Source organism: Pan paniscus, chromosome 20 (assembly GCF_029289425.2).
Source record: "Pan paniscus chromosome 20, NHGRI_mPanPan1-v2.0_pri, whole genome shotgun sequence".
NCBI lineage: Eukaryota > Metazoa > Chordata > Mammalia > Primates > Hominidae > Pan > Pan paniscus.
In genome coordinates, this window is record NC_073269.2 from 7488492 (window position 1) to 7712486 (window position 223995).

General features: G+C 55.1%; 5 protein-coding genes across 17 annotated transcripts; all 5 read left to right on the forward strand.

Annotated features, from left to right (window-relative positions):
- Positions 1–2025: 2025 nt before the first annotated feature.
- Positions 2026–31996, forward strand: GNA11 (G protein subunit alpha 11). The gene is made up of 7 exons (XM_008972605.5): positions 2026–2452; positions 17755–17939; positions 20914–21068; positions 22522–22650; positions 26615–26744; positions 26897–27050; positions 28979–31996. Exons 1-7 carry the CDS (start codon positions 2317–2319, stop codon positions 29167–29169), a joined length of 1080 nt encoding a protein of 359 aa, XP_008970853.2. The 5' UTR covers positions 2026–2316; the 3' UTR covers positions 29170–31996.
- Positions 31997–45427: 13431 nt separating this feature from the next.
- Positions 45428–73626, forward strand: GNA15 (G protein subunit alpha 15). Its single transcript, XM_003819253.5, has 7 exons — positions 45428–46022; positions 58457–58641; positions 60088–60242; positions 61664–61792; positions 65661–65790; positions 67605–67758; positions 72670–73626. The coding sequence occupies exons 1-7, from the start codon at positions 45878–45880 to the stop codon at positions 72894–72896; spliced, it is 1125 nt and encodes a 374-aa protein (XP_003819301.1). The 5' UTR covers positions 45428–45877; the 3' UTR covers positions 72897–73626.
- A 12178-nt stretch (positions 73627–85804) lies between these two features.
- On the forward strand, positions 85805–91856 carry S1PR4 (sphingosine-1-phosphate receptor 4). The gene has a single exon (XM_003819255.6). It carries the CDS (start codon positions 86199–86201, stop codon positions 87351–87353), a length of 1155 nt encoding a protein of 384 aa, XP_003819303.1. The 5' UTR covers positions 85805–86198; the 3' UTR covers positions 87354–91856.
- A 1368-nt stretch (positions 91857–93224) lies between these two features.
- NCLN (nicalin) lies at positions 93225–117181 on the forward strand. Of its 4 annotated transcripts, none has more exons than XM_063599766.1 (16): positions 93265–93577; positions 100068–100258; positions 100882–101026; positions 103771–103865; positions 106443–106523; positions 109150–109253; positions 111378–111466; positions 111627–111766; positions 112180–112358; positions 113546–113633; positions 113759–113797; positions 113869–114032; positions 114805–114858; positions 114998–115076; positions 115236–115354; positions 115515–117181. In XM_063599766.1, the coding sequence occupies exons 1-15, from the start codon at positions 93394–93396 to the stop codon at positions 115293–115295; spliced, it is 1692 nt and encodes a 563-aa protein (XP_063455836.1). In that variant the 5' UTR covers positions 93265–93393; the 3' UTR covers positions 115296–115354; positions 115515–117181. The 4 variants fall into 4 exon arrangements, with proteins under 4 accessions (XP_003819296.3, XP_008970855.1, XP_063455836.1 ...); XM_063599767.1 differs by having other exon boundaries at positions 113872–114032; XM_003819248.5 differs by having other exon boundaries at positions 93225–93577; positions 115236–117181.
- A 15001-nt stretch (positions 117182–132182) lies between these two features.
- Positions 132183–205286, forward strand: CELF5 (CUGBP Elav-like family member 5). Of its 10 annotated transcripts, none has more exons than XM_055104169.3 (13): positions 132183–132518; positions 159920–160002; positions 181840–181891; positions 183823–183951; positions 185927–186006; positions 189082–189228; positions 190008–190149; positions 190234–190380; positions 192799–192861; positions 193840–193923; positions 198455–198598; positions 201559–201726; positions 203295–205286. In XM_055104169.3, exons 1-12 carry the CDS (start codon positions 132260–132262, stop codon positions 201684–201686), a joined length of 1458 nt encoding a protein of 485 aa, XP_054960144.1. In that variant the 5' UTR covers positions 132183–132259; the 3' UTR covers positions 201687–201726; positions 203295–205286. The 10 variants fall into 10 exon arrangements, 9 of the variants coding, with proteins under 9 accessions (XP_054960144.1, XP_054960143.1, XP_054960148.1 ...); XR_008622161.2 differs by having other exon boundaries at positions 132212–132518; positions 198496–198598; XM_055104168.3 differs by having other exon boundaries at positions 201559–205286.
- The last annotated feature ends 18709 nt before the right edge of the window (positions 205287–223995 follow it).

A 223995-nucleotide genomic window follows, 5' to 3' on the forward strand; every position in this document is an offset into this window, starting at 1 on the left:
GCTCAAGTGATCCTCTCAGCCTCCTGAGTAGCTGGGATTACAGGCATGTGCCACCACACCCATCTAATTTTTTGTATTTTTAGTAGAGATGGGGTTTCGCCATGTTATCCAGACTGGTCTCGAACTCCTGAGCTCAAGCGGTCCACCTGCCTTGGCCTCCCAAGTACTGGGATTACCGGCAGGAGCCGCCGCGCCTGGCCAGAACATACAATTTCAAGTTGTGGCTCAAGAGAAGGTACCTGGCTTGGTCTGAGGAGTCAGAAGTCTCTCTGAGGAGCTGACGTCTGAACTGAAATGGAGAGGATGCTCAGGGGTTGACCAAGGAGGCCAGAGAGGGAAAAGGGTTTTCAGTAGTCAGCAAGGTGGTGGGAACACGTGTTTTTATAAATTCTGGTCGCCACTTCCATTTCATCTGCAAAGTAAGGATAAAGATATGGCTGGGCGAGGTGGCTCACATCTATAATCCCAGCGCTTTGGGAGGCCGAGGAGGGCAGATCACTAGAGGCCAGGAGTGTGAGACCAGCCTGGCCAACGTGGCGAAACCCGCTCTCTACTAAAAATACAAAATTAGCCAGGCATGGTGGCGCGCCTGTAATCCCAGCTACTTGGGAGGGCGAGACAGGAGAATCACTAGAGCCTGTGAGGCAGAGGGTGCAATGAACCTAGATCACGCCCCTGCACTCCAGCCTGGCTGACAGAGCAAGACTCCATCTCAAAAGAAGAAGAAGAAGAAAAAGATATCACTTGGGTAGGGTTAGCTTAAGGGGCTTACAGCAGTGCCTGGTATCCTGTAGGCATTTCATTAATGCATATACCTGGCCTGGAATGGTGCAGGCACTGCAGTAAGGCCTGATTGACACCTGATGGACAGCAGGCACTCCATTAATCTCTGGTCCGTGCCTGGCATATAGAATGTGTCCCATTAATGCCTGATACACAGTAGGTGTCCCATTAACGCTTTTTAATTTTTTTTTTTTTTTGAGACAGAGTCTCGCTCTGTCGCCCAGGCTGGAGTGCAGTGGCGTGATCTCAGCTCACTGCAAGCTCCGTCTCCCGGGTTCACGCCATTCTCCTGCCTCAGCCTCCCGAGTAGCTGGGACTACAGGCGCCCGCCACCACGCCCGGCTAATTTTTTGTATTTTTAGTAGAGACGGGGTTTCACCGTGTCAGCCAGGATAGTCTCGATCTCCTGACCTCGTGATCCACCTGCTTCCGCCTCCCAAAGTGCTGGGATTACAGGCATGAGCCACCGCGCCCGGCCCTGTTTGTTTTTTTTTTGTTTTTTTTTTTTTCTTTGGAGACGGAGTTTCGTTCTTGTTGCCCAGGCTGGAGTGCAATGGCGTGATCTCGGCTCACTGCAACCTCTGCCTCCTAGGTTCAAGTGATTCTCCTGCCTCAGCCTCCCGAGTAGCTGGGATTACGGGCGTGCACCACCACGCCGGGCTAATTTTGTAGTTTTAGTAGAGACGGCGTTTCTCCGTGTTGGTCAGGCTGGTCTCGAACTCCAGACCTCAGGTGATCCGCCCGCCTCGGCCTTCCAAAGTGCTGGGATTACAGGCGTGAGCCACCGCGCCCGACCTCCATTAACGCTTTTTAATGGATGAGTGAAGGTTCCTGTCAGGCAACGTCAGGGCGCTTCCCGGGGGCAGCGAGTGCTGCCCAGGCACCTGGAGACCCAGAGAGCGCAGCGGCCGCGTGCGCGCCCCCGCCACCGCTCCTGGGCCGAGCCGAGCGGGACCGAGCGGGGCCGAACGGAGCCGAGCGGAGCCGAGCCTGGCCGGGCCGAGTCCGCCACATTCCCACAATCCCGGGCGGCCCCGCCCCGGCTCCCGGCTGCGCGTCCCCCTTCCCACGTCGGCGCAACCAAACCCGCGGGCCCCCCGCCCTCGCCCCGCCCCGCCCCTTTCGCGCCCGCCGACGCCCCGCCCAGGCCGCTAGTCCCGCCCCCATGGTGGGCGCGCTTGGCCGCCCGCCCCTCCCATTGGCCGCACCGTCTGCCCGTCGCGGGCTGCGCTCCCAGCCTGCTAGGTTGTCCGGCGCTGTCGCTCGGTTGCGGCGGCTGCGGTTGGCGGTGGCTGCGGCGGCGGCGCGGGCTAAGTGCGGCCGCGCGGGAGTCCGCGGCTGGCGCGGCCCGAGCGGGGACCCGGCGGCTCGCCAGGCGGCGGCCGAGGCGGGGCGGGCCGGCCCTGGGCCGAGGGCCGGGGGCCGAGGCCGGAGGGCCGCGGCGGGCGGCGGCCGAGGCGGCTCCGGCCAGGGCCGGGCCGGGGGCCGGGGGGCGGCGGCGGGCAGGCGGCCGCGTCGGCCGGGGCCGGGACGATGACTCTGGAGTCCATGATGGCGTGTTGCCTGAGCGATGAGGTGAAGGAGTCCAAGCGGATCAACGCCGAGATCGAGAAGCAGCTGCGGCGGGACAAGCGCGACGCCCGGCGCGAGCTCAAGCTGCTGCTGCTCGGTGAGTGCGGCCCCCGGGCCTGCCGGCTGCGGGCCCCGCCCTGCCTGTGCCTGCCCTGCCTGTCCGGGTCGGGCCGGGACCCTCCGGGGTCAGCCCTGCCTGTGCCGTCCGGGTCGCGAGACCCTCCGGGGTCAGCCCTGCCTGTGCCTTCCCTGCCTGTCCGGGTCGCGGGACCCTCGAGTGTCAGCCCTGCCTGTGCCTTCACTGCCTGTCCGGGTCGGGGCGGGGCCCTCCGGGATCAGCCCTGCCTGTGTCGTCTGGGTCGGCTCGGGACCCTCTGGGGTCAGCCCTGCCTTTGCTGTCTAGGTCGGCACCTGGGACCCTCCGGGGTCAGCTGCGGGCCCCTGATTTCTTTGGGGTCAGCCCCTGCCTTAACTGTTCATGTTGGCACCTGGGACCCTCCGGTGTCAGCCTGTGTCTGTCCTGTCTGGATCAGGCCCCGGATCACTCCTAGGTCAGCTCCCAGTTTCTGCTGTCTACATTGGGCCTCCAGGACTCTTCAGGATTTGCCCTCTGTTCCTTCTCAAGGGACCAGTCCCTCCCTGCACAGGGACCTTCTGACCTTACCCCACCGGAGTACCCACCCCTCGCTACCCCTTCAGGGCCAGACCTTTGGGCTGTAACCCACAGGGCACACTCACCCCTCACTGCTCAGGGCCCCGCGTTGACCCTTCCCTCCAGGCAGAGCCCTGTACCCTCCATGCAGGCCCTGTACACCCCCCCATCCCCCCGAAGACTCCTCCGTGTCCCCTATCCCCACATTCCCTTCAGGGCCATTCTCCTGCCTTCCTGTTCCGGGAAACCCCGTACTCCTCTGGGCTGGAATGCACCCTGTGGGAAAAAGACAGTCTTTCCTCTCCTCAGGGTTCCGCTCAGCTGAGGGTGGGGCGGTTGACACCTGAGGGAGCCTTTGCTTGTTGTCCCAAGCAGCTATCTCGGCAGCCTCCCCCGCCCCCTTCCTTAGAGTCCTGGTGGGAGCCACGCTGAGTCCTCGTTGAGAGCCGCCCCCCACCTGCCGGCTCCTCCCCACCGTCCTGGAGAAGGTTTGCTGGTGAACCTCCTTCTCCCCAAGGCACACCTGCTGCAGGGAGCCAGTCGGGCCAGCTGTAAAGTGTTGTCACCCCAAATAAGGGCCCCTTCAGTCGTTTACAAAACAGAAGCTCTTGCCCTGCCCCGCCCCTGCCCTCCCGAGCTCCTAGGTTAGCTCCTGGGCCGGGGGCGGGGCGGTGGGGAAGGTCGGAAATGCGTGAGAGGCAGCGGTGACGGAGGAGGGGGCGTGCTGGTGGCGGTGGCTCCTGGGGAGGAGGCAGGTCGCATGTTGTGTGGGGAACACGTTGCCTCTCCTGCTGTGAGCCTCTTAGGGCCCTCGGTGTCCCGGGTTACAGAGGTGCCTTGGATGAAATGCCTTCCTGATTTTTTTCCCCAAACTTGTGTTTTGATTTACCTAAGGGTTCTAAAATGGGCCATCTTTCCAGGGGACGCGGGTAGGCAGAGCCGTGGTCCTCACGTTTGGAGGAAATGTGCAGTGCGGCCGGCACTTTGCACAGAGTGGCACTGGCTGACTTTTGTAGTAGGTCATGGACTTTGTTTGGATGGAGGGGAGTTAGGAATTACTGGTGTCATAAAGATCTTACCAGATGGCCTTGCCCTGTGGCTCTGTGACTTCCAGAACCCCCGCCGCCATCCCTGCATGCACCCAGTCTTCTGTGCCTGCACTTTGGACTTGAGATTGACACGGGGTTCAAGGACGAAGGTCAGGGGCTCCCGTGTCTGCCGCCTTGGCTGCTTGGAGCAAGTCTGGAAGTGATGCGGCCCTTCCCGCATCCTCTGTCCAGTGCCCGCCTGTGGCCCGGGGGTGTCTGCTGCAGGAGCACCTGTGTCTGCAGTCCCACCCCCCTCCCACTCTGTGAGCCTGAAAGTTGACCCCTATCAGCCTGTAAGACGGGAGGTTGCTGTCAGGCTCAGGGCCAGGCGGGGCAGATAGGACAGTGAGGAAGACGTGAGCTCACGTGCGACCCAAGGAGGACTGGTGTCAGTGCCACGCAGAGGGCCGGGGCTGTCAGGGGGTTGGGAGGGCTTCACACCCAAGGTGTTGGAGCCAGGGACCCCTTTGGGAATCTGATGCGACAGACCCTCAGAAAACTTCCCGTCCAAGCAACCTTGCATCCCAGCTGGAGGGCCCCTTGCTGGGAGGACTTTGACCACCTGAGGTCCAGGGGCTGGGGCCTCAGGGTGCAGGGGAGGGGACCTCTGTCAGGCTCCCTGCCTGCTTGTGGGAACTCATTCCACTCTCCCAGTAGGCCAGCCCCGAGCTTGCGATTGCCCCCGTTTTTCAGGGAGCAGCTAAAGGGTGGGGCCAAGGCTCCCCGGAAGGAAGGGGCTGTTGGGCTGCAGCAGGTGGCTATGGCGCCTGCGGCCCACGGAATGTTCAGAGACCTCTGGGTGGAGGTCCTGGCACTCCGCAGGAGGCCCAGCCAAGCTGGGTCTGCCTCTCCCTAGAATTCTTTCCTCCCCTGCCCCTTAGCAGTGGGGGCTCCATCCCTCCTCCCCCATGGCTCCCATACAGCGTTGTGGAGTGGATGTCGGGGAGGGAGGCAGGGGCCTGCCACCACACCCCTGTGGCATCTGGGGCCCAGGAGGGTCTCGTTTATGTGGGTGGTGCTGGTTTCTTCCAGGCTCTGGGGCAGCAGGGCTCCAGGGCCCTGCCCTGACTCCTGGGTTTGCAACCAGGTGGAGCATGTTCTGGAAGAACGCCGTGTCTGCTCGCTCTCATCCACTGCCTCCCTGGGGCTGCACACGGCCTGTGAGGTCGGTCAGCCTGGCGAGGATGTTCCGTGCCCCGTTTTCGGGGTGGGGGGGACCTTACGGAGCCCTAGAGCTGGACGGGGCTCCGGCTGCCGTGCCGCCTCTCCCGTGGCGGCTAAAATGTGCTGTTCACGCCTCAAATGGGCCTCTCCCTGACGTACAACAGGTCTCCCCGGGGCCCTGTGCACATTGGGCCGGGTTGGTCTCTGGGGTGGGGCTGCCCTGGGCACTGCAGGGTGCTGAGCAGTGTCCGAGGCCTCCACCCACTCCATGCCAGGAGCTCCCCCAAGTCGTGATAACCACAGATGTCTCTAGACAGTGCCCATTGTCCCTTGGGGGGCACGTTGCCCCCATTTGAGACCCTTTACTGTGTGGTAGCGTACAACGTAAAATGCTCGTGGCAAAGCTGAGGGATAATGAGTGCAAATTATTTTGTCAGAAGTTTCCATGAGTGCTTATAGAGTATTTTTCTAAGCACCGTCAAAGCCGTGTGTGTGTGAATTCACTACTCAGTGTATGCATGGGTGTGAATGCATGTATTGTTTTATACCCGTGGTATTCCAGGTTTGTCCCTATGCACACTTCTGTCGATGCTGGTGACAGCTGTGGATGGGTACAGGAGTGGTGAGCACGTACTGCGCACTTAGTGCACACGCTGCTCCCGCCTCCGTCCGCGCCGCCGCCATCCTGGGGTCCGCCCTGTGGCCTGGAGAGCTCTTGCAGGCCCCGCCAGCAGCTCTTGGATCTGGGTTCCCATTCCCCAGGCCCGCTGGGCTTCTGCCTATCATGGGCAGCCCTCGGCTGTTAGGTTTCCGTCTCACTGGTAAACTGTGGAGGGGACCCCCGTATAGTTCTTTGTGGCAGGTTTGTGGTTGGAAACGTGGGGACTTCCATGGGAATGCCTGTTCCCGGGGCCTGAGGCTGCTAGCAAAGCTGAGCCGGAGTGGCTCCAGGCTTTCTAAATAAAGCAGGATGGTTAGTTCCGGAGGCTTCCTGTCCGGCCTGCGCCAGCCCCCACGGGGCAGTGACAAGGCCCGGGATCCAGCATGGGGTGCGGTGGCCCCACGGGAAGGGCCGGGCCTCTGTTGGCCCAGTGTTGGGAGGCGTGGAGCGTGGCCTCTGGCGCCTGGCAGGGTGGCTGTGCCGTGTCCCAGAAGACTCTGGGAGCAGGAAGCGCCCTTGGATGGCCTCGTCCAACCTTGACTTCCCAAGCCCGAGCCCAGGCCGGGGAGACGTGGGGACTTGGTCCGGGCCTGCTCTCACGTCCTTTGCGTTTACATGTAATCAGTTATGATGACTGTGGCTGAAAGGGTCTGCTTTTCCCGGGCATGGTCCGGGAAGCTCCATTCCACAGCTGTGAGCTCCGTGGAGCTTCCTCCAGAGCCTCCTGCCCGGCTCTGCCGGTGCTGTGGTGAGAGTGGAGGAAGTGCTTTCCTCCGAGATTTAACCACGAGAGGTTTCACTTTCTGAGTCTTGTGGTGGAGCCTGTCTCTGTCTGGGACCGGGACCCTGGGCAGCACGGGGAGGACGCCGTGGCATCAGGAGGTTGGAGAGGTGTGTGGTGGAGTCGGACGGATCTTAGAGGGGCGCTCGCGGGGCCTGCTCGGCCCTACCCTGTAGACAGAGCTGGGACCCAGCGCCCCTTCTGGGTCCCCAGCAGGGCTGTGTTCTCCCCACTGGGCACCCCAGCTTGTGCGTGGAGGATGGGAAGCCTTGTATGGCTTGCCCACCTGGGTGACTGAGAGCGGTGGATGCGATTAGGGGCGGCCAGGGGCTCTGGGAAGGCCCACGTGCAGGGTCATTATCTGGCAGAAATTAAGTCCTTTCGCAGAACCGGGATCCTAAGTGCCGGTTTGCTGGCGTGCAGGTGGTTGCAGGTGCATGTAGCTCCTGCCGCCAGGCCCTGTGTGGAGCATCCCGCCCGGGGGGCCTCCCACCGTGTCTGTCCTCTGTAGGGCACCTGGCAGGTCTTAGAATTGGCTGCCCTGGATCCAGACTCTCGCTGTCATCTGGGCCTGGCCACATCCCTCCCCTGCCGTCAAGATGTCTGTGGTCCAGTCTCCCACCCTCCATCCCCACTCCCTGCCTCTGGGTCAGAAGCCTCCGATGGTCTCTGCTGTGGGGGTTCCTGGTCCAGCCTGGCCTCCCGCAGTCTGCCGACAGGTGCTTTCAGGACAGCACTGGTGGGTGGGTCTTCGGGCCACCTGCAGGGCCTGGGAGCAGTGTGGTGTCCGGATCAGGTACGTGGCCTGGGGAGACTCAGGTTCAGAGCCCACCTCTGCCTCTTGTAACTGTGGGACTTCAGGTCTGTGCCTCAGTTTCCTCAGGGGGCGGTGGGGTGAGGACTTGATGGTGATCCCCATCCCGCCGCACGTGGGGACCCACGGAATGCTGGCTGCTGCTCCCACTGCTGGCGTGGTGATATCTTGTCGCGTCCACAGCACCTGGCGTGTGTGGCACACATTGGGTGCTCTGAGACACTGCTTCGTGGGGGATCCTGCCCTGGGATCTGGGATCTGGGATCTGGGATCTGCCCACAGACACCTTGATCAGGATTCCCCAGCCTTGGCTCCGTGGGTGTTTTACACTGGATCGTTCTCTGGGATGGAGCTGTCCTGGGCACTGCGGGGTACTGAGCAGTGTCCCTGGCCTCCACCCGCACCAGGCCAGGAGCACCCCCCAGTTGTGACAACCACAGAAGTCCCCAGACATTGCCTAGTGTCCCTGGGAGCAGGACCCCTGACCCGTGTGTCTTAGCAGCCCCCTTCCCTTCTCGTCACCATCGTCAGCTGCGTGTCCTTGGTCCCCTGCTTCCCTGCCCGTGTCATTGAGCTGTGCAGGTCTCAGAGATGCTTGGCGAGTGACCGTCATTGGCTGACTGAAGGCAGATCACGCAGGGAAGTGGAGAGGAGTGGCCCGGCACCTCCCCAACGCCCTGCAGGCTGGTCTGGTGCACGCCAGGGGTCTCTGCTGGGGCAGGCTCGGTTGCCACCTGCCTGTGGGCCTGTGCACTGGGCAGAAGGGGTCCCTGGGGACAGTGCGCAGCTGGCTCTCAGAAGCTTCTTTCTGAGTCCTGCCTGTGGCCTGGGCTGCCCTGGGCTGGCCAGCACGGGGCAGTGGGGGCACACTCTGGAGGGAGCCAGGGGCGAGTCAGTTCCCTCTCCCGGCCTCAGTTTCCCCATCGGTCACGTGGGAAGGCTGTCCCTCCCCCTGTAGGATTGTGGAAGGATTAAATGAGCTGAGGCCAGTGCGGCAGACAGCGGGGAGGGAGCCCTCTTGTCCCCTGTGGCTGCCCTTCCTGCTGGCTGCTTTGCACCGAAAAGCTGCAGAGTAACCCTGGGCGGTGGTGCTCCCTGGATGGCGTCCACATGGGGACCCCAAGGCCTGGGAGGCTCCAGGAGGGACGGTGCTGGCCCAGGTTTCTGTCCCCGTCTGACCTCGGAGTTGGTGTTCTGGGTACCGCACTGTCCGGCGGCCCAGGCTCCGTTTTCTCTTCTGTCAAACTGTGTGGTCACCCTGATGTTTCAGGGGCCCTGCAGGGACGGAGTGGGGTGGGGGGCTGAAGGGTGTGGTCAAACTGGAGGGCGCTGTGTCTGTTGCTATTGTTAACCGTGTCCACACTGATGGGTGCTGGGCCCCGCCACCGAGTGGGACTTGTGCGGCCTGCAGAGATGTGACTGTTCTGTTGCCTGTCTTAATCCCCAGGGACTGTGGGGCCAGGTCCACGCTGTGGGATGAATGAAGCCCCCAGGGCTGTGGTGGAGCCGGGTTCACGCTGTGGGATGAATGAAGCAGCCTTTTCTCCAGCCACACTGGTTTGCTCGGCCTTAGTCCCACTGGATGCGGCGAGGGTTGACCGGTCAGGCCCTTGCTGGTGGCCTGGGCAGATGTCTGGAGAGGGGGCCTGGGCCTCCGGACTCCTGCCCTTTCCCCATCAGCGATCTTATCCCAGACTCTTTGGCGATGGTCAGTGAGCTGGGCAGGGGCGGGAGTCTGTCCTTGTCCCTCAGGTAGAGATGTCCAGGCCAGTGCCCACAACTGGGTTAGATGGGCTGCACAAGGCTGGGGACCAGTCTCCCAGGCTGTCGGGGGGCTTCAGTAATGGCTGTGGGAAGACCCAGCACGTGAGGAGACGGGAGCTTAGAAATTTTGTATGGCCAGGTGCGGTGGCTCATGCCTGTAATCCAAGCACTTTGAGAGGCCGAGTCAGGCAGATCACTCAAGTCCAGGAGTTCGAGACCAGCCTGGGCAACATGACGAGACCCCTGTCTCTACTAAAAATGCAAAAAATTAGCCAGACTTGGTGACGTGCACCTGTAGTCCCAGCTACCTGGGTGGCTAAGGTGGGAGGATCACTTGAGTCCAGGAGGCAGAGGTTGCAGTGAGCCGAGATTGCACCACTGCACTCCAGCCTGGGCGACCGAGGGAGAGGTTCTGTCTCAAAAACAAACAAACAAAACAAAACAAACAAAAAAAAACGTAGAAAACGTGGGTGAGTGACACCATCCACTTCCAGTGGAGGGGTGGGGTCACTCCCACTTGGGCCAGTCTGCACGGAAGCCTCAGTGGGAATAGAACAAGGTGGCATGGCCCCTGACCGGCGAGGGGCAGTTAGTATCTGCACCTTTGAGGCACCTGGGGACTCTGCTGCTGTGGAGATGGGATTGGGTTCCAGTCCAGAGGCTGTCCTGCCATCGCTGCCCCTGGCTGTCATGCCCCACCTGGGGTAGTAAGTTTCGGGGCAGCTCTTTCTTGAGCCTCAGCAGCGGGGTGAGCTGGGTGCACTTCCTCTCTCAGGGCGCCCCGTTGTCTTCTTGCCTCCCTGCCTGAGGGTTCGTGCTGGAGCAGAAGAGCACGTCCTGGGCTGCCTGCCGGGGATAAGCTGCGGAGCCAGGAGACCGAAGTCTCTTCAGGCCCTGCCATTAGGGGTCGTGTGACTTCAGGGAGGCAGCTTGTCCTCTCCGTGCCTCAGTTTCCCCTCCAGTCAATCAGGCGCTGAGGTGCTGTCTACCTCCTGGGGTTCTGAGACTGAAGCGAGGCAGGCATGAGGCCCCTTGTGAAGCTGGATGAGGGGCATCCGTCCTCCGCTGCAGGAGGGCTGCCCCTCCTCGGGCCCCTGCGTCAGGTTGGTGCCTGGCTCTGACCCCACACCCGCCAGTACAGCTCTTGGTCAGGGTTAGATTTCCCGGCTGTTTCCAAGAGCCAAGATCACAGGCACACGCATGCACACGCGTGGGCTGCCACCACCTGCCTTCTCATGGGTGCTGACAAACGGTCGTGTGTATCCCCCAGGTGGGGCCCTGTGGCTCTGGCCTTGCTCCCGGTGTGTGCACTGGCCCGGCCTCCCCGCAGCCTGGTGGGGGCTTCCTGGCTTCTCGGCCCACATCTCACAGTCTTGGGCACTGTGGGGCTCGGCTCAGGCGTCGTAGACGGGAAGCAGCCTGGAACCCTGGAAGTCTGACTCCCAGGTGTCGGCTCCCAGGTCTCAGCCCTGCCACTGGGGTCATGGGTTACTTGAATCTTTATATACTTTTTATTTGTTATTTATTTATTTATTTATTTATTTATTTATTTATTTATTTATTTTTGAGACAGAGTCTCACTCTGTCGCCCAGGCTGGAGTGCAGTGGTGCAGTCTCGGCTCACTGCAACCTCTGCCTCCTGGGTTCAAGTGATTCTCCTGCCTTAGCCTCCCGAGAAGCTGGGATTACAGGAGCTTGCCACCACACCCGGCTAATTTTTGTATTTTTAGTAGAGATGTGGTTTCACTATGTTGGCCAGGCTGGTCTCAAACTTCTGACCTCAGGTGATCCGCTTGCCTTGGCCTCCCAAAGTGCTGGGATTACAGGCGTGAGCCACTGCGCCCGGCCTTGAATCTTTTTTCTTTTTTTTTTGAGACAAGGTCTCACTTGTCACCCAGGCTGGAGTGCAGTGGTACAATGTTTGCTCACCTCTGTCTCTTGGGTTCAAGCGTTTTTCCTGCCTCAGCCTCCTGAGTAGCTGGGATTACAAGCGCCCACTGCCACACCCAGCTAATTTTTTTGTGTGTGAATTTTTTTTTTTTTTGAGACAGAGTCTTGCTCTGTCGCCCAGGCTGGAGTGCAGTGGCACGATCTCAGCTCACCGCAAGCTCCGCCTCCTGATTCACGCCATTCTCCTGCCTCAGCTTTCAGGCGCCTGCCACCATGCCCGGCTAATTTTTTGTAGTTTTAGTGGAGACGGGGTTTCACCGTGTTAGCCAGGATGGTCTCGATCTCCTGACCTCGTGATCCGCCCACCTTGGCCTCCCAAAGTGCCGGGATTACAGGTGTGAGCCACCATGCCTGGCCATTTTTGTACATTTTTTGGTAGAGACGGGGTTTCACCATGTTGGCCAGGCTGGTCTTGAACTCCTGACCTCAAATGATCCACCTGCCTCGGCCTCAAAGTGCTGGGATTACAGGCGTGAGCCACCGCGCCCGGCTTTGAATCTTGAGCATCGGATGAGCCCCCAGCTCCTGCTCTCAGGGCTGCGCCCTCTTGTGGGGCTTGGAGCCTCCTTTTCTTCCGTTTTCCTTTCCCGCCGGGGAAAAGGAAGCTGGGGCACAGACTTCGTTCCTCCTGGTTGGCCTCTCCAGATCTTGGCCAGCGGGTCCAGTCGGGAGGGTGGTTTTCTCCTCTGGAAGCTGGCTCAGTGGGAGCAGTGGGCGGACTCTGGCCCCTCCTAGTGGTGGCGTGCTGAGTGTACCTGAGAATGTGCCTCCTGCAGGCTCCCTAGCGTCTGGGGTCCACTGTGGGGCGGCCTGTGGCAGGCCCACCAGGAACCATGCTTGCAGAGGCAAAGCACCTTGCTTGTGGTTGTGTGGGGGGCTCCCTCAGGTGTGGGAGATGTGGGCCCCATTCTCCCAGGAGCCATGGCTGGTGACATGCAGTCAGGTCCATCCTGACGGGCACTGGAGTGTGGGGGACCCAATGGGGACATGAGGGATCCAGCACCATGGACCAGGGCCAGGTTCATTCGGTTCGCTCAGGAAACATGTACACAGCGCCTTCTGCATAGGGGCTAGGGATGCAGGTGGGCAGGGCAGCCACAGCCCCTGCGCTCAGGAAGCTGGCGAGGCAGGCTGCAGACGGGGACTGCCACACCTCACTGAGGAGGGAATGGCAGAGCCACCCTCAAAGGGCCTGTGCTGTGGGGGTGCTGGGCGCTTCCTGAACGCCGGGCCCTTGGATTTCTGCAGTGGGGGTTCTCCGGGCGTTTGGGAAGGGGAAGGACCTGATGGAAGGGGTAGTTTATATTTAACTCTGGTGCTGAAGCAAGGGTTGCACACAGCTGCCAGTGCCCACGACGGCCTCCTGGGAGGCTGAGCTCACCAGCTCCAGACCCAGTCTGAGGCAGGAACCTGGGGGTCTCACAGCGGGACCGGTGGTGGGTGTGGCCTCGTGGCAGGGAGGGAGGGTGGGAGGGGTGCATGTGAAGTTGGGTTTGACTCGTCACCTGTGGAGTGCGTGCTCCCCTGCCACAGGCAGGGGCCAGGCAGCATCTGTCCTGCAGGACCCTCCCAGCTGCCCTTTCATGGCTGGACCCCTGGCTGGATCCCTGGCTTCCTGCAGTGTTCTCTTTTCCTAACATTTTGTCACCGTCTCAGTCAGCTCGGGCTGCTGTGACAATACTGCAGGCACAGTGGCTTATAAACTACCCGAGTTTGTCTCATGGTTCTGGAGGCTGGACGTCCAAGATCAAGGTTCTGTGGATTTGGGGGGTTGGGGGGAAGTGGGGGTTGTGCTTCCTGGTACATAGACAGTGGCGCTGTGGATTTGGTGTAGGGGGTGGTTGTGTTTCCTGGTTCATAGACAGCAGTGCCTTCTTGCTGTGTCCTCATGCGGACGGGATCCCTCCTGGAACCATCAGTGCCCTCATGAAAGAGCCCCCCAAGAGCTCCGCGGCGGAAGAAGCTGATCCCGCCTCCCAACACCACTGTCTTAGGGGTGAGAATTTTAACATAGGAATTTGGGGGGATCACAGACATTCATTGCTATGGGTGGGACCACTTGGTGCGTTGCCCTTGGGGTGGCGGTGTGGTCAGTGGTCCATTCCTGCCCAGCGCCGAGCAGCGGTCTGTGCGTGGGGTCTTTGCACCCGTGCACCTGCTGAAGGGTCTCTGGAGCTTTGGCTTTTTGGCTTTTACGAGTAAAGCTGCCGTGGTGCTTGGTGTGCGGTGAGGAGTGGACAGAAGGCTCTGCCCTGGCAGGTGCCCTGCAGTGGCCTGAGACCGGGAGATGAGGGCCGGCAAGGGGCTGTGGACGAGTCCAGAGTGAGGCGGCATCTCGGAGGGGCTCACACATTGTCTCAGGAGGAGTGGGCTGGCATTTCTTTCCAGTGGGCAGCTGTTGAAGATTTTGGAGCCAAAAGAGCGTTCCAGCTCAGCTGTCTTTCAGGTGGAGTGTGGCTGCAGGCGGGGCAGGCTGGGTCAGGGTGGAGCCATGTGGGCTGAGGCCCGAGTTGGGGCCGTTGCTTTGGGGCCACATGGCTGCCGGTCGGGTGGGAGCGAGCCTCTGCTGATCAGGGCCCTGGATGTTGAGCCCCAGCCGCGGGGTGTGAGGTCTCAGGCAGGACCCAGGCATCCAGACATTGGGTCTGCTGTGTGTGGACCCCTGCGTCCCAGCTCCAAGGCGCTGTGTGACGGGAGGCGGCAGCAGCTGAGTTGGCGCGGGGAGACAGGGCGACTTGAAAAGCAGGCTGGGGCCAAAGCATCTTGAAAACCCAAATGTCGTCACGTTGCCTGGCTTGAGTGCTGTCCAGAGCCTCGCCCTTGGCCTCTGTACGGCTGGGCCTAACAGTGGCCAGCACCTCAGGGCCACCAGAGGCCCGGGGCCACCTGGGCCTGGCTTGGCTTCCGGTGGCCCAGAACTCCTGCTGGGCTCCTGCCTCCCTCTGCAACCTCTCCTGGCTTTGGTGGGTTATGTGGGAGACACGGGTGGCTTCACCCAGCGGGAGTGGTGCACATGGGTTAACATGCAGCCACCCAGCTGTGTACGGGCTGCATGTGTGTGTACATGTACATGCATGTGTGCGTGCAGCGTGCACGTGTATGCTGATGTACATGCATGCATACATGTATGTGTGGGTGTGCACGTGTGCATTGTGTGCATATATGCACATTAATGCATATGTATGTGTGCATGCCTGGGTGCATAGGTGTGAACCACCTCCCTCCCCCATCAGTGTACCCATATTGCCTCTACAGAGCTCCATGGGGGTCCTTGGCGAGCCAGGGCTGTGGTTGTCATTTTTGCCTTCCTTACAAAACGCAAAACAGGCCGGGCGCGGTGGCTCACGCCTGTAATCCCAGCGCTTTGGGAAGCTGAGGCAGGTAGATCACCTGAGGTGAGGAATTTGACACCAGCCTAACCAACATGGAGAAACACCATCTCTACTAAAAATACAAAATTAGCCAGGCGTGGTGGCGCATGCCTGTAGTCCTAGCTACTTAGGAGGCTGAGGCAGGAGAAACACTTGAGCCCGGGAGGCGGAGCTTGCAGTGAGCCGAGATTGCGCCACTGCACTCCAGCCTGGGCAACAGAGCAAGACTCCATCTGAAAAAACAAAACACAACCCCAAACAGTAGTACCGAGCCAGTTCTCATCTGGGCAGTGACCTGTGGCGTTTCAGACTCCTTCTCGGCCGTCTTGGTCTTCCCGGCATCCTCGCTGAGAGCTGAGGCTTGCTTTTCTGTTTCATAGTTGAGATGTTTATGGCCTGAGGGACCTTGTGTCTTGGGTGCAAAGTTACCAAGGGGCGGCGCCTTCTGACCCGAGTGCAGGGCCCTCCTCGCCTCCTGCCTGCAGCATGGGGCCTGTGCTGGGGTGCAGGCTTGCAGTGTGTGCTGGTCTCGTGTCAGGTGTGGCTTTCAGTGTGTGTGAATGTTTGCTGTTTCCAGGTGCAACACCCTTCCAAACAAACACGGAGCAGCCATCTTTTGTAATAGCATTTTGTTAGACATAGAGTCTCATCTGGGGGCAGTCTTGACCCACGGGACACTGGCACTGTCTGGGGACATCTGTGGTGGTCACAATTCGGGGGGGTGCTCCTGAGATGGAGTGGGTGGGGGCCAGGGTTGCTGCTGAGCACCCCTCAGGGCCCAGGGTTCAGCACCGGTCAGTAGAGCTGAGGCCGAGGATCCCTGGCCTCAGATTGCATCCCCTCCATGCCACCGTCCTTCTCTTCAGGGCGCGGTGAGGGAAGGGCGTGTGGGGGTCCCTCTGGGGAGAAGGTGTTTTCACCTTCACACTCACCCTCACTCCTCCTGTCCTGGAACTTGAGTGGGTTTGACCTTTTGTGGATGAGGTGAGGGCTGGGAGGCGGATTACTACCTGAGACAATCAAAATCAATTTTCTTTCTTCTGAAAAGGACTCAGGGTGTTTGAGAAAAGTACTGGGGAGAGGCAGCTGCCACCGGGGCTCCCCACTCGGGATGTGTTGGGTGTTTTGCGAGACCCCCCACAGGGAGCTCAGGTGCTGTGGGCAGTTCCTGGGCTTTGTCGAGGGCCTCCCGAAGGCAGCACTGTGGCCACCGTGGGACACACGCAGCCTGTCTCATCTCTAGGAGCTGCCAGGTGAGGGGGCCTGCGACAGGCACCTGTGCAAAGATGTCTACCATGGGCAGCAAGGAAGGTTCCAGAAAGAACCGGAGGGAGAGTTGTGTTGGGGCTTGGGGGCTTTCTAGAGCAGAGGCTGTGAGAGGAAGTGAGCTGGGTCCCAGCACCAGGCAGCCTTTAGGCAGCTGTGATTGGAACAGCACTGTGGGCAGAGGGCACAGTGTAGGACGTGTGTGGAAGTGGGGAGGTGCTGGAAGATTCAGAGACACAGGGTGGTGAAGGCGAGCCTGGAGAAGTGGGCTGGGGGCACACTGGGAGGGGGCGGTGACGCTTGAGTCTCTAGGGCACTGGGGGCCTGAGCAAGGTTAATACCTGAGTAGAGAGTTGAGGCAGTCTCTTTTTAGAAATTAGAAGTTAACTATTGCTGTGTAATGGGGTCACCCCAAAACTTTGCAACTTAAATTAACAAAACTTATTTCAGATAGTTTCTGAGGGTTGGGAATGTGGGAGCACTTTGTTGAGTGATCCTCCTGGCTTGGGGTCTCTCAGAAGTTGTAGTCAGGATACCAGCCAAGCAGGGCCACATCATTTGAAGGCTGGACTGGGGCTGGAGGAGCCACTCACAAGTTGGCTCCCTCTAGTGGCTGTTGGTGGGAGGCCTCAGTTCCTCACCACGTGGGCCTCTCCCTGAAGCTGCTTGAGGGTCCTCACAGCATGGCGGCTGCCTACCCCAGAGCCCCTGACCCGAGACTGAGGGCAAGGAGGAAGCCCTGTGCCTTTTGTGAACTGGCCTTGGAGATGGCACACTGTCACTTCCATCACATTCTGTTTGCTAGAAGCAGGTCACTAAGTGTAGCCCATGCTCAAGGGGAGGGGAATTAGGTTCCAATATTGGAAGGGATGAGCATCAGAGATTTGTGGACACACTGGAAAACCCAGCATTGGCATCCCAGCGTGTGAGGGTGAAGAAAAGTGGGGAGATGGAGTCTCTGCCCAGGAGGTGACCAGGTAGTGAGAGGCAGAGGCAGGAGAGGGGCTGGAGTGAGGACCCCCATGTCACCCAGAATGTGTGGGGGGCTCATCTGGAGGCTGGGGTGGAGCGACAGCTGGCCACGTGGGCCCCCTTCCCGATAGTTTTTCCAGGCTGACTTGCTAATCCTTTTCATCCTCTGGGGCCCTGGGACCGTCAGTGTACCCATCTCTGAGATGGGGTGGTAGCGTACTCGTCTCTGGAAGCATCGTGGGTATTAGCAAGGTTGTGGCAGGCGTGGAGACGTAAAGGGGTTCAGGGATGTGCTCAGGGCCACCTGTGGCAGGCACAACGGTCCTGGCTGACCCTGCCACAGCACCAAGAGGGAGAGGGGAGAGCCTCGTGGGTGCTTGGCGCGCAGGGGGCAGTGTGGCCGTGGCCGCTGAGCAAAGCTCTGGGGAAGGGGGCGCCCAGCTCTTGGGGTGGTCTGTGCAGAGATGCCGTTGGGGTGAGCCCGTCTGTCAGGGCACCGCCGCCACGTCTGTGTGCTGTCCCTCTGGCGAGCATTGGTCATGAACTGGCGTGACCGTGGTGGAGCTGCACAGTCCCAGCTGCGGGGCCGGTGCCGTGCGACTTGATTTGGCCTGAGACCGTGTGGTCTTTGACGTAAATACCAACAATTGGCCCCCAGGAAAGTGTGTCCTTGCAGAACTTCTGGAAAAGGGGTGGTTCCAGTAAGACCCTGGCTTGGTGGAAGATGGGAAGGGCGCTTTGTAAACTCTTTCCGAGGAGTCAGGAGGCTGTGGCGTCTGGTGGAGAGACGGTCAGCCTCACGTGCCTTGGTTTCCTGTGCTGGGCGCTTCAGCACGGCGGGGTCTGGGTAAGAGGGGGCAGCAGCACGAGAGTCAGGCCCCGGCTGCCGCCCGCCCTCACGTGCCCCGTCCCCCAGGCACGGGCGAGAGCGGGAAGAGCACGTTCATCAAGCAGATGCGCATCATCCACGGTGCCGGCTACTCGGAGGAGGACAAGCGCGGCTTCACCAAGCTCGTCTACCAGAACATCTTCACCGCCATGCAGGCCATGATCCGGGCCATGGAGACGCTCAAGATCCTCTACAAGTACGAGCAGAACAAGGTGAGCCCGCGGGCGCCTGGGGAGGGGAGCGCCTGGGCAGCTGTGGGCTTGGTGGTGAGCACGGTGGCCGCGCTGCCAGGGTGGGGCCATGCCGGGGGTCCCGGCCGGCCCAGGCTACCCCTGGTCATCCATCTGTTCCTGTCATGGACATGGAAACAGCAACCGCTGACTTCCTGAGGGCCAACTGGAGAGTTGTGATGGGCATTGCGTGGCCAAGCCCCACAGCCTCCCTCCCAAGTAGCTGTGGGCGCCTGCATCCTGCGGGTGGGGAAGCTGAGGCCCTGTGAGGTGAGCCGCTCGCCCAGGTCGCCTTGGGAGTCAGCAGTGTGAGCTCCTGGTTCCGGCCCCTTCCCCGGGCTGAGCAGCCTACCAGGCACCTCGTTTCGGCCCTGACACTCACCCATGGGGCTGTACTTCTCACCTTCTCACACTGTTTTTTTGTTTTGTTCTGTTTTGTTTTGAAAACAGGGTCTCGCTCTGTCGCCCAGGCTGGAGTGCAATGGAATGGTCAAGGCTTATCACAGCCTGGACCTTCTGGGCTCAGGTGATCCCACCACAGCCTCCCGGGTAGCTGGGACTGCAGGTGCATCACCACGCCTAGCTAATTTTTGTATTTTTTGTAGAGATGGAATTTCACCATGTTGCCCAGGCTGGTCTTGAACTCCTGGGCTCAAGCAGTCCTCCCGCTTTGGCCTCCCAAAGTGCTGGGATTACAGGTATGAGCCACCATGCCTGGCCTCTGCCCTGGTTTTTTTTCTTTTTTTTTTGATAAAGTAGAGGTCATTTGAGGCCCTGTTTTTAAATCACAGCTTTATTGAGTTATAATTCACATTCTATGCACTTCACTTGCTTAAAGTGTATAATTTGGTGGTTTTCGATATGTTTGCATAGTCGTGCAGCCATCACCGCTGTCGGATTCCAGATTTCATTTTCTCAAAGGAAGCCCCTTCCCCATCGGCCGTCACTCCCACCCCCTCCTCCAGCCCCAGCACCCACACATCCCCTTCCTGCCTCTGTGGATTGGTCTGTCCTGAACATTTCATAGAAATGGGATTGCACGCTGTGTGGCCTTTTGTGTCCGGCGTCTCTCACTGAGTGTGACGTCCTCAAGGTGCATCCACACAGTGGCCTGTGTCAGAGCCTCATCCCTGTTCATGGCTGAGTCATGTTCCAGTGCATGGAGGGACCGCGTATTTGCCCATTTATCCCCTGGAGGACATTTGAGTGCCTTCATGTGTGGGCTGTTGGGAACGGAGCTGCCGTGACCGTCTGTGGATGTGTGTTTATGTGGATGACGTGTTCCCTTCCCTCAGTTGCATGCTACGCCTGGGAGCGGAATTGCTGGGTCCCAGGGTGACTCTGGCTTTGCCCTCTGAGAAGCGTCCAGAGAGTTTGCCCCAGTGGCCGCCCTGTGGGGCAGGCCCAGCAGCCGTGCAGCCGTGGCTCCTGCCAGTGGCCTCCCTGGGGCCTTTCAGCTGAGGGGCCATTGATCCCGCTTTCGTAGCCCTGTTTTCAGGGGTAGGGCTCTTGCCCTTAGATCTTGGTTTGCCACTTGCCCTGTCTCCCGCTGTGATCTCTTCCAGCTGTGGCCCTCTCTGAGAGTCCACATTCATATTTGGGCTTAGATCTCCATCAGCTTCTGAAACACGCGTCTGCAAACTGCAGACTGATTTTGTCGATAAAGTTTTATTGGCACATACCCATTTCTGCCATGTTGCCCATGGTGCTTCAGCAGCAGCAGCAGAGCCGAGTGCTGGAGACAGTCCGTGTGGTCGGGAAGGCTGGGTGTGCTCTCTGGCTCTCTGCAGAAGCAGATTGCTGCTGTCTAATCTGGAAGTTTCCAGGGAGTGGGATTTTTGGGATTTGTGTCTGTTTTTCCAAGTCCCCCTAGGTGTGCTTATCCCAGCCCAGATTGAGAGGCTGGGGGCAGGGCAAGGGGAGGGCTGAAGTCGGAGTCCGGGCCAGGGAGCATTGCTCAGAGGGGACAAGCAAGGGCTGAGTCTCCACTCTGGGGGGCCTGGGAGGGCCCCGTGGCTCCCAGAGCCCAGGGCAAGGCTCCCTTCTTTCCCATCTGGGTCCCACCCAGTATGTCCCCTCCCCAGTCCCTCAGCCAAACTGTGGCTGGTCATGTCGGCCTGTGCGCCCCGGGGACGGGGACACAGAGCATCAGGAGGGGAAAGGACGGCCCCCCCACAGTGTCTGCCCCAAAGGGTGTTCACGTGTGTGTGTAAGCACGTGTCTGTGCGGTTGGCCTTCCTTTGTGACAGGGCAGCAAGCTGGGGCCTGATGCCACCCGCCGCCCAGGGTTCCGTGAGGGGGAGGCGGCTCGTGTTGGGGCACCATGTAAACTGTTGAGTGCGGCAGCTCGGGGGCCACCCGCCGTCCTTAGCACTGGGTGTGGTATCTGCTCTTGATGATGTTTGATAAGCATTTTTCGGACGAAAGAGAGAAGCCGGTGGGGCAGAAACCGAGTCTGGAGCTGCACACTGCAGGCGATGCCGCTGGTTGCAACATCCTGTGACTGGGCTTCCTGCCTCCCGGTGTGTCTGGAGAATTCGAGGCAGCGAGTGCTGGGGCTGTTGGTTAGTTCTGTCGTCATGCTTGGTCGTGCTCGGCGCTGCACTGCCCTCCTGTGGGTCCTGGGTTTGAAGTGTATGTGTTCTACACGTGCTTGTTCCCCACACCGTCCCCTCCCCACCTCTAAGAAGTGAATCGAAACCCGGCCTCCCCGGCACCCTGCAGACCGCACCGCCGGGAGGCTTTGCCTGTGGGGCCTTGTTCGGAGGAACCACACCGCCAGGCGGCCTCGCGTTTTTCTGACATGTGTTCACACGGAACTGTCAGTGGTCCTGACTGCGCAGCCTGCGGAATGCCGCCCGGGCCAGCCGACGCCTGGAAGAGGGGCCGTCACAAGCTTTCTGGTGGCTGTGTGGCCCCGGCGAGCTCTCGACCTCTCCCCTGCCCGCCCTCGCAGGCCAATGCGCTCCTGATCCGGGAGGTGGACGTGGAGAAGGTGACCACCTTCGAGCATCAGTACGTCAGTGCCATCAAGACCCTGTGGGAGGACCCGGGCATCCAGGAATGCTACGACCGCAGGCGCGAGTACCAGCTCTCCGACTCCGCCAAGTAGTAAGTGCGGCCGCACCGCTGGCGGCCTGGGGACGGCAGCTGCGGGCCGGTGCCTGGGACCCTTCGGGAAGCCCTCTGCGGCGTCTGTGGTGCCCCCTGCCTGCTCGCCGGGGATGCGGTGGGCCCCGGCCACCTGGCCAGATGGAGGGACCAGAGCAGATCCCTGGAGGGGCCACGCCTTGGCAGGAGCCGGTGGACTCTGGTGTGACACTGGCCTGCTTGTATGCCTGGCCCTGCCGCTGCCCTCCCTGGGTCAGGAGTGAGCTCCTGGCCACCCTCGGTGCTGGAGCCCGGCCTGTGGCCTGTGGGGGAAACCCACGGTCTCCTAGGAGGGCCGTGGGATGGGAGGTAGACACACCCTGGGCCGTCTCGCTCCTGCCTGTGGCATCGTCCCCAGAGCCACGTCTCCCACTAGTGACTGGCTGTGACCTTGACTGATGTCAGGGTTCTCCCAGTCTCTGGGCCTGGGATAGGGGATGACTTGTGTGCTGACAGGTGGCCGGGCTGTGGCCGCAGGTGGAGGCCCCCGTGCGGCAGGCTGTGCACTGCTGCCCTCCATGCTTGGCAGGCAGAGGCCCCGGCCCTCCCCCAGCACCGGGAGAGACCCTAAGGGGACAGGGACAGGCCTGTCCCCCGCCCCTCCTGCCCGTCCTCCGTGTGTTCCCTGCCTCTGGGAGGCTGTGGGAGGGCCCAGATAACCAAGCACTTGGAACAAAACGCCAGGGCCTCCGCACGGTGCCAGAAAGGTCTGAGCAGGCACCTGGCCTCTTACAACCCCCACCCCAGGCAGACCACTCAAGGGGCGCCCCACTCAGGACTGCCCGGGGCGTCAAAAACGGGAAACTGTCCCAACCCAGAGGGCTGGGCAGGAAAAGGCATGAGGGGAACCGAGGAAGCCGGAATCAAGCGTGGACTTCAGTAGCTGCGCTGTGTAGACACTGGCTCATTGCTCGTGGTGGGTGCCGCACCCACGTACAGGGAGCAGCAGGGAGACGGGCACGGGGGTCTGCTGGGACCTCTGCAGCCTCTGCAGCTGCTACTCTCCTAATGATGCGCCTGTTTGTGAAGCCTCATCCCTGGGGCCAGCCAGGCCTCTCTCGGGAAGTCCCCTGCCCTGGGTCACCGTCTCCCTCCTTGGTGGCTGTCTCTGGACAGCTCTACTACAAACCCCCCGAACCAGCTGGAGTCCTCGTCCTGGGACTTTCTCTTGTGCTGGGTCATTTCTGTCCCCTGAGACCCCAGAGAGGATAGAGGTTGGGAGGCTCGTATCCCGACCCCAGGGTCTCCATTGGCCCGAGCCCTCCGGGCTGCTTCAGACACTGCCGTAGGTGGCGCAGTGCACGGTCCACCCCCTCCTGGTGGCTTTCCGTCCTCCCGCTGGTTTGGGTGCCATGTCCCTGTCCTGCCCCCCCGCCCCCGGCAGCCGGCCTGAGCGCCCCCTGCTGTGTTGCAGCTACCTGACCGACGTTGACCGCATCGCCACCTTGGGCTACCTGCCCACCCAGCAGGACGTGCTGCGGGTCCGCGTGCCCACCACCGGCATCATCGAGTACCCTTTCGACCTGGAGAACATCATCTTCCGGTACCGCCCGGGCCACAGCAGGCGGGGAGGGGGCACTGAGAGGCTCATTTGCCCGGTGTGCCGGCTCATGCCTGCGCACCCAGTGCTTTGGGAGGCCAAGGCGGGAGGATCGCCTGAGTCCAGGAGTTTGAGACCACCCTGGGCAACACAGCCAGACCTCATATCTAAAAAAAATTTTAAAAATTAGCTGGGCGTGGTGGTGTGCACCTGTGGTCCCAGCTACTCAGGAGGCTGAGGCAGGAGGATCGCTCAAGCCCAGGAGGTTGAGGCTGAAGTGAGCCATGATGGCACCACTGGACTCCAGCCTGGGCGACAGAGAGAGACCCTGTTTCGTCTTATTAAACAAAAGAAAGCCCATTGGTCTTCATCCTCAGGGTGTGTTTGACCAGGTCGGGGGATAAGATTTATCTCTAAGTATGTGTGAGCCAGGGCCACACAGGGAAGGAGCTGTGGGGGCGTGGGGGGCGTGGCCACATCCATCCAGACAGGCCGCCGAAGAGACCTGGCAGGGAGGACGTTTGACGGGGCCTCCAGGACGGGCCGGCCTGGTTGGAGCCAGCATGGGGCTGGGGTCTGGAGTGCTGGCCGGAGCAGGGGGTGCCGCACGGTGCGGGAGGGGTCATAGGGACTGAGGCTGCCAGGGGAGGGTGCTCATGGGGACCGAGGCTGTGAGTGGAGGAGGGGTCATAGGGACTGAGGCTGTGAGGGGAGGAGGGGTCATAGGGACTGAGTGGGGAGGAGGGGTCATAGGGACTGAGGCTGTGAGGGGTGGGGGGGTCACGGGGACCGAGGCTGTGAGGGGAGGAGGGGTCATAGGGACTGAGGCTGCCAGGGGAGGGGGCTCATGGGGACCGAGGCTGTGAGGGGAGGAGGAGTCATAGGGACTGAGTGGGGAGGAGGAGTCATAGGGGCCGAGGCTGTCAGGGAAGAGGGGTCATGGGGACCGAGGCTGTGAGGGGAGGAGGGGTCGTGGGGACCGAGGCTTTGAGGGGAGGAGGGGTCACAGGGACTGAGTGGGGAGGAGGGCTCCAGGCTGGGGTGGAGGAGCTGGGTGGTGTGGGGTGGATTCTGTTCTTCACGGGCTGTCCCTGCGGATCCTGCCGGGCCTCTGGGGCTCCAGGTCCACTGTGGCTGGGGGCCGGCCAGCAGAGCCGGGTTCTCCCTGGGGACCCTCAGTGGGTCCTGTGTCTGGTAGGCTGCTCAGCTGGCTGGACTCTGCTGTCCTGGGAACGTGGACCCTGCCTGCCTGGCTCCTGGCCCCATATAACATCTCCAGCGCCGAGGTCCCGGCTTTATGCGTGCCTGTCCTGGGCTGCTGGTGTCGGGCATGAGACTCCCACCGCAGGCCTTATTCCCGCCCAGCGCTGGAGGCCAGAAGGCTGAGATGCAGGTGTGGGCGGGGCCGGGTCCTTCTGAGGCTGAGGGGATCTGCCCAGGCCTCACTCGGCTCCTAGTGGTGGCCGCATCCTGGGCTTCCTGGGCATCCTTGGCATCCTTGGCTTCCTTGGCATCCTTGGCATCCTTGGCTTGTGGCCGTGTTGCCTCATCCCTGCCCCCATCCTCATGCAGCGTCCTCCCCGCCTGCGCCTTTGCCTCTGTTCTCTTAGAACCTGTCCTTGGCCAGGGCCACCCTACCTCTGTGTGACGTTATCCTAACCAGTGACATCCGCACAGACCCTGTTTCCAGATCAGAGCCGTCCCCGGGTTCTGGTGTTCGTGCGTGTGGGGCGCTGGACGGCCCTGTCCTGGAGGGCCTCGCGGTGGCTCCGGTTGCGGGTGCCTTCTCCTGCAGCGCGAGCTCGCCCTGGCACTGGCCCTCATGAGGGAAGGACGCCTCCCTGCCAGGGTGTCCCCACCCAGCTGGTGCACTGCCGAGGCCATTGTGAGGGTTCCGGGAAGTCTGTGGGGTTTTCCTCGAGAGCCCTGCCTTGAGACCCACCCCAGGGCTGGGGGTGCCACCCCCTGCCATCTGCCTGTTCTCCCCACCCGTCCTCCCAGCTCGGCCTCCCAGTGCAGGCAGGGAGGATGCGCCGTGAAGATGGAGGCAGGGATGGAGCAACGTGGCCACCAGCCAAGGAATGCCAAGCTCTGAGATGGTTCCCGGGGACCCGAGCAGGCGCCGGGCCCTCAGAAGCTGCGGTGTCCTCTCTGGACATGGGCGATGGTGTATATTGTTACGAGAATTCAAGTTTTTCTTCTTTTTTATTCACACGGGGCCCATGACCCCAGGATACAGCTGAGGCGAGCCAGGCATAGGCCAGGTTGTGGCATGAATGTCCCCTCGCAGCCCCACGCTGGCCTCTTAACAGCGCAGGCCTCTGTGTCCTCTGTCAGAAATGTCCTGTCCCCTCCCTGAGCTGAGCTCAGGCTGGGTGTGTCACCCCCTCTCCACCATCTTCCAGGCCCTTCCCAGCTCCGGCTGTGCCCTTTTCTTTTTTTTGAGACGGAGTCTTGCTCTGTCGCCTAGGCTGGAGTGCAGCTGTGCAATCTGGGCTCACTGCAAGCTCCGCCTCCTGGGTTCACGCCATTCTCCTGCCTCAGCCTCCCGAGTAGCTGGGACTACAGACGCCCGCCACCACGCCTGGCTAATTTTTTGTATTTTTTTGTAGAGATGGGGTTTCACCATGTTAGCCAGGATGGTCTCGACCTCCTGACCTCGTGATCCGCCTGCCTCGGCCTCCCAAAGTGCTGGGATTACAGGCGTGAGCCACCGCGCCCGGCCCGGCTGTGCCCTCTGTGCTGGGTGCAGACCCCTGTCCTGAGCCTACTCCTCTGCCACCATTGTTTCTCTGCCAGCCGCCTCTGTCCACCACACGCTGGCAGAGGGCCGGCCAGGTGCTGTGGGATGCAGCTGGAGGCCTTGAAGGCTGGTGGGATCGTCCCAGTGCGTGAGGAGAGGCTCCTGCTCCCTCAGGTGGGGACAAGACATGGGGGGACCCGGATCCTAGCCCTGCCGGCTGCCGCAGGCGTGCAGGAGAGGCCTCGCGCTCCAGACGGGCTGTGGCCTGGTGTCGGCACACCCATTGTCCTCCCGCCTGGCCACAGCTGCTGGTGCGGGCCCTCTTGTCCCTTAGAGTCACCTGGCACATCTGTCATCCACCGGTGCCTGCTGGACTCCCCCGCAGACCAGACCAGGTGGATTTCACCACTCACATGCCCAAGGCAGCCCCGCTCTCCTCGGCAGAGTTGCAGGGACCCCGGCCTTCCCTGGGGCCTGGGGCCAGGGCCTGAGGGGCACTCCCCGCTTCTGCCTTTGTATTCTTTCAAGGAGACCAAAGTGCCTTTTCTCCTTATAGAAAACTTAGAAAAGTCACAAGTAGAAAGAGGCAAACGTCCTGTAAGGAACGCACGCCCGCAGACATCGTCTGAGCTGATTTTCTTTCTCCCGCTTGTGTGTGGCCTCAGAGTGTGAGGTTGAGCTGCTCACCACGCGGGGCGGGGCACTGCGCCTGCTCTTCTGCCCCAGGAGGATACCGGCAACTCTGCCCTCTGCAGCCGTCACTGGAGGGTCCCTGCAGGGAGCAACTGTGGCATCAGTGTTTACTCCTGCGAGTGACGCTTGGTGAACATCTGTGTCCCTGGCCCAGTGAGGGGAAAGGCTTCTGTGCTCAGGGTGACATCCAGATGCCGGATGTAGGGTCCCTGGGCACCCATCGCAGGTTCCCGCAGCAGCTGGCGCCCAGAATCCTCTGGGTTCTCACACCCCCACACTAGCGCCCGCTTCCCTGGGCCCAGTGGTCTCAGGCCCCTTTGCCAGTGAGGGAAGGGTCTGCGGTGGTCACCCCTGGAGGCGGTGCGGCCGCTCTCTGAGAGCGTCCTTGCCCGTTCTAAGAGTGGAGGCTCTTCCTGCTCCAGCCGATGTCAGTCTGGTATGGCAGGAGGGGCCTGGGTGGGAGCCGTCCTGGGATTGCAGATTGGGCCTTGGGGCGCCAGGTGGCTGAGTCCTGGCGCTGTGTCCTTTCAGGATGGTGGATGTGGGGGGCCAGCGGTCGGAGCGGAGGAAGTGGATCCACTGCTTTGAGAACGTGACATCCATCATGTTTCTCGTCGCCCTCAGCGAATACGACCAAGTCCTGGTGGAGTCGGACAACGAGGTGGGCCCTGCCCTGAGCAGGGGCAGCGTTGGGGGCTGGGCCTTCCCCACCTGCCAAGCCTGGGTCCCCTCACCTGGGTCCCCCCAGCTGCCCCTTGGGCTGTGTGCAGTGGGGAGGGCCCCTCTGATTCCCGCTGCCTTCGCTCCCGCCAGAACCGGATGGAGGAGAGCAAAGCCCTGTTCCGGACCATCATCACCTACCCCTGGTTCCAGAACTCCTCCGTCATCCTCTTCCTCAACAAGAAGGACCTGCTGGAGGACAAGATCCTGTACTCGCACCTGGTGGACTACTTCCCCGAGTTCGACGGTGCGCCGGGCTGCGGCACGGGGAGGGGCTCGCGGGCAGGGCCTTACGGCGGGGGGGGGCTGATATGGGAGAGGGGCTCATACAGGCCGGGTGCTCTAAGAGAGGGCGTCTGATGGGAGGTGTCACGTATGGGAGTGGAGTCTCAGGGAAGGGAGATCTCGTATGAGGGGGGCCTGTACGGGAATGAGTTCTCCGACGCGGGTGTCTCATACCCGTGGGAGATCTGCTAATGCAGGGACTCCTTATACAGGAGGGGTCTCGGGTGGGAGGGGTCTCGGGCAGGGGGTCTTGGGTGGGAGGGATCTCGGGCGAGGGGGGGTCTCGGGTGGGAGTGGTCTTGTGGGGTGGGGGGTCTTAGGTGGGAGGGGTCTCGGGCAGGGGGTCTCGGGTGGGAGGTGTCTCGGGCAGGGTGTCTCGGGTGGGAGGGGATCTCAGGCGGGGGGTCTCAGGTGGGAGGGGTCTCGTGGGGCAGGGGAATCTCGAGTGGGAGTGTTCTCGTGGGGCGGGGGTTCTCGTGGGGCAGGGGGATCTTAGGTGGGAGGGATATCGGGTGGGAGTGGTCTCGTAGGGCGGGGGGTCTGGTGGGGCAGGGGGATCTCGGGTGGGAGGAGTCTTGTACAAGGAGGGCACCATGGGAGGGGGAGTCTTGTATCGGTGGGTCTTGTACAGGAGGGAGTTGTCGTATGGGGGTGTTCTCTATAGGTGATCCCATATGGGAGGGGTCTCACAGGAAGGGTTCACGCACACTGCCAGCGCAGCCCCGTGAGGACCTTGGTGGTAGTCCCTGCATCCTCCTCTGTGCCCTACTGCCCCCACCCTTGGACCCGTCCCTCCCTACACACCCACGGGGTGTGTCAGGGCAGCTGAGCACTGAGGGTCTTCACATGCCCAGCCCTCTCTGGGCCTGGGGATGGCGGCCAGGGGAGGGTGTTGTGTGCCCTCGTCTGTGTGGTCAGTGGTTGCCGTTAGTGCTGTCACCACTCAGAGCTGTCCCTGCCAGGCACAGTGAGGCCCCGGGCAGCTCTGGCACCCTCATTTCCACCCCGGATCTGTGCTCCTCCCGTGAGTCTCGGGTGTCATCTTCGGGAGGGCCCCTCAGGGTGCCCTGCCTCTGGATGTGCAGCGAGAGGGAGGGGTCTGGCACACGGTATAGCCTCGGCCGCTGGCTGCAGGCGCAGGGCCCTGCTGTCCCTGGGCAGGGGAGTGGCGGGGGGCGCTGCACCTGCTCCAGCCGCACGTGGCCCCTGCCCAGCAGCCTGTCCTGTGGGCTCAGAGAGCCCTGGTGGGGGGAGGCCAAGGGACTGGGGCATGGACCCCTGTCCCACCAGTCCCCAGAGCAGCCCCCTGAACACCCCCAGGGGCCTTTCCACCGGGGCAGGCAGGAGTTACTGGGCGGGTCGCCTGCATTGTCCAGGGTGGTGGAGGGGCAGGGGTGGCGGGTGGGAAGCAGCGCCCCTGCTGGAGCCCCTGGACGTCTCTGAGGCCTGGCTGCAGCAGGGGCGCCGTGGGTGGGTGGGGGCCGCTGTTCCTGCTCTGTAGGCTCTGTGCCCAGCCCTGGGGGCCTCTCCTCTCACCCTGGGCCTTCACAGGGCAGCCATGCCAGAGGCCTGCCCTGGAAGGCTGTGGCTGTGGAGCTGAGTGGATAGAGGCCGGCAGAGGGCTGAGCAGAGGGAGCAGCGGGGGGTGCAGAGCCGCAGGTTGGAGGCCTGGGCCGTGACAGTAGTGCCCTGGGGCTACAGTGGGATTGGCACCGCAGCTCACCTGGGGAGGGAGGGGAGCTGCGGCCCGTCAGGCATGCAGTGGGCTGGGGGTCGAGCTGGGTGGGCTATGGGCCTTACTCGCTCATCCCCTGGGAGTGACAAAGGGGCCCACGAGTCCCTTGCCCTGGGCCGGGCTGGGGCACAGCCTCACCCTCTGCCCTCCCCCAGGTCCCCAGCGGGACGCCCAGGCGGCGCGGGAGTTCATCCTGAAGATGTTCGTGGACCTGAACCCCGACAGCGACAAGATCATCTACTCACACTTCACGTGTGCCACCGACACGGAGAACATCCGCTTCGTGTTCGCGGCCGTGAAGGACACCATCCTGCAGCTCAACCTCAAGGAGTACAACCTGGTCTGAGCGCCCAGGCCCAGGGAGACGGGACGGAGACACGGGGCAGGACCTTCCTTCCACGGAGCCTGCGGCTGCCGGGCGGGTGGCGCTGCCGAGTCCGGGCCGGGGCCTCTGCCCGCGGGAGGAGATTTTTTTTTTTCATATTTTTAACAAATGGTTTTTATTTCACAGTTATCAGGGGATGTACATCTCTCCCTCCGTACACTTCGCGCACCTTCTCACCTTTTCTCAACGGCAAAGGCAGCCTTTTTCTGGCCTTGACTTATGGCTCGCTTTTTTCTAAAAAAAAAAAAAAAAAGAAAGAAAGAAAGAAAAAAAGCAACGAAACATAAAACACACAAGCGCCCCATGCCCCCAGTGACTCTGGGCCTCACAGAGCCCCCGCCAGCCAGCATGGGGCCCCGCCCCGCAGCCAGTCACGCGCCCCCACACCGCAGCCCCCCGTGGCTGTCCTTCCAACCCCACGTGCTTTTGCTTTCTCCTGCCCGCTTCTTTTCTTCATCACGAAAGGCGTGGAGACTCGGAGACGGACGTTTTTCCCCTTTTTTAAGTTATTGACGCCCAGCGCGCCTCGCCTCTTCACCCATCAATGCTGTGCTTTGCCCACTGGACTCCTGAAGAGGGGGTGGGGGGCTCCCTCGGTCGCCCACCCTGGGAAGTGCCTAACCTTTTATTTTATTTTATTTTTTTGAGGAAAAAGAACGCCTGACTCACAGGTTGAAGAAACACCCTGGGCCCTCATGGCCGGGTTCCCCGTCCCTCTGCAGAGGCTGGGAAGGGTCCCCGGGCTGGAGCCACAGGGGCTCCTCTGGGCTGTGCCTCCGGGGCCAACACTGGCTGCTTGGGGCTGCCCGGGGACTCCAGAGGGCTTCACGGCCACCCTGCCCTGGCTGGAGCGCACCCCACCGGAGCCCACGTGGGCTGGGCGGCTGGAGGGATGGTCCCCCGGTGACACTGGGAGAAAGGCCACTTGGATGGGGGCGTTTCTGTTTTGTTCCACTTTGTGATGTCACCAATTTGGAAACAGTGAGGGTGGGTGGGGACTTTTACAGAATATTCTCAGGTGTGTACCCGAGAGGCAGAGAGAGGGACGTGGCCGGCAGCTCTGTGCGTGGCCTTGTCCCAAGCACTTGTGCCCGCCCCCGAGCGCCGCCCCCGGGGAGCGGGAAGCCAGCACTCGCACTTTGGCCAGGGGCGCGTGGAAGGTGGCGGCAGGCACCGGCCTGGGCAGCTTCCAGGCCTGGCTGGCCACGGCCACGGCCCGAGGGGGAGCCTGCCAGGCCACGCCGCACTGAGCCACAGCCCCGGGGGCCGCCTCCCGGGGCCCCTTGAGGCACTGAGGCACCGAGACTGGTTCTCCCCAAGAGACTCGGAAGGTGGGGAACGAGGGGACTGTGTTTGGGGAGGTGGCTGTTTCGTCTGCTGTTGACTGAACACTACAGCGCCCTGTGGTTCCGGGCTTCGCACGGCTGTCCCAGGGAGGGATCGCCCGTGCTGCCTTCGCCCGCCGCCACACCGGGACCCTGCACGGCTGCTTCTGGCCTCGACAGATGACAAAAGAAACAGCCCCAAAATACGACCACTCCGACCAGCAGTTCCCGCCTGCCTGCCCACCACTGTCAGGCCTGCCCTGGCCTCCTCGTCCGCAGGGCTGTCTGCTGGCTTCCGGGGGCAGAAGAGCGGGGAGCCCCGTGGAAGGGTCAGGGGAGACCAGGTCAGGGCAGCTACATTTCTGGTGATCAGCCCCATGGGGAGATGGGGCTGGCGGGACCCCCCCCCCACCCCCCGGCTTCCCCACACCACTTCTGTCTCACCCGGAAGCGTCCTTTTTTTGTGCCAGGTGTCTACCTAAGAGGGTTGGCGCCAGAAGCCCCCCATGGCGAGTGCTGGGGCCCGGCGGTGCCCTGGGGGAGCAGATGGGGCCACCCCTGGCAGGGCCGCTACAACCTTTTCCAGCAGCAGAGCCCTCTGGGGGGCCTGTGCTTGTGGCATCTCTGAGGGCCCAGATTGCACGAGGTGACCTGGCCGTGGCCTGAGGGTGGAGTCGCCCAGCACGCAGGCCGGGGCGCTGCGGGGCTAAGTATTAGGCCTTCCCAGGGAGGGGGCGTGCCAAGCATCCCAGAGCCGGGCTGGGGCCGCCAAAACGTCTTGGCCCGGATCCTCTGGGTCTGAGTGCCTGATCCCCTGCCCCCCAAAAAAGCGGAGGTAGGTGTTGCAGGCCCAGGGCAGGGGTGCCTGCCCCAGGAGAGTCCCAGGCAGTGGTTCTCGTGCCAGTGGCACCCAGGGGCAAGGACAGCCAACCCCCACCCTTGCCACGTGTGGGGCCACATGTGGGCATGTGGGGTGTGTGTTTTTACCTTGGTGAATCTCACCTGCCAACGATTTCTCGTGAGTGCCGACCACCTTCTCCGACCATGTTACACCCAGGCGGCAGCAGTCCCCGGCCACTGCAAACCCATGCCCTGGGTCCCCCGGCTCCCCCAGGGGGGCATCCCCGTGCCAATGTCCCCCAGTGGTGGCAGCAGATCCTGTGGCCGGCCTGGCGGACGAGACCCAGTGATACTTGTATATTACACAGTCCTGATTTCAGACAATTTCAACCTTAATCTATTTAAAAAAGATATTCTATACAAGCTGTTTTTAAGCCTTTTACCATTTGAAATGCATGTGTTGTGCGCGTTGGGGATGGGAGGAGGGGCTGAGGAGCGGCTCAGTGTCACCTCCCACAGCCACCGGCCCTGACCCTTAATCCAGACACCGATGGAAGTCGACTTTTCATATCTTTCTCCTGAAATGAACTCTGTTTTAAATTGGAATAAATTTTGTTCCTAAATGCTGGCGGCCCCCTTCTGGTTTATTTCCTGTTGTCCTTCAAAGGGGGCTGGGGGGAAGTGTGCAGAGGCCTGGCCCCCAGGAGCCCTGGAGTTACCTAGGGCATTGCCTGACCTCAGTGGGGCCGCCTGGGTGCCTCCGCACGGTGTCTCGGGGCCCCTCCCCTGTCATCTTGTTTGACCCTTCACTTCAAGTTCATTTCACTAGCACCAGGCCAGAGCAACCCACTTGGGAAATGCCACCTTGTTTGGGGGCTGGGGACAAGGGAGTGAGACGGGGAGGAGCCCAGGTCCCAGGCCAGCCTGCCCCTCAACTTCCAGGGCACCTGTGGGGACGTCATGCCCTCCGGGCCTCCGTTTCTGTAAGCTGCGGATGTGGGACCTCTGCAGCCTTCCTTCAGTTATTTTTTCCTTTTGAAAAAAAATTGTAAAATACAGATAACAAATTTCTAAGTGCACAGCTCAGCGGCATTAAGTGTATCCACACGGTTGTGCAGCCATCACCACCATCCTCTCCAGAACTTGTATCTTCCCAAATTGAAACTCTGTCCCCATGAAACACTCCCCATCCCCCTCCCCAGCCCCTGGCACCCCCCATCCTACCTTCTGTCTCCGTGAATCTGACGGCTCTATGGACCTCCTAGGAGTGGAACCATGCGGGGTGTGTCCTTCTGTGTCTCTGGCATCTCTCACTGAGCGTGATGTCCTCAAGGTGCATCCACGCTGAAGCCCGTGTCCGGATTCCCTTCCTTTTCGTGGTTCAGTAATATTCCACTGTGTGGGTGGGCCACGCTGTGTTGATCCATCTATCATCGCTGGATGTCTGGGTGGTTTCCACCCTGTGGCTGTTGGCAATCGTGCCACTGTGCACCTGCGTGTGCAAGCTTCTGTTTGAGTCCCTCCTGTCTGTCCTCATGTGTGCATCCAGAGGTAGCATTGCTGGGTCCTCCGGTCTTTCTTTTTTTGGATGCACTTTGAGGAGTCTCACTCTGTCGCCAGGCTGGAATGCAGTGGCGCGATCCCGGCTCACTGCAGCCTCCACCTCCCGGGTTCAACCAATTCTCCTGCCTCAGCCTCCTGAGTAGCTGGGACTACAGGTGCCTGCCATCACGCCCGGCTAATTTTTGTATTTTTAGTAGAGATGGGGTTTCACCATGTTGGCCAGGATGGTCTCCATCTTGACCTCATGATCCTCCCACCTCGGCCTCTCAAAGTGCTGGGATTACAGGAGTGGACCACCGCGCCTGGCCTCTATTTTAATTTTTTGGGGAGCTGCCCGACTGTTTTCCACAGCAGCTGTGCCATGTCACATCCCGCCAGCTGTGCACAAGGGTGCGATTTCCCCACATCCTCTTTCAGTTTCATTGAGTCCGATAGGCCTGTCTGTCAGATAGGCCTGTCCGTCAGGCCTTCAGGCCCCTTGCTGTGCCCGACGCTGCCCCAGATACTACAGTGCAGCAGAGAAGGTGGCACTTACCAGCACGACTTCACCTAGGAAGAGAAATGGAGCAGGGAAGTGGGACAGGATGGGGAGATGGTGGCTGTTTCTTTTCTTTTCTTTTTTTTTTTTGAGTTGGAGTCTAGCTCTGTCACCCAGGCTGGAGTGCAGTGGTGCGATCTCAGCTCACCTCAACCTCTGCCTCCTGGTTTCAAGCGATTCTCTTGCCTCAGCCTCCTGAGTAGCTGGGACTACAGGCGCCCACCACCACACCCGGCTAATTTTTGTACTTTTAGTAGAGACGGGGTTTCACCATGTTGGCCAGGCTTGTCTCAAACTCCTGACCTCTGGTGATCCGCCCGCCTTGGCCTCCCAAAGTGCTGGGATTATAGGCGTGAGCCACGGCGCCTGGCCAATGGTGGCTGATTCTGGTGGGCTGTTCCTGGTGGGCCGTACAGGAAAAGCCTGATAAAGTGGTGCGTGAGTAGCATCCTGGGAGACAGGAAGGGAAGGAGCCATGCTGTGGCCTGAGGGTGAGCCAGGCAGAGGCACAGCTTGTGCAAAGGTCGTGGGGCAGGACCATGCCCGGTGTGTTGGAGGAGCAGCGAGGAGGCCCGTGTGGTTGGAGCGGAGGGAGGGGAAGAGAGGGAGGGGGGAGGGCAGGGAGGGCTGGTCTTTTACCCTCAGAGGGAGGTGGGAGCCCTGGAGGGACGCAGGCAGAGCAGGGACAGGACCTGACAGGTGCTCACAGGGGGCCTCTGGTGGCTGCTGCTGGGAGGACAGACAGGGGCGAGGGCGGGAGCCAGGGGACAAGGCTGGTGCAGGTGGCGATGATAGGGGTGGACCAGATGGCAGAAGCAGAGGTGGGTGAGTCAGCTAAGGGGCGTTGAGTGCTGGGGGGAGCTGGGCCCGGCATGGATATCGCAGGTGCGTATAGTGCCCCCAGTGGCCAGCAGGAGTCGCCCCAGACAGCTCCTTGCCTGCCCCTAGCCCCCTGCCCATCCTAAAAGGAAAACTGAGGCACAGAGGGTGAGCGTCTTGCCTGAGGCAGCTTGCCCTGACGGCTGGCCAGTCCTTCCTAGGTCCTGACAACAGCCCTAGCCTGTTCAGCTGGGCAGGCAGCTCCAGCACCCCCTGCAGAATCCATAGGGCCTGGAGCAAAATGAAAACACAGGGTCCCTGTTTAAAAATTCCGAGGAGGCCGGGTACAGTGGCTCCTGCCTGTTATTCCAGCACTTTGGGAGGCCAAGGCGGGCGGATCATTTGAGGTCTGGAGTTCAAGACCAGCCTGGCCTACATGGCGAAACCTCGTCTCTACTTAAAATTCAAAAAATTAGCCTGGTGTGGTGGCGCATGCCTGTAGTCCCAGCTACTTGGGAGGCTGAGGCACAATGATCGTTTGAACCTGGGAGGCAAAGGTAGCAGTGAGCCGAGATGATGCCACTGCACTCTAGCCTGGGCGAAGAAGTGAGACTCCTCAAGATAAATAAACAAATAGGCCGGGTGCAGTGGCTCATACCCATCTCTACTAAAAATGCAAAAATTAGTCGGGCGTGGTGGCTCACGCCTCTAATCCCAGCATTTTGGGAGGCTGAGGTGGGTGGATCACTTGAGGTCAGGAGTTCGAGACCAGCCTGGTCAACAAGGTGAAACTCCGTCTCTACCAAAAATACAAAAATTAGCTGGGTGTGGTGGCGGGCGCCTGTAGTCCCAGCTACTCAGGAGGTTGAGGCAGGAGAATAGCTTGAACCCGGGAGGCAGAGGTTTCAGTGAGCCAAGATCGTGTCATTGCACTCCAGCCTGGGTGACAGAGTGAAACTTTCTCTAAAAAAAAAGGTGGCCGGGAGTGGTGGCTCACGCCTGTAATCCCAGCACTTTGGGAAGCCGAGGCGGGCGGATCACGAGGTCAGGAGATTGAGACCATCCTGACTAACACTATGAAACCCGGTCTCTGCTAAAAATACAAAAAATTAGCTGGGTGTGGTGGCGGGTGCCTGTAGTCCCAGCTACTTGGGAGGCTGAGGCAGGAGAATGGCATGAACTGGGGAGGCAGAGCTTGCAGTGAGCCAAGATCGCACCACTGCACTCCAGCCCGGGCAACAGGGCGAGACTCTGTTTCAAAAAAAAAAAAAAAAAAAAAAGCAAAATCTTGGAGTTATTGGAAGTGTAAATTGGTGCATGCACTTTGGCAAAAGATAGTTAATATCTAGGAAATACTTTATAACCCAGCAATTCTACCATTGGGTATTTACCTATAGAAAGCCACACATATAATCACAAAAGACATGTACCAAATGCCCATAGCTGCCCTATTCATTACAGCCCCAAACTGAAATTTAACCAAATGCCCATCAACAGTAGAAAGGATGAATAGATTGTAGTTTATTCATCCAGAGGAATAGTCTATGACAATCAGGATTAATGAACCACAACCATGTACACAATATGAGTTAATCACACAAACATCACATGGAATGATAGAAGCCAGATGTACCTGAACTCATTTTATGTAATTCTGTGTCCATAAAGTTCAAAACTGGCAAAAATTCACCATGATTTTGAGGATTTTTTTTTTTTTTTTTGAGATGGAGTCTTGCTCTGTTGCTCAGGCTGGAGTGCAGTGGTGCAATCTCTGCTCACCTCAACCTCTGCCTCCTGGGTTCAAGTGATTCTCCTGCCTCAGCCGCCCAAGTAGCTGGGATTACAGGCGCGTGCCACCAGGCCCGGCTAATTTTTTGTATTTTTAGCAGAGACGGGGTTTCACCATGTTGGCCAGGCTGGTCTCGAACTGCTGACCTCGTGATCTGCCTGCCTCGGCCTCCCAAAGTGCTGGGATTACAGGCATGAGCCACCGTGTCTGGCTGATTTTTAGGATTTAAAAAGTCCATTGTAAATCTATAAAGAAAAGCAAGGAAGAAGGAACATTACATAATAAATAGTAAGAGGATGAATTCACCAAAAGGACATATTAATCCTTTTTTTTTTTTTTTTTTTTTTTTCGAGACGGGGTCTTGCTTTGTCACCCCGGCTGGAGTGCAGTGGTGTGATCTTGCCTCACTGCAACCTCCACCTCTTGGGCTCAAGTGATCCTCCCACCTCAGCCTCCCGAGTAGCTGGGACCAGAAGCACATGCCACCATGGCTGGCTAATTTTTTGTATTTTTGGTAGAGACGGGGTCTCACCATGTTGCCCAGGCTGGTCTCAAACTCCTGAGCTCAAGCAATCTGCCCACCATGGCCTCCCAAAGTGCGGGGATTACAGGCGTGAGCCACTATGCCCGGCAGGACATATTAATCCTAAATGTGTATTTACAAACTATATGAAGCAAAAATGGGTGGAATTAAAAGAAGAAATATTGGGAGGCCGAGGCCGGTGAATCACGAGGTCAGGAGTTCGAGACCAGCCTTCACCACGTTGTGAAACCCCGTCTCTACTAAAAATACAAAAAATTAGCTGGGTACAATGGCGGGCGACTGTAATCCCAGCTACTCAGGAGGCTGAGGCGGGAGAATCACTTGAACCCAGGAGGCGGAGGTTGCAGTGAGCTGAGATCGCGCCACCGCACTCTAGCCTGGGTGACAGGGCAAGGTTCTCTCAAAAAAAAAAAAAAAAAAAAAAAAGGAGAAATAGACAAATCTACAATTATGCTTCCAGACTTCAACGACTTTAACACTTCTCTCTCAGTAACCAATAGGAGAAGCAGACTGAAAATCAGCAAGAATACAGAAGATCTGAATGCCACCGTCGACCACACTGACCTAATTGACATTTATATAGAACACCCCAATGAACAACAGCAGAATATATGTTCTTTTCTTGTCTTTTTCTCTGAAAAGAAGCATGTTGTTTTGTCTTGCAGGCTGGAGTGTGCAGTGGCTCACTGCCTCTTCTAATTCCTGAGCTCAAACGATCCTCCTGCCCCACCTCCTGAGTAGCTGGGACTATAGGCATGTGCCACCACACCTGGCTAGTTTTTCAATTTTTTGAGGAGATGGGGTCTTACCAAGTTCCCCAGGCTGGTTTCAATATCCTGGGCTCAAGCAGTCTTGCTGCCTCGGCCTCCCAAAGTGCTGGGATTATGGCCGTGAGCCACAGTGCCCGGCCTGTATGTTCTTTCCAAAAGCACATGTGATATTCACCAAGATAGGCCATATTCTGGGTCACAAAGCAAATCTTATCAAATTTAAAATACCTGAAATCAGGCCGGGTGTGGTGGCTCACGCCTGTAATCCCAGCTACTCGGGAGGCTGAGGCAGGAGAATAGCCTGAACCCAGGAGGCAAAGGTTGCAGTGAGCTGAGATTGCACCACTGCACTCCAGCCTGGCAACAGAGCAAGATTCCATCTCAAATAAATAAATAAAAATAAAATAATTGAAATCATTCAAAGCATGTTCTTTGACCATAACAGAATCAAACTAGAAATCAATAACAGAATGATTGGTATTTGAAAAGTCTTTAAATATTTGAGAGTTAAGCAACTCATTACTAAAGGGGTTAAAGAGGAAGCCTCAAGGGAAATTAGAAAAGACATTGAACTGAATGGAAATGAAAATACAACTTACCAAAATGCGTGGGATGCAGCTAAAGCAGTGATTAGAGAAATATTTATAACATTAAAATACTTATATTGGAAAAGAAGAAAGGTCTAATATATATATTTTCTTTTTAGACTGAGTCTCCCTCTGTCACCCAGGCTGGAGTGCAATGGTGCAATCTCGGCTTACTGCAACCTCTGCCTCCCAGGTTCAAGTGATTCTCCTGTCTCAGCCCCCTGAGTAGCTGGAATTACAGGCACCTGCCACCACATCCGGCTAATTTTTGTATTTTAGTAGTGACAGGGTTTCTCCATGTTGTCCAGGCTGGTCTTGAACTCCTGACCTCAGGTGATCCACCTGCCTCAGCTTCCCAAATTTTTGGGATTACAGCTGTGAGCCACTGCGCCTGGCCTGAAAGGTCTAATATTTTAAGCTTCTACTCCCAAGAAATTAGAAAGAGAAGAGCAAACTAAACACAAACTAAAGAGAAAATAATAGAATAGAAATCAATGGAATAAAAAATAGAAAAACAGTATAGAAAAATCAATAAAGCCATAAGCTGGTTCTTTGAAAAAAAAAATGAAATTGATAAACCTTTAGTCTAGATTCACCCTCCAGAGAGAAAAAGAAATTACCAGCAACAGGCACAAAGGAGGGGATATCATTACTCACCCTAAAGAAATTTAAAGGATAATAAGGGAATACTACAAATAAGTGTATGCACAAAAATTTGACAACTTAAAGGAAATGGACCAATTTCTCGAGAGACACAAGCTACCAAAACTCACTCAGGAAGAAACAGAAAACCTGAACAGTCCTATACGTATTAAAGAAACAGAATTTGAAGTTAAAGTCTTCTAAAGAATAAAACATTTGGGAGGCTAAGGTGGGCGGATCACGAGGTCAGGAGATCAAGACCATTCCGGCTAACGTGGTAAAACCTCGTCTCTACTAAAAATACGAAAAAATTAGCTGGGCGTGGTGGTGGGTGCCTGTAGTCCCAGCTATTCGGGAGGTTGATATAGGAGAATGGCATGAACCCGGGAGGCAGAGCTTGCAGTGAGCCAAGATCATGCCACTGAACTCCAGCCTGGGTGACAGAGCGAGACTCTGTCTTAAACAACAACAACAATAAAAAATAAAAAATAAAATAAAACTTTAGGCCCAGATGGTTTTAGTGGTGAATCCTATCAAACATTTAAAGAAAAAATAACATCAAATTCTTCACAATCTGTTTCAGAAAATAGAAGAGGATGGCATACTTCCCAACTCATTTTAAGAGGCCAGTATTATCCTGATACCAAAATTAAAGACAGTACAAGGAAATTACAGATCAGTATACTCAAAAACATAGATACTAAAATCCTTAACAAAATATTAGCAAGTGAAATAATGAAATCCAGTGATATACAGAAAGAAAACTACCTCACCACCAGGTGGCATTTATCCCAGGAATACAAGACAAGCTTAACATTGGAAAATCAGTCAATATAACTTGCCATATTAACAGACTAAAGAAAAACCACATGATCATATCAATAGATAGAGAAAATACATTTGATACAATTCAACTTTCATTCATGATAAAAATTCTAAGCAAACTAGGAGTAGAAAGGAACTTCCTCAACCTGATAAAGGGCATCTATAACAAACCACAGCTAAACAACAACAACAAAAATACTATTGGCCAGGTGTGGTGTCTCATGCCTGTAATCCCAGCACTTGGGGAGGCTGAGGTGGGTGGATCACTTGAGGCCAGGAGTTCAAGACCAGCCTGGCCAACAGGGCGGAAACTTTGTCTCTACTAAAAATACAAAAATTAGGCAGGCACGGCGGCTCGCACCCAGCTACTCGGGAGGCTGAGGCAGGAGAATTGCTTGAACCTGGGAGGTAGAGGTTGCAGTGAGCTGAGATCGTGCCACTGCACTCTAACCTGGGCGACAGAGTGAGACTCTGTCTCAAAAAAAAAAAAAAAAAAAAAAAATTAGATGGTGGTGGTGCGCAGTACTCGGAAGGCTAAGGTGGGAAGATCGCTTGAACCCAGGAGGTCAAGGCTGCAGTAAGCCATGATTGCACCACTGCACTCCAGCCTAGGCGAGAGAGAAGGGCCTTGTCTCAAAAAATAGAATAAAAAACATAGCAACAGCTCTTTCCCTCGGAGCGAGCGGCGGCGGCGGCCTGTGCAGCAACGGCCAAGATCAAGGCCCAAGACCTTCTCGGGAAGAAGGAGGAGGAGCTGCTGAAACAGCTGGACGACCTAAAGGTGGAGCTGTCCCAGCTGCGCGTCGCCAAAGTGACGGGCGGCGCGGCCTCCAAGCTCCCTAAGATCCGGGCGCGGTGGCTCACGCCTGTAATCCCAGCACTTTGGGGAGGCCGAGGCGGGCGGATCACCAGGTCAGGAGATCGATACCATCCTGGCTAACACAGTGAAACCCCGTCTCTACTAAAAATACAAAAAAATTAGCCGGGCGTGGTGGCGGGCGGCTGTAATCCCAGCTACTCACTCGGGAGGCTGAGGCAGGAGAATGGTGTGAACCCGGGAGGCGGAGCTTGCAGTGAGCCGAGATCTCGCCATTGCGCTTCTGCCTGGGCGACAGAGGGAGACTCTGTCTCAAAAAAAAAAAAAAAAAAAAAAAAAAGATCCGAGTCGTCCGCAAATCCATTGCCCGTGTTCTCACGGTTATTAACCAGACTCAGAAAGAAAACCTCGGGAAATTCTACAAGGGCAAGAAGTACAAGCACCTGCACCTGCGGCCTAAGAAGACACGCGCCGTGCGCCGCCCGCTCAGCAAGCACGAGGAGAACCTGACGATCAAGAAGCAGCAGCAGAGCGAGCAGCTGTCCCCAATGCGGAAGTGCGCGGTCAAGGCCCGAGTGGCGCGTTGTCAATAAAGCACAGCTGGCTGAGAAAAAAAAACCCAAAAACCCCAAAACAAACAAAAACAAACAAACAAACAAAAAACTACAAAAAACACAGCCACAAAGAGCCAATCCACGGTCAGGAGGGAGTTGTTCCGGTGATGGAACTACATTCTGTATCCTGTTTATAGCAGTAATTTACACGAATCGCTACAGCTGTTAAAACTCACAGAAACCAGGCCGGGCGCGGTGGCTCACGCCTGTAATCCCAGCACTTTCGGAGGCCGAGGCGGGCGGATCACGACGTCAGGAGATCGAGACCAGACTGGACAACATGGTGAAACCCCGTCTCTACTAAAATACAAAAAATTAGCCCGGCTTGGTGGCGGGCGCCTGTAGTCCCAGCTATTCGGGAGGCTGAGGCAGCAGAATGGCGTGAACCCGGGAGGCTCAGCTTGCAGTGAGCCGAGATCGTGCCACTGCACTCCAGCCTGGGTGACAGAGACAGACTCCGTCTCAATAAATAAATAAATAAATAAATAAATAAATAAACTCATAGAACCATACACCAAAGAAAGTAAATACAACGCTACATAAATTTAGACAATTAAAAATAAAATCTTTTTTTTTTTTTGAGACAGACCCTTGCTCTGTCAACCCAGGCTGGAGTGCAGTGGTTCAATCATAGCTCACTGCAGCCTCAACCTCTCTGGCCTAAGCAATCCTCCCACCTTAGCCTCTGGAGTACCTGGGACCACAGGCATGAGCCACCACCCCCGGCTAATTTATTTTATTTTTTAGAAATGGGGTCTCACTGGGAGGTGGAGGTTGCAGTGAGCTGAGACCGAGCCATTGCACTCCAGCCTGGGCAACAATAACAAAACTCCGTCTCAAAAAAAAAAAAAAAAAAAAAAAAGAAAGAAAGAAAAAAGAAAAAAAGAAATAGAGTCTCACTATGTTGCCCAGGCTGGTCTTGAACTCCTGGGGTCAAGCAATCCTCCCACTTCAGCCTCCCAAAGTGCTGAGATTATAGGCACGAGCCAACATGCCCAGCTGAAATAAATCTTATTAGCAAAAAATACCCCCAAACCTGGAAATAAATATTAATACCACAGAAGTCAGAATGATAGTTACTGCTGGGAAGGTGGAGATTACTATGAGGAAAACACTAGGGGTCTTTGTGGGGCTAAGGTCTTTTTTTTTTTTTTTTTTTTTTTTGAGACAGAGTCTCGCTCTGTCGCCCAGGCTGGAGTGCAGTGGCACGATCTCAGCTCACTGCAACCTCCACCTCCCAGGCTCAAGCGATTCTCCTGCCCCGGCCTCCCGAGTAGCTGGGATTACAGGTGTGCACCACCACACCTGGCTAACTTTTCTATTTTTAGTAGAGACGAGGTTTCACCATGTTGTCCGGGCTGGTCTTGAACTCCTGACCTCAGGTGATCTGCCCACCTTGGCCTCCCAAAGTGCTAGGATGACAAGCGTGAGACACCTCGCCCGGCCTGAAAATGTCCTGTCTTGGCCTCAGTGGATCCTTTGGATACCGGCTTCACAACAATTTATTAGGTAATACATTCAGGTTTTATGCGTTTTCTGAAAGAAATATTTTCTACACACACAAGCTCACCCTGGTGTTCCCAGCTGAGCTAATAATACACGACAAATGCTCAGCATGTGGCAAGGAAGTAGCTCAGCCCGTTTAGGGAACTGCAAGGGAGGTTTGTTCAGCAGCTGGAGAAGTGGGCAGAGCCTGGGCCCTGGATCCAGGGAGCCGGCTCATTTATTCTGAAGCCAGCGGGAGCCACAGAGGGTCTGCCACCCTGGTCCAGGCTGTGAAGATGGCGGGTGCTGGTATCCTGTCCAAAAATGCCGCAGGGAGATGCTAGGAGAGTGGCCCCCTGGGCTCACCCTGTGGGGCCTGTGGCTCAGCCTCGTCTCCCAGTTTTGCTGGTCATTTCTGTTTCAGCCACCCTGGAAGATCTGCACAGCCACGACCTATTTCTGCGTTTCTTTGCCTGTCCTGGATGGGACTGCCCCTCGTTGCTGCTATCCGGTTGGGGGCGGGAAGATGGGTGGCTGGGTGGGCAGATGGCACCTGCCAGCCCCAGTGACCAGATGGGGGCCCCTATCGTACTTCCCATCTGCCATTCGTTATGAATCAACAGTGGAGAAAACCACACGTTTGTGCTGAGCTGGTGAAGCTGCGTCAACGGCTGTCACCGAGCCCTGGTGTCTGGGAGGAGGTGGGGATGGTGGCTGCCAATGACTGTGTGGCCCTGGGCATGTAATTCACCCTCTCTGAGCCTTGCCCTATCTGTAAAGGGACCAGAGGCCCCCGAAGTACAAGAATTACGTGTATCTCTTGGGGAGGAGAGTTTTGATCCAGAACTTTCTAGAATTTTCTACAGCCTGTCAATGGGGGTGGGGAATCTTCACCCAAACACTCTGGCTCTGAGTACCTAGGAAGCAGCAACGTTTCTACCAAGCTGCCAGCCGCCAGCCCACCCCTAGGGCCCTGAAGTCCCAGAGGGATCAGGTCAGGGCGGCCTCATGGCACTCATTGGGAAGATCTCCTTGACCAGTGAGGTCCACTCCCAAAGTCCCTTTTACACCCGATCTGCCTGTCTGACTTCTGATCCTGAATATCACTTGTCTGTGCCACCTTTGTTGATCCATTTAGAGCAACGACCTTGAACCTTCCCCAACAACATCTCTGCTTAATTTTTCTGGCAGAATTTTTCACCATCCAATGGGCTCAGGTGTATTAAAAAATATATATATTTTACACGTGTGTGTATATATATACACACATATATATTTTTATGTATAATATACATATATGTATATTAAAATGTATACTTTTATGTGTGTATATATACACATACATATATATGTATGTGTATGTATGTGTGTCTATATATTGTGTATATATATGTATGTGTATATATGTATGTGTATATACATATATGTATGTGTGTCTATATATTGTGTATATATATGTATGTGTATATATATGTATGTGTGTGTGTGTATATATATACATAGAGAGAGAGGGAGAGTTTTGTTTTGTTTGTTTCTGGAGACAGGGTTTCACTATGTTGCCCAGGCTGGAGAGCAGTGTTATGATCTCGGCTCACTGCAGCCTCCATCTTCGGGGTTCAAGTGATTCCCTTGCCTCAGCCTCCCAAGTAGCTGGGACTACCGGTGCGTGCCAACATGCCCAACTAATTTTTGTATTTTTAGTAGACATGGAGTTTCTCCATGTTGGCCAGGCTGGTCTCAAACTCCTGACTTCAAGTGATCCTCCCGCCTCGGCCTCCCAAAATACTTTGATTACAGATGTGAGCTCCTGCACTCACCTGGCCACATTTTTTATTCTTTTATTTTTTATTTTTTTTGAGATGGAGTCTCACTTCGTCGCCAGGCTGGAGCGCAGTGGCGCGATCTCAGCTCACTGCCACCTCTGCCTCCTGGGTTCACGCCATTCTCCTGCCTTAGCCTCCCAAATAGGTGGGACTACAGGCGTGCACCACCACACCCGGCTAATTTTTGTATTTTTAGTAGAGACAGGGTTTCACCGTGTTGGCCAGGCTGGTCTCGATTTCTTGACTTTGTGATCCGCCCGCCTCAGCCTCCCAAAGTATAGGGATTACATGCGTGAGCCACCGGGCCCAGCCTAAAATTTATTTTATTATCTGTTCTTTAACTAGAACCTTAGGTAAGGAGGTCTGGGATCTGTGTCTCTTGGCTACCGTGCCTGGTACACAGTTGGCGCTCCATGAATGCATGCACAGTGAAGGGATGGCCCTGCCTGGAATCTGCCTGGTAGGCGTCTAGACTCTGGGGCCCCGCAGGTGAGGGATGGGCTCCCGGCTCTGCCTTGTGCCAGCCCCGCCGGTCACTCCCCTGCTCTGTGCCTCAATCTCCTCATCAGTCAAACAGGGATGACAGTAGTAACTACACAGGGTGATGTGAGTATAAAACCAGCTAATGTGAGCCAAAACCCGGCTAATTTTTGTATCTTTAGTAGAGACAGGGTTTCGCCATGTTGGCCAGGCTGGTTTCGAACTCATGACCTCAGGCGAGCCGCCCACCTCTGCAGGGTGGATCACCTGAGGTCAGGGCAGAGTTGCTGGAAACAGTCCATGACACCTGGCCTGAGCTGTTTCTTAAAAATATATCAGAAGGGCCGAGCGTGGTGGTTTATGCCTGTAATCCCAGCACTTTGGGAGGCCGAGGCGGGTGGATCACCTGAGGTCAGGAGTTTGAGACCAGCCTGGCCAACATGGTGAAACCCTTTCTCTACTAAAAATCCAAAGTTAGCCCGGTGTGGTGGTGGATGCCTGTAATCCCAGCTACTCGAGAGGCTGAGGCAGGAGAATTGCTTGAACCTGGGAGGCAGAGGTTGCAGAGTCAAGATCCTGCCACTGCACTCCAGCCTGGGCAACAAGAGTGAAACTCTGTCTCAAAAAAAAAAAAAATATATATATATATACATATATATATATATACACACACATATATATATGATATATATATAATGTATCAGCAGTAGCACGGGTCTGACGGTTCCTGATTGGCTCCGAGGAGGGGGACAGCTCCGGGTGAAGCCTGAGGAGAATCCGCCCCTTCTCCAGAAGGAGGAAGAAGGGCCCTGCTGGTCACACAGGACCCAGTCTGCGGTGGGGGTTTTCCCACCACCGCCCCGCCCTCCCTGGGGCCCCCACCTCACCCTCTCCCGGCGCCCTTCACCGTCAACCTGTCGGGCCGGGTCTGAGCAGGTCTGGAGGTGGGCGGGGAGCCCTGGCCTCCCCACCTCCTCCCGTCCCCACCCTGTTCCCAGCACTCAAGCCTTGCCACCGCCGAGCCGGGCTTCCTGGGTGTTCCAGGCAAGGAAGTCTAGGTCCCTGGGGGGTGACCCCCAAGAAAAAGGCAGCCTCCCTGTGCACCCGGCTGCCCGGAGCCCTCTCCAGGGCCGGCTGGGCTGGGGGTTGCCCTGGCCAGCAGGGGCCCGGGGGCGATGCCACCCGGTGCCGACTGAGGCCACCGCACCATGGCCCGCTCGCTGACCTGGCGCTGCTGCCCCTGGTGCCTGACGGAGGACGAGAAGGCCGCCGCCCGGGTGGACCAGGAGATCAACAGGATCCTCTTGGAGCAGAAGAAGCAGGACCGCGGGGAGCTGAAGCTGCTGCTTTTGGGTGAGTCCAGGGTCAGTGGGCGGTGGGTGGTGAGCAGTGGGCGGTGGGCAGCCAGCAGGGGTGTCGGGGCAAGGAGGCGGATCAGGCTAGGTTGGACATTGGCATCGTGGAGCCCTCGCCTCCTCCCAGGGAATGGGGATCCTGGAACCCATTTTCCAGATGAGAAACACTGAGGCTCAGAGAAGCCAAGTTCCTTGTCCAACGTGCGACCAGCGGCCAGGTGCCCAGGCCTGTCCACTGCGTGGGGCATACACAATAGCAGACGTGGCTCTACCGGGCCCCTGCCGGGCAGGCCCAGCATGCCCTACCTGTCTGTGTCATGGCGAGGGAATGATGAGCTCAGGTGTGCAACCCGTTCTGGCCAGCCCGCCCGCAAGGGAGGGGCCGGCTCCAGCCTCTCCTTCACCAGGACGCTCCCTCTCGCCTTTACCTCCCTGCCATGGCTGGAGAGGGCTTGTCTAGGGCTCCTTTGGGGGCTAGAAAGGATGGATTGATTGGTTCATTGGTTCATTCATTCATTATTCATTCATTTAAGATTTATTGAGTAGCTCCCAGGAACGAGGCAGCCAAACGGGAAGATATTTCTGTCTTCCTGGATCTCATTTCCTGTGAAGGAGCCAAGACATTTAGTCTGTAAACTCATAAGCAGATAAAATAATTCTGGCAACAAGAATTATCTAGGAGAAAACAAAACAGGGTGATGGCTTCCATGCGGAGGCTTCAGATGGGGGAGTCGATGTCAGTAACGGTTCAAGATTCTGAACTCTGGCTGGGTGTGGTGGCTCAAGCCTGTGATTTCAGCACTTTGGGAGGCCCAGGCGGGCGGGATTACTTGAGGTCAGGAGTTCAAGACACAGCCAGGCCAACATGGTGAAGCCCCGTCTCTACTAAAATACCAAAAATTTGCCAGGCATGGTGGCTCATGCTGTAATCCCAGCACTTTGGGAGGCTGAGGTGGGTGGATCACAAGGTCGGGAGATCGAGACCAGCCTGACCAACACGGTGAAACCCCATCTCTACCAAAGTACCAAAAATTAGCCAGATGTGGTGGTGTGTGCCTGTAGTCCCTGCTACTTGGGAGGCTGAGGCAGGAGAATTGCATGAAACCAGGAGGTGGAGACTGCAGTGAGCTGAGATCATGCCACTGCACTCCAGACTGGTGACAGAGTGAGAAGCCATCTCAAACAAATAAACAAACAAACAAAACCAAAAATTAGCTGGGCATGGTGGCACACACCTATAATCCCAGCTACTTGGGAGGCTGAGGCATGAGAATCGCTTGAACCCAGGAGGCAGAGGTTGCAGTGAGCTGAGATCGGGCCACTGCACTCCAGCCTGGATGACAGAGCAAGACTCATTGTCAATAAATAAATAAATAAATAAATATAAATAAAAGAAATAAATCACGCCTGTAATCCCAGCACTTTGGGACGCCAAGGCGGGCAGATCACTTGAGGCCAGGAGTTCGAGATCAGCCTGGTCAACGTGGCGAAACCCTGTCTCTACTCAAAATACAAAAAAATTAGCCGGGTGTGGTGGCATGTGCCTGTAATCCCAGCTACTGGGGAGGCTGAGGCAGGAGAATCGCTTGACACCAGGAGGTGGAGGCTGCAGTGAGCCAGGATTGCACCATTGCACCCCCAGCCTGGGCAACAAGAACAAAACTCCGTCTCAAAAGAAAAAAAAAAATTCTGATCTCTGAAACCTCAGGGTCTTCTCATTCCCGTAGCTTGTTTCCCCAACTACCTTTCCCTGATTATGGCCCCATTGGCCTAAGCCCAGGGATGCTAGCCTGGGAGGGTCTCCTGGGATCCCCGAGCTCTGAGTTGGGGGCTGGAGAAGGTCTCAAGTCTTCTGGACTCGCGTTTGTCTGCCCCGGGCAAAGAGCTTGATCATCCCGTGATGGTTGCTATCATCCTTTCCTCGTTCAGTGGGAAGAGGCAGCCCGAGAGGAAAGAGAGAGAACATCGAGTGGGATGGAGGGGACCCCCAGGAACTGCACCTTCACTGGGGGCCCTTTCTTTCTTTTTTCTTTTCTTATTTTTATTTTTATTTTTTTTTGAGACGGAGTCTTGCTCTATCACCCAGGCTGGAGTGCAGTGGTGAGATCTCAACTCACTGCAACCTCCGCCTCCCGGGTTCAAGCAATTCTCCTGTCTCAGCCTCTTGAGTAGCTGGGATTATAGGCAAGCGCCGCCACGCCCAGTTAATTTTTTTTTTTTTTTTTTTGTATTTTTAGTGGAGATGGGCTTCCACCATGTTCGCCAGGCTGGTCTCGAACTCCTGACCTGGTGATCAACCCGCCTTGGCCTCCCAAAGTGTTGGGATTACAAGCGTGAGCCACAGGGCCCAGCCTCTTTTTTTTTTTTTTTAGATTGAGTCTTGCTCTGTCCCCCAGGTTGGAGTGCAGTGGTGAGATCTCAGCTCACTGCAACCTCCGCCTCCTGGGTTCAAGTGATTCTCCTGCCTCAGTCTCCTGAGTAGCTGGGACTACTGGTGCGCACTACCACACCCGGCTAATTTTTGTATTTTTAGTAGAGATGGGGTTTCACCATGTTGGCCAGGCTGGTCTCGAACCCCTGACCTCAGGCGATCCTACCACCTTGGCCTCCCAAAGTGTGGGGATTACAGGCGTGAGCCACTGCACCCAGTCAAGGGCCCTTTCAACTCTAGCCTTGATCCCTCTTACTGAACTAGATAAAAGAATATTTCAGCAGGGCATAGTGGTTCATTCCTGTAATCTTAGCACTTTGGGAGGCCTAGGTGGGAGGATCGCTTGAGCTTAGGAGTTTCAGACCAGCCTGGGCAACATAGCAAGACCCAGTCTCTAAAATAAATAAATAAATAAAATAATTAGCCAGGCATGGTGGTGCGCACCTGTAGTTCTAACTACTTGGGAGGCTGAGGTGAGAGGATCACTTGAGCCTGGGAGGTTGAGGCTGCAGTGAGCTATGATCATGCCACTGCACTCCAGCCTGGGTGACAGAGCAAAGCTGACTCTGTCTCAAAAAAAAAAAAAAAAAAAAAGGCCAGGCGCAGTGGCTCATGCCTGTAATCCCAGCACTTTGGGAGGCCAAGGTGGGCAGATCATGAGGTCAGGAGGTTGAGAACATCCTGGCTAACACGGTGAAACCCCGTCTCTACTAAAAATATAAAAAATCAGGGCCGGGCGCGGTGGCTCACGCCTGCAATCACAGCACTTTGGGGGGCCGAGGAGGGTGGATCATGAGGTCAGGAGATCGAGACCATCCTGGCTAACGTGGTGAAACCCCGTCTCTACTAAAAATACAAAAATTAGCCGGGTGTGGTGGTGCACACCTGTAGTCCCAGCTACTTGGGAGGGTGAGGCAGGAGAATTGCTCGAACTTGGAGGCAGAGGTTGCAGTGAGCCAAGATCACACCACTGAACTCCAGCCTAGGCAATAAGAGTGAAACTCCATCTCAAAAAAAGAAAAATCTATCTATCTACCTATCTATCTATCTATCTATATTTGACATATTAATGTGTCATATTATGTCACATTATGACATATCATATCAATATGTCTTATTATTTTAAATAAATAGGGCTACTTAGGCTATCTACTTCTTCTTGTGTGGGTTTTGATCATTTGTGTCTTTCAAATAATTTGTCCATTTTGCCTGTGTTATCAAATTTATTGGCATAACATTTATAACATTCCCTTGTTCTCCTGCTACTGTCGGTAGGATCTGCAGTGATGTCCTCTCTTTTGCTCTTGGTATCGATCATTTCTGCCTTTGCTCATTTTTTCCTTGATCTATCAAGCTAGGGGTTTATCACTTTTAGTGCTCTTTCCTCGAATACCTCAAGGTCATTTATCCCTGACCTTTGCCTGGCTGGCCCTTTCACTCCATGTAGGTCTCAACCCAAGTGTTGCCTCCTCAGAGAAGTCTTCCCTGACTACCCTAGCTATAAAGACAGTCCTATCTTCTCCTTCCCCTTACTCTGTTTGATTTTTCTTCCTGGCCCTCACTATTTGTTTACTTGTTTATTGTTTATCTCTCCAGCTATACAGCAAGCAACAAAAGGGTAGGGACCACATCTGTCTTCTTCATCCCTGTGTCTCCAGCATGTAGCACAGGTGTACAATGAGCCTGCCATATAGTAGATGCTCAAGAAATGCTGAATGAATGAATGAATGAATGAATCATTTTTGGGGAGAACTTCCCCCAGACACTGTATCATATCTTCCTGGAGCTGGGAAAGTCCCTTCCACATACCACTCTGGGCACTACTCAGCCAGCCTCAAAGCAGGAAGCCCCTTCTACTGATGGAGGGCAGGGGATGTCATCCATGTCCCCAGGCACTGATGTAGCACTGTGGACTGTGGTTTAAACCACCTCATCCCTGGAGGCGGGTCTGAGGGCAACCTCCAGACCTCTGTCCCTTCTTGGAAACAGGAATTGAATCCAAAAGCTGTTTGTTTGTTTTTTTACCTGGAGGTGGCTGATCCTTTTGAGGAAGATGGCAAAAAGACCAGGGTGGGGGTGGGTCTGTCCCTGACATGAAGCAACCCTCATATTGGGGAAGGGGGAGAGTCAGAATGAAGCCGTGAGCCGGGTATGGTGGCACATGCCTGTAGTCCCAGTTACTCGGGAGGCTAAGGCAGGAGGATTGCTTGAGCCCAGGAGTTCAAGACCAGCCTGGACAACATTGCAAGACCCAGTCTCTAAACAAAAACAAAAAAAGAAAAGAAAAGAAAGTGAACAACAACAAAAACAGAAAAATAAAGCTGGGAAAGGGACCAGTTATGTCCTTAGCACTTTAAACATTTTATTTTATTTTATTTTTTTGAGACAGAGTCTTACTCTATCACCCTGGTTGGAGTGCAGTGGCGCGATCTCGGCTCACGGCAACCTTTGCCTCCTGGGTTCAAGCAATCCTCTTGCCTCAGCTTCCTGAGTAGCTGGGACTACAAATGTGCACCATCACGCCCGGTTAATTTTTGTATTTTTAGTAGAGACGGGGTTTCACCATGTTAGCCAGGCTGGTCTTGAACTCCTGACCTCAGGTGATCCACCTGCCTTGGCCTCCCCAAAATGATGAGATTAGAGATGTGAGCCATTGTGCCCGGCCTGTTCTTAGCACTTTGAGGCAGGCACTGCTAGTTTCCCCCAAAGGATAAACTGAGGCTCAGAGAGGCAGAGCGACTTGCCCAAGGTCACACAGCTGAGACTCGCACCTAGAATTCTGGTTCCAAAGTCCATGCTCCTGACTGCCCTGTTCGCCTGCCTTCAGAAACACCACAGAACCCCAGTGCCAGATGGGGAAAATGAGGGCCAAGGAGGCAGCAGGATTTATTGGGGGTCAGCAGCTAGTCTGAGCCAGAGCGGGACTGAGAGGCCGAGCCTCCTGCCCCTGCGGCTGCCCGGCCTGGCTCCCCACTTCCCCAGCAGCTGCGTTTCCTGTGAGGGCCTGGTGCTGGACTCTGCGCACATAGCTGGCTCCAGTTGCCTTGTGATGACTGGGGCTTGGCACGGTTAACCCAGTTCCTTCCTGGCATCTGCCGGTTCCACTTCCTCCTCTCCTCCTCTGTGCCCAGGAGGAAGCAGGAACTTCCCGTCTGGGCCGCATGGCCTTTGGGGGTGTCCTAAGACAGATCACTCCCCCCATTTCTATCCAGGAGCTGGGGGCTGTCTGGGGGTCAGGGGGCACTGGAGAGGTCCCAGAATCCTTTGCGGCTTCAGGACAGCAATGGACTGCAAAGAGGGGGTTCTCACACAGCTCTTCAGGCTTCGGGTGATGACCCATCCCTGAGTCATCAAATCTGTGTCGCAGGTGGCAAAGGATTATCATTTATTTCCTATAACAAAGCAGAAGAGGAAAAAAAAAATCAGTGCATCACAAAATAAAGCCAACTGTTGCTCGCCGAGACTTCTGTTTGTTCTCTGCACTTTTGGGGCAAACTAAGATCTGAGAGTTGGAAGACAACTGGGGGACAGGAGCCCAAAAGGTCCAGTCCTGGCTGGGCGCGGTGGCTCAGGCCTGTCATCCCAGCACTTTGGGAGGCTGAGGAGGGGTGGATCACTTGAGGCCAGGAGTTCAAGACCAGTCTGGCCAACATGGTGAAACCTCGTCTCTCCTAAAAACACAAAAATTAGCCGGGTGTGGTGGTGCACGCCTCTAATCCCAGCTGCTTGGGAGGCTGAGGCAGGAGAATCGCTTGAACCTGGGAGGTGGAGGTTGCGGTGTGCTGAGATCACACCATTGCACTCCAGTCTGTGTGACAGAGCCAGACTCTATATCAAAAAATAAAAATAAAAACAAAAAGTAAAAAAAAGGAAGAAGAAGATCTGAGGGTTGGAAGGCAATTGGGGGACAGGAGCTCAAAAAGTCCAGTCATCGGCAGTTGGGCTCAATGCCGCACCCCAAGGAGCTGTCGAGCCTCCCAGAGTCTGTAAAAACATCGCTTTAACAGACATGTTAATGACACCTACCCCAGCTCGACTGGCCGTGTCCCATTTTGTTGGTGAAGGACTCACACGACCCCAAGTTTACTCCCCTGGGGTTCCACTTGCTGTGTGACCCAAGGCAAGTCACTAAACCTCTCTGGTCCTCCGTGTCTCATCTGCAAATGGGAAAATCATAGAATCTGTGAGGATTAACTGGGGATCCGTAGAGTCTCTGGGCTCGGGGTTGGGAAGACGGTAAGATTTAAATCATGCTAGCTGTGATTTTTATTATGATTGTTATAATTATTCAGGCAGGGTAAAGTAACCTCCAGGTATAATAATTTAGAAACCCATAAGCTCAAGGTGGCTCATGCCTGTAATCCCAGTACTTTGGGAGGCCAAGGCAAGTGGATCCCTTGAGGCCAGGAGTTCGAGACCAGCCTGGCCAAAATGGCAAAACCCTGTCTCTACTAAAAATACAAAAATTAGCCGGACACGGTGGTGCACACCTGTAATGCCAGCTAGTCTGGAGGTTGAGGCAGGAGAATCGCTTGAAACCCATGAGGCGGAGGTTGCAGTGAGCCAATATCAAGCCACGGCACTCTAGCCTGGGTGACAGAGTGAGACCCTGTTTCAAAAATAATAATAATAATAAAAAATAAAAGCCCATAGGCTCTGGACTCAAACAGAACTGAGTTTGAATCCCAGTCTGCCACTCACCAGGACCATTGAAGGAATTGTGAGACCCACAGCAATTCCCTCAACGGCCCCGAGACTCAGTTTCCCCACATGAAAACAGGGCTAAGAGTTGTCCCTCTCTTGGCCAGGCGCAGTGGCTCATGCCTGTAATCCCAGCACTTTGGGAGGACGAGGCGGGTGGATCACAAGGTCAGGAGATCGAGACCGTCCTGGCTAACATGGTGAAACCCCGTCTCTACTAAAAAAACCAAAAAAAATTAGCTTGGGCGTGGTGGTGGGCGTCTGTCGTCCCAGCTGCTTGGGAGGCTGAGGCAGGAGAATGGCGTGAACCCGGGAGGTGGAGCTTACAGTGAGCCGAGATCGCGACACTGCACTCCAGCCCGGGCGATAGAGCAAGAAAGACTCCCTCTCAAAAAAAAAAAAAAAAAGAGTTGTCCCCCTCTCGTGGTGAGGCTCAGGACAGATGGTGGGACTCCAGCTCTTAGCTCACCAGGGACACCCAGTCAAGGGCCAGCAAGCTCACAATTCCCTCTGCTACTAGCCCCAAATAGCCAAAGCTCCAAAAACTGGATGGTCCCCCATAGTGTCTCCATGAGAAACTCAAAGAAATGGGCGGGAGGATGTTTGTTTATTGCAGTGACTCCATTCCTACATTCCGCTGCAGGAATATTAGTGAGTTGACATGTCCCCATCCTAACATGCAATAAATTCTGGAATCTGAAGCTCTCACAGCTCTGCATCAGAGAATTTCAGATTGTGGACCTGGGGGATGTTGTCGTTTAAGTAGTTTGTTTATTTATTTATTTATTTATATTTTATTTATTTTTTTAAGATGGAGTCTCGCTCTGTCGCCCAGGCTGGAGTGCAGTGGCATGATCTCGGCTCATTGCAAGCTCCGCCTCCCCGGTTCACGCCATTCTCCTGCCTCAGCCTCCCAAGTAGCTGGGACTACAGGCGCCTGCCACCATGCCCGGTTAATTTTTTGTATTTTTAGTAGAGACGGGGTTCCACCGTGTTAGCCAGGATGGTCTCGATCTCCTGACCTCGTGATCCGCCCGCCTCGGCCTCCCATAGTGCTGAGATTACAGGCGTGAGCCACCGCGCCCGGCCCTTTATTTTTATTTTTTTTGAGAAAGAGTCTGGCTCTGTCACCCAGGCTGGAGTGCAGTGGCATGATCTCGGCTCACTGCAGCCTCCGCCTCCCAGGTTCAAGCAATTCTCCTGCCTCAGCCTCCTGTGTAGCTGGGATTACAGGTGCGTGCCACCATGCCCAGCTAATTTTTGTATTTTTAGTAGAGACAGGGTTTTTGTATTTTTAGTAGAGACAGGTTTCACCATGTTGGTCAGGCTGGTCTCGAACTCCTGACCTGGTGATCTGCCTGCCTCAGCTTCCCAAAGTGCTGGGATTACAGGCATGAGCCACCGCGCCCAGCCCTAGTTTTTAATTTTTTTTGGAAACTTTTTTTTTTTTGAGACAAGGTCTTGTTCTGTCACCCAGGCTGGAGTGCAGTGGTGTGATCATGGCTCACTGCAGCCTCAACCTCCTGGGCTCAAATGATCCTCCTACCTCAGCTTCATGAGTAGCTGTAACTACCAGTGTGCACCACTACGTCTAACTAACTAAATATATATATATATATATATATATATTTTTTTTTTTTTTGTAGAGATGGGGTCTCACTATGTTGCCCAGGGTGGTCTTGAACTCCTTGGCCCAAGCCGCCCCCCTCCCTTAGCTTCCCAAAGCACTGGATTTATAGGCATGAGCCGCTACACCATGCCCAAGCATATACACTGTTTTCTGAACCATTTTTGACTAAGTTGCAGACCTGGTACCTTTTTTTATTTTTTTATTTTTGAGATAGAGTCTCACTCTGTCACCCAGGCTGGAGTGCAGTGGTGTGATCTCGGCTCACTGCAACCTCTGCCTCCCAGGTTGAAGCAATTTTCCTGCCTCAGCCTCCTGAGTAGCTGGGATTACTGGCGCCCACGACCACGCCCAGCTAATTTTTGTATTTTTAGTAGTAATTTTTGTATTTCACCATATTGGTCAGGCTGGTCTCGAACTCCTGACCTCAGGTGATCCACCCGCCTTGGCCTCCCAAAGTGCTGGGATTACAGGCATGAGCCACTGTGCCTGGCCCCTGATACCTTTTCCTCCCTAAATACTCAGCGAGTTTGAGTTGCACTGAGAAGGAAAAACACTGCAGGACCTTGATCAAAAGCATGACACAGTGCCCTCCGCTAACACACAGTCCTGATTTGCAATTTGCCAGTTTTCCCAATTTCCGTGTGAACGTCCTTTACAGCAAGAGAAAAGCCTTTTTCTTTATTCCTTTTTTTTTTTTTTTTTTTTTTTTTGGAGACGGAGCCTCACTCTGTCACCCAGGCTGGAGTGTAGTGGCACGATCTCAGCTCACTGCAACCTCTGCCTCGGGTTCAAGCAATTCTTCTGCCTCAGCCTCCCGAATAGCTGAGATTACAGGCGACCACCAGCATGCCCCGCTAATTTTTGTATATTTAGTAGAGACAGAGTTTCACCGTGTTGGCCAGGCTGGTCTCGAACTCCTGACCTCAAGTGATCTGGCCACCTCAGCCTCCCAAAGTGCGGAGATTATAGGCATGAGCCACTGTGCCCAGCCGAGAAAAGCCTGTTTCTTGACTTTGAGCCAAATAGACATGACCCCTGGAGAAACTGAGGACTGGAGAGGCGAGGCGGCCACTCCCGACCTGCCCCCATGGCTCTCCAGTGTGCAGGTGGCACCTGCTAGGTGGAGTTGGAGGCGTTGGAGACAGCCCTTTGGGGAGATGGGAGGTGACACCCCCGCCCCTTCTCCGTGCTCCGGCCTTCTCCTCTGCTCCCATTTCCTCTTTCTGGGCCCCAACCAAGCCACTCCTTCCCTTTTTGCTGCCGCTTGCTCGATCAAGTCCTGCCTGCACCGACCCCCACCCCCGCCCTCTGCACGCCAACCCTGGAGGCAGAAGCAGTCCCATCCCCTCTCCCATCGCTGGATGGGGCCCATGCTGGTGCCCCCAGGAGCCAGACGAGATGCTGGGCAAGCCTCCAGCCCCCACCTCCCACCTGGTGGATCATACCCATTTTACAGATGAGAAAATTGACACACAGAGAGGGGGAAGGGCAGCCTTGGGATGTCAGAGCTTAGCGGGGGGCTGAGCTGGTGTCTTTGAACTTCTAGTCCCAGGCTCTTGAAGACTCCAGCATCAGTATCCCGGACCCAGGGCTGGTTTGGCAGGTGCGCGAACTGGGCTGTCCCGGAGGGTTCCAGGCTCAGAAGAGCCTGAAGTTTCAGCTTGCACCCAGCCCCAGAAATTCTGTGGCTGGCCCTGCAAGGACCCTGCCAGATTTTGTACCATCTGTCAGCAAGGTCAGGTCGATTCTGTCTCCCCAGTGTCTCTCAAATATGTCCTCTCCTCTCCAGCTCCATGACAGCCACCTTGGTCCAGCCCCACGGCTGCTCACCTGAACCAACGCAGTCCCCACTGCCCTGGTCCGGGCTCCCCCAGACCACCCCCCACAGCCTGTCCTCCCTGCAGCAGCCACCAGAGGGCGCCTGTGAGCACCTGAGTCAGGGCCAGTCCCTCCTCTGCCCACAGCCCTCCATGGCTCCAAAGTCCCTCAGGGTCAAAGCCCAAGACTTCCCTGCAACCCACAAGGCCCAGCACAACCCACCCTCCCCTCCTTCCTCTCTCCCCCGCCTCACGCTGCTCCAACCACAAGGGCCTCCTCACTGTTCCTCCAATATGCCAGGTGCGGCCCTGCCCCAGGGCCTTTGCACGAGCTGTTACTGTCGCCTGGTGTGCCCTCTAAGATTCTGACAGCGACCTTCTGGCCTTCACAAATCACTTCCACTGAGAGGCCTTCCTTGACTGCGTGGCTATCGTAGTCACCTAATTACTCCTTGCCCTATTTATCCTATGTTATTTCTTTCGTAAAAGTTTCTCTACCTGAAATTATTGTAGCAAATAATACATATTAGTATTGTTATGATAAATAATAAAAATAGGCCAGGCACGGTGGCTCACGCCTGTAATCCCAGCACTTTGGGAGGCCGGGGCAGACGGATCACTTGAGCCCAGGAATTTGAGACCAGCCTGGCTAACATGGTGAAACCACAGCTGTACTAAAAATACAAAAATTAACTAGGCGTGGTGGCACGCGCCTGTTACCCCAGCTACTTGGGAGGCTGAGGGAGGAGAATCACTTGAACCTGGGAGCCAGAGGTTGCAGTGAGCTGAGATTGCGCCATTGCACTCCAGCCTGGGCAACAGAGACTCTGTCTAAAAAAAGAGAAAAAAAGAAAAAAGAAAAAAACCCATAAGAACCATAACCATAAAAAGTATTAAAAACACAAAAACTGGCCAGGTGGCTCACGCTTGTAATCCCAGCACTTTGGGAGGCCGAGGCGGGTGGATCATGAGGTCGAGACCACGGTGAAACCCCGTCTCTACTAAAAATACAAAAAAATCAGCCAGGTGTGGTGGCGGGCGCCTGTAGTCCCAGCTACTCAGAGAGGTTGAGGCAGGGGAATGGTGTGAACCCGGGAGACGGAGCTTGCAGTGAGCCGAGGTCGCGCCACTGCACTCCAGCCTGGGTGACAGAGCAAGACTCCATCTCAAAAAAAAAAAAAGAAAAAGAAAACAAACAAAAACTTTCTGGCCACACAAAAATAGCTGGATCTGGCCCTCAGGCAGCCGGAGTTTGCGACCCTTACTGTGAGCATTTTATAATCAATTCATTTGGCCCTCAGTTTGATGCAGCAGGCATGGTCTGTTGAGGTCCATGTTTTGTTTTTTTGTTTGTTTGTTTTGTTTTTTTGAGACAGGATCTCGCTCTGTCGCTCAGGCTGGAGTACAATGGTGTGATCTCAGCTCACTGCAATCTCTGCCTCCCAGGTTCAAGCGATTCTCCTGCCTCAGCCTCCTGCGTAGCTGGGATTACAGGCGTGAGCCACCACACCTGGCTAATTTTATATTTTTAATAGAGACGGGGTTTCGCCATGTTTACCAGGTTGGTCTCTAACTCCCCACCTCGGGTGATCCGCCTGCCTCAGCCTCCCAAAGTGCTGGGACTACAGGCATGAGCCACCGTGCCCAGCCTGAGGTTCATGTTTTACAGATGGGGAAACTGAGGCACAGAGCGTCAAAGCCGCTAGCCTAAGGTCACTGAGTGAGGTCCCGGCTGCACCGGGGTTTGAACCCAGGAGGCCTGGCGTGGAGTTGGGGGTGTCTGACGTGGGGTTGGGGGTGTCGGGGGTGGGAGTCCCGTGGAGGGCTGAGCGGTTCTGCTGCTCCATCCCCAGGCCCAGGCGAGAGCGGGAAGAGCACCTTCATCAAGCAGATGCGGATCATCCACGGCGCCGGCTACTCGGAGGAGGAGCGCAAGGGCTTCCGGCCCCTGGTCTACCAGAACATCTTCGTGTCCATGCGGGCCATGATCGAGGCCATGGAGCGGCTGCAGATTCCATTCAGCAGGCCCGAGAGCAAGGTGAGCCGCCAGGGCAGGCAGGGGCCCAGGGCAGGCAGGGGCCCAGGGCAGGGTTCCCCAGACCCCGGAGCAGGGCCAAGTTCCCCAGACTTCAGGGCAGGGCAGGGCAGGGCAGGGCAGGCAGGGAAGGGTCCCCAGACCCTGGGGCAGGGCCATGTCCTCCAGACATATGTGCATACATACAAGTGCACACACAAGTATACACGCATAAATGCACACACGCACATGTATGCACACACGCACAGACATGCACACAAGGACACACACATACCTACATGCTCACAAAGATACAGACGCATGCCCACATGCACACACCCACACACATACAAAAATGAATGCACACACGTGCACGTGTGCATACATACAAGTGCGCACATAAGTATACACATATACATGCACACACGTGCACACATGTGCACGCACACAAATGCACACAAGGATCCATGCAGTTGCCCCCACACAGATGCACACAAATAAGTGCACACACAAATGTACACACCCAAACACGCCCATGCACGTGTACACACACATAAACACACACAAGAATGCATGCAAATTCCCACATGCACACACACACATGCACATAAACACACACAAGCATGCATGCAAATTCCCACATGCACACACATACACACATGCACGTACACAAACTCACAAGGATACACACATGCCTGCATGCAATCCCCCCATGCACAAGCACGCACATGTGTGCACACATACAAATGCACACACAAGCACACCTATGCACGCACCCACAAATGTAGCCAAGGATACATGCGCGTGCCCCACACACAAATATGCAAACAAATCACACACCCAGACACACCCATGCACATGTGTACATCTATACACACACACACACGAGCACGCTTGTACATGAACAAACACAGAGAAATGCACACACAACACAGAGTCCATCACAAAGGTCTGAGCAACGCGAGTGCCTGGAGGGAGCTAGGGCTGTTTGGGGAAAAGAAGGGGAATCCCAGAGTCTGGCGGGCAGCTCAGGGTTCACGCGCCTCTGGGGGACTTCTGAGGGGCAGATTGCTTCAGTCCTCTGTGTCTTAGTCGCTTCATCTGTAGAATGGGGGGACTGTGAGTGCCGTGCTTCCTGGGAGCCAGCTAGTGTAAAGAGCGGGGCTGGGTGCCAAGGAGGCCCTTGACCCCTGTGGGTGCCATGCTCCCTCTGAGCCTGGGCTCGCCCGAGCACATATGCCCTCTGCAGCCCCTCATGTGGTGGCCTGTGCTTTTCCCTCTCGGGATCCATGCAAGAACAGATGGAGGACAAATCAGAAGTGTGCAGGGGGCTCGGGAGCTCTGGGGAAGAAGGAGAGCAGTGGGAAGAGAGCATGTTTCAGGGAGGGACGCGGGGGCTTGCAGAGATGCCTGCGGAGGGCAGCCCCACTCAGAAAGGCTACCCTAACTGCCCCCGTCCTCCCTCCCCAGCACCACGCTAGCCTGGTCATGAGCCAGGACCCCTATAAAGTGACCACGTTTGAAAAGCGCTACGCTGCGGCCATGCAGTGGCTGTGGAGAGATGCCGGCATCCGGGCCTGCTATGAGCGTCGGCGGGAATTCCACCTGCTCGATTCAGCCGTGTAGTGAGTCTGGGGTCTGCAGGGGATGGGCGCGTGGGGAGGAGCTGAGGGCAGGGGCCAGGCTGGCTGGCTTCCTGCAGCAGGAGATATTGTGGGCGCAGATGGGCTGTGAGGTGGTCCTGTTCCAGGATGAGGTCCTTCCAGGGGTACCCTAATTCCCGGGGGACCCTGTTCTGGGGGTGACCCTTTTCCTGGGGGAACTCCCTTCATGGAATGACCTTGTTCCTGGGTGGACCCTGTTCCTTGGGACTCTGTTCTGGCGGTGATCTTGTTCTTGGAATGACCCTATTCATAGGGGGACTCTGTTCTAGGAGTGACTCTGTTCCTGAGGGAATCCAGTTCCTTGGGGAGACGCTGTTCTAGGGGGTATCCTGTTCCTAGAGTGACCCTGTGCCTGGGGGTCCCTGTTCCTGCGAGCACCCTGTTTCAGGGTTGACCCTGTTCCTGGGGGAACCGTATTCCTAGAGTGACCCTGTTCTTGGGGGGAACCCTGATCCTGGGGGGAACCCTATTCCTGGAGAACCCTGTTCCTGGAGTGACCCTGGGCCTTGGAGTCCCTGTTCCTGTGAGGACCCTGTTTCAGGGGTGACCCTGTTTCTGGGGGGACCCTGTTCCCGGGGATGACTCTGTTCCCTGGGAGACCCTATTTCCTGGGGGATCCTGTTCTGGGGTTGATCCTTTTCCTGGAGTGACCCTGTTCCTAGGGGCGATCCTGTTCCTGGGGGGACTGTATTCCTAGAGTGACCCTGTTCTTGGAGGGACCCTGTTCCTGGGGGGACCTTGTTCCTGGGGGAACCCTATTCCTAGAGAACCCTGTTCCCGGAGTGACCCTATTCCTGGAGGGAACCTGTTCCTAGAGTGACCCTGTTTTAGAAGGGACCCTTTTCTGGGGGTGACCCTGTTTCTGAGGGAACCCTATTCTGGGAGGACCCTGTTCCTGGAGTGACCCTGTTCCTGGGGGGACCCTGTTCCTAGAGTGACCCTGTTTTAGGGGGGACTCTGTTCCAGGGGAGACCCTGTTCTGGGGGTGACCCTATTCCTAGTGGGATCCTGTACTAGGTGTGATGGTGGATGTCCAAGGTGGCTTGATGTCTGGGAAGACTGTTTCCAGGCTACTAGCATTCTTGGGGCAGCGCCACCTCTGGCATAGCAGCTCTCCTGGGGGACACCACTCCTCGATGAGGCCATTCCTCATGTCACGCCATCCTTCGGGTCACCCTGCTCTGCGTGTGAAGCTGCTTTTCCTTGGGGCTCCATTGCCTCAGGTGGGGGACGCTCCTGGGCCATCTGCCAACTCCAGGGACCCCACCCCCAGCCAGGGAGCTCTCCTCCCCCAGCAGGGTCCTTGCTGGGCCTTTCGTAGGGCCTGGGAAGCAAAGGGAGGCTGGCTGGAAGGCTGGGCCTCAGGACTCCTTGCTCTGCAGCTACCTGTCCCACCTGGAGCGCATCACCGAGGAGGGCTACGTCCCCACAGCTCAGGACGTGCTCCGCAGCCGCATGCCCACCACTGGCATCAACGAGTACTGCTTCTCCGTGCAGAAAACCAACCTGCGGTGAGCGCTCCACCTAGGCCCAGCCTAGGGGGCAGGGAAGGCTTCCTGTAGGAAGGGCAAAGGAGCTGGGGCCCTGAGGGATGAGTAGGAGTTTCTTAGGCCCAGCCTTCAAGGAGCTGCCAAGCTAGGGGAAGCAAAGCTCCATGTAGACACCTCCAGGCCCCCAGGTAGTCAGGACTGGGACCTGTGGGAGCCCAGGCTGAGGCATCAGAGATCCAGGAGGGAATATCTTCTTGGAGGAGGGAATACTAATGGGGTTTTGAAAGATGAATAGGAGTTCAGTAGTCCTAACCCTGAAGGGGCTGCTGGGGAGGAGGAAATAGAGACTATACAGTCAGGACCAGGTCTGGGGAGGCCTGGTCTGGGGAGCTCAGAGGTGATCCCTGTAGTCATCAACACTGGGGGATGGACTAGAGTGTGAGGCTGGAAGTCAGGAAACTCAGAAAAAGGAGGAGCCAGGACAGTGGGCGTGGGGATGGAAAGGAAGGGATGGGCAAGAGTTGTTTCTGATGTGGAATGGGCAGGACTGGATGAGTGTGGGAATTAGAACAGGAAGTCAAAAATGACACCTGAGTTTTTTGTCAAGGTGATGGGGGTAGACAGTGGAGCCGGTGGGCTAGAGGATGAAAAGGTGGTGATGGAGTCCTTTGGGACAGGTTGAGTCTGAGGGGCCTAGGGGGACTCCACCTTAGCTGGCAGACAGAGGTGGGAATGGCCAGTGCAGCACCCTAACCCTAACCCTAACCCAGCAGAGCAATGGCCAATGTCAAAGGTCAGGAAAGGAAAGGTCAAGAATACAGTGAGAAGAATGACTCTGGGATTGGCAGTTAGAGGGTCACTGGTGACCTTAGCAAGATCTGTTTCCATGGGCTGATGGCGGGGAGCTGAGCAGGGGTGCAAAGTCATGCCCAGAGACAGCGATTGTGTTTGACCTACCCCTATTTGGCCTTCCTTTCCCTAAATCCCCCAAACCTATTGTTTTGGCCTCTTCAATAGTCCTTACTAGGAAGGTTCATAATTTATCTGTTTTCTGTGGGTCTCCTCTACAAGATGGAGAGCCTCACAAGGTTAGGGGCTGAGTTTGATTTTTCTGCTTCTTTAGTGAATAGCTAAAGGTCAGAGTAGAAGTTGGTAAATGTGGGTGGATGGTTGGAAAGATGGAATGGGGGCAACCCGCTCGGGTCCCCTTCCACGCTGTGGAAGCTTTGTTCTTTCGCTCTTCACAATAAATCTTGCTGCTGCTCACTCTTTGGGTCCACAACACCTTTAAGAGCTGTAACACTTACTGCGAAGGTCTGCGGCTTCATTCTTGAAGTCAGCGAGACCAAGAACCCACCAGAAGGAACCAGCTCCGGGACACAATAGTAGTGTTAGTACCCAAGGATGACTTCTATGGGAGAGATACTTGGTCTGGGAATCTTAAAAAAAAAAAAAAAAAAAGGAAAGATGGAAGGGAATGGATGGGTGGATGAATGGGTGGATGGATAGATGAATAGATGGATGGATAAGTTGAGGGATAGATGAGTGGATGGATGGAGTGGGAGGATGGATGAGTGGATGAATCAATGGATAGATGGATGAGTGGGTGGATGGATGAATGGATGGATAGATGGATGGATTGAAAGAGGGATGAGTGGATGGATGGATGGATGGTTAGATGGGTGGATGGGTGATACATGAATGGATGAGTGGGTGGATGAGTGGATAGATGGATGGATGGGTGGATGAATGGGTGGATGGATGGGTGAATGAGTGGATGGATGAATTAATGGGTAGATGGGTGGAAGGGTGATGGGTGAATGGATGGGTGGGTGGATTGGTGAGTGAAGGATGGATGGATGAGTGGATAGATGGATGGGTGGGTGGGATGGATGAATGGATGGATGAATGGGTGGGTGAATGCATGGATGGATGGGTGGATGAGTGGATGGATGGATGAATGAATGGGTAGATGGGTGGCAGGTGATGGATGAATGAATGAATAAATGGGTGAATGGGTGAGTGAAGGATGGATGGATGAGTGGATGAATGGATGGATGAATGGATGAGTGGATGGGGGTGTGGGTGGGTGGATGGGTAGATGGGTGGACGAGTGAGTGGATAGATGGGTAGATGGATGTATGAGTAGATGGATAATGGGTGAATAGATGGGTGGATGGATAGATGAGTAGATGAAGCGATGGATGGATGGGTGGATTGAGTAAATGGGTGGACAGGCAGGTGGATGATGGATGGATGAATAGATGGGTAGATGGATAGACGGATAGATGGATGGATGAGTGAATGAATAGATGGATGGGTGGATGGATAGATGGATGGATGGGTGGGATGGATGGATGGATGGATGAATGGGTGGATGGATGGGTGGTTGAGTGGATGGATGGATGAATGAATGGGTAGATGGGTGGTGGGTGATGGATGAATGGATGAGTGGATGGGTGGGAGGGTGGGTGGATGGGTAGATGGGTGGATGAGTGAGTGGATAGATGGGTAGATGGATGGATGGGTAGCTGGGTAATGGGTGGACAGATGGGTGGATGGATGGATGGATGAGTAAATGGAGAGATGGATGGGTGGGTCGGTGGGTGGATTTTGTAAATGGGTGGACAGGTGGATGGATGATGGATGGATGGATAGATGGGTAGATGGATAGATGGATGGATGAGTGAATGGCTGGATGGGTGGATGGATGGGTGGGTGAATGGATGATGGATGGATGGATAGATGGGTAGATGGATAGATGGATGGATGAGTGAATGGCTGGATGGGTGGATGGATGGGTGGGTGGGTGGATGGGTGGATGGATGAGTGAATAAATCGATGAATGGGGTGGGTGGGTGGATAAAAGTTTAGGAGTGAAGGTAGAGGCTGGGAAATCATGGGGAAGTCTGGGCCAAGGAAGTGATTTTTAGGTGTGGCCCAGGAGTGAGACGAATGAATGGAGTGAGGGCTCAGAGGACACTGAGACCCGAGATGAGAGGTGATGCCCACAGTTCCCAACTGGTCAGTTGCTGATCCCACTCCCGTCTCAGTCTCCAGAGCCCCTTCTCGACGGCTGCTTACCCTGTCTGGCTCTGGATGTGGGGTTTGAGGGACTCTGAGGATGCATGGGAGGAGTGGGTCTCAGGGATCAGGAGACACATCCAGCAGCTGCAGCCTAACTGCTTCATCATCAGTCCCGGTTTCCCCTCCTGTGCAATGGGGCAAGTCCCTTCTTGCTTGAGGCCCTGGGCCGGGCCCGTCCAAAGCCTCTGCTCTGGGACTTCCTGAGTAACGGTTGCATCCCCAGGGAAATGACGCACAGATGGTTATCAGCGACCCACATTTCTCAGAAGAGAGAGAACAGGAAGGTGGGGGCAGGGTTCAGGCTTTTGTTATGGTGCGTGGGGCTGAGTCACAGATGGAGGGGAGGACATGTGCTCTGGGAACAGCCCTCATTCCCATCTGTGTGGCCACTGGACATGCCCATGGCCAGCCAGAGCACAGGAGCCCCATAGCACAGATGGGAAAACTGAGTTTTGGAGATGTTTGGCCATTTCCTCCGCCGGGTCACACAGCCAGCACCAGGGCACATCTCAGATCTGTCCGACCTGCTCCCCTCTAATGTGGGGGTAGAAAGCAGGCAGCCCAGCACAGTAGAAGCTTGGGAAAGTCCCCGCTCCTCCCTGGATCTCAGGCTTCTCATCTGTAAAATGGGCGTAAGACTCATCCTTGCCTCGCGGGAATGACATGGCAAATCCACGAGAGGCTAGCACCTATTCTTGCTGTCGCTATTATGGATCTTGGCATATCCCAGACGTGATGGGGGTTGGGGGTGTCACGGAGCAGGCTCCTGAGCTCTGAAAGGGGGCACCTCGGTTCCCTGTAGGATCGTGGACGTCGGGGGCCAGAAGTCAGAGCGTAAGAAATGGATCCATTGTTTCGAGAACGTGATCGCCCTCATCTACCTGGCCTCACTGAGTGAATACGACCAGTGCCTGGAGGAGAACAACCAGGAGGTGCGCCACCGCCTCCCTCGCCCTGCCCACTTGTTGGCCCAGGGACCCTCACCTGAGCAGGAAGCTCTGGTGCAGAAAGGGAGGGGTCCCTGCTCTTGAACGGGCCTGTGTGTGCCCAGCATGGCTATGAACTTGACCCTTCAGCCTTTTGTGGTCAGATTGCAGCAACCCAAGACACAGACCTACAGCATTTGTTTGGTCAGGACCCCAGACACACACACACACACACACACACACACACACACTACAGTGCACACACGCACATGCACACACGCACATACACAATGCATGCACACAAACACGCACAGACACGTGCATAATACATGCACATACACACGTGCACACACGGGACACATGTACACACGCAGTGCACATGCACAATACATGCACACGAACACACATGCACCACACACGTGCACACTTGCATGCACTCACGTGCACAATACATGCATATGCACACATGCGCATACACATGAACACACACATGCACACACAGTACACACATGTACATGCGCACACACATGCACTACACACACGCACACACATGCACACACACGCACACACATGCACACACGCACACACAGGCACACACATGCGTGCACACACACATGCACGCACACGCACAGGCTGGAGTGCAGTGGCGCGATCTCAGCTCACTGGAAACTCCGCCTCCCGGGTTCACACCATTTTCCTGCCTCAGCCTCCGGAGTAGGTGGGATTACAAGCACCCGCCACCACGCTCGGCTAATTTTTTTTTTGTATTCTTAGAAGAGAGGGGGTTTCACCATGTTAGCCAGGATGGTCTCAATCTCCTGACCTCGTGATCTGCCCGCCTCGGCCTCCCAAAGTGCTGGGATTACAGGCGTGAGCCACCGTGCCCGGCCAATATCCTCTTTTAATGAGTACACCCGTCGTCTAGGATCAGGGCCCACCCTACTCCAGTACGACCGCATCTGGGTTAATTCCTCGTGTGATGGCCCTGTTTCCAAAGAAGGTCACACTGAGGTTCTGGGGGGTTAGGACTTGAACGTATGAATTTTGGGGAAACATGATGTGCCCCATAACACAAGGCATTTGAGACCTTATTGTACTTTTTTTTTTGAGATGGAGTCTCGCTTTTGTCGCCCAGGTTAGAGTGCAGTGGCGCGATCTCAGCTCACTGCAACCTCCGCCTCCCGGGTTCAAGCGATTTTCCTGCCTCAGCCTCCCGAGTAGCTGGGTTTACAGGCACCTGCCATCATGCCCGGCTAATTTTTTGTATTTTTAGTAGAAACGGGGTTTCACCATGTTAGCCAGGCTGGTCTCCAACTCCTGGCCTCAGGTGTTCTGCCCGCCTTGGCCTCCCAAAGTGCTAGGATTACAGCCGTGAGCTGCCGCGCCTGGCCAGGTCTCCCTCTTCTTATGAGGACAGCAGTCACGGACTTGAGGGCCACCGTATTCTAGTATTGCCTCACCTTAACGACCTCTTCAAAGACCCTATCTCCAGGCCAGGTGCAGTGGTTCATGCCTATAACCCCAGCACGCTGGGAGGCCAGGAGTTCAAGAATCTCTCTCCAGATAAGGTCACACTCTGAAGCTCCGGGGGGACATGAATTTCAGGAGGACACACTTCCAACCAGCACAGGCACAAAACCATGTCAGGCACACCCAGGCAGCTGTCCATATGGAAACACGGGCACACCCGCCTCAGCCCCAGCCAGGCAGAGAGGGGTGAGCCCATGCCCCTGGAGCCAACAGCCCCGTCTCCGCGATGGGAGGGTTTCCTGTCCCACCTGGCTGGTTGAAGCACTAACCTGCTTCTGCCCCCAACACAGAACCGCATGAAGGAGAGCCTCGCCTTGTTTGGGACTATCCTGGAACTACCCTGGTTCAAAAGCACATCCGTCATCCTCTTTCTCAACAAAACCGACATCCTGGAGGAGAAAATCCCCACCTCCCACCTGGCTACCTATTTCCCCAGTTTCCAGGGTAAGTAGTTCTAGAACTTTCTATACCCTTCAACTCCCAAAAGCAGCTCCGAAGAGAGATGCTAATCCAGACTCTACTTCAGCCTGGAGTCACCGGAACTTTCACATAGGATCAGACCCGCGTTCTAGACTCAGCTCCATCCACTGCCCAACCTCATTGAATCTGTTTTCCCTTCTGTGGAATGGAATAAAATAGCAGAGGCCCTTGGAACTGAGTAAAGTGAGGAATTCTAAAAAGACGTAGCATATCACGTACACCTTAAACATTTTATTTATTTATTTATTTTTGAGACAGAGTCTTGCTCTGTCACCAGGCTGGAGTGCAGTGGCGTGATCTCGGCTCACTGCAACCTTTCCCTCCAGAGTTCAAGCGATTCTCCTACCTCAGCCTCCCTAGTAGCTGGAACTACAGGTGCGCGCCACCACGCCCAGCTAATTTTTGTGTTTTTAGTACGAAAAGACGGGATTTCACCATGTTGACCAGGATAGTCTCGATCACTTGACCTCCTGATCCACCTGACTCAGCCTCCCAAAGTGCTAGGATTATAGACAGGAGCCACCACGCCCAGCCAAACATTTTATTTTATGCTTGTTGGCCAACATTTGGGGTTTGAGCCAAGATCCTTCAAGCATGGGTTTGCTATGTAGAGGTCACTGTTGTAAAGCACATCTGGAAAGATTGTCTACTATTTCCAGAATCTGCCTAGGTTTTAAGAATGATTCTTTTTCTTTTCTTTCTTTCTTCTATTTTTTCTTTTTGAGACAGAGTCTCACTGTGTCACCCAGGCTGGAGTACAGTGGTGCCATCTTGGCTCATGGCAACCTCCAACTCCCGGGTTCAAGTGATTCTCCTGCCTCAGCCTCCCAAGTAGCTGTGATTACAGGCACGTGCCACCAAGCCTGGCTAATTTTTAGTAGTTTCCTGTCCTATTTTTAGTAGAGATGGGGTTTCACCATGTTGGTCAGGCTGGTCTCGAACTGACCTCAAGTGATCCACCTACCTCAGCCTCCCAAAGTGCTGGGATTACGGGCGTGAGCCACCGCATCTGGCCATAACGTTTCTTTTTCTAATCTTTCATAGTGATCTCATCTATCCCTAATTGGATAGCAATTTCTTTTTCTTTAATCCATTTTTTCTTTAATTTTTTTTTTTGTTTTGTTTTTTGAGACGGAGTCTCGCTCTGCTGCCCAGGCTGGAGTGCAGTGGCACAATCTCAGCTCACTGCAAGCTCTGCCTCCTGGGTTCACACCATTCTGCTGCCTCAGCCTCCCGAGTAGCTGGGATTACAGGTGCCCGCCACCACGTCTGGCTAATTTTTTGTATTTTTGGTCGAGATGGGGTTTCATCGTGTTACCCAGGTTGGTCTCAATCTCCTGACTTCATGATCCACCTGTCTCGGCCTCCCAAAGTGCTGGGATTACAGGCGTGAGCCATCGTGCCCAGCCTATTTTTTCTTTAATTTCTTTTCTTTTCTTTTTTTTTTTTGAGATGGAGTTTTGCTGTTTTTGCCCAGGCTGGAGTGCAATGGCACAATCTCGGCTCACCGCAACCTCCGCCTCCCGGGTTCAAGCGATTCTCCTGCCTCAGCCTCCCAAGTAGCTGGGATTGCAGGCATGAGCCACCACCCCGGCTAATTTTGTGTTTTTAGTAGAGACGGGGTTTCTCCATGTTGGTCAGGCTGGACTTGAACTCCCGACCTCAGGTGATCCACCCGCCTCGGCCTCAAAGTGCTAGGATTACAGGCGCGAGCCACCACACCTGGCCTTTCTCTTTAATTTTTAAAGCAGAGCTTTGAACAATGTTTCCAAAGCACACAGCTTAGTTTTGTAATACAACGACCTTCTTTCATGCGGCACTTGTAGCTACAGATTTGCATAACGTTTCTTTTAATTGCATACGAATCAAGACACCTTCAACGGGCAAAAACAGGTTTGGGAACAAACTCTCAGTCCATCCAGAGGGTGAAAGGGCCACAGGGCAACTACAGAGAAACACCATCTAGTGTTGGGCACCACTTAGTATATTTTACAAAGGGGAGGCAGAGTTGTGGTTAATCCAGGGACCAACGTGGGGAAGGTACATATTCACTAGCACTTTCCCCAGAACACCACTGTGAGGATAAAGTGTGGTGGCGGGTGTCCTGCTTAGCTACTGCCGAGTAACAAACCATCCCCAAACTTAGTGACTTAAACTGGCCATTTTCCTTTGCTTATGATTTTGTGGGTCAGGAATTTGGGAAAGGTTGAACTGGGTAAGTTCATTTCTGATCCATGTGACATCAGCTGGGCTCTATGGGATTGGAGATAAACTTCCAAGATGGCTTCTTCCCCCATATGTCTGGTGCCTTGGTGCTCTTGGCACTCTTGGCCTCTCTCTCTGTGTCTCTCCCTGCCTCCCTCTCCCATCTCATCTCTCTCTCCTCCCCTTTCTTCTAGTCTGTCTCTCCTTTTCCACCTCCCCTGTTCTCTCTGTGTCCATCTGGGGCCTCATGATCCACAGCCTCTTCACATGGTTTGAGCTTACTCACAATATGGCTGCCTCAGGGTAGACAGACTTCAGCCCAGGTGGAAGCTGCTTCTCATGATAGCCTCAGAAGTGTCAGACGTTACTCTGCCACATTCTGTTTGTCAAGCACATCACTCATATCAGCCTGGATTCAAAAGAAAGAGACTCCATCTCTTGAAGGCAGCATGACACATGCATACAGGGAGGGAAGGAAGTGACGGCAGCCATCTTGGAGATAACTTGCCTTCATGTCCTGGGGATGCCGTAACAAAGTACCACAAACTGGGTGGCTTAAAACATCAGAAAACAACAGAAGTCCAAAGTTAAGATATTGGCAAGATTGGTTCCTTTTGGAGGCTCTAAGGGAAAATCCATTCCATGCTTCTCTCTCAGCTTCTGGTGGTGGCCTACAATCCTTAGCTTGTAGACATATCGCTGCAATGTCTGCCTCCATGTTCACATGGCTGTCTTCTCACCATGCCTTTATGTGTCCTCTCCTGTTGTTATAAGGCCACCAGTCATTGGATTTAGGGCCCATACTTTGGTATGACCACTTTTTTTTTTTTTTTTTTTTGAGACAAGGTCTTGCTCTGTTGCCCAGGCTAGAGTCCAGTTGTGTGATCACAGTTCACTGCAGCCTCAACCTCCTGGGCACAGGTGATCCTCCCACCTCAGCCTCTTGAGTTGCTGGGACTACAGGCGCACACCACCACACCTGGGTAATTTTTGTATATTTCTGTAGAGACAGGGTTTCGCCATGTTGCCCAGGCTGATCTGGAACTCCTGGGCCCAACCACACATCTGTCATCCACCTGCCTTGGCCTTCCAAAGTGCTAGGATTACAGGCGTGAGCCATCATGCCTGGCCATGACCTAATTTAACTTAACTAATTACATCTGCAAATATCAGATTTCTAAAAGTCATATTCTGAAGTTCCAGGTGGACATGAATTTTGGGGGACACTGTTCACCTCAATATACAAGCAACCATAGTAGATGAGTCCTTAGTACATGCTTGACACCAGGTCCACAATCAGTAAACATAAACTTTGGTGAAGTCACCAGGTTTTGATCCCTGGTCTTGTCATGTCTCAGAGCCCATGAGGCCAATTTTAGCCAATTATACCCACAAGATTCAGGGTCTGGGAGATAGACGTCAAGTTGTTCCAGGATGGTGGCCTGGATAGCCCCTCTTCCTTGCCAAGCAGCCCTGGGAATCAGCTCATAGTTTAGAGAATTTGGGAACAGGATAAGGTAGATATTTTTTTCATTCAAGTCAAAGGGAACCACCCATGACTCATCCTTGTCTCCCAGCACAAGTGACTGGTGCACTCTTTGCTGACTCCCAGCCCTACCCTCTGCTGTGCTGAATAATATTTGTGATAATAATAAGAAACCACACTTTGGGAGGCTGAGGCACGCAGATCGCTTTAGGTCAGGATTTTGAGACCAGGCTGGCCAACATGGCAAAACCCCATCTCTGTTAAAAATACAAAAATTAGCTGGGTGTGGTGGCGGGGGCCTGTCATCCCAGTTACTCGGGAGGCTGAGGCAGGAGAATCGCTTGAACCCAGGAAGTGGAGGTTGCAGTGAGCTGAGATCATGCCACTTCACTCCAGCCTGGGCGACAGAGTGAGACTCTGTCTCAAAATAATAATAATAATAATGATAATAATAATAAAATTAATAACAGCAGCTAACACATCTACCGCACTGGTGGAAGCACTCTACAAAGCTTCTTTAATCTTCATGTTAAAACCCTATGCAGGGCTGGGCACAGTGGCTCATGCCTGTAATCCCAGCGCTTTGGGGGGGGTCAAGGCAGGCTGATCATTTGAGGTCAGGAGTTCGAGACCAGCCTGGCCAACATGGCAAAACCCCATCTCTACTAAAAATACAAAAATTAGCTGGGCATGGTGGCAGGCGCCTGTAATCCCAGCTACTGCCAAGATTGCACCATTGCACTCCAGCCTGGGCAACAGAGCAAGGCCCCATCTCAAGAAAAAAAAAAAAAGAGGACTCTCTTCCCTTCGTTTGGCCTTGATGCTGCCATCTTCACAGTCCTGGGATATTTGTCTCTGCGATTCCAGTCTTCCAACTGCACTGGCTGTAAGCGAGGCCAAGAGAGTGTCTCTCTTTAACACAGTTCTGCCCAAAGTCCCAGAGCTGGGTCTCATTGGTCCATTTCAGGTCACATGACTCGTGTGAGACAATCTCCTGTGCTCCCATTGGCTGGGCCAGAGTCGTGTGACCAGCTATGACTACAAAAGATGGAGTCAACGCACAGAAAAATGACAGGCGCCATCCCTGGGTCCCTTCAGTGCTGGTTACAGGGAAGAGGGTCTCCAGAGGCCCCCTGGGTCCAAAGAGGGAGGGTCCTCACCCCCTTCCCACACTGTTTCCCCAGGCCCTAAGCAGGATGCTGAGGCAGCCAAGAGGTTCATCCTGGACATGTACACGAGGATGTACACCGGGTGCGTGGACGGCCCCGAGGGCAGCAAGAAGGGCGCACGCTCCCGACGTCTCTTCAGCCACTACACATGTGCCACAGACACACAGAACATCCGCAAGGTCTTCAAGGACGTGCGGGACTCAGTGCTCGCCCGCTACCTGGACGAGATCAACCTGCTGTGACCCAGGCCCCACCTGGGGCAGGCGGCACCGGCGGGCGGGTGGGAGGTGGGAGTGGCTGCAGGGACCCCTAGTGTCCCTGGTCTATCTCTCCAGCCTCGGCCCACACGCGAGTGAGTCGGGGGACGGACGGCCCGCTGCTGGCCGCTCTCTTCTCTGCCTCTCACCAGGACAGCCGCCCCCCAGGGTACTCCTACCCTTGCTTGACTCAGTTTCCCTCCTTTGAAAGGGAAGGAGCAAAACGGCCATTTGGGATGCCAGGGTGGATGAAAAGGTGAAGAAATCAGGGGACTGAGGACTTGGGTGGGTAGGCATCTCTCAGGAGCCCCATCTCCGGGCGTGTCACCTCCTGGGCAGGGTTCTGGGACCCTCTGTGGGTGACGCACACCCTGGGATGGGGCTAGTAGATCCTTCAGGCGCCTTCGGGCGTGGACTCTGGCGCACTCTAGTGGACAGGAGAAGGAACGCCTTCCAGGAACCTGTGGACTAGGGGTGCAGGGACTTCCCTTTGCAAGGGGTAACAGACCACTGGAAAACACTGTCACTTTCAGAGCTCGGTGGCTCACAGCGTGTCCTGCCCCGGTTTGCGGACGAGAGAAATCGCGGCCCACAAGCATCCCCCCATCCCTTGCAGGCTGGGGGCTGGGCATGCTGCATCTTAACCTTTTGTATTTATTCCCTCACCTTCTGCAGGGCTCCTTGCGGGCTGAAATTAAAGATTTCTTAGAGGCTGCGTCGCCAGCGTCCTGTTTATCCCTTCTGCATTCCTTTCTCGGCTTACGTGTCCCGGGGGCAGTGGTTACAGTGCGGGGAGCAACGTGGAGTAGGAAGGAAAAAAGTTATACTTCTTGTCTACCCACCTGTCCTGGCCATGGTACCCAGAACTGTGGAGGCTGTGAGTCCCGCAAGCCGGGACGTGGAGTCCAACCTCCCTCCCAGGCTGGGGGGGACATTGAAGCAGACCCCTCCGTGGCTACTGACCTGAAATTCCAGTAGCAGCCACCACCCAGCTTTGAGAAGGCCTCTTACTATCCTCAGGGCAGTGTTCTGTGGTGCAAGCCGTAGCACCCCACTTTACAGGTGAGGAAACCGGGGCGCAGAGAAGTGGAGTAATTTGACTAAGCTCACACACCTGGAATTGACAGAGGCAGGAGCCTGTTACTACGTTGAACACATTTGTGGTTTTTTATTTGTTTGTTTTTTGAGACAATCTCACTTGGTTGCCTAGGCTGGAGTGCAGTGGTGCGATCTCGGTTCACTGCAGCCTCTGCCTCCTGGGTTCAAGTGCTTCTCATGCCTCAGCCTCTGGAGTAGCTGAGATTACAGGCGCCCGCCACCACACCTGGCTACTTTTTTTTTTTTTTGACGGAGTCTCGCTCTGTCGCCCAGGCTGGAGTGCAGTGGCGCAATCTCGGCTCATTGCAACCTCCATCTCCTGGGTTCAAGCAATTCTCCTGCCTCAGCCTCCTGAGTAGCTGGGACTACAGGTGTGTGCCACCACACCTGGCCATATTTTTGTATTTTTAGTAGAGACAGGGTTTCACCATGTTGGCCAAACTGGTCTCAAACTCCTGACCTCAAGTGATCCGCCTCCCTCGACCTCCCAAAGTGCTGGGATTACAGGCATGAGCCACCACGCCTGGCCTAGTTTTTCTTCTTATAAAAACACTAGTCACACTGGATCAGGGTCCAGCCTGTCATCCCCATCTTAACTTGATTACATCGGCAAAGACCGTATTTCTAAATAAGGTCCCATTCACAGATACCGGGGGTTATGACTTCATCATATCTTTGTAGGGGAGCCACATTTCAACTTATAAAAGGTATTCTGTAATACAAAAAGGAGCCGGGCGTGGTGGTGCATGCTTGCGATCCCAGCTAATTGGGAGGCTGAAGCATGAGAGTTGCTTGAATCGGGGAGGCGGAGGTTGCAGTGAGCCAAGATCCTGCCACTGCACTCTAGCCTGAGCGACAGAGTGAGACCTTGTCTCAAATAATAAATAAATAAATAAATAAATAAAAATAAAAGTATGTTATAGAAACCCTCTCCACTGAGTTTGGTCTGACATTTTGCTGCTGGTCAGACTGGGGTGATGGGTTTCAGGGAGGAAGACCTCAGTGGTGACAGCCCTTCTCACCACATCCTATCTTTCTTTTTTTTTTGAGACGGAGTCTCGCTCTGTCACCCAGGCTGGAAGTGCAGTGGTGTGATCTCAGCTCACTGCAAGCTCCACCTCCCAGGTTCATGCCATTCTCCTGCCTCAGCCTCCCGAGTAGCTGGGATTACAGGCGCCCGCCACCACGCCTGGCTAATTTTTTGTATTTTTAGTAGAGATGGGGTTTCACCTTGTTAGCCAGGATGGTCTCGATCTCCTGACCTTGTGATCCACCCGCCTCGGCCTCCCGAAGTGCTGGGATTACAGGCGTGAGCCACCGTGCCCTGCCTCTTGTTGTTGTTTTGTAAGAATTTTAGACTCACAGAAAAGTTGCAGAAGTTGTACACAGTTCCCAAACGCCCTCCACCCAGCTTCCTCTTACCTCTTACGTAACCCTAGTACAACCCAGGAAATTCACATCAGTGAGCGTCCTATGAACGAACCTGTGTGTAGACCTTACTAGAATGTGGCGGGTTCTCGCTCCCGTCCTCCTTTCCTGGGCCAGGATCCAATCCCGGATCCCACATCGCCGTGAGCTGCCTTCCTCTCCTCATTCTGGGGCAGTGCCTCAGTTTCCTTTGTGACACGTTGGAGTTTTGCTTGGTTGTTTCCTGAGCTGTTCCTCAGGTTGGGTTGGTGTGAGGTTTGCTGGTGACAGAAAGGGATGTCAGAGCCACTCAGGGCATTACCTGACTGGGTTCATCGTGACAAAATGGCTCATCCCTGGCGATCATACGTTGTGGATGTCTTTTCACCATTGCTTGGTCGGAGTCAGGACCCAAACAAAGCCCATGCGTGGCGCTTGGGTGCTGTGTCTCTTAAGTCTCTTTCCTCTTTTTTTTTTTTTTTTTTTGAGACGGAGTCTTGCTCTGTCGCCCAGGCTGGAGTGCAGTGACCAATCTCGGCTCACTGAAAGCTCTGCCTCCTGGGTTCACGCCATTCTCCTGCCTCAGCCTCCTGAGTAGCTGGGACTACAAGCGCCTGCCACCACGCCCGGCTAATTTTTTGTATTTTTTAGTAGAGACGGGGTTTCACTGTATTAGCCAGGATGGTCGCGATCTCCTGAACTCGTGATCCAACCGCCTTGACCTCCCAGAGTGCTGGAATTACAGGTGTGAGCCATCGCGCCCGGCCTCCTCTTTTTTTTTTTTTTTTCTTTTGAGACAGAGTTTTACTCTTGTCACCCAGGCTGGAGTGCAGCGGTGCGATCTCAGCTCACTGCAACCTGCACCTCCTGGGTTCAAGCGATTCTCTTGCTTCAGCCTCCTGAGTAGCTGAGATTACAGGCATGCGCTACCACACCTAGGTAATTTTTGTATTTTTAGTAGAGACGGAGTTTTGCCATGTTGGCCAGGCTGGTATCGAACTCCTGACCTCAGGTGATCCTCCCGCCTCGACCTCCCAAAGTGCTGGGATTACAGGCGTGAGCCACTGTGTCCAGCCATGACCCAGTAGGTCTTAAGAGGTTTTTTTTGGGGCACAGCGAGATGCTTTTAACTCATCCTTTACTTTGTCAGCTTCAGATCTGCACTGGATCGTTTTTCCAAGGAGCCCTGTTTCCTTTGAATGGGAGATGATGTTTAGAGACCACAATCTGGGCACCAAGTGAGGAAACACATCTTGTCTTTTTTTTCATTTTATACTTTAAGTTCTAGGGTACATGTGCACAACTGTGCTGGTTTATTACATAGGTGTACATGTGCCGTGTTGGTTTACTGCACCCATTAACTCGTCATTTACATTAGGTATTTCTTCTAATGCTATCCCTCCGCCCTCCCCTCACCCCACGACAGGCCCCGGTGTGTGATGTTCCCCACCCTCTGTCCAAGTGTTCTCATTGTTCAATTCCAACCTATGAGTGAGAACATGCGGTGTTTGGTTTTCTGTCCTTGGGATAGTTTGCTCAGAATGATGGTTTCCAGCTTCATCCATGTCACTACAAAGGACATGAACTCATCCTTTTTTATGGCTGCATAGTATTCCGTGGTGTATATGTGCCACATTTTCTTTTTCTTTTTTTTTTTTTGAGATGTGAGTCTCGCTCTGTCACCCAGGCTGGAGTGCAGTGGTGCGATCTGGGCTCACTGCAAGCTCTGCCTCCTGGATTCACACCATTCTCCTGCCTCAGCCTCCTGAGTAGCTGGGATTACAGGCGCCCGCCACCAAGCCCGGCTAATTTTTTGTATTTTTAGTAGAGACGGGGTTTCACCGTGTTAGCCAGGATGGTCTCGATCTCCTGACATTGTGATCCGCCCACCTTGGCCTCCCAAAGTGCTGGGATTACAGGCGTGAGCCATCGCGCCCGGCCTGTGCCACGTTTTCTTAATCCAGTCTATCATTGATGGACATTTGGGTTGGTTCCAAGTCTTTGCGGAAACACATCTTTTCTTCGCTTATTTTTAGTGCAAAAATATTTGAAACCTACAGAAGTTACAAAACCATTACAATGTATTCCCCTGTATTTTTCATCCAGGTCAGGAGCCGGCAAACTGCTACCCACAGGCCAAATACTACTTCAATTGCTTTTGTAAAGTTTTATTGAAACACGGTCATGTCCATTCATGTACCTGCGTCTATGCAGGCTGTTCCTGCATCCATGGAATTGAGTAACTGCCACTGATACTGTCTGGCCCCAAAAGCCAAAAATATTTACTATTTGGCCTTTTTGTTTTGTTTTGTTTGTTTTTTACCCCCCTTAAAGACAAGGTCTTGCTCTGCACACCCAGGCTGGTGTGCAGTGGTGCAACCTCAGCTCACTGCAACCTCCAACTCCTGGGCTGAAGGGTTCCTCCTGCCTCAGCCTCCCCAGGGATTCCAGGCTTAAGCCCCTGTGTCCGGCCAGGTGTCAGTTTTCGAGTGGACATGCTTGCATTCCTCTTGAGTGTGACCCTAGCGGCGGAATTGCTGGGTCATGTGCTGAGGTCATCCATCTATTTCTAACCCAGGGTTGGCCGGCAGCAGCCCCTCCGAGCTGGCTCCTGTGTTCTTTGCCAGGTCCTCCTCCCTCTGTGATCACGCCCTCCCTCTCTGGCACACTGAGATGTTCTAGGCTCATCTCCTGCCCTACTCTTGGAATCAGCCCTTTCTCCCAGGTTCCCTGGATCCTTTCAGCAAGGGGCTGTAGGGGAGGGAGGTGATCTTTAGAAGCCAAGATCTGGGCACTAGGTGCTCCTTGCTCTGGGATTGTCTCAGTGGAGAGTTAGGACAGGGTTTTTTTATGTTTTTTGCATAAATCATGAGATCCTGAATTCACACTGATATTTGCAATCCTTTTTTTTTTTTGAGACAGAGGCTTGCTCTGTCACTGAGGCTAGAGTGCAGCAGCGCGATCTCGACTCACTGCAACCTCCACCTCCTCAGTTCAAGCGATTCTCCTGCCTCAGCCTCCCAAGTAGCTGGGATTACAGGTACTCACCACCATGCCTGGCTAATTTTTGTATTTATTTATTTATTATTATTATTATTTTTTTCTGAGACAGAGTCTCGCTCTGTTACCCAGGCCAGAGTGCAATGCCGCAATCTCGGCTCACTGCAACCTCCACCTCCCGGGTTCAAGCGATTCTCCTGCCTCAGCCTCCTGAGTATCTGGGATTACAGCAGTGCACCACCACGCCCAGCTAATTTTTTGTATTTTTAGTAGAGATGGGGTTTCACTGTAGTGGCCAGGATGGTCTTGATCTCCTGATCTTGTGATCCGCCCACCTCGGCCTCCCAAAGTGCTGGGATTACAGGCGTGAGCCACTGTCCCTGGTCTAATTTTTGTATTTTTAGTAGAGACAGGGTTTCACCATCCTGGCCAGGCTAGTCTCGAAATCCTGACCTCGTGATCCACCCGCCTTGGCCTCCCAAAGTGCTGGGGTGACAGGCGTGAGCCACCATGCCCGGCCTTTTTTTTTTTTTAAGAGACGGGATCTCTCTCCATCACCCAGGCTGGAGTGCAGAGGAGCAATGATGGCTTACCACGGCCTCAACCTTTCAGGCTCAAGCAGTCCTCCCACCTCAGCCTCCTAAGTAGCTAGGACCACAGGTGCATGCCACCACACCCATGTTATTTCATTTTTATTTTTTGTAGAAATGGGGTCTTGCCGTGTTGCACAGGCTGGGAAACTTGAAGTCCTATTTAACCCTGCAAGGGTTCTTTCTTGCTTTCTCCCAGGTCATATTTACATCTTTCTCTCCCAGCAAAGACCCTAGTTCCTAATAATATCTTTGTATTTGCTACTTTGCTCAGTCCTGTAAAACACATGATAGTTTCAAAATTGCTACACCCATACGTTCCCCAATGACAAATCCGCTAAATAAAGGTCAAAGTTTCTTTGCAATTATTTTTGTCTCTCTTCTTCTTTTTTTTTTTTTTTTTTTGAGACAGAGCCTCACTCTGTCACCCAGACTGGAGTGCAATGGCACAATCTCGGCTTACGGCAACCTCCGCGTCCCAGGGTCAAGCAATTCTCTGCCTCAGCCTCCTAAGTAGCTGGGATTACAGGCACCCACCACCACGCCTGGCTAACTTTTTTCTTTTTTTTTTTTTTTGAGACAGAGTCTCCCACTGTCACCCAGACTGGAGTGCAGTGGCGCAATCTCGGCTCACTGCAACCTCTGCCTCCCGGGTTCAAGCGATTCTCCTGCCTCAGCCTCCCAAGTAGCTGGAATTACAGGTGCCCGCCGCCACGCCCGGCTAATTTTTGTATTTTTAGTAGAGACGGGGTTTCGCCATGTTGGCCAGGCTGGTGCTGAACTCCTGACCTCGTGATCCACCCGCCTTGGCCTCCCACAGTGCTGGGATCACAGGCGTGAGCCACCGTGCCCAGCCTCTTTTTGTCTTTAGAGTGAGTACTGTGTATACAAGTTCCGCGGGCTGATTCTTTTCTATCTCTATGTGGTTACGTTTTTCATTTGAAATACAGTTTGGTTCATTTGTTTTCTACTGATATTCCATCTTAAAGCTTTTCCCTCCATCCTTGTTGATCAATTTTATCTTTCAATATAGAAAGCACGAATAGGGCTTAAAACTACACAAAAGGCCAGGCATGGTGGCTCACGTCCGTAATCCCAGCACTTTGGGAGGCTGTAGCGGGCAGATTGCTTGAGCCCAGCAGTTCAAGACTAGCCTGGGCAATATAGCAAGACCACATCTATACAAAAAAACAGAACAAAACAAAACGCCTGTAATCCCAGTACTTTGGGAGGCCAAGGCAGGTGGATTGCCTGAGGTCAGGAGTTCAAGACCAGCCTGACTAACATGGTGAAACCCCATCTCTACCAAAAATGCAAAAAAAGAAAGCTGCCTGTGGTGCCAGGTGCCTGTAATCCCAGCTACTCAGGAGGCTGAGGCAGGGGAGTCGCTTGAACTCAGGAGGCAGAGGTTGCAGTGAGCTGAGATTGTGCTACTGCACTCCAGCCTGGGCGACAGAGCAAGACTCCGTCTCAAAAAAAAAAAAAATTATCTGGGCGAGGTAGAGTGCACCTGTAGTCCCAGCTACTAGAGAGGCTGAGGTGGGAGGATCGCTTGAACCCAGGAGGCGGAGGTTGCAGTGAGCTGAGATCGTGCCACTGCACTCCAGCCTGGGCAACAGAGCGAGACTCCATCTCTAAATAAATAAATAAATAAAATAAAAATTGTAAAATCCCAACATGTCCCGGCAAGCGCTGCGTTCCATTCATGGAGCTGGTTCTTGTTCTTTTGCACAGCTGCAGAGCCCTCCTTTCTGGACTGTGGCATAGTTCATTCATCCACCTCTGTCCTGTGTGTGCACATTCGGGTTGAACCCAGCGTCGTGCATTCACAAACAGCACTTTAGGCGATGACCTTTTGCACATATACTTGGTCTCGTTAGAGCCCTGTCTTCAGGGTGAATTTCTAGAGGAGGGGCCTGCCCTTCTGCAGTGTGGGGATAATGGTTAGATTAAGTTTTGTTTTGTTTTGAAATGGAGTTTCACTCTTGTCTCCCTGGCTGGAGTGCTGTGGCTCGATCAGCTCACTGCAGCCTCTGCCTCCTGGGTTCCAGCGATTCTCCCGCCTCAGCCTTTCGAATAGGTGGGGTTACAGGCACGTGCCACCACACCTGGCTAACTTTTGTATTTTTAGTAGAGACAGGGTTTCATCATGTTGGCCAGGCTGGTCTCCAGCTCCTGACCTCAAATTACCTGCCCGTCTCAGCTTCCCAAAGTGCTGGGATTACAGGTGTGAACCACTGTGCCCGGTCCAGTCCAGGAGCAAGTTCTAACCAGGATCAAGGGTCAAGGTCTGGGTTTGTCCATTATCATAGGCTAAGTCAGGATCAGGGTTCAGCCAGGGATCAGGGCTCAGTTCAGGATTGGGGCTCAGCCAGGGTCAGGGCTCAGTTCAGGATTGGGGCTCAGCCAGGGTCAGGGCTCAGTTCAGGATTGGGGCTCAGCCAGGGATCAGGGCTCAGTCCAGGATTGGGGCTCAGCCAGGGTCAGAGCTGAGCCTGGGGTCAGGCATCAGTCTAGGTTGGAGGTTGGGATTGGGACCTGGGGGTCTTGGTCCAGGATTGGAGGCTGTGTCTGGGATTAGGGTTCAGTCTAGGGTATGGACCGAGCCTGGGATCAGCATTCAGTCCAGGGTAGGGGGCTGAGCCTGGGATTAGGGCTTAGTCTTGGATGTGGACTGAGCCTGGGATGAGAGCTCAGTCCAGGGATTAGGGCTTAGTCTAGGATGGGGACTGGGCTTGGGATGCAGGCTCAGTACAGAGTAGGGGGCTGGGCCTGGGATCAAGGCTCAGTCTAGGACAGGGGGCTGGGCCTGGGACTCAGCAATCAGGAGTCAGTCTAGGATGAGGGACTAAGCCTTGGATCAGTGTTCAGTGCAGAGTAGGGGGCTGGGCCTAGGATCAGGGCTCAGTCGAGCATAGGGGGCTTAGCCTGGGATCAGGGCTTAGTCCATCATGAGGCACTCAACCTCAGAACACACAATGTCTCTCTGTGTAGGTGCCTGAGTCATGTGAGGCTGGACTGAGGCTCACTTGTCTACTCACTGGGCAGGGCAGTGCCTGGGCAAGACCTGGCTGTTTGTTTCCCTCCTGGCCTCACCTCCCAGCTGCCGGCCCCTCCTCCCCGAGCCCCACATCCCTCTCCAGATCCCCTTTCTGCTTGGTGACCTCCAGTGACAAAAGGCAGCTGCCTCCCCAGTCAGTTCCTCGCGTGGAGCCTCCCGACACTGTCCTGCTTCAGAACTGAACCGTAAGCAAAGGGAGGGGCCATGGGGCCCCAGCATGTGCTTCGATCAGCCCCCGTCTCCTGCCAGCCCTGCCCTCCCTGGGGTGCCCCTGCTTCTCAGGGCCGATACTGTGCCACTCATGGGACGCCTGTGTTCTCATGGGACGCCTGTGCCCTCATGGGAGGCCTGTGTTCTCATGGGACGCCTGTACCCCTCATGGGACGTCTGTGTTCTCATGGGACGCCTGTGCCCTCATGGGACGCCTGTGTTCTCATGGGACGCCTGTACCCTCATGGGACACCTGTGTTCTCATGGGACACCTGTGCCCCTCATGGGATGCCTGTACCCTCATGGGATGCCTGTGCCCCACATGGGGTGCCTGCATTCTCATGGGACACCTGTGCCCTCATGGGACACCTGTGTTCTCATGGGACACCTGTGCCCTCATGGGACGCCTGTGCCCTCATGGGATGCCTGTGTTCTCATGGGACGCCTGTGTTCTCATGGGACGCCTGTGCCCTCATGGGATGCCTGTGTTCTCATGGGACGCCTGTGCCCCTCATGGGATGCCTGTGCCCTCATGGGACGCCTGTGTTCTCATGGGACGCCTGTGCCCCTCATGGGACACCTGTGTTCTCATGGGATGCCTGTGCCCCTCATGGGACACCTGTGTTCTCATGGGATGCCTGTACCCCTCATGGGACGCCTGCATTCTCATGGGACACCTGTGCCCTCATGGGATGCCTGTACCCTTCATGGGACGCCTGTGTGTGGCTGCCATGATTACTACCTGAGACTGTCACTACGACAGTTACTACTGTTACTACTTGAGACCATCCTTACAAGACTGAACGAAGGGATGAATGTAGAAATGAAAACTTAAGACAAAAGAAACTGTTTTAAACGAAGGGGCCAGGGGAAGAAGAAGGGAGCTCCCTGCTTCTAGTGAGCAAAGGCAGCCCCCCAAGCTTCTACAGCCCTTCGTACTTATTGGGTAGAAAGCAGGGAGGAGGAAACGATTGGCCAGCTGCTTGATTGATCACACGTCCACGTTATTGCTAACAGGTTTCAGATTTGCCTATTTGCAAGAAACACTTGTGCCTGGGGCGTGACTGCCCTCAGCATTCCTTCTGGGCGGCAGACGCAGTTTGTCAGTTTGCCAACATCCTGCTTTCATGAGAACAGTTTGCTGTTTACTCACGTAGCCTCCAGTGGTATACTGAGTTGATCACAACCCTCATTCTTTCGGCCTTCAACACCTGAGCCCTCACGGGACATCTGTGCCCCTCATGGGACACCTGTGTCCTCACAGTACACTTGTGACGCTTCCAGGACACCTTACTGGTAGAATTAGTGTAGCTGCCCCCACCCTGAGGCCAAGGACACCATTGTCTCAGGAAGGCTGAAGACCACAGGCTCCTGGGGGGACAGAGGGCAGGTGGGGCCCCTCAGGACCCTCCTTGGTGGTAAGTGGGCCTGGCCTGGGGGTGATTGCGGGTGGCAGGAGGCTTCCAGCAGGGACTTATCCTGGGTCCTACTGACACTTCTGGGGCCTGCGTTATTTCCCAAATCACCCCACACCCCAAGGCCTTCTGGATGGGGACGAGTGGGGGGTCACAGACACTGGGGGAGCTGGAGAGCAGAGACCTCACACTCCATCCGTGACAGATGATGTCCAAGCCCCTACATGCCCCAGACCCCAGGGCAAGGCTGAGCCTCCCTCCTCAGACCCCAGGGCAAGGCTGAGCCTCCCTCCTCAGACCCCAGGGCAAGGCTGAGCATCCCCACTCAGACCTCAGGGTAGGGCCTCGCCTCCTCCCTTGGACCCCAGGACAGGGCCTCACCTCTCCCCTCAGACCCCAAGGCAGGGCCTTGCCTCCTCCCTTAGACCCCAGAACAGGGCCTCACGTCTCCCCTCAGACCCCAAGGCAGGGCCTCGCCTCCCCCCTCAGACTCAGGACAGGGCCATGCCTCCCCACTCAGACCCCAAGGCAAGGCCAACCCTCACCCCTAGACCCCAGGCAGGTTCAAGCCTCCCCGCTCAAACCTCAGGGCAGGGCATACCTCCCTCCTCAGACCCAGGGCAGGGTGTGTCTCCCCTCTCAGACCACAGCACAGGGCCTCGCATCCCTCCTCAGACCCCAGGACAAGGCTGAGCCTCTCCGCTCAGACCCCAGGGCAAGGTCATGCCTCCCCTCTCAGAACCTAGGGCAAGGCCAACCCTCCCCCCTCAGACCCCAGGCAGGTCCAAGCTTCCCCCTCAGACGCCAGGGCAGAGCCTGCCTCCCTCCTCAGACGCCAGGGCAGAGCCTGCCTCCCTCCTCAGACGCCAGGGCAGGGCCTGCCTCCCTCCTCAGACGCCAGGGCAGGGCCTGCCTCCCTCCTCAGACGCCAGGGCAGGGCCTGCCTCCCTCCTCAGACGCCAGGGCAGGGCCTGCCTCCCTCCTCAGACGCCAGGGCAGGGCGTGTCTCCCTCCTCAGACCCAGGGCAGAGCCTGCCTCCCTCCTCAGACGCCAGGGCAGGGCCTGCCTCCCTCCTCAGACGCCAGGGCAGGGTGTGTCTCCCTCCTCAGACCCAGGGCAGAGCCTGCCTCCCTCCTCAGACGCCAGGGCAGGGTGTGTCTCCCACTTAGACCCACAGCCACCTCACCTCAGGCTGAGTCACCGTGAGCCATTGTCAGCAGGGCCATGGGGATGGGGTGAGCAAGTCCCTACTTTTCCTATGCACCTCAATCCCAGTGGGGGGCTGCCCCAGGGGGCCAGCAGCTCTGCTCCCAGCAGGGTGAGCTCAGGGGCAGGAGAGGCAACCAGGAATCCCAAAATGGGGGCCTGGCCCCGAGACCCTACCAGCTTGTCCCTGGGGGTCTCTCTCCCTGGACGTGTGTGTCCTCCCATGGGCAGAAAGTTGGCCTCAGGCCACCTTTGTGGGCCTCAGTTTCCCCTTCTGTAACGCATCGGGCTCTCTGGGCCTCAGTTTCCCCTTCTGTAACGCATCGGGCTCTCTGGGCCTCAGTTTCCCCTTCTGCAACGCATCGGGCTCTCTGGGCCTCAGTTTCCCCTTCTGCAACGCATCGGGCTCTCTGGGCCTCAGTTTCCCCTTCTGCAACGCATCGGGCGCTCTGGGCCTCAGTTTCCCCTTCTGCAACGCATCGGGCTCTCTGGGCCTCAGTTTCCCCTTCTGCAACGCATCGGGCTCTCTGGGCCTCAGTTTCCCCTTCTGCAACGCATCGGGCTCTCTGGGCCTCAGTTTCCCCTTCTGCAACGCATCGGGCTCTCTGGGCCTCAGTTTCCCCTTCTGCAACGCATCGGGCTCTCTGGGCCTCAGTTTCCCCTTCTGCAACGCATCGGGCTCTCTGGGCCTCAGTTTCCCCTTCTGCAACGCATCGGGCTCTCTGGGCCTCAGTTTCCCCTTCTGCAACGCATCGGGCTCTCTGGGCCTCAGTTTCCTCTTCTGTAACGCATCAGGCCCTGTTGCGGGGATCAAGTCGGATGAGTCAGTGCTCAAGGGCATGCAGGCACTTGACATTTATTAGGCACCTGCTGTGTGCTGAGCGCCCGTGGAGCATGTGGGGAGACCTCAGTGGAGCCGACGGGTGCTTCAGGGGTGATCAGGGCTGGTGGGGAGGAGTCGTCCGGCTGGAAAGGGGTGGCCCATCCCGAGTGGGGACTCATTTCCCCTCCGTGACTGACAGCTCCGGGGCTCCCTGCGGGTCTCCGGCTTTCGAGGACAGGAAGAAGGCAGCCAGGGCAGGGGTGGGGGTCCTCACCGCCAGGGCGGCCCCAGCGTGTTGGCTCCAGGAGCCCGGGTGGGGGCCGACCGTTGGGGTGCCCCTCCCTGTCCTCGGCCTTACCTCCACCCTGGAGGGCACCTTGAACATAACAGGAAATTTCAAATAACAGGAAACCAAGACCAGCAAGGCGGGTGGCTCCACCCTGCCTCGGGGCCTCAGTCAGCCCCCGGGGGAGGCCATGAACGCCACGGGGACCCCGGTGGCCCCCGAGTCCTGCCAACAGCTGGCGGCCGGCGGGCACAGCCGGCTCATCGTGCTGCACTACAACCACTCGGGCCGGCTGGCCGGGCGCGGGGGGCCGGAGGATGGCGGCCTGGGGGCCCTGCGGGGGCTGTCGGTGGCCGCCAGCTGCCTGGTGGTGCTGGAGAACTTGCTGGTGCTGGCGGCCATCACCAGCCACATGCGGTCGCGACGCTGGGTCTACTATTGCCTGGTGAACATCACGCTGAGTGACCTGCTCACGGGCGCGGCCTACCTGGCCAACGTGCTGCTGTCGGGGGCCCGCACCTTCCGTCTGGCGCCCGCCCAGTGGTTCCTACGGGAGGGCCTGCTCTTCACCGCCCTGGCCGCCTCCACCTTCAGCCTGCTCTTCACTGCAGGGGAGCGCTTTGCCACCATGGTGCGGCCGGTGGCCGAGAGCGGGGCCACCAAGACCAGCCGCGTCTACGGCTTCATCGGCCTCTGCTGGCTGCTGGCCGCGCTGCTGGGGATGCTGCCTTTGCTGGGCTGGAACTGCCTGTGCGCCTTTGACCGCTGCTCCAGCCTTCTGCCCCTCTACTCCAAGCGCTACATCCTCTTCTGCCTGGTGATCTTCGCCGGCGTCCTGGCCACCATCATGGGCCTCTATGGGGCCATCTTCCGCCTGGTGCAGGCCAGCGGGCAGAAGGCCCCACGCCCAGCGGCCCGCCGCAAGGCCCGCCGCCTGCTGAAGACGGTGCTGATGATCCTGCTGGCCTTCCTGGTGTGCTGGGGCCCACTCTTCGGGCTGCTGCTGGCCGACGTCTTTGGCTCCAACCTCTGGGCCCAGGAGTACCTGCGGGGCATGGACTGGATCCTGGCCCTGGCCGTCCTCAACTCGGCGGTCAACCCCATCATCTACTCCTTCCGCAGCAGGGAGGTGTGCAGAGCCGTGCTCAGCTTCCTCTGCTGTGGGTGTCTCCGGCTGGGCATGCGAGGGCCCGGGGACTGCCTGGCCCGGGCCGTCGAGGCTCACTCCGGAGCTTCCACCACCGACAGCTCTCTGAGGCCGAGGGACAGCTTTCGCGGCTCCCGCTCGCTCAGCTTTCGGATGCGGGAGCCCCTGTCCAGCATCTCCAGCGTGCGGAGCATCTGAGGTTGCAGTCTTGCGTGTGGATGGTGCAGCCACCGGATGCGTGCCAGGCAGGCCCTCCTGGGGTACAGGAAGCTGTGTGCACGCAGCCTCGCCTGGATGGGGAGCAGGGAACGGGACAGGCCCCCATGGTCTTCCCGGTGGCCTCTCGGGGCTTCTGACGCCAAATGGGCTTCCCGTGGTCACCCTGGACAAGGAGGCAACCACCCCACCTCCCCGTAGGAGCAGAGAGCGCCCTGGTGTGGGGGCGAGTGGGTTCCCCACAACCCCGCTTCTGTGTGATTCTGGGGAAGTCCCGGCCCCTCTCTGGGCCTCAGTAGGGCTCCCAGGCTGCAAGGGGTGGACTGTGGGATGCATGCCCTGGCAACATTGAAGTTCGATCATGGTACGTGATGTTGCGGCCTCTTATTCCCCGGTGTGTGCATGTGTGGGGGCCGTGGCTCAGGGGGGCTGTGGATCTAGGGGCAGCCAGGTATGTCTTTGCTAGAGAGGGCCACGGGCCAGTGCCCTGTGAGGGTGGAGTGTGTGTGTGTGTGTGTGTGTGTGTGTGGACAACCTCTGGGCGTTGCGGGAAGTGGGGGTGACAATGACAGTTAATGCCGCCTCTTCTTGTTCACTTCCCCTTTAGAAATAGCAGGGCCCATGCCCCGGCTCTGGCCTCTGCATCTTTTGGGGACCCACTCTCTGGGGCTGGCAGAGGCACCACCTTGGCTTCCTGGGCTGGGGGAATCTTCCCTCACATCCCCTTCAGCATGAACGGCCTCGGCTTTCCCGGTGGGTAAAACAGTTTAATCACTGAAGCCGAAGCACAGGGTTGATGGTACATGCTCCCCGCCAGCCACAGGGGCTGACGACTGCCTGTCCCATGAAACTCCAGTGGAGACGTTTCAGCTCCACACCATTCAGTACGGGAGACGCCAGCCCCGCGGGGCTACGGTGCAAGCAGATAACTGAATTTCGAAGTGTAGGTTGTGTTTAATTGGAATCTGTTTATATTTCGGTAGCCCCATGGGGCGGGTGGCCGCAGTTTCAGTGCAGATGTAAATCCGGAAGCCTCCAGCACCTGCAGCTCATAGACAGCTCTCGCCCACCTTCTCCCAGGACCAAGCCAGTCCCGTCCAGTCCAGTGTCTGAGCAGAGTCAGAATCCACCCCACCCGCCGCCTGGGCTCAGGCAGTTCTGCTTTAAGTCATTATTTCTCCACTGTACGATGGGGAATGCGGTGTGTGGGGGCCATTTACCCATTAATACAGCAGCCGTGAGGCACACACGGCTATTGAAAATTCATGGAAATTGCTGGGCGTGGTGGCTGATGCCTGTAATCCCAGCACTTTGGGAGGCCGAGGCAGGAGGATTGCTTGAGTGCAGGAGTTCGAGACCAGCCTGGGCAACATAGCGAAACCACATCTCTACAAAAAATACTCCAAAATTAAAAAAATTAGCCCGAGCGTGGTGGTGCATGCCTGTGGTTCCAGCTACTCGAGAGGCTGAGGTGGGAGGATCACTTGAGCCCGGGAGGTCGAGGCTGCAAGGAGCTGTGATCACGCCAGCCTGGGTGACAGAGTGAGACCCTGTCTCTAAAAAAAAATTAAAAAAAAAAAATTCATTGAAATTAAATGAAAGTTAGGCCAGGCGCGTTGGCTCATGCCTGTAATCGCAGCACTTTGGGGGGCCGAGGTGGGTGGATCACGAGGTCAGGAGTTCAAGACCAGCCTGGCCAAGATGGTGAAACCCCGTCTCTACTAAAAATACAAAAAATAAGCTGGGTGCAGTGGCAGGCACCTGTAATCCCAGCTACTCGGGAGGCTGAGGCAGGAGAATCGCTTGAACTCAGAGGGTGGAGGTTGCAGTGAGCTGGGATTGCTCCACTGCACTCCAGTCCGGGCGACAGAGTGAGACTCCGTCTCAAAAAACAAAACAAAAACAACAACAAAAAAGAAATTAAATGAAAGTTAAAAATTTAGTCTCTCAGTGTATTGATTTGCTAGGGCAGCCATGACAGTCTCACAAATGGAGAGGCTTGAAAACAGACATTTATGCTGTCATAATTCTGGAAGCCGGAAGTCTGAGATGAAGGTGTGAGTAGGGCTGGGTCCTCCTGAGGCTGACGGGGATCTGCCCAGGCCTCTCCCAGGTCCTGCTGGTGGCCGGCGTCCTTGATGTTCCTTGGCTCGGAGAAGCGTCAGCCGCATCTCTGCCTCCATCTCCACGAGGCGCCCTCCCTGGGTCTGTATCCAAACTCCCCCAACTCCTTCAACCTTTTTTATTTTAAGAGATGAGGGGCCGGGCGCGGTGGCTCACGCCGGTAATCCCAGCACTTTGGGAGGCCGAGGTGGGCGGATCACGAGGTCAGGAGATAGAGACCATCCTGGCTAACACGGTGAAGCCCCGTCTTTACTAAAAATACAAAAAATTAGCCGGGCGTGGTGGCGGGCGCCTGTAGTCCCAGCTACTCTGGAGGCTGAGTCAGGAGAATGGCGTGAACCCGGGAGGCAGAACTTGCAGTGAGCCGAGATCAGGCCACTGCACTCCAGCCTGGGCGACAGAGAGAGACTCCGTCTCAAAAAAAAAAAAAAAAAAAAAGAGATGAGGGTCTCATTAAGTTGCCCAGGCTGGTCTCAAACTCCTGGGCTCAAGTGATCCTCCCACCTCAGCCTTCTGAATAGCTGAGACTACAGGAGTGCACCACCAAGCCCGGCTCATTTTCCTATTTTTACATTTATTATTATTATTGTTATTATTATTTTTTTGAGAAGGACTCTCGCTCTGTCGTCCAGGCTGGAGCGCAGTGGCGCGATCTCAGCTCACCACAACCTCCACCTCCTGGGTTCAAGTGATTCTCCTGCCTCAGCCTCCCGAGTAGCTGGGACTACAGGCACGCATCATCATGCCCGGCTAGTTTTTGTATTTTTAGTAGAGACGGGATTTTGCCATGTTGGCCAGGCTGGTCTCGACCTCCTGACTCAGGTGATCCATCTGCCTCCCAAAGTGCTGGGATTACAGGCGTGAGCCACGGTGCCCGGCCGATTTCCCCATTTTTATAAGGCCACCAGTCATACGGGATTAAGGGCCCACCCTGCTCTGGTGTGACTTCATCTTAACTAATGCCATCTGCCACAACCCTATTTTCCAAATAACATCCTATGCTGAGGTCCTGGGGGTTAGGATGTGACCATGTAGATTTTGATGGGACAGTTCTTTATTTTCTTTTATATTTTAGAGACAGGGTCTTGCTCTGTCACCCAGGCTGGAGTGCAGTGGTGTGATCATAGCTCACTGCAGCCTCGATCTCTTGGGCTCAAGTGATCCTTCTGCCTTGGGTTTCCGAGTAGCTGCAATTACAGGTGCACACCACCACACCCGGCTAATTTTTATATTTTTTGTAGAGACGGGGCTGGGTGCCGTGGCTCACCCCTGTAATTCCAGCACTTTGGGAGGCCGAAGCTGGTGGATCACCTTAGGTCAGGAGTTTGAGACCAGCCTGGCCAACATGGAGAAACCCCGTCTCTACTAAAAATACAAAATTAGCCAGGCGTAGTGGTGCATGCCTGTAATCCCAGCTACTTGGGAGGCTGAGGCAGGAGAATTGCTTGAACCCGGGAGGCCGAGGTTGCAGTGAACTGAGTTCGTGCCACTGCACTCCAATCTGGGTGACAGAGCAAGACTCCGTCTCAAAAAAAAAAAAAAAAAAAAAGAGAGAGAGAGAGACAGGGTCTTGCTATGTTTCCCAGGCTGGTCTCAATCTCCTGGGCTCAAGTGATCCTCCTGCCTCAGCCTCCCAAAGTGTTGGGACTACAGGCATGAGCTACTGTGGCTGGCCAATTGCAGACAGATGGAACTGTGGCCGGCCACTTCACCAGTGAAGTCCCAAACACCCCTCTGCAGGCATGATAAGCTAGGTTAGTTCTTATCTTTTCCTGATTCCTGTTCTCTGTGTGTTTAGTGGGGACCACAGCAGGCAGGGTGGGGTGTTGGTGGAATTTGGGATGAGTGGAGTCTGGGCAGGCCTGGAGCTCTCTGTCTGCCTTCTGGGCCCGTGTTGGCTGACCCTGTTGCCCCCTCTGCCCTGCTTTGGCTGAGCTGAATTATTTCTTGGTCCTTCCCGTCTGGGGGCTTTTCTCTTAACCTCCTTTGTTGTCCCTGATAGAGGGGCCTTGTTAGCCCGCACCTTCCCTCTTTCGTCACTTGACTTCTGCCTGCTCATTCTTTGTACCTTAGTTTTAGCGTCACCTCCTCCAGGAAGCCTTCTTTGATTTCTCCTCCTCCCTAGGTCTCCTCTAGGCTCCCACAGCTGCCTGTGTTCCCTGCATGACAACTCTGCTTTATACTGGGCACAGCTTTCCCTCGTTCTTTACTCATCTGCTCTGGCTCATCTTTTGAGTTTCAGCTTAAGTGTCACCTCCTCCAGGAAGCCTCCTCTGATTTCCTCTCCTCCCTAGACCTCCTCTGGGCTTCTCCCAGCTGCCTGTGTGTCCTCTATCCCAGCTCCCATCGCCCCTGGTCACACAATCCACCTCCTCCTTTGGACTTCGAGCTCCGTGTCGGTGGATATTGTGGCTTTGCCGGGGTCCCGGCTGTGTCCCCAGCACCCACCACACGGCCTGGCACACAGTAGGTGCTCAGTGACCCAGCAGCACGCTCAGAAACTCCCTTTCTAGCCGGGCGCGGTAGCTCACGCCTGTAATTTACAGCTACTCAGGAGGCTGAGACACAGGAATTGCTTGAACCCAGGAGGTGGAGGTTGCGGTGAGCTGAGATCAAGCCACTGCACTCCAGCCTAGGTGACAGAGACTACATCTCAAAAACAAACAAACAGAATTCTCACATGCTGCTGGCAGGGAGAGTGCTTGATTCTTTATCATTATATCTGAGGAAACTGAGACTCTGAGAGGTGAAGCGACTTGCCCAAAGCCACACAGCTGGGAAATGGAGGAGTTGGGATTTGAGCCCAGGCTCTTAATCAGCACCAGTGCCACTTCTCACTTGGGACAGAAAGGAAGCCCTGACTCCTTAGGCAGCCGTACGGAGCCTGGGATGATAACGTGCTGAGAGCCAGGGCTACTGTCTGCTGCACCCTGGGGCTCAGTCTCCCCATCTGTACAAAGGGACATTCCTTAGGTACCTCTAGCCCTGAGACACTGGGTTTTAACTTTAAATTTCTGATGAACAACAAATACTTTTTTAGTATAAGTATGCCCCAAATATGAATAAAGATAAATATAAATACCTGCCACCGACCCCTGCACAAACTGCAGGCTCCAGACTACAAGTCCCACAACCCACTGCGGCCTCCCTTAGGAACTGACTATCATGACTTTCTATTTTTCATTCATTCATTCAAAAATGGTATAGGCCACCCGCCGTGCGCCAGGTCTTGTGCTAGATGCCGGGGATACATCATATGCACAAAACAGACAAAAGTTTTTGCCTTCGTGGAGTTTGACATCTACATCCTTGGGAGTTTTAAGTGATTTTTGTTTTTCTCAGCAATTTCTGCCAGGACGACTACAGTTCCCGTGACCCTTTGTGTGTTTGACGGGACTACAACTCCCAGAAGACCTAGCGCGCCAACCAGGCACTTTCTTTTCTCTTTATCCCCAACTTCCTTCGAGGTCGCAAGGTCACGCCCTGTCCCCACCTTTCGCCCCTCACCCCAGCTCCCCCAACGCCAAAGACAAGGTTAAGAAAGTGATATCGCGAAATAGTTTTTTAAAGCATTTTATTGCATTTTATGACTTGGAGTTTATGTGAAACCTCAACGCTATTAGCCGAACAGCCTGCCGCACCTTCCGGGAGTTCCAGAGTGGGCCTACAACTCCCACAGGGCTCCGCGAGCGCCGGAGGGACTACAATTCCCGACAGGCAGCGCGGCCGGCGGGGCGGTTCGCGGCGGTGCCCACAGGACCTCAGGGCGAGTGCGGGCTGCCCCGCGCGGCGCCCGCAGGACCCCGGCGGCTACCCATGCCGAGGTGAGTCCGCGGGAGCCGCCGCCGCCGCCGTCCCGTCCCAGCTGCCGCCCCGCGCGGCCCCGCCGCCGGCCAGGATGCTGGAGGAAGCGGGCGAGGTGCTGGAGAACATGCTGAAGGCGTCTTGTCTGCCGCTCGGCTTCATCGTCTTCCTGCCCGCTGTGCTGCTGCTGGTGGCGCCGCCGCTGCCCGCCGCCGACGCCGCGCACGAGTTCACCGTGTACCGCATGCAGCAGTACGACCTGCAGGGCCAGCCCTACGGTGCGTGTCCCCGCCCATCCTCGGGGCTCCCCGGGCTCCCCGGCCACGCCACTCCGGCCCGGCCAGCCCCAGGCCGATCCCTAGCTCCGGCCTGGGCTGCCCGACCCATGCTCAGGCCCCAGGCGAGGCAGAGCCCTGCCGCCCTGGACCCCCGGGCGCCCTGGAATCCCGGCTCTTCTTGCCTAGCGCCCAGGGACCCCCCGCGCTCGCTCCCACAGCCCCCGGCCCCTGCCTAGGTCTCCCTGCCCCGGAACCCATGGCCGGGCCAATCGTCCCGCGCCCCTGGAGCCCTAAGTCGCCTCTCTCCTGTCCCCAGCTGGGCCGGCGTCTGCCTGCCTTGCCGAGTTTCTCCCTCCTGGGCCCCCTCCGCCCCTTAGGCTTCCTGGTCCTGGCTCACTTGAGCAGACGCTCCCGTCCTGACCTCCAGCTCCCAGGGTCCTGTTCTGGAGACCATCTGGTTGGTCTCTGGATCCACTGGGTCACGACCGTGTTCCCAGGCCTCTCGCCTTTTGCTGACCGCGTTTGGAGTTAAAGGTCCCTGCACTGATTTCTGCCAGGCTGAGCCACCCGACGCGGTGGTCCAGCATTCCCCACCCCCTCCCACGGCCCTGGGTGCCAAGTGCATTTTGTCCAGTGCCCAAATTCAACTCCCCTGAATTTTCTCGCTCTAGTCACCGGCCCCCACGTCTAGGGCCCATTTGTCCCCAGACCCCTGACGCTCTCTGGTCCCAGTTCGTGAGTCATGTTTCAGAATCTGCTAGCCCAGCTTCCCTGGTCTCCTCCCACATCCCCAGTTCAGTCCACTCGCCTGGGGTTCCCTTTGACCCCTTTTCTGTCCCGCCTTTGATGCATACCCACGCCCTCAGCTCAGCCTCCTCACACCCACTTCCCAGAACCCCACTTGTTCCATCTTTACAGGATTTCCTCTTCCCTTTCCAAATTCGCACCCCCTTGGCCTTGCATTCTGCAAGTCTCCCACTCAACAGCCTCGCCCCCTCCCGTCGTGGCCCTGACCCCAGTGTCTAGACCATTCCACATCCCCTTGTCTTTGCCTGGCTATAGCTGTCCCTGACATTCCAGAACCTTCTGGTCCCTGGTTTTTCTTCTTTTCAGCCTGGCCCCTCAGGTCCCTGGAAGTCAAGGCCTGGCCTTCCCTGTGAAGGAGTCCCGTCCGCATGTTCTCCCGGCCCCCTTAGTTCCCAGCCCGGATTCTCTTGGACTGGTCCCTCTCGTCACATCTCAGGCTCAACCTGAGGCCCGGGGACCCCCAGCATCTGCCAGCCCTTGGGGAGCCCATTTCTGGAGATGGAACCAGACTTTGGCCTCAGGTCCCATTTTGCCCCAGAGTTACGATTTTTTTATTTAGAGCCATTGTTGTCAACCGAGGGGACGCTGGGTGATGTCTGGGGACATCTGTGATTGTCACGACCACGGGTGCTCCTGGCATGGAGTGGGTGGAGGCCAGGGACGCCGCTCAATTCCCTGTAGTGCCCAGGACGGCCCCACCCCAGAGAACGATCCGGCCCTAATGTCCACAGTGTCCAGGGGAAGCGCCCTGGGGCCACAGTGGTGGTGTATAAACCCAAGGCCCAGGCTCTGGAGGGTGGGAGTGGAAGGCCAGAGGCTCCTCATGCAGTGACCGCGTTTTCCGTGCTGCTTGGGATTTTCCCGGGGGAAGGGTCCTGACGGGCACCATCCTGTAGAACCGCCTCCATCTTTGCTGCCTGGCACAGGAGCCAGCAGCCACAGGAGGCTGCCGAGCCCCCAAAACGTGGCCTGTGCAACCGGGGGGCAGGATTTTCGTGCTGCTTAAGGGTAATAAACCCAAGTAGCCACACATGCCTGCGGCTCTCATAGCGGCTTCCGTGGGGTTTCCAGGGCAGTCTGCACCCCAAAGACCCCACTTCTAGAGCTCGAGATACCCTGTTCACACTCTTGGCATCTCCTGCCTGGTCCTTCAGCTCACCCGGCCTCCCTCCAGCCCCCCCGGCAGGTGTGATCTGGTGGCTGCTACACTGTCCCTGGGCAGGTGTGGGCCCCCTTTCTCTCCCCAAGAACCCACCCAGGGAATGCATGTTGGCGGCTCCCTACACTGTCCCTGGGCGGATGTGGGCCCCCTTTCTTTCCCCGCGAGCCTGCCCAGGGAATGCATGTTGTCTATTGAGTGAGCAGGTGTCCCCCCGTTCCCCGGCAAGACGGACGCCCTCTCCAGCCTCCTAGAGTCCCTCCCAGTTTCCTTGTGTGGCCTCTTGTTCTCCGCAGCCTCCTGACGTTCACCCCATTTTCCTTCCCCGATTCCCTCGGCCCCTTTTTGGTGGCACCTCCCTCCCTTTCCCCCGCAGTCCTTTCTCTCTTTCCTCGCTTGCCCACAATCCTGGGTTTTCTTCTGAGTCTTCTTTTCACTGGCCTCCTCCCCTGTACCCTCCTCCCTGGACCCCAGCTTTTCTTTCTCCTAGTGAGGAAGCTGGGCCCAGCTTTCCCTGTATGTGGCATTCGCCCAGCTGGTCCGTGGGCTCCCGGGGTGAGCGGAGGAGCCCATGGGGCAGCCGCCCTGCCTCAGCCTCCATGCTCCTCATCTGCGCCCTGGGAAGCACAGTCCAGCTCTCGCAGGGTAGGCGAGGCCCAGCCAGCACACCCCTCTGTGTCACTTTGGCCGCCCCGAGAGACTAGGGGTGGTTTGGGCCAGAGCCCTGCCGAGGACAGGCCCTTGAGAAGTCCCAGCGTGCTGCGTTTGAGGCCACCCTCCACCACCATCTTCCCGGTGTGCTTTCACCCCCAGGCCCACTACCCGGAGGAGCTGCAACCCTTACTCGCTGGGGAGTCCTTTCCCAACTTCCTTCCTGCTGCTGTTGGGAGGCACAGGGCGGGGCGGTGCCCTTTGTGTTTGGGTGTGATCTGGGTCTCACTGGCCAGGTGCACAGCACCCCTCTCCTGGGAGTGGACTCTGGCCCTGCCGGGTGAAGGCTTTCTCAGCTTGGTGGCCGTTCACAGCAGGTGGGGCTCATTGAGCTTATGGTCCATGTGAGGTGGGAACCTTAGCACCCCTTGGAGCGCCCAGCTCCCAGGACCTGTCAAGTCCATCAGACTTGCCAAAACTCCTTCATCTGGGATACAGCTGACTGCAGCCTGTAGGTCACGTCTGGCTCTCTGCCTGTTGTTAATAAAGTTTTATCGGCACGCGGTCATGCCCATCCACTGGCATCTTGTCGCTGGCTGCTTCCACGCAGAAACAGCTGAGCCCAGTGATTGTGCCAGAGCCCTATGGCCCGAGAGGGGAAAGGTTGGCCGTCTGGCCCCCGATAGATAGACAGGTGCCCAGGCCACTGTTTAGGTCCAGTCCTGTCACGCCAACTGGTGACTTCTCTCAGGATGCCCGGTACCCTCCATGGCGTCCACCACAAGTGGCCTCAGACCATTCAGACGCGGGTCTGAGGGAGTTGGTGCTGGTTTCGCCTCCGCAGAGGGCCGTGTCCACACTAACTTGTGGCCACCCGGCCCGACCCTGGCCCTTGAGGGAGGCTGGGGCCACCCAAGGCCATCTGTGCTCCTGGGGAGATGGGCCTTGGCCACAGAGAGCCCTTGCCATTGGGTCCCAAGCGAGCGGGGGCTGGGATCCAGAGGGCAGCGTGGCCTTGGCTGGTGCTGACGCGAGGCGGGGCTCCGATGGGCGGGGCTTCGGAATGGGAGGCTGTGGCCTTCAGGGAGCTCTGGGTGCTGGTGTCCACCTCCGTTCCTCTGACTTGCTGCTGCTCCTTCCCTTCTCCCTCCTCGCTCACTCCCTATCCCACCTGCAGGAGCTCGAGGCCCGGAGAACGGGGGTGCCTGCCAGTGGTCCTCATCTCCCGGCCCCAAAGGGGTGACATTTGAGTCACCCCTGGGAGGCCAGGGCATGTGGGGACAGGTGGGGTGCAGGGGAGGGGTGCTCCCAGCACTGCAGGAGCCCCAAGGACTCCCTCGAGGTCTTTGCTGCCACGTCCCTGAGGGGCCTCCCAAGGGAAGAGGAAAGGCCCCCAGCAGGCCTGGTGACGTCAGGCTCTGTAGAGGGGAACAGGGGTGAGGCTGCTGGGCCTGGGGTGCGTGGCCCCCTGTGGCTCCTCCATCCCAGGCCTCAGAGCTGGTTCTCTGTGCCCACCTCCTTATGCTGCACCCGAGACCCCGCCCATTCCCACCTGAGACCTGTGTCCCTTCTGTGTCCCGCCTGTCCACCCCATGCACCCAGCTCAGCCCATCAGACACCCCGTTGGAGCAGGCTGCTTCCCTCCCGCCGCTTCCCAGACAGCACATTGCTGGACACAGCTGGGGACTCATGTACGCCCCTGGCCCCAAGCCCGAGGCTCAGCGCAGGCCCCGGGAAGAGCTGCGTCTGTGGGGAGATGAGAGAATGAGGGTCCCCAGCACCCAGCATCCACCTTCAGAGCGAGGCTGGCTCCCACGGGGACGCTGGAGTCGGTCCTGGGCATCGTGATTTTCAGTGCTTCCTGCACGGGTCTCACACGGGAGGCCCCGGGGCCCGCCCCCGGCCCCCCTGCGTCAGGTCGGCCCCCGGCCCCCCTGCATCAGGTCTGCTTGCGTGCTTTGTGTGGCATCCTGTTGGCTTGTGCAGCGCTGAGATGTTTTAGAGCATTGCTTGTCTTTTAACATTTGGGTGATGTGACGTAAGAATTGGGATTTCCAGCTTCTGGTGTGGTCCACTGAGGTCCGGGTCCCCAGCTGAACGCGGGTGGCCCTTTTAGAGGGGCCGGCGCTCTCCAGGGTCTTTCCAGGGCGACTCAGGTGGCCGTCGCGGTGCGTGGCGGGCAGCAGGGAGATCGTCGCGGTGCGTGGCGGGCAGCAGGGAGATCGTCGCGGTGCGTGGCGGGCAGCAGGGAGATCGTCGCGGTGCGTGGCGGGCAGCAGGGAGATCGTCGCGGTGCGTGGCGGGCAGCTGGGAGATCGTCGCGGTGCGTGGCGGGCAGCAGGGAGATCGTCGCGGTGCGTGGCGGGCAGCAGGGAGATCGTCGCGGTGCGTGGCGGGCAGCAGGGAGATCGTCGCGGTGCGTGGCGGGCAGCAGGCAGATCGTCGCGGTGCGTGGCGGGCAGCAGGCAGATCGTCGCGGTGCGTGGCGGGCAGCAGGCAGATCGTCGCGGTGCGTGGCGGGCAGCAGGCAGATCGTCGCGGTGCTGAGACTTGCAGGGGTGAAGTGGCAGCAAGTGGGGGGTGCGTGTGCAGCTCAGGTGCACGGAGCAGGGACCCCTGAGCTGCGTCTTGTTGGATGGAGGATGTTATGCTGAGAGAGGAGGGAAGAGCAGTCCCAGGAAGCAAAAGGCAGCGGCGAAACCAGAAGCCCTGGCGAGTTTCCAGAGCGGTGACCGTGGGGAGCGCCACCGCAGAAGTGAATAAGCCCGTGATGGAGCGACAGCCCCAGGCTCTCAGCGACGGCCCTGGCCTTCCGGGGAAGACCCCGCCTCGCCCCAGAGACACCATAGCCCAAGCTGCTGAGCCTCCTGCCGCCCCAGCCCCTGGATTTCTAGAAAGCTTACATGTCCAAGGCGCGGTAGGGTGGTCCTAGAGCAGGCGAGCCCAAGGGTCGCTCCATGCTGGTCTCGTGGCTCAACACGGGGGTTTAACCTGGGGCCCATGAACAGGCTTCAGGGGAGCGGTCCCCAGCTGGGACCCCCTGTAACAGGAGTTGAATCCAGCCTGCCCTTGGCCTATTTAAGAGTTTTGTTGGCACACAGTCCCACTTGTTGGCTTACCTGTTGTATATGGCTGCACTTACCCTGCCTGCAGTTTCAGAGCTGAGTGGTCGAGACACAGACCGGAAATACTCACTCTCTGGCCTGTTGCAGAAGAGGTTTGCCGAGCCCTGGTCTAGGATCCTGTGTAGACTTCGGTGTGGGGTGGGAAGTGTGGGTTTCTCCCAGGAGAAGGGGCTCTGCTCTCATTAGAAAGGGGCCGGGCACGGTGGCTCACGCCTGAAATCCCTGAACTTTGGGAGGCCAAGGTGCGAGCATCACCTGAGGTCAGGAGTTTGAGACCAGCCTGGCCAACAGGCAAAAGCCCGTCTCTACTAAAAATACAAAAATTAGCCGGGCGTGGTGGTGGGTGCCGGTAATCCCAGCTACTCGGGAGGCTGAGGCAGGAGAATCGATTGAACCTGGGAGATGGAGGCTGCAGTGAGCCGAGATTGTGCTGCTGCACTCCGGCCTGGGCAACAGAGTGAGACCCTGTCTCAAAAACAAAACCAAAAAACAAAGATTCTCAGGAGGTCTGAGACCCAGGGTTAACGTGGCACTGAGCCTGTGGGCATGGGCCCGGCACGCGTTCATGGCCCCTGTGACCCGGTGTGTGGGGGGCAGGCTGGGGGGACCCTGGGAGCTTCTCGAATCGGTGGTCTTCCAGGTTGTGGGCTGGGGCTGGGGCTGCTGAGTGGGTCCCTGGCCTGGATCTGTCCCCTCCCGTCGGCCTGGCCACCCGCCGAGGCTCACGACCCCGCCCCTGTGCCCACAGGCACACGGAACGCAGTGCTGAACACGGAGGCGCGCACGATGGCGGCAGAGGTGCTGAGCCGCCGCTGCGTGCTCATGCGGCTACTGGACTTCTCCTACGAGCAGTACCAGAAGGCCCTGCGGCAGTCGGCGGGCGCCGTGGTCATCATCCTGCCCAGGGCCATGGCCGCCGTGCCCCAGGACGTCGTCCGGGTGAGCGTCTGCCCTGCCCCGCCCGGCTCAGGTCCAGAGCTGCGGCGGGAGTTGGAGGCAACTGTGTGACCCTAGGCGGGTCACTTCGCCTCTCTGAGCCCTTTGGAAAGTAGGATGGACTGTTCCCCTGCTCCATTGATCTCCAAGGGGCGATTCTGTCTTCAGAGGACGCTGGGTGATGACCGGAGGTGTTCAGGGAGGGCCGCTCCTGCTGTGGAGTGGATGGAGGCCAGGGATGCTGCTCAGCACCCTGCAGTGCCCAGGACGGCCCCACCCCAGACAGTGATGTGGCCCCAGGGTCCACAGGGCTGCGCAGGAGACCCTGCCTTGAGTGAACAAGACCTGGTAGAATCCAGCAGACGCCCTGGGTGAAGATACTTTTGCAGATGAGAAGGGGTGGGTGGGTTGGGGGAAGCCCTGATTTTCTGTGAGTGCCCCATGGTTCATGCCGCCCTCTGAGGGCCTGCCTGCCCTCCAGGGACAGTCACTGGGCCCCCTGCTACCCCCTCCAGGGACAGTCACTGGGCCCCCTGCTACCCCCACCAGGGACAGTCACTGGGCCCCCTGCTACCTTGGCACCCCCACCAGGCCAGCAGCCCCCTAAGTGTGTGTCTGCTCCACAGCAATTCATGGAGATCGAGCCGGAGATGCTGGCCATGGAGACCATCGTCCCCGTGTACTTTGCCGTGGAGGACGAGGCCCTGCTGTCCATCTACGAGCAGACCCAGGCCGCCTCCGCCTCCCAGGGCTCCGCCTCTGCTGCTGAAGGTGGGCTCTGCGCTGCAGGGATGGGGGCCGTGGGCGTGGGGAGGCGTCCCCGTCCCAAGGGCTGCGGTCACCCTGGGCTGTTTCTGCCCTCAGCGTGTGGCATCCCTTCGCCGGGGTTAACAGTGGGGGTTCCTGGGCCCTGTATGGACCTGCTACATCACCACCTCCGGGCTGGGACCTGGGACTCTGCATTTTTGCAGCCGCCTGTCCCCCCTCCCAGCTGCTGGCTCTGTGCACACGAAAGACCAGAACCACGGACTCAGGAGGAGCCTTTCCCATCCTCAGGGGCTCGGGGTTTATGAAACACACGGGCATCTGTTCAGTTCTCTACCTGCCGAGGACATTCTCAGCATCACATCTCGAGTGGGCGGTGTGGGTGCGTCGGCGGTGTCCTTACGGAGAAGGGGCACACACCTTTCCTCCAGCCCCGTGAACGGGGGCCCTGGCAGCGAGCTCAGAGCAGGAACCTGGAGCTCTGTGGTGGGACCTGTGGTGGGGAAAGATGGGAGTGGCCGCTGTGGAGAGTGAGGAGAAAGAGGAACTGGAGAAGCCAGCTGAGGGGCCTGCCCGGGGCTGTCGTCAGCTACTGGGGGAGCAGGGCTGAGAAGGGAGGCCAGAGCCCAGGGCCGCAGAGAACAGGCAGGTGTGTCCTGGCCCAGCCCCAACAAAAACAGTTTGGTGCTGTGGTTTCAAGCTATAGTAAAGGAGGCTGAGGCGGGTGGGTCACCTGAGGTCAGGAGTTCGAGACCAGCCTGGCCAACCTGGCGAAAGCCTGTCTTTACTAAAAAAATAGAAAAAGTTAGCCGGGTGTGGTGGCAGGCGCCTGTAATTCCAGCAACTTGGGAGGCTGAGGCAGGAGAATCACTTGAACCCGGAAGGCGGAGGCTGTGGTGAGCTGAGATCACATCATTGCACTCCAGCCTGGGCAACAAGAGCAAAAGTCCATCTCAAAAAAAAAAAGTTTCATCCTACACAGCCAGATCAGTGGAATTCTAGATGCAGAGTTGGCTAACACCGGCCAGGGGCCACCTGTTTTTGTTGATAAAGTTTTATTGGCAGTGGGCCACATTCATTTATGCACAGTCCACGGTGGCTTTCCCAGCAGCAGAACTGAGTTGCCGTGGCTGCGACAGAGACCATCCAGCCTGCAAAGCTGAAAGTGTTATCTGATCCTTTGCAGAAAACGTTCCCAATCCCTGGTCTAGATTAAAAGTCTTGACAATGGCCATTTTTGTTGTGGTAATAGAAAAGTATAGTTCTGCAAATACCTAAGTATCCTGTTAGAGAAGAAGGAAAGAGGAGTCTTCTTCTTTTTTTTTTTTTTTTCTTTTATGAGACAAAGTCTTACTCTGTTGCCCAGGCTGGAGTGCAGTGGCACAATCTTAGCTCACTGCAACCTGAAGGAGGAATCTTCTACTTGGTGGAGTATTACACAGCTGGTAAAAATGATGTTGAGGGCCAGGCCTGGTGGCTCATGCCTGCTGTCCCAGCACTTACGGAGGCTGAGGCAGGAGGATTGATTGAGGGCCTGGAGTCCAAGATTAGCCTGGGCAATATAGCAAGACCCTTGTCTCTACAGAAAATTTTAAAAAGCCAGGTGTGGTGGTGCATGCCTGTAGTCCCAGCTGCTCAGGAGGCTGAGGTGGGAAGATCACTTGAACCCTTGAACCTGGGAGGCAGAGGTTGCAGTGAGCTGAGATCGTGCCATTGCACTCCAGCCCGGGTGACAGTATGATACTCCGACTTGAAAAAAAAAAAAAATTACAGAGAGTTCCCAGGAGCATGCTTCCCCCAGTGATCATATCTTTTTTTTTTTTTTTTTTTTTTTTTGAGACGGAGTCTCGTTCTGTCACCCAGACTGGAGTGCAGTGGCACAATCTCGGCTCACTGCAACCTCCACCTCCCAGGTTCACGCCATTCTCCTGCCTCAGCCTCCAGAGTAGCTGGGACTACAGGTGCCCACCACCACGCCCGGCTAATTTTTTGTATTTTTAGTAGAGACGGGGTTTCACCGTGTTAGCCAGGAGGGTCTCGATCTCCTGACGTCGTGATTCGCCCGCCTCGGCCTCCCAAAGTGCTGGTATTCCAGGTGTGAGCCACCGCGCCCGGCCGATCATATCTTACATACCTATGACGATTGTGTTTTCATTTTTATTTTATTCTTTCTTATTATCTTTTATTTTATTTCAAAAGATTGTATTTTTAGGCCAGGCACAGTGGCTCATGCCTGTAATCTTAGCACTTTGGGAGGCTGAGACAGGAGGATCGCTTGATCCTGGGAGGTAGAGGCTGCAGTGAGCCATGATTGCGTCACTGTACTCCAGCCTGGGTGACAGCATGAGACCGTGTCTCAAATTTAAAAAAAAGTTGTGTTTTTAAAATGCTTTAAAGCACAGAAGTGCGGACTCAAAGTTGTGTGAACTCACAGGCATTTTCAGGCAGGCCCTGGCACTAAGTCCCTAAGTGAACAGCTGTTGTTGAGGGCCTGGGAGGAAAGGATCCGAATGGCATGAAGGAGAAATTCCCCAGCAGAACGTTCCAGAAAGGAGATGTGAATAATTTCGAGAGAAGGTTGTCCTAGGGGGAGCACGGGCATCATGTGGTGTCGAAATCTGCTGGTCCCGTCCCCACACCCGGCTGGTTGGCTCTGCCCGAGCCCCCAACCTGGGGTGTCGGTGCTGGGGACGCCCCCTGGCTGGGGCCCTGGCTGGGCCGAGGCTGACGCGCCCTCTCCCTCTCCCTAGTACTGCTGCGCACGGCCACTGCCAACGGCTTCCAGATGGTCACCAGCGGGGTACAGAGCAAGGCCGTGAGTGACTGGCTGATTGCCAGCGTGGAGGTGAGTGCCGCCTGCCCCGGAGCCAGCCCCACGTCCCCAGGGGTCCCTGCCATCCACCTGGCTCCCCAGCTCAGCCATACTAGAGGGGAGCCTCTGATGGGAAACTGGAGTCGGATCGCCCCCCTGCCTGGCTGAAAACCTCCTGTGGCTCCGCTGGCAGCTGCAGGAACCCAAACTCCTCATGTGGCCGGGGAGTCACTCTGTGGAGTGCCCAGGCCCCTGCCAGCCCCCGGCCCATCTCCTTCCTTCCATCATGGGCCCCCATACACCAAGCCGCCGCCTCCCACCCCAGGGCCTTTGCACCAGCTGCCCCTCCCAGGAAGCCCCCTCCAGGCTGCAGCGTCGCCAGCCCCCTCTCATCACATAACCTCACCCGTCAGCCCAGACGCTGCGTCCTCACAGACCCTTCCGAGCACCCCGGGGTATCAGCAGAGTCAAGAGAGGGTGGGGAGCTGCCGGTGCGGAAGTAGCCGCTCAGATCATCAGGGCAGATCCAGAGGGTGAAGCCTGCGTTGCTACTGCTGCAGCACTGGCAGGGGCCCTAAAACCCGAGAAAGCACCGACTCCTCTAGCATTTCCCCGCGGGACGGCGCCGGTGAGGGGCACAGATGAGTCCACACAGATGAGGGGTTGCCTCACTGTCGGGGGAGCCCTGAACAAGACGTGCTTGCTGTTTTAGGGACCCAGGCCTTGTTGGGGGGCGGCCCGAGTGGAAAAGCACCGGCTTAGGCCGGGGTGGGGAAAGTGTCCTGGAGGCCCCGGCTCCCCATAGACAGGCCTTGGCGGAGGAGCCCTGGGGGTCGTTGATGGCGGCTGTTGTGTTTGTTCCTGTTGGATTGCACTGTGGGCCCGGGAGGCGCGTCCTATGCCCAGCGCCAGTTAGTGTGCAGTGAGACCCGGTGGCCTGGCCTGCATCACTCCACAGTGGCACGGGCGCTGGGCTCCAGATCCCATGGGGCCGTGTCGACTCCCTTTCCCCTGGCTGTGCCCTTTCTCCTGTGAGCAGAGCCCTCTTGGCAGCTGGGCTTTGAGTTCAGCTGTTGAAGGATCTCCAAGTGGAAAAGCATGTTGCAAAAACAGCAAGTAGACTCCCACAGCCAGACGGGGAGTCCCCAGGCCACAGCCGGCCCTCTACCTGCTTTTGTAAATAAAGTTTTTGCTTGTTTGTTTTTGTTTTTTGAGAGAGAGTCTCTCTCTGTCACCCAGGCTGGACTGCAGTGGCGCGATCCCTGCTAACTGCAACCTCCGCCTCCCAGGTTCAAGCGATTGTCTTGCCTCGGCCTCCCTAGTAGCTGGGATTACTGTCATGTGCCACCACGCCCAGCTAATCTTTTGTAATTCTTTTTTTTTTTTTTTTTTTTTTGAGATGGAGTTTCGCTCCTGTTGCCTAGGCTGGAGTGCAATGGTGCGATCTCAGCTCACTGCAACCTCCGCCTCCTAGGTTCAAGCGATTCTCCTGCCTCAGCCTCCTAAGTAGCTGGGATTACAGGTGCCCGCCACCACAGCCAGCTAATTTTTGTATTTTTGGTAGAGACGGGGTTTCACCATGCTGGCCAGGCTGGTCTGGAACTCCTGACCTCAGGTGATCTGCCCGCCCTGGCCTCCCAAATTGCTGGGATTACAGGCGTGAGCCACCGTGCCGGGCTGTGTAAATAAAGTTTTATGGCACACAGCCATGCCGATGCATGTGTAAACCGTCCATGGCAGTTTCTTAGTCGTAACAGACACCATCTGGTCCCCAAGGCTGAAAATACCCCCTCTGGCCCTTTATGAAAGTCTGCTGGCCCCCGGGCTAGAGCGGAATCCGACTTTGGTGGGGTAAGAGGCAGGGAGGGGTGCATACAGACCCTGAAGGAACCCGAATGCCTGGCTGAGGGGCTCAGCCCCGTTCCCACAAACAGTTATCCTCCTGAGGGGCTCAGCCCCATTCCTACAGTTATCCTCCTGAGGGGCTCAGCCCCGTTCCTATAAAAACTTACCCTCCTGGCCGGGCGCGGTGGCTCACACCTGTAATCCCAGCACTTTGGGAGGCCGAGGTGGGCAGATCATGAGGTCAGGAGATCGAGACCATCCTGGCTAACATGATGAAACCCCATCTCTACTAAAAAGTACAAAAAATTAGCCGGGTGTGGTGGCGGGTGCCTGTAGTCCCAACTACTCTGGAGGCTGAGGCAGGAGAATGGCATGAACCCGGGAGGCGGAGGCTGCAATGAGCCGAGATCGTACCACTGTACTCCAGCCTGGGCGACAGAGTGAGATTCCGTCTCAAACAAACAAAAAAAAGACACAAACAAAAAAAAAACTTATCCTCCTGCTCTCCCCGATTTTTAAAGATTTCAACCTGAGGGCCAGAGCAGGAGTGGGTCCCTGTTCCCGGCTCCACCTCCTCCCTGGAGGAGCTCCCTGGGGCTCCCAGAGTCAGAGGCTGGCACCTCCTGTGGTTCTCAGTGCTGAGGCCGATGCTGGCACCCAGTGGACGGGCCACACGTGGCCCAGAGGAGAGGGGGTCTCCAAGCCCCACACACGGGTCACCTGCCCCGGGAACAGCCAGGCCATTCCCCTGCTCTCTTTCCACAGGGGCGGCTGACGGGGCTGGGCGGAGAGGACCTTCCCACCATCGTCATTGTGGCCCACTACGACGCCTTTGGAGTGGCCCCCGTACGTATGTGTGTCCCCATTCCCCCCACCCCACAGGGCTTGGATTCTGGCTCCAGTCCAGTGCCAAGGCAAAGCGCCTGTAGGGGATGGCGGCCAGGGTCAGTGGCTCTCCCCGTGACGGCCTCTGCCCATCATCCTGGTCCCCGCGAGGGCCTCAAGCTGGGTGTCGTGGGGCTGAAACAGGCCCGGCTCTTGCCCCGGGGTCCCAGGTCCCAGGGCACGGCGGTGTCTGTGTCAGAGGCTGAGCCCAGGGAGTCTGAGTCAGGGTTCCCCGGGCCAGCGCTGGGTGCCGTGGCTCCACACGAGGCCTCCTCGAGGCTGTGGTTTGTCCCAGCGAGAGGTCATGGAGCACGTAGCAGAGTCCGCGAAGGGAAAGGCGCATGCGGTGAGTTGGGGAGGCCAGTCCTGGCTTCCAGGCCCTCTCCCCGTGTGTCACGTGGAACACGCCTCATCGTCAGCAGTGAGCTGGGACGACAGCCCAAAGCACTGTCACCAGCGAGGCTTCCAGAGACCCAGCGCCCGGTTCCTATGGGGGCTGCTTCTGCAGCCCCTGCTGCCTGGCCCTTGCCGGGATTCCAGACTCCGGAGGGAAGCAGGGCCCGTGCGTAAACCATGGTGTTTGCAGGAACAGCTTTGGACCCAGAGCCTGTCCTGTCAGCGAGGGTCAGGGGCCCTGCTGCAGGTTCCTGGTCTCAGGCCTGCGGCACAAGCTTGGTTCTGCTCAGCGTGGGTTGAGCGGGAGTGGGGTGGGGGGCATGCACCACGGTGTCAACCAGCACCCTGCCTCCTCCTTTTTTTTTTTTTTTTTTTTTTTTTTTTAATTGAGACAGAGTCTTGCTCTGTCCCCCAGGCTGGAGTGCAGTGGTGCAATCTCGGCTCACTGCAACCTCTGCCTCCTGGGTTTAAGCGAGTCTCCTGCCTCAGTCTCCCGAGTAGCTGGGACCACAGGCACCCGCCACCACACCTGGCTAATTTTTTTTATTTTTAGTAGAGACGGGGTTTCACCACGTTAGCCAGGATGGTCTCGATCTCCTGACCTCATGATTCGCCCACCTCGGCCTCCCAAAGTGCTCGGATTACAGGCCTGAGCCACCGCGCCCGGCCCTGCCTCCTTTGAACACAAATCAGCTGAACCAGGCAGAGTGCGGAGGGTCCGGGCGGATCTGCTGCCTGGCTGAGTGCCCGACCCCTTGGAGGGCCAGGCCCGCAGCCTTGAGAATGCCTGGTCCCGCTGGGCCCACACAAACTCAAGCTGCTCAGAGCAATGCCTCTTGAACTCCTGACCTCAGGCGATCCACCCGCCTCGGCCTCCTAACCTGCTGGGATTACAGGCATGAGCCACCGCGCCCGCTGCCTTTCTCTGTCCTCATTGTCCCCTATGAAGCTTTTTTTGTTTTAAATTTATTTTATTTATTTATGTTTTTTTTTTTTTTGAGACGGAGTCTCGCTCTGTCACCAGGCTGGAGTGTAGTGGCGAGATCTGGGCTCACTGCAACCTTCGCCTCCCGGGTTCAAGCGATTTTCCTGCCTCAACCTCCGGAGTAGCTGGGACTACAGGCGCGTGCCACCACACCTGGCTCATTTTTTGTATTTTTAGTAGAGATAGGGTTTCACCATGTTGGCCAGGATGGTCTCGAACTCCAGACCTTGTAATCTGCCCACCTCGGCCTCCCAAAGTGCTGGGATTACAGGCGTGAGCCACCGAGCGCAGCCAAATTTATTTTTTGAGATAATGATAGAACATAAAGTTCACCATTTTAGAGCGTACGAGTGGGTTTTAGTACATCCAAAGTTGTACGGTCTCCACCTCTAATTCCAGAACATTCCATCACCCCAAAAAGCAGCCCCGCCCCATCAGCTGTCACTCCTGGTCCCCTCCCCAGCCCCGGAACCCCGGCATGTGCGCATCCGTCCCAGTGCCCCTGGACTGGCCTGTTGGACGGGTCCTAGGAACAAATCCTACACTGTGGACAAAGTCTTTTGGATCTGGCTTCTCTCACTGAGGAGGGTGTTTATTGTCCCCCTGAATTCAGTGCCACCGAGGTCCCCTTTATATGCTGTGGCCTTGGGACGGTCCCAAGCCATTGCAATGTCCAAGAAACAGTGTGGCCTTATTGAGAATGCTGCTTTAGATCACAAAGGTGCATCCAACGGCGGGAAGGGCATGTGGTCGGGCTGTGCAGGTCTCCCCACGGCCGGGGCTCGAGGGTAGAAGGGTTGGTCCCACAGAGGGGACCCCGCACAAAGACCAGGGCTGGACAGATGCTGCCCTCTGTGAGCGCATCTGGCCTGGCCCTGGGCTCCAAATTCTGCATGTAGCTTCTCCCGGGCGCGGGCCGAGCCGAGGTGGACGAGGAGAGTCCTGGGCTTGGCGGGGCCCCGCAGACCCCAGGCCATCAGTCGGGGATTGAATACAGGAGGGGAGCGATCACAGCTGCCCACTGGACGTGGCAGAGGGGCTGGGGGACAGCACAGAGATGACCATGGCTGCTGTGGGCAGAGGTCATGGGGCTACGGGAGTAGGGTGGGGGTGACGGAGAGATGACTGTGGCTGCTGTGGGCGGAGGTCATGGGGTGCGGGAGCCGGGCGGGGGTGACCGTGGCCTTGCCTCTCCCGTCCCTGTAGTGGCTGTCGCTGGGCGCGGACTCCAACGGGAGCGGCGTCTCCGTGCTGCTGGAGCTGGCACGCCTCTTCTCCCGGCTCTACACCTACAAGCGCACGCACGCCGCGTGAGTGCCGGGGTGGGCAGGGGGATGGGGGTGCGGGGGCCACACTGCCGGACAGCGCTGCCCACCAGGCGCCTCTGCAGATGTTTCTCTGGAGCCTCCTGGCCCCAAAGTGGGCCTGAGCCCAGGAATTGGGGCGCCTTATTTATCGAGGGCTAAGCTGAGCCCTCGCAGGCTCTGTTTCTTGGAGTCCCACGGGGCCCAGCTGCTGCTCACCCCAGGAACCTGCTGGGAATGCTGTCAGCTGCAAGTGTTAGAGACGCCCGGCTAAGGGCCCTGAAACTAGGGGATCCCCTCAGCCCTGTGTGGTCGGGGCCTGATTTTTCGCTGGGGGTGGGGGCCATCCTGGGCACTGCAGGGCGCTGAGCAGCATCCCTGCCCCACCCACTCCATGCCAGGAACACCCCATAGTCATGACAGCCACAGGTGCCCTCCGACATCACCCACTGTCCGCTGGGGGCAGAAGCACCCCTGGTTGAGACCCCCCTGGGTTAGGGGATTCCACGGGCCCCGGAGAGACTGTGTCCCATGATCCTCTGCCCCGCTGAGGTCCCAGGAGGCTGCACACGTTGAAATCCACACCCTGAGTAGGAAGGGAGAGAGGAGGTGAATCCCAGGAGCTGGGGTCCCCCTGGTTTATCCCGTCTACCCCGTCGGGAGTTTATCCTGGTATCTGGTGTGAGCAGGGGGCAGACTTGATTTTTCCCCAGATAATGAATGCAGGCTTCGTCCCCGTGGCCCTGTGGACGTCTTTTGCGCATGACTGTGTCCTGGGTGCCACCTACTCCATCCCAGGAGCACCCCCAGACGTAGCAACCACAGATGTCTCCAGACATGACTGTGTCTCCTGTGCGGGGTGGGTAGAATCACCTCCGGGTGAGACCCCGGCCCAGTCACCTGCTCCCGAGACGGTACTGCTGCAGTCATTGTGTCAGCAGTTCAGAGAGGCCAGGGCCACTGTGGCTGAGACGTTTCTCAGCCTTCTCACAGTCACAAGGCGCCGGGAGTCATGTCCGGGTTCAGGCAGGAACTTGGACTCGAACTCCTGGCCTCAAGCGATCCTCCTGCCTCAGCCTCCTAAAGCACTAGGATTACAGGTGTGAGCCACCGTGTCCAGCCAAAACTTGTTTTTTTTTTTAAGCTGCAGAACCTCTTCCCCCAGCCCCCGACTGATGCCTTTTGAGAAGCTCATGCTGTCAAAAACGTGTGAACGGGGCTGGTTTCTGCCAGGCCTGGGGGCTTCTTGGCAGCTTGGGAGAGGTTGGGTTTCTGGGGCAGAGGGAAACTGGGTTGGAGAGAGTCCAGGGCAGATGTGGGAAGATGGGGGTAGGGGGCGTGCTGAGCAGTTTTCTTCTCTGACCCTGGTGTCCCTTCTAATAGCCAAGGCTGTGTTCCATTAGAATTTTTGGCCTGCCTGGGTGGCTTATGCCTATAATCCCAGCACTTTGGAAGCCTGAGGCGGGTGGACCACCTGTCAGGAGTTCGAGACCAGCCTAACGTGTTGAAACCCTGTCTCTACTAAAAATACAAAATTAGCCAGGTGTGGTGCTGCATGCCTGTAATCCCAGCTACTTGGGAGGCTCAGGCAGGATAATTGCTTGAACCCGGGAGGCAGAGGTTGCAGTGAGCCGAGACTGCACCATTGCACTCCAGCGTGGGCAGAAAGAGCAAAACTCCGTCCCAAAATTAAAAAAAAAGAATTCTTCTTCTTTAAGTGAATAGACTTTATTTTTTTGATCTCCTGGTGTCTGTTGCCTGGTCGGTCACCCCGGTTCCTCCTGGGCTCAGAGAAGCCTCTAGAGCTGGGGTCTAACGTGGGGTGGCACTGCTGCCTGGAGACACTGAGTGATATTGCAGTTGTCATTGGGGGAAGCTCCCGGTATGGGGTGAGTGAGGCCAGGGATGCCACTCAGCACCCTGAAGTGCCCAGGACAGCCGCACCTCAGAGAACCATCCAGCCCCAGTGTCCACAGGGCCGAGGGTTCATGCCCCGCCCTAAGGGGCTGGTCAGGATTTCCTGCTTTGGGGAGACCTTCATACCCTTCCTGGGGGACCTTTGACCTGGCCTGGTCCTCCTCCACCCCAGGCGCTTGCCCGTCAAAGCTAACACTGGGTCTTCCCTCCCAGGTACAATCTCCTGTTCTTTGCGTCTGGAGGAGGCAAGTTTAACTACCAGGGAACCAAGCGCTGGCTGGAAGACAACCTGGACCACACAGGTGAGCGGCCCCGGGTGGGGGTAGGGGTGCCGCGGTGGTGGTGCCGTGGGGAGGCACGGAGGCCCAGGGGTTGCCATGGGGGCAGCCAGGAGGCACAGAGGGAGGGCCGGGGGCCACTTCCTGGTCCCCACCCACCCCGCCAGCTCTCGGTGTCCTGCAGACTCCAGCCTGCTTCAGGACAATGTGGCCTTCGTGCTGTGCCTGGACACCGTGGGCCGGGGCAGCAGCCTGCACCTGCACGTGTCCAAGCCGCCCCGGGAGGGCACCCTGCAGCACGCCTTCCTGCGAGAGCTGGAGACGGTGGGTGTCCCTTTCACGGACGGGTCCGGGGCTCTGCGGAGCACACACATCGGGGCCGGGTTGGGGCATCCTGTCCCAGGGTGTCCTTGCTGTCCACCCCTCAGGCTCTGAGGGCCACACTGTGTCGGGGTCGGGCTGGGGTGTCCTTGCTGTCCAACCCCGGGGCTCTGAGGGACACACTGTGTCAGGGCCGGGCTGGGGTGTCCTGTCCCAGGGTGTCCCCTTGTCCCTCCTTACCCACCACTCACTGCCCGCCGGGGCTCCAGCAGGCCTTAGGGGGACCCCGGGGGCAGGTGGATTTCTCCTCATTTTGCACCCTCGGGGGTTCTGAGAGGCCCCTGGAGCATTTGGGGAATGGGCTGGAGTGGCCGCCATCCTCGCCTGCCCTCTGCTAATGGCGCCTCCGGCTGCAGGTGGCCGCGCACCAGTTCCCCGAGGTACGGTTCTCCATGGTGCACAAGCGGATCAACCTGGCGGAGGACGTGCTGGCCTGGGAGCACGAGCGCTTCGCCATCCGCCGACTGCCCGCCTTCACGCTGTCCCACCTGGAGAGCCACCGTGACGGCCAGCGCAGCAGCATCATGGACGTGCGGTGAGCGCGGCAGCGCCTGCCCGGCCCCTCCTAGGGCTTTCCTGGGGGCTGAGCCACCGGTCGCAACTGCAGAGGCCATGAGAGCCTGGAGGGAGCGGCCCCCACACACAGGCTGCCAGGAAGGGGCTGGTGCGTGGCCAAGGCCGGCTGCACGGTCAGGCCGTTCGCAAGCTCTTCCTTACTGGGGCTAGGGGGGGTGAGGCCAGCAGCCTGTGGTCGTGGCCACATATAGGACCCCCAGACCCCGTCACCTGTTGAGTTAGGAGCAAGCAGCTCCTGCCTCTGGGCCTCTTCAGGGCCCTGCCACAGCCCGAAAGTCCTGTCTGGCCCCGGCCACCGTCTTTGGGAGCCTGGCCCCCCACCACACCCCGGCCCTTCCTCACCCCACCTCCCTCTGGGCACTGTGTCTCTGGCTTCCTGTGTCCTCTGACCCTGTGTCCTGCCCGTCTCTCTGCCATCATGTGAGCCCCTGGGCAGGCTTTGCGGAGCCTGGAACAGTCTGGCCACCCCAGGCACACTCCCGGCCAGTCCTGGCACCAGCAGGTGGGCGCCGTCTCCTCCCCCAGCGCCCACAGTCCTGGCATAGATCCTTCCAGTTCATCCACTCTGCTCTGCGGTCACTGGGCCCTCAGGAGTGGTTTGAGCTCAGCCATCGGAGGCCTGCAGAAGCCAGTGGCGGGAGGGAGGGGCACATCCCTGGGTAATCGCAGTCCTGGAAAGGATGGAGGTGGCGGTCGCCCACCAGCCAGGAAAGATTGCCAGGAAATGAGGGTGGGTGCACGGCTGTCCCAGCTGTGCTGAACTCTCTCAAGACCACCAGGGGTCAGCCCAGGAGGGCCACCTGGGATTTGCGGAGGGTTCCAGAATGGATTCTTCCACCAGGACGGAATAGTCCAGTTTAAATTCTGGAAGAGCAGAAAACCGAGTCAGAAGGAACCAAGGCCTCAGGGCGTAGCCTCACCTGCGCACAGGGACGGGTCAGGGCGAGGGGCCTGGAGGTGTGGGGCCCCCAGTGAATCTGCATCTACATGTCAGCCAAGTAGTTAAAGCTAAGTTTAATTTTTTTTTTTTTTTTTAAAGACAGAGTCTCACGGTCTCCTAGGCTGGAGTGCTGGGATTACAAGTGTGAGAGCTACCTTGCCTGGCCCAAAGTCCACATTTTAAAACATTGTTTTTGAATCGTGAAGGTCCCGGGTGGATTCTAAGACCCTGACCCGTAACACGAGGATCATCGCAGAGGCCCTGACTCGAGTCATCTACAACCTGACGGAGAAGGTGAGCCCTGAGCCCTCGGTGCCGCCAGCCCCAGCCCCAGCCCTGCCCCCGGCCCCGGCCCCACCCCTGGCCCCAGCCCCGCTGCAGGGGCCTGGACTCAGGGCCATCCCCTCCTCTCTCCGCAGGGGACACCCCCAGACATGCCAGTGTTCACGGAGCAGATGGTAAGGGGGCCAGGCCGGTGGGTGGGTGGGTGGGCGGGGCCAGGCCGTGACTACCGCCACCGTCCCTACAGCAGATCCAGCAGGAGCAGCTGGACTCGGTGATGGACTGGCTCACCAACCAGCCCCGGGCCGCGCAGCTGGTGGACAAGGACAGCACCTTCCTCAGCACGCTGGAGCACCACCTGAGCCGCTACCTGAAGGACGTGAAGCAGCACCACGTCAAGGCCGACAAGCGGTGAGGCTGGGGCTCCGCGCTGGCCCCGTTCAGCCTGGGGCCGAGGGGGACCTCCCCCTACTGCATCTCCCACCCCCTCACCCCTGGGGGATGCCAGGTGGAGCAAATACAAAGAGATGGTGGGACGAGGGCCAGACACGGCGGCTATGCCTGCAATCCCAGTACTTTGGGAATCCGAGGCAGGTGGATCACTTGAGGTCAGGAGTTCAAGACCAGACTGGCCAACATAGTGAAACCTCATCCCTACTAAAAATACAAAAATTAGGCAGATGTGGCAGTGGGCACCTGTAATCCCAGCTACTTAGGAGGCCGGGACGGAAGAATCGCTTGAACCCAGGAGTTGGAGACCAACCTGGGCAACATAGCAAGACCCCATCTCTACAAACTTTTTAAAGTTTTTATTTATTTGTCTTTGAGATGGAGTCTCGCTCTGTCACCCAGGCTGGAGTGCAGTGGTGTGATCTTGTCTCACTACAGCCTCCATCTCCCGGCTTCAAGTGATTCTCGGACCTCAGTCTCCTGAGTAGCTGGGATTACAGGCACCCGCCACCATGCCCGGCTAATTTTTTTAAATTTTTAGTAGAGATGGGGTTTCACCATGTTGGCCAGGTTGGTCTTGAACTCTTGACTTCAAGTGATCCGCCTGCCTCAGCCTCCCAAAGTGCTGGCATTGCAGGTGTGAGCCATCGTGCCCAGTCTCCATCTCTACAAACCCTTTTTTAAGAATTAGCTGGGCGCAGTGGTGCCCCCTGAGAAAGTGCTCTCTCCCCAGGGACCCAGAGTTTGTCTTCTACGACCAGCTGAAGCAAGTGATGAATGCGTACAGGTGAGTGGTGGCCAGCGGGACCTGGAGCCCTTCACCCCCTACGGGTTACAGCCGAGGGGACCGCGGCCCACGGGGGTCTAGGGGTCCACGTTACTGCCCCGCACCATCCTCGACCTCAGGGACCCTGCTTTCTCCACAGAGTCAAGCCAGCCATCTTTGACCTGCTCCTGGCCGTTGGCATTGCTGCCTACCTTGGCATGGCCTACGTGGCTGTCCAGGTGAGCAGTGCCCAGGCTCAGGTGGGGCAGGGGCCGTCCGCCGGGAGGAGCTGGGCTGGGTGTCTCCAAGTGCATCCTGGCCCCTGGCTCAGCCTAGAGTCACATGACCTGGGGCTCTGGCCCCGCCCACATCCTCACTCCCTCCTGCTGTGTCCCCAGCACTTCAGCCTCCTCTACAAGACCGTCCAGAGGCTGCTCGTGAAGGCCAAGACACAGTGACACAGCCACCCCCACAGCCGGAGCCCCCGCCGCTCCCCAGTCCCTGGGGCTGAGCACGAGTGAGTGGACACTGCCCCGCCCCGGGCGGCCCTGCAGGGACAGGGGCCCTCTCCCTCCCCGGCGATGGTCGAAACACTGAATTAGAGAGCTTTTTTCTGTTGCTCTCCGAGACTGGAGGGGATTGTTTCTTTTTTTCCTTGTCTTTGACCTTCCTTGGAGGAGAGCTTGGGAGACGTCCCGGGGCCAGGCTACGGACTTGCGGACGAGCCCCCCAGTCCTGGGAGCCGGCCGCCCTCGGTCTGGTGTAAGCACACATGCACGATTAAAGAGGAGACGCCGGGACCCCCTGCCCGATCGTGCGCAGCCTCCGCCCACCGCCTCCTGCCGCAAGGGGCCTGGACTGCAGGCCTGACCTGCTCCCTGCTCCGCGTCTGTCCTCAGACGTCCCCTCCCGCTCCCCGATGGTGGCGTGGACATGGTTATTTATCTCTGCTCCCTCTTGCCTGGAGGAGGGCAGTGCCAGCCCTGGGGTTCTGGGATTCCAGCCCCCCTGGGGCCTTTTGTTCCCCATGTGGTCTCAGTGACCCGTCCCCCCGACAGTGGGCTCGGGGAGCTGCACCACCCAGCCTTCCCCTTCTCTGACTGCAGGGTCTGATGTCATCGTTGACAGCCTTTGCTTCGTGGGGGCCTGGCAGGGCCCCTGCCTCCCCGACCCCCGACCCACTGCAAACCCCCGTTCCCCCGCACTCCTCTTCTCCCAGCCCGTCCCTCCGGCCCCTGTGCCTCTGCGGCCCCAGCCCAGCTCCCAGGGCCCTCACCTGCTTGGCCCTGGCCCAGCTCCCTGCCCTGAGTCCTGAGGCAGTGCCTGGTGTTTCCTGGGCTCGGTACCGGGCCCCTAGGCCATCCAGGCTTTGCCACGGCCAGTTGGTCCTCCCTGGGGAACTGGGTGCGGGTGGAGTACTGGGAGGCAGGAGGTGGCCCGGGGAGGCCTCGTGGCTCCTCCCCTCACTCCCTGCCCTGGGCCTCAGTTTCCTCATCTATAGAAAGAATGTGTTCGGGGTGGGGGCGTCAGGTGAGAACGTTTGCTGGGAAGGAGACGACTTGGGGCATGGCCTCTGGGGCCACCCTTCCTGGAACCCGGAGAGGAAGGTCCGGGCCCTCGGGAAGCCTCGGACAGAACCCTCCACCCCGCAGACCAGGCGCCGTGTGTGTGTGGGAGAGGAGGAGGCCCGTGTTGAGCTCAGGGAGACCCCCGTGTGTCCGTTCTTTAGCAATATAACCTACCCAGTGCGTGCCGAGCAGGCTTGGTGGGGAAGGGACTTGAGCTGGGCAAGTCCTGGCCTGGCACCCGCAGCCGTCTCCCTTCCGTGGCCCAGGGAGGTGTTTGCCGTCCGAGGGACCTGGGCCGGCTCATGGGAGCCTGGGGTTCTGTCCAGATAGGACCAGGGGGTCTCACTTTGGCCACCAGTTCTTCGGCCAGCACCTCTGCCCTCCAGAACCTGCAGCCTGGAGGGGTGAGGGGACAACCACCCCTCTTTCCTCCAGGTTGGCAGGGGACCCTCTTCTCCCGTCTGCCCTGCGGGTTGCCTGCCTCCTCCAGAGACTTGCCCAAGGGCCCATCACCACTGGCCTCTGGGCACTTGTGCTGAGACTCTGGGACCCAGGCAGCTGCCACCTTGTCACCATGAGAGAATTTGGGGAGTGCTTGCGTGCTAGCCAGCAGGCTCCTGTCTGGGTGCCACGGGGCCAGCATTTTGGAGGGAGCTTCCTTCCTTCCTTCCTGGACAGGTCGTCAGGATGGATGCACTGACTGACCGTCTGGGGCTCAGGCTGGTGTGGGATGCAGCCGGCCGATGAGAAAATAAAGCCATATTGAATGATCGCCACCAGTGTTTGGTCTGGGGGCTGTGAGAATTGGATTGTGACAACTGTTGGGGGTTCATGTTCCTCCAGGGGGTGACAGTAGGGGCAGGGCTGTGTGGAGAGTACGTCACTGACTTGCCCTCTGCTGGAGTGAGGCTCCAGCCTGTCGTGGGCCAGGCCTGTGCCCAAGGCTGCTGGGCCGTGCGGGAGAGGAGGGCCTGTGTACAGGGTCTTGTAGGTGATGGATGGACCTGTTTCCTGGGCCACCATCACAAAGCACCACCAACTGTGGGGCTCAGAACACCAGAAATCCACCCTTAGTGTCTCCGAAGCCCCAAGTCCAAAGTCAGGGTGTTGGCAGGGCCCCCAGGGCGGGTCCTTCCTGCCTCTCCTCCCAGCTTCTAGGGCTCCCAGCATCCTCGGCTTGTGGCCGCGTCATTCCAGCCCCCGCCTTGTCTCGTCTTCCAGGGACCTCCGTCACATTGGATCAGTGCCCATCTTGCTCCAGGAAGATGTTTCCCTAACTGATGACCTCTGCCAAGATCCCATTTCCAATTGAGGCTAAAGGCTGAGGTTGTTTTGGACATGAATCTGGGAGGACTCTGCAACCCTGGATGGCGGGCAGTGGGCTGTGTGAAGTCGGCTTCCAACCCCAGCCCCAGGTTCAGAGAGGTCCCAGCAGGGCACCATACTCGGCTAGCTTTGCTTTACTGAGAACCTACACAGCAGGTGCAGAACTAGGGTTGGTCCCTCCTGGTCAGAAGCCCCGGGGACCCTCCCAGGTTCTGCCCGGTGCCCAGGCCCCCTTCCTGGCCTGCCCAGCTGTCAGGCTCAGTAAATGCTGGTGGAGCTGCCATGTGTCCCTGGCCTGAGATCCGTGCTCTCGGGGAAGGAGGAGAGGCAGAGATGTGCCGGTGAGAAGAAGCAGGGAGAGGTGGGGGTGTGGGGAGGCCAGGGCAGCTGAGGAAGCTGCCCCGAGGGAGGCAGTGTCCTGCAGACTGGCTGGAAGGGACGGTGTCTGAGCTGCGACCTGAATGATGAGGCAGCCGGGGTGAAACCTGGAGGAGGAGATTGCAAGCAGAGGCACAGCCCACCTGTGCAAAGGCCCTGGTGCAGGACGGCGCCTGGCGTGTTGGAGGAACAGCAGGAAGGGCTGTGTGGCTCGAGCAGAGGGAGTGAGGGTGGGGAGGGGACAGGGCAGATTGTGCAGGGCCTGGTGGGCCACGGGGAGGACTTGGGCTTTGACCCCAGGGCAGGTGGGAGCCATGGAGGGCTGTGGGCAGAAGAGCGACAGGCCCTGACTCAGGTGCTCCCGGGCGCCCTCTGACGGCTGCTGCAGGGAGGACAGACGGGAGTGGCGAGGGTTTAGCCTAGGACCAGGTAGAGGTGACTGGGCTGGCACAAGTGGAGGCAGAGAAGGATGGGCTCATCCTGTTCCCCCTCCACCTCTGTGTTCCTGGAGTGCAGAGGAGGGGCTACAGAGATGCTTCCAGAACCAGTGTGTGGCCTGGACCAAGACCTGGACTGCTGGGGGCTTCCTGAGCAAGACCCACATCCCTGCAGTCAAAGCTGCCTCTTCTCAGACCAGGGAACTTCAGAAACAGGCAGGGGCCCCACCCCCCCGCCAGGGTCCCCTAGGAATCGGCAACAGAGCCTCAAACCCAGCACGGGGTCTCTGCCTCCCCAAAACATGTGGCAGGAGAAGCTTGTTCAGGAGGGAGGGGAGGGAGGGAGGGGATGGACCCAGAGCGAAAGGCAGGCAGGGCAGGGTTGCAGGAAAAGAAAGAGGCTCACCTGACTCTGGAGCATGGGGCCGCTGGCCACTGGGGATGGAATGGCGGGGGCGGTGCTTGGGCTTCCCTGGGCGGCGAGCAGAGGCCAGGCTCGGCCCAGGCTCGGCCCCCACGTGCTGTGTGGCCCTGGGGCATAGGGGCTGTGCCTCCCTGGACCAAATTTTACCAGTTCAGGGGGCTCTAGGGTCCAGGGGTTTGACCTTCTTGGGGTCCTGCGTGATTCTCCAGGAGCTTAGCAGGGCTAAGAGTGGACAGTGGCTGCCCACCTCTGTGCAGGCAGAAGGTGGCTTTGGCCCCATTGTGGACCCGGGCAAACCCCATTTTAGAGGAAAAGCCAGCCCATCATCTTCCCTGCTAACATACACAGGTAATTTTTCCTTTTTTTTTTTTTTAAGAGACAGGGTCTCACACCGGGCATGGTGGCTTCACGTCTGTAATCCCAGCACTCTGGGAGTCAGAGGCAGGAGGATCACTTGAGGTCAGAGTTTGAGACCAGCCTGGCCAACATGATGAAAACCCGTCTCTGCTAAAAATATAAAAATTAGCCGGGGGTGGTGGTACACATCTGTAGTCCCAGCTACTCGGGAGGCCAAGGCAGAAGAATCCATTGAACCTGGGAAGCGGAGGTTGCAGTGAGCCAAGATCATGCCACTGCACTGCAGCCTGGGCGACAGAGCAAGACTTTGACTCAAAAAAACATAAAATAGGGTCTTGCTGTGTCACCCAGGCTGGATTGCAGTGGTGCAATCATAGCTCACTGCAGCCTTGACCTGGGCTCAAGTGATCCTCCTGCCACAGCCTCCCAAGTAGCTAGGACTGCAGGCAAATGCCACCATGCCCGGCTACATTTTGTAAATATTTTTGTAGAGATTGGATCTTGCTATGTTGCCCAGGCTGGTCTTGAACTCCTGGCCTCAAGCAATCCTCTCACTTCAGCCTCTGAATGCACTAGGAATACAGGCATGAACCACTGTGCCCGGCCGGATGAGTTTCATTCAACTATCGATTCAGCGAACACTTGAACTCTGCTCTGCCAGGTCCCGTGCCAGGCTCAGGGATGCAGGCGTGTGCAAGAGACGCTGGCCTGGACGCCATGGGGCTCGCAGTCCACTGTGGGAGTTGGATAATAAGTGGTCAAGTAGGTGGGCTGCCTTCAGATGGTGATCAATGGCTGGGTGCTGTTCTACAATTGAGTCCACACTGGAGGCTCCCTGAGGAGGGACTTTGAGGTTTTGTTTTGTTTGTTTGCTTGTTTGTTTTTTTGAGACAGTCTTGCTCTGTCACCCAGGCTGGAGTGTAGAGGCCCTATCTTGACTCACTGCAACCTTCGTCTCCCGGGTCCAAGCGATTCTCCTGCTGCAGCCTCCCTGAGTAGCTGGGACTAGAGGGGTATGCCACCAAATTTTGTATTTTTAGTAGAAATCAGGTTTTGGCATATTGGCCAGGCTGACCTTGAACTCCTAACCTCAGGAGATCTGCCCGCCTCGGCCTCCCGAAGTGCTGGGACTACAGGTGTGACACCACGCCCGGCCTGTTTGAGTTTCACTCTGTCACCCGGGCTGGAGTGCAGTGACGTGTTCTCGGCTCACTGCAACTTCCTTCTCCTGGGTTCAAGCAATTCTCATGCCTCAGCCCCCTGAGTAACTGGGACTACAGGCACCTGGCTAAATTTTGTTATTTTTAGTAGAGACAGGGTTTCACCATGTTGGCCAGGCTTGCCTCCTCAAACTCCTGACCTCCGGTGATTCCCCGTCGCAGCCTCCCAAAGTGTTGGGTTTATGGGCGTGAGCCACCGCGCCCGGCCTGGAGGGGGCTTTTGAGTGAAATTGGAATGACAAGGATTATTACATCATGTGGAAATGTGGGGACAGTGGTTAAGGCAGTGAGCACAGCCGGTGCAAAGGCCCTGGGGCAGGATTGCGCCTGGTGTGTTGGAGGAACAGTGAGGAGGCCCATGTGGCTGGAGCAGAGTGAGCTGGGGGAGAGAGTGAGGCAGGAGAGAGAGGGAGGAGGGGGAGAAAGGAAGGGGAGAGGGAGGAGGGAGAGGGAGGAAGCAGGGAGGTTTCAGGCCATGCAGGGCCTCCTGGGGGAAAGGGAGGGTAAGGAGAGCAGAAATGGTGTCTGACCTTCACTGAATCTGGAAAGGTCACCGGCAGCCAGAGGACAGTTATGAAAATGAAACGAGGCCGGGCGCTGGGGCTCACACCTGTAATCCCAGCACTTTGGGAAGCCAAGGCAGGCGGATCACAAGGTCAAGAGATGGAGACCAGCCTGGCCAACATGGTGAAGCCCTGTCTCTACTAAAAATACAAAAATTAGCCGGGCGTGGTAGCACGCACCTGTAGTCCCAGCTACTCGGGAGGCTGAGGCAGGAGAATCCTGTGAACCCAGGAGGCGGAGGTTGCAGTGAGCTTAGATCGTGCCGTTGCACCCCAGCCTGGGCGACAGAGCGTGACTCTGTCTCAAAAAAAAAAAAAAAAAGAAAGAAAATGAAATGACATGGAGCTGCCCGTGTTGGGCACATGTGAGGCCTCTTTCCGGGGCTCCCTCGGTGCCCTCAGGCCTCACCTTAGCCCTGGTCAACCCTGGGCAGCAGTGAACGAGGAAGACAAAGATGTCCCCCCAGCAAGGGTGTTGTACTCCCTCCCAGTACCCCAAAGAGGCCAGGTCCAGGGGCCATGATCTCTTCCTGGAGGCCTTTTAAGTTGATAAAACATCAGCTAATGTCCCTTGAAACCAGCACAGTTTCTCTCCAGAGGCGCTGACCACTCTATGCATCTTTCTCATTTTTTATATTTTTTGTAGAGACGGAGTCTTGCTATTTGCACAGGCTGGCCTCTATCTCCTGGCCTCAAGCGATCCTCCCGCCTCAGCCTCTCAAAGCTGTGGGAATACAGGTGTGAGCCACCGCGCCTGGGCCCCTGGGTAGATGCTTTTTTTTTTTGCTTTTTTTTTTGAGACGGAGTTTCGCTTTTGCTGCCCAGGCTGGAGTGCAGTGGCACGATCTCAGCTCACTGCAACCTCCACCTCCCAGGTTCAAGTGTTTTTCCTGCCTCAGCCTCCCGAGTAGCTGGGATTACAGGCACCCGCCACCATGCCTGGCTAATTTTTTTACTTTTATTTATTTGTTTATTTATTGAGATGGAGTCTCGCTGTGTCCCCCAGGCTGGCGTGCAGTGGCACAATCTCGGCTCACTGCAACCTCTGCCTCCTGGGTTCAAGTGATTCTCCGGCCTCAGCCTCTTGAGTAGCTGGGATTACAGGTGCGTGCCACCACACCCAGCTAATTTTTGTATTTGTAGTAGAGACAGGGTTTCACCGTGTTGGTCAGGCTGGTCTTGAACTCCTGACCCCGTGATCCACCTGCCTTGGCCTCCCAACGTGCTGGGATTACAGGCGTGAGCCACTGAACCTGGCCAATTTTTGTTATTTTTAGTAGAGATGGGGTTTCGCCATGTTGGCCGGGCTGGTCTCAAACTCCTGACCTCAGGTGATCCACCTGCTTCGGCCTCCCAAAGTGCTGGGATTACAGGTGTGAGCCACCACGCGCAGACTTGGGTAATTGCTTTAAAATGCTCATGCTACAGATGGTAACATGGAGGCCGAGCACAAGGGATTCAGACGTGGATTGGACGAATCTGAGGGCCACGCCATTAGCCACGTACTGAGTGGAGTGGGCAAAAAGGGCCCAGGTTTAGGTCACTGGGATAACCAGTGTCCAGAGATGGACGGCACTTACCTGAGGCCACAGAGCAGGTGAGGATGAGCCCCAGCGGGAGCGAGTAGCCAGGGAGCCGGCCTGCCTCCTGGGCTGAGGAGAAGACACTGGAAGAGCCTGGAGACCGCCCAGCCTCCCTGATTCCACGCTAGACATTTAATACTTTCTTTTTCTTTTGAGACAGTCTCGCCCTGTCACGCAGGCTGGAATGCAGTGGCGTGATCTTGGCTCACTGCAGCCACCGCCTCCTGGGTTCAAGTGATTCTCCTGCCTCAACCTCCCAAGTAGCTCGAATTTGTAGGTGCCCGCCACCATGCTTGGCTAATTTTTTTTTTTTTTTTTAGCCAGTGGTATAAATTTTCCTTTAAGAGACAGTAAGGTGTTTCTGTCACCCAGGCCGGTGTATAGTGGCGCAATCATGGCTCACTGCAACCTAGACCTCCCAGGCTCAAGCGACCCTCCCACCTCGGCCTCCCAAGTAGCTGGGACTGCTGGCATGTGCCACCGCGCCCAGCTTATTTTTGTATTTTTGTAATTTTGTAGAAATAGGGTTTCTCTTTGTTGCCCAGGCTGGTCTGGAACTCGTGGGCTCAAGCGATTCTCCTGCCTTGGTCTCCCAAAGTAGTGGGATTACAGGCGTGAGCCACCACGCCAGCCACCTGGTCAAATTAAGCATTTTTTTTTTTTTTCTGAGACAGAGTCTGGCTCTGTCGCCCAGGTTGGAGTGCACTGGCACGATCTCGGCTCACTGCAAGCTCCGCCTCCCAGGTTCACGCCATTCTCCTGCCTCAGCCTCACGAGTAGCTGGTACTACAGGTGCCCGCCACCATGCCTGGCTAATTTTTTGTACTTTTAGTAGAGATGGGGTTTCACCGTGTTAGCCAGGATGGTCTCCATCTCCTGACCTCGTGATCCGCCCGCCTCGGCCTCCCAAAGTGCTGGGATTACAGGCGTGAGCCACCGCACCCGGCCGCAAATTAAGCATTTTTAAAAGAGCTGATTGATATCAAGGAAAACATCAAATAGTACTGGTGCCCCTCACACCCATTAGGATGGCTACCATTAAAAAAAAAAAAAAGCGTGTTTTCCCAGCACTTTGGGAGGCCGAGGCAGGTGAATCACTTGAGGTCAGGAGTTCAAGACCAGCCTGACCAACATGGTGACACCCCATCTCTACTAAAAATACAAAAATTAGCCTGGTGTGGCCGGGCGCGGTGGCTCACATCTGTAATCCCAGCGCTTTGGGAGGCTGAGGCGAGCGGATCACGAGGTCAGGAGATTGAGACCATCCTGGCTAACACAGTGAAACCCCGTCTCTACTAAAAATACAAAAAATTAGCCCAGCATGGTGGCGGGTGCCTGTAGTCCCAGCTACTCGGGAGGCTGAGGCAGGAGAATGGCGTGAACTCGGGAAGCAGAGCTTGCAGTGAGCCAAGATCGCCGCAACTGCACTCCAGGCTGGGTGACAGAGTGAGACTCCGTCTCTCTACAAAAAAAAAAAAAAAAAAAAAAAAAAAAAATTAGCCAGGTGTGGTAGTATGCACCTATAATTCCAGTTACTCTAGAGGCTGAGGCAGGAAAATCACTTGAACCCAGGAGGTGGAGGTTGCAGTGAGCCAAGATCGTGACACTATACTCCAGCCTGGGTGACAGAGCAAGTCTCTATCTCAAAAAAAAAAAAAAGAAATTTAAAAATAGAATTGCCATAAGAGCCAGCATTCCCACTCCTGGGTATATTCCCAGCAAAACGGAAGGCATGAGCTGCATCCTGCAAAATTCCAGGTGCCTTGACTTGCCCCTTAGAGAAATGGGGATGAGAGTTCCTGCTGTGTGTATGGCAGACACCGTGAACAGTGTCACCGTGAGCAGGGACTCAAAGAGATATTTGTACACCCATGTTCACAGCAGCACAATTCACAATAACCCCAAAGGTGGAAACAACCCAAGGGGTGGTGGACAGAAGAATGGATCAACACACTGTGGTCCATCCGCACAGTGGAATATTACTCAGCCATGAAAAGGAAGGGAATCCTGACGCAGGCTACAGTGCGGAGGCATCTTGAGGACCTCAGGCTCAGTGAGAGAAGCCAGACACAGAGGGACAAATGCTGTGTGATTCCACTCCTAGGAAGTCCCTGGAGTCATCAGATTCACAGAGACAGAAAGTAGGATGGGGTTGCCAGGGGCTGGGGAGGGAGATGGGGAGTGAGTGTTTCATAGACTCAGAAGAGTTTCAGTTTGGGAAAATAAAGTTCTGGAGAGGGTGGAGGTGATGGTTGCACAGCCATGTGAATGTGTTTTTAACGCTGCTGACTGTGCGCTTAGAAGTAGGTCACGCTGGGCACGGTGACTCACACCTGTAATCCCAGCACTTCGGGAGGCCAAGACGGGTGGATCACCTGAGGTCAGGAGTTCGAGACCAGCCTGGCCGACATGGCGAAACCCCGTCTCTACTAAGAACACAAAAATTAGCCAGGCATGGTGGCGGGCACCTGTAATCCCAGCTACTTGGGAGGCTGAGGCAAGAATTGCTTGAACCTGGGAGGTGGAGGTTGCGGTGAGCTGAGATCACGCCACTGCACTCCACCTGGGTGACAGAGCGAGACTGTCTCAAAAAAAAAAAAAAAAAGAAAAGAAAAAACGAACCAGGTGCAGTGGCTTATCCTTGTAATCCCAGCACTTTGGGAGGCTGAGGCAGGCAGACTGCTTGAGTTCAGGAGTTCAAAACCAGCCTAGGCAACATACCAAGACCCCATCTCTACAAAAAATAAAAGAATTAGCTGGCATTGTGGCTCGAGCCTGTGTCCCAGCTACTCGGGAGGCTGAGGTGGGAGGATCACTTGAGCCCGGGAAGTTGAGATTTCAGTGAGCTATGATTGAACCACTGCACTCCAGCCTGGGTGGCAAAGCGAGACCTTGTCTCAAAAGAATAAAATACAAAATGGTTAAGTGTATTATTTTGTTATGTGTATTTTATCACTGTTTTAAAAGAAAAAAAAAATAAGCCAGGCGTGGTGGCTTACGCCTGTTATCCCATTACTTTGGGAGGCTGAAGTGGGTGATTATCTGAGGTCAGGAGTTTGAGATCAGCCTGGCCAATGTCGGTGAAACCTCGTCTCTACTAAAAATACAAAAATTAGCCAGTCACGGTGACGCACGCCTGTTGTCCCAACTACTGAGGAGGCTGAAGCGGGAGAATCGCTTGAATCCAGGAGGCGGAGGTTGCAGTGAGCCGAGATCGCACTGCTGCACTCCAGCCTGAGTGACACAGCGAGACTCCGTCTCAAAAATAAATAGATAAATAGCCCCTGGAGCCCACAGCTCTGGCAAAATCCGTGAAGGTGGAAAACATGAGCTGCATCCTGTGAAGTTCTGGGTGCCTCGACTTGCCCCTCTGAAAAATGGGGATGACAGGTCCTGCTGTGTGCATGGAGGACACCGTGCCTGGTACGTGGCAGATGAACAGTCAGTGTCACCCTGAGCTGGACGGGCATGGGGGCCTGGGAGGGGGTCCGTGTGCTGGCCGGCAAGGCAGAGACGCCGTGACGCCGCATGGCGTGGGTTTGAGACCAGGCAGCCGGTGAGCCCAGTTGGCTTTGAGAAGCTCTGAATTCCTTTGAGCACCGAAGAGAAAAGAATAAGCTGTGTTGGCTTCGATACCCAAATCCTCCATCTGACAGCCGTGACTGCTAAATCGGCTCTGCTTCCCTTCCTGTTTTCAAGTTTTAGACTTTCTCGATTCCAAAGTGATTCACGGTCGTCGTGGGAAGACGAGAAAAATTCAAAAGAAGAAGAAAGAAAGACCGGGCGCGGTGGCTCACGCCTGTAGTCCCAGCACTTTGGGAGGCCGAGGCGGGTGGATCACGAGGTCAGGAGATCGAGACCATCCTGGCTGACACGGTGAAACCCCGTCTCTACTAAAAATACAAAAAATTAGCCGGGCGTGGTGGTGGGCGCCTGTAGTCCCAGCTACTCGGGAGGCTGAGGCAGGAGAATGGCATGAACCTGGGAGGCGGAGCTTGCAGTGAGCCAAGATCACGCCACTGCACTCCAGCCTGGGCAACAGAGCGAGACTCCGTCTCAAAAAAAAAAAAAAAAGAAAGAAAAACCTAAGGAGGCCAAGGAGGAGGAAGAAGAACAAAAGGCTTGCAGATTCCTTTTTTGTTTGTTTGTTTTTTGTTTTGAGACGGAGTCTCGCTCTGTGGCCCAGGCTGGAGTGCAGTGGCTCCATCTCAGCTCACTGCAAGCTCCGCCTCCTAGTTCAAGTGATTCTCCTGCCTCAGCCCCCTGAGTAGCTGGGATCACAGGCACCCGCCACCACGCCCAGCTAATTTTTGTATTTTTAGTGGAGACAGGGTTTTACCACGTTGGCCAGGCTCATCTCAAACTCCCGACCTCCGGTGATCTGCCTGCCTCGGCCTCCCAAAGTGCTGGGATTACAGGTGTGAGTCACCGCGCCCTGCCACTCCGACGCGCTTTACTTCCTCAGTAACATCCATGGCACGGGCATCCTGCAGTGACCGATGCCCACCAGACTGCATCCGCTAACAAGTCAGGGAGACCGGCCTGTGGTATCCAGATGTACCCAGGCTCACAGCCTCGCTATTCTCCGTGCTCACCCACCCCCTTAGCTGTGCCAGGGATGAAATTCAGGAGGCAGAATGCTGGATTTAAGTGCTCAGAAGTCAGACCCGAATTCGATTGGGCTCTTGTTTTGGGTGGAAGAAAGAGGGGGAAGAGGCTGAAAAAAGTGCATCTTTGGCTCATAGGAGTTTGTGAGTTTCTCTTTTGATTTTGTTTTCTTTTGAGACAGAGTTTTGCTCTTGTTGCCCAGGGTGGAGTGCGATGGTACAGTCTTGGGCTTACTGTAGCCTGGACCTCCCTGGGCTGAAGCGATCCTCCCACCTCAGCCTCCCAAGTAGCTGGAACCACAGGTGCCTGCCACCACACCCGGCTAATTTTTGTATTTTTTGTAGAGATGGAGTCTTGCTATGTTACAGCTCAGGCTAGTGTGGAACTCCTGGGCTCAAGCAGTCCTCCCAGCTTGGCCTCCCAAAGTGCTGGGATTACAGGCATGATTTTTCTTTTTTTTGAGACGGAGTCTCGCTCTGTTGCCCAGGCTGGAGTGCAGTGGCACAATCTCGGCTCACTGCAAACTCTGCCTCCCGGGTTCAAGCAATTCTCCTGCCTCAGCCTCCTGAGTAGCTGGGACTACTGGCACACACCACCACGCCCAACTTTTTGTATTTTCAGTAGGGATGGGGTTTTGCCATGTTGGCCAAGATGGTCTCAATCTCTTGCCCTCATGATGTGCCTGCCTCGGCCTACCAAGGTGCTAGGATTATAGGTATGAGCCACCGCACCCGGCCAAATTTTAGAGACGGGGTTTCACCATGTTGGCCAGGCTGGTCTCGAACTCCTGACCTCAAGTGATCCACCTGCCTTGGCTTCCCAAAGTGCTGGGATTACAGGCGTGAGCCACTGCGCCCAGCCAGGCGTGATTTTTAAAATTCTTATTAAGGACTCTCCCAGAACACCAGAGGCTCATGGGGCTCTGAGCATCCTGCTTGAGTCTCCATGGAGACGAAGCCTATGTCTCCTGGCCGACTCCACCAGCCCCAGTGCCACGCTGTGCCCGGCCAAGCCTCAGCTGAGTCTAAGCACCTGCGTCTGTGCTGGGCCGAGTGGCAGGATGTTGTGGGAGGACCCCTGACCCCTTGCCCAGCTCTGCTCGTCACCCAGTCCTGATGTTCTGTTCCATCGGGGGGTGGCCAGGAGGCTGCCAGTAACAGCAATGATAAATAGCCATTCACTGAGCTAAGCTCCCAGACACTCTGCTAAGCCCACATTTTAGCTCATGAGTCCACACCAGACCAGGGCCTTCACCATATCCTCTTTTTCTTTTTCTTTTTTTTTTTTGAGATGGCGTCTCACTTGGTCGTTCAGGCTAGCGTGCAGTGGTGCGATCTCGGCTCACTGCAACCTCCGCCTCCCAGGTTCAGGCGATTCTGCCTCAGCCTCCCAAGTAGCTGGGATTACAGGTGCATGCCACCACGCCTGGCTAATTGTGTATTTTTAGTAGAGATGGGGTTTTGCCACGCTGGCCAGGATGGTCTCGAACTCCTGACCTCAGATCATCTGCCAGCCTTGGCCTCCCCAAGTGCTGGGATTACAGGTGTGAGTCACCGTGCCCGGTCCCTCTCCTCTCTCTTTAGTCCTGCTTGGCAAATAAGGAAACTGGGGCTCAGCTGCCTGATGCGTGGGGAGATGGTATGGGATGGTGGGAAGTGTGTGTGCTCCAGAGTCTGGCTTCCCGGGTTTACATCCCAGCTCTCTTACCGTGTGGTCTTGCACCAGCCACTGGAGCTCTCTGGGCCTCAGTTCCCCCTCTAACGCGGGTGGACATTTCATACAAATGGCGTCACACGCTGTGTGGTCTTCTGTGTTTGACATCTTTCACCAAGCATGATGTGCTCAAGGTATGGCTTGGGTCAGAGCCTCATTTTTTTTTTTCATGGCTGAGTCGTGTTCCATTGGCTGGATGGAGCACAAAATGTCCTCTAAAGCCAGGCGTGGTGGCTCACACTTGTCATCCCAGCACTTTGAGAGGCTGAGGCGGGAGGATCGCTTGAGCCCAGAAGTTTGAGTACAACCTGGACAACATAGCAAGACTCCATTTCTACAAAAAATTTAAAAATTAGCCAGGCATGGTGGCATGGACATCTGTGGTCCCAGCTACTACTCCGGAGGCTGAGGCAGGAGGATCGCTTGAGGCCAAGAGGTCAAGGCTGCAGCAAGCTATGATCATGCCACTGCACTCCAGCCTGGGTGACAGAGCGATACCCTGCCTTATAAATAAATAAATAAATAAAATTGTAAATTAGCCAGGTGTGGTGGTGGGAGCCTGTAATCCCAGCTACTCAGGAGGCTGAGGCATGAGAATCACTTGAACCCAGGAGGTGGAAGTTGCAGTGAGCTGAGATTGCACCACTGCACTCCAGCCTGGGCGACAGAGCAAGAGCCTGTCTCAAAAAATAAATAAAATAAGAATTAAAAATTAAATTTTAGGCTGGGTGCAGTAGCTCATGCCTGTAATCCCAGCACTTTGGGAGGCTGAGGTGGGCAGATCACCTAAGGTCAGGAGTTCGACACCAGCCTGGCCAACATGGTGAAACCCATCTCTACTAAAAATACAAAAATTAGCCAGGTGTGGTGGCACATGCCTGTAATCCCAGCTACACTGGAGACTGAGACAGGAGAATTGCTTGAACCCGGGAGGCAGAGGTTGCAGTGAGCCGAGATAATGCCACTGCACTCCAGCCTGGGTGACACAGCGAGACTCTGTCTCAATAATAAAATAAATAAATAAGTATGTTAATAAAATTTTACACTATTTGGGTGTGGTGGGGTGCACCTGTAATCCCAGCTACTCAGGTGGCTGAGGCAGGAGAATCACTTGAACCTGGTAGGTGGAGGTTGCAGTGAGCCAAGATCACACCATTGCACTTCAGCCTGGGCGACAGAGAGAGACTCCATCTCGAAAAAAATAAAAATAAAAATGAAAATAAAATTTTAAATGGATGTAACTCTGTGGAGGGAAAAAGAAGGCTGAGAAAGGAGATAATGGTGACTGAGCGGTTTTAGATAAGGTAGATGGGGAAAGTGATGGGGAATTAAGGAATGAGCCACACATCATCTGGGGAGAGGGCATCCCAGACCAAGGGTACAGCCCGTGCAAAGGCCCTGAGGCAGGACCGCACCTGACAAGTGAGAGGAACAGCGAGGAGGCCTGTGTAGCTGCAGCAGTGAGGAGGGGGAGAGAGGGAGCAGGGGAAGGTGGGGACAAGGCAGAACAGGACACGCAGAGCCTTGTGGGCCTCAAGGAGGACTTGGGCTTTAATTATGGGACATCTTTGGGAAGTGGTTTTTTTTTTTTTTTTTTTGAGACAAGATTTCATTCTGTCGCCTAGACCAGAGGCAGTGGTGCGATCCTGGTTCACTGCAGCTTTAATATCCTGGGGATCAACCGATGCTCCCACCGCAGCCTCCGAGTAGCTGGGACCAACGGTGCACACCAACCACTCCTGGCTGATTTTTTTTTTTTTTCTCAAACAGAGTTTCACTCTTGTTGCCCAGGCTGGAGTGCAATGGCGCAATCTCGGCTCACTGCAATCTCCGCCTCCCGGGTTCAAGCGATTTTCCTGCCTCAGCCTCCTGAGTAGCTGGGATTACAGGCATGCACAACCATGCCTGGCTAATTTTTGTGCTTTTAGTAGAGACAGGGTTTTCTCCATGTTGATCAGGCTGGTCTTGAACTCCTGATCGCATGTGATCCACCTGCCTCAGCCTCCCAAAGTGCTGGGATTACAGGTGTGAGCCATCGTGCCCGGCCTGTTTTCTTCTTTTTTACAGCAATGGCGTCTCACTATGTTGCCCAGGCTGGTCTCCAACTCCTGGGCTCAAGTGGTCCTCCTGACTCTGCTTCTCAAAGTGCTGGGATTACAGGTGTGAGCCACCACGGCCAGCATGTATTATTATTATTATTATTATTAATATTATTGATGAGTTTCATACGTAAAGGATCACGGGCACTTTAGAGCTGGGAGATACTTCAGTATTTCTCCTATCCTGTCATTATCAGTGCGAGCCAGTCTCCCTCCTTGTTGATGACATTATTGATGAGTTACATACTTAAAGGGCCAAGGACACTTTCTATGTGTAAGCACCCTATAGAACTGGAAGATACTTTTACCATTTCTCCTGTGCTGTCGTGATTAGTGGGAGCACTTTGTCTTGCTCTTGATTAATTATTATTAGTGTTGTTATTATTAGTTTTTTTTTTTTTTTTTTTTAACCAAGACGGAGTTTCGCTCTTGTTGCCCAGGCTGGAGTACAATGGCACAATCTTGGCTCACTGCAACCTCCGCCTCCTGGGTTCAAGTGATTATCCTGCCTCAGCCTCCCGAGTAGCTGGGATTACAGGCACCCCCCCGCCACCGACCCCAGCTAATTTTTGTATTCTTTAGTAGAGACGGGGTTTCACCGTGTTAGCCAGGCTGGTCTCGAACTCCTGACCTCAAGTGATCCACCCACCTCGGCCTCCCAAAGTGCTGAGATGACAGGCGTGAGCCACCGCGCCCAGCCATATTATTAGTGTTATTAATATTATTGATGAGTTACCTACTTTAAGGATCACGGGCGCTTTCAACGACAAGCCCCCTACCTTACCCCAGCAACTTTTGACATTCTTCCGGCCGATGCCCTCCGCTGGAGCCGGCGGGGCCCCCTGGGAAGCCGGCTAAGGCCCGTCCCGCCCGCAGCTCCGCCCCCGCCCACCCGTAGGCGGGGCCCGGGGCCTTCCGGCCTCAGTTTCCCCCCGCGGCCCGGGGATGCGGGGAGGCGCCGGCTGCCCCGCGCGGCGCGGCCGCCAGGGGCCGCTGCGGAGCCGCCTTTGTGGTCCCGATGCCGGGGCGGGCGCGGGCGGGAGGAGGGCGCGGGGGCCCGGGAGGGAGGCGGGAGGCGCGGCCGCCGCTCCAGCTGCGAGTCCGCCCGCCGCCCGCCGCCGCCGCCGGCTCGGTCCCGCGCCCGCCATGGCCCGCCTGACGGAGAGCGAGGCGCGCCGGCAGCAGCAGCAGCTCCTGCAGCCGCGGCCCTCGCCCGTGGGCAGCAGCGGGCCCGAGCCCCCCGGGGGGCAGCCCGACGGCATGAAGGACCTGGACGCCATCAAACTCTTCGTGGGCCAGATCCCGCGGCACCTGGACGAGAAGGACCTCAAGCCGCTCTTCGAGCAGTTCGGCCGCATCTACGAGCTCACGGTGCTCAAAGACCCCTACACGGGGATGCACAAAGGTGGGCGCCCGGCCCCCTCCCCCCCTCTCCCCCTCCCTCCGCCTCCCACCCCACCTTCCGGCATCTTCTCTCCCCCATCACCATCCCTCCTCTGCTCACCTCCCTCCTCTGCCTGCCTCTGCCGGAGCATCGGTTCTTACCCCCTCCCTCCCACCCACCCCTCCTCCCCTCTCTGGGGGTGCAGCTGACAGATCCGAGCGGGCCCCCTCCCCTCCTCCGCCCCCTCTCCCTCCCTCCCCACCTTCCGGCATCTCCTCTCTCTCTCCCTCTCTCTCTCCCTCTCTCTCTCCTTTTCTCTTCTCTCCCATCTCCCTCGACCTCTCATCCTTCCCCCCACAGCACCCTCTCTCTCCCTCCCTCCCTCCCTCACCCTTCCATCCCCCAGACCCCCACCCCTTCCTCCCTCCCTCACCCCACTCTTTCCTGCCCGTTTGCCAGGGGAGCCTCGGGAACGCCGGCACCCCTCCCTGCCCCCCCACCCCCATTCATTCAGCCTCCCCAGGCCCCGTCGGGGAAGTTTGCACCTGCGGACTCCATTGCTTTGGTTATTTTCACAAAGCCAGGCCGGCGGGGCAGGTCCGGCCGCGGGGGACACGGATGCCCAGGACCCCAGGCTAATCGGTAACTACAAAGGAAGACGGGTTGGGGGCGCCCGGCTCGGGGGAACGCGCCCGCCTCGCCTGCCTCGGGTGGCGGAGAGGCTCCCGTCGCTGCCCACCCCCTGGCCCCACCACCTCCGCGTGGATCAGCATTCTCTCCTCCATTTCTCTGCCCTCCCCCTCCCCCGCCTCCACCTTGGGCTCAAGTTGAAACTGGCCGAGCCTCTTAGCAATGTGTTGGGGTCTCAGGCCCAAGACAATGAGCTTGGACGTGTCCATCTGGGCAGAGCCCAAATTCTGGGGTGGACAGGGAGGAGGAGGGAGGCGTGGGCGGCCTCAGGCCTGTCTGCCTCCCTCCCACCGGATTCTCCCTCCGATGGCATCCCGGGTGGGGGTGTCCAGCAATGTATCCCCAGCCCTTGGTTCCCATCATGGGCCCAGCGTCTGAATTGGGGTGGCTTTGACAGCCTTCCGGTCAGGTGTTGGGGACTGGGGGTGCCACTTCAAAGGCTTTGTGCTGGACACCCCCGGCCCTCCCCCTCCCATCCTCCAGGAAGACCCTGGAGAGGCCTTGGGGAAGGACCGGGGCCCATGACCTATTTTAGACCCACTTTTTCCCCAGTGCTGCGTGCCCGGTAAGCATGAATGCATGTTTATTGAATGAATGAATTGAATGAATGAATGAATGAATGAATGAAGGGGTTCAAGAAGGCCCTAGGGAGGGTCTGGTGAGATGGGGCCCAGGCCTGTCACTTCAGCTAGACCCTCCAGCTGGTTATCTTGAGGGAGGAAAGAAACCCCTCCCCATTCCCCATCTCTTTTCAGAACCAACCATCACACACACACACACACACACACACACACACACACACACACACACACACACACACACAAAATTGGGCTTGAAAAATCTAACTCCTCCGTGTGGCCTAGGAGGGCAGAGGGGCTCCCATGCGGCCCCCGTAAGTCAATATCTGGAGTCCAGAGGTGATAGGTGGGCTTTTCCCACACGCCCCCACCCCTGGGTACACCCAGAGCACCCATTTCTAGAAAGATTCCTGTGGGAATGGGGGAGTCCACGTGGCCCCCCCAAACGGTTGCATTGAAAGGCCGCTGGTTGAGCTCTAGGTCGGAGAGACAGGTGGGGGTTCAGGGACTGGAGCATCCTGGTGACTCTTCATCTTTTTTTTTTTTCCTTCTTATTTTTAAATCTCTGGGAAACCTGGGCACGGGAGAAGTGAGGGGTGAAGGAGGGGCTGGGGCTGGGTTTTCACCTGGCCCTGAGCCTCAGTTTCCCTGCTGTCAACAGAGCAGGACCATGACGCATCCCCAGTTCTTTTTTTACAGGTTGGAGAATGTTGGGGTCCCTGGGGTACCTCGGGGGTATTTCCCATTTGCGGGCTTTCCTTGGAGGGTGAGAATTGAGAAGCCGTGTGCACGACAGCCGGCAATCACCCTCCACTTTTTAGGGGTCCCAGGTCCGTCTGTGTGTGAGATACAGGGGCTTCACCTCGTGTTGAAAATGGGTCCAGTACCCTCGGGGAAGTGAATCCCTACCTGCGTGGGGCCTGGCTGGACTTCACCTGGTCTTTTCCTGCAGGTGCTTGGCACGAAGGGGTGGGGGGGTATCTTCAGAATCAGCATCTGTGATCCAAGTTTGCGTTTGGGGCTCAGCTGTGTGACTTCTGGCTAGTGACTGCCCCTCTCTGGGCCCTCTCTGGGCCTTGGCTGAAGGGAGGTGGAATGGTGAATGGGAAGTCAGGATTTTTGGGGAGAGGAGTGAGTTCAGACACCTGCCACCAACATGACCTTATTAGGGCTGTTTCTGGGAGCCCTGGCGTGGTATAGTGTGCCTGTTAGAGTGGCAGGGCCTTGGGGGTATGGACCCCAGGCCTGGAGAGAAATCCCTTTCCCTGGATGCCCGGCGGGGCCCATGAGACTGGGCACAGGAGATCTGTAAGGAGTAGAGTGGGGTGGGATGAGAACACCCTGGAGGTGCACCCGGCTCCTGGTACAAGCCCAGAGGGGGTCAGCTGGTACCACCTCTAGCCCTTCCTTGGTGTCCAGGCTGCAGGGATTTGTTTGATTTCCCCATGGAAGGCATCGCCATGGAGGTGGGCTCCGAGTGACAGCGCATTTCTGGGAAACTGAGGGCTGGAGAGACATACCCTGGGTCCCACATTTACCAGAGCTAGGCCCCCATTACCCCCCCTGCCTTCCTCCCAGGCCAGGAGAAGCAGCTGTGCCTGTATCTGTGTGACATAGGGGTGACAGGTTCCCCAAAGCCAAGAGTGAGGCCCCCAGAGATGGTGCTGGGGACGGAGGGGCCCGTGACACCTGACAGCCACAGCTGGCCTGGCCGAAGGTGGCGTGGGGGCAGCCAGATTCCTAGAGGCCGTGCTGAGACTCAGAGAAAGGCAGGAGGCCTCATCCAGGAGCGGGGCAGGGGTAGGGGGAGAGGGATGCGTCGAGGTGGTCTTCCGAAAGAGGGCAGGCCCTGGGGCGCTGGGTTTGTTTTTAAGAGAGAGAGAGAGAGAGAGATGAGGACAGAGAGAGAGAGAGAGAGACACGCAGGGAAAGAGAGACAGAGACAGAGAGACACAGACAGGGAGGGGGCTGCAGAGAGATGCAGGCCCACAGGAAGACCACAAGCCTGCTCCTGCCAGAACTCCCCATCCAGAGAGCGGGGACCTCCCCCAGGAAGGACCCCCACCCCAGGCCAGGGGACCTACCCCAGGAAGGACCCCCACCCCAGGCCAGGGGCTCAGGCCAAGAACTGGAGGCTGGGATTGGGGCTCCCGCTGGCCCCCCTGCAGTTCCTGCCCCGGGGACCCTCCCTCCAAGGCAGGCACCTCTGGAGCTGTGGCTGCCCCTGTCTACGGATGGTGGCTGCCTGGGTGCCCACCCTGCCAGGGGAAGGTGCCCACGGTGGTACTGGTCCGCCGCTGCCACTGGGCCCCCCATTTATGGTAATCGCATATACATTTGCATGTTAATGACAATATTTGTCTTAAAGCGGAGGTTGCGCTGGGGGACGGTGCAGGTGGGGGGGGGCCGGCGGGGGCCCGGGTGGGGGCCCGCGGTTTCCATGGGAGCACCAGCTGCCGGCTCGACTCGGGAGGGGAGGAGGAGGAGGCTGTAGCAGGCTGAGCTCTGAGGCGTGAGATTCCGCGTGTGACGCACCAGCCCCAGGGAGAAGGCGGGCTGGGCGGGCTGGGCGGCCTGGCGGGGGGACCGCGGGAGCAGTTGGCACTCCTGGTGGTGGCGGGGACAGCAGCAGGGGGCTGGGGGCGGCTGGCAGGGTTGGCCGGCGTGTGTGTATGTGTGTGTGTGTGTGTGTGTGTGTGCACGTGGGTGCGCGCCTGGGAAGGACTCCTGCCGGGGTGCTGTGTGGCTTCAAGCTGGGCGCGCCCCTCTCTGTGCCTCGTTTTCCCCTGCTGCATATTTTCTCATTTATTTAACAGACTTTCATAAGGCCCCGGAGCCTCACACCTGTGACTGTGACATCGTTTCTGCACCTCCCTCCCCCCGCCCCCCGCTTCAGGCAAAGAGCATTTATTGAACGCCTACTGTTTTCCAGCATTTATGCAGAGCTGGGCATTTGGTGTGAACAGAATTCCTTGTAGCATTCATGATGGAGTGGGCTAGATGTTAATCCGTCTACCTGTATGACCAACATTTATTGAGAGCTTGCTGTGTACCAGGTCCTGTTCTAGACCCTGGGCTACTGGGTTGGGCAAAACAGATAAAATCTGCCATCCCCATCCCCCATCCAGACCTCCCCTCCCACCAGATTCCAGTTTAGGGGACGGAGACAGCTGAGGAACTGGGCTTACAAGGCACCGAGCTCAGGAATATGATGGCAAAACACACACCAGCAGTGACAGCCCAGAGGGGGTCCCTGCCCCCGCAGGAGTGGAGGCCAGGAGGGCTGCCTGGAGGAGGCAGTTAGTGTAGGAGAGTCGTTGAGAGCTTGGAGATGAGATGAGTCTGGTTTCCCTGCGTCTTGTGGCCTTGGGCAGATGTCTTCATCCCTCCACGCTGCAGTGGGTCTTCCCGTTTCAGAGGAAATGAGGGAGGTGACAGCAGAAGTGGCAGGGAGAGCAGAGAACAGAAGAGGCTGTTGGCATGGGGCCGGGCACAGAGTATGTGCTTGGTCAGTGGGAGCGGGCTTGTTCCATGACTACGCTGAGGCCCGAAGCGTGAGGAGGATGCACTGACGGGGAAAGGTGTTCCTGACAATGTGGGAGGGCCCAGAGGGGCGCTAACTCCAGGGAAGCTCAGGTGCAGGGAGGATGGAGTTTTTGCCCTGGTAGGAAAGGAGCAGAGGGGCTTGGGAGCTCAGGGTCCCCTTCTTCTATGGGGCTCACCTGTTGAGGCTCTTCCGAGGGGTCTTAGCTTGGGGCTGGACCCGGGAGGTTATCTCTGAAGTGGGCTTGTGTCTCTCTCTTTCACCCCTCAAATTGGCAAGTGAGGCCTTGGCCATTGGAAACACCTGGTAGGACCACACTCATTCATTCATTCATTCATCCATTCATTTATTCATTCACACAACACTTCTTGAAAACCCTCTGTGGCCTTACCTTGTACTGAGCAAGAGGGGTCTGAGGCCAGAGCTAGACATTGGCACCTATAGTCCAGTGGTCTGCCTTGGGTCAGAGGGAGGGATGCAGGGTTGAGGGAACTGGATAATGAAGCACGAGCTCTGCCTGGAGGAGGGGCATTAGAAATGGGGCTTTGAAGGATCGACAGGAGCTTTCCAGGTGGAGAAAGCATTTTATTTATGCATTCACAGAAACACTTACTGTGTTCCAGGCCCTATGATGGGCATGAAACACAGCAATGAACAAGCTAGGTACATGTCTTGACTTCCTGGATATAGGGAGAGGGAACTGGATCTATGAAGGCCTGGAGGCATGAAGAATTTGCACAGCTAGGGTAGAGGATGGATTAGGTGAGGCGTGGGAGATGAGGCTGGAGAGTCAGCATGGGCTGGACCAGGAAAGCCTCTGATGCTGGACTAAGCTTGGACTCTTTCCTGAGGGCACTGGGGAGCCATGGAAGAGTTTAGAGCAGGGAGGAACTCAGGCAGACCTGCATGGGAAGCGGGCTTCACATCCTGTTAACTCCCATTGCCACCACCAGCCTCTTCCCAGCCTCCCAGCCTTGCTCAAAATATGCTCATTTCCTTCACACCTGGATGGACAAAATAGAAGCTTCCAGTTGGGGTGAGGCCCACAGTGTGGGAAGAGAGAAATACAAAGAAGCAGATGTGTGTTCCGATTACATTGGCTGTTAGAGAACCAAGTTCCCCTCCTCCATGTGAACCACAGGAGGAGATCGGAGCCCAGAGAGGGGCAACACCCAGCCGAAGTCATACAGCAGTACAGCGGGCTTCACGCCTCCCAGCCTGAGCTTTGACCCGCTCTGGAAGGAAAAAAAGAAACATGATTTTGGAAACATAGACCAGGGTCAGAGCCATCCAGGGAGGCTGGCTGTCCTTGAACTTAAGATGATCAGGGCCAAAGGGAAGGGCTGTTAGGTTTGGAAGACACTGGCCTAGCAGGAGTCCAGTTGGTCTGGGGTCATAGTCAACATCAGTGATATGTAAGCTCTAGGAGGGCAGAAACTGTGTCTTGTTTGCCATTTGGAAGTGAGCTTGTGGATGAACAAGGGCATGAGGAAATGAGAGGATCTGGGGATTGGAGAATGGATGGGCTGGCTAACAGATGGATGGAGAGATGGATATGTGAATCAATGGATACAGACATGGATGGATGGATGAATGGGTGACAGTGACTCTAGATATGAGTGGATTTGATGGATAGAAAAGTGGGTAGATCAGTGGAAGGTTTGAATGGATTGATGGATGGGTGGATGGATGGATGGATGGATGGATGGATGAATGGATTTATGGATGGATGGGTGGATGAGTAGTGGATGGATGGATTTGTAGATGGGTGGGTGGATGGATGGATTTGTAGATGGGTGGGTGGATGGATGGATGGATGGATGGGTAGGTGGATAGATGGATGGATGGTAGATGGGTGGATGGATGGATGGATGGATTGGTGGGTGAATGGATGAGCAGGTGGGTGGATGGATGGATGGATGGGCAGATGAATAGATTGGTGGATGATGGGGGAGCGATGGATGGGCATATGGATGGGTGGGTGGGTGGGTTGGTGGGTCAATGAGTGCATGGATGGATAGATGGGTAGGTGGGTGGATAGATGAGTGGATGGATGGATGGATGGGTAGGTGGGTGGATAGATGAGTGGATGGATGGATGGATGGGTGGATGGATGGATGCATGAATGAATGAGTGGATGAGTGAATGAATAGATGGATGGATGATGGGTAGATGGAGAAATTAATGGTTGGATGGATGGATGAAAAGATGGATGGGTAATTGGTGGATGGAATACTAGATAGATGGGTGGGTGCATGGATGAATGGATGGATGGATGATGGATAGAAGATGGGATAGACTGAAGGATGGAAGGATGCTTCCTCAACCTTTACTACCTTCCTCCTCACCTGGTGAATACGAATGTTCATAACCTTTGCTCTCAGACAGGCTTGGTTCCAATCCTGGCTCCATTTTTTAATTTCTGTGTAATCCTGAAAAAGTCACCTCATCTTTTCTGAACCTTAGCTACTTTGTAAAAGAGAAGTAATACAGATAGCTAGTTCACAGAGCAGTTGTCAAAATTGGAACTAATTTATATGATGTGGCCAGGCGTGGTAGCTCGCACCTGTAATCCCATTGCTTTGGGAGGTTGAGGTGGGAAGATCCCTTGAGCCCAGGAGTTCAAGACCAGCCTGAGCAACACAGCTGTACAAAAAATAAAAACCATATCCAGGTGTGGTGGTGTGCACCTGTAGTCCCAGCCACTCAGGAGGCTGAGGAGGGAGGATTGCTTGATCACAGGAGTTAGAGATTACAGTGAACTATGATCGCACCACTGCATTCCAGCCTGCGTGACAGAGTGAGGCCCTTTACAGAGTGAGTCTGTAAAGAAAAAAAAAATGTGGTGTGATTCATGTAATTAACCTGAATAATGACTTGCATATTGTAGGTGTTCTCCATAAATGGTCAGGCAGTCAAAATAGTCAACAAGCTGGCTGCGGTGCATCACGCCTGTAATCCCAGCACTTTGGGAGGCTGAGGTGGGAGGATTGCTTGAGCCCAGGAGTTCCAGACCAGCCTGGGCAACATAGCAAGACCCCTTCTCTACAAAAAATAAATTTAGGCTGGGCGTGGTGGCTTACGCCTATAATCCCAGCACTTTGGGAGGCCGAGGTGGGTGGATCACCTCGGGAGGTCGGGAGTTCGAGACCAGCCTGACCAACATGGAGAAACCCCATCTCTGCTAAAAATACAAAATTAGCTGGGTGTGGTGGTGCATGCCTGTAATCCCAGCTACTCGGGAGGCTGAGGCAAGAGAATCGCTTGAACCCGGGAGGCAGAGGTTGTGGTGAGCTGAGATCATGCCATTGCACTCCAGCCTGGGCAACAAGAGTGAAACTCCATCTCAAAAAAAAATAAATAAATAAATAAGTAAATAGATAAATAAACAAATAATTTTTTTAAAAAGCTGCACGTGGTGGCATGTGCCTATAGCCCTAGCTGCTTGGGAGGCTGAGGTGCAAGGATGGCTTGAGCCTGGGGAGGTGGTGGCTACAGTGAGCCAGGATTATGCCACTGCACTCCAATCTGGAAAACAGATCTAAACCCTGTCTCAAAATTAAAAAGGCAACAACTTTATTAAGTCTGTATTGTGTGCCAGCCATTAAGCGAGGCTTGAGGACATAAAGCAATTCAGGGGGTAGGAGAGACTGACAATAAACTAGGAAACAAATAAAGTTGAGATAGGTGTGAGTTGCTGTGAACAAACTAAAGATGTGTGTTGGGAGATGACAGCTTTCCTTGGGGGCCAGAGATGGCCTTTCTAGGAGGTAACGTTTGAGACGAGACCTGAATGACAGATGGGAAGGCTGTTATTCTACAACCAAGGGAAAGGCGTTCCAGGAAGAGTGCAGAGGCCCTGAGGCAGGACCACCACATCTGGTGTGTTGGAGGAACAGCAAGGAGGCCCTTGTGGCTGGAGCAGAGTGAGGAGGGGGAGAGAGGGAGGAGAAGAGGGCAGAGAGGGAGTGGCGCAGGTTGTTGAGCGGGTTCTGTGTGTCTTGGAAGGACTTTGGTTTTTACCCCAAGAGAGGTGGAGCCATGGAGACCTGTGGCAGGGGAGGGATAGAGTCTCTTAGGGGAATCTGGACAATGTGGATTCTGGGTCCTCCATTTTTTAGATGGGGAAACTAAGGCACAGAAGGCCCTAGAATGTGTCAAGAAGCTTCTGCCACTAGGCGTATGCCTGGCTCTTCTGAGGAGCTCCTGAAGACGGCGGCGCCTGGAGGTAGCTGGAAGACAGAGTGGAGCAGGCCCCCCAGTGCCCTCCCATTCTCCCAGCAGCCTTTGAGGGTGGGGTCTTTATATCCAAGAGGATTTGCATTCTTGTCCCTGACCCTCCACTAGGGGGAAGGACCAGAGGGCGTGCCTCCAGCAGAGCTAGGAGCCACCAGAAGAACTTTGTACACATAGGGAAATGGAGGCCCAGGTAGAGGAGGGGAGGTCAATTCACCAGCTCTTGGCAAGGGAGGTGAGGAAGAGGAAGGGACCTAGTGATGTGGTTCGTTCTCTCTCTCTCTCTCCCTCCCTCCCTCCCTCCCTCTTTCAAGAGATTGGCGTCTCACTATGTTGCTAAGGCTGGTCTCAAACTCCTGGGCTCAAGCAATCTTCCCGCCTTGGCCTCCCAAAGCATTGAGATCGTAGGTGTGAGCCACCGCGCCCAGCCATGATGTGGTTCTCAATTGGAGTTATTCTAGGACACTTGGCAATGTCTGGAGACATTTGTGGTTGTCATGATTTGGGGGTGCTTCTGGCTGCGAGTGGTGTCGAGTGGGTGGAGGCCAGGAATGCTGCTCAATACCCCACAGCGCCCAGGGTGACAGATGATCCGGCCCCAAGCATCCACGGTGCGGAAGCTGAGAAACCCTGGTCCAGGGTACACCAGTGACCTGGCTTGGGCAGTTGGCACACAGTGCAGTGTCCTGGGGATGAGGCCTGAAGGTACCTAGGAGAAAACCTGGGAATGCCCTTGACTTCCCTCTCTCACAACAACAACCGCACCTCCTGTCCCTCCATCAGCAGATTCTGATGGCTCTGCCTTCAAAACCTCTCCAGAATCTGCCCACTTCTCTCTCCTCTGCCTTCACCTGGTCCAGCCCCCTCATCCCTCACCTGGACCAGTGCAGTCCCTGTACCCTTGTCCCTGGCTCCCACCTTCGCGCCCCACAGTCTGTCCTCCCCGCAGCAGCCACCAGAGAGCGCCTGTGAGCACCTGAGTCAGGACGCGTCCCTCCTCTGCCTGCAGCCCTCCGTGGCTCCCACCTCCCTTAGAGTCAAAGCTGAAGTCCTCCCGAGGCCCACAGGGTCCTGCGTGACCTGCCCCATCCCCTTCATACCATCCCCTGCCCCCTCTCTCCTCCTCGCTCCCTCTGTTCCAGCCACACTGGCCTCCTTGCTGTTTCTGCAACAGGCAAGGCGTGGTCCTACTCCAGGACCTTTGCATGGGCTGTGCCCTCTGCATAAATGTTCTTCCCCCAGATACTCACATAGCTCCTTCCTTTCTCTTCTGTAAGCTTCACCTTTTTTTGTGAAACCCCTGTGATGGCAGGATTTGTAATCTAGTCACTCCCAGAACTCCAAGTTCCTTTTTCCTCCTTTCCTTTTTTTTTTTCCTGTGCAAATGAAGACCTCTAACATACTATATATATCACTTTTAATTTTATTTGCTTTTTCTCCTTCCTAATAGACTGTAAGCCTCATTAGCACAGAGATTTTCACCTTCGTGTGTACTGCTGTGTCACCAGTGCCTAAAAGAGTGCTTTGAATATCACGCGAGGATGGATGGGTGGGTGGGTGGGTGGATGGATGGATTGATTGGTGGATGGATGAATGTGTGGACAGATGGATGGGTGGATGGATGAATGGGTGGATGGATGGAAGGGTTTGTGGATGAATGGGTGGATGGATGGATGGGTGTGTGGTTGGATGGATGGATGGATGGATGGATGGATGGATGGATGGATAGAAGGGTGGGTAGGAGGATGAGTGGATGGATGGGTGGATGGATAGATGGGTGGATGGGTGGATGAATGATGGGTGGATGGGTGAGTGGGTGGATATATGGGTGGGTGGATTGGTGAATGAATTGTGGGTGGATAGGTGGGTGGGTGGATGGGTGGATGGTGGGTGGTGGGTGAATGGGTGTATATTTGGGCAACTGAGTAGGTGGATGGTTGGATGGGTGGATGAATAGGTGGGTGGGTGGATGGATGAATGAATGGATGGATGGATGAATAGGTGGGTGGGTGGATGGGTGGATGAGTGGATGGGTGGATGGATGTGTGGATGGGTGGGTGGATGGATGAATGAATGGATGGGTGGATGAATAGGTGGGTGGGTGGATGGGTGGATGAGTGGATGGGTGGATGGATGAATGAATGGATGGATGGATGAATAGGTGGGTGGGTGGATGGGTGGATGAGTGGATGGGTGGATGGATGTGTGGATGGGTGGGTGGATGGATGTGTGGATGGGTGGATGGATGGATGAATGAATGGATGGATGGATGAATAGGTGGGTGGGTGGGTGGATGAGTGGATGGGTGGATGGATGTGTGGATGGGTGGGTGGATGGATGAATGGATGGATGGATGGATGAATAGGTGGGTGGGTGGATGAGTGGATGGGTGGATGGATGTGTGGATGGGTGGGTGGATGGATGAATGGATGGATGGATGGATGAATAGGTGGGTGGGTGGATGAGTGGATGGGTGGATGGATGTGTGGATGGGTGGGTGGATGGATGAGTGAATGGATGGATGGATGAATAGGTGGGTGGGTGGACGGGTGGATGAGTGGATGGGTGGATGAGTGGATGGGTGGATGGATGTGTGGATGGGTGGATGGATGGATGGATGGATGGATGTGTGGATGGGTGGGTGGATGGATGAGTGAATGGATGGATGGATGAATAGGTGGGTGGGTGGACGGGTGGATGAGTGGATGGGTGGATGGATGTGTGGATGGGTGGGTGGATGGATGTGTGGATGGGTGGATGGATGGATGGATGGATGGATGTGTGGATGGGTGGGTGGATGGATGAGTGAATGGATGGGTGGATGAATAGGTGGGTGGGTGGACGGGTGGATGAGTGGATGGGTGGATGAATAGGTGGGTGGATGGATGAGTGAATGGATGGATGGATGAATAGGTGGGTGGGTGGATGGGTGGATGAGTGGATGGGTGGATGGATGTGTGGATGGGTGGATGGATGTGTGGATGGGTGGGTGGATGGATGAATGGATGGATGGATGGATGAATAGGTGGGTGGGTGGATGGGTGGATGAGTGGATTGGTGGATGGATGTGTGGATGGGTGGGTGGATGTGTGGATGGGTGGGTGGATGGATGAGTGAATGGATGGGTGGATGCATAGGTGGGTGGGTGGGTGGGTGGATGAGTGGATGGGTGGATGGATGTGTGGATGGGTGGATGGATGGATGAATGAATGGATGGGTGGATGAATAGGTGGGTGGGTGGATGGGTGAATGAATGGATGGATGGATGAATAGGTGGGTGGGTGGATGAGTGGATGGGTGGATGGATGTATGGATGGGTGGGTGGATGGACGAATGAATGGATGGGTGGATGAATAGGTGGGTGGGTGGATGAGTGGATGGGTGGATGGATGTGTGGATGGGTGGGTGGATGGATGAGTGAATGGATGGATGGATGAATAGGTGGGTGGATGGTTGATTGGATGATGGACAAGTGGATGGGTGGACAGTTGGGTGGGTGTATGGATGGGGAAATTTCTGGTGTAGTGATGGGGACTGAAGCCATAGGAGTCAAGATGCCTGGGCGAGAGATCTGGGGTCCAGAATGAGCCTCAAGGAACCCCCATATGTCAGGCTGTGCAGAGGAGCAGGCAGCATGGAGGCTGAGGGGCCACAGCCAGCAGGGCTGGACCTCATTTGGAGGCAGCATGGTTGACATAGGGTCCAGGAGGAGAACACCAGGGCCTCAGAACAGGAATCAAGGCATTTATGTGTGCATTGAGGGACAGTAAAAAGGGGGCAGAGAGCCCGTCTGTCTCGGTTTTCCTAGTGAAGTTGGGGAGAACTTTGGGCTGGGAAGGTGGAGGAGGAAGTGGAGAGGATGAGCAGCAAAGCTGAGTAGGTGGAGAAGGGAGGGTCCTGCGTCCTTTTCAGTGCATGTGTGGCCTCGTGGTTCCCATTTGGTGGATGAGACTGTGAAGGCTCAGAGAGGTTAAGTGGCTGGCCCAAGAGCACACAGCAGAAAGGTACTGAGCTGGCTTTGATCCTTATCTCCAATCACTAGATTACAGAACTGAGTTAAAGACTAAGAACTTGGGGACCCCTGCCATGCAGGGGGTTCGGGATCAAAGGGGTTGAGATGGGAGGGGGGATCCTGGCTGGGGAGAGAAGAGGATGAACAGCAATGTATTCCCTGTCTCTGTTTCCCCACCGCCATCGGTGCATCGTAGGTGCTCAGGAATATTGAATGACTCTGAGCTAGGCATGGTAGGGAGGGGAAGGACAAAAATGAATCTAGGCCAGGCGTGATGGCTCACGCCTACAATCCCAGCACTTTGGGAGGCCGAGGTGGGTGATCACCTGAGGCCAGGAGTTTGAGACCAGCCTGGCCAACATGGTGAAACCCCGTCTCTACTAAAAATACAAAAAACTAGCTGGGTGTGGTGGCGGGCCTGTACCTGTAATACCAGCTACTCGGGAGGCCGAAGTGGAAGAATCGCTTGAACCCGGGAGGCGGAGGTTGCAGAGAGCTGAGATCGTGCCACTGCACTCCAGCCTGGACGACAGAGCAAGACTCCATCTCAAAAAAAAAAAAAAAAAGTAAAGTAATAAAGAATGGCTACTCCGGCCAGGCGTGGTGGCTCACTCCTGTAATCCCAGCACTTTGGGAGGCCGAGACGGGTGGATCACGAGGTCAGGAGATCGAGACCATCCTGGCTAACACGGTGAAACCCGGTCTCTACTGAAAATACAAAAAATAAGCCGGGCATGGTGGCAGGCACCTGTAGTCCCAGCTACTCGGGAGGCTGAGGCAGGAGAATGGCGTGAACCTGGGAGGTGGAGCTTGCAGTGAGCCGAGATCACGCCACTGCACTCCAGCCTGGGTGACAGAGCACGACTCCGTCTCAAAAAAAAGGAAAGTAATAAAGAATAGCTACTGCATAGAGCAGCCGCCTGGGCTGCTTGTTGGCAATTTTTATGGTTACTCCTTGACCATATGCTAAACAAGAGGTGGATTATTCATGAGTTTCCCGGGAAAGGGGTGGGCAGTTCCTGGAGCTGAAGGGTCCTCCACTTTTAGGATAATTTGCAGACGTTGCCATGGTATTTGTAAACTGTCGTGGGGCGGGTGGGAGTGTCTCTTAGCATGCTAATGCATTATAATTAGCATGTAATGAGCAGTGAGGATGACCAGAGGTCACTTTCACCCCCATCTTGGTTTGAGTGGGTTTTGGCAGCTTATTTACTACATCCTGTTTTATAAGCAGGGTCTTTATGACCTGTATCTTTTGATACCGTTCTGCCAACCTCCTATCTCATCTCGTGATTAAGAATATCTAACTTGGCCGGGCGCGGTGGCTCACGCCTGTAATCCCAGCACTTTGGGAGGCCGAGGCGGGCGGATCACGAGGTCAGGAGATCGAGACCATCCTGGCTAACACGGTGAAACCCCGTCTCTACTAAAAAAATACAAAAAATTAGCCGGGCGTGGTAGCGGGCGCCTGTAGTCCCAGCTACTCGGGAGGCTGAGGCAGGAGAATGGCGTGAACCCGGGAGGCGGAGCTTGCAGTGAGCCGAGATCGCGCCACTGCACTCCAGCCTGGGCGACAGAGCGAGACTCCGTCTCAAAAAAAAAAAAAAAAAAAAAAAAGAATATCTAACTTGAGGCCGGACGCGGTGGCTCACACCTGTAATCCCAGCACTTTGGGAGGCCGAGGCAGATGGATCATTTGAGGTCAGGAGTTCAAGACCCAGCCTGGCCAACATGGTGAAACCCCCTCTCTACTAAAAATAAAAAATTAGCCGGGCAGTAGTGGCACGAGTTGTAATCCCAGTTACTAAGCTCCTATTCAAGATGGAGTTGCTCTGGTTCAAACGCTTCTGACAGTACTTCCCTCTGATATCCCCCAAACCCTGAGATCCCGCAGGGCCCAAACCAGGGTTCATGTCTTTCTTCCAAAGTGCACCTCCTCCTGGGTTCCTACCTGGGTTTGTTGTCCCAGGGCTTTTGTAACAAATGACCACAAACTGGGGGGCTTGGAACAGCCTCTCCCAGTCCTGGAGGCCAGAAATCAGCTATCAAGGTGTGGGTAGGGCCTCACTTTCTCCAAGGGGAGGGTCCTTCCTGCCTCTTCAGCTTCTGGGGACTCCAGGTGTCCTTGGCTGATGGATGCATCACTGTGGTCTCTGCTCCATCATCTCTGCGTCTGCGTCTCCTCTCCTCTGTGTTATAAGGACACTTGAGGCCGGGTGTGGTGGCTCACGCCTGTAATCCCAGCACTTTGGGAGACTGAGGCAGGTGATTCACTTGAGGTCAGGAGTGTGAGACCAACCTGGCCAACATGACGAAACCCTGTCTCTACTAAAAATACAAAATTAGCAGGGTGTGGTGGCGGGTGCCTGTAATCCCAGTACTCAGGAGGCTGAGGCAAAATTGCTTGAACCCGGGAGGCGGAGGTTGCAGTGAGCCAAGATCACACCATTGCACTCTAGCCTGGGCAACAGAGCGAGACTCCATCTCAAAAAAAAATAAAAAATAAAAATTAAGGATGCTTGTCCTTGTGTTTGGGGCCCGCCTTCATCTAGCATGACTTCATCCCAAGTTCCTTATTGAAATCTGCAAAGTCTCTTTTTCCAGATCAGGTCACATTTCAGGTTCCAGAGTGGCTATATCTTTTTTAAAATTTTATAAAACTAATTTTAATTTTTTTGAGACAGGGTCTCCCTCTGTCACCCAGGCTGGAGTGCAGTGGTATGATCATAGCTTGCTGCAGCCTCGACCTCCCAGGCTCAAGGGATCCTCCCTCCTCAGCCCCTTTAGTAGCTGGAACTACAGGTGTGAACCACCACACCCAGCTGTTTTTTTTTTTTCATTAGAGACAAGGTCTCACTACATTGCCCATGCTGGTGCAAACTCCTGAGCTCAAGCAATCCTCCTGCCTCAGCCTCCCAAGTAGCTGGGACTGCAAGTGTGTGCCACCATGCCCGGCTAATTGTTTTTAATTTTTACTGGAGATGGGGTCTCACTGTGTTGCCCAGGCTCGTCTCAAACTCCTGGGCTCAAGCCATCCTCCCACTTCAGCCTCCCGAGTACCTGGGACTACAGATGTGAGCCACCATGCCCAGCTAACTTTTTTTTTTCAGTAGAGTTGGGGTCTCACTATGTTGCCCAGGCTCAGGATGGATGTAGCTCTTTTTCAGGGAGCCACCATTCAACCCATTACATCCTGACACCCTACCATCCAAGCGCATCCCAGCCATCCTTGCCTCCTCCCTCCCCTCCCCTCGTCCCCCATCAAAGCCCTACCTTAGATTTTCCTGTCTTTGTCCCCACGGCCCTCTGGGGTAGTCTTCACCTTCTCCCATCCTGACCTTGACTCTGCCCCCTCACTGTCCTCCAGCCTTCTGTCCTGCACTCCAGTCCCTTCTTCATGCTGGCCCCAGGAGGCTCTTTCCCGCACATACCTCTGACTATGCCCATCCCCTGCTCAAACACATTCCATGGCTCCCCACTGCCCTTGACATCAGTCCAGCAGTTCTTTGCCTGTTTCACCCTCATCTGTCCCCTCCAATGGCATCCCCCATCTCCTGCAACACACTTTTTTTTTTTTTTGAGGCAAGAGTTTTGCTCTGTTGCTCAGGCTGGAGTGCAGTGGTGAGATCTCGGCTCACTGCAACCTTTACCTCCCAAGTTCAAGTGATTCTCCTGCCTCAGCCTCCTGAGTAGCTGGAATTATAGGCGCACGCCATCACACCCAGCCAATTTTTGTATTTTTAGTAGAGATGGGGTTTCATCATGTTGGCCAGACTGGTCTTGAACTCCTTACCTCAAATGATCCGCCCGCCTCTGCCTCCCATAGTGCTGGGATTACAGGCATGAGCCACTGCACCTGGCCTTTCTTTTTCTTTCTTTCTTTTTTTTTGAGACGGGATCTCACTCTGTCATCCAGGCTGGAATGCAGTGGCATAATCTCGACTCACTGCAACCTCTGCCTCCCGGGTTCAAGAGTCATTCTCGTGCCTCAGCCTCCTACGTAGCTGGGACTACAAGCATGAACCACCACACCCAGCTAGTTTTTGTATTTTTAGTAGAAAGGGGGTTTCACCATGTTGGCCAGGCTGGTCTTGAACTCCTGACCTTAGGTGATCCACCTGCCTCGGCCTCCCAAAGTGCTGGGATTACAGATGTGAGCCACCGTGCCCCGCCCTACCACACACTTCTGAAAGCCTATGTCCCACACACCAGGCAGGCTCTTCTTCTATGGCCCCAGCTCCAAGAATCATCCTTCGGGAAGCCCTCTCCAAGCAGAACCAGGTTGCCTTCAGAGCGTCCCCAGCCCTGCCCTTCTCTTGGCCCGGGCTGACCACACAGGGTGTGGAGGGGACAGGAGTGTCAGGCTCTGCCTCCTCCTAGCAGGAGGATCACAGAGAATCACTTCCCAAAAAAGAACATTTTCCTGGGCTGGAGACTGGAGTGTCCTTTCGGGCTGAGGTCCCCAGCTGCCCGGGCTGGAGAAACTTATCCATTGAGCAGATCTCATGTTCCCCAAGGATCCCCCACCTTGATCCCCAATGTACCCTTGGGTCTCGAGAGATTTGTGTGCAGTGCATTGTCTATGAACTTGAAGATCAGTTCTTTTTTTTTTTTTTTTTTCTTGAGGTGGAGTCTTGCTTTGTCACCAGGCTGGAGCGCAGTGGCACCATCTCGGCTCACTGCAACCTCCAACTCCCTGGTTCAAGCAGTTCTTCTGCCTCAGGCTCCCGAGTAGCTGGGATTACAGGCACGAACCACCACGCACGAGCCACCGCGCCCAGCTAATTTTTTTTTTTTTTGTATTTTTACTAGAGATGGGGTTTCACCATGTTGGCCAGCATAGTCTCAACCTCCTGACCTTGTGATCCACTCGCCTCGGCCTCCCAAAGTGCTGGGATTACAGGCGTGAGCCACCGCGCCCAGCCTAAAGATCAGTTCTTGTCCAAGCTTTGAAAATAGGGTGGGTGCAGATTGCCAATCACTGAGCATTCTGAACCGTTGATCCCAAGTGGGACTTCCCTGTCTACCCCCTCCAGAACCCCAAGGCTCTCCAGGTGTGCAGCAAGGCTGCACACCTGCCTCTGGTACCCTTGCCATCTGGGGCAGGTGTGTGGGGTGGGAGCGGCTGGGGCTGGGACACGGTGAGAGGCTCACCTGGCGTGGGTGGGGGATAAGCTGTGGCTCAGGCTGAGGCTTCCTTCAGGGGATCCCTCTGGGTCTAGGATGCAACCAACCAGAGCTCTCACCGTTGAAATGGGATCCACAGGGCCCTCAGCATTTGATCCAGCCCCATGTTTCTGACAAAGGTGGCACTAGTTTGTTGTTGTTGTGTGTTTGTTTGAGACAGAGTCTCCCTCTTGCCCAGGCTGGAGTGCAGTGGCGCGACCTCGGCTCACTGCAACCTCATCTCCCGGGTTCGAGCAATTCTCCTGCCTCAACCTCCCGTGTAGCTGGGACCAGAGGCGCGCGCCACCACACCCAGCTAATTTTTGTGTTTTTAGTAGAGATGGGGTTTCACCGTGCTGGGCAGGCTGGTCTCAAACTCCTGACCTCAGGTTATCCACCTGCCTTGGCCTCGCAAAGTGCTGGGATTACAGGCATGAACCACCATGCCCGGCCCCAGGTGGCACTATTTTAAGGTTATTTCTAGGGAAGCAGGTACAGCAAGAGGCTGTGTTCTTCCTCATATTCCTCGGGGGAGAATTTTGGAAAAGATGCGAACGCCAGGCAGTGGATCTCAGCGGTTAGTGCATGGTCTGCGGAGCTAGACTACCTAGATTTAAGCCCTCGACATTTGGCCGGGCACGATGGCTCGCACTTGTAATCCCAGTGCTTTGGGAGGCTGAGGCGGGCGGATTACTTGAGGTCAGGAGTTCAAGACCAGCCCGGCCAACATGGTGAGACCCCGTCTCTACTAAAAAATACAAAAAATTGGCTGGGTGCAGTGACTCATGCCTGTAATCCCAGTACTTTGGGAGGCTGAGGCAGGCGGATCACCTGAGGTCAGCAGTTCAAGACCAGCCTGGCCAACATGGTGAAACCCCGTCTCTACTAAAAATACAAAAAAATGGCCGGGCGCAGTGACTCACACCTGCAATCCCAGCACTTTGGGAGGCTGAGGTGGGTGGATCATAAGGTCAGGAGTTCAAGATCAGCCTGGCCGAGATGGTGAAAATCCTGTCTCTACTAAAATTATAAAAATTAGACAGGCATAGTGGCAGGCGCCTGTAATCCCAGCTACTTGGGAGGCTGAGGCAGGAGAATCGCTTGAACTCGGGAGGCAGAGGTTACAGTGAGCCGAGATTGTGCCATTGCACTCCAGCCTGGGCAACAGAGCAAGACTCCATCTAAAAAAAAATTAGCTGGGCTTGGTGGCAGGTACCTGTAATCCCAGCTACTCAGGAGGCTGATGAAAGAGAGTCATTTGAACCTGGGAGGTGGAGGTTGCAGTGAGGTGAGATGGTGCTGCTGCACTTCAGCCTGAGAGACAGAGCGAGACTCCATCTCAAATAATAATAATAATAATAATAATAATAATAATAATAATAAAGCCTGGACATTCTACTTACCACCTGTGTGACCTTGGGCAAGCCACTTCCCCTCTCTGTGCCCCCATCTCTCATCTGTAAAATGGGAACAATGCCAGCAGCTACTTCATAGTGGCTACTATGAGTATTAAATGAGTTAGTATAGAGTATAAGCTTATTCTTTTCTTTTTCAGTTTTTTCTTTTTTTCTTTGGTTTTTAATTTTTTTGTTTTGGGGTATTTGTGTATGTGTGTGTTTTTAAATTTTTTCTGAGTATAAGCTTATTAACATTAAATATCAATGGAGTTTTTTTGAGACAAGGTTTTGCTATGTCGCAAAACCTTGGCTGGAGCCCGGCTGGAGCACAGTGGCACAGTCATGCCTCACTGCAGCATCGACTGCCCAGGCTCAAGCGATTCTCCTGTCTTGACCTCCTGAGTAGCTGGGACCACAGGCACATGCCACAACACCCAGCTAATTTTTAAAATTATTTGCAGAGATGGAATTTGACTACGTTGCCTAGGCTGGTCTCGAACTCCTGGGCTCAAGTAATCCTTCTGCCTCGCCCTCTGAAGGTGCCGGGATTCCAGGTGTAAGCCACCACACCTGGCCCAATGGACTTTATTAACATCACTGCACGTCTGTGCTGATGGGGAACTGTACGAGTTTGCAGGCGCTGCCGTAACCACACACCACAGACACGGTGGCTTAAACAACAGAAATTTATTTTTGCTCAGTTCTGGAGGCCAGAAGTTCGAAATCAAGGTGTTGGCAGGGCTGGTTCCTTCTGAGGCTGTGAGGGAGCGTTTATTCCAGGCCGTTCCCCTGTAGCGTTCCTTGTCTTGTAAAGGCATCGTCCCATCTCCGCCTCCATCTTCACGTCCCCCTGCCTGTGCATGTCTCTGTGTCTATTTTTCCATTTTTTATAAGGGCACCAGTCTTATTGGATCAGGGCCCACCCTGATGACCTCATGTTGACTAATTCCATCTGCAATGACCCCGTTTCCAAATAAAGTCACATTCGGAGGTCCTGGGGATTAGGACTGCAAATGATGAATTTGGAGAGGGGGAGAAGCACATTCAGCCCATAACAGGAACTGTGAATCAAAGCTCTATTTATCCAGGGGTGGGTAAACATTACTCATTTTCACCAGCTAGAAACGACAAGCAAAGAGGCCAAGAAGAGGTTGGGCCAAGAGATCACGGAAGCCATAAGGAAGATTTTCAGCACCAGGGACAGCGTCAGGGCGGGCTTTTGTGAGCATGCGTCTGTGTGTGGCGTGTGCATGGGCCTGTGCGTGCGAGTGTGTGTGTGTATGGTATGCATGCAGTATGTGTGTGTGCGTAGTGTATATGGTGTGCATGCATTATTGCATTGTGTGTGTAGTGTGTGGTGTGTGCATCTGTATGTGTAGTGTGTGTGGTGTGCATGCATTGTGTATATGTGTGTGTAGTGTGTGGTGTGTGCATGCATCTGTGTGTGTGGTGTGCATGCATCTGTGTGTGTGGTGTGCATGCGTCTTGTCTGCGTGTGTGTGTAGTGTGTGGTATGTGTATGCATCTATGTGTGGTGCACATGTGTCTTGTCTGCGTGTGTGTGCGTGTGTGGTGTGTGTATGCATCTGTGTGCATAGTGTGTTGTGCATGCATTGTGTGTGTAGTGTGTGGTGTGTATGCATCTGTGCATGTGTGTGTGGTGTGTTGTGCGTGCCTTGTGTGTGGTGTGTGCATGCATCTGTGCGTGTGTGTGTGGTATTTGCATGCGTCTTGTCTGCGTATATGTGTGCGTATGTGGTGTATGTATGCATCTGTGCGTGTGTGTGTGTAGTGTGTGGTGTGTGTATGTGTCTTGTCTGCATATATGTGTGTGTGGTGTGTGCATACATCTGTTTGTATGTGTGTGTGTAGTGTGTGGTGTGTGCATGCATCTTGTCTGCGTGTGTGTGTGCATGTGTGGTGTGTATATGCATCTGTGCGTGTGTGTAGTGTGTGGTGTGTGCATGCATCTGTGTGTGTGTAGCGTTTGGTGTGTGCATGCACCTGTGCGTGTGTGTGTGTAGTGTGTGGTGTGTGCATGCATCTGTGTGTGTTGTGCATGTGTCTTGTCTGCGTGTGTGTGTGTGGTGTGTGTTTGCATCTGTGCATGTGTGTGTGTGTGATGTGTGTATGCATCTGTGCGTGTGTATGTGGTGTGTGTATGCATCTCTGTGTGTGTGCGTGTGTTTGTATGCATCTGTGTGTGTGCGTGTGTGTATGCATCTGTGTGTGTGTGGTGTGTGTATGCATCTGCGTGTGCGTGTGTGTATGCATCTGTGCATGTGTGTGGTGTGTGTATGCATCTGTGTGTGTGTGCATGTGTGTGGTGTGTGTGTGTGGTGTTTCTTTCCCTTTCACTGCAGAGCTCCCAGACCCTGGGGCTGATGGCCTTAAATGTTGCTCAGGGCACCTACCCACTCCCTACCCTCCTAGGGCCACCACCCTCCAAACCCTGCAGACAAGGAGTCCACAGGCAAAAAAAAAAAAAAAAGGAACCTAGGAAGAAGGTTTTTTACCCTTATTTTACATCTGCCTGCAGCCCAATTTCTTGCCGATCAAACCTGATTTCTCTCAGGCCTTAGGGCTCGTTGTCTTAGTGTAGTTCTTTTGAAGAGCTTGTGGAATAAAATTCGGAAAACAAACATCAAGAATAGACCATCACATACAACAACGACAACAGGAAAGATGAGCACATAGACTCTGTGAAGAGCTCCCCCAAAGTGACAAGGTGCCCAGCTTCATTAATAGTTCTTGGAAGGTGCATTAAAAGCTCAATGAAATACAACTGCACGCCCACCTTAATGACTAACATTTAAAAGGTTGGCAAAAACCAAGCATTAGTGAAGATGAAGCACTAATAGAGCCCGACATAGGCACAACCCACTTCAGAAAACGATTTGAAGGAATCGATGAAAGTTAAACACACGCCTGTCTCATGCCCAGCACTTCCCTCCTGGGTATGCTTTTTGCATTAAAATATACAGACAAGGCCGGGTGCGGTGGCTTACGCCTATAATCCCAGCAATTTGGGAGGCCACGGCGGGTGGATCACTTGAGATCAGGAGATCGAGACCAGCCTGGCCAACATGGTGAAACCCTGTCTCTATTAAAAATACAAAAATTAGCCAGGCGTGGTGGCGGACACCTGTAATCCCAGCTACTTGGGAGGCTGAGACAGGAGAATCGCTTGAACCCAGGAGGGGAAGGTTGCAGTGAGCTGAGATTGCGCCACTGCACTCCAGCCTGGGCGATAGATTGAGACTCAGTCTCGCTCTCTCTGTCTCTCTCTCTCTCTCATATGTGTGTGTGTGTATATATATGTATATATGGACAAGGCTGGGTGCAGTGGCTTATGCCTATAATCCCAGCACTTTGGGAAGCCAAGGCAGGAGGATCACTTGAGCCCAAGAGTTCAGGACCAGCCTGAGCAACATAGCAATACCCCATCTCTAATAATAATAGTAATAATAATAATAACAGCTGGGTGTGGTGGCATGCAACTGTGCTCCCAGCTACTTGGGAGGCTGAGGCCAGAGGATCACTTGAGCCCGAGAGGTGGAAGCTGCAGTGAGCTGTGATCACACCACTGCACTCCAGCCTGGGCAACAGAGCAAGACCCTGTCTCAAAAAAAAAAAAAATTGGACAAGACTGTTGCAGAGCAACTTTATTCATAATTGCCCCAAATAGCAAACATCCCAATGCCCACCCATGGGAGAATGGATAAGCAATTTGTAGTGTATTCATAGGACACAATACTACCCGGAAACAAAAAGGAACTCACCCCTGATACACACAACCACATGCTGTTGACTGTATATTGAATGAAAGAAGCCAGACACAAGGGCGGACCTATGCTATGATTTCATTTATTTAAGTCCAAAAACAGGAAGCACTCAATCACATTGATACGTGATGCGCACATGGTGGGGACACCATCGTGAAGGCATACACAAGAGCTGGGGTGGTTACCCCTGCAGGATGGAGGGGGTTGTGCTGGGGTGGGGGACACTAGGACTTCTGGTGGCTTCATGGTGGCTGCCACTTTTTACTTTTGTTGTTGAGACAGTCTGACTGTGTCACCCAGGCTGGAGTGCAGTGGCACAATCACAGCTCACTGCAACCTCCAAACCCTGGGCTCAAGCGATCCTCCTGCCTTGGCCTCCCGAGTAGCTGGGACTACAGGTGCCTGCCACCACGCCCGGCTAATTTTTTGTATTTTTAGTAGAGATAGGGTTTCACTGTGTCAGCCAGGATGGTCTCGATCTCCTGACCTCATGATCCACCTGCCTCGGCCTCCCGAAGTGCTGGGATTACAGGCGTGAGCCATCACGCTCTGCCTAATTTTTGTATTTTTTATAGAGATGGGTTTTCGCCATGTTGCCCAGGCTGGTCTTGAAATTGTGAACTCAAGTGATCCTCCTGCCTCAGCCTCCCAAAGTGCTGGGATTACAGGCATGAGCCACTGCGCCCGGTCTCTCTTTCTATGTCTCGACCCAAGACATAGTTGTCTTGGGTCGAGACATAGAGATGGTTGTCTGGATTTATAATCATTTGTTACATTGCACGCTTACGTGTTCTGCACTTTTCAGAGGGGTATGTTGGTAATATATCCCAATTACAATGTTTATTGTGGTGATATATGCATAATATGAAATGTACCGTTAAAAAAATGTTTTTAAATTGAGAAAGCTCTTCGCTCTGTTGCCCAGGCTGGAGTGCAGTGGCGTGATCTCGGCTCATTGCAAACTCTGCCGCCCGGGTTCAAACGATTCTCATGACTCAGGTTCCCACCACCACACCCGGCTAATTTTTTTTGTATTTTTAGTAAAGATGGAGTTTCGCCTTTTTGGCCAGGCTGGTCTTGAACTCCTGACCTCAGATGATCCACCGGCCTCTGCCTCCCAAAGTGCTGGGATTACAGGTGTGCGCCACCGCACCCGGCCCATCTTAACCATTTTTAAGCATAGAGTTCAGTGGCATTAAGTACATTCATATTGTTCTGCAATCATCACCACTATCTGATCTTCAGAACTTTTATTTTACTTTATTTTAGAGACAGGGTCTCACTCTGTTGCCTAGGCTGGATTGCAGTGGTGCTATCATAGCTCACTGCAGCCTCCAACTCCTGGGCTCAAGTGATCCTCCCACCTTGGCCTCCTAAAGTGCTGGGATAACAGGCGAGAGTCACCTTGCCTGGCCTCCAGAACGTTCTCATCTTCCCAAACTGAAACTGTATCCCTGTGAAACACTCACTCCCCATCCCCCTCCCCAGCCCCTGGCACCCCCCCATCCTGATTTCCATCTCTGTGAATCTGAGGGCTCTGTGATCCTCCTATGAAACCTCTGTCTGTCGTTTTGTGTCTGGCTTATTTCACCGAGCATGGTGTTCTCAAGGTTCACCCACGTTGTGTCAGGTATCAGAATTTCCTTCCTTTTTGTGGCTGGATAATATTCCACTGTGTGGGTCGACCGTATTGTATCGATCCCTTCATCTGTGAATGGACGCCTGGGTTGCTTCCGCTTTCCGGCCACTGTGAATCTTAACTGCTGTCAACATTGTTATACAAATATCTCTGTTCGAGTCCCTGCTTTCCATTCTTCTGAATATACACCCAGACGTGGAATTGCTGGCTTCCGTGGTAATTTTGTGTTCGTTTCTGGAGGAACTGTCAAACTGTTTTCTGCAGCAGCCGTACCATTTTACATTCCTACTACAAACATTTTTCTTTCTTTCTTCCTTCCTTCCTTTCTTTCTTTCTTTTCTTTTCTTTCTTTTCTTAATGCTGGAAACTGTTGTCAGCTCTGCCTGGTACCCCCAGGGTTCCAGGGGGCTTTTTGGACCTGGGGTGGGTTCCCTCGGATTCCCTACCCCCTCCCCACCACACAGCCCAGCTGGCGGGAGCGACCAGCAGGTGGCCACTTTAATTAGCTCCTGCCTGGAGAAGTGGACACCGTGGAGCTCCGTACAGCGTGTCCCTGGGAGACCAGGGACCATAGGGGGCGGGGTTTGAGGGGGAACCGAGGGTTTGACAACATCGGAGCAGCCCACGATGGTCTCATTTCACAGGTCCCCAGACAGGACCACTCAGTCCCCTGTATCCATCCCAGGACCCCTGACCTCCTGTGTGCAATCCCTACCCCACCTCGGGGAAGCGTCTTTCAAAATACTTTTGATCTAATTAGGCTTTCAGGGCGAAGGCGGGTTCTCTTGACTTGCTTGTCTCCTGTGTCTGTCTCTGTCTCTGGTCTCCCACCCCTAACATCGCCCAATCACAGCCTCACTCTGGGCCACCAGAGGGCTGGCCCCGCCCCTCGCTTCCCACCCTCCGATCCCTAATGTTGCCCAATCACAGCCTCACTCTGGGCCACTCTATGGGCTGGCCCCGCCCCTTGCCTCCCATCCCTAATATCATCCAATCCCAGCCTCACTCTGGGCTACTCTGGGGCTGGCCCCGCCCCTCACCTCTCCTGATTGGTCCTGATTTCTGCCACCATGCCACACCCTCTCAAGCTCCACCCCCATCCATTGGCTGGTCCAACTTGTGGTCCTCTCAGACCATCCCCTCTCCCTCTGATAGGGGAAGGTGAGGCCCAGAGAGGGGGAGCGCATGATCCAAGGCTACAGTGGTGGTCAGTGGCAGAGCCCACTGCTCCCTATCCCAGGGCCAGGCCTTCTTCCATCTTTCTGGGACCACTAGTGCCCTCCCCATCCTCCCTGCTGGGCAGCCCCTCTGCCCACTCCCCTCACCCCACCTTGTCCAGGGCTCTCAGCATCTCTTTTCTGAGCTCAGCCACTGACTTTGTTAATGGCTGGACCTCCTCTCCCTCTTCCTGGTCTCACCCTTTGCGGGGGTGTATGTGTGTCCAGGGGTGGAAGGGGTGGAAAACACTGAGCCACTTCGACTGTCCCCTCCCAAAACACGGTGGCTTCAGCATACTCTTCTCTTTTTATTTTTTGAGATTGTAATAAGATATACACAACTTCAAATGTACCGTCTTAACCATCTTTAAATGCATGGTTCAGCCCGGGCGCGGTGGCTCACGCCTGTAATCCCAGCACTTCGGGAGGCCGAGGCGGGTGGATCACGAGGTCAGGAGATCGAGACCATCCTGGCCAACACGGTGAAACCCCGCCTCTACTAAAAATACAACAAATTAGCCAGGCATGGTGGCGGGCGCCTGTAGTCCCAGCTACTCGGGAGGCTGAGGCAGGAGAATGACGTGAACCCGGGAGGCAGAGCTTGCAGTGAGCCGAGATCGCGCCACTGCACTCCAGCCTGGGCGACAGTGAGACTCCGTCTCAAAATAAATAAATAAAAATAAAAATTGCACAGCTCAGTGGTATTAAGCATATTCACACGGTTGTGCAACCATCACCACCATCATCTCCAGAACTTTCTCATCTTCCCAAACTGAAACTCCGTCCCCATGAAACACTCAGTCCTCATTCCCCTCCCCAGCCCCTGGCACCTCCCCATTTTACTTTCTGTCTGTGTGAATCTGATGACTCTAGGGACCTCCTAGGAGTGGTATCACACAGGATTTGTCCTTCTGTGTCTGGCTTATTTCACTGAAAGTGACATTCTCAAGGTGCATCCGTGTTGCAGCCTGTGTCAGAATTTCCTTCCTTTTCTTGGCTGAATAATATTCCGTTGCGTGGATGCACCAGGTTGTGTAGATCTATGCATCTGTGGATGGAAGCTTGGGTTGCTTCCACCTAGTGGCCACTGTGGGTGGTGCTGCTGTGGCCATGGGTGTGCCTGTGCTCCCTTAACACCCCCGTTTCTCTCCCTTCCAGGCTGTGCCTTCCTCACCTACTGTGCCAGGGATTCCGCCATCAAAGCTCAGACTGCCCTGCACGAGCAGAAGACCTTGCCCGGAGTGAGTCCTGCGTGGTGTCTGGGGAGGAGGGGACAGGGGATGGCTCTCAGCCTGGGTTGGGAGCCAAGGCTCTTCCTGAGATTGGCTGTGAATTCTGTGTGTCTTGGGACTCAGAAAGAGGTATGAGGAGCAGAGGGATAGAAATCATCATAAGAGCGTGCATTTATTGAGTGCCTCCTGTGTGCTGTGCTCTATATTTTATACCAGAGTGGTTGTGTGTGGTTGTGCAGGTTGTATACTGCACAAGGGCACCTGGCCCAGTGTGTCTTTGTCTTTGGGTTGAGACCTGAAGGATAAGGAAGCATTAGCAGGCAGAGGGCACAGCACGTGCCAAGGCCCTGGGGCAGGACCATGCCTGGCATGTTGGAGGAACAGGGGGGAGGCCCGTGTGGCTGGAACAGAGTGAGGAGGTGGAGAAAGAAAGGCGGGAAGGGTAGGGGAGGTGACAGGGCTGGTTGCTGAAGGCTGTGTGGACCATGGGGAGAAGCATAGACCATGCTTGCTTCTCACTATAAAAAGGAAAATGATTTTCCTCGCTTGTCTTTATGGTGCAAACGGAGCCACAGTTCCTTAACACAAGGGCTTCTTTTTGTTGTTGTTGTTGTTGTTGTTGTTGTTGTTGAGATGGAGTCTCGCTCTGTCACCCAGGCTGGAGTGCAGTGTCATGATCTCAGTTCACTGCAACCTCCGCCTCCCAGGTTCAAGTGATTCTCCTGCCTCAGCCTCCCAAGTAGCTGGGATTACAGGCATGCACCACCATGCCTGGCTAATTTTTGTATTTTTAGTAGAGACGGGGTTTTGCCATATTGGCCAGGCTGGTCTCAAACTCTTGACCTCAAGTGATCTGCACACCTCGGCCTCCCAAAGTGCTGGGATTATAGGTGCGAGCCACCAGGCCCGGCCAACACAGGGGCTTCTTCATCATAATTTCTGTCTGCAGAGGAGGCTGGCCTGGGTGCTGTCTCTGATGAGTCTCTCCTTATTTTTATTTTTTGAGACAGGGTCTTGCTCTGTTACCCAGGCTGGAGTACAATGGCTCACTGCAGCCTCCACCTCCTGGGGTCAAATGATCCTCCTACCTCGGCCTCCTGAGTAGCTGGGACTATAGGTGCATGCCATCACACCTGGCTAATTTTTTAATTTTTGTAGAGACGGGGTCTCATTATATTGCCCGGGCTGATCCTGAACTCCTGGCTCAAGCGCTCCTCCTGCTTCGGCCTCCCAAAGTGCTGGGATTACAGGTGTGAGCCAGCACACCCAGCCTGATGAGTCTCTCCTGGTCAGCTTTGTCCTCTTTGGGTGGGCAGGAGGCCCCTGCCCCCAGTGAAGGATGAGTGGTCTCCCTGAGCCAGTCAATCCGGGTCCCCAGGCCATGCCTCTTGATGGAGACTGAAGGAACCACAGTGAGCCATGGCGCCCCACCTTGTGAGCTCTGGGGCAGGGAGCTCACCCTTCCCTCCGGAATTCTCAGGGACCTTTCAGCCTCCAGGGACATCAGGGCATTCGTAGCCTTTGTGCTTGGCTGACTGTAGGAAATCTGACGTGTGCCTTCCAGGGACCCGAGGTCATGGCATGAGTTTGACTTGATTCTCCATGAGCATTGGAAGGTTCTGGGCCTGGGGGTGGCCTCTGCTTGGTCTTGAAGAATAGAGAGCCCCTCTTTTGGGTGTGATGTGATGCAAGTTAGAGTGTGGGGTCTGGCAGCCACATCTGTGGGCTCGTTGCTCAGCTCCATCCTTGCTGTGTGACAGTAAGCCAGTGACTTAACCTCTCTGATCTTCAGCACTGGAAGAGAATAACAGGGCAGCGTGGGCTAGCAATCTATAGAGAAGGTGCTCAATGGAGGGCTTCACTGAGGATGTAACATTTGAGAAAAAACCTGAAAGATGGCATGGAAGGGCACTCCAGGCAGAAGGAACAGCATGTGCAAAAGTGATCTAGAGTCTGCAGTAAATTCCCTGAATTCACTGTTCATCTTGGACCTTCTGCTGGTGCCTACCCAAACCAACCAGAAGCTAAAAAAGTACATTAAAAAAAAAGAAAGAAAGAAATCCCACAACCGAACAAAAAATCAAACCAACCAGAAGCTGGAGGGCAGGTCAGTCCATACAGATTAGTGCCCAGGGGCACAGCAGAGTTCTAGGGACCATATTAGTTATTTATTGCTGCATAACAAATTATCCCCAAAATAAAGACTTCAAACAATAAGCACTTGTTATTTCACAGCTACCAGGGGTCAGGAATTTGGGACTGAGTTTGCTGCATGATCCTGGCTCAGGGAGGTTACAGTCAAGATATCAGCAGGAGTTTGTGGTTGAGGAATCTGCTTCCAAGCTGGCTCCCTCTAGTGACTGTTCAGGAGGCCTCAGTTTCTCACCACGTGGGCTTCTCCACAGTGCTGCTTGAGCTTCCTCACAACATGGCATCTTCCCCCAGCACACGTAACCAAAGAGTGATCAAGGAGGAAGCCACAGTCCCCTTTAAGCCCTAGCCTCGGAATTACACACCATCATTTCCACCACATTCTAGCACCAGGAGCCCAGGGGTGCAGAGCAGGGTGGGCAAAGGTGGAGGGAGGAACTCAAGGAACAAACCAGCTCAATACTGGACTTGTCCAAGGTTAGGCAGCCTGCAAGCTGCAGAGTGGGGATTTGGACCTTCATAGTCTGACTCCAGACCCTGTGCTGTTGCCTAATTCATCTAAGTTTAGTGAACCATGTTTTTGCTTGGCATCAGGTCCTAGGTGGAAGCTCTGGTCCTTCTGTCCAGAGAAATCTGTACATAGATGGAGATTTACCAACACTTCTAAGGAGTCCTCCCAGCTAAGCACTTCTCTCCCATTCCTTTGTCCTCATTTCCCTGATGAAGGTAACTGAGACACAAACCCAGTCTCCATTCCACTGTCTGAGGCCTTAGGGACCTTGGAACTGGTTCTTTTCCTGTTGGGGGCCAAAACTGAGCTGTGCACTCTGTTGGCAGCCAGGAGGGAAGATGGAAGAGGGTGGAAGGACCAAGAGCCACGAAACCTCATGCCCTTCTTGCCAGGCTGGTGTCCTGGATCTGAGTCCACTTTGAGATGAGGAGATGCCGCAATCACCAGCAGCTCCTTCTCTGCATCCATCTTGAGGGGACTCTGTCCTTCTCTCCATGCCTACTCTCCCTGGGTCAGCCCATAAATTCATAGCTTCCATCCATCCATGCACCCTTCCATCCACCCATCACCCATCTGCCCATGTGTCTACATGCCTGCCTTCCTGTCACCCATCTACCTGCCTATCCATTCATTCATTCATCCATCTACTCATCCACCTACCCACCCACACATCCATCATCCACCCATCCTCTTATCCAGCCACACGTCCATCCATCTACGCATCCATCCATCCATCCATCTATCCATCCACCCACCCATCTATCCATCCATCCACTGATCTACCCTTTCATCCATCCATTCACACACTGATCCATTCTTCTATCCATTCATCCACCCATCCACCCATCAATTCATCCATCCATCCATCCATCCATGCATTCATTCACCCATCTACTCATTACCTACCCACCCACCCACACATCTATTATGCATCCCTCCATTCTCCCATCCAGCCACACACCCATCCATTCACCCACACATCCATCCATCTACCATTCATCCATTGAGTCACTCACTCATCTATCCACCCACTCATCTATCCATCCGTCTGTTCACCCATTTGCCCTTTTATCCATCCATCCATCCACCCATCCATCCATCCATTCATCCATCCATCTATCCATTACTCATCCACCCACCTGTCTGTCCATTCATCTGTCCATTCATCTACCCTTCCATCCATCCATTCATTCATCACTCACTCTTCCACCCATCCATCTATTAATTCATGTATACATCCATCCACCTATCTATCCTCCCATCCACCCACACATCCATCCACCCATCTACACTTCTTTCCATTCATCCACCCATCTACACTTCTTTCCATTCATCCACCCATCTACACTTCTTTCCATTCTTCCACCAAATTTTTATCAAGCACCTACTATTTACCCCACGCTATGCTAAACTCCTATCATCAGTTCTGTGACTGGTCACCTCCTGAGTGACTCCTGTGGCCATCCCCCAGTCCCCATCCCACTGGACCCAATGGGGCTCAAACTGGCTATGGCACACCCCCCAATTTTTTTTTTGAGACAGAGTCTCACTCTGTCACTCAGGCTGGAGTGCAGTGGCTTGATCTCAGCTCACTGCAACTTCTGCCTCGCGGGTTCAAGTGATTCTCCTGCCTCAGCCTCCTGAGTAGCTGGGATTACAGGCATGAGCCACCACGCTGGCTAATTTTTACATTTTTAGTAGAGTCGGGGTTTCACCGTATTGACTAGGCTGGTTTTGAACTCCTGACCTCAAGTGATCCACCGGCCTCGGCCTCCCAAAGTGCTAGGATTACAGGCGTAAGCCATTGAGCCTACTGCCCCCTGACTGCTTTTTTTGAACCAGTTTCTCTCCCTCAGTCCCTGGGCATCAGCCTCTTCTCCTCCCTCCTCCTCGCCCCCAGAGCTCATGGCCCCCACATCCTGCCCTCTCATTTGTTGCCTTCTGTCTGCTTCCACCTCTGTGTTCTCCTGAGTTCAAATCTTAGCTTCCCCTCTCCCAAGCTGTGTAATCTTCAACAAGCATCTTTCCCCTCAAACCTCAGTTTTCTTTATCTCCAATATGGGTAACACTTTCTCCACCTAACAGGCTGCAGAGAAGATTTAAAGACGTGAAGGTGGGTCAGGTGCGGTGGCTCATGCCTGTAATCCCAGCACTTTGGGAGGCCGAGGCGAGCAGATCATCTGAGGTCAGGAGTTCGAGACCAGCCTGGCCAACATGGTGAAACCCCATCTCTGCTCAAAGTACAAAAATTAGCTGGGTGTGGTGGCAGGGGTCTGTAATCCCAGCTACTCGGGAGGCTGAGGCAGGAGAATCACTTGAACCCAGGAGGCAGAGGTTGCAGTGAGCCAAGATCACGCCTCTGTACTCCAGCCTGGGTGACAGAACAAGACCCTGTCTCAAAAAAAAAAAAAAAAAAAAAGGAAAGGTGCGAAGTGGATACTATTTTTGGAGTTGTTAAGCCCTTATATTCTGGTCCTTGGCCATCCTTAGTTTCTAAAAATTTCTCACTCCCCAGACACTGACGACCCAGCCAGGGTTCCCACCCCTAAAGTACTCGTGGGTAACTGCCTCTCACGCCTGGAGAATTTCTACCTTACTTTCAAGGTAACAGCTGGCCATCTCCTCCTTCTGCTCATCCCTGACCTCTCAGGGCTGGGGGTGTCTGTGTCTGGCTCTGACTCCCCCAGATTGGGAGCCCCTCAAGGGCAGTCCCCGGGCTGAGTCCTCCAAACCCTTTTGTTCATTCAGCATTTACTGAGCATCTGACTTATGGCAGAATGAGGATACAGTACAAACAGAAAATAAGCAAGCCAGTGAGAACAACATTGAGATAAGAAATGGGGTGACTTTCAGAGCAATGACTCAGGATGGAGGTTTCATTTATTATTATTATTATTAATTTTTTTTTGAGACGGAGCCTAACTCTGTCGCCCAGGCTGGAGTGCAGTGGCGCGATCTCGGCTCACTGCAAACTCCACCTCCTGGGTTCAAGCAATTCTCCTGCCTCAGCCTCCCGAGTAGCTGGATTACAGGCATGTGCCACCATGCCATGCTAGTTTCTGTATTTTTAGTAGAGATGGGGTTTCACCATGTTGACCAGGCTGGTCTCAAACTCCTGACCTCAAGTGATCCACCCGCCTCGGCCTCCTAAAGTGCTGGGATTACAGGCATCAGCCACTGCACCTGGCCTTATTATTTTTTTTCTGAGACAAAGTTTTGCTGTGTTGCCCAGGTTGGAGTGCAGTGGCACAATCATAGCTCATAGCACGATCATAGCTCATGGCACGTCCCACTAATTTTTAAACTTTTTGTAGAGATGGGGGTCTCACTATGTAGCCCAGGCTTGTCCCGAACTCCTGGGATCAAGCGAGCCTCCCACCTCAGCCTCCCAAAGTGCTGGGATTACAAGCGTGAGCCACCAGATTGTGCCTGGCTGGGAGTTCCATTCAGACAGGGTGGTCAGGGAAGGCCTCTCTGAGGAGATGGCCTGGAGAGGAGGAAGCCGTGCACTCTCTGCAGGAAGGGCGTTTCTGGCAGAGGGAACGGCCAGTGCAAAGGCCCTGAGGCTGGACCATGCCCGAAGCATGTGAGGACCACTGAGGTCAGAGGAGTGAAGAAGAGTGAGTGACAGGGAGTGAGGGGGAGAGTAGGTGGAGGAGAGGGGGAAGAGGAAGCAGAGACAGGACCACCACAGTGAGCAGCTTGAATTTTGTTCCAAGGGTGACTGGGACCAGGGGAGAGTAGCAAGCAGAGGAACGATCTGGTTTGATTGTTTCCACTTTTATTATTATTATTTATTATTATTATTTTTTTGAGACCGAATTTCACTCTTGTTGCCCAGGCTGGAGTGCAGTGGTGCAATCTCGGCTCACTGCAACCTCTGCCTCCCGGGTTCAAGCGATTCTCCTGCCTCAGCCTCCCGAGTAGCTGGGATTACAGGCATGCACCACCATGCCCAGCTAATTTTTGTATTTTTAGTAGAGACAGGGTTTCCCCATGTTGGTCAGGCTGGTCTCGAACTCCCGAGCTCAGATGATCCGCCTGCCTCGGACTCCCAAAGTGCTGGGATTACAGGCATGAGCCACCATGCCCAGCCCTGTGATTTTTAAATTTAAAATTTTTGATTTAATTTTTTTTTTTGTAGAGACAGTGGTTTTCCTATGTTGCCCAGGTTGGTCTTGAACTCCTGACCTCAAGCAATCCTCCCGCCTTGGCCTCCCAAAGTGCTGGGATTACAGGCATGAGCCACTGCGCCCGGCCTGTGTCTGTGTCCCTTTGCTTTTCTCTTAGAAGGACACTTCTCATTGGATTTAGGGCTCAGCCTACATCCAGGATAATTTTATCTCAAGATCCTTCATTTAATTACATCTGCAAAAGACCTCTTTTCTAAATAAGGGCATATCCACAGATCCCCAGGGCTAGGATTTGGGGATATATATATATATACATATTTTTTATTTTTATTTTTTAGAGACAGGGTCTTGCTCTGTCACCCAGGCTGGAGTGCAGTGTTGCAATCATAGCTTTTTACAGCCTTGACCTCCTAGGCTGAAGCGATCCTCCTGCCTCAGCCTCCTGAGTAGCTGGGACTACAGGCACATGCCACCACGCCTGGCTAGTTTTTTATTTTTTGTAGAGATGGAGTCTTGCTATGTTGCCCAGACTGGTCTTGAACTCCTGGGCTCAAGCGATCCTCCTGCCTTGGCCTCCCAAAGCGCTGAGATTACAGACGTGAGCCACTGTGCTTAGCCTGGATTTATCTTTTGGGGAGCCACCATCTAACTCACTCCAGGGGTGACCACAGAACCAATGACCAAATGTCAGGGTGACCCAGGGACAGCACCCTAAGGGAGAAGCAGGCAGCCTGCGTGGACGATTTAGTGAAGGGCGGACAGGGTGGCTTCTTGAAGGAGGGAATGTTTGGGATGAGTCGAGAGATGGAAGGATTTTCACAGATGGAGGTGGAGATGGGGGTGAGTGGGGACAAAACTTACCAAGATTTGGAGGCCAGAACGTGCCCGGTGTGCTGTTGAGTGGCAGCTCATGGGAGCCTCTGTCAGCTAACGAAGGGGGTCAGGTTAGATAAGGAGGGTCTCAACCGGGGTGATCCTGCCCCCGCCCCAGGACGCTGGCTGCTGTCTGTGGACATTTGTGGTTGTCACGACTTGGGGAGGAGATGCACCTGGCATGGAGTAGGTGGAGGCCAGGGACGCTACTCAGCACCCTGCAGTGCCCAGGACGGCCCCACCTCAGAAAGCAATTCAACCCCAACGTCCACAGTGCCCAGGGGGAGAGACCCTGTGTTCATTACTTTGGGGAAAAAGTTGAATCCTCTCCCTGCTCACATCAGACACCAGAATAAGCTCCCGATGGGGTAGACAGTAGAAACCAGGAGGACCCCAGCTCCTGGGACTCACCTCCTGTCTCCCTCCCCACTCAGGGTGCGGATTTTAATGTGTGCAGCCTCCTGGGACCTCAGCAGGGTAGCGGGTCATGGGACATAGAGTCTCTTGGGGGTCTGTGGAATCCCCTAACCTGGGGAGGGGGTCTCAATCAGGGGTGATCCAGCCCCCAGGGGACACTGAGCAATGTCTGGGAACATTTATGGTTGTCACGACTTGGGGGTGCTGCTGGCATGGAGTGGGTGGAGGCCAGGGACGCTGCTCAGCACCCTGCAGTGCCCAGGATGGCCCGACTCCAGAGAACGATCCGGCCCCAATGTCCACAGTGCCCGGGTGGGAGAGACCTTGCCTAGGAAGACAAGGAGCAAGTAATGTTCTGGAAGAGTGTTATCTAATAGAAAGAGAATGTGAGCCACATATATAATTTAACATGTCCCAGGAGCAATATTTAAAAAGTAAAAAAGAAACAGGTGACATTAATTTTAATAATATATTTCATTTAAACCCAATATATCCCAATTCTTACCATTTTAACATGCAGTCTATATATTTCTTTTTTTTTTTTTATTTATTGAGACAGAGTCTGTCTCCATCACCCAGGCCGGAGTGCAGTGGCGTGATCTCGGCTCACTGCAAGCTCCGCCTCCCAGGTTCACGCCATTCTCCTGCCTCAGCCTCCCTAGTAGCTGGGACTACAGGCGTCCGCCACCATGACCGGCTAATTTTTTGTATTTTTAGTACAGATGGGGTTTCACCGTGTTAGTCAGGATGGTCTCGATCTCCTGACCTCGTGATCTGCCCACCTCGGCCTCCCAAAGTGCTGGGATTACAGGTGTGAGCCACTGCGCCTGGCCACCTGGCTAATTTTTAATTTTTTTGTAGAGATAAGGTCTTGCTACATTGCCCAGGCTGGTCTCAAATTCTGGGGCTCAAGCAATCCTCCTGCCTCAGCCTCCCAAGTGTTGGGACTATAGGTGTGAGTCACTGTGCCTGGCCATGACTCTACTTTTTCATCAGTTTTACAAAATGCACCTACAGATCAAGGGTTGCTGATAGAAATTAAATGTCCAGGTCAGGTGCAGTGGCTCATGCCTGTAATGCTAGCACTTTAGAAGGCCGAGGCAGGCGGATCATGAGGTCAGGAGTTCAAGACCAGTCTGGCCAACATAATGAAACCCCTTGTCTACTAAAAATACAAAAATTAGCCGGGCATGGTGGTGCATGCCTGTAATCCCAGCTATTCAGGAGGCTGAGGCAGTAGAATTGCTTGAACCTGGGAGATGAAGGTTGCAGTGAGCCGAGATTGCACCACTGTACTCCAGCATGGGCGACAGAGCAAGACTCCAGCTCAGAAAAAAAAAAAAAAAAGAAATTAAATGTCCAAATCTGTGAGAGAACAACCCCATACACCAGATTTTGAACATTTAGTGTGGAAAAATTGGATTGGATATGAAATAGCTCATTAATAATTTTCAAGACCAGGCCTGGTGGTTCTCACACCTGTAACCCCAGTGTTTTGGGAGGCTGAGGCAGGAGGATTGCTTGAGCCCAGGAGGTTGAGACTATAGTGAGCTAGGATTGCACCACTGTGCTCCAGCCTGGGCAGTGGAGTGAGACCACTGTACTCCAGCCTGGGCAATGGAGTTTTATTTTTGTTTCAGACAAAAATAAAAATAAAAACAAAAACAGGAGGGGCCCGGAATGGACTGAAGTTTGCTGAAGCCTGTTCTAGGCCAGCACTATCCATGGAACATTTGCAATGGTGGATACATTCTCTGCCTGTGCTGTGCAGTGTGCTGATCACTAGCTCCGTGAGGCTGTTGAGCCTTTGAATTGGGACAAGTGTACTCAGAAACTGATTTTTAAAATTCATTTATTTTATTTATTTTATTTTTTTGAGATGGAGTCTTTCTCTGTACCCCAGGCTGGCGTGCAGTGGCGTGATCTCGGCTCACTGCAACCTCCCCCTCCTTGGTTCAAGCCATTCTCCTGCCTCAGTCTCCCGAGTAGCTGGGATTACAGGCACGCATGCCCGGCTCATTTTTGTATTTTTAATAGAGATGGCGTTTCTCCATGTTGGCCAGGCTGGTCTCAAACTCCTCACCTCAGGTGATCCGCCCATCTTGGCCTCCCAAAGTGCTGGGATTACAGGCATGAGCCACCGTGCCCGGCCAAGAAACTAATTTTTAATGTTACTTAGTTTTAGTAATTTGAAATTTAAACTTAAACCACCACATGTGGCTAATGGCTACAATATTGGACAGTGCAATCCAGCATGTTCTAGACCGGGGGCAGCTGCTGGGTTACAGAGCCCAGATCCAGAGTGTTCTAGACTGGAGCCCAGCTACCATATGGGACGTAGACTGTTCTAGACCAGAGAGGTCAATTACTGTATCATGGACAGCATAGGTCTAGAATATTCTAGACCCAGGGTCTGGATCATATCGGACAGCACAAATCTAGAGTCTAGAATCTAAAGCAAGAGAAAGGCAAGATTTAAATTTACACTTAAGGGCCGGGCGCAGTGGCTCACTCCTGTAATCCCAGCACTTTGGGAGGCCGAGGGGGGTGGATCACCCAAGGTCAGGAGCCTGGCCAACATGATGAAACCCATCTCTACTAAAAATACAAAAATTAGCCGGGCATGGTGGCACATGCCTGTCATCCCAGCTACTTGGGAGGCTGAGACAGGAGAATCACTTGAACTCAGGAGGTGGAGGTTGCAGTGAGTGGAGATCACGCCATTGCACTCCAGACTGGGCGATAGAGTGAGACTCTGTCTCAAAAAATTTTTAAAAATTAAAAAAATAGATAAATTTGTGGCTCACGCCTGTGGTCCCAGCACTTTGGGAGGCCGAGGTGGGCCGATCACCTGAGGTCAGGAGTTCGAGACCAGTCTGGCCAACATGGTGAAACTCCGTCTCTACTAAACATACAAAAAATTAGCTGGGCATGGTGGCGGGCGCCTATAATCCTAGCTACTCAGGAGGCTGAGGCATGAGATTGGCTTGGATTCAGGAGGCGAAGTTTGCGGTGAGCCGAGATCACGCCATTGCACTCCAGCCTGGGCAACAGAGAGAGATTCCGTCTCAAAAAAAAAAAAAAAAAAAAAAAAAAAGGGAGAGGAGACCAGGCTGGGGTGCAGTGGCTCATGCCTGTAATCCCAGCACTTTGGGAGGCAGAGGTGGGATTACCTAAGGTCAGGAGATCGAGACCAGGCTGACTAACATGGTGAAACTCTGTCTCTACTCAAAATACAAAAAATTAGCCAGGCATGGTGTCGCATGCCTGTAATCACAGCTACTCGGGAGGCTGAGGCACACGAATCGCTTGAACCCGGGAGACGGAGGTTGCAGTGAGCCGAGATTGTGCCACTGCACTCCAGCCTGGGCGACAAAACAAGACACTGTTTCTAGAAACAAAGAAACAAACAAACAAACAAACAAATATTTCTTAAACTATTTAAAAGTACTACACACGGCCGGGCACGGTGGCTCACGCCTGTAATCCCCGCACTTTGGGAGGCTGAGGCGGGTGGATCACCTGAGGTCAGGAGTTCAAGACCAGCCTGGCCAACATAATGAAACCCCGTCTCTACTAAAAATACAAAAATGAGCCGGGCGTGGTGGTGGGCACCTGTGATTCCAGCTACTCGGGAGGCTGAAGAAGGAGAATGGCTTGAAACTGGGATATGGAGGCTGCAGTGAGCCGAGATTGCGCCACTGCACTCCAGGCTGGGCGATACAGTGAGACTCAGTCTCGAAAATAAATAAATAAGTAACAAATAAATAAAAGTAGTACACACACTTACAGAAAAGTGCATGAAACATAAATACTTACAAAACAAACATCCTGATTACCACTACCCAGCCGGTCCTCTGGAATCCACCCCATGCCGTATTACTAAGCCCAACTCTTTTCTTTCTGCTGAAGGAGCCACTATCTGGTTGTCGGTAACACGCCTTTGCTTTTCTTCATGGTTGTACTGGGTACAGTGGTGTGCCCTTGGAATTCCAGCTACTCAGCAGGCTGAGGCAGGAGGATCGCTTGAGCCCAGGAGCTTGTGACCAGCCTGGGCAACATAGTGACACCCCATCTGAAAAAAAACAAAATTCTCTATGGTTTTGCCATTTGTAAATATGTCCCTAAAGCACTAGGTGTTTTTTTTTTTTTTTTTTTTGGCCTGTTTTCCTTTTAACCTAACATAAATGGGATAATAGTCTGTCATCTTTTATGTGTGCCTTCTTGTTTCACGGTTTTTTCTTTTTCTTTTTCTTTTCTTTCTTTCTTTTTTTTTTAAGAGACGGAGTCTTGCTGTGTCACCCTGGCTGGAGTGCAGTGGCGCAATCTTGGCTCACTGCAAGCTTGGCCTCCCGGGTTCACGCCATTCTCCTGACTCAGCCTCCCGAGTAGCTGGGACTACAGGCACCCGCCACCACGCCCGGCTAATATTTTTGTATTTTTAGTAGAGATGGGGTTTCACCATGTTAGCCAGGATGGTCTCAAGCTCCTGACCTTGTGATCCACCCGTCTCGGCCTCTCAAAGTGCTGGGATTACAGGCGTGAGCCACCACACCCGGCCTTTTTTTTTTTTTCTTTTTTGAGACAGACTCTCACTCTGTCACCCAGGCCAGAGTGCAGTAGCGTGATCTTGGCTCACTGCAACCTCTGCCTCCCTGATTCAAAATCTTGTGCCTGAGCCTCCCAAGTAGCTGGCATTATAGGCGTCTGCCACCACACCCAGCTAATTTTTTGTATTTTTAATAGAGATAGGGTTTCATCATGTTAGCCAGGTTGGTCTCAAACTCCTGACCTCAAGCGATCTGCCTGCCTCGGCCTCCCAAAGTGCTGGGATTACAGGCACGAGCCACTGGGCCTGGCCTGTTTTACTTAATTTAATGATGACGAGATTTATCTATGGAAGGCCGGGCACAGTGGCTCACACCTGTAATCCCGGCACTTTGGGAGGCCAAGACCAGAGGATTGCTTGAGCCCAGGAGTTCCAGACCAGCCTGGGCAACATAGCAAGACCCCATCTCTACAAAAAAATAAGAAAACTAGCCAGGTGTGGTGGCTTGTGCCTGGAGTCCTAGCTACTGAGGAGGCTGAGGTGGGAGGAGCATTTGAGCCCAGGAGGTTGAGGATGCAGTGAGCTATTGATGCAAAGCAGACAAGGGCTTAGCCTGGGAGGGTTCTTGGCTTCACCCGGGAAAGAATTCAAGGGCGAGCTGGTGATGTTAGCAGCTTTTATTGCAACAGCAGTGTAAACGGCAGTGGAGGTCCTGCTCTCTGCAGAGCAGGGCCACCCCATGGGCAGTGAGTCCCGAGCAGCAGTTCAGAGGCAGTTCTGCAGGTATATTTGTACCCACTTGGTTTTGTTTTTTGTTTATTTTTTGAGACAGAGTCTCACTGTTTTTTGAGGCAGTATCTTGAGACACTCCCACCCACGCCATGACAGTTTACAAACGCCATGGCAATGTCAGGAAATTATCCTAAAAGTGGAGGACCCTTCAGCTCTAGGAACTGCCCACCCCTTTCCCGGAAAGCTCATGAATCATCCACCCCTTGTTTAGCATATGGTCAAGGAGTAACCATAAAAATAGCCAACAAGCAGCCCAGGCGGCTGCTCTATGCAGTAGCCATTCTTGATTCCTTTCTTTTCTTTTCTTTTTCTTTTTTCTTTCTTTTTTTTGAGATGGAGTCTCACTCTGTCATCCAGGCTGGAGTGTGATGGCATGATCTCAGCTCACTGCAACCTCTGTCTCCCGGGTTCAAGTGATTCTCCTGCCTCAGCCTCCCGAGTAGCTGGGATTACAGGTGCCCACCACCATGCCCAGCTAATTTTTGTATTTTTAGTAGAGACGAGGTTTCACTATGTTGGTAAGGCTGGTCTCGAACTCCTGACCTCAGGTGATCTGCCCATCTTGACCTCTGAAAGTGCTGGAATTACAGGCGTGAGCGCACCACGCCCGGCCCCCACTTTTAATTACATTTAAATTAAGGGACAGATTATGCAGAAATTTCTAAGAAAAGAGTGGGAAGTTTCGGGTCATTGGGTCATTGCCATGGAAAGGCGGTAACTTCTAGGTGTTGCTGTGGCAACAGTAAATGGACATGGCACCCCGGTGGGCATGTCTCAGGGACAGCTGCTTCGACTCCATCCCTGTTTTAGCTAGTCTTCAGTTTGGTCCCGTATCTCAGCCCCGCCTCCTGAGTCGAGTCTCACCTCCTACCTCACTATGATCGCACCACTGCACTTAAGCCTGGGTGACAGAGCGAGACCCAGTACAAAAAAAAAGAAGAAGAAGAAAGAAAGAATCACGTGTGTTGCTGTGTGTATCAGCGCCTTGGGCGTTTTCACTGCTGTCTAGTATTCCAGGATGCAAATACGTCATTTACTCATCCGTTCCCCTGTTGGGGGACACTTGGGTTGTTTCCAGTGTCTGTTGAGACAAATAGAGATCCTCAAGGGTGTTTTTTGGTGGACACAAGTCACACTTCTCTCAAGTGTATCCCCAGGATCATCAGCCTCTGTGGCTAACACCCACCTGCTTGGCAAAGGCGAGACCTGTGGGGTCTGCCACCTTTTCCCAGGAATGCCTGCAGAAATGGAGCCAGGCTTTTGGAGTGAGAATGGGAGGCTGGTGAGGGGCAGATGGGGGCTGCTGGGGAGGAAGACCCCCCGGCCTGCCAGCCACGTCTGAGCACACTCGCTCATCTGAGCTCTTGCTGACAGCTCCTCTGCAGGGAGCTGAAGCACGAGGTTCGCCCTGTGCCGGAAAAGCCCACCCAGGCGGCTCACGTGCCTGCACACGCCCGCACGAGCACAGCCTGGGAGTCGGGGAGGAGCTGGGTCACGTGAGACACCGAGACAGCCACCATCTCTCCTGTGCCCTGCTTCCCCCACCCAAGAAAACACCTCTGTGTGTGCGTGTGCGTGTGTGTGCGTGTGCGTGTGTGTGTGCATGTGTGTGTGCGTGCGCGTGTGCGCGTGCGTGTGTGTGCGTGCGCGCGTGTGTGTGCGTGTGCGCGTGTGTGTGTGTGTTGGGGGACAGTACGAGTGGACCCTTCTGTCTCTTTATAAGCCAGGAGGGGAGTGATCCAGGTCATTTGCTTGACTTTCCACTTCTACCCCCTCATCCTGGCACAGGGGAGCCCCCCCCACCAACCGCCCGGCCCAATACTGCTGCTTTCTGAAGAGAGGGCGACCCCCCCGTTTCCGGTTCCCGCACAAGTGTGACAGCAGTGTCCATGGGGGACGTAGTTTAATCAACTCTCAGCATTCTGGAATAGGATCCGAAATTGAATAACAGACCAGAATAGATCCTGGAATGGACCGTGGGACCCTGGAATTGAGGCTCAGATTCCAGGGGAAGCTGCCCGTCACAGCCCCGGACGCCACTTCCCATCCCCAAAGCCAGAGCCTGGGGTTCCTGGAGACAGAGAGCCCCCCCACACTGGGACAGTGCGGGGAGGGGCAGAGGGTCCAGCTTCTGTCCCTTGGCCAGTGAGGGAGGGGCCAGGACCTTTGGGACTTTGCTGTCTCTTTCTTTACAAGAGTCTTGGGGGCTGAGGTACATCCCAGCACCCTCAGCCACCCTGCTGCTCATCTGATTGCCCTGGAAAAAGATGAATTTGTGTGTCTGCGTGTCCTTCACTGCTCAGACGTGGCAGCTGCCTTGAGTAATGCTGCCCTCCTGAAACCCCTCTCTGTGCACACAGGGGTCACAGAGGTGGTCCCCTGGCAGGACCCCTACCTCTCCTGCTTACCTCCACGCTGCAGGACTTGGCCCAGAGTCAAACCAAACCTGAGAATGGGCAAGAGGCCTTAAGATGCCCAGTGTGACAGTTTCACCTCCCCGGATCTCAGTTTCGTCATCTATAAAATGGGTCCCTAGAAGTAGATTTTTGTTTTGTTTTGTTTTGTTTTGCTTTTTTGAGATGGAGTCTTGCTCTGTCACCCAGGCTGGAGCGCAGTGATTTGATCTCAGCTCACTGCAACCTCCGCCTCCTGGGTTCCAGCAATTCTTCTGTCTCAGCCTCCCGAGTAGCTGGGATTACAGGTGCCCGCCACCACGCCCAGCTACTTTTTGTATTTTTAGTAGAGATGCGGTTTTACCGTGTTGGCCAGGCTGGTCTCGAACTCCTGACATCAGGTGATCCGCCCGCCTCAGCCTCCCAAAGTGCTAAAGTGCTGGGGTTACAGGTGTGAGCCACCACACCCGGCCCCTAGAAGTGTTTGGAGGACTCTGTAAGGTGAGGACTGTCAGGTGCCGAACGCGGAACCCGAGCTCGGCACACAGGCACAGAATAAATGAATGAATAATGAATAAATGAATGAACGATCCTGGGCACGTCAAGCTGCGAGACTCGGGGCGTCGTGTCATCTTTCTGGGCCTGTGCAGACACCAAATTGTAAGACACTGCCTGGCACCAGCTCTTGGGTGACTTCCCGTGCCAGGCACTGTGCCCGGCATGCTCTTGGCTGGTGGGGATGGAGCCTGGGTTTTGCTTTCCGAGGAGTCTACAAACCCGTGTATCATTTCCGCTGTCATTTGTGGACCCTGGGCTAAGGGTCTTGGTGGGGAAAGGAGGGTCACAAAGCCAGTGCCCTTCTGCCCCTGCCTCCCACCGGGGCTACCCCGAGTGAGGGGCAGTGTGTGTGTTTAGTGGGGAGGGGTCGTAATCGAGGTAACGCCTGGGCAAGGCAATGGAAGCAGATGGAGAGAGAGCACGGAAGACTTCAGGGAGGAGGTGGCGTTTGAGGGGTAAGGATGGGGTGCAGCGGGGGTGCATTCTGTCACCAGCCACGTTCAGGGGGCCATGGCAGGAGGAGTGGGGAGGAATGACTGGGGCTGAGCAGCAAAGGGCCCTCAAATGCCAGGATCAAGGGCTGAGCCTCTACCCAGAGGGCAATAGGGAGCCACAGCAGTGTTTAGAGCAGGGGAGGGGCTTGGCCTGGGTGTTTCAGAGAGGCTGGACTGGGGCCTAGGTGGGAGGGGAGGAAGGTCAATGGGTGTCTGGGGCAGCCCAGATAAGGGGTCCACCTTCCTTCCTTCTCTCCACACCACTTGGAAATAACCCATCTGGGGCTTCCACTAAATCTCTTTTTTGAGACGGAGTGTCACTCTTATTGCCCTGGCTGGAGTGCAATAGCACAATCTTGGCTCACTGCACCCTCTGCCTCCCAGGTTCAAGTGATTCTCCTGTCTCAGCCTCCCGAGTAGCTGGGATTACAGGTGTGCACTACCGCACCTAGCTAATTTTTTTGTATTTTTAGTAGAGTCAGGGTTTCACCATGTTGGCCAGGGTGATTTCAAACTCCTGACCTCAGGTGATCCACCTGCCTCGACCTCTCAAACTGCTGGGGTTACAGGCGTGAGCCACCGCGCCTGGCCCCTCCTCTGAACCTCTACTCTTCCAAAGGCACAACTTTGCAGATCCCAGAGACTCCTTGGCTGCCCCAGCCTCACTGCAAGACACTCCTCCTGCAGTCGTTCCTATTCCCCACCCCCCAAGGGGCCTCAGTTTCCCCATCTCTAGCATACACAGGTCAGACAGAAAGGACTGTTTCTCGGCCAGCCAATGCAAGCCCACCCATGCCCACAGTGCCAAAACGCTCCCCAGCCCACAGGACCCCTTGGTTGGAGGGATGTCTAGGTCCTTAAGACACCTCTCCCTTCCCCCTCTCCCTTTTTTGGAGATAGGGTCTGGCTCTGTCGTCCATGCCGGCGTGCAATGGAAGCGATCGTAGCTCACTGTGGCCTCAAACTCCTTGGGTTCAAACGATCCTCCCTCCTTGGCCTCCCGACCTCTCCCTCCTTTCTGGTCTTGGTTTGCCCATCTGTAAAATGGAAATGCATGTTTTCATCTCATTAAGTTGTCTTAAGACTAAACGGGTCAGCAGATGTGGGTATTGCTCCAACATGAAAAATTGTTTCCAACTGCTCCAAACTCCGACTCCTACTCCAAAATTCACAGTGAATTTTCCATCTTCAGTGCAGGCCCAGGACAGCCTTTGGCTCTTCACTGTCCTCTACCCTCAGCTCTCCCAGCTCCAACCCTGACCCCATGGGAGAGTTTGTGTCTGGCTCTGTCTCCCCCTCTGCCAGGCTGGTGAAGGGTCCTTCCTGGAGTTCCAAAATTGAACTCAGCCTTGGGGGCCCCAGAACCAGAGAGGCATGGGGCACAGCAGGAATACTGCTGAAGAAACGGAGAGGAAGGGAAGGGTCAGGGAAGGGACGCGGCCATGGGGAGCCAGAGAAGGTGGTGGAGGGAGGGAGTGCATTCGGCAGAGACCTCGGTGGGACAGATGGAGAGAGGGAGCCGGGAGGAGGTGGGCAGAGCCAGATGGACGGGCAGGGGCGACAGGAGGGGTGGGGTGTGGGGAGACCCAGATCCCCGCCTGGCACGCCTCCTCCCGGCTCGGGCGGGCAGCGCGGGCAGGGCCCGCCTGGGCGTCGGGCGCAGGGCGCGCGGCGCGGGGCCCGAGCGTGCAGTGCGGCGGGTGCGCGCCTGTGCGCCCGGGGCGGCCGGGCGGGCGGGCGGCGGCACGTGGATGCCAGCCTGGCGCGCGTCTCCAGGCCGGTGGGTAAGGCGGGCGCCGGGCCGCGGGGTGGGGACGGCCGGGCCGCGGAGCTCGGCTTTAGAGTGGAGGCCTGGAGAGGAGGGGGCTACCCAACTGGCTTCACTGGACCAGACCAGGACCCCCTCTCCCCGGCCGATCCTCTCCCCGAGCTGACCCAGCGGTGGGGGGAAGGGACCTCCCAGTAGGAGGCGGAAGGTCCCAGGCTCTGTGGCGGGTGGGGAGATGGGGAGCAGGTACACCAGCCCCCCAACCCCAGAACAAGGTGGGGGTGGAGGGTTCGGTGATGGGGGCAGCTTCTCTCCCCGCGGCCGCCCCTCCCTCCCTCCCTCGTCCATCTCCAGAAGATTATATTTAAATATCTCTTTTGTGCAAGGCAGGAGCTGGGCTCGCCCCTAAGAGGCGGTTTCCATGGCAACAACAATTGCCAGCTTCCGTGTGGTGAATCAGCGTTGCCATGGCAACCCCATCCTCATCTGCCCAAGGTGCTGGGAGGGGGGAGGAGGTGAGGGCCAACGGAGGTGGGGTGGGAGGGGTGGGGGGAGCAGGAGTCTGGAGCTCTTGCAGGTGCCCCCCCATCTCTCCCCACCTCCCCTGGCACCCCCCCACTTCCAGCCCAGAAGCTGGTCCCATCTGGTTGAAACCATCTCCCCTCCTGCCTCCAGCCTAGCAGGGTGTGGTACCCAGGTGGAAAGGGCCCCGGTGTGTATGCATGGGTGATGTGGGGTCCAGCTGGCTGGGTGGGGGAAGAGCATGGAGGTTTTCCTCTCCTAGGTGGTCAGGTCCCTCTGAGGGTTCGGCTGGGCGGCAGGAAGGTTGGGCTGGGAGGACTGGGGGCACAGGATCAGGGAGGCAGGGGTCTCTCGGTTTCTGGGGCCCCAAAGACTGAGTTCAAATTGAGGAAAGCATATGTGCCCGGGACATACAATCAGGAAGGAGGGTGTCAGAATGGGAGAGGGTCTTAGAGAGGGGAGGGGACCCAGAGATGAGGAAGGGCCTCTGAAGCAGGAGAGGCTCAGCCAGAGGAGGGAAGCGGAGGGGGTGGGAGGTGGAAATCCAGAGGGGTCTCTGAGGAAGGGAGTGCAAAATAAGGGGTTGCTCAGGGTGGAAGAGTGGGCACAGAGCTGGAATGGGTCTTAGAGAAGGTGTCAGATCACGAGGGACAGAGCTCAGTGGGGAGACTTTGGGGGTCCAAAAATGGGGAGGAGGCCTTATTTATAGGAGTGGGTGGAAGATCACTGAATCTGGAGTCCAGAAACTCTTCACTCACCATGGACTTACACAAATAACTTCTCTCTTAGACAAATAACAGAAATCTCAATGTTGACATCTGTAGAATGGGGTGAAAATTGCACCTCTCTCTGAAGCTTGTTGGGCAGCTATGCTGTGATTAGAAAACCTGGCATTTGGCCGGGCGCAGGGGCTCATGCCTGTAATCCCAGCAATTTGGGAGGCCGAGGCGGGCAGATCACGAACTCAGCAGATCAAGACCATCCTGGCCAACATGGTGAAACCCCATCTCTACTAAAAATACAAAAAAAAATTAGCTGGGCATATTGGTGCGTGCCTGTAGTCCCAGCTGCTCGGGAGGCTGAGGTTGGAGAATTGCTTGAACCCAGGAGGCGGAGGCTGCAGTAAGCCGAGATCACGTCACTGCATTCCAGCCTGGCAACAGAGTGAGAGTCCGTCCCAAAAAAAAAGAAAAAAAGAAAAGAAAAAAAAAGAAAACCTGGCACTTTTTCAAGTGTATTCTCTGCTGAAACTCAAAAGTCAGAAGATGAGAAAGAGCACTTTGGAACCCATAGGGCTCAGGGGATGTGGGGATCTATTTCAAGTTTGTCTGACTTGGAAAAAGGTCTGAGAGTAGCACTCATTCCCATTCCAGACGCCTTTCTGTGTTAGTGGAAGTTGGCCACTTCCTTCTGGCCCGTTCTGTTCAGCAGGTTCCTCCAATTCCTCCATGTGTCCTTCCCCAAGTGGGGAGATGCCGTGGTTCCCTGTCTGGAGAGAGACAGAGCAAGACATAGACACTTCCAGCCTGAGGGAGGGGGAGGAAGGAGCCCAGAAGAGTGGGAAGAGTCCCTGCATGGGGGCTTTTAAGTTGGGTTTTGAAGGTTGAGTGGGAGTTTGCCACAGACATCAGGCTGGGAGAAGGATTGTGTCCCAGAACCAGTGGAGATGCAAATGCCTCCCCAACTCTCACATCCCTGGAGCCTGTTCTCAAATATCCAAAATAGCTCATACCTAGGACTTGGTATGTTGTGAGAGTTGGTGCAAGGGAGAATTTTTTTTTTCATTAAATATCATTTTCAATGCCTGGGGTGGGGGACAAAAGTGTCTAGAACAATGAATCCAGATGGCAGGCTGGTCCACTCAGGTATGTCCCCACCCAAAGCTCCTGGCATGACCCCACCCAAAGCTCCTGGGAGATGTGGCTAAATGTAGCTACTTTGGTGTATCAGTCAGCACTGCTGAGTAACAAACTACTCCAGTCATTGTATTTGTTCTCGATTCTGCAAAGCTTGGTCTGGGCTCAGCTGGACAGTTCTTCTGTTGGGCTCTCCTGGGGTCACTCAAGCAGCTGCAGTCAGCTGAGACTTGACTGGGCTTAGCTGGGTCAGGGTGGCCTCACTCCGCTGAGGTGGCTGTCAGAGAGGCCTCTGTCTCCATGAGGCCCCTCCTCCTCCCCTACTGAGGAGGAGGCGCCTCCTCCTCCTGGGCTTATCCACCTGGCAGTCTCAGAGTTCCAAGAGTGGAAGCTACAAGGTCTCTTGAGGCCTAGGCTCAGAACTCCCACAACTTAACTTCCACCACATTCTATGGGTCACAGCAAGTCACTTGGCCAAGTTCAGGTGCCAGGAGTGGGAAAATAGACTCTAGTTCTTGATGGTAGGAACTGCAAAGTCACATCGTATAAAGGGACTGGAGGAATTGGGCCTATCACATTTGGGGAAGCAAGGAGGCTTCCTGGAGGAAGGGATATTGTTGGGTTTTGAGAGCTAAGAGTTCGCCACACAGTTTCCGCTGTAGGTGGGACAGTGTATAATTTCTTTGACTGGGGTGTTAGTGGGGTGGTGGGGTGCTGAGGGCTGGTGGTGGGAGGTGGGCAGGGCTGCCCTGCAGAGCTGAGGCAAAACCCCCCGCCCACCACACCCCCACTGCTGAGCTTGACTTTTCCCTTCCCCCTCTCTCTGCAGATGGCGCGGCCAATCCAGGTGAAGCCTGCGGACAGTGAAAGCCGCGGAGGTAGTTGTCATCTCTCCGTGGCTGCCAGGCTGGGGGTTGGCGGAGGAATGGGAGAAGAAGGAAAATCTCTTCCTTCCTCTCTCCTGCAAAAGGGGCAGTGGCCGAGGCCTGTGGATCTGGAACTGGCCTCCCTGCCCCAAAGCATGCAGTAGTCGCATGCCTGCTCACACACCTCTTGGTGGGGGGAGAGGCAGGTTCCAGGGAGCAGAAGGGGCTATGTCCATAGGCCCCAAGGGAGGATGGGGGGTCTAGCCACGTCCAGCTGCCTTCCCCTGAGTTTGAAATACTCCACTCCCTTCAGGGTGCAATAACTGCAGGGCTTCAGACACAGACAATGGGGGCCTGAAGGGCTGTGGATTGCTCTCTGGGGTCTCCGTGTGAAAATGCGTGTGTTCATGTGTGCATGCTTAAATGTGTGTGTATATGACTTTGCACACCTGGCATGCCTGTGTGCAGATGTGTGTGAGTACATGCACATGTGCATTTGTGTTTCTGCAGCTGGTGCACATAAGCGCACATGTGTGGTATGCGGTGGGGATGCCTTCCTGCCTGTGTGCATGTGCGTGTGCCCAGCCTGCACATGGGTGTGCGTGTTTGCACATGTGTGCCTGACTGTTGGAGGCTGGGCATGTGGGCAGACATGCAGGCTGGGGCCAGTGGTGTCTGTGTGGGGCTGGACCTTGGTGTCAGGGTGTGCCCATGGTGGGGACATACTCAGCTGTTCCCATGGGACCCAAATCTAGTCATTCTTGGAAATTTGTATATTTCCTCTCCATCTCAAGTGGAGACTGAAGGCGGGCAGCCAGATTTGGTTGAGTGGAGGCGTGGGGCAGGAGTGTTAGGATACCTAGGTATATGTAGGGGTCCGGTAAAGGCCCTCTGGGATGGGAGCCCCTTTCACACTCTCCACCCTGGCTGCCAGCGTGGGACAGGGAGTAGCGAGGTAGGGTCTGTATGTCTCCATCTTTGTCTCTATTTCTCTGTCTCTCTCTCCATCTCCCTCTGTATCTCCTTCTCCTTTTTCTCTTCTCTGTCTCTTCATCCCTCTTATTCTCTCTGTCTCTCACAGTCTCTTTCGCGCGCGCTCTCTCTCTGATCTGTCTCTCTCTCTCCCTGATTCTCGGTCTCTCTGCTGGTTTCTCTCTCTCCCTCCCACCCCCATGAGTGACAGCTGCCGAGAGCGGTTTCCATAGTAACCCAGCTCACCGTCCCTAGGAGATGAAGCCACCACGTTCCCCATTACCAGGGAGCATGCAGTTACCCAAGGGGGCAGAGCTCACACAGGAGAGGCTGGCCCAGCTCCGGCCTCAGAACAGGTTCCAGCCCAGCCCCACCCAGCAGGGGGTCCAGCCTGCCAAGGCCCCTGGTCCACTGAGCACGTGAACCCTCACTCCATTCCACAGATGGTGACTGCCTGGCCCCTCTTGATCCCGACAAAGTTGGGCAGGGGCCTCTATCGGGCACCATGAAAGTGCGGGGACCATCAGTGCCCACCTCCGCCTGGCAGGTCCAGGGAGCAGACAGAAAGACAGACAGACAGACAGACAGGGACCCAGGCCCGGCGAGGCAGCTCCTAGCCCTAGTACTCGGTGCGGGCTCTCTGAGTGCACCAGAGGGAAAGGTCATCTCCGCCTGGAGGGGGAGCAGTGGAGCAGAGACCCCAAAAGACTGCAGGGAGGGCATTCCAGGCGGGGGCGCCACCTGGGCAAAGGCCGGGAGATGGGAGCGTGCAGGGCCCGTGGGAGGGTGGAGAGATCCGGAGCAGGGAAAGGGCGCGGCTGGGTCCTCCCTCGCACGCGCAGAACCGGAGCCGGCAGGGCCCGGGCGCCGCGTCTTCCTGCCCTGCCGCCTCCACTCTGCTGGAGGGAGGGAGGAATCCCGGAGGCCCTCCCGGAGACCGGGGACTCGGCTGAGGTGGGTGTCGCCGCCCACAGGGGACCGGAAGCTGTTCGTGGGGATGCTGAACAAGCAGCAGTCGGAGGAGGACGTGCTGCGGCTGTTCCAGCCCTTCGGGGTCATTGACGAGTGCACCGTGCTCCGGGGGCCTGACGGCAGCAGCAAAGGTGACGGGCGGGGGCCGGGGCGGGACTGCGAGAGGGGCGGGGCTAGCTCTGGGGGCGGGGCCTGTGGGGAGGGTGGGGCCTGCAACATGGGGAGGAGCTGGCTCTGGGGTGGGACCCTGGGGAGGGGCGGGGCTTCTCCAGGGGTGGAGTCTGTGGGTGAGGCTGCAGGGGCAGGGCCTTGGAGAGGGGCGGAATTGCAGGGGCGGGGCCTGGGGAGGGGATGGGGCTGCAGGGTGGGGAGGAGCTGCCTCTGAGGACGGGGCCTGTGGGGGCAGGGCCCTGGGGAGGGGAGGGGCTTCTCCAAGGGTGGGCCCTTGGGGAGAGGTGTGGCTGCAAGGGGTGGGGAGGAGCTGGCTCTGAGGATGTAGCCCTGGAGAGGCCCGAGGCTTCTCCAGAGGTGAAGTCTGTGGGTGAGGCTGCAAGGGTGGGGTCTTGGGTAGGGGAGGGACTGCAGGGAGGGGTGAAATACGTAGAGTTAGGAGAGACTGGCTCCAGGGGGAGAGGCCCTGGGAAGGGTCGGGGCTGAGCATATAGGGGGTGGGGCTGGCCAGGTGGGGCGGGGCCAGGCCAATAGGAGGCTGGGGCTGGCTGGGAGAGGCTGGTTCACAGGGGTTGGGTGGAGCAGAGACTGGTCCCGCTTGATCCTACCTGCATGCTCTCTCTGCATGCTGGCTGTGGGGACAGGCCCTGAAGAGGGGCGGGGCCGCGGTGGGGTGGGCGGAGATGCAGAGGCGTGGCCTTGGGATGGGGCGGGGTCTTGGGGAAGGGCAAGCCTTCTCCAGGGGCTGCTTGTGGATGTGGATGCAGGGGCGTGGCCTTGGGATGGGGCGGGGTCTGGGGAGGGGCGGGGCTTCTCCAGGGACAGAGTTACCTGTGCCCTGTGGTCTCCGATTCCTCCACCTGACTATTCGTAAAACTGTTTCCTCCTGGTTCTGTCTATGTGATTTGTCCATATGACTGACTGGTGGTCTCTGGTTGTGTCTATCTTCCTGCCTGAGAGTCCAAATGACGGTGTCTGGCGGTCTCTGTCCACAGAGCTCACCATGTGGGACGGACTCCACTCTGGTCTTTCTTACCTTACTAGAACTGAATGTGTCCGACGGTTTCAGACCATTACCTGGTTCTTCCTTTTTAAAATTGAGGGCTGGGCGCGGTGGCTCACGTCTGTAATCCCAGCACTTTGGGAGGCTGAGGCGGGTGGATCACGAGATCAGGAGTTCAAGACCAGCCTGGCCAAGATGGTGAAACCCGTCTCTACAAAAAATACAAAAATTAGCTGGGCGTGGTGGTAGGCGTCTGTAATCCCAGCTACTCGGGAGGCTGAGGAAGAGAATTGCTTGAACCCGGGAGGCAGAGGTTGCAGTGAGCCGAGATCACGCCACTGCACTCTAGCCTGGGTGACGGAGCAAAACTCTGACTCAAAAAAAGAAAAAAATTGAGATGTCTTCCACATCCTACCAAATTCACCCTTTAAAAATGTACAATGAAGTGCTTTTTTTTCTATTCATAAAAGCGTGCAACCATCACCACTATGTAATTCCAGAACATTCCACCCCCTCCCCCCACAATATGGCTGGCCCTTCCATAGTACTCTACCAGTCTGGAGCCAGGTGCAGTGGCCTCTGTATGTTCTATGGACTTTGTCGGTGGGACTGTGTTTCCATTCACCTGTGTCTGGTGGTCTCTGTGTGTGTGGCTGGCTGTCTGCGTTAGCCTGGCTGGCTGTGTGGGTGACCAGCTCTTTGTCTAACTGTGGCTGTCTGTCTGTGTGATTCTCCTCCATTCTGACCCTTGATCTGGCTGATTGTCCAGCTGTCCGTCTGAGCAAACGGCTGGCTGTCTTTCTGTTATCAATTCTCTCTGGCTGCATGTGTCTGACACTGGCCATGTAGGTCTCTGCGTCCCCTCTCCTGTGGCCCCCGCTCAGCCAGTCCTGTGACCCCATCACCCTCTGCCTCTTCTTCTCTTGGAGCAGGCTGTGCTTTCGTGAAGTTCTCCTCCCACACGGAGGCGCAGGCGGCCATCCACGCCTTGCATGGGAGCCAGACCATGCCGGTGAGTTGGAGCTGCCCTTGGCCGTGGGGGTGGGGGTGGGAAAGGGGTGAGGGGGACAGGGATGAAACAGGCCATATTCCTACCGTCGCTGTCATCCAGTAGCCCCTGGCTGTCCTTCAGAGGGGGCACAGGTGGAGAAAGAGGCGCAGTCCCTGGCTGTGGTCCCTGGAGTGGGTATACACGTGTGAGTGTGTGTAGATGTGGAGGTGAGTATGCAAGCGAAGTGTATGTGTGTGCATGGATGTATTACAAGTGTGTACTTGTGGGTGAGTGTGCATGTCTGGGTGTGAGTGTGCCCGAGACTGCATGCATGTGTGTGTGTGTGCGTGTTTGAGTGTGTCATTACTAGTAGGCGAGTGTTATGTGAGTGCTGTGTGCACGAGGGGTGTGCGTAAATATGTATGGATAAGTGTGCCATTGTGTGCTAGTGTAGAGATACTAGTGCATGTGCGTGTATGAGTGTACATGTGTGTTTCTATGTGTGTGAGCGTGTGTGTGAGTATGCCTGGGCCACGGGGGAGGAAGCGCATGTGTGTGCATCTGCAGGTGCATTTGTGGGCAGGTTTGTGTGTGTGTGTGTTTGTGTGTGTGCATGACTGTGAGTGTGTCAGTATTGTGGGTGACTGTGTACACGTTTGTGAGTATATGCAGGTCTGTGTGAGTATAGGTTGTGAGTGTGTGAGTGTGTATGTGTGTACATGTAAGGGTATCCTAAGGGGATGACACCTGGGTTGGATTTGCTGAGGCCAGGAGAGGCCCTGACAAGAAGAAAGGCTGGGAGGTGGCAACAGGTAGCCCAGAGGAGCCATAGAAGATGGGGCCGCAATGCGAGGCTGAGAAGCCTGGACTTTCTCCTAGGGCAGTGGGGAGCCACAGACGGTTTAGAGCAAGGGAGGAGACAGGCCAGGTCGGTTGCAAATATCCCTTTGGGGCTAATGTAGAGGATGGGCAGGGTGCAAGACTAGAGGCTGGGAGGCCAAGGAGGAGGCTAGGCCAAGGTCCAGCTGAGGGAGGAGGAGGCCTGAGCTGGGGCCAGGTGGACAGGGAGGAGGGCTGATCGGAAAACAGACATTAGGGTGAGAATGGATGGGGGGCCTGTTGACTCACTGGTTGAGGGAGGGGTGGGGATTGGGGACAGGTCCCAGGGTCTGCAGCAGTGAGAGGCTGGGGAGGACCAAGGAGGCACTGGGGACGGCCCTTCCCCTGAGGAAGGAGTCCCCAGGAGCCATTTTTCCTGCACACACATCTCCGAATCTGCTACAAGGAAGATGGGACCTGAGAGGAACAAGCCACCTCTCTCAGCTCTTAAAATCCAGGGGAGGGGCTTAGTTCAGCACAAGGGCAAGTGTTCCCAAGCTCAGAGATGTCCCAGGACAGGGCTGGTAGGCGTCTGGAGGAGTGAGTTCTCTATCGGAGGGGGCATGTCAGCGAAGACAGGGAGGCAACAGGGTGCATCCTGTGGGAGCCAGCTCACCAGGGAGGAGCTGGTCGAAGGGGAAGATATTTTCCTTCTTGAGCCCCAGAGTCGGGGTGTGGGCTGGTTTGTGAGGGGTGGGAATGGCCTCCTGGGCCCCTGGCCTCAGGCCTCTCTTTTATTTTTTTGAGACAGAGTCTCGCTCTGTCACCCAGGTTGGAGTGCAATGGGGCAATCTCAGCTCACTGCAATCTCCACCTCCCGAGTTCAAGGGATTCTTTTTCCTCAGCCTCCCAAGTAGCTGGGATTACAGGCACGCGCCACCACACCTGGCTAAATTTTGTATTTGTAGTAGAGACGGGGTTTCACCATGTTGGTCAGGCTGGTCTCGAACTCCTGACCTCAGGTGATCTGCCCACCTTGGCCTCCCAAAATGCTGGGATTACAGGCGTGAGCCACTGTGCCCGGCCACCAGGCTTCTCTTGTTACCGATATCAGGACCTGTTGCAGCGTCCTGACTGCACAGACAGACACTCCCTGGCTCAGCTGCTTCGACTGCCCAGGGCTGCCTGTTGGTGGATTTCAGCCCAGCCCTGTGGCACCTGGACAGCCGTGGAGTGGGACGGCAGTCACATGGGTTTCTGTCTGTGCTCCAGCAAAGCAGGGCCCCCAGTCCCCACCAGTGGCTACTGTCCACTGTCCACTGGGTGGATGGGCCACAGGTTCATCTGCCTGCAAAGGGCACAAAAATCTGGGGCTGGGGCTGGGCGTGGTGGCTGTAATCCCAGCACTTTGGGAGGTCGAGGCGGGCGATCACTTGAGGTCAGGAGTTAGAGACCAGCCTGGCCAACATAGTGAAACCCCGTCTCTACTAAAAATTAAAAAAAATTAGCTGGGCGTGGTGGCGGGCGCCTGTAATCCCAGCTACTCAAGAGGCTGAGGCAGGAGAATCACTTGAACCTGGAAGGCAGAGATTGCAGTGAGCCGAGATCGCGCCATTGCACTCTAGCCTGGACAACAAGAGCGAAACTCCGTCTCAAAACAAAACAAAAAAAATCCGGGTCTGAACTACCTGCTAGCTCCAGGGCATGGAGGTCAGAGTCAGGATCATCTACTTGTCCCGCCTTGTTCCTCTCCTGTGGCTGGAGTCTCACCTGTTCTCAGGTGTGGGTGAGAATTGGAGGCTCACCCATCTGTGCCCCAGTTGTTCCTCTCTGGAGATTGGAGTTTCAGGTGTGGGGTGACAACGGCAGGTTCGTCCACCTGAGCCCACTGTTTTCCTTCGGAAGCTGGTTTCTCACCTGTTCTCAGGTGAGCGGAAGTCATAGGTGCCTGCACCTGTGCCTCCCTGGTCTCCAGCGGCGGGATTCTCCATCTGTTTTGAGTGTGTGGCTGACAGTCAGGGCCCCCACCTGTGCCCCATCACAGCCTCCTAGGCCTGGGCGCTGCACCTGTGCAGATGCTGCTGGGCCCAGGATGCTGATCTCCACGCGGTCCTCACTGTGGCCCCGGCTCCTGGGGTGGGGGCCCGTGGACATGGCTGACAGCCACTGGCATTACACCCCTCACCCAGGAGGCCTGAGCTAACATGAATCCAGGGACCCCAGAGTCCTGGCTACCTCCCAGCCCGTTTCCCTCCCTGCTCGCCGCTGCCCCTGCAGGGAGCCTCCTCCAGCCTGGTGGTCAAGTTCGCCGACACGGACAAGGAGCGGACGCTCCGGCGCATGCAGCAGATGGTGGGCCAGCTGGGCATCCTGACGCCGTCCCTCACACTGCCCTTCAGCCCCTACAGTGCCTACGCCCAGGCTGTGAGTGACCCAGTGACAGCTTCGGGGCTCCGGCTCTGTCTCTCTCAGTCTCTGTCTACTCTGTCAGGGGTTCCTGCCTCTCCCTCCATCTCCCTGGCTCAGGGTCCTCTCCTGGCGTGGCTGAACCCCAACTCCAAATTGAGACCAAGCTCAGACCGAGCCCCTAAATCCAGAAGACTGAGCCCTAATCTCACATTAACACCCAATCTTGGACTGAGCCCCGGAACCTGGCTATGCCCCACATCTAAATTAGGCCCAATTCTGGCTGAACCTCCAAATCCAGACTGATCCCAAACTGAGACCTGACCTGATCAAGCTCCACCCTGGCTGAGACCTGATCCCAAGTTGAGCCCCAGCTCCTGACTGAACCCTGATCCCAGGCTGAGCCTCAATTTCTAGCTAAACCCTCATCCTAGTTGGAGCCTTGATCTCAGTCTGAGCCTCACTTCCTAACTGAGCCTTGATCCTAGATTGAGCCTTAGTCCCAGGCTGAGCCTCACTTTCTAACTGAGCCCTGATCCTAGGCTGAGCCTTGATCCCAGGCTGAGCCCCAATTCCTGACTAGATTGAGCCCTGATCTCAGCCCGAGCCTCACTTCCTAACTGATACCTGCTCCCAGGCTGAGCCTTGATCCCAGTCTGAGCTCCAGTTCTGATCTCAGCCTGAGCCAAGATACCCAGCCTGACCTCCTCATTAGTAACTGGGATACCAAGCCTCCCCTCATAAGCCATGATCTCAGGGCAGATATCACCCCAACTGTGACATGTCTTCACCCCCAGCTCATGCAACAGCAGACAACAGTCCTGTCCACCTCGGGCAGCTACCTGAGTCCCGGCGTGGCCTTCTCACCCTGTCACATCCAGCAGATAGGCGCCGTCAGCCTCAACGGGCTGCCTGCCACACCCATCGCTCCTGCCTCTGGTGAGCCTCCTCCAGGCACCCAAGGATAGGTGGGCAGGGCCGGAGCCAGAACCGGCCTCCCCATGACCCTCTTCCGCTCTGCAGGGCTGCACTCACCCCCGCTGCTGGGCACCACCGCCGTGCCTGGCCTCGTGGCTCCCATCACCAATGGCTTTGCAGGTGTCGTGCCCTTTCCAGGTGGGCACCCTGCCCTGGAAACCGTCTATGCCAATGGCCTTGTGCCCTACCCAGGTAAATTGGGGTCGTCCTCTGGGGCCTAGGAGAGTGGTGGGGAATAAAGATGGTGTTTCTGGAACAAGTATGAGTCCCTACGTCACAGTGCCCAGGGAACAGAAGGGCAGGAAAAAGGGTGTCTCCGCTGAGCAGATAAAAGCTGTGGACACAGGAAGGGAGGCCGTGGCAGGGTAATAACACATTAAAACGGTGCATCTGGATGTTTCTGAGCTTAAATTCCAGTTCAGTGACCCTGGATGGGCTCTTTATGTCCCTGAGCCTCAGTTTGCTCATCTGGAAAATGGGGCAGATAACATCAGTAGCCTCAGGGGGTTGCATTGACAATTTAATCTGTGTGCAAAAGGCTTCACACAGCGTCTCACTCTGTCGCCCAGGCTGCATTGCAGTGGCACAATCTTGGCTGACTGTAACCTCCGCTTCCCAGGTTCAAGTGATTCTCCTGCCTCAGCCTCCCAAGTAGCTGGGATTACAGGCGCATGCCACCATGCCCGGCTAATTTTTGTAGTTTTAGTAGAGATGGGGTTTCACCATGTTGGCCAGGCTCGTCTCGAACTCCTGACCTCAGGTGATTCACCTACTGCGCCCAGCCCATAAATCTTAATTATTCATCTGTGTCATTTGGGGAGATATCAATGCCTGGATTCATTCATTTATCCGTTCAGTACAGAATGAATGACCCACTGATTTAGGCTGCACCTGCTTTCATGAAGCAGAGGTCCTTCCTTTCTCTACGCTACACCTACAATTTTAGGGCAAACATCTTCCAACATCTAATTTATGTGAAGTAAGTTATCTGTCTTTCCACCATGTAGGAGAATTTGTTTCTAACTTTTTATTTTTTTAATTATTTTTATTTATTTAGTTTTAGAGACAGTGTCTCACTGTGTCACTCAGGCTGGAGTGCAGTGGTGTCGTCGCAGCTCACTGCAGCCTCCATCTCTGGGGCTTAAGCAATCCTCCCACCTCAGCCTTCCTTGTAGCTGGGACTACAAGCATGCGCCATCATGCCCGGCTAATTTTTAAATTTTTGTACAGACGGGATCTTGCTATGTTGCCCAGGCTGGCCTCAAATTCATGGGCTCAAGCAATCCACCCACCTCGGCCTCCCAAAGTGCCGGGATTATAGGTGTGAGCCACTGCGACTGGCCTTAACATTTTATTTTGAAATGATTGGAGGTTCACAGGGAGTTACCAAAATACCACAGAGCAGTCCCAGGTACCCTTCACACAGCTTCCCTGATGCCAGCAGCTTATCTAATCATAGGTCACTGTCAAACCCAGGAAACTAACACTGGCACCATACAATTAATTCAACTCCAGACGGTATTCAAATTTCACCATTTATTTATTTAGCGACAGAGTCTCACTGTCGCCCAGGCTGGAGTGCAGTGGCGTGATCATAGCTCACTGCAGCCTTGAACTCTCGAACTCCTGGGCTGAAGCGATCCTCTCACCTCTCACCTCAGCCTCCCAAGTCACTGAGACTACAGGCACATGCCATTATGTTTGGCTAATTTTCGATTTTATTTTATTTTTTAAGAAATGAGGGTCTTGCTATGTTGCCCAAGCTGGTCTCAAACTCCTGGGCTCAAGCGATCCTCCTTCCTCGGCCTCCCAAAGTGTTGGGATCACAAGTGTGAGCCACCACACCCAGCTGATTTCACGACTTTTTGTATGCACTCTGTGCACGTGTGTGTGTGTGTGTGTGTGCAGGGGTGGTTAATTGCCATTTTATCACAGATGCAGACTTGTGGATCTCCCACAGTGAAGATACAGAACTGCTTCTTGCCCACAAAGTGAACTCCTTCCTGCCACCCCTTTGAAGTCACAGTCACCACCACTATCCCCTGCCCTCCAGCACACTCTCCATTCGAGCAGAATTGTTTGGTTGAATTTTTCCCCAGAATCATCAGCTTTGGTGGCCTGGACAACTTCTTCCCTCCCCCTCCCCCTTTCCCTAGCGGTAGCAGGAAGGCTACGGCTAGATGGGGGAGCTACAGGGTGTCTGATGAGCAAACTCATGTGGAGAGGGAGACGGGGCAGGGGATGGGGGCAGGTGGTGATTTGAGGTGGAGGCTGAAATCCTGGTGAATCCAGGGAGTAGAGAGGAGTGAAGGGTCCCCCTTGGGAGGCAACGGGGTCAGGATAGGGAGAGGGAGATGGGGACGATGGTGATCTCTCTCTGGAGTTCGACAAACCCGGATTCCAGTTCAGCTTCTGCCATTTGCTATCTGAGTGGCCCTGTGCAAGTGGCTTCACCTTCCTCGGCCTCAGCTTCCTGGTCCTACAGAGGGTTTAGCACAGAGGAGAAGCTGGGTGGGGTGTTTGTTGCTGTCCTTCCGGCTCTTAAGGATCGGGGGTGGATGGAAGACTTCTGCTGCTCCCGCCCCACTCAGCCCCTCTGTCTGCCCGCAGCTCAGAGCCCGACTGTGGCCGAGACACTGCATCCTGCCTTCTCCGGAGTCCAGCAGTACACAGGTAGGAGGCAGCCCGCGTGTCCGCGCTGGGCCCTGGCCCCGCCCCCGCCTAGGGCCCCGCCCCCCAGGGCCCGCCCCGGACGTGTCGTTCTTCTGTGCCTAGCCGCGCCTCCTACCTCTGGCCCCGCCCCTCAGGGCCCACCCTTTGCCCCTTGTCCTGTATTCAACCCCGGGCCCTGTTACTGGTCCCACCCCACCACCACCTATACCCGCAAACAGGACCTTCCCTTGTCCTGTAAGGACAGCGCTTACCCATGGCCTTACCCTCTCATGTTCTGTGTTGGGGAGAGGGAATTCCCCTTGACCACGTCTCTAGCTCTGACCCAACCCCAGCTCTCGGCCCTGCCCCTTACCCTCCCTCCTGCAGCTCCTAGCCCCGCCCCTCACTTCCTGCCTTTACTCTGACCACGCCTCTCTGATAAAGCCCCGCCCCCACCTCGGGCTCTACTTCTTAAGGCCTGGCTGTGACCCCGCCCTCTGCTGCGGCCCCGCCCCTTAACTCATGGTCCTGCCCACATAGCCCTCCATCAAGTGACGGCCCCGCCCCACTCATGCCGTTCATCCCAGTCTTGCCCCCGCCCTCCACTGTGACCCCACCCCTCAAGCAATGGTCCCGCCCACTCTGGACTGTCCTGTAGCCTTGGCCCCGCCCTCTACTGTGGCCCAACCCCTATACCCCTCCCCTCACGCCATGGGGTCCGCCCCCACCCCCCCATCCCCGCCCCGTCTCGGTATTGGCCCTGCCCTCCACCATGGCCCCGCCCCTCAGGCAATATCCCCGCCCCATTTCGTCTGTGATCTTGGCCCCGCCCTCTGGCCTGGCCCCGCCCCCAAACCCTCCCCTCAAAGGCCATGATCACACCCGCTCCTGCCTTGGCCCCACCCTCTTATGGCCCCGCCCCCTCCCCGCCCAGCGGCCCAGGCCGCCCACGTGGCCTCACGCCCCTCCTCGCCCTGTGTCTCGCTCCGGTCTCCGCAGCCATGTACCCCACCGCGGCCATCACGCCCATCGCGCACAGCGTCCCCCAGCCGCCGCCCCTCCTGCAGCAGCAGCAGCGAGAAGGTGAGGCGGCCGTGACCTCCCCTGGGCGCCAGCCCCGCCCTCTGCCCGCCCTGTCCACCTGCAGGCTCCGTGCCTGGCCCGGGCCTCTGGGACCCGCGGGGCTGAGAGTGCGGCCTGGGGGCTGGACAGGCCAGAGTTGAGTCCCGGTGCAGCCGCTGACCCCTGGGAATCTCCCTCTCTGTTTCCTCCTCCGAAAAGAGACCCATGCTCGCCCCGACCCCGTAGGAATAGCAGTGACTTCCTACCAGCCCTCTCCAGAACCAAGAGTGATTCTCTGGATTTTTTGGAAAGGAAACCCTTTTTGAGGCTGGGGCATGGCACGATGAGGTATCAGGTAATGAGGCCTCCCCAGTAAAGCCAAGGCTGTCGAAGGAGGGAGGGATTCGATTCTGGAGTCTGACAGTCAGGGTTCAAATCCATACAGTTCTTGCCATGTGCGGTAGATCCCGCCTGTAATTACATAGTGTTTTGGGGGCCGAGGTGGGAGGATCACTTGAGCCCAGGAGTCCAAGACCAGCCTGGCTTAGCAAGACCCCATGTCTGCAAAAAAATTAAAAATTGGCCAGGTGTAGTGGTGTGCACCTGTAGTCCCAGCTACTCAGGAGGCTGGAGCAGGAGGATCACTGAGCCCAGGAGGTCAAGGCTTCAGTGAGCTACTGTCTCCCCACTGGACTCCAGCCTGGGTGAGAGAGCAAGACTCCATCTCAAAAAAAAAAAAAAAAAAAAAAGGCCGGGCGCGGTGGCTCACGCCTGTAATCCCAGCACTTTGGGAGGCCAGGGCGGGCGGATCACAAGGTCAGGAGATCGAGACCATCCTGGCTAACACGGGGAAACCCTGTCTCTACTAAAAAATAGAAAAAATTAGCTGGGCGTGGTGGCGGGCGCCTGTGGTCCCAGCTACTCGGGAGGCTGAGGCAGGAGAATGGCGTGAACCCAGGAGGCGGAGCTTGCAGTGAGCCGAGATCGCACCACTGCACTCCAGCCTGGGCGTCAGAGCAAGACTCTGTCTCAAAAAAAAAAAAAAAAAAGAAAAGAAAAGAAAAGAAAAGAAAAGAAAAAAATCCCAAGCTGGTAACAACCCAAGTGTTCATCAGCAGGTAAATGGATAAATAAATTAGGATGGAGCTGCATGATGGAACACTATACAGCAGTGAAAAAGGATAAGTAGCCAATACTCACAACAACATGGAGTAACTTCACAGGCAGAATATTGAGTGAAAGAAGCCAGATACAAAATACTTCACTTAAATGAAGTTTTAAAACAGTAGGCCAATTGAGGTGGCTCATGCCTGTAATCCTAGCATTTTGGGAGGCTAAGGCAGGTGAATTGCCTGAGCTCAGGAGTTCAAGACCAGCCTGGCCAACATGGCGAAACCTTTTCTCTACTAAAAATTCAAAAAATTAGCCGAGCGTGGTGGTGTGTGCCTGTAATCCCAACTACTGGGGAAGCTAAGGCACAAGAATCGCTTAAACCCGGGAGGCAGAGTTTGTAGTGAGTCAAGATGATGCCACTTCACTCCAGTGCGGGTGATAGAGCAAGACTCTGTCTCAAAAAATAATAATAAAAATAAAAATTAAAAAAATATGGTCAGGTGCAGTGGCTCACACCTGTAACCCCAGCACTTTGGGAGACTGAGGTGGGCAGATCAACTGAGGTCAAGAGTTCAAGACCAGCCTGGCCAACATGGTGAAACCCCGTCTCTACTAAAAATACAACAATTAGCCAAGCATGGTGGCGTGTGTCTGTAATCCCAACTATTGGGGAGGCTGAGGCAGGAGAATCTCTTGAACCAGGAGGCGGAGGTTGCAGTGAGCCAAGATTGCGCCACTGCACTCCAGCCTGGGCAACAGAGCAAGACTCCATCTCAAAAATAAATTAATTAATTAAATTAAAAAAATAAAAACAGGGGAAAGCTGGCTGGGTGCAGTGGCTCACGCCTGTAATCCAACACTTTGGGAGGCCAAGGCAGGAGGGTCACTTGAGCCCAGGAGGTCAAGGCCGCAGTGAGCCAAGATCATGCCACTGCACTGCAGCCTGGGCAACAGAGGGAGACCCGGTCTCAAAACAACAACAAACAACAACACCAAAATCAAAAATCTTTATCAGTGACATGTTAAGAGAAAAGAAAGATGGGAACGTAGTAGAAATGGTAGCACTGTTTTCTACATGTTACGTGGTTTAGAAATGCATGAGACTACAATAAATACTGTGCTTGGCCTTGGAGAAGACCTAGAATGTGCACGTGGAAACGGCATTGAAAGGGTTGTTGCATGTGACTGTGAAACGGTGGAGGGAGGGTTGTCTGAAATCAGACAGATAGCATGACCCCGGATGGGGAAGGTGCAGCTCACAGCACACTGGGGGAGCTGTGGGAGGGTGTGTGGCATGCAGCGTGTATTTTCTTCTGAAGGTCAGTGCAGCTGGATGCGGTTTTCAGTGGTCGCCCACAGTTTTGGTGGGGATGAAGCAGTGCACGAACAAATGCAAAATTCGGGTTATGCTCAAAATTGTTCAGTCACATTGGAACAGACTTACATTTCAAGAACAAGCATTGGCTGGGTGCAGTGGCTGACACCTGTAATCCCAGCACTTTGGGAGGCTGAGGCAGGCAGATTGCCTGAGGTTGGGAGTTCGAGACCAGCCTGGACAACATGGCGAAACCCTGTCTTTACTAAAAATACAAAAATTAGCCGGGCGTGGTGACGCATGCCTGTAATCCCAGCTACTCAGGAGGCTGAGGCAGGAGAATCTCTTGAACCTGGGAAGCAGAGGTTGCAATGAGCCAAGATCACGCCATTGCACTCCAGCCTGGGCAACAAAAGCAAAACTCCATCTCAAAACAAACAAACAAACAAAAGAAAAGAAAACAAGCATTGGCCAGGTGCAGTGGCTGACACCTGTAATCCCAGCACTTTGGCAGGGCAAGGCAGAAGGATCGCTTGAGGCCAGGAGTTCAAAGACCAGCCTGGGCAACATAGTGAGACCCCATCTCTACAAAAAAATTAAAAGTTAGCCAGGCATGGTGGTGCGTGCCTGTGGTCCCAGCTACTTGGGAGGCCAAAGTGGGGGGATTGCTTGAACCTAGGAGTTAGAGGCTACAGTGAGCTATGATTGTGCCACTGCAATCCAGCCTGGGTAACAAAGAGACCCTGTCCCTTAAAAAAAAAAATCCATTGCTGGCAAGGGCAGGGATTCCTCTTGTTGTGGGGTGGGAATGGAAGAAGGTCATTTTTAGGTTTGGGATTAGCAGCAGATTTGAGGGACTGTTTAAGGCTTCAGATGAACAAGGTTTTAAATGCTATTGTTATTTATAGTTTTTATATTAGCCATCCATCAGGGATTTGGAGAGGGGACAATTTAGAGGATTATTTGTAACTTAAAAATAATTATTTATGGTTGGTATATTATGTTGTAGTTTAATTATCTGTAGTTTTAGGATATCTGGGACTGGGGACCAGAGAATTATCTTTTTATTTCACCTGATTTTGTTTCTGCATCATCTGAGTTTTGAAAATTATCCAAGGTCTGGGGAGTTATCCCTAGCTGGGGTTTGAGAAAGGGAAATTAAAAAAAATTTTTTTTTGGCTAGACGCAGTGGCTCACCCCTGTAATCCCAGCACCTTGGGAGTCTGAGGAAGGAGGATCGGTTGAGCCCAGGAGTTCCAGATTAGCCTGGGCAACATAGCGAAACCTCTACAAAAATTAGCCAGGCTGGGTGCAGTGGCTCACGCCTGCAATCCCAGCACTTTGGGAGGCCAAGGCGGGCAGATCACTTGAGGTCAGGAGTTCGAGCCCAGCCTGGCCAACATGGTGAAACCCCATCTGTACTAAAAATACAAAAATTATCCCGGCTTGGTGGTGGGCACCTGTAGTCCCAGCTACTTGGGAGGCTGAGGCAGGAGAATTGCTTGAATCCAGGAGGCAGAGGTTGCAGTGAGCCGAGATCGCGCCACTGCACTCCAGCCTGGGTGACAGAGCAAGCCTCCATCTCAAAAAAAAAAAAAAAAAAAAAAAATTAGCAACGCATGGTGGCTGAACACCAGAGTTTTACAAATGAGTTTTATTTTAGAGACATTATTATTATTATTATTGCAAAGATATTACCAAGTTTCCTTATTCTCCACACCCAGCTCATCTGACTTTTGTAAATGATCCAGAGTTTGAAGTTTAGGGAGGGATTTTCTGGAGGGTGGCCTTCCTCGGGGTTCTCAGGTATCTGGGGTCAGAGATTGAGGGTTGATCTGGGCTTTGGGGAGCAGGGGATCCCCTGGGTCTTGTCAGTTATCTGGAGTCTGAGGACCATTTTGGTTCGGAGTAGCCCCGTGTGAAATCGTACGGTGCAGGCAAGGGGTGGGTGTGTCCCGTCTCCCTCCCCAGCCCGTGGCCAGGCCCCTTCTTTCTGGGTGTCTGAGGCACCCCTCTCCCGACAGCTGGAGAAGCCAGATGCGGGCTCCAGACCTGTGCCCCTCCCCCGGGGGGGTTCGCCTCCTCTCCTTGGGGGCTTTATGTCTTTCTCTCCCCCACCTGCAGGTCCCGAGGGCTGTAACCTGTTTATCTACCACCTCCCCCAGGAGTTTGGAGACACGGAGCTGACGCAGATGTTCCTACCCTTCGGCAATATCATTTCCTCCAAGGTGTTTATGGATCGAGCTACCAACCAGAGCAAGTGTTTCGGTGAGTGGCCGCCCGCCGACGCCACCCCTCCCCATCCACCTCCCTCGCCTGCCCCCTGACAGGGAATGGGAGGGTTTTGGTCAGCCTTGGGACAGGGCTGTGCTGAAATAATCACAATCAGAACCAGCCTGTGGCCGGGCACAGTGGATCACGCCTGTGATCCCAGCACTTTGTTTGTTTTGGTTTTGGTTTCTTTTTTTTTTTTTTTTTTGAGACAGAGTCTCGCTCTGTCCCCCAGGCTGGAGTGCAGTGGCACAATCTCGGCTCACTGCAACCTCCGCCTCCCGGGTTCATGCCATTCTCCTGCCTCAGCCTCCTAAGTAGCTGGGACTACAGGCGCCCACCACCACACCCAGCTAATTTTTTTTTTTTTTTTTTTTTTGTATTTTTAAGTAGAGACAGGGTTTCACAGTGTTAGCCAGGAAGGTCTCCATCTCCTGACCTCGTGATCTGCCTGCCTCGGCCTCCCAAACTGCTGGGATTACAGGCGTGATCCACCGCGCCTGGCCAATCCCAGCACTTTGAGAGGCTGAGGTGGGCGGATTGCTTGAGTCCAGGAGTTCAAGACCAGCCTGGGCAACATAATGAGACCCCGTGTTTACAAAAGACAACCTTTTTAATTAGCTGAGCTTAGTGGCGTGTGCCTGTAGTCCCAGCTACTCAGGAGGCTGAGGTGTGAGGACCACTTGAACCCAGGAGTTCAAGACCAGCCTGGGCAACATAGCAAGACCCCATTTCTACAAAAAATACAAAAAAAAAAAAATTAGCCAGGCTTGGTGGTGCACACTGGTAGTCTCAGCTACTTGGGAGATGGAGGTGGGACGATCCCTTGAGTCCGTGAGGTTGAGGCTGCAGTGATCTATGATCACATCACTGCATTCCAGCCCAGACAACACAGCAAGACCCTGTCTCATACAAAAAAACAAAAACGGCCAGGCGTGGTGGCTCACGCCTGTAGTCCCAGAACTTTGGGAGGCTGAGGTGGGCGGATCACGAGGTCAGAAGATCGAGACATCCTGGCTAACACAGTGAAACCCCATCTCTACTAAAAATACAAAAAAATTAGCCAGGCATGGTGGTGGGCGCCTGTAATCCCAGCTACTTAGGAGATTGCAGCAGGAGAATCACTAGAACCCAGGAGGTGGAGGTGGAGGTTGCAGTGAGCCGAGATCGTGCCATTGTACTCCAGCCTGGGCAATAAAGCAAGACTCCGACTCAAAAAAAAAAAAAAAAAAAGAACTGAGGCCTGAATGAGGAGCACCAGGCATGGGAAATCTGGGGGAAGAGTGTCCCAGGCAGAGGGAACAGCCCATGCAAAGACCCCGAGGCAGGACCGCGCCTGACATGTTGGAGGAGCAGTGAGGAGGCCCATGTGGCTGGAGCAGAGTGAGGAGGGGGAGAGAGGGAGGAGGGAGAACATGGAGAGGGGACAGGGGAGGGTGACCAGGGCCTTGTGAGCCTCAGGGAGGACTTCCTTGTACCCAAAGACAGAGGACATTAAGGCTCTGAAAAGGGCTGCAATTTGTCCAAAGTCACACAGCAGGAAAGAGGTAGAAGAACCTGGAGTAGAACCAGACTCTTTTTTTTGTTTTGTTTTTTGGCTTTTTTTGAGGCAGAGCTTCACTCTTGTTGCCCAGGCTGGAGTGCAATTGCACGATCTCAGCTCACCGCAATCTCTGCCTCTCGGGTTCAAGTGATTCTCCTGACTCAGCATCCCGAGTAGCTGGGATGACAGGCACCCGCCATCACGTCTGGCAAATTTTTGTATTTTTAGTAGAAATGGGGTTTCACCATGTTGGCCAGGCTGGTCCCAAACTCCCGACCTCAGGTGATCCACCCGCCTCGGCCTCCCAAAGTGCTGGAATTACAGACGTGAGCCACCACACCCGGCCAAAGACCAGACTCTTAACCTCACACTGTCCTGTTTAAAGGGTCAGCCCTTGACTTTGTTTTTTTTTTTTTTTTGAAATGGAGTCTTGTGCCATCAGTGCGATCTCGGCTCACTGCAAGCTCCATCTCCCAGGCTCAAGCGATTCTCCTGCCTCAGCCTCCTGAGTAGCTGGGATTACAGGTGGACACTACCATGCGTAGCTAATTTTTGTATTTTTAGTAGAGACGGGGTTTGACCATGTTGGCCAGGCTGGTCTCAAACTCCTGACCTCAGGTGATCTGCCCGTCTTGGCCTCCCAAGGTGCTGGGATTACAGGCATGAGCCACCACGCCTGGCCATGGGGTGGAATATTTCTGATGGCCTCTGGACAGAGACTGGAGCAGAGGTACTGACAGAGATGGAGAGAAAGAGACAGAGATGAGACAGAAGGAGAGGGAGAGGAAGAAAAGACTCAAGATAGAGAACAAGAGAAAGAGGCGGGGGGGAGAGAAACAGAGACAGTTAGCTGGGCATGGTGGTATGGGCCTGTGGTCCCAGCTACTCAGGAGGCTGAGGCAGGAGCATCTCTTGAGCCAAGGAGGTCGAGGCTGCAGTGAGCTGAGATTGCGCCACTGCACTCCAGCCTGGGTGACAGAGATCCTGTCCCCTCTCCCTTCTGCAAAAAAAAGAGAGAGACAAGGTTGTGGACACACAGTCAGCTGGAGACACAGATCCTGGCTGGACAGAGGGCTTGGAAGGAGGCAGGCATCCTCCTGAGGGAAGGTGGGGAGAAGGTGGCCCTCCAGGACCCTCGGAAGCCCCACCTGGCCCCTATACCAGCTGGGAAGTCTCAGCACAGCCGACCCCAAGATAAGGAGTGAGTGCCCCGTCCTCAGAGGTATACAAGTCCAGAGGTGTCAGAACAAAGCCAGGGCTGCTGTGTGTCCTCCACCACAAACACCCTGGCCTGTGCAGGTGTGCACGCAGGCCTGCTCAGGACCCCGTGAGCCGGGAAGCCAGGGCCACAGCATAGGAACAAGCCGAGGACACCCGCAGCGCCAACCACGGAGGTCCACCCTGGTTTCTGCAGGCTTCGTGAGCTTTGATAACCCGGCCAGCGCCCAGGCAGCCATCCAGGCCATGAACGGCTTCCAGATCGGCATGAAGAGGCTCAAAGTCCAGCTGAAGCGGCCCAAAGACCCGGGACACCCCTACTGACCGCGCCCACAGCCGCCCTGAGGCTGTAGGCATGGCCCAGGTGAGCCGCCAGGCGGCCCCACCCCCGCCCAAGCCCCCCCCCCGTCTTGTCTGAAACCCCCTCCCGCGGCCCACTTCATGCTCCAAACCCTCCCCAGGTGGGGTGATGCTTCGAGAGGCTACAAGAAACCTCCGGGTTGGGTTGGCGGGGACAGAGCTGGATGTAGACACCCCCAATCCCCCTGTGGTTGGGGCTGGAGCAGAGGGTGGGAGTGGGGTAGGGATTGAGGTGAGCCAGGGCCCAGTGAGGTCGGTTAGGGAATCCTTCCCGGAGAAGGCTTTGAGGGCTGAATAGAAGTTCACCTGAGAGGCCAGGTTTGCTCTGGGGGTGGGGGTGCGGTGGGGAGGGGGTTCTGTCCTGTCCTATGAGTCTGTTTTCCCTGCTGAAAACCCAACACCAGACGGAAATGCCAAGTGCCCACCCCAGACCCCAAACCCTAAGGTTGGACCCCAACTCGGAACCAGGAGTGGAGCGTGGAAGGTGGGCACAGTGCTCAGGGCCCAGTCCAGTTGGCACTGACAGCTTCCAGTGTCCCCGCTCCATTTCCACTAGTTCCCCTGGGACAAGCGGCCCCTCACTGGGTGTCATTCCTACCCAATGAGTTGATGGAAAAGTGGGATTCGTGCCCCACCCACCATCATGCAAGAAAAACAAGCAAAACGAAACCCAGACTGTAGTTTGCCATCAGGGCAAACCACTTTCTCAACATTTTTTTGTGGGGGGATGAACAGTAAACCTTGTGGGGCCACTGTGGAAACTTAACCGTGGGTCTCAAACCTTGATGAGCCTCATCTGTAAAATGGGTTCAAGAAAGTCATCTCCCCAGAGACGGCGGAAACGGTCCACCTAGGGAACAGAGTGGGGCATCTTTTCGCAGCCGAGCCCAGAACCCACCACCTAAAGAGTTCTGGATGATTCGTTGTGATTTTTTTTTTTTTTTAAATCACCATCGCTGTCGTCATCAAAGAGTCTCGCCTAGGGCCTGGCACAGAGTAGACGCTCAGTTAGAAGCTGTCTGGCCTTTTCACCTTCTCCCGGGTCAGCACACACAGATTTGGGAGTATTTACCTGCACAGAATGCACCTTCAGGAACTGCCAACCAGAAGCAAAATCCAAAGCTGCTCTCTGCGATCCCTTCACTTTTAACTCTCAGTCTGCACTTTTTTTTTTTTTTTAACTGAGCATCTATTATGTGCTAGGCACTGTCCCAGTGCTCGGGGACGCAGCTGTGAATGAACAGAAACGGGGGATGGAGGACAGGAGAGAAACCCCCTTCACGGGCCTTAGATGGCAGGGGGTGGAGAAGGAGAGACAGAAAATAAACAGAAATATCTGTCCCCAGCTGCCAGAGGAGGAGGAAACGGGCTTGGTGATGGTGACATTAAGTTCTTTGAAAGCTGGGTTTGTTGGCCTCTGAACTCTGGCCTTTGTGGGATCCGTTCTTTTGGAAAAGATGGGAGCCCCTGTGTTCCTAGATCCCAGCCTGGCCAGGTGGAGTAGGGTGGGGAGGTGGTGTCCACCTGTGTGGCCCCGTTCTCACTCCCTAACGCCCGTCCCTTCTCCCCCAGGTGAGGGGCCTTCCCATCCCAGGAGGGTTTTCTGCTTCCAACCGATCCAGGACTTTCCCATAAATTCCAACCGTTCTTTGGACACCAGCCCTTTCCTCCCCTCTTCTCCCCTTGCCCTGCCCCTCTACTGGAGGCCACCTGGAGTGGCGAGGGGCCTTTGGGGTCTGTCCTGGGGCAGGGGCGGTGGGGGGGAGGCTCCTGAATCGGGGACAGAAGTGTTCACACGCCCCCTGCTTTGGGAAACGCTCTCGCTTCTTCCCCACAAAACTTGGTGACTTCCCCAAACTAAATCACACCTTTTCCTATATATATATATATGCATATATATATAGATCTATAGACAGTATATATATATTTTGAGTACGGATCATGGGACCAAACTTTTCCGACTTCCTTCCATCCGAGTAGAGTGACCCTGGGCCGGTCACTCAGCGGGGACACAGGAAGGGCTGAGGTTGGCGGGACCCCAGGCAACACGTATCAGGTGCCCCACCCCCACCCCCACCACCTCCTGGCTGGCACATCCCACCAGGAACCCGCCAATACAATATACCTCCAGGACTTTTGGCACCCCCCCACCACCAATTCTCCAGGGCCGTTGGGCTCTGCCAGCTTCAGTGTCCCTGGTCCCAGCTGCAGCCTCCAGACCCCACCTCGCCCCTTCGTCCCAGAGCCCTGCCCTCCCGGATGGATATAGGTACAACAGAGACGCTCTGGCCTGCCTCAGCCCTTCTCTGCTCCCCTGCCCGAGTCATAGCCTTACTCATGTGACCAATAGCCCTTAGCTTTCCGTCGGAGGGGGGGCGGACAGGGTTGAGGGGAGCCCCCCTGCCCCTCACCACCCCCTCCCAAGGCCAGGCAGCCATCGTCCCTGCCTTCGAATCACCAGCCTCGAATTTAAGGTCTTGTAACCAGGATTGCCAAGCGTAGTGGAAGACCCTACCCGGACCGGCCAAGCACCCCTTTAACTGGAGATGAACTTGATAATGACCTTCATACCTCTACAGAGATTTTTTTTCTTTTTTTCCGGTCTTTCTGAGCAGGTACAAAGAAGAAAAGAGAAGAAAAAGATGGGGGGAAAAATCAAACCACAGTGGATTTTTGTTTCCTAGTTGGGAGTGGGGTGGGGCGGGGGGTCTTTGTGGGGATGCCTCTGTACAGCTGCCCAATCCGCGACATCCACGTGAAAGCACAGAATCAAGTTCGTTTGGACATCCGGCAAGGCCTCTTACCAAATGAGGCGCCAGATAACTTAATAAGCTCAAAAGAAAAAAACATTTAAAAAGAAAAAAAAAAAAAAACCAAGCATTTCCTTTTCTTTCTACCAAAATGTGTTGACTGACCCGGAGGGGGGGCGGTGGGGTGGGGGAAACCACACAGAAAAAAAAAAAAAAGAAAAAAGAAAAAAATAGAAAAGAAAAAAAAAATCTTCTGAACCAACTTGTTTCGATATTCCAGAGTTTGATAATTGTTTCGAGACTCTCCTCTAGCGTGCCTGTGTTCCGTGTGTCCCCGTGTGCAAGTGTGTGCCAACCTGCCTCGAGGGGGCCCCACCCGTGTCCGCGGCGCCCGCCGAGGCCCCCGAGGGCCTGCTTGGGAGTGTGTGCCGGTGTGCAGTTGTACGTGTCTTTCTGGTCCATGTTTACTGGCTGTAAATACCATTTTTATACTCCACATCGCAGACCTGCGTGATTTGTACAATGTACTTTATTTCTGCTACGAGTAATTTCATGAAGTTTCAACTTGCAAACTGACTTTTGGGACAAACCAACACACACACAGAAGAGAAAGCAAAGAACTTGGAACTTTGGGTTGACTTGGTTTGAGTTTTGTGTCAAAGAAGATTTCCTGTGGCTGAAGAGGTTGGTGTTCCTGTTACGTGTTTCAGGTGAGAAGCAGCAAAGCGTCTTAATGTCCAAAACGCCTCTCTTTGGTCTGGAGAAAAAAAAAAAACAACTAAAAATTTATTTAATAAAAGTTTTACTTGCTAAAGGGCTGACTCTTCTCTTTCTTTCCTCTCTCTGTCATCCACCAGACCAAGTGCATCTGGCCCCATCCAGCGCCTGGGCTGGAGAGAAATTCAGGTTTAGGGTGAGGGGTTGAAGGAGGGGATATTCAGAGAAACCAAATGTAGATATAGATACCAGGGGCCAGGCGTGGTGGCTCAAACCTGTAATCCTAGCACTTTGGGAGGCCGAGGCAGGTGGATTGCCTGAGGTTGAGAGTTCGAGACCAGCCTGGCCAACATGGTGAAACCCCATCTCTACTAAAAATACAAAAAAAAAAACAATAACAAAAAAATTAGCCAGGCTTGGTGGCACACACCTGTAATCCCAGCTACTCGGGAGGCTGACGTATGAGAATCACTTGAACCCAGGAGTCAGAGTTTGCAGTGAGCTGACATCGCATCCCTGCACTCCAGCCTGGGTGACAGAGTGAGACTCTGTCTCAAAAAAAAAAAAAAAATACCAGCTCTAATGATCGGGTATCTGGGATCTGTCTGCTGAAGCCAGATGCATTTCTTGATCATATTACAGCTGTTTGTTTGTTTGTTTGAGATGGAGTCTTGCTCTGTTGCCCAGGCTGGAGTGCAGTGGCATGATCTCAGCTCACTGCAGCCTTAACCTCCCCGGCTCAAGCAATTCTCCTGTCTCAGCCTCCCGAGTAGCTGGGACTACAGGCACATACCACCACAGCCGGCTAATTTTTATATTTTTTGTAGAGATGGAGTCTCACTATGGTGCCCAAGCTGGTCTCGAACTTCTGGGCTCAAGTGATCTGGCCTCTGCCTCCCAAAGCACTGGAATTACAGATGTGAGCCGCCACCCACAGCCAGCAGTTGTTTAACTAAGATCGCTCTGGTCTCTGTCCTCATGGAGATAGTCCAGTGGGGCAGAGAGATACTATAGAATAAACTATACAATTTTGAAAAAATGCAGGTAAAGTTCACATAACAGAATTTACCATTTTATTTATTGTTTTGTTTTGTTTAAACAGGGTCTCACTCTGTTGCCCGGGCTGGAGTGCAGTGGTACGATCTTGGCTAACTGCAATCTCCACCTCCTGGGTTCAAGCGATTCTCCTACATCAGCTTCCCAAGTAGCTGGGATTACAGGTGAGCGCCACCACACCTGGCTAATTTTTGTATTTTTAGTAGACATGGGGTTTCGCCATGTTGGCCAGGCTGGTCTTGAACTCCTGGCCTCAAGTGATCCACCCACCTCGGCCTCCCAAAGTGCTGAGGTTACAGGCTTGAGCCACTGTGCCCAGCCAGCATTTACCATTTTACCCATTTAAAAGTGTGCACTTCAGTGGTTTGTAGTGCATTCACGGTGCGTTGCCACTACCACCTCTAATTCCAGAACAGCCTATCACCCCAAAAGACATCCTGTCCCCATCAGCCATCACTCCCTACCCCCTTCCCCACTCCCCAGCACCCACGCATCCCCTTCCTGTCTCTGTGGGTCCACCTGTCCTGGGCATTTCATAGAAATGGGATCACACAGCTGGGTGTGGTACCTCACGCCTGTAACCTCAGCACTTTGGGAGGCTGAGGCGGGTGGATCACCTGAGGTCGGGAGTTCAAGACCAGCCTGACCAACATGGAGAAACCCCGCCTCTACTAAAAATATAAAATTAGCTGGGCGTGGTGGTGCATGCCTGTAATCTCAGCTACTTGGGAGGCTGAGGCAGGAGAATCGCTTGAACCTGGGAGGTGGAGGTTGCAGTGAGCCGAGATCACGCCATTGCACTCCAGCCTGGGCAAGAAGAGCGAAACCGTGTAACTCCATCTCAAAAAGAAAGAAATAGAGAGAGAAGGAAGGAAGGAAGGAAAGGAAGGAAAGGAAAGGAAAGAAAGAAAGAGAGGGAAGGAAGGAAAGGAAGAAAGGAAAGAGAAATAGAAGGAAGGAAGGAAAGGAAGTAAAGGAAAGGAAAGGAAGAAAGGAAAGAGAAATAGAAGGAAGGAAGGAAAGGAAGTAAAGGAAAGGAAAGAAAGAGAAAGAACAAAGAGAAAAAGAAAGGAAAGAAAGGAAAGAGAGGAAGAAAGAAGGAAAGAAAAAGAAAAGATAGAAGAAAGAAAGATGGGCTCACACACTGCGTGGCCTTTCGTGTCTGGCTTCTCTCACTGAGCACGAGGTCCTCAGGGTTCATCCACGCTGTGGCCTGGGTCAGAGGCTCCTTCCTTTTCATGGCTAAGTAATATTCCAGTGTGTGGATGGACCATGCTGTCCTGATCCATCCTTCGGTAGATACCTGGGTTGCCTCCATGTCTTGGCTATTATGAGCCTGCTGCTCTGAGCTTCATGGACAGGTCCCTGCATGGACGTGTGTGTTTTTAGTTCTCCTGGGTAGACACTTAGGCGTGGAATTCCTGGGTCAAATGGTGGCTCCATGTTTGACCTTTGTAAGGAATTGCCAAATAATTCTAATTCTTCTTCTTCTTCTTTCTCCTTCTCCTTCCCCTTCCCCTTCTCCTTCCCCTTCCCCTTCCCTTTCTCCTTCTCCTTCCCCTTCCCCTTCCCCTTCCCCTTCTCCTTCTCCTTCCCCTTCCCCTTCCCCTTCCCCTTTCCCTTCCCCTTCTCCTTCCCCTTCCCCTTCCCCTTCCCCTTCCCCTTCCCCTTCCCCTTCTCCTTCCCCTTCTCCTTCCCCTTCCCTTTCCCCTTCCCCTTCTCCTTCCCCTTCCCCTTCCCCTTCCCCTTCTCCTTCTCCTTCTCCTTTTCTTCTTCTTTCTTCTTCCTCTTCTTTTTTTTGAGATGGAGTCTCACTCTGTCGCCCAGGCTTGAGTCCAGGGGCACAATCTCAGCTCACGGCAACCTCCGCCTCCCGGGTTCAAGCGATCCTCCTGCCTCAGCCTCCCGAGTAGCTGGGATTGCACGCACACGCCACCACACCCAGCTGATTTTTGTATTTAGTAGAGACTGGGTTTTGCCATGTTGGCCAGGCTGGTCTTGAACTCCTGACCTCAGGTGATCTGCCCACCTTGGCCTCCCAAATTGCTGGGATTACAGCTGTGAGCCACTGCGCCCAGCCGCTGAACTGTTTTTCACAGCGGCATTTTCACCGTTTTACATTCCCACGCACTGTTCATGAGGGTTCCAATTGGTCCACACCTTCACCCACAGTTGCTACACAATAGATTGATTGATTGATTGATTGATTGATTGATTGATTAGAGACGGGGTCTTGCTCTACTGCCCAGGCTGGAGTGCAGTGGCACAATCATAGCTCTCTGCAGTCTCGAACTCCTAGGGCTTAAGTGATCTCCCTGCCTCAGTCTCCCAAGTAGCTGGGACTACAGGCATGCGCCACCATCCTCCACAAAATTTTTTAGATTTTTTTTGTAAAGACGGGGTCTTGCTGTGTTGCATGTTGAACCAGGCTGGGCGCCAAGGCCCATGTGTGTAATCTCAGCCCTTTGGGAGGCTGAGGTGGGAGGATTGCCTGAACCCAGGAGTTTAAGACCATATGGGCAACAAAGAGAGACCCTGTCTCTACAAAAAAAAATCAAACAGACTGGGCGCGGTGGCTCACGCCTGTAATCCCACAGTTTGGGAGGCTGAGGCGGGCAGATCATGAGATAAGGAGTTTGAGACCAGCCTGGCCAACATGATGAAACCCTGTCTCTACTTAAAAAATACAAAAATTAGCTGGGCATGGTGTCAGGCGCCTGTAATCCCAGCTACCTGGGAGGCTGAGGCAGGAGAATCGTTTGAACCCGGGAGGCGGAGGTTGCAGTGAGCCGAGATTGCACCATAGCACTCCAGCCTGGGCCACAGGGCAAGGCTTCAACTCGAAAAAAAAAAAAATCAAACAATTAGCCAGGTGTGGTGGTGCATGCCTATGGTCCCAGCTTTTCAGAAGGCTGAGACAGGAGGATCGCTTGAGCCCAGGAGGTCAAGGCTGCAGTGAGCTATGATCATGCCACTGCACTCCAGCCTGGGCAACAGGGCAAGATCCTGTCAAAAAAAAAAAAAAAAGAATGTTCAATCATATAACACTGGTTTAAGCATTTTATGTTTTATTTTTTGGGTTTTTTTTTTTTTTTTTTCCGAGATGGAGTCTCGCTCTGTCGCCCAGGCTGGAGTGCAGTGACGTGATCTCAGCTCACTGCAAGCTCCGTTTCCCGGGTTCACGCCACTCTCCTGCCTCAGCCTCCCGAGTAGCTGGGACTACAGGTGCCCACGACCATGCCCGGCTAATTTTTTTGTATTTTTAGTAGAGACGGGGTTTCACCATGTTGGCCAGGATGGTCTCCATCTCCTGACCTCGTGATCCACTCGCCTCGGCCTCCCAAAGTGCTGGGATTACAGGCGTGAGCCACCGCGCCCGGCAGGGGTTTTTTTCTGTTTTTTTTTTTTTTAAGACAGAGTCTTGCTCTGTCACCCAGGCTAGAGTGCAGTGACACAATCTTGGCTCACTGCAACCTCCAACTCCCTGCAACCTCTGCCTCCCGGGTTCAAGCAACCCTCCTGCCTCAGCCTCCTGAGTAGCTGGAATTACAGGTGCCTGCCACCGCACTCAGCTAATTTTTGTATTTTTAGTAGAGATGGGGTTTCATCATGTTGGCTAGGCTAGTCTCAAACTCCTGCCCTCAGGTGATCCATTGGCCTTGGTCTCTCAAAGTGCTGGGATTACAGGCATGAGCCACCGCACTCAGCCTGGTTTAAGCATTTTACATGACTCAACTCATTTAACCCGCCCCAACTCCCTGAGGTATGTTCTGTTAATAATATCCCCACTTTACAAGTTAATTAAAGCCCAGAAAGGTTAAGGGACCTGCCTGAGGCTGCACAGCAGTACTTCAACCCTGGCTCTCTGGCATTCTCTTAGCTGCTGTGTAGTGGCCCAAAATCAAATGTATTAGATTAGAATTCAGGTTATTGTTTGAAATAGGCCAATTTAAGCTTTTAAAATTTAACCCAATGTTGTTAAACATTTAGAATGTGCACCCTTAAAATACACCAATTCTGGGCACAGTGGCTCATGCCTGTAATCCCAGCACTTTGGGAGGCCAAGGCAGGCAGATCACTTGAGGTCAGGAGGTTCGAGACCAGTCTGGCCAACATGGTGAAACCCCATCTCTATTAAAAATATAAAAATTAGCTGGGCACGGTGGCTCACACCTGTAATCCCAGCACTTTGGGAGGCTGACGCGGGTGGATCATGAGGTCAGGAGATCGCGACCATCCTGGCTAACATGGTGAAACCCTGTCTCTACCAAAAATACAAAAATTGGCCGGGCGTGGTGGCAGGTGACTGTAGTCCCAGCTACTCGGGAGGCTGAGGCAGGAGAATGACGTGAACCTGGGAGGCGGAGCTTGCAGTGAGCCGAGATCACGCCACTGCACTTCAGCCTGGGTGACACAGCAAGACTCCATCTCAAAAAATAAATAAATAAGTAAGCCAGGCATGGTGGTGGGCACCTGTAATCCCAGCTACTTGGGAGGCTGAGGCAGGAGAATCTCTTGCACCTGTGAGGTGGAGTTTGCATTAAGCTGAGATCGTGCCATTGCACTCCAGCCTGGACAACAGAGCAAGACTCCGTCTCAAATAAATAAATAAATATTAAAAAATAAAAATAAAATAAAATACACCAATTCCACCACTGAGTGTCTCCTTAAGAATGAGCAAGGATGTGCTTAGGACAGAGGAACACTAGCTATGCTGTAAGTGCTCATCTGAGGCATAGGCTAAGTGACATACAGGGTGCATTAGTTAGGTGTTGCTGCATAACAATTTACCCATCCCCCAGTCTGTCAGCTTAAAACATATATTATTATCTGACCTACACCATTTCTGTTGATCAGGAGTCCAGGACTGATTTAGCTGGGTGGTTCTGGCTCAGGGTCTCATGAGATTGCAAACTGTCAGCAGCCGAGGCTGTCACATCTGAAGGTTCGACTGGGGCTGGAGGAGCCACTCCCACTCTGGCTCCCTCATGTGGCTGTTGGTGGGAGGCCTCAGCTCTTCGCCACGTGTGAATCTCCATAGTGCTACTTGAGCATCCTTACAACATGGTGGCTGGTTTTTCCTGGAGTGTGATCCAAAAGAGAGAGAGAGAGAGAGACTGCACTGACTTTTTGTTTGTTTGTTTTGAGACAGGGTCTTGCTCTGTTGCCCAGGCTGAAGTGCAGTGGCACCATCCTAGCTCAGTCCGGTCTTGAAATCCTGGGCTCAAGAGATCCCTCTGAGTAGCTGGGTCTACAAATGTGTGCGTCACCACACCCAGGTTATTCTTTTATTTTTTTGTAGTGGCAGGGTCTCACTCTATTGCCCAGGCTGGTCTCGAACTCCTGGGCTCAAGCAAGCCTCCCCGCTGGGCCTCCCAAAGTGCTGGGATTACAGGCATGAGCCACTGTGCCCACTGCAAACATTTACTCTTTACAACTCTGGTAGCTTCCTTTTCCCCAAAGCATGCTACAGCCACACAGTAAAGCCTTACGTCTATTGAGCACCTGCTATGTGCAGCTTGTGATCAACTCTTTTTGTCCTCACCACAACCAACCAACAATGTAGGTTTCTATTGTAATTCTCACTTTGCCGATGAGAAAACAGAGGGTCAGGTTTGTGGAGAGGAAAACCCAAGGCCACACAGTTGGTATGTGGTGGAGCCAGGATTTGAAACTGTGACCCGTTGACTCCTGCCTCGGTTCCCCTCCCTTCTCATTCACTGCAGGGATCACAGTTATAACCCCCTGCTTATGTATGCGCTGGCTTGTTTGATGTCTGTCTACCCAACATAACCTGGCGGGTTTCATGACAGGATGGTATGAGTGCACAGTAAGTGTGTTTGGCTTTGTTTTAATGTTATGGGTTTTTTTTAAAATTATTTACTTATTTTGCAAGAGAGTCTCACTCTGTCGCCCAGGCTGGAGTGCAGTGGTGCAGTATCAGTTCACTGCCACCTCCACCTGTTGGGTTCAAGCAATTCTCCTGCCTAAGCCTCCCGAGTAGCTGAAAATACAGGCATGGTCACCATGCCCAGCCAGTTTTTGTGTGTGTATGTGTGTGTGTGTATTTTTAGTAGGGAAGGGGTTTCCCCATGTTGACCAGATTGGTCTTGAACCCCTGACCTCAGCTGATCCACCTGCCTCAGCCTCCCAAATGCTGGAATTACAGGCTTGAGCCGCCACGCCCAGCCTGTTTTTATGTTGAGACAGGGTCTCCCTCTGTCACCCAGCTGGAATGCAGTGGCACAATCATAGCTCACTGAAGTCTCCAACTCCGGGGCTCAAGCAATCTTCCTGCTTCAGCCTCCCAAGTATCTGGGACTACAGATGCATACCATCACACCTGGCTAATTTTTTTCGGTATTTTTTGTAGAGACGGGGACTCGTTATGTTGCCCAGGCTGGTCTCAAATTCCTGGGCTCAAGCGATCCTCCTGCCTTGGCCTCCCAAAGTGCTGGGATTACAGGCATGAGCCCTTACACCTGCCTGAATTGTGCTTTTCTGTTCCCTGTTGCCTAGCACATGATACCTGCTTACTGTTAATAAATGCACTAAAAACATAATGGTTGAGTTTAGAACCAGACTGTCCCAGGTTTGAAACCGGGTTATAACATTGAATGGCTGTGTGTCCTTGAGCCAGCAGCTGAATCCTCTGGGGATCAGTTTTTCTCTCTCTCTGGGAAACGAGGCCAATCCAGCTCACAAAGCGTTAATATGTATAAAGTCCTTCCTGGCCCGGAGAAAGCACTGCAGAAGCTTTAAAATAAATCAACCCTTAAAAATTCACTTTCCAGCTGGGTGCGGTGGCTCACACCTGTAATCCCAGCACTTTGGGAGGCCGAGGCGGGCGGATCACTTGAGATCAGGAGTTCGAGACCAGCCTGGACAAAATGGCAACCCCCCCACCCCGATCTCTACTAAAAATGCAAAAATTAGCCGGTTGTGGTGGTGCGCACCTGTATTCTCAGCTACTCGAGAGGCTGAGGCAGGAGAATCGCTTGAACCCGGGAGGCGGCGGTTGCAGTGAGCCGAGTTCCCGCCACTGCACTCCAGCTTGGGCGACAGAACGAGACTTTTTTAAAAAATTACTTTCCGGATGCTTTCGCTCCAGCGACCAGCAGGGGGCAGCAAAAACCCATGCCTTCGTTCAGGCTCTGTGCCTTGGCTTGAAATGTGCAAGATTTATTGAGCTCGGAGGGAGACTGTTAGGGGACTCCCTGGCTTCTCTCCTGAGACGCAAAAGTTGCCCCGTGCAAACTTTCTAGCCTGCAAGGTCGGCCCCTCTCCTCCTCCCCTCTTCTCTCCAGTAACAATGTGGTTTGGCTGCCAGGCCTTTGCACGTGCGGTTTCCCTAGCCTGGAACACTCTGTTCCCACTCTGGAGGTCGGAGATGCTGGGTTGGGATGGAGACACCCGTGACCTGCTAGGCACAGGGCATGGCGTTAGCAAAGGTGGGGGTAGAAGTAGGAATTACTGGCCGGGCGCGGTGGCTCACGCCTGTAATCCCAGCACTTTGGGAGGCCGAGGTGAGTGGATCACCTGAGGACGGGAGTTCGAGACTAGCCAGACCAACATGGAGAAACCCCGTCTCTACTGAAAATACAAAATTAGCCGGGTGTGGTGGTGCATGCCTGTAATCCCAGCTACTAAGGAGGCTGAGGCCGGAGAATCGCTTGAACCTGGGAGGCGGAGGTTGCGGTGAGCCGAGATTGCGCCACTGCACTCAAGCCTGGGCGACAAGAGTGAAGCGCCGTCTAAAAAAAAAAAAAAAAAAAAGTAGGAATTACCTAGGTCCGAGTTAGAAAACAGAGAGCCCCTCAACTGTGGCCTCGAAACCACACAGAGGACTGAAGCAGGGTGTGTGGGGGTAAAACTGAGGGCCAAATAGGAGCTGAGTCCCGACCAAGGGAGCTGGAGTTCCTCACCTCTGGGTCCTCAATATTTGCTGATTGACCTAAGACATGCATGCCCTTAAGCCTTGCATTCTCTCTCCAAGCTTCAGTTTCCTCATCTGTAAGACAGGGCTCATGATATACATATATATATACATACACACACATATATACATAAGTCCGTGTATATACATATAATGTATATGTATATATACGTGTGTGTGTGTGTGTGTATACACATAATTTTTGGTTGGTTGTTTGAGACGGAGTCTCACTCTGTCACCCAGGCTGGAGTGCAGTGGCGCGATCTCAGTTCACGGCAACCTCCGCCTCCCAGGTTCAAGAGATTCTGCTGCCTCAGCCTCCCGAGTAGCTGGGATTACAGGTGCGTGCCACCACACCCGGCTAATTTTTGTATTTTTAATAGAGACAGGGTTTCACCATATTGGTCAGGCTGGTCTCAAATCCCTGACCTCTTGATCCGCCTGCCTCGGCCTTCCTGATCCAACCGCCTCGGCCTCCCAAAGTGCTGGGATTACAGGCGTGAGCCACCACGCCCGGCCTGGGCTCAGGTTATTATGCAAACGTCCAGAACTGGGCAGATCAAGATGAATGATACCAATGATACTATCACATTATAGGCAAAATAGGACCTCCAACCCGGTCAGAAAAGTGAACTCTCAGGCATCACTCCTACTGGATTCCAGAGTCAATAAACATTTATGAAGCACCTACTGGGTACTAGGAGCTGTTGTAGAAAGGTACTGGGGAGAAGGCAGGGAACGAAATGTACAAAAATTCTGACCACGTCCATAGTGCCTGGCCCCGCCCCACTACTTGCCCCAACCCTCACAGGAACAGTTTCCAGCCCCGCCCCCAGCCCCGCCTCCTCTCCACCCCCTTACTTTTCTGAACCTACCAGAGCCAGGTGAAGGTTGAGAGTAATCTACATATTCATGAGGGATCAGCCAATCCACCGCCTGAACTCGGATTTGTCTTCAGAGCCTAGCTGATTGTGACGTCAAGAGTGATGCATTACGTAGCCGGGCGCCGTGGTTTATGCCTGTAATCCCAGCACTTTGGGAAGCCGCGGCGGGCAGATCACCTGAGGTCAGGAGTTCAAGATCAGCGTGGCCAATATGGTGAAACCCCGTCTCTACTAAAAATACAAAAATTAGCCGGGTGTGGTGGCGAGTGCCTGTAATCCCAACTACTCAGGAGGCTGAGGCAGGAGGATCGCTTGAATCCAGGAGGCGGAGGTGGCAGTGAGCCGAGATCGTGCCACTGCACTCCAGCCTGGGCCACAGAGCCAAACTCCGTCTCAAAAATAATAATAATAATAATAAAGTGATGCATTGCGTGATTTTTAAAGGTGCAGCAACCTCTCATGGTCTCAGTTTGCATATCCGTAAAATACAGGTTGGGGCGTGCGGGACATAGAAACCAGCGCAGTACGATGACGCTGAAATCGCTTTGCCACCTTGGGTGAAATTCAGGGATACGTTCTGAGCGTTCACTCCATGCCAGACACTTTACTGCAGCGGGGGCTCCGGAGTTCCTGCTTAGAATGGGAGCTTCAGCACCGGGGGTCGCGGACAGCTCTCGGCTCTGGTCGCAGGGGCTCCCATGCAGGATGACTGGGGACAAGGGTCTGAGCTTTCTCTGCCTGTCTGTCCTCCATCAAAGCCTCAAATGAACTCAGCCCTAATCTCTGACAGCTAAGCGGTTGCTAGTGAGGACAAAACTCTGTCCTTGGTCCCCAATCCTGCTCCTCCCTCGTCGTCTGCATCTCAGCTGATGGCAGTTCCATTCTTTTTTTTTTTTTTTTTTTTTTTTTTTTTTTTTTTTTTTTTTGAGACGGAGTCTCGCTCTGTCGCCCAGGCTGGAGTGCAGTGGCGCGATCTCGGCTCACTGCAAGCTCCGCCTCCCGGGTTCACGCCATTCTCCTGCCTCAGCCTCCGGAGTAGCTGGGACTACAGGCGCCCGCCACCACGCCCGGCTGATTTTTTGTATTCTTAGTAGAGACGGGGTTTCACCGTGTTAGCCAGGATGGTCTCGATCTCCTGACCTCGTGATCCGCCCGCCTCGGCCGCCCAAAGTGCTGGGATTACAGGCGTGAGCTACCGCGCCCGGCCCGGCAGTTCCATTCTTCCCGGTGCTGGAGCCGAACATCGACGCTATCCTGGATCTTTCGTTTCTTGCTCAACTCCAATCTATCAGCAGGTCCTGTCACCCCTGCCCTCACTATTCCATCCTCAAACGCTCACTTCTTCCTGTTCCTCTGCCTGGGTCCAGCCCCATCGTTGCCCACCTGGACCTGGCACAGTTGCCTCTGCCTTGGTCCTAGGCTCCACCCTCTGCCACACAGTCTGTCCTCCCTGCAGCAGCCACCAGAGGGGGGCTGTGAGCACCCGAGTTAGGGCCTGTCCCTCCTCTGCCTACAGCACTCCAAGGCTCCCACCTTCCTCTGGGTCAAAGCCTCCCTGTGACCTATAAGGCTGGCAAGACCTTCCCTGTGTTAGCCAGGATGGTCTCGATCTCCTAACCTGGTGATCTGCCCGCCTCAGCCTCCCAAAGTGCTGGGATTACAGGCGTGAGCCACCGCGCCCAGCCAATTTTCTGCATTTTGAATATATGTCTGGGTATGTCTCTTAGAGGATATTTATTCTGTTTGGTGTTTTCTGAGCCTCATGGATCTGTGAAAATTATTGGCTATTCTCTGTGAAAACATTCAGCTGCCCTAGTCTTCCTTCTCCTCTGGGATTCCAATTACACCTGTGTTAGATCACTTGCTCTTCACCTGCAGCTTTTGGATGCTCTTAACCTGTCTAACACCTCTCTAATTCTTGCTTTTCTTTTTTACAAACAGAGCAGGCTTCGGGCTTGATGTTTGGTTAGACTATGATAAGGTTGAGGAGGTTTTTGTTGCATTTATCTTTGGACCTGAGATTCACGGCAGACTGTAGTGCGGGGGAGGCGTTATTCTTTTCTCTTTAAATATATCTAAGTCTTTTAAAACAAACAGTTTGATCCAAAGAAAAATCTTCACTAATACTTGGACACAGATAAAACGAGAAGGGTGGTCTGTGAGTGACAGCATTGAGAGGCTGCTCTAATCTGGCTTGTTGGTTTTTCAGCTAGGGAAACTGAGGCATGGAGTGAGTAAAGACTTGTAGACCAGGCCGGGCATGGTGGCTCACACCTGTAATCCCAGCACTCTGGGAGTCCGAGGCAAGTGGATCACCTGAAGTCAGGAGTTTGAGACCAGCCTGGCCAACATGGCGAAACCCCGTCTCTACTGAAAATACAAAATTAGCCGGGCGTGGCAGCAGGTGCCTGTAATCCCAGCTACTTGGGAGGCTGAGGCAGGAGAATCGTTTGAACCTGGGAGGTGGAGTTTGCGGTAAGCCGAGATTGCGCCATTGCACTCCAGCCTAGGCATCAAGAGTGAAACTCCATCTAAAAAACAAAAAAAGACGTGTAGACCTGGGCCTTCTGTCCTTGGTACTGGGGGACAGGAACCGGGGTTGGGGGTGTGGTACAGATGGAGGATCCTCACGAAGATCCAGGTGCTGGCCCAGCTCAGCAGCTGCTGCAGTTTTGATCACTGGGCTGACCCTCTTGGGCCTGAGTTCTCAGAGTGGAAAATGTGGCTGGTCAATCGGGTGTCTCTGGTGGGGGCATAGGCTGTGCTACACAGTGGACGGTCCACAGCCCACCCCGTTGACTGGGCACGGCTGGGTGGCTTGTCTTTCCCATCTGTCTTTCTCACTGTCTCTCTCTCTCCCTAACTCTCTCCCTCTCTGTCTCATTATCTCTGTATCTCTGTCTTTCTCTATCACTGTTTCCCTCTAAATCTTGCTGTCTCTCCTTGTCTCTGTATCTTCGTCTCTGTCTCTCTCCCCTCTATCTCTCTCTTTCACTCTTTCTGCATGTCTCTGTGTGTCTCTGTCTTTCCCTGCCTCTCTGTGCATGTCTCTGTTTCTCTGCCTCTCATCTCCGTCTTTTTCCATGATGTCTCTGTTTCTTTCTCTTCCTCCCTCTCTCTCTCTTTCTGTCTCTTCTCTCTCTCCCTCTCTTCCTCCCTCTCTCCCTTTCTCCCTCTCCCTCTTTCCTTCTTCCCCCTCCCTCCCTCCATCCCTCTCTCCCACCCTCCTCTCTCTCCTCCCTTCTCTCTCTCCCTCCCTCCATCTCTCTCTCTCCCTTCCTCCCTCCCTGTCTCCATCTCTCTCTTCCTCTCTCTCCATCTCTCATTCTCTCTCCCCTTCTCCCTCTCTCCTTTCATCTCTCTCTCCCCTTCCCTCCCTCCCTCTCTCTCCCCTCCCTCTCTTTCTCTCTCTCCCTCTCTCCATCTCCCTCTCTTTCTCTCTCCCTCCCTCCATCTCTCTCTCCCTCCCTCCATCTCTCTCTCCCTCTTTCCATCTCTCTCTCCATCTCTCTCTCATCTCTCTCCATCTCTCCATCCCTCCATTTCTCCATCTCTCTATCTCCATCTCTCTCTCCATCTTTCTATCTCTCTCTCCATCTCTCCATTTATCTCCATCTCTCTCTCCATCTCTCTCTTCTTCTCTCTCTCCATCTCTCCATCTCTCTCTCCATCTGTCCATCTCTCTATCTCCATCTCTGTCTCCATCTCTCCATCTCTCTCCATCCCTCTCAATCTCTCTCTCCATCTCTCATTCTCTTTCCCCCTTCTCCCTCCCTCCTTTCATCTCTCTCCCCTCCCCTCCCTCCCTCTCTCTTCCCCTCCCTCCCTTTATCTCTCTCTCCCTCTCTCCATCTCCCTGTCTCTCATTCTGTCTCCCTCCCTCCCTCCATCTCTCTCTCCCTCCCTCTCTCCCTCCCTCTCTCCCTCTCTCCCTCTTTCCATCTCTCTCTCCATCTCTCTCTCTCCATTTCTCCATCTCTCTCTCTCCATCACTCTCTCATTCTCTCTCCCCCTTCTCCCTCCCTCCTTTCATCTCTCTCTCCCCTTTCCTCCCTCCCTCTCTCCCCCTCCCTCCCTTTATCTCTGTCTCTCCCTCTCTGTCATTCTCTCTCCCTCCCTCTCTGTCATTCTCTCTCCCTCCCTCTCTCCATCTCTTTCTCTCTCCATCTCTCCATCGCTCCCTCTATCTCCCTGTCTCCATCTCTCCATCTCCCTCTCCATCTCTCTCTCTCCATCTCTCTCTCTCTCTCTCTCTCCCTTCCCGTTTGAAGGTTGCCTCCCACATCTGCCTTCCGCCAAGGCCCGGGCTCTGACCCGCCGTCTGAATGCCTGACTCCAACCGCACATCTGTGGGGTAATTGTCTCCTACGACCACAAGGTACTGAGGCAAATTATAGTTACGGGGCGGGGGCCTCCATGTGGGCGAACTGCGTCCGCTGGGCCGGGCTCTGCCGGCCTCAGCTGGGCAGGATGGCCGAGGCATGGCCCCACTAGGGCCAGGAAAGCTCACGCCCAGCCCTTCCCCTCGCCCCTCCCCACACACCAGCCAGTCCTTTGCCAGGCCTCCATCTTTAGTGCCAGGATGAAAATGCCTTTTGCAAAAATCAGCAGGAAACTCCAATATTTGCAAAACCTTGACTTTCTATTCATGCATGCATTCCTGCATTCAACAGATCTGTTACTGAGCGCCTACTCTGAGCCAGGCACTGTTCCAGGCACTGAGGCCAAAGCAGTGAATGAGACCAACACAATTCTCGGCCCTCCTGAAATCAACACCCCACTGGGGGAGACAGGCAAGAAATAGGGAATAGTCATCAGTGCTTTGAAGAAAAAGTAGTAAAGTGATCTTAGGGGCCCAGGAGAGTTATTTTATTTTATTTATTTGAGACGGAGTCTCACTCTGTTACCAGGCTGGAGTGCAATGGTGCGATCTCGGGTCCCTGCAACCTCCACCTCCTGGGTTCAAGTGATTCTCCTGCCTCAGCCTCCTGAGTAGCTGGGATTACAGATGCATGCCACCACACCCAGCTAATTTTTGTATTATTAGTAGAGACGGGGTTTCACCATATTGGCCAGGTTGGTCTCTGTCTCTTGACCTCGTGATCTGCCTGTCTCGGCCTCCCAAAGTGCTGGGATTACAGGCTTGAGTTACCACGCCCAGCTATTTTATTTTATTTTTATTTTGAGACAGTCTCGCTTTGTCACCCAGGCTGGAGTGCAGTGGCACGATCTTGGCTCACTGCAACCTCTGCCTCCTGGATTCAAACAATCCTCCTGCCTCAGCCTCCCGACTAGCTGGGATTACAGGCGTGCACCACCACGTCCGGCTAATTTTTGTATTTTTAGTAGAGATGGGGTTTTGCCATGTTGGCCAGGCTGGTCTTGAACTCCTGGCCTCAAGTGACCCACCCGCCTCGGCCTCCCAAAGTGCTGGGATTACAGGTGTGAGCCACTGCACCCAGCCAAGCCATTGCTATTAATATCGATGATTCAAATGATAGGGTCTCTCCCATACACCTGCCCTGTCAAGCATCGTAGGTGCTTACTGTGTGCACAGCTGAGTCCCAGGGGATGCTGGGGTCCCGGTGAGGGTTCAGACCCGGGTCCTGCCCTCCAGGAGCTCCCCAGGCTGGGGGAGGCTGTACTGGATGCAGGTAATCTCAATCCCTTGGGGTTAGGGCTGGGTTTTGTGGGAACCTTCCTATCGAGCAGAATGTGGCTGCTAATCCAGGCTTTTCAGGGTGGAAACTCAGAGCCTGTGGTCCAGACAGTGGGCGTGGCGTGGCTGGGTGTCTCGCCTTCCTCTCTCTGTCTCTCTCCAACTTTCTCCCCATCTCTGTCCCTCCATTTGTCTCTGTGTCTGTTTCCCTTTGTCTCTGTCCTCAAGGGTTGGGGCAATGTCGTGGCTGGGTTTTGACGGATGCATAGGAGTTGCTCAGCGGTGCAAAGACGAAAGGCGTCCCAGGCAGAAGCAAAGGCCCGGAGCTGTAGAGGAACGTGGTGTCATCAGGAAGTGGGACGGTGAGATGCATTAGTGAGACGGGGGGATGAGTGGGAAGCCGGGTCCAGTCTCCGTCGGGTTCTTATGTTGGAGACCACGAAGGGAGGCCAAGAGAGGAGGGAACCAGCCACAGCTGCACTTTAGGAAGATTCCCCCACTGTGCCGGGGACTGAGCAGAGGAGACGAGACTGGGGCAGCCACGTTCCCCAGCACGCCACCCCGTCCTCAGCCCCAATGACACAGTGAGGCGCCTGGTCCCCATTCACGTCCAGCGCCAGCTGCACAGCCTCCACTTCCCTCCGAGCACTCGGAGAAGACACAGAAAAGCGGAGGCCAGAGGAGTTCCAGGTGGGCCCTGTCATTGCCATTTCAGAGCTAAGGGGCAGTCCCTCCCCAGGGAAGTTCTTCCTGCAGTCTATCTGCAGTCCCTCCTGCTACCTGCGGGCCAGGACATCCAGCACCCCCACACACACCAGTGACCAGCCCCTTCTCGCCTCGCCTGGGCATACACTTCATGCTCCATAAATGCACAGCGACTGTTACATTATGAAACAAAAGGAACCCCCCCCACCCCCCACCACCCAAACCCCCCAACTTGTCTCTGCTTGGAGGCCAGGAGAAGGAAGGAGAAGATAAAATAGTGACAGTCACGCTGGGAGCAGTGGCTCGCGCCTGTAATCCCAGCACTTTGGGAGGCTGAGGCTAGTAGATCACGCGGTCAGGAGTTCAAGACCAACCTGGCCAAGATGGCGAAATCCCATCTCTACTAAAAATACAAAAATTAGCCAGGCATGGTGGCGGGCTCCTGTAGTCCCAGCTACTCAGGAGGCTGAGACAGGAGAATCGCTTGAACCCAGGAGGCGGAGGTTGCGGTGAGCCAAGATGGTACCACTGAACTCCAGCCTGGGAGACAGAGTGAGACTCCACCTCAGGAAAAAAAAAAAATATATAGTAACAGTCATATCTCCTTTGTGAGGTTTACATCTTGTCCCACCCTTGTTCTCAGCAATTATTTGCTGTCTTCTTTTTAAAATTATTTATTTATTTATTTATTTATTTTTATTTTATTTTATAATTTTTTTTCAGACAGAGTCTCACTCTTGTCACCCAGACTGCAGTGCAGTGGCGCAATCTCGGCTCACTGCAACCTCCACCTCCAGGGTTCAAATGATTCTCGTGCCTCATCCTCCGAAGTAACTGGGATTACAGGCAAGCGCCATCATGCCTGACTAATTATTTTGCATTCTTAATAGAGATGGGTTGGCCAGGCTGGTCTCCTCAAATGATCTGCCTGCCTCGGCTGCCCCAAAGTGTTGGGATTACAGGCGTCAGCCACCGTGCCCAGCTATACATTTATTTTTTGTAGAGACAGGGGTCTTGCTATGTTGTCCAGGCTGGTCTTAAACTCCTGAGCTCAAGTGATCCTCCCGCCTTGGCCTCCCAAAGTGCTGGGATTACAGGCATGAGCCACTGCACCTGGCCTTCTTACCATTTTCAAGAGAGAGACTGAAGCCCAGAGAGATCTAGCGATTCGTCTGAGATCACACAGCCAGAATACCAACACCAGGCCTCCTCTTTCCAAACCCAGGGGCTTCATACCCCACCCCTTTCCTGCATGCAGAGAGACCCTTTCCTATCTTATCTCTCAAGACTTACCCTTTGTACTTTGATTTGACCAGGTGTGGTGGCTCACACCTGTAATCCCAGCACTTTGGGAGGCTGAGGCGGGCAGATCACCCGAGGTCAGGAGTTTGAGACCAGCCTGGCCAACATGGCAAAACCCTATCTCTACTAAAAATACAAAAATTAGCCAGGTGTGGTGGCCAGGTGCCTGTAATCCCAGCTACCCGGGAGGCTGAGGCAGGAGAATTGCTTGAACCTGGGAGGCGGAGGTTGCAGTGAGCCGAGATTGCGCCACTGCACTCCAGCCTGGGCAACAAGAGTGAAACTCTGTCTCAAAAAAAAAAAAAAAAAAGACTTACCCCTCCAGGGTCCCATGAAGACAGCCGAGCCCTGCCCGGAGCTAACGGAGGCCTTGGAGCACGCTCACAGGGGCACCCTCCCGGCTGGCATCTGGGAAGCGGAGGTGGGTGGGTGTTGGGGGGGAGGTCGGTGGAGGGGGGGTGCTCCCCCTCCCGCCCCAGGCTGCCGGGTCCTGCGCATCCGTCTGTCCCTGATGGAGGTGGTGGGCAGGCGGGAGAAGCCACGCTCCTTCCGGGGGGCGGGAGGGGGGATTTTCCAATCAGAGCTTGAGCTTCATTCACAAATCCATGGCCCCGTCTGATTGCACCAACGGCTGCTGCACACACACACACACACACACACACGGCCTGTGACAGCCTCGCCGGGCTGTGGGTGGTCACTCAGTTGAGAGTGGCCTGGTGTGTCTCAGATTAACGCATCCCAAGCCCTCCTGCCTCTCTCTCTTCTCTCTTCTCTCCTCTCTCTCTGTCTCTCTTTCTCTCGCTCGCTCGCTCTCTCACTCTCTCGTCTATGCTCTCCAGCTCCCAGTGTCCCCGGCACCCTCCTCCGACTCCCCAGAGAAAAGCTGCTCGTGTGACGGCATCATGGAAGCCGGGTGCCCGGACCTGCCTCCCAGGCGGCCGACCCAGCCCGCACTCCGGTCCCCATAAGGCGATTCGGGGCCGCCCTCGCCGTCCGCCCCAGCATGGAGGTGCCCGGGCCCCCCGTGTCCAGCAAGCCGGGAGAGACCTCGGTCAAATGGCAACTGTGCTACGACACGACGGCTAAAATGTGGTGGATGGTGAGTGGAGCGGGGCCCGCCGTGGCCCGGGGCCGGGGGCAGGAGGGGGCGGCCGGCCGAGGAGGCTTCTCCAGCCAGGCGTGGTTGGGGGGCGGCGGTGACCCCCCCACTGGGGAGCTGTGAAGTCGGAGAAGGCGGTCAGAGGTGGTGAAACCGAGCCCAGAT

Excerpts from the sequence above, each read along its gene's own strand:
- GNA11 (XM_008972605.5), top strand. The coding sequence starts at position 2,317 with ATGACTCTGGAGTCCATGATGGCGTGTTGCCTGAGCGATGAGGTGAAG. Across the intron at positions 21,069-22,521 it reads CTCTCCGACTCCGCCAAGTA|CTACCTGACCGACGTTGACC; the intron begins GTAAGTGCGGCC and ends GCTGTGTTGCAG. Across the intron at positions 22,651-26,614 it reads CTGGAGAACATCATCTTCCG|GATGGTGGATGTGGGGGGCC; the intron begins GTACCGCCCGGG and ends GTGTCCTTTCAG.
- GNA15 (XM_003819253.5), top strand. The coding sequence starts at position 45,878 with ATGGCCCGCTCGCTGACCTGGCGCTGCTGCCCCTGGTGCCTGACGGAG. Across the intron at positions 46,023-58,456 it reads GCTGAAGCTGCTGCTTTTGG|GCCCAGGCGAGAGCGGGAAG; the intron begins GTGAGTCCAGGG and ends CTCCATCCCCAG. Across the intron at positions 65,791-67,604 it reads TGGAGGAGAACAACCAGGAG|AACCGCATGAAGGAGAGCCT; the intron begins GTGCGCCACCGC and ends CCCCCAACACAG.
- S1PR4 (XM_003819255.6), top strand. The coding sequence starts at position 86,199 with ATGAACGCCACGGGGACCCCGGTGGCCCCCGAGTCCTGCCAACAGCTG.
- NCLN (XM_003819248.5), top strand. The coding sequence starts at position 93,394 with ATGCTGGAGGAAGCGGGCGAGGTGCTGGAGAACATGCTGAAGGCGTCT. Across the intron at positions 111,467-111,626 it reads AGACAACCTGGACCACACAG|ACTCCAGCCTGCTTCAGGAC; the intron begins GTGAGCGGCCCC and ends GGTGTCCTGCAG. Across the intron at positions 113,634-113,758 it reads TCTACAACCTGACGGAGAAG|GGGACACCCCCAGACATGCC; the intron begins GTGAGCCCTGAG and ends CTCTCTCCGCAG.
- CELF5 (XM_055104168.3), top strand. The coding sequence starts at position 132,260 with ATGGCCCGCCTGACGGAGAGCGAGGCGCGCCGGCAGCAGCAGCAGCTC. Across the intron at positions 160,003-181,839 it reads AGCAGAAGACCTTGCCCGGA|ATGGCGCGGCCAATCCAGGT; the intron begins GTGAGTCCTGCG and ends CTCTCTCTGCAG. Across the intron at positions 183,952-185,926 it reads GCCTGACGGCAGCAGCAAAG|GCTGTGCTTTCGTGAAGTTC; the intron begins GTGACGGGCGGG and ends CTCTTGGAGCAG.